This window comes from Cololabis saira, chromosome 10, assembly GCF_033807715.1.
Source record: "Cololabis saira isolate AMF1-May2022 chromosome 10, fColSai1.1, whole genome shotgun sequence".
Classification (NCBI taxonomy): Eukaryota; Metazoa; Chordata; class Actinopteri; order Beloniformes; family Belonidae; genus Cololabis; species Cololabis saira.
Genome location: NC_084596.1, coordinates 14,450,757 through 14,663,554, shown reverse-complemented (window position 1 = coordinate 14,663,554; position 212,798 = coordinate 14,450,757). Strand labels below are relative to the sequence as shown.

General features: G+C 40.2%; 5 protein-coding genes across 5 annotated transcripts; 4 read left to right on the top strand and 1 right to left on the bottom strand.

The window, feature by feature from the left end:
• The first annotated feature begins 341 nt into the window (after positions 1 to 341).
• twsg1a (twisted gastrulation BMP signaling modulator 1a) lies at positions 342 to 26,992 on the top strand. The gene is made up of 5 exons (XM_061731023.1): positions 342 to 718; positions 2,107 to 2,266; positions 11,190 to 11,289; positions 23,447 to 23,707; positions 26,510 to 26,992. The coding sequence occupies exons 2-5, from the start codon at positions 2,141 to 2,143 to the stop codon at positions 26,689 to 26,691; spliced, it is 669 nt and encodes a 222-aa protein (XP_061587007.1). The 5' UTR covers positions 342 to 718; positions 2,107 to 2,140; the 3' UTR covers positions 26,692 to 26,992.
• Positions 26,993 to 32,343: 5,351 nt separating this feature from the next.
• Positions 32,344 to 48,525, top strand: ralbp1 (ralA binding protein 1). The gene is made up of 10 exons (XM_061731776.1): positions 32,344 to 32,403; positions 35,507 to 35,809; positions 38,721 to 39,152; positions 41,016 to 41,362; positions 42,708 to 42,869; positions 43,056 to 43,187; positions 44,233 to 44,343; positions 44,475 to 44,596; positions 45,514 to 45,634; positions 47,238 to 48,525. The coding sequence occupies exons 2-10, from the start codon at positions 35,560 to 35,562 to the stop codon at positions 47,580 to 47,582; spliced, it is 2,022 nt and encodes a 673-aa protein (XP_061587760.1). The 5' UTR covers positions 32,344 to 32,403; positions 35,507 to 35,559; the 3' UTR covers positions 47,583 to 48,525.
• A 7,367-nt stretch (positions 48,526 to 55,892) lies between these two features.
• Positions 55,893 to 68,191, top strand: rab31 (RAB31, member RAS oncogene family). The gene is made up of 7 exons (XM_061731775.1): positions 55,893 to 56,061; positions 57,570 to 57,649; positions 59,118 to 59,199; positions 63,154 to 63,225; positions 63,506 to 63,612; positions 64,678 to 64,787; positions 65,662 to 68,191. The coding sequence occupies exons 1-7, from the start codon at positions 56,026 to 56,028 to the stop codon at positions 65,757 to 65,759; spliced, it is 585 nt and encodes a 194-aa protein (XP_061587759.1). The 5' UTR covers positions 55,893 to 56,025; the 3' UTR covers positions 65,760 to 68,191.
• A 1,427-nt stretch (positions 68,192 to 69,618) lies between these two features.
• On the top strand, positions 69,619 to 92,641 carry vapal (VAMP (vesicle-associated membrane protein)-associated protein A, like). The gene is made up of 6 exons (XM_061731022.1): positions 69,619 to 69,908; positions 81,207 to 81,359; positions 86,755 to 86,858; positions 88,661 to 88,741; positions 90,700 to 90,870; positions 91,684 to 92,641. The coding sequence occupies exons 1-6, from the start codon at positions 69,851 to 69,853 to the stop codon at positions 91,843 to 91,845; spliced, it is 729 nt and encodes a 242-aa protein (XP_061587006.1). The 5' UTR covers positions 69,619 to 69,850; the 3' UTR covers positions 91,846 to 92,641.
• A 5,740-nt stretch (positions 92,642 to 98,381) lies between these two features.
• LOC133452451 (protein APCDD1-like) lies at positions 98,382 to 133,156 on the bottom strand. Its single transcript, XM_061731774.1, has 5 exons — positions 132,799 to 133,156; positions 122,366 to 122,549; positions 120,910 to 121,435; positions 101,786 to 102,107; positions 98,382 to 99,616 (listed from the first exon to the last, which is right to left on the bottom strand). Exons 1-5 carry the CDS (start codon positions 132,836 to 132,838, stop codon positions 99,168 to 99,170), a joined length of 1,521 nt encoding a protein of 506 aa, XP_061587758.1. The 5' UTR covers positions 132,839 to 133,156; the 3' UTR covers positions 98,382 to 99,167.
• Positions 133,157 to 212,798: the final 79,642 nt, after the last annotated feature.

The following is a 212,798-nucleotide window of genomic DNA, read 5'->3' as shown; positions in this document are numbered from 1 at the left end:
ATGTGGCGGCTGCCATACCTCTCCATACCCAATTGACGCCCCTGCGTAGCCTACGGCGTAGGCTCTGCGTCGCTGTAACGCGGGACCATAAATCAGCCTTAACCCTCTTTGGAGCGCAGCGCGCAGCGCGGCGGGGGGTCCGAGTCTCACCTAATGAGCGCCGATAGGAGAGCACACAAAGGCCTCTTTAATAGAGTGGGGGTGGCTTATGAGCAACGGGATTTTGCCTTTGGAGAGGGAAGGCAAACAGATCCCACCTCACCTGGGCAGGCCGGAGTGAGTTTTAGGCGTGGACGAGATTTTTACGCACACTCTTTTTTTTTTTTTTGCTTTTACGCACAGCGTTTTTCTCTCTCTCCCCTTCTCTGCTCGCAACTTTCTCTCTAGATTGAGGCGGATTCTTCAAGTAAAATCAGTTTAGATCAGTGTCCGTGTGCGTGCGTGCGTGTGCGTGACCTGAGGGCCCGGTGTTTTTTTTTTTTTATTTCCCTTCGCTCGGAGGAAAAAAATGGAGCGTGTGCCTTTAAGGCGCCCGACTGCCTGTCGCTTTGTGCTGCGGAGAGACTGACGCCCTCTCTGGACACAGTGGACACTTGAGCGGCGGCGGAGCAACCATCCTGGAGAAGTTCAAAGAGAGGGAAAGAAAAGCAGCCACGGTTTCCCCCCCCGGAAAAGAGACGTCCGAAAGCCCCGTGCTTCCCTTCCCGACCCCGTCGCGGTGAGTTTGAGCCGCCGGAGCAGGAGCGACGCGCTCCGGCTGCGGCTGCGCGTTCATCGCCGGAGCCGGAGCCGGAGAGGAGCGCTGCGGTTGCGTGCGATCCGGGGAAAGATTACAGTTTACAAAAAGGAAAAGGGGGGGGAGAAAAAAAAAGGAGAGAAAGGAAAGGAAAGGAGGAGGAGGGGGGGGAAGAAACAAACGCGCCCAGGAATGAAGGAGCTCATGTTCCTCGCATGTTTTCTCTCCATCACGTGAAGTGGAACAATGTGCAGCAAGTGTTGAGGTGTAAAAGTGGAGTAGTGCGTGTTAAAGGGAGAGGGGGGGCTGATGTTTCCAGATGTGTAACTTGTGTGTGTGTGTGTGCCAGGGGCGTCAATTGGGTTAAATGTTAAATGTTAATGTTTGTTTTTTTAAATACATTTATGGAATAACTACAAATGCAAATAAGAACAACATGATCAATTTCACTAGTTATTATACACTGCAAAAATTCAAAATCTTAACAAGAATAATTGTCTTATTTCTAGTTAAAATGTCTCTTTTTTAGTCTCATTTAAAAAAAAAAATCTCATTAGACAAGACAAGACTCAAAAACAACCATTTTCACCTGTTTCAAGTAGATTTTCACTTAAAATAAGTAGAAAAATCTGCCAGTGGAACAAGATTTTTTTGCTTGTAATGAGAAGATAAATCTTGTCCCACTGGCAGATTTTTCTACTTATTTCAAGTGAAAATTTACTTGAAACGGGTGAAAATGGTCAAATAACAAGTTATTTTTCTGGTAATGACTCTTGTTTTAAGTGTAATGAGATTTTTTGACAAAAAATGAGACATTTTAACTAGAAATAAGACAAATATTCCTGGTAAGATTTTGATTTTTTGCAGTGAGCGAGGCTGCATTTGAAAAAGTTCCACTTTTCTTGACCACACAGATAAGCTACATAAACTTCTGTGATGAGTATTTGCTGGACGTGTTGATTGATACTCTAGTTAAGTTCTGTGACTAGTAACCTTACCATACCTTAGCTTTGACTGAATTGATGCCACTGGTCTGTGCAAAAAAAAAGGGGTGGGTGCAATGGTGGTTTTGAATGAAGGTTGTATGTTGAAGCTCTGCATCGTTTTTCATGACAAAATCACTCATTTCCGGCGTGTCTTTTACTTTCTGCTGCTTTGTGTGCTTCAGCTCTAAAAGTGAAATCCCAGATGTGGGATAAAGTGATGTTTTTAGGTTTATAGTCAATCAGAAGTGCATAAAGTTGAAGGATGTCCTCCTTAATGCCATGTTTTCCTGCGTTCCTGTGCTCAGCTTGTGCAGCTCTTCTCCCTCCCCTCCTGAGGATTGTCCATCTCTCTCTCTTTGCTCCATGTCTTTTTTATCGACGTAGGTGTTTTGAGCTGTGTTGCCGGTGAGCCGTCAGGATGAGGCCTGGTCAGCTGATCCTCCCCTCCGCTGCAGCGCTGCTCTTCCTGCTGTCAGGGCTGTCTCTGACCTCCGGCTGCAACAAGGCCCTCTGCGCCAGCGACGTCAGCAAATGTCTCATCCAGGTAAAGCCCTCCCAGACGGATCGGTAATAGCTGTCACTCAGGGTTCTCCAATAAATCGGGGCGGCGGGGGGGGGAAAGTGCAGCCAAGTTCAAGCTCCCCCTTCCTTCCTCCAGCTGTTGCACACACAGAGACTCTGTTGATCCTCCTCACGGGGACAGAAATGAACACCAAAGCCGCAGAAAAACTCCAGCTACTACGCGAGTGTTGATCAGAGCAGAGGAAACTCCTGCAGAGGCCAAAGTCAAGACAAGATGAGGGCCTGGATTAGAGAACAAAGATGGGATCTGTTGGGAAGAATGCAGATGCATTCCTCCGATAAGCCAGGAGACGAGTCGGGATGGAGGTTGTTTTTCCGGAGAGCAGAGATGCGACTCCGTCTGATGTTTCCGTACCTGCTGTTAGTGGTCGTCTTCCTGTTGGCCGGCCTCCATCAGTTAGTACAAATCACAGGCAGGTTTATCTACGAGCCATTTTGTCCTTTTGAGGGATGAAATCTGGAGGGTGGTGGTCTGTCTTCACCTGTGGAGTTCAGTGTGAGCTGCCGCTGTCGCTCGTACTCAGCTCTGCGGGTGAGTTTTGGGTGTTTATCGGCCCGCCTCTCCCACCAACATCTTTAAACACAGTCATTAACCTCGGCGGCAGCGGCGTCATCTGCATGAGCTCAGCCGGTGTGACGCTGAGCTGCAGGGATGTTTTACATGCTGCCCGATTGCCCGGAGCTGGAGTTTGATAAAAGCAGCTTTGTATGCAAATGCAGACTCTGGAGACGAGACGTGTGCACGGATAACTGTTGCTGGGGTCTGATCAGAAAGACTAGTCCACGGTCTCCTGATCAGGACATTCAGTTGATGTGCAGGAGAGCAGATGTGTTCCCTGCAAGCAGCAGATGATCAGTAACTAAAATCTGCATCAGGCTTCCTGCAAAAATGCAAAAATGACCTCTTAGCTCCCAAATGTTCTGTCTTCGTCAAACAGTTTCATGTAGAGATGCAGCGTTTAAAATGAGTACTTTTGAAGTTTTCTATATTATTTAAGGAATTTATAAACCACATATTGTTTGAGGAGTCGTTTTATATTTTTTTAAACTTGTGACAACCAGGTTCAAGTCATTAATTGCTGACTTTACAGACATGAGACGTCTGTATTTTTCAGTTCTCAATAGAAAACAAATGCTTAAACATTATATTATCAGCAGGTGGAGGGTTTAAAACCTCATAAAGTAAACTCCAGTTTAGTATTAACTGCTAATCTTTTTAATTTATCAATACTTGGCGACCGAAGATGTTTACGGAGAAGGAGGAGCTGCTGCTTTGTCGTGCTGGCTGTTTTCCTGTGGCTTCAAACTTCACGTTAAACTGAGCTAATTCAGCATTGGATTTAAAATAGGAACATTAGTAGTTTTAAATCCTTTTTTATGGCTTTAGTGATAGATTTGTGTGGATGTAACTGCTGTTTTTATTCTAACAGTCCAGGATCCTGTTATTACTTAAGCAACTTAAACCGTATTAATTAGCATCTTGACATAGTTTAGAAATAGATAATTTCATTTTATTTTTTATTTCTTAGCAAAAAGACCTACAATTCTCAAACGTTTGGGGATTTTTAAACCTCATAAAGATCTATGGAAGTCATTTTCTCCATCATGCTAATGATCGTGTAGGTTTAGCGTCACCTTTGACACGGAGACGTTGGCATCCGTTTTAATTCTTTAACATATTTACAGAGAAATATTGTCATCAGTTTCTTTTTTCTAGCACTTTTTGATACTTTGGCTTTTTTTGGACGATTATTTTCCTTTTTTACATCTTTCAGCCTGAACTCTTGGCCCTGGAGCTTCAGGTGTCGCTCCCCTCCGGCGTCCCCTTCTCTCCGGCATATTTGCACCTCTGCTCGCTCCTCTTTACTTCCAGGTGGCTTCTTTTTCCGCCGAGTCCCTCGGGCCTCGTCGGCGTCGGCGACGAGCTCTGTAGCTTCCGCAACCCCTGCTGACACGACTCGCTGGCTGTCAGAGGTGAGAGCGATGGTGTGTGTGCTGTGAAGGAGAAACTCCTCCACCTCCAGCCGCTCTGCAGACGCAGCCGCGTTGCTGGTGATTAGTGGGATCTGCCGTCCGACGCTTGCTTTCATGCTCTGCTGCCATCTCAAGTCATTCGTCTGAATTCCCTAAAACCCCCTGAGAGCAGGATAACACGAGAGGAGGAGGAGGAGGAGGAGGATGGGGGGGCTAAGGTCAGGAGGAGGTGTGTTTATATATGTGTGTTGGTTGGGGGAGGTTAGTTTGGGGGAAAAGTGCATCCAGAAGCCCCACAAGTGTGCAAGAATTCATGAACCCGCTTGGCCCAGACTCGGCCGCGTATAGCCGGGCGGGGCGGCAGATCCCCGAGCCAACGCGGAGCGGCGGCCGCCGGCTCGGCAGGGACGAGCACGGGCCGCGCACGTTCACTTTCCCTCCACATTGTTTGTCTCGCTGCAGCTCAGCTCTGACTGATTACAGCGGTTTCCACTTGAGAGCAAGAGAAGGGTAATAAGGGCTCTTTAAGATAACCTCATCCATCTCGGGGGGGGGGGATTGCTTGTGGAGGGTCACAACCGCCGATTAGTCTGTCCGTTCGCTTTAAAGCGGTTTTGTTCCCTAAAATGTCAGCGAGGTTGAACGATGGACGTGCAGCACGAAGCCACGTCCTCCACCGGCATGTCGGGGCCAAGAAACTGAAAATAAAAAGATGTCGACTTTCAACAGAGGCGTCAAGTAACGAAGTACAAATACTTTGTTACCTTACTTAAGTAGAAATTTTGGTTATCTATACTTGACTGGAGTAATTATTTTTCAGACGACTTTTTACTTTTACTCCTTACATTTTCACGCAATTATCTGTACTTTTTACTCCTTACATTTTAAAAACAGTCTTGTTACTCTATTTCATTTCGGCCTTTAAAGGAGCATGAGGCAGGATTGAGGCAGGATTTATGAAAAAAATTTGTATACGTTTTAAGTTTTCTAGTAATAATGTCAGATGAAGCGTTCCAAACCAAAAAGAATGAGTCCTCTAGTGCATCTCTCCTTTGCCTTGAACAGGCTGTGTGCTGCAAAATGTGCTGCAATTGTGGGCCCGAATTTCCCGCGCTGTCCTGCGGATGTGACGTCACATGACGCTGCATGTGCGTTCTCCCCGTTCTCCCGTGTCGGCTTCGCTGTTGGCTGCAGTACCCCCGACGGCCGTCGTGGTGAAGGGTGGCGCTAGAGAGTCTCATTTCTTAAAAGGAGCCTCATGCTCCTTTAAAAAAAACTATCCAGTTAAATTGCTCCATCCGGATAGAGTGAATTTGGTTGTGGTTGTTTCAGATGTTCTTGTCCAGTTTTGTTCTTACATCCGTTCCCTCAGATTCCTGCAACTAAACTTGGATGTACATTCCAATAAACATTAGGATAAATGATAACACGCCTCTGAAGTTTGACTTTTTGCACCATTACAATACTTATAGGCAACTAGTCATCATATCTTCTGCTCTCTGAAACACATGTTAATGCTCAATAGTACACATATATGCTTCTTTAATATATTTGCATTATACTAAGATGCATTCATTTTCAATGGCTTTTGTCCTTAATGGCTTTTTTCCCCCTTACATTACTTTTACTTTTATACTTTAAGTAGTTTTGAAACCAGTACTTTTATACTTTTACTTGAGTAAAAAACTTGAGTTGATACTTCAACTTCTACAGGAGTATTTTTAAACTCTAGTATCTATACTTCTACCTGAGTAATGAATGTGGATACTTTTGACACCTCTGACTTTCAACGAGTCCCCAGATCTGAGCGTTTGACCTTTTTGTTCATTTCCTTTTGCTCTTTGTTCAGCTGGTGTTGTTTTATAAGTTTATAAGTTGAGTGTCTGGCATACTTTAAAAATATTTGAGTGAGTGGATTGGACCGCTCTTCTTCTTCCAGCCAGGTTTAAATGTGACGTCAGTCAGCGGTGACGGCTGGACGACCGGACGCTCAGTGAGTTAGTAGCTGTTCATCTTGGCACTTGTAGTGGATGAAACTGACGGTTTTGTGAGCTCTGCTCTCATGAAAGTGGATTAAATATTAATGACAACCAGAGGCCACAACCGCTCCTTTTTTCCTTTCTTTTTTTTTTTTTGTCTTTTGACTGTAGTTTGCAGGACATCAGGACTTATAACAAGGTTTGTCTGTGAGGACTGTCCACATCCTCAGTTATGTTGGAGTTTAAGTTTCATGGTTTAAATGGCAATTTATTTATACTCAAGTCAATTCCCCGAAGTGCCAAAATTAATTGTTTTAATCCTTAATGAAAATGTATTCTCCGCACTATCCAATAATACATTTTAGGGTTGTTTCAACTTTGGAGCGCCCCTTTTAAAATAACGTTTATAAAGTGCTACCTTGGGCGGTGCAGTTAATAGCATTTTAATCGTGATTTAAATTTTGGCTGTAAATGATCATAAAATTAATTAAACTGATATTTAAAAAACATATTATATTGTCACATATTCTGTTAAGTTGATCTGAATGACGCATTCGTCTAATATTAAGGTAATATCAAGGTCACACTGGTGTTTATGGCCAAAAACATTTAACAGATTATATAAGCAACTATTCGCTCTATTGGGCTGATTCATTTATATTAAGTCTGAACTTGAACTCTACAGTGGGAGTTGTAACATTTAAAAATTGATAAAAAAATTAGTGGATAATCATTTTAAATAATCAAATTCAAAAATACTTTATTAATCTCCAGAGGAAAAATTATGATTTCAATAATGGCGATTATGATTTTATGAAATTTTATTTAAAAAAAATCCCCCATAATTAAGCAGAAAACTACTTTATTAAGTACTTTAATTCTATAGGTCCCTTTTTTAAAAATAAAAGTAGTTGGCTTTATTTGGACTTTTACACATCAAGTGGACTCAAGTCTGGATGCTAAACCAAGTTAAAAGCATGTTGCTACTTTGCCTATTAACAGAAAGCAACATTGGAATGAAATCAGCATCCTGATTTTGGGGTTAAATCTTCCTCAGAAAGTGCAGCACTGCAGGTTTCCTCTTCCAATCTTACTTCAAGCTTTATATTTAACATGCATACGTTGTTGGGAGTTTAAGTCTTTCTTTTGTTGCTGTTTTCCTGCTCGGCCCTTTAAGCTAAGCTGATTATGTTTGTGTTTAACACAAACAATACAACTGTACCCTCAGCTGTGACTTCAAGGAAAACCCATACACATGTTCTTCAACACTTTGAAGAATAGTAAATGTAAATAAGTAGATGACTTTTATTAATATATATGTATTTAGGGAGGAGCTATGCTTGTGTTAATTCTGAATTTAAACTGCATCTTTATCATTTCTGCATCTGAAACAGCATCATCATCGTTGTCTGATCAGTGAAATATGAGGTTCGTGTTCCGTCCCCCGAGCAGCTGTTTAGCTTTTAAAAATACCACCTCTGAGAGTCATAATTAGTCATGGGATCAGATCTTGGTCAGACGGTTGCGGGTAAAGAGGCCGGTGATTAAGTGATCTGCGTGTGGTTTTATAGTCGCTCTCTGGTGAGTCACTGGAGAGTCTTTTATCATCGCCGAGACTGTTTACGTGGAGGAGAAGTTCTTCTGCAAAGATGTAAAGGAGAAGCGGTGGAAAAAAACAAGAGGGAGGGGGGGAAAAAAAAAAGAATAGGGAAGAAGGGAGACGGAGCAGAAAACAGGAGAAAGGGAGTCGAGGGGAAGGAAAGTGTGCTGTTCTGGGAGCCCCAGTCATGTTCTGAGCTCCAGGTGTTTTCTTCTCCCTCCTCCCGTTCCTCCCCCATCGCCGTGACCTTGACGTTGAGGAATGTGCTCCCTGTTCTGAGTCAGGAGGGAGCCGAGGAGAGAAAGAGGAGCTCCGCCGTCTCACCCACTTTCTCAGCCCCATCTCCGGTCTTAGCTCGTCTCCGGCTCCAAACGTCAGCGAAGGAGCCGAGCCGGAGCAGCTTTTCTGTGTTTCGTGCAAACGATCGCACACGCCCGTGGTCGTAAAAACCACCTCTTTAAAAAAAAAAGTCACGCGACAAATGCAGCAGGAGCCTTTTTTTCTGTATTAAAAATCGTGTTTAAAGATAAATAATAGATCTAGTAAACCAGATTTGACTTGCAATAGTAATGATGTCGTCTAATCATCTCTGTGAAGAGACTAGTGCTGGTTTCTGCTCATTTAAGCCAAAAAGGAAGAATTTAAGACATGTATTATTATTATTTAAATATAAAGGATGGATCTGTAAGGACAAGGGAAGTTTAAAGTGATTAATTTTGTGTGGTTTATTAGTTTCTTTCAACTCCCTGGGCCGTTCATCGTGTGAGGAGAAAGTGAAAAGAGGGATGAGTACTAACTGAGGCCAGACCTTTGAGCTTCAAATTCAGCTTTGAACAATAAAGTGAGAGGTTTTTACTGGTACCTCGATTGTGCACAGCAGCATTGCACAAACTGTTAAATAAAACAAAAAAAAAACAACCAAAAACATCTGCTATATTCTATTCTTTATATTGTATATTCTCATGTTTATAGTCTCAGCTTAATTTACTACTTTACTGTATTGTACATATCTTTCATACTGTATATATCCTTTCGTAGTTTGTCACAGTTTACAAAACTACTGCTCACTTTGCACACTGTACCTCATTATTTTATACGACTGTACATTCCTCACTTTCTGCTTCTTTGCACTTCTGGTTAGATACTAACTGCATTTCGTTGTCTCAGTTCGTGTACAATAACGTTGAATCTAATCTAAAAGCTCAAAGCTGCAGGGCTGTGGTCACGTTGAGGAGAAGTGGTTTTTGAGTGTCGCCATGAAACCACTGTTATGAATAACGTGCAGGTCTGTTAGCGTCCTGTTAACATGTGTTTGAATTTTAAGGAGGTGCTTCCTAACCTGCCGTGTTTATGAATCACAAACACGTTTCTCAGTGACCATAAGTTACCATAAAAGAGGATTATTTGAGGGTAAACGTGTCAGGACCTGCTCTGTTCAGGAGTGAAAATGCTGTTTCTTTAATTTCCAGAGTTACGGCTGTGTAAGTGGATGCCTGGCATTCTTCGCTAGATACCACACATGCCACGTAGCTCGCAGTTTCTGCATCCTGGTAATGACTCTCGTCTAGTAGCGCTTACTGTACAGGCCGACCTGTGTTCACTTTTATGAAGAGGAGACAGGAGTTAAGACGGACGACGTGCTTTTACCCCCCAGGAATGGACTAGTTGTTCCAGCCTGACAAATATGGCGAGGTCGGATTTATTTTATGGATTCTATCTGTGATTATAATAATAATAATGCACTCTTCATCCAAAAATCTCAGAGCCACAGAGCCAGTACATAGTTAGATTGCTCTCTGCCCTTTGTCTCATATCCCCAACAGGTCGTTTATTAAAGGAAAAGAGGCTATTGTGTAATCTAGGTGCTCATTCTACATAAATCCACCTAGAAAGTGTCAAGTTGGGCCGCACCACGTCCGTCCCGGTCTGCTTTGGGGCTTCTACATGACTTTCTGTTAAATATTGATGAAAATCAGATTCAGCTTTATTGGCCAAGTATGAACATGCCGGGGAATTTGACTCCAGTTTTTTCGCTCACTGAACCCAGATTTAAATAGTTACAAACAGTAATAGACAAATGGCTCTTATTAACATACAGGACTTTCTCAGAAAATTAGAATATTGTGATAAAGTTCTTTATTTTCTGTAATGCAATTTAGAAAAAACTAAAATGTCATACATTCTTGATTCATTACAAATCAACTGAAATATTGCGAGCCTTTTATTATTTTAATATTGCTGATTATGGCTTACAGTTTAAGATTAAGATTCCCAGAATATTCTAATTTTTTGAGATAGGATATTTGAGTTTTCTTAAGCTGTGAGCCATGATCAGCAATATTAAAATTAATAAAAGGCTTTCAATATTTCAGTTGATTTGTAATGAATCCAGAATAGGGGTGGGCAAAAATATTGATACGGCAATATATCGCGATACATAGTCTCCCGATACGATATCGATATTCAATGTATGTATCACAATATATTGCCGTATCAATATTTTTGCCCACCCCTGCACTTTATTTTGTGATTTCAGTGTGGGTGAGACACTGAATTTTATTTGTGTCATTTTAAGTCAGGGGCAAGTAGCTGTACTGCATTTTTGTGATTTCAATTTCAGTGTGGGTGAGACACTGCATTTTATTTTGAGTATTTTGTATCTAAGAATAATGCACACACTGCACTTTTCATTGTGTTTCAGTGTGTTTTTTCATGCAAATATGTTGCATAATTAAAATGGAAAGTTTGAATTACATTGTTTTGACTCAGTCTGTCCAATGCATTATCACTATCATCTGATGTACAACAAGTATACAACTTGGATTTTAAGACGTGTAATGCATTTTTAAATTTTTCGGTGAACTATGTAGAATATCGCGATATATCGGGATATATCGCATAATCGGGATATCGCAATTTGTATCGTATCGTGGCTCAAGTATCGTGATGCGTATCGTATCGTGAGGTCCTTCCCAAAACCCACCCCTAATCCAGAATGTATGACATTTTTGTTTTTGTAATTGCATTACAGAAAATCACAATATTCTAGTTTTCTGAGACAGTCCTGTGTATATACAATTTAAAAAGTGAAAGGTGCAGCAGTATGAGGTAGACATGGTTATTGAAAGGTGCATTGTTACAGTATATGATTGTTATTATTATTATTATTATTGCACAGTGATTGATTACTCTGAGACTAGGAAAAGGAACAATACAGAGTCATCGGGCCTCCGGGTGCTGCATGTTTTCTCTGCTGAGTGTTCTCCACAGCTGCTGCCTCGGTTCTGTGCTGTTGTCTCACGCTGATGCACATTTCTGTGTGTTTTCCGCAGGAACTTTGCCAGTGCCGTCCATCTGATGGGAACTGTTCCTGCTGTAAAGACTGCATGCTTTGTTTGGGGAATCTCTGGGAAGAGTGCTGCGACTGCGTGGGTGAGTGCGAGGCTCTCGTTTATTAGCAACATATTTTAAAGCTGACATAAAGTTGTTCTAGGTTATTTTGGAGTCCGTTCATCCCACAGCGCCGCCCGAAGCTGGTTGGATCCACCGAGACACGTGACTGGTGTTCATGGTCGAGCGAAACATCTGACAAACACATTAACACACTCGCAGACAGACACGGATCATCAACGTTAATGTTTAAGGGAGATGTTTTGTTTGTATGAGAGCAACAACATTAATATCAATGTGCTCCAACAATCCCGCACGAGACCAGCATTGTGGATAAATTCAGGTCCGTAGTTCCTCACAAAGATGTAAAACGCCTTCAACCGATCCACCCCGGAGGAGCGGCGGCGTTGCAGACCAAGTTTGCAGCCGAGGGTCTCGTCTCAGACGTCATTTCGCTGGTTGAATCAGAAACGACTGCTGTAATCAGACTTAGCTTTGCTACACTTTGTAGCAGGATGATAACTGGTGGGGAAGTGATAAGATGTTCAAGCTGACTGCCCATCAAAAGTCTACACCTGATATTGTAAATACCGTATTTTCCCGCACTATAAGGCGCACCTTCTGTTACTGTAGTCAGGGGGATTATGGGTAATGTAGTTGGTGTCGCCGAAGTAATGGCGCTAAAAATGTCAGGAATCGTAACAGACGTTCAAGACAACAGCAGTGACGCTGACTCGTATAATGGCGACTTTGACGAGACGGAGCAAAGCTGGTTTTTATTTTGTTAATAAAGTTTGACATACGGTACTTTTCTTCTTGTTTTTTTTTTTTTTGCATTTGCTGTAGGATTTTGTAGCATTTCCTGTAGTGCAGCTCCATCAGGTAGATACGTAACTCAACCCCAGCCACTATAGTACGGTATTTTACCATAGATTTAGTGCGCCTTATAATGCAGTGTGCCTTATATATGGAAAAAGTTTTAAAATACGTCATTCATTGAAGGTGCGCCTTATAATGCGGTGCACCTTTTTATAGTGCGGAAAATACGGTAAATGTATTGCTTCGTATAACTTCACCTGACGTGGCACTCGCTTTTAGAGCCAGCCCCCAGTGGCCAGTCAGAGAACTACTATTGTTGTTACTTCTGGGTTCTGGAAGCTGGAAAGTTAGTGAAATATAAAAACACGTCAACTGGTGTTCAATGCAAGGAGGTACTGTTTCTTTATGGATGGGTCGGCTAGATGCTAATGATAGATAGATAGATAGATAGATAGATAGATAGATAGATAGATAGATAGATAGATATTATATTTTCTGGACTATAAGCCGCACCTGCATATAAGCCGCATCCGCTCTATTTAAAAAAAAAAAAAAAAGATATGCAAGTCGCAGATATTTATGTTGTTAGATTAGATATTTACTACATGTACAGAAGGATTTTGAACTGTAAATGATGTACATGTATGTACCTAAATAGATCCTTTCCTAACAGTGTCTTTTAACACGACAGCAACTTTGCCGATTAAAACGGGACAGAACCAAGAGAAAATAACCGCTTATTTATATATTTATTTTGTCTTAGTTTCGATTCTAATTCCGGTTAGAGCGCCCCGAGCGGTGGAAGAAAAATCCACAGAATAGCAGCACCTTTGTATAAGCCGCATGGTTCAAAACCTATGAAAAAAGTAGCAGCTTATAGTCCAGAAAATACGATAGATACTTTATTAAATCAAATGATGCTACCGTTGTTACCGCCAACTTGTTGCCTATAAGGTAATTTTTTAAACAGCCGACTCTTGTAACCGCTACAATTTCATCAAGAAGTTTTTTTTTCAAAATGTTTGCTACTTATTTGCTACCAAGCACGGGGAATATATTCCTTCCAAAATCTACACACAAGTTGATGCTTTTAATGCATGCAAGACAAATAATGTGAAGAAAAAACATCCCAACTATGTCAAAGAGTATCAAAACTTATGGACATATCGCACCACTCGAGTGCACAAAACAAGTTGAAATGAGGCTCAAAAAGCAAGTGTCTTCTGCAGTTTCTATCAGTATTGTTGTGTATGCACATAATAATAATACATTTTATTATACACATAGCACATAACGGCAAAGCTGCAGCACAGCAGAGAGGGAAAAAGCATGAAACTAGTTGTATTCATTCATTTTCTCAGGGTTCCCATTATTATACTTTAAAGCATTTTGTTTACAAATAAACTCTGATAAAGACTTGCGTACTTGTAGCTCAGAGTAAAACATTTGTTTCAGAGTTTGCAATCTGAAAGTAGGACCTAATAGTTTTTGCATTCATGCTTAAATGTTTTCATACAAATTGAGTTAACTTATTGAACTGTTTCATTTTGGATCAGTAGCTTGAGTGCAATTGTTTAGTTTTTTTCTTCATATTATATTATCTCTTGATAAATGGTCCAAGGTTAGACTAGGTTGCAATAAATGTGATTATCTTTGAACAAAACAACCGGTACAACAGTCACAGTCAGCCCAAACCTAAACATATCTGTGGCTCAGTTGACGTATGTTAAAGCCACTTACAAAGTAACAGTAGCACTTCTGACGTTAACGCACCAAACGCTGCAAAGTGCACCTCTAGTGGGACAAAGTGGAACTACAAAACACGCCGGACCGTCTCCACTCATTAGTTCCTACTGCCGGAGGTTTTTCCATCAACGCAGCAGATCTGTGTTCCCCCTTGTGGTCAGAGGTGTTACTGCTACCTTAACGTGGGCTAGACTACTCATCATTTGTTTCATAACATACCGTATTTTCCGCACTATAAGGTGCACCTTCAATGAATGACGTATTTTAAAACCTTTTCCATATATAAGGCGCACAGCATTATATGGTGCTACAGTAGAGGCTGGGGTTACGTTATCCATTAGACCAAGGGTCGGCAACCCGCGGCTCCGGAGCCACATGCGGCTATTTCATCCTTAAGGCTGAATTTAGGTTCTGCGTCAAACCAACGCAGAGCACACGCCGTCGCCGTGACGCCATCGTGAACCCTTCAGACTTCTCCGTCACTCCATTTCTCCGTGGTGCAGTACCCCCCTTGACCACTAGTTAGCGATCTTTTTCTGAATGGTTTATCCGACTTTTTCCGGTCACAGTAAATAAGGACAACTATTGTGCAAAAAAACAAAACAAAAAAAATCACACATAAACGAAGAAAAGAGCGCTGAAAGTTCACGACTGCTTCAAACCGGAAACCGGAAATGCGTTGCTTCCAAGCGAACCAATCACAGCCCTCTCCGTCTGCGTGTGGTCTGTGTCACCTCGACGCGTAGTTACAATTTTCGGGAGGTCACTGACGGCGTCACTGACGGCGTGTGGTCTGCGTCGAAGCTTACCACACGCCGTAGGCACGGCGTCGTTTTGACGCAGAACCATAACTCAAGCTTTATACTGCGGCTCCGAGTGGCTTGGGAAAATAAATTACAAAGAAAAAAAAATGTATTTAATTGAAGTGTATTTTATTTGTGGTAGTTCTTTAATATTTTAGTTCTAAATTGGAAGATTATTGTGATCTTGACATATTAGAATAAATATATTTTATTTTTTTTCGTCGCTCAAAATAAACGTCATACTCGAGAAAGCCGGTATACGGGATGCCAAAACGCCATCCATTTGTCGCGCCTTTCAACCCCAGCAAGGCCAAGTATGGAGACATGTAAGAAAAGAAAAATATCTGAAGAAAATCGAACATTCAATGACGCCTGGGCAGATTCATTTGCATTTACCTCTGATGAGAGTGGCCTACCAGTATGCCTAATTTCTGGAAAAAAACTGTCTAACAATAAACGGTCAAATGTCGCAAGACATTTCAACAATACACACAGAGCCTTTGCTCAATATTGATCCATATATAAGGCGCACCGGATTATAAGGCGCATGGTCAGCTTTTGAAAGAAGTGAAGGCTTTTAGGTGCTCCTTATAGTGCGGAAAATACGGTAATTACATTTTCTAGGCTTTGATCAAAAGTTGGTACAAGCTCAGCATGGTGGAGGTGAGCAGGTTGTGCTCACAAAGGCTGATAAGGAGGAAAGGGCGCGGCGCAGGGCGCCAATCCGTGGACAAACAAACACTAGAAGTCAGACACTCTCGTCCTTCGTCTAACACAGTCTGTCCACGTTTCTGCGTCCCTGTCACTGAATGTTTATGTTCAGGGGTTCAAAGCACCTGGTTAAAGTCTGAGTTTAAATTCAGGGTTTATCTTAACTGTTGCAAAAGTACATAGTTGTGGTTGCAAAAGCAAACACTGCGTAAGCCGTTTACCATCGGTGGGTTGCGATTCCTCTCACATCACACCAAAGCTGCCCTGAGGCGCCAATTTAGGGCTGTGGATTGTGACACCAGCTTGTTTTGGTGAGTTGGACAAACCTCCCTGTTGCAGGTTTCTGATGAGACTCGTTTATGATGAGTCAGCCGCTGAGAGGCAGATAAATCTGATCTGCTTATTCTTGGCTCCAATTAAGTATTGTTAGACTCTCCGTCGCCGTGCCGCTGAGCATTATGTCTCAATAAAAAGCCGGCGAGACATACTGGGAAAGTCACGGGCTCACAAAGCTCCAGCTTGTTCTTAGCGCCGCTCTTCTGATACAAGATGAGGTGAGCGAAACCAGAGATGAGCCGAGAGGTTCGTCGGGGGGGGGGTTGGAGAAACATTGTAGCAAATAAGTAACAGCAACACAATCTGGACGGGGGAGTCGAGAAGTTTCCAGAAGATCAGAGGCTGAAAATGCTGGAAGGAGGAGGAGTCTGGCCGTCTCGACGTATGCTAGCGCTCAGCGTACGTGTGAGTCTCCAGGAGATCCAGAACAGAGGGATTTGTGGGTCTGAAAAACACTTGGGTGGTTCGGCGCTCAGTTAATCTGAAACCCACGTCAGGCCCGCGGGGCAGGATCAGAAGCAGATCCAGTGTGCAAATGGAGAACGAAAGCTGGATGCGTTCAGGCTAAAGCCCCCCCCGCCTCATCACATGTTAGTGAGACGGCCAGGCGGAGGAATCACTCCTTGTGGTCCTTTTTTGTCTCTTGGAGGAAATATTGCATCTTCTTGTGGACGTCCTGGGGCCGGATTCACCAATATGTTCTTAAGAACGATCTTAAGAAATGTCTTAAGATCTAAAATTAAGAAGTTCATAAGAAAGTTCTTAAGTGCAATTCCTCAATATTTTCATAAGAACCGTCTTAAGAACTGTCATTTCTTACGAATTTCTTATTTTTCCTACTTAAAACTTCTTAAAATGTCATTGCATTGCACGCGCCAACAAACAACATTTATACAGGTAGTTTGTGTCTTAACCGTCAGTCACTCACTAAACATGGAAAAGGAGAAAAAGAAATGCAGGAACTTTAGGCAGGAACCAGGTTATGGTGGATGAGATTAATGTGTGAAAAAAAATACTATTGGGGAAAATTAATAATAATTAACTACCACCCTAACTAACATGCTAACAAACAGTTAACAGGCTCTTTGTGTAATTAATTACAAAGTATATCCTGACAGGTCAAGGTTGTCTTAAAGTTAAGAAAAAAAGTCAAGAACAAATTTGAGAACTTTTATTTCTTTTATTTAAGTTTTTTCTTAAGAAGAAACTTAAGAAAGTTGAGAAAATACTTAAGAACTTTTTTGGAGAATATGACTTTTTCTCTTTTTTCTTCTTAAAGAAGCATGAGGCAGGATGGAGGGAGGATTTATGAAAAGAATTCGTATACGTTTTAAGTTTTCTAGTAATAATGTCAGATGAAGCGTTCCAAACCAAAAAGGATGAGTCCTCTAGCGTATCTCTCCTTTGCCTTGAACAGGCTGTGTGCTGCAAAATGTGCTGCAATTCCGGGCCGGAATTTCCCGCGCTGTCCTGCGGATGTGACGTCACATGACGCTGCATGCACATTCTCCCCGTTCTCCCGTGCCGGCTTCACTGTTGGCTGCAGTACCCCCAACGGCCGTCGTGGTGAAGGGTGGCGCTAGAGAGTCTCATTTCTTAAAAGGAGCCTCAAGCTCCTTTAAGACTGAACTTAAGAAAAAAATGACACTTAAGAAGATTTTTTTTCTTAAGAATATTTTGTGAATCCGGCCCCTGGTTTCCATCTTGCTTTGGGTCATAGCGGTCTTATGTTCTCTTTCTTCAGTTTTTGGCTTTTGGTCATTTTGTGTCTGTGGTTATGTGTTCTGCTCGACTTTATGGTGGTTTTGTGTCACTTCCGAGCTGTTTAGATGTCCTCTTGAATGATTTTGTTGTAATTTCACTTTTCCTTTTAATCTTTCTCAAACTAAAAAGGAATGATGTTTGTCTGAGGTTCTGTTCACCTAGATTTCAGACCCGGTAGAAACCAGGTGGTTATGATTTAAAAAAAAAAAAAAAATGAAAAAGTCTGCATTATTGAAATAAGCAGATGGTGAAACATGCAGCAACCTTTTATCTCTCTTCGCCTCCAGCTTGACCCAGTTCAGAACCTGCACTAACGTCCGTCTGGGGAAATAAGGCCACAAGTGGCCGATGACGCGTCCGTAGTCACAGCCGGTATTAAAATCTGGATCCGAACACGAGTGATCAGATCTGACTTTCCTGCTCTTTATGCTCATAAATACACATCACTCTCACTTTCCAAACTTTCTTTTATGGGACAAAAAAAAAACAAAGGAAAAACAATGTTCTAAGTTTATAAAAAACATGGAAATATTCACCACAAACATGAAAAGCACAAAAAGAGCTTTATTGTGCTTGTTTTAAGTCTAAATGAGTAACTGCTTAAGATGGCTTTATTAGGCTGCCAGCATTTTCAGATTGTTTTTGAAATAGATTTCTTCTAAAAAATGTGATTTATTCGTTTTTTTCCCCATAAATCTGATTAAAACCACATGAAAGTAGATTTGCAGAGATGCACATCCTTCTGAACGGTCCTGTTGCTCAAATCTTTGGAGTCATTTGAAGCATGAAACCAAACACGGCTTCATCCACCGGAGTCGTGTGAGAGTCGGTCCTAGCGGCCTGTTAGCTAATGGCCATCCAGACCTGGACCCCCCCCCCCGCCGTCCTGACAGATCGACGACGGTGGAGACCAAGTCATTCACCGTCGTCGTATCTGCGCCGCTGTCTCGTAACATGTTGAAAGTTTACGTCATGGCTCCACATGGGCGTTAGTGAGCATCCTCCGTTTTACATCCATAGGTTACCCTGGCAACTAGGGATGCCCCAATACCGATACTGGCATCGGTATCGGGGCCGATACTGCTCTCATGTACTCGCAAAAATTCTCCGATACCATGCACCGATACTTCATTGTTGTTGTAGTTACTGGTTAGCGCCTCTAGGGGGGAGATGTTGAGCAGCCTGGCTGAGCAGCAGCCGCCGAGCCGCCGCTGTTCAGCCAGCTGTTCCGTGTTTCAGTTTGTTCTATCTTCCTTAATTATACAAACTGGACGGTTGAGTATTACCCTTACTCACAGGGAACTTTACTAAACACTCCACGTAACTCGTAGTCAGTGGTGTAAAGTAACGAAGTACAAGTACTTCGTTATTGTACTTAAAGCAGCACAACGTAACTTTCAGCTTTTCCGAGTTTGGGGGCATCTTTTGGACAAAAGCGGTATTGTTTTACCAGAAAGAACACTACGTTTCCCATGAGCACCAGCGCGTACTGCCGGAAAACTCCTGTCCCGTCGCTGCATTTGTTTTGATAGAAGACGCTTTTCTGTTTCACCAAGTGAACAGAAAAAAAGGATGTTAAACTGCTGGAAAGGAACTGGAATTTACCGGGATACCTTAAACAAGGAAGCCAGGGCGCAGTATATGGAGAAAATAATGATTATTAACGGTCTGGATCCATATGAAATCATTACTGAAGACCCATGTGTTTCAATAAATTTGTATAATAGTACAACATACAGTACATGTTTTGTATCCCTCTTACTTCTCTTTTCTTTTTTTGACTGCTATATTATGGTGAAGAGGCTCCGAGGTGTGATTATTTTTGTTTTCCTCGTGAGATTATTTTTTTCCTCTGCAGCTACAAATAAGAGTTTATATTTTTTCCTCAACAAACTAGTTTTATTTGAAGATTGGGGTTAATTGCACCGCAGAGAGCTGGCCAGCAACTGCGTTTAGCTGGCGAAGTGTGGAATAAAACCCGTGTTTTGATCCGACCCGGTCTGTGAGTGTTTGTGGTTTAAGGCTGTTTATGGTTCTGCGTTAAATCAACGCGGCGACACGCACCGTACGTTGCGCGTCGCCACGTACCCTACGCCGTAGGTGTGCGTCGATTTAACGCAGAACCATAATTCAGGCTTTACTGTGTGGAAGCCGGTGTTTGGTCGTTACAGCCGCGATCCAAAGCGAGCCGACGACTCTTTCACTCTTTTACTTTGTTATATCAGATACTTGGTCTCCGTGGTTCTGCCTCCGAGCAGGAAACCGGTGAAAAGTTAAACCATTAGGATCTTTTCCCCACGTCTGTTGTGTGGAGCTGCTGCAGCCACAACGCAGCAACGGGTTACCAGCTTCTGCTGAGCTGCGCTCCACACCCCGCCCATTTTCGTCTCGACTGCGAATCGGGAAGGAGGGGGAAGTGACGTATGCCGTAAAGCAGTCAAAGTCGTAACGATTTGTAGTTTTTTAGTGTGGCAGGGTTCCTACCATGCTCCTCAAAGTTACATAGTGCCAGTGAAGGCGATACTGACCCCCCCAGACCATGACAGAGGTTCATTAAACCTGTTGGAAGTTGATGTACCATCACAATGACTCTGGAAATATGATATTAAGGTGGAAAAGTTACGTAGTGTCGCTTTAAGTAAGATTTTTGAGAATTTGTACTTTTATTGATACTTTCATTTTTCTGTACTTTTACTTTTACTTCGTTACATTTTCAAGGAAAAAATCATACTTTTAATCCGCTATATTTAAAATTGGACACGTCATTATTCGCTACAAGTTAAAGAACAGCACAGCGGGGTCTGATTTATGGTTCCGCGTTACACCGGCGCAGAGCTACAGCGTAGGATACGCGGCGTAGCTTACGCCGTAGCCTGTCGATTTAACCCGGAACCATAAGGCGGACGGGAAGGAAGGGGGGTGCGTGAATATACCGAGAAGGTGCTGCAGCTCCCGGGAGAGTTGCGCCGCAGAGGCGGGCCGGAAGGCCGGAGGAACCGCCGTCGCGTCGAGTACCGATGAGGACTGAATCCTGAATTATGGTTCCGCGTTAAATCGACGCAGGGCCTCGCCGTAGGGTACGGCCATGCGTTGGTGTAACGCGGAACCATAAATCAGCCTTGAGCGGCAGCAGACGCGTGTCCATGTGCACCATTCTTTGATTCCACCCCTTCTAAGGTGGTTTTGGCATTTAAAAGTTCAAAAGTCTCATCCTTTATCAGCTGGGGTTGCTTAATGTTGTCACTGCATACTACAGGCTGGGGGTGAACCTGTCAGCGGGGCCAATGGGGGACAGCAGCAGTGATGAGCAAAGGGAGAAATTAAAATGGGGTAATGGAAACAAACACTAAAGGGGTCAGAATAATATCACCATTATTTAGAATTGTAAGCAAATTCTTGGATTCTTCATTTCTTTGCAATCCTTTTGAAAATAATTTTGTACTTTGAATTTTGTACTTTGTACTTTTGTACTTAAGTACATTTTACACCATGTACTTTTGGTACTTTATTATATTTAAGTTGAGGTACTTTTATACTTTTACTTAAGTAATGTTCTTAATGGGTACTTTTTACTTAAGTAAAAGTACAAATTTTCTGCTTGAAAATTACTTAAGTACAATATTTTTAGTACTTTTTCCACCTCTGCTCGTAGTACAACGTAGTCTCATCGCGAGTGCATCAACTGAGCATGTGCGGTGCTTCACCTGAAGCCGTCCGTGTGAAACAACATAAACAATCCCCTTGTTACATTCCGGTCAGCCGCTAGGCGGCTAAGCTTAGCGTGGTGATGAGAAGAGAGTGATACCCGTGAGTGAGACGGGCAGCGCCGTTTCAGGCAAGATAGCGACAATTAATTAGTTATTTTTGTGATAGAAGTATCGGCTCGGTACTCGGTATCGGCGAGTACACAAATTAAAATACAGTACTCGTACTCGGTGTGTGGGAAAAAAATGGTATCGGGGCATCCCTAATGGCAACTATGCTGATAAAGGACTGTGGGTCAGGAAACAGTGAAATGAAACCTACAATTATGATCAAGAATGGTAAAAACGTAGCCTTGTGTTGTCCTTTAGTCCGTCCCAGGAGGGTTCTGTGTTCAGACTAAGAGATGTGGGACCAAGAGTCACAGATCACCACGAAGATCTGAATCCATCCTGGAATGGACCTGGCGTGAGCATCGGCCGCTTGTGATCGGATCTCCTTAGATCAACGCCTGGTCTGAGCGGGGAGCCGTGAGCTCATGAGCACATAGGAAGACATCCCATCCCTCTCTGAGTTATTACTTTACAGGTTCTTGCAGCTGAAACGGTGATCATGTATGTGTGAAGTTGTTAAAATAAATCGTCTGGCACGAATTCAAGAATGAAAAAAAATCTAATAAAGTCATGTCTCACAAAGAGCGATGTCAGCGTCACGTCTGGGCTGCAGCCCGGTCACCGGCAGACAGGACGGGCTCTCCTAAACGTCAGATTAGAAAAACAAATCAGATCTTTGCTCGAGAGTCGACTACCCAGCGCGCTGTGGCGGGGCGGAGAAGGCGCCGGGCTAAGATTCCTGTTCCCGGTAACAGTAAGCGCTCAGATCAGCTTTGACAGACAGATATTGCTCCGGTTGCTGACAAGGAGTCTTTATTAAAGCACTTTCATGTGGAACACAAGAACAAGAGTCTGACACGGAGAGCTGAACCCGCTGCTGCTGCTGCACAGATGTTAGGGCAGTGTTCTCCTCCTGGACGGGTCTTTTACAATACACCCAGGATAGCCCTGAGAAAGTTTACCGTTTTCATTTACGCTTTTTTCATTTTTCTCCCCCCTCGCCACTAGCCTTGTGTCCACTTCAAGTTTCCACTCAAAACATGTTACATGTGCCAAATGCATACTGCTTTGAAGTGTGTATCTGCGAGCGGTTAGCGAGCAGCGGGGAGAGGGCAGCTTGGATTTTAGGAGGAGGAGGAGGAGGAGGAGGAGGAGGAGGAGGAGGAGGAGGAGGAGGAGGACCCATGAGTGTGTTTTATCTGAAACAGCTGCTCCGGCTCTGCTTTTAGCATCGGTTTCTAATCCAAATCCTCTGTCAATCTCCATTCCTCATTAAATGATTTACTCATTAGCTATAATTCACTTCATCTCATTTGGAGGGTTAGGAAGATCATATCTGAGGCTGTGGAGACTTTATCATGTGATAACTACTGTATGGGGAAATTAAATCATGTGTTAAAAAGACCTTAATTTAGATGAGACGCCTTTTACATCGGTGTGGTTTTATAAAACTGCCCTTGTAAATTATAAACCTCTCAAGACGGTCGCAGAGCGGCTGAAGAAGCCACGCCAGAGCAAAATGAAAAAAAGAAAAGATCCAATCCGATGTCAGGATTGGGGGGGACACCAACGTGATTTTAATTTAAAATTTTTTGCCAATATGCAACTCATGCCATAAATTGGTAAAGGCTCGCCAAAAAATACTGTACAGGGAATCATTTATTGTGCTTACCTTTCTTGTTTATTTGTCCTAAACAGCCAACAGTGTGTGTCACTGCTTACTTAACTGTTATATTCGTAAATCATAATTTTAAGGGTTTTGGGCATGTAGTGTCTACTCATCTCAAATTCTACTCACCATCTTCCTTTTATCCTATGGGACTACTTTATGCACGATCAATTGATATATGGGTGAAATATGGAGCCCTAAACAAGTTGTTTAAACTAACTGATCATGTTTTAACACAGTTATGGTGGTAAACAGTTCTAAAAAAAAAAAAAGGACCCATTGCTTTCATTCTGTACACCTCAAAACGCACCGTGGATGTATTATGTGGATGTATTATTTTTTTGGAAATATATTTTTAATAAATATTCTACATATTCAACCTTTTAAGTCTGAAAATACATTTGTTCAATTTTGAATAATTTAGGGTATTTTTATTGGGGGGGGACAATTCATGTTTTTCAGAAATTGGGGGGGACATGTCCCCCCCGGGATCTGCACCCATGGTCTTAACATGCTGTTCGATCTCTCTGCTTCAGGGATGTGTAACCCCAAGAACTACAGCGACTCTCCGGCCACGTCGAAGAGCACGGTGGAGGAGCTGCACCGCCCAATCCCCTCGCTGTTCCGCGCCCTCACGGAGGGCGACGCGCCCATCAACATGATGGTGGTGTCCTTCCCCGTCGCCGAGGAGCTCTCGCATCACGAGAACCTGGTTTCCTTCCTGGAGTCCCTCGACAACCGGCACCAGAACGTGTCGGTGCCTGGAAACAGCATCCACGCCAGCTACGACACGCAAGGTAACACGGGAGCAAGAGGGTCCGACCGTAAGCCGTATGATAAAGACTGGGGTTGAATGGTCCGTGTACTTCGCTGTCATCCGTTTTTTGTTTTGAAATGACAAAATAAAAATAGAGAAATAATCCGTTCCCCATCTTTTGTTTTGATAATAAAAGACGGAAAACGGATCGTTATCCGTTATCCATTATTATCCATATTATTTCATTGATGTGTTTTGAAAATCGAAATTGGGAATTAAAACAGCGAGTGGAAAACTCTTTTCTCTATTTCCTATTCGTTTCCAAGGATACTGAAAACAAGGATTGGACAAATGGGGGGATTGCACATGCGCAGTAATAAATGAAGAAAGTTGTTTCTGGTTCTTTTGTTGATCAGATTGAAAATTAACAGTTTTTAAATTTTTTTTAATGTTGAAACAGAAAATAAATCAAATATGAAACATGGGAGTGAAACATGAGTTTAATCTGTAATCTGTCTTCACTCCGTCATGAAACTGCAGTGATGTTGTGACAGTCCGTTCAGCTGCAGCGTCCAATCAATAACATGAACTGAACTCTAACATACTGCCCCCCCGTTGGAAACGAATAGGAAATAGAGAAAATAGTTTTCCACTCGCTGTTTTAATTCCCAATTTCGATTTTCAAACACATCAATGAAATCGGATAACGGATAATGGATGGATCAAAATAAAAGATGGGAAATGGATTATTTTGGATTATATCCCTATTTTTATTTTGTCATTTCAAAACAAAAAACGGATGGCCGCGAAGTACACGGACCTTGAATGCTCCTGAAGCGTTCATCAGTGATGACTGACTGATACCATGACGGCGCCACCACCGTGTTTCATAGTCCTGGTGCAGTTCCCAAAAACAATACAGCAATTTCTCAAAAAATATAAAAAATCCTAAAGAGATTATGAACTTTAAAACACTGTGAGGGAAATCTGTTTTCCAGCTTTTACTTTGAAAGTAGTGCTGAGACCACCGAAACAGGGATGTATCTGGTTTGAAAAGTGCATCAACTCTTTACAAGGAGCCAAATATTCCACTCCAGTCCTAAAGGGGGCAGTATAGCAGCACAATGTGAAGAGGAAGGAGAAAACACACAGTCCCTCCTCGTCAAATGTATTGTGGATAAAAAGCCAAATTATGAGAATCAAAACTCAGAATCTGTAACCAAAAAAATCAAAATCTCTCACTGAAAGTGCAGTCGTTGTTTCTCAGTTACACTTTTCTTTTCACTTCTTTTTTCCCAAGCCGTCTTTCTCAGTTGCTTCTGAAAGAGTGATATCAGTGTACCGCTGGAGGCGGGACATCGGCGAGACCGATAAGTAAAAATGTTTCATTAAATGTTCAGTGAAACAAGAATCAGCAGCAGTTTAGCTACCAGCCTGAAAGAAATGTTGCACATCAAACTATCTTTACTGTCCATGAGCCGTCTCCAACAATATTTACTCTTTTACATTTTCCCTTTTTCCACTTCTAAACAAGGTTTTTTTCCTTGTACCGGGTAGTTGTGGTCGTATAAAAGTTCTCTTCCCGAGAGCTTCATCCATCCCTCCTGCTTCTGTTCACCTATCCTAAACACCAAGTTCAAGTACGCCCACAAACCGTGGGAATTCTTCGTGTCATCATTTTGTTCTTAGCCTGATATGTTGCTCACTACAGCCACACACGGCAGACACTGGTATTACAAGACAAGTTATTTACCCCGCTGCCTGGGTAGAGATCTCAGCAGCACGATACATAGTCATCACTTTTGTGACATGATTGCACTTATTTCTTCTCCCTCTCTTACGGTTTGTGGGTTATTTCCGGATATTTCAACCTACAATCTTACACATCGCTCCAGAATCAGCTGCTTCAAGGCCAGAACTATATATATATTTAAAAAAAAAGAAGAACTTTTTATTGTACGTGGGTATTCTTCAAGGATTAAGGATCTAGGGCGGTAAAACTGTCACAAACACAGTTGGATTTAAAGATACCTCAAATGACATTTTCAGTGACAGAAAGCCGTTCAGAGCAGAGCAGTAAACTTTCCGTGTGCTGTTTATCTCGGCTGTTAGTGTTGTGGTGTCGCCGAGGTCGTGTGTCGGACAAAAACGTCATTACAGTCACAAGTCCAAACATCTGCTGCGAAGAAGAAACATCAAGAGGCTTTCCACTTGATTATGTGCAGCTTTCAAAGCTCCCGGCGAGAGCCTGCGTTAATTCCACATCTGCACTAAAACGCCTGAATAAGCAAAGTCGTTTTAATATGAGAACGCTTCGCTGACGGCCCTCGCCGTTGCTCCGGCTTCTGCCTCGGCCGGGTTAGTTAGGCACAAGTGTTTCCCCGAGATTTTCAGACTCAAGAGACTCAAGTGTGGCAATAAAATCAGAGCTGAAGCGAACTGCATAGTCTTGATTTCCATCTTTTGAGAGCGGTAAAGTCTGAAAAATCTCCGGTTTGGGGGGAAAATATCCCGAAGGAAAATGTTGCTCTGCCTCCTTTCTTTCTTTCTTTATTTTTATGTATATGTATTCATTTGTGGCTTCTTGGGCTCTTGACATCAAACCCCAGTGTTCCTCGCTATAAAAAAACATGTTGCATTCCCACAAAGCTGAAGACTTAACTCATTATTACCCTCAGCCAAACGCAGGGTGACGCTGAGCTGCAGCGCATTCATCCCATCCCAGAAGTTAAAGCAGGAGTTAAAGGAAATGGCTTGTTTTTGTAAACCACGTTTGCTGGATTTTTCTGACTCACCTCACCTCATTTGCCTTTTTCTTGTTTTTTTTTTTCATTTATTCCAGAGAACATGTGCACCGTGGTCTACTTTGACGACTGCGTGTCCATCCGTCAGTGTAAACTATACTGCGAGTCGATGGGAGGATCGAAATACCGCTGGTTTCACAACGCCTGCTGCCAGTGCATCGGGCCGGAGTGCGTCGACTACGGCAGCAAGGCCGTCAAGTGCTTGAACTGTCTCTTCTGAAGGGTGGGCACACATTGGTACCAAACGTCTGGATCGTACCACAGGACTGAGGGCAGAGGAATCCAGTACTTTTAAGTGTTAGCATTCCTCAGTTACCTTGTAAAATACCCCCTAAAACCCAAACTCCTACTCCTGCAAATTGTTTTTATTCTGCTGTTACTGTTCACTGTATATTTTTAGATATGTTTTCAATAGTGTCTTTTTTACTAGAGGTGTATATGAATAATGTATTTTTGCAATTATAGCCTGCTAAATCCCAGTCTCATGCCAAATAAAGAAGAATTTGGTGACATGGACATAAGCATCTTATTTTAAGACACGTCTGTCCTTTTTTGTGATGTTCTTCTGAAACGTTATATGAAATGGAAATTGTTGCTCCCGGACCGGTTGCCTTTTTCTCCAACTCCCTGATTTAGCGGGTACCGCATCAGGAAACGCATCATTTCCTGAGGAAACAAAGTTGTTGTTATTTCATTCTGGTCCACAGGTGTTCGGTGCTCACTGACCATCTCATGCGAGCCGAAAGGAAAATATTTACCGATGCCAATCTCTCAGCGCCACACACAAATGCTCTTTGTAAAGCCGGTAGGTTTTCATAAAGCAGCAGGGTGCTCTATCTCTGATTATGTTCCCAGTTGGCACGCAGCAGCAGTGTGCACAGACTCATCGAGCAGACGCACAATGAGACCTTGTTTGGCTTTTTTTTCTTGGTGATATTGAATCCCGACCTCATTTTGCCACTGCAGCTGTGGTTGGGAGCAGACTGTGCCAAACAAAGATCATCAGAGGACTAATTTGTTTCATGTGTCGGGATGGCCACCAGTTCTGGGTCCGACCGCAGCGCTCGGGGGAAAGTACACGAGTTCAGAATAGCACGTGGTTCCACCGTATTTAGACCGTGGCTGCTGGTTAGAGGGATATTTGACAGTTTGCCTTGTGCAGGAGGTAGACCGACGGTGACGTTGTGGGTTAGGTTGAACTCGTGCCTCTGAATATATGTTTCCCATTAATTCCAGGCCGCTCTTGGCCAAGAAACCCATAAAGACTCAGCCGCTTTAGGAGGGGAACCTGTTAAATCTGATGTAATCCAATACAACAGCAGCTCTGCAAATGTTTTACTTATTTATTATTGTTTTTCCTATTATGAAGCTTATCTATTAAAAATCAGGGTTTTTTGTTGTCCTTGTTGTCATTGAAGAGAGAATTCAACAAATTGTGTAAAATTTAGGAAAAAAAACTTAAAGGAGCATGAGGCAGGATTTATGAAAAAAATGGGTATACGTTTTAAGTTTTCTAGTAATAATGTCAGATGAAGCGTTCCAAACCAAAAAGAATGAGCCCTCTAGCGTATCTCTCCGTTGCCTTGAACAGGCTGTGTGCTGCAAAATGTGCTGCAATTGTGCCCGGAATTTCCCGCACTGGGCTGCGGATGTGACGTCACATGACGCTGCATGCACGTTCTCCCCGTTCTCCCGTGCCGGCTTCACTGTTGGCTGCAGTACCCCCAACGACCGTCGTGGCGAAGGGTGGCGCTAATGAGTCTCATTTCTTAAAAGGAGCCTCATGCTCCTTTTAACAGAATGACTCAAAATAGCCTGATTGAACATGGTACAAGTGCTGAAAATTGAAAATATATGCTATTATTTACATATTTGTCTTAATTCTAGCCACATGCTTCAGACAAGTTTGGATCAACAAAAAATATCCAGTATAGAAAGGGGTTATCCCCTCAGTGGCATGCTGAGTAGGTATAAATAAAACATAAATTGCTGTTTTAGTTCTTAAACAAAGCTCAAAATGTCATTCCACTTTGGTTATCGTGTGGTTAGAGCCGCTGCAGAAAATCCAAGGTCCTTTTTAATTTAAAAGTGTACAGAAAGTGTATAAAAAGAGCTGTTTGTACAGGAATCACTGTCTTGTCTTAAATCTGCACAAGTCGACTACCAACGTGTACGAAATACTGCCAACGGACTCAAAAGAAGAGTTCACCTCCTTACACATACCTGTTTAGTCAAAAAGATGTAATTATTGATCCAGCTCTGCAGAATCTGAGGCCCATGAGGTGGGTCTTTCTTTTTGTGTCTATTGACAGGAGTTTGCTTGATATTGTGATATTGATATTGTGGTTTGCACACAATACTTATGACAAGTTGTCAGTGATTGAATGGAGATGCATGTACAAACCTTTTTATACACCTTTTGTACACATACAAAGGTAAAATGACCTTATTTTTTCTGCAGGGATGCACTAAAACCAAGGTGGAATGTCATCCTTGAGTTTTGTCAGAGGCTTGAAATAGCAGTTTATTTTGGGGTAGATTCACCTGTGCTAATATTTTGCCGCAAACTAAGTTGTCATTCAAAATTGCTTCTGCTCACGCTGTTTTGGTCCCCAACACAAGTTTGATTGATTTTGTACATGTAAAAAGACAACAATTAAAAGAGAAGATAAGAAAACAAAACTAAACAAAAAAAATACAAAGAATGTCATCCTTTAACACTTAATATCTTAATTTTTTCATTTTTGATTTGATTTATTTTATTTTTGTACTTGTAAAAAACAACACTTCAAGAGAAGTTTAAGAAAACAAAACAAAACAGAATTTCATCCTTTAGCACTTGATATCTTAATTTACATGTGCAAAAAAGGAGTAGGAAGAAGTGTAAACTTATTTAATTCTACCCCCATTCACTAATCATTTAACCCGTATTTATAAATACTCACACACTGTAAATGCTAAATAACAGTATTATTATTAGTATTATTTATTATTATTATATATTCTAATTACACTCACACACATACCTATACATACATGCACATAGTTGAATATTTCTATATATTTGTACACACAAGTTTACACTCTTTACGTCTGATAACAGAGGTAAGGTTACTTTAACTCTGCTCCTTTAAGGGATAAGGAATGCAGTGCAGTCTGCTATATTTATAAAGCTGACATTGTTTGCCCACCGTCTAGCAGATTTATTTAATAAAAGCTAAAAGAATCAAGTATTATTGCTGCTTTGTAGCTCTGGAAAAACATGATTTGATACTTACTGTTTCATTTCATTGTTTACATATGTTAGCGTCTGCTATAATCTTTTGTGTCTCTTTAAAGTAACTGTAATACTGACTGGCTTTCTAACGCAAAATGACAATTTCTCTTTGGGTGAAAATGATGTTTTATTGAAGTAAATTCACTTGTATGTCTGGCACACATTTGTTTGTGAAAGGATGTCTAGTTGTGTCTTTTACCACAACTCATGTATGTGTCAAGTCATCAAAGCTGTTTTTGTCAACCACGCAGTACAATCATAAATCAGGAGTAATAATAGATGCTGTAATTACCTTTCAACTTGACTGAGTTGTTGCTCAGTTCTCATATGTGGTTGAAAAAAAGGCCTTTTAACTTTTGTGTTCTTCTTGTGTATTGTTGCTATTGTTGTCCTACTAGCTGCACTTAAATAATGCTCCACAGACTTCTTTATGGTGACGGGGACAAAGGAGCAACCTGCTGCTATTCAGAGGGATCTCTTTCAAGTAAGGCGTTGCTTCTTTCAGCAATACGATGCCAAAACATGTTCTGCACATATCACAACAGAATGGCTCCATCACAAGTGCAGGTTTGTAGAATGAAAGTCCAGACCTGTCCAGGCCTGATGATTAAATTTGGTGCATTCATTATCAAACTAAACAAAACGACAAAACAAGAAAGGATGCCCTCCTACATTCGAACCCTGTAATCCAATATCAAGACAGAGAAGCCATTTCACTTTCAAAACCACACTAACTGGTTTATCCAGTTTCCAAATCTGTACAGTGTTGTGAAACGTGTCAAATCCCAGATGCCTCTGACCCTTTTTTAAAGTTATAGACAAATAATTGACATGGGGGAATTATCCATCTATCCATTATAAACCTGCTTATTCTTATATTAAGGACACATTTGTATTAAAACATGTATTATTTAGGCAATCATTATACTTTTATTGTATTATCCATGTTGGCACAAAGTCATGCTTAGTTATGCTCGTATTCAGTGAACTGCATCTAATACAATACAATACATTTTGTGGCTGATATTTCAGCCACAAAATGTATTTAAAAAAGAACTGACAAAGTATTAGCTTTGGATGTGATGTTAGTGAACTGAGCAATACTTTATAAATCCCTTAATATGAGATATATGGTTGAGAATACAACACATGAGAAAACAATAGTCAATGCCCAAAGCTTTTACTCTGGGCAGGGGTGATCTACTGTATTTTAGAAGCCTCTGACGGCTTAATTGGTATGTTTTGTTAAACACTGGCATAGATGACACTGCTGGCACAAAAGAAAGCCTCAAAGAAAATTGCAGTCCTCTCCACTGACTTTTAAAACACTAGTGCAACGTCTTGCTGCAAATCTGGTAGAACCAGTAATGTTAGCCAATATATATTACACAGCCACTAGGAAGTTAATAATATCCATGAACTAGATTTATAACCAAATTTTACAGCATCAATATAATCCGAAAAACGCATATAGTTAAAAAGAAAGTAGGACATATGAACAGAACTGCTCACAGATGTACCTACTATGTACCTGCTACCTGTCCAGGACCAGGGAACGGGCAGGTAGCATTTACTGTATTTACTGTACTGTACTCAGTACTGGAGGTGAGGGGGGGTGAGGGGGGATGGCATCCCCCCCTGAAATAAAAACGGTCAAAATCATCCCCCTGTAAAACTGCCATCCCGCCTTTTCATCCCTTATGTCATTTCATCAATGAATGTGGTTTTACTGCTATTTCAACATTTAGAGTCATCACCAGAAAAATAACATCAGAAAAATAACCTATTTGACCATTTTCACCTGTTTTAAGTAAATTTTCACTTAAAGGTCTGGAGGCTGATGCACACACTTTTTGGTAAATTTTCACTTGAAATAAGTAGGAAAATCTGCCAGTGGGACAAGATTTATCTTCTTATTACAAGCAAAAAAAAACAGTGATGAGTCTTGTTTTAAGTGTAATGAGATTTATTTTACTAAAATTAGACATTTTAACTAGAAAAAAGACAAATATTCTTGTTAGTTTTTGAGTTTTTGCAGTGATCCATTTTACTTATCCTGTGAAAGACAGAGTCATATTGATAAGTTAAGAAAAGTGTTTTTTATTGTTGTGTTTTGATGTATTTGCCCAGTGGATATTTAAAGCTTACAGAAGGCTGCATTTAACTGCTGCTATGTCATTCCTCCAGTGTTTCTGCAGGTGTTTTGGTCAGTGCTATTATTTGTAATATATTATATTATTTGTAATCAGCACAAATTATCTGTCCCCATATGATAAAATCCACCACCCCTCCTGATTTTTTTTTTACAACTCGAGTACTGACTGTATACTTACAAACACCTGTTTACTGAAGCGTACTTTTAAATTAAATACTTACCTGCTGTACTGCCCTTACTTTTTAACACCTTGTGCTTTTTATTATATTCCCTCTCTTCTTATCATTGTATTTCATTTTATTTGTTATTTACCGTCAAATTCCCTGTATTGTTTGACCTGACTTGGCCAATAAACCGATTCTGTTCCTGATCCTGATTCTATTCATTTTCACTACATTTCCCATCATGCATGTCGGTGACAGCGCATGCGCAGATGGGTTTATTTAGTATAGCTGCAGCCGGAAGCTCCACTGTGTCACCAAGCTGACCGACAATACTTGGTAAAGTTTCCTACGTTTTGTGTTTTGGTCTTTCTGCAACTTCGTGGTTGTAAAACATTCCCTAGTCTCTGTAGTTGGTATTACGTGTGAAAAGAGGGTTGTGTGGGTGGACTGGAGGCATTTATCGCCACACACGGTTTGCAGCTTAGCATATGGGCCCTTCATTCAGAGGAGAGCTTCGTTTTTATTGTTATTTTACCTCAAATCCACTTTAATTCATTGTTTTAGATACCAGCATACGTAATGTAAGAGCGGTCTGGTTATATGGGCGTAGTTTTGAAAAGTTATTTGTCTTCCTGGAACAATAAATGGAAGTAAAATGATGAAGTTGCTGCAGCCAAAGCGAAGGAAGATTAGCTGTGATGCAGACAAGCTTAGTTTAATACATTAAAACTGGTGATTTATAAGGTTTGTTTTTGTATAATCTCTTGTATAAAATTAGAAAACTTCTCCTCTGGCTTGATGAAATGCATCACTGGTAAAATGAGATATTTAGCCCCTGTCAGTGTGAAAGGTGGTTTACAGTAAACAAATATGTTGATCATATATACATATATGTATATATGTCATGTGTGTGTGTATATATGTATATACACACACACACATATAATATATTTAACTTCCTAAATCACGTACAACTGCTAAGGGTCCCTTTTGTGCTTGGCTTCGTTTCATTAATGCAGTCACTGTATTGCAGTATTGTTTTATTCATACACACACACACATATATATATATATATATATATATATATATATATATATATATATATATATATATATATATATATGTATATATATATATATATATATATTAGGGATGGGCGGTATGGACTAAAAAAATGTATCACGATAATTTCTGGCATTTATCCCGATAACGATAAAAATGACAATAAAAAAAATACCAATTCAACTCCACCTTTGTAACTATAAATCTATCACTACATTCAGTCTTTGGAGCCCCCAAAACACTGCTCTAAAAGATACTAAATACTACTAAACTACACCAATGAAATTGAATTAATAAAAACCAATTAAATTAGTACACCTGTACTGGAATGACTCAGATCTGCCATGTTTCTTTCTTTCTTTCTTTCTTTCTTTCTTTCTTTCTTTCTTTCTTTCTTTCTTTCTTTCTTTCTTTCTTTCTTTCTTTCTTTCTTTCTTTCTTTCTTTCTTTCTTTCTTTCTTTCTTTCTTTCTTTCTTTCTTTCTTTTTTTCTTTCTTTCTTTCTTTCTTTCAGGCTAATTTCCTTCCTTCCTTCCTTCCTTCCTTCCTTCCTTCCTTCCTTCCTTCCTTCATGTACGTTGTGCGTGGATTTAACGCAGAACCATAAATCCGTCTTTACACAAAAACATCATCAACGGGAATTTATCGTTTTTACCGCGAGATGACAAATTCTCACCGTGGGGAATTCTTTTGACGGTTTTATCGTGAACTGTAAAATATCGCCCATTCCTAATATATATATTATACATGAATTCCTGACCAGAAGTCAGGTGAACGAAGATCAAACGATCTGCTGTTGAAAGGTACATCACAGTAATCTGTAGAAGGGAGGGAGGGAGGAAGGGAGGGAAAAAGAAAGAAAGAAAGAAAAAAGGATAAATTCCCATTGATGACGTTTTTGTGTAACAAACATGGCGGATCTGAGAGCGAGATAGATTTATAGTTGAAAAGGTGGAGTTGAATTGGTATTTTTTTATCGGGATAAATGCCAGAAATTATCGTGATACATTTTTTAGTCCATACCGCCCATCCCTAGTCATATTTATATTTGTCTTCTTTCTTGTTTTGCACGTGTTTACTTTGCTGTTTTTTTTGTTGTAGATTTTTTGTCCTTGTTGTATTAGTACAGTAGTAGTACTATGAAGCAAACAAAGTTGAAAAGGGTAGGCACCATAAGCTTAGGCTTCAGCCTACACCTTTTGGTCGGTTTATTCCTTACTTCCTTTTATTATTTCTTTCCTACAAAAGGAAATGAAATGCTAAGTATTTATCAATGGAAACTGATCGACCAAATAAACTACTTCATCATCATCTCCAAAATTACAGTTGAATCACATAGTAGTATATCTTAAGATTATACAAATAACACAAAGTTGAAAAGGTCCGTCCACCATATTATAAGAACTAAACTCCCTAGAACAGGGATGCTGGGGTGCACCTTTATTTTACTAATAGTAAAATAATAGCTGTTGCCAAGTGTAACAGCTAATGGGGATCCTAAATAAACTAAACTAAACTAAACTACAAAACCTTTCCAAGAGGTGTAAAAAGACAAAGCAAAACAAAAAGGGAGAGAGGTAACGTAAAACCAAGCTTTAGCATTAGATAAAAGATGGTCGTTCCGGTGTGACATACATAATCCATCTATCCCATCTTTTCAAAAACACTCCTTGTTGCAATCTTATGGCAAAGGTAATGCTTTCCATCTTAAAAATATCACAAATGATGTCTATCCATTCATCCACCGTAGGTTTTTCTGTTTTTTTTTTTTTTGATTGATTGAATTGTGTATTTCGAACACATAAGGAAAAAAATATAAAATTTTAAAACAAATTCAAAACATACAGAAAAAAAGCAACAACAAAAACGTAATACAAACAGGGAAAAAAAAAACAGTGTCCGAAAAGGAGCAGGTAGAAGTAAAACTTATTTACCCTGCCCCTTTGTTACCTCTATTATAAATTAAACATAAATATTAATAATAAATAGCTGCTAATTTACCTATTAGGCTGGTTTTAACCACTTCCTCGTAATGGCCTTTCTACAGGCCGCACTTAGGATCTGAAATAAATATTTATCCCCAAAAGTGGCATTATCTGAGGGTAGAACTCCTAAGTACTTTGGGTTTTTATAAAGAGACAGAAGTGGAGGTTGTGATTGTTGAAATGGCAGAAGCCCCATCTGGTGGGAGGATGTTACTGTTGCAGTTTTGTAATAATTAACTGAACACCATCCTGCAGAGTTACTGTGTTCCTCTCAGTCCTGATAATAGGGCAGACTAACTACGTAAATATGTCCTCATATTAATCAGCTTTAATCCAGAGGTTTGTAGCCAGGTTTACTCAGCGTTGGAATTAAACATTTCTGCCCCTTGCAGGTGTGATGGAGAGGTGATGTGCTGGTGGGAGGAGCGGTAAGGCAAGAGGAGCCATGACTGAGTGCTTCCTGCCCCCCAGCAGCAGCCCTGCGGAGCAGCGCAGGGCCGAGCACCCGGGCGGCGTGGCCCGCACCCCCAGCTCTGAGGAGATCAGCCCCACCAAGTTCCCCGGCCTGTATCGCACAGGAGAACCGTCACCGCCACACGATGGACATCACCACGAGCCGCCCGACGCCTACGTCTCAGACGATGACAAAGAGCACAACAAGAAGAAGAATAAGTTTAAAAAGAAGGAGAAAAGGAGTAAGAAATCTTCTGTTTATTTTTTTATTCTACATTTCAGGGCAGGGGTTGTGGCAAGTTCTTCAACCGTTCAACCTGGTATATCCAGACTGATGTAACAAAATCTGGGCTGCAAAAATCATATTTTTGATTTCTTGACGGTCGACGCAAATCAGATTCCAAACTTTTCCGTGTTTTCCATGACTTGAAACGCAAAAACTCGACTTAAGTATGTTGTGCAGGGGGAATGCAGTGTTCATTATCTTCAAAATCAAGACAAGCCAACTTAACTACAGGAGTGTGATAAAGTTCTCTGTAATGCAATTTAAAAAAAAAAATAAATAAAAAATTGTCATACATTCTGGATTCATTACAAATCAACTGAAATATTGCAAGCCTTTCATTATTTTAATATTGCTGATTATGGTTTACAGTTTAAGATTAAGATTCCCAGAATATTCAAATTTTTTGAGATAGGATATTTGAGTTTTCTTAAACTGTAAGCCATGATCAGCAGTATTAAAATAATAAAAGGCTTGCAATATTTCAGTTGATTTGTAATTAATCCAGAATGTATGACATTTTTGCATTACACAAAATAAAGGACTTTATCACAATATTCAAATTTTCTGAGACAGTCTTGTATATAAAAAACAGGAACCAGTGACTAAAGTGCTTACAACAGGAATAAAAATACGTAATAGACAAATAAAGAGACAGAGACAAAAAAAAGCGTGAGGTAAAGTACAAGACACAACAAAAAAAAGTTGAAGAAATAAAATAATTTAAACTTCAAACATCTCACACTGTTTGAAGGCCCTCCTAAGAAAATACACAATGTAAGAGCTGCAATGACAAAAGCTTTGCCTCCCCGACCCTCAGCTGTGTCCTCGGCACATCCAGGAACAGCTGCTCCGCTAATCTGAGCGACCGGGAATCTCAGACGTGTTCAGGCGTTTAGTTTCTTTCTCTCACTGGATCTGAAGCTGCGGTGACCTCAAATAAAACCGTACTTATAGAAGATGTGGCACATCTCTCTGCAGACTTGAACCCCCTAAGGTTGTGTTCACACTTCCAGCCCAAATCCAATGTTTAACACATCCACATCTACCTGCCTCCTGTACTGACATACGGACAGAGACAGCTGCCTGAAACATGGACGTACCGGTACACAAATCCCTCTCGCCACTTTCTTGTAACTTATATTCTATCACGGTTCCACATAACCATGTCAGACATGGTTTGTTTACATCAGTTTTATGCTGCGTAACCATAGGAACCATGTGGATTAGTGAATGCCAATAAGAACAGACACTTTGGATCTGATCACTTTAAGGCAAACAGCCATTGAGAAAGATCAGATTCTGACAGACACTTCCTTTAGTCTTATTGTTGCATTGGCAGTTTAGTCTGTGGTCAAGGCGACACCCAGCACTTCTCCAGAAATGAAAATGATCTTCAGATTATGCCTTGCCCCTCTAAAACCCACCATTGCCTCCAGTATGTGGCAATAGCATAAACTTTTATTTATTTTTTAAAAGACAGAACGAGCAACCAGATAGATCAAACTTGGAATAATAGTTCCAATATTCTAAATGTGTCTTATCTGCCCTTTGCAGCTTAACTTACCTGATTTATTTGTCCAACACAGTCTGACAAATGGTTCTGTTTACTGTGTGGATCCATTCTACAACTATTACTACAATAATGCCATAAAATGAACAGAAAAAAAATACTTTTTTCTTTTTTTATTGTTAATTATGATGACTTCCTCATAATTCTGGCCTTCGGAAAGTGTCTGTACAGAAAACCCAGAAAGCCATCTCATAAGAGTAGCTGACGCCAACATCATTTCCACAAAAAACAAAACACTTGCAGACATATTGGTGTTGTTTGGACATCCTCAATAACTACAATTGTTTAATACAATCAATTAATTAATATAACGACTATTTTCTTGTGGAAAGATGTTATTGTGTCCTTTTTAAAAACACCTTTCTGGATACAAATTTATTGATTTATTACCATTAAATGCTTTTTTGTTGTTGTTGCATTTCACACTTGTAAGCTGTGTTGCACATTGAAACTTTGAAACTGAATATAGTTCACTTCAGTATATACATCAAATGAAGATAAAATCAGTAATGGGCAGAATTAATTAATTTAATTGACATTGTTTTTAGTTTTTTTTTAACAGTATATCTGTGGAAAAGAAGAAACACATTTAATTGTAGTGTCTGACAGCTTAACCCTAATTGTTCCCCGGGCGAAATGGTGTATTTGTTCTCTCAGATATAAGTCGCTTTGGATAAAAGCATCTGCTAAATGACAGTAGTAAGTAATACCAGAAAGCTGTTGTTACTGAAAGTGGTGGTTGAATTTGACGGTATTTTGCTGAAAGTTTCTCAGTCCAAGTGTGTTTTGCACTTTCCCATCCTGCTGGACGGGTGTTTCTCACTATTGTCCTCTGTATCAAGATTTTTCCATGTCTGTATTTAGCTCCGACACTAGTGTACGGAGGGAGAGAGGAAGAGATGGACAGTGTGAGGGAACACCCACAGAGCCCAGCGAAGGTGTGTCCCCGCCAGCGCGATGACAAACGGGCCTCGTTCTGGAGAACCCCAGAGCAGATACAAGCAGCAGGAGACCACAACTGTATAAATATGACATTTTCTTCATTGTGCTGCGGAGAGCTACTGTTCTGGATAGGAGCGGTCTAAGGTGTTCTGGGAGCTGTAACAGATCGGCGTCTGACCTCTTTTTCAAGTCCCCACTCCCCTTCTCCTCTGCTGTCTTCTCTCTCACCCTCGTCGCTCTTCCTCGTTTCTATTTCACAGCTATCACAGCAGCTAAACCGTGGGCAGGAGATAAGAGCAGAGCGTTTTCTCCACCCTGATTTATCCCCCGTTTCTGTCCTCTTTTACTTTTACAGCGGAGGGATACGCCGCCTTCCTGGAGGACAGTTCGGCAGACGAAGCAGAAAGCCCGTCGAAGATGAAGCGCTCGAAGGGAATCCACGTGTTCAAGAAGCCGAGCTTCTCCAAGAAGAAGGAGAAGGACTTCAAGGTGAAGGAGAAAGGTCCCAAAGAGGATAAGGTCAAGGATAAGAAGTCAAAGGACCTGACGGCTGCAGATGTGGTCAAACAGTGGAAGGAGAAGAAAAAGAAGAAGAAGCCTACGACGGAGGCCGAGGTGATCCCGGTGGAGATGCCGACCTTCAGGCCCATCTTTGGAGCCCCTTTGGCAGAAGCCGTCAAGAGGACGGCTCTGTACGACGGCATCCAGCTGCCAGCCGTCTTCAGAGAATGTTTGGACTACATTGAAAACTACGGCATGAAGTGTGAGGGCATCTACCGGGTCTCAGGTATCAAACGACTTCATTTTATTTATTTTTTTATATTTGTTTTTATTGGCAGACTGTTTCCACAATACAGAACAAAACAGATGAACATACCTTTTTTTTCCCCATCCCTCCCCCCACAGTTATCGTCATTAATTTTTCCCTTGGGAATAGCAAAAAAAATATATAAATATAAAATACATTTTATATAAATATAAAAATAAATAATAATACAAATTAAAAAAAAATAATAAATAAATAAAAATAAAAAGATAGTAATACAGTGACATAACCAAAAAGTAGTAGTAAAGCAATGAATGTAAAAATGAAAACGAAATGGGTTATCTAGAGCAGTGGTTCCAAACCTTTTTTCCTTGTTTCCCTCTACTTGTGTCTAAGACCAGCCAGGCCCCCCGACCCGTACGTACTAGCACCAAAATAGTCTTAAATTGAAAAAATGAATATTAATTATGTTTTTTTGATACATTTCTCTTTGGTTTACTTTCTATACATATGACTTTGTTTTTCTCCAATGTCCCCAATGTATAAAATACGCACAAAAGGACATAAAAGGACATACAAATATTTCCGAAAAATGTCTCATTTAATATGAGACCAAATTTTTTTTAAACATTTTTCTTTAACAACCTGTCGGAGTAAATTAAATGTTGAGTAATGATATAATAATAAGGAATTAAATCATTTCCTGTGTTTGTCACCAGTGTATAAAAAACCCAAATAATATTCAAGACATTCATAAATTATTCCGAACAATTTCTTATGAATGACTCATTCGCAAATATAATTTTTACATCTGCATAATTTCAAAGCAGACAAAGTTTTGCGCCCCCCCCAGAGATCTCTGGCGCCCCCCCAGGGGGGGCCCGGACCCCAGGTTGGGAGACACTGATCTAGAGATTAATAATTATTTCTTAGATCAATAATTATCAATTCCAGTAGTAGTCACAAGTTATACTAGTAAACACTTGAGTGGGATTGTTGTCATTTATCACCCCCAGAGTTATATACCAATGTATTAGTAATTAGGCTGTTACTATTCAAACGACTTCATTTTAGAAACAAAAATAAAGTCATCTTAGCATTAGGCCTGTGTTGAAAAAAATCGATTTTATTTTATTTTTTATTTTTTTTGGGGTGGGGGGGATTTTTTTAATTTTCTTTTATTTATTTATGCTTTTTTTTTTTTTTTTCATCATTACATTACAACTCTTGGTTATTTTTTTGTTTATCCCCAAAAAAGGAATGTTTTGTTGGACTATAGAATAACTGCTGCCATGCTTTTGCCTTTAAATATGTTTAAAGGTATGAAAACATTAAAGTGTTAGGTTATAATTGCATAAATTGTCTATATTTCATTACTTTATATGCTGTTTTGGGGTTACATTTGCAAAAAATGCTAAAAACCAAATTCTCAAAAATTAAAAACCAAAATAGACCGAAAATGGAACAAATAAAAATGGAATGTAGGAAAAAATAAAACCGATTTCATCCGTCTCTGTTTCCTCCCTGGATCTGTTTGGTAATTCTGACCCACATGATGTTTCTGAAAGCAGTTCTATCAGCATTCTGGGAGCTGATTGGTCCTTACAGCATCATTAGCTGCAATACTTGCTGTTGAATCTCAATATAATACTAGTATTCATATGTTGCAGTACTAGACAGTCATATAATTCATGCAACAGCTCAAAAAATAGTTATTTAAAAACACTAACCCAAATCAATATCGGAATCGGATCGAATCAAATCTTGATAATCGATTCTGAATCTTAAGAATCGGAATCGAATTGATTCTTGACATTTGAATCGATCCCCAGCCCTACTTAGCATCTCTCTTCAGGTACTCACGTTAACTTTGCTCCCTGCCAGGAATGAAGTCCAAAGTGGATGAGCTGAAGGCGGCGTACGACCGTGAGGAGTGCCCCTGCCTGGAGGAGTACGACCCTCACACCGTGGCCAGCCTGCTGAAGCAGTACCTGCGCGAGCTGCCGGAGAACCTGCTGGGCTCCGTGGTGCAGCGCTTCGAGGACGCCTGCGGCCGGCAGGTGGAGGCCGAGAAGGTGACGGAGTTCCAGAGGCTCCTGACCGAAGTCTCCCCGCAGAGCCGGCTCCTCCTCTCCTGGCTCGTCACGCACATGGACCACGTCATCGTCAGGGAGCTGGACACCAAGATGAACATCCAGAACATCTCCATCGTCCTCAACCCCACCATACAGGTCAGAGAGGGGCGCTCGGCCCGCTACTGAAACACGAGGGAGTGTTGCCGATATCGCAAACTAGGGCTGGGTGATATGGACCAAAAGTCATATCTCGATATTTTCTAGCTGAATGGCGATACTCGATATATATCGATATTTTTTCTGTGACATAATTGGGGTTTCCCCCAAAGCATTATAGCATTTCATTTCATTTTTATTTATTCCGATCATGCAAAGAAAAGAAACAAGCAAGTAAAATGACAACACAATCAAAAGCATATTCCAGAACCAGAAAGGAGCAGGAAGAAGAAAATCTTATTATACTTGCCCCTCCCTCAAAACAAAATTGAACAATAATAACAGATGATCTGCACAATTACTTAATTAATATCACAAGAAAAGAAAAACAAGAAAATAAATTGTCTGTCTCCATATGCATATATTATATATTTAGACTATTTCATCCATACATTGTTATTTTTTTTCTCTTTAAATTTATATTTAAACTGAAATATGTTTAGCATAGCATCTCTGTTAGCTTCATTTTTTCTGAGGCAAACCCTTAAAAAAACAGTCAGTTTTAATACAAAGCCTCGTGCCAAATGTCACACAGGTTCATTTATTAACAGAGGTCTGCACAATATCAAAATGTATAAAACAAATGAAATAAAAATAAACTGCCTGCATATATAGAATAAAAATGCTTCTTGAATAAAATAAAACAAATATCCCTTTCCTGCATAACAATTAAATTAAAATACACTGTGCAATTAATACAATGTAGACAGTAACAGGCAGACTTTTCCACTGAGGTTGACAGTTGTGCAAATGACAAAACATTTGTGCAAATATCAAATAAAACATTCAAGTCAATTTGTCACAAAATAAGCTATATCAAAGAAGAAAAAAAAAAGCTTTATCGATATAAACGATATTGTCTCGTACCATATCGCGTTTGAAAATATATCGATTATATATAAAAATCTTGATATATTGCCCAGCCCTATCGCAAACTAAACTTTGCTTTGGCTCATCCTCAAACCGACCAAGTTCTTACAGGATCAAAGAGTTCATCCCTGAAACGTTGGCCTAGTTTAGTGGAGCTAATTTATCCCCTGAGGTGACATTTCTGTGGCTGCTCCACTTATTTAAAACCGGCAGCAGCAGCGGTAGCCACAACACTGTTAAATAAACACGATGTTGAATTAATAGGAATCCAGGATGTGTGTAATGGGGTTAAATAAATATACCGAACAAATTGGTCCAGTTCAGCAGTTTGACACAAATTTAGGTAAATGCGGTTTGTCTGTCGCCTCGGTGCTCCTTTCTCCTTCCTCTGCTGATTAGTTGTCCTCGCTTTCAGATCGGGAATCGAGTTCTCTACATCTTCTTCACCCACGTGAAGGAGCTGTTTGGAGACGTCGTCCTGAAGCCGGTGGTGCGACCGCTGCGATGGTCCAACATGGCGACCATGCCGGCTCTCCCAGAGACGCAGGAAAACATCAAGGAGGAGATCCGGCGCCAGGTGGGTTCAGTCCCAGTTCTCACAAGAACTTGCGCCTTCACTTCAAAGGATCATTAAGTTTAGTTTGCTATTAAATGCTGTCATTGTAACCTTTTCAGTGTTTTCAATAATGAATTGAAGACTGTTTGGCTGCATTTGAGCACATCACCATCATCAGCAGGTAAATCTGAACCTGTTTTTCTTCAGGAGTTCCTCCTGAACTGCCTGCACAGAGACCTGCAGGCTGGTGTGAAGGACCTGTCCAAAGAGGAGCGACTCTGGGAGGTTCAGAGGATCCTGACTGCTCTTAAACGCAAGCTCAGAGAGGCAAAACGCCAGGTAGGTTGTCCTTTTAATTAGGCCTGTGTTGAAAAAATTGATTTCCCAATTCTAAATCGATTCTCATATTAATTCCTAAAAATCGATCCATATGTCTAAAGATAGATTTTTTTTTTTTTTTTTTTTGATTTTTTGGGTTTTTTTTTTATTTATTTTTTTATTTATTTATGTTTTTTTTTTTTTTTTCATCAATACATTGCAACTTTTGGTTCTTTTTTTGTTTATCCCCAAAAAAGGAATGTTTTGTTGGACACGAGAATAACTGGTGCCATGTTTTTGCCTTTAAATATGTTTAAAGGTATGAAAACATTAAAGTGTTAGGTTATAATTGCATAAATTGTCTATATTTCATTACTTTATATACTGTCTTGGGGTTACATTTGCAAAAAAGGCTAAAAACCAAATGCTAAAAAATTAAAAACCAAAAATGGAACAAATAAAAACGGAATGTGGGAAAAAATAAAACCAATTTCATCCGTCTCTGTTTCCTCCCTGGATCTGTTTGGTAATTCTGACCCACACGATGTTTCTGAAAGCAGTTCTATCAGCATTCTGGGAGCTGATTGGTCCTTACAGCATCATTAGCTGCAATACTTGCTGTTTAATCTCAATATAATACTAGTAGTAATATTTTGCATAACTACAGTCATATAATTCATGCAACAGCTCAAAAAAACAGTTTTAATAACACTAACCCAAATCAATATCGGAATCAAATCAAATCTTGATAATTGATTCTGAATCTTAAGAATCGGAATCGAATCGATTCTTGACATTTGAATCGATCCCCAGCCCTACTTTTAATGCTCTCTAGTTTGTTGAAATGATACCTTTTTTAAAACGTTGATATCTTTCTAATTTAGGAAACAGCAGAAGCAGGTTGTCTTTGCACAAGTTAACCTTTCTCTTTCTCTGCTAGTCTTAAAGGTTTTTTGCCGTTTCAAAGATGACCTGCAGGCCCTGGATCAGTCAGTGAGTTTCCTTTAAGTTACACAGAGAATTTACACATTTTATCTTTCCATCTTCCCTCTGGCGGGGGCTTCAGGAGTGTGAGAGTAAGATCGCCCAGGAGATCGCAAGCTTGTCAAAGGAAGACGTATCGAAAGAGGAGATGACCGAGAATGAGGAGGAAGTCCTCAACCTGCTTTTAGCACAGGTGAGTCATTTTTGCCAACACACTGATGTGCCGAGACCAACAAAAACACCGGCTGGACATTAATTTTTAAATGCTGCCTGCATCACTGGGGTATAATAAAGCTGCTGCTCTAACTTCCTCTGGATAATTAGGAAAATGAGATTCTGACGGAGCAGGAGGAGCTGATCTCTTTGGAGCAGGTGCTGCGACGACAGATTGCAACTGAGAAAGAAGAGATTGAGAGACTGCGGGGAGAGATTGCAGACATACAAAGGTAGGAGAACTGATGCTCAACACTTTGTGTTGCGCTTGAAATTGCAGAAATTGGAACGTGATTAGAAAATAAGGCAGAATTAGAGAGGTTGTGGACAACCTCACCATTATCCTTGAAAGGATGATTGAAAGAGCTGTGAACACGACTTTGACACATGTTGAACATGAAACAGAAATACGATCCCTTGTGGTTACTTTCAGTGACTACGTTTACATGCAGTCAAAATTCGGGTTATTGCTAATATTCCGGTTTCTGAAACATTCGGAATATTCCGTTTACATGCGTGAGCAAACAGAGTTATCCCTGTATACATGGTAATTAATCATTCGGGATATCCCGATCAAACCAGCGACGCGCAGAGAACGTGATGACGCAATTACCGTAATTTCCGCTTCTTCTTCCTGTATCCAAATTCAAAACAAATGCTGCTTCGCGCAACTTTTCGCTCACCTTCTTGTAAATCTCGCTATCCCGGTACTTTCTACCGTCTACAAATGCCAAAGTGTTCATATCCATCATTCCATTTATGAAGTGATTAGTCTCCTCCTCACTCCAAAAGTGTGGCGTGGTCTTGCGTTTCTCCGTGTTTATAAGAACTTCCTGGACTCAAAAGACCAGGATTCCTTGTGAACAGAGCATGCGCAGAAAACAAATTCATGTTCCGTTTGATGGGGATATTCCGTTTGGCGTTTATATCACCGAATATTCAGGTTTTAAAAGGAGTAACCCAGGGGTCATATTCGGGTTCTTAAAAACCAGAATATGAACAAATTCGGGTTATTCAAAGGGGTTATTGGTGTTTACATGGCCGTGCAAATTCGGGTTATTGCCAATATTCGGTTTTAAAAGGGTTATTGACTGCATGTAAACGCAGTCATTGTGGACTTGACTATAATCTTCTTTCTTCTCATCACTAGTCGGCAGCAGGGTCGGAGCGAGACGGAGGAGTACTCATCTGACAGTGAAAGTGAGAGTGAAGATGAGGAAGAGCTGCAGATGATACTGGAAGATCTCCAGAAGCAAAATGAGGAACTGGAGGTGAGAAAATGCTTTGCCTACCTGTGGTATTTAGTCATTTTAAAACTCTTGATTGAAGAGTTTTACGGTTTGTTGGTTTGAGGCATTCTGTACCCGAATATGATCGGGTGCAGCAGTACGGCATCTAGGAGTGGGTATCGATTCTGATTCTTAATATTCAGAATCGATTATCATGATTCGATCCGATTCGATATTGATTTGGCTTAGTGTTATTTAAAATGTTTTTTGAGCTGTTGCCTGAATTATATGACTGTAACTAGTGAAATAATAATTTCACAATAATTATTGTGAAATAACTAAGAAATAAATAACTCAAACAGGCCTTTCAATATCCATTTAAAGTGCAAAAAAAGAAAGAAATTGCAACAGTTCATGCAGTAAACAAATCATTTTAGCTTATCTAATTTATTCTGTCACCACGCACACATATTGCCATGAAGCACCTGGCATTTTTCAGAAGTGTCATGACAAACTGTGTGTCTGACTACTGGGATTAAAGTTCACCTGGCGAAAATGATGAAAAAAAAAATCGATCTTTAGACATAAGAATCGATTTTTAGGAATTAATATGAGAATCGATTTAGAATTGGAAAATCAATTTTTTTTTCAACACAGGCCTAACGGCATTAGGGCTGAAACGATTCCTCGAATAATTTGAGTAATTCGATTACAAAAAATTATCGAGGATTTTTTTCTGCCTTGAGGAATTGTTTAATTTATCTATTTATTTTATTTAATTTTTTTTTTCGTTTTAATTTCACCAGCTCAAAGCAGGTATTACACCCGGACTACATTTACACAACGCGCTGCCACCGCGCACGGAAAGTTAGAAGAAAGAAACGGCGGATATGTTTGGTTTTAGTAATATCATGCTCAGGCAATGAGTCTGCAATGGCCCAGACGGGAGACACATGTAGCTCAGTGCTTAACTTTTATTTTGAATCCACTCTATATTCTTCTGGTTGTTCTCCGATATGTTCCCCTAAAGCCTGAATTAAGGTTCCGCCTTAAATCGACGCAGAGCCTACGCCGTTGTAACGCGGAACCATAAATCAGCCTTCACCCGGTACATACATAGGTTCCTCTAAACATCTGTCCCCGCTACAGTTTTAACTAAAAGAAAATGTGCTCCAATACAGCAGGTCTCATAATTTTATTTTGAACACTGCCAAAACTCTAACTTAAAACGTAACTAGAACTTAAAATTTGCTTGACACAAATTAAGTTAAATTTTAACACGTGGGAAAAACACCTAATCTTTTAAGTGATGAGTGTTATCAGGTGTAATGGCATTTTTAGGTTAGAAATAAGAATATTTCTTGGTAAGATCCTTAGTTATTTGAGTGAAGGCAGTGAATTTGGTCAACTAGTGTAAGTTCAAGGTTTTTAAATGCACAGCCATCAACCTACTGTATTATATAATTTAGTCTTAGCGATGTCAATTAACATCTAACATCTTATGTATATTTATAATCGTTCTTTAACTAAACAAAAATATGTTTTATCCGATTAATCGATGGAATTTTCAGTAGAATACTCCATTACTAAAATATTCGATAGCTGCAGCCCTAAACGGCATCATCTGCTTTTTATGGCCCTGCAGAACAAAAACACCCACCTGAACCAGGCCATCCACGAGGAGCAGGAAGCCATCCTGGAGCTCAGAGTGCAGCTTCGCCTCCTGCAGAGCCAGAAACAGCAGCAACAACAGCAGCAGCAACAACAGCAGCAGCAGCAGCAGCAGCAGGAAGTGACTGTCCAACCTCCCGTAGAGCCGGCTCCTCCCTCCCAGCCCAGCCCCGAGCCACACAGCGAGGAACAGACCAAGCGCTCCGTCGCCGCCGTGGTTCCCGCTGCCGCCGACACGCCTGCCCCGACCAACGGGAAGGCGGCGAAGGATCCGTCAAAACCCTCGCCCAACAAAGACAGAAGAGACACCAACATGTGAGAGGTCGCTGGTCAGTTCATGTAGTCTAACTCGCCGTCCTCCGGAGGTCAGAGTTCATTAGTTCATCCATCAAGAGGCAGCCAATGAAAAACTAGCTCTATAATCTCTGGCGCTTTGACTTTCTTTCCCGTTTAAAAGCATAAACTGAGTAGCTTCTCTAGTGGACGATCGGTCGCCACCGTGGGAGATTTGCAGGGACCATGTTTTCAAATCTACAGTGCCAAGCTGGTATGAAAGAAGAGGAGGGGGTGAAAGAGGAAATGAAAGGATTCCTGAAGGGTTTATGAAGAGATTATATGAAGTTTATTTTTCACTGGTAACAGAGACAAGAAAATATCACAAAAGCAGATATAATCGCAGTCCCAGTAACTCAGTTTTAGCCCTCGTTTTAATACAAATCTGACAAGTTGGAGTCCGCCGTGCCATAACTGAAGAAGCCCGACAGTGAACCACTAACACGAAAGCCCCGATCAGTCTGTCTGTATCCTCTATATTTAAGTTCTCTGGTGAATATTTATGGCTGTTGGAGAAATACTTTGATTTTAATCACAGCTGTTTATTAATATATGAATAAACCTATTGTAGATACTTTTCCGTCTTTAAACAGCAGATGCACAAAAGCGCAGAGACGTTGCACCTCGCAGTTGACCAGCGGATGAAAACAAATGCATCCCAAAAGCATATTCATTACTGCAACGTGTCAATGCACAGTAGTGCACTTACTCCTTTATTTCTTTTTTTTTTTGGTTTTCTCAGCCTCTACTGTATAAACATGGAAAATTACATTTCAGTTTACTGTTGTTGATTGTAAAAGATCCAGAAAGTGTGCGGAGATGCACAGGAGACTCGTCTAGCTTACCGTGTATTTTTTTAACTCTTGATGTATAAAGCTATTCATGGCATCAGCTGGAAAAAAATGAATAAATCATTTCATAACAAATCCTTGATGTTTGCAAAGTACCATGATTGTTCAATGCTCTGTCAGACCTTTTGTCATATGTTTCCTTTTCTTTTTTTTAAGAATGTTTTTCCTTTTAATGACCTTTATGGATAATGCTAGTGTGACACTCTTGCTTTAGTCACGGGCAAATCGAGGCAATCTCCTCTGGACTCATGATTCAAAGATCTTAATCCTGTGACTGTAACAGACACATGCCAGACTGAGCTCAGGAGCTTCTCCTGCACTTACTTTCTTATTGTTTAGACTCCTGTAGCAGATTGTTGGGGACAGACTAAAGCTTCTAAAGAATAAAGTCTAAACAAGACAGTCTAAATCATTTTTCTCTCTCTTGCTCTGCCTTTAGTTTTACTCTGAAGGTATGCTCCTTATTTAGCACTTCCCAGATTACACAATTTTTGAACAGTGCTGACTCTTTAAGCATAAATAAAGTTTCCATCTCTTTTAGGGTTTTCACCCTCAGTGACCCTTAAAAGGTTTAGAAATTAGGATAGAGTGGAACTGCCCCTTTTTTTTTTGTTATTGCTTTAACTTCTGTCTTTTTGAAAGTTGGCATGTAAAGTCAGAAGAGAACCGTTGAAAAGAGACTAAGTTCCTTTCAAAATAAAAGCATACCGTTAATTCTCTGTGATGACAGTAGTGAGGACGTTATTCAAATGAGGAACACAAGTAAGTGAGCACTACTTAAAAAGTACTTATTACTTTTACCTCAGTTATGAGACACTAAAAGATGCTAGTTGGATTGTTTAGTAAGATTAAGCATTAAAATATTAACATATACAGTAAATCCTTATCTAATTGGATGTGATTTTGAACTTTCTATAAGTTTTATATAGTTTCCAAAACACTAGTAAACTACACATTAAGGATTGTAATCCTTTGTCAAACTGATACTTTTCAGTGACAATCACTAATTTGGCTGTAAGCCATTTTTTTAACTCTCTTCTACATGAAATAGCCAATTTAAATAAAGGCGTTTTATATTTGCAGAAGAGTGCCTTGGATTTTTCTTCTTTTTTGACAAACTAATTTGTTCAAAAATATTTCATGCTGAGAATGCACACGGTGCTTATGAAAGCTCAATTATTTAGGTGGTGAAGAAAAATAAAAGGTTTTGTTCCCACGGTGACTCATCCAGACTAAGTTCCTCTTTATTGCAAAGAATTAATCGGTTCCCTTTGGTTTTAACTTTGATTTCTGGGGGGCGCAAAACCAACAAACCAGATACAGACCAAGAGTTTGGACACACTTGTTTGAATGAGAAGGTGTGTCCAAGCTTTTTGTCTGTACTGTATGTCGCTACAAACAAAATGTCTGGACAACACTATATTGTTGGTTTAGCACTAAAAACCTTTTGATCTGAGGTGTTTTTAGTAATTTTGCGACTGTCTTGGTTGTTTGGAATAGTAGCTTGTAGAATCACATCAATGAGTTCTCACAAAGTCCATCCCATTGCGGTTGCTTTGGTACATTTTGTACCAGTGGAACTGGCTGTTAATGGGAGCATTAAAGCCATTATCAAAGACAACCAAGAAAGCTTCTTTCATATACTCATCTTTGATTGGTGGTTTCATTATCCAGGTGTATCCAGAGGTAATTTCTTTAGCATCCATTTGAACTGCTCCCTGGAAACCGATGCTAAATTCAGACTGGCCGGCCAAATCCATTTCCCGAGAGAATTTCTGTAAAAGGAACAGGTATGGTTGGCCAAGCTTTTAAATCTGTCAACCAAAGTAGAAATGGCTTGCCTCAGATGGGGAATCAATATTGTCCTATTTGTAGCGCAACACTTGCCTGGGTGTGAAAACTACAACAGTTTCAAGGTCCTTTCTCTAAGCCACATCAGACAAAACTGAATGAAACAATAACATGTATCTATAATTAGCAATGTGGTCTTTTGTGGCTGGCTTAAGCGATGCAAAGCTTTCACCACTTCCACATAAGAACTGTCATTTGTCTATTTACTCTACAGTGAGCGAAAATCACCGGAGTCAAATTCCCTGTCTTGTTTGACCTGACTTGGCCAATAAATCTGATTCTGATTATCCCGGGACATAAAGTGACACCAGCAACCGGTTGTGTTGGCCTGTCTCAAGAAGAATGTTGTGAACACAAACAGGCTCATCAGAAGTTAATTTCCCTAATGCATGGCAGCTGTGTTGACATCTCCTCCAGCATGTAGAAATCAAGCATGAAAACTCACTTTCTGACAACCTAAGAAATCCACCTGCAAGGTGAGCATTAACTTTTCCCACAATTCCATGTCACTGCAATCAGATGACAAAACTGGAGCGTTTAAGTGCCATTAAAGTGCAAATTTTAACATCCTTTCTACATAATTCCCCTTATTTCTCTGATGAGCCACTGAGAAAAGAAACTGTAAAAAGCAAAAGTTCAAACAAGCGTCACTCAAAAATTGTTGCAACCGCTGCATGACAACAGAAGCATTACGTCAAAACCTCCAGACACAGTTTCTTCCCCCAAACTGTTGCTCTGATGAACTTTCATCACTCATAGAGTCTCAGAATAATCAATCACTGTGCAATAATAATAATAATAATAAACACAATCATATGCTGTAACAATGCACCTTTCAATAACCATGTCTACCTCATACTGCTGCACATTTCATTTTTTTTTTTAAATTGTTTAAATTGTACAGTGAGTAAAAATAACCGAGTCAAATTCCCTGTCCTGTTTGACCTGACTTGGCCAATAAACCTGATTCTGATTCTGATCTTTGCTCTGAGCCTCAGCTAAGCAATTGGCAGCTTGTGCTTACCCCGTGTCGGCTAAACGAAGTGGGCAAGTAATGTTCTTTTGCCACCAAAGCAACATTAGTAAGCCATGGCCAAATTTGATTGACAAAAGCTGGTGGTATTTTGCTAGGCCAGATTATCGATATACTGAACTGGGCGAGCACCCAGCGGCGTCGGCCAATGAGGGGACACCGAATCAAATGACTAACTGGATTATATATGTCATATTTTGTTATTTTCTCTATATATTTGCTGGAAGAGGAGCAAACAGGTACAGCAGTAACCAATGATACAATAAAAATACATTAAAATAATAATAATTAAAAAAATTGCGTTTGAGTGAGTGTGCTGTTCCCTGCCTTCACATCAGATCTGAGAGGAGCTGGAAATGTGGACATTTTTAAACGTAGACTAAAAACTCATCTCTTTGGTCTGGCTTTTATGTAGCATCACATTTTATAGTTTTAGTTTTTTAAAGGTATCTGTTTTATTTATTTATCTATCTTTTATAATGTTTTTATTATTTTTATTGTTGTGGACTGATTTTTTTTTTTTTAGCCTTAATCCTTGAACTTTTATCTTTTTATACATTTTATATATTTTATATTGTATGGCAGGGTGCATTGGTCTCCCAGTTTTTATCTTTTTTGGTCTCCCAGTTTTTATTTGTTTATTATGCTTATTTTTCAATCAAAATGTCAAAGCACCTTGTATTTCATGTACCTGGACGAAAGGTGCTATATAAATAAAATTTGATTGATTGATTGATCAGCTCATTCAGTAGGCCCGTTTGATTGTTTAGTCATATGCTGTAATAATTTTGCATGTAGTCCTCAGACAGACCATATATGATGATAGTTAACATGTGGTGTTACATTGGCATGTGAGTTGCATTCTGATTGGAGCATCAGTTTTTAGACTCATGTCTATCTGTGGTGTTACTCTTAGTTGGTTGCTTGTCTTACATTTATTTGTAGTATGAGTGTTGAGCATGTACTTCAGCAATACGTTCATGTAAATCTATGGTCTTTATAACCATAGTAAATTTCCTTTTTTTTACTGTAAAATGTGAGAGAAGGGGACACTTCAAGTGTGGTCACCCTGGGGAACCACACTGAGTTAATAGTCCATGGGCCAGACCAGATATCAGCACCACTCAAGGTGACAAAACCTGCTTATCATTTTTGAACATACAGTGCCTTGCCAAAGTATTTGGCCCCCTTGAACTTTGTGACCTTTTGCCACATTTCAGGCTTCAAACATAAAGATATAAAACTGTATTTTTTTGTGAAGAATCAACAAGTGGGACACAATCATGAAGTGGAACGAAATTTATTGGATATTTCAAACTTTTTTAACAAATATAAAACTGAAAAAGTGGGCGTGCAAAATTATTATATATATAATATATCTTTATGTTTGAAGCCTGAAATGTGGCAAAAGGTCACAAAGTTCAAGGGGGGAAAATACTTTCGCAAGGCACTGTATCTATGTCTGTAGATGATATCTTGGTATGATAACCCTTCCTGAGTGGCAGCTGTATCAAAGTTATCAGCTCATGAAGTTACCCAGTCCCTTCAGAAAATTACATTTTAGATGCTGCTGCATATCCTGGTTTAGACTCATGTACAGGATATCTGTCAATGTTTCACAATATTGTCTTTGGTATCATTTTAAAGGGGACCTTTTAAGCATTCGTTCAAGCTAAGATGTGAATTTTTCTGACCAACATAGAGGTCACTGCAGGTCTTTAAACTCTAAACAACACACATTTTTACACAATCTTCGCCTAAATGATATACTATCTTTTAGCCCTGTGTCATCTAGGAACAACAGAGACACAAAATACAAAAACTGGAATACTCACAGGACCATAAGCATTCAGGAAATGTATAATATACCCCTACTATATCATTGTTGCAGGTCATTGTGAGCCTTAAACTAGAAGAGCATCATTAGGCTCCTATGAAACTATAACAGTCTGGTCTTTATCATGCAAATACAGGACATAACGGACACCACAATGAGATAAGGAACCAGCTTAGTTTTATAAACATTATAAACATAACAATATTGTAAACAAAATTAACATCGTTATTAATGGGAATACAGTATGTGAATATCTGATTATAGTTAGGCTATGAAGTTCTGTGTGTACTTAAGATAGTGTTAAGAAGGTTAACCAAGTACAGAATCATCATAATGTCACTCAAACTATGATTCAGCTGCCACTCAGGAAGGGTTATCATACCAAAATATAATCTACAGACATAGATATGTTCAAAAATGATAAGCAAGTTTTGTCACCTTGAGTGGTGTTGACAAGCAGAGGTGTCAGGTAACAAAGTACAAATACTTCGTTACCTTACTTAAGTAGAAATTTTGTTTATCTATACTTCACTGGAGTAATTATTTTTCAGACGACTTTTTACTTTTACTCCTTACATTTTCACGCAATTATCTGTACTTTTTACTCCTTACATTTTAAAAACAGCCTCGTTACTCTATTTCATTTCGGCCTTTAAAAAAAAACTATCCAGTTAAATTGCTCCATCAGGATAGAGTGAATTTGGTTGTGGTTGTTTCAGATGTTCTTGTCCAGTTTTGTTCTTACATCCGTTGCCCTCAGATTCCTGCAACTAAACTTGGATGTACATTCCAATAAAAGCTAGGATAAATGATAACATGCCTCTGAAGTTTGACTTTTTGCATCATTACAATACTTATAGGCAACTAGTCATCAAATCTCCTGCTCTCTGAAACACATGTTAATGCTCAATAGTACACATATATGGTTCTTTAATATATTTGCATTATACTAAGATGCATTCATTTTCAATGGCTTTTGTCCTTAATGGCTTTTTTCACCTTACATTACTTTTACTTTTATACTTTAAGTAGTTTTGAAACCAGTACCTTTATACTTTTACTCGAGTAAAAAACTTGAGATGATACTTCAACTTCTACAGGAGTATTTTTAAACTCTAGTATCTATACTTCTACCTGAGTAATGAATGTGAATACTTTTGACACCTCTGCTGACAAGTGAAATTTTGGGCTCTGGCCCGTTGACTGATATTGGCTGGGTTTCCCAGATCCAACCTCTCTTAAGGATTTAAGAGAGGTTCAAAGAAGGTTTGAACTAAGAGAGAATCCTAAGATACGGGTGTTTCCCAGATGACTTCTTAACACCGTCCTTTAGTTTCGCTCTTTCAGAAGCTCTTTGGAGCAGCTGTCCGGTTCTGAAACCAAATTAATCGATGCCAGGCAAATCGATCACCGATCACTATCAGCGCATTTTCACATGCAGCACTGCTACCTAACGCACTAATTCACTGCTGCCTGTGCGTTATAATAAAAAATTAAGATGATAAATATAATTCAATTACCCTTTTTCATCCAAACGGTGCGTTACTCCGTTATTTCTGGCTACAGTGAGGCTTTTTTTCCCCACACGCAGAAACCGGGAGGAAACGGGGTGGGCGTGTGTGTGCATTCAAAAACATGAGCCAAGAGAAGGCGAGTTTCGCAAATCGCAACGTGGAATTACAGCAATCCCTGGTTTTTCGCAGGGGTTATGTTCCAAAAAGAACCCGTGATAAGTGAAATTCTTTTTACAATTATAGAGGGCTTCAGATTGCAGAGATCATCCCCGCCTCGCACGTATTCCTCCTCTTCTGAATGATGCGGCATCCCGACTCGCGCTGTATACAGCGCGAGTCGGCAGGTGGGTTTTTTCAAGAGAAGAAAATAGTTATGGGTCGTTGTCTTCGCTCTTTTTTCTTCTGGGCAAAAAGATTCTTTAATATAAACCGACACCATTGATTTTGAGACTGTAATGAACGATTCATCAAAGGATCTCGTTCTTCAGCTGCTGCTTCCCTGTCATCACATAGGTGCGCTCGGGCTCTGGCTCGGGCAGGAGGATCGGTGTCACGGCTGCCTGGACAGCCCGGTCCGACAGCACGTCCAGGGGATTGAAGTGCTGACGCACGAATGCGTTCATAAAAACAGTTCTGCTTCGCGCACGGCGATGCGGTTGATTTGCAGCGAGAACATGCTGTATAGCAGCCAAATTATCAAATACATGATATTCATGATGATCGTTTTATTTGTGCGTAAAGCATAAAGCATATACAGGAACACACTTGTTATTCCTTATTTTTCTTTTTTCCCCCCCCTTTGCTGTCACCAATAAATGCTAAACAATATAAATCTAAAGTATAAAATAGATCAAAATTTGTGCGGGGTGCATTGTTTTAATATCTCATTGCTTGGTGTGATATTGATTTGCCTGACGCGGCTGGATCTGTGAGTCTTTGTTCACTAAGATGGTTGTAAAGACTGGGTCAGCAGCATCTTTCATTTCCTTCTTAATGAAAGAGATACTTAAGCTAAGAGCGACTCTGGGAAACGCGATTTTCTTTCACAGGCTCCTTAAGAAGGTTTGAAAGAAGTCTTTCGCTGTTAAGAACTACTTAACTGATCTGGGAAACCCGGCCATTTTGGCCTGTTAATTCTCCAAGTCTGTCTGTAGCTGTGGTTCTACTTTTATTGTGAAAGTCCCCCCCGGAAGTGCTGTGTGTGTCTCAGCTGGTGCGTCTCTGGGCTGGGTTTCCTTTTTATCCAAGAAGACGCGAAAAAAACCCAGCATTGTCAAGTATGTCGAGGCAAAGATACTGAATTATCACGTTCAAAGGATGATTTAAAAAACTCGGACCTTGCCATGGCAATACGGGAGCTCAAAGTTTGCCTTTTAGGGGTAAGTGGCAGAGGTTTTTGTTGATGGATTTTGGGGGAAATTCCTTCAGTCTGAAGGGGAGGAACTCATCCACATTATTTAGACTTAAACATCACCTAACGGTTTATCTTCAATAAGTATATGCAGTCAGTTTAGATTAGTTTTATGTGTGTCTTTTCATTTTTACCCTAGTAAACTTGAACTATGTTGATATCTTGTTGTGGGGAAAAACCCACCGAGCCATCTTCGACCGGCGCTTGTTTCTTTTTTACATTTGTTACCTGGTAGCCTATCCTTTTTTCATTTTTTTTTATTAAACGCATTTAAATTAGTTTACATTGTTATTTGGCTTAATTTCCAACAGCTCTTGACAGTTTATCAGCATTACGTCATCACGAGACGCGTCGCCGCAAGCCATTAGTTTTCCTGCTGCGTTTGCAAAAAAGCATCTTTGTCCTTTTATACACTCTAACAAATAACTTCTCCTTTGGACATCAAAGTGATACTTTTGTCAATGACTCAAATGTGAGCTGGGAACTTTTTAGGGCTTTGTAAGGTTTATCAGGCGTGTAACATGCTCACCAAAACAGTGTTGAAATGAACCAAACCATGAACTCCATGAGCTGCAACTCAATTGTATTTAAACCCTATAAAACCAGGATAAGAGATGTCATGCCTGGATACATAAAGTCGTCTATTTTCATATTAATTTAAACAAAATTAAGCCTTTTAGGGGAATTGTAGGAAACTTTGTGATGGGATGAGTGTGTTGCTCAATCATACCGCGGTTGAATTGGTTTGATATTGGATATTCGACATTCAACACCCATAAAACTTGTGATACATACCACTGATTGTTTTATGGGTGTTGAATTCATTAAACCTCTTTAAATCAGCCCATAATATGATTTTATAATAATTACTCTCTTGTGATATATAGTCTAGATGACCATGAACACATCACAAGCAATATGACCAAAATCAGTGGTATGTATCACAAGTTTTATGGGTGTTGAATTCATTAAACCACATTAAATCAGCCCATATATATGATTTTTAAATCAGCCCATATACATGATTTTTAAATCAGCCCATATATATGATTTTTTAATATGATTTTTTTAATAATTACTGTTTTGTGATATATAGTCTGGATGACCATGAACACATCACAAGTGGTTTGACCAAAATCAGTGGTATGTATCACAAGTTTTATGGGTTTTATTCATAATATCCAATATCCAATATCAAACCAATTCAACCCCGGTTTAAAATGAACCAAACCATGAACTCCATTAGCTGCAACTCAATTGTATTTAAACCCTATAAAACCAGGATAAGAGATGTCATGCCTGGATACATAAAGTCTTCTATTTTTATATTAATTTAAACAAAATTAAGCCTTTTAGGGGAACTGTGGGGACATTTGTGATGGGATGAGTGTGTTGCTCAATCATTTGGGTTCAAAGTGACCGCAGACAGAGTGTGTGTACATGAGCTGTGACTGAAGGCTGACCCTCTGTTTTCAGGACACCGGCGTTGGTAAATCCAGCATTGTTTGCCGATTTGTTCAAGATCATTTTGATCACAACATAAGCCCGACCATAGGGTGAGTATGAATCACACGAGTGTCTTTTACCAGCAGGAAACAAATCGATCAGTCTTGGGCATGGAGCACACATTATAAGACTACTTACAAGTCACTACCAGCTCAATGTGGCTGTAACACAAGGTGGCCAAGGTCTGAAAGTGTTTCGTTCGTTGGACCAGTACAAGCAGAGGAAGGAGTTGTCTGAAGAGATCAGAAAGAAGACAAACACGGTAAAGGTAAAGGCTCTCAGACCTTCACAGCTGCGTATTTCATTCAGAAGTTTAGGGTCAGCGGGACTATAGCCAACCTTCCTGGACGTAAGAGGAAAATTGATGACATATTGGAGAGACGGATGATAAGAATGACAATCGAAGAGCCCAGAACCGCCTCCAAGGACATACAAGGGGGAGTCTGAGGTCAAGGTCCATCAGTGTCAGATCCAAAGGGGAGGACCGAGGAGGTCTTCATTGATGAAAGCAGATAAACAGACAAGCTTGTGCCATCTTTTTTTGGCGTTTAAAAAGACATCACAGTGTCTATTTTCATGTGCCAAAAATGCAAGAACAGAGAGGGACAGCTGATCAATAATCAGGTCAAGACTGGTCGAAGGATTCAAATGTGTAAGGTCAAGTCAAGTAAATGGTTTAGTGACCTTAAGTTAATTCACATATATGGTTGAGTAAATCTGAACATCAGTTATGAGAATTTTTTTTCTCACAGTTTGAACTTATGCTTTTTCAGATGAAATAATTTAATTCAGTTTATGTTAGCTTGGCCAGCCAGCTTGTCCTCTTTAATAAAAAGAATTGGTCCAATTCCACAGGAATTTAACTCTGATTTCCAGGGGGCAGTAGCAACAAACCCAGAAGAAACGGCCTCTGCCTCTAAGCCGTCTTTGTTATTTTTTAATAGTATCTCAGAGATGCTCCTGCATGAGTCATTTCTTATCTCCTGTCCAACTGTGATTGGTTTGGTACGTTCTGTACCGGTGGAAATGGCTGTGAATGTGATGAGTACCGGGCCATTTCACAAAGTAAGTTTATAGCTGGCCAAACTAAGCTACTGTTGCACCTTATGTGCAGTTTATGCACATTTGAAAGTACTACAATAGGTTTCTATCAAAAAATTAATTGTTTATACCTCTTTCTTTCACTAAAATACTATTTGTAATATGTGTAAACACAAGTTAGACTCTACACCTTGCCTGACAGTTGAAACACAATAAATAAGTGACTTCAGTTTTATAAAATGTAGTAGGAGAGAAACAGGGATAGTTTAGATGACATTTGTTGGGGGATTTTTTTTTTTCAAATACCCTACATTCATCACCGTTTTTCCTGTTTTTGATGATAGCAGTCAGGATTTACAATCATCCAGCTCTCTTCTCATTGTTAGTCATATCCTGCTGACTTGGTTAAATGGTTTACTCTGTGCTTTTTTAAGAATGACCTCCGAGTCTCTAACTCCTACTCTAAATCATCCACAGAGCATCGTTCTTGACCAAGACAGTCCCCTGCGGTAATGAACTACACAAGTTTCTGATCTGGGATACGGCCGGACAGGAACGGGTGAGTAATTATTTAACCATCGCCCATACGTCGACCCACATGACTCCAGGAATCGTGGTTTTTCACATTAACTTCCCATTTTATTTTGCATCACACACGATGGCGCAACATAATGATTCTTACTGTACTCAAAGGTTTTGGACCCCTCATGTCTCAAAGTTAACATCCTAATCTCCCGAGTCCTATTTCTAAAAGCTTTCTTTACAAATCTATCTTTTCTAAAAAATCCAAATAATTAAATTTATATTTGTTCCATTTATCTGTTTTATTTGATTTACCGGCTATTTAGGGCCACAGGGAACTGCTGGAGCCTTTCCCAGTTCCCTGTCAGGGTTACACGCCAGTCCATGTCAGGGGTCGTTGGAAATTCAATAAAGTGATATCATGATAACTTAAAAGAAAGAAAGAAACAGGCTTGGCAACGGTGTATAAACGTTGCACAACACCCAGCAGATTCTAGCATTGAGGATCCCAACCCGGGTTTGCTCTTCGCTTCCTCCAGATACAGTACCTTCACACATTTGATGATACCATGCACTGTAGATGGAAGAATATGCAAATCACTTCCAATCTCTCTTTAAGAAACATTCATTTTCAGCCATTTAATAGGTCTCTCATGCATTTGTTAAATACATTGAGTTTCTTCACTTTTCAAAGACTCTGCATTTGGTGGATATTTATTCAGTCCTTCAGTCATTAACAAGTCATCTATTGACATAACCAGTTAGTCATAACACATTTTATTAAGTTCATATACAGGACTGTCTCATAAAATTTGAATATTGTGATAAAGTCCTTTATTTTCTGTAATGCAAAAATGTCATACATTCTGGATTCATTACAAATCAACTGAAATATTGCAAGCCTTTTATTATTTTATTATTGCTGATCACGGCTTACAGTTTAAGAAAACTCAAATATCCTATCTCAAAAAATTAGAATATTCTGGGAATCTTAATCTTAAGCTGTAAGCCATAATCAGCAATATTAAAATAATAAAAGGCTTGCAATATTTCAGTTGATTTGTAATGAATCCATAATGTATGACATTTTTGTTTTTTTAATTGCATTACAGAAAATAAAGGACTTTATCACAATATTCTAATTTTCTGAGACAGTCCTGTGTAGCTCTAAATTGCTTCTTTTAGCATATGTCACAAGCGTAAAATACAGGAATATACAAGTATCCTTTAAATCGTTTTAATAACCTTGAATGATGCCTCGATAGATACTGAGTAAATCAGTATCTCAAAACGTTACCGCTAGCTACTAAGAACAAACCAATCCAGTTGAACGTGTTAAATGTAACCTATTAAACCTCTTTCAGACAAAACCAGGATGATTTAGTGGCGTCTTCTCTGAGATAGAGATGCAGGAAGCTGAAAAAGCCACGTCGGGTCCTTCAGGCGTTTTTAGAAATATGTTAATTGCAACAGATTGTGAAATCTCTGCATCTCCAATTGGTTTGGGGAGCTGCTGACTGTATCTCGTCCTTTAGCCAGTGGCAGACCCTTGTGACCCTGAACAGGATTAAAGCAGGTACAGATAACGGATGGATGGATAAATCCCAAATAGACTTTGGTCCGGACTATTAAAGGCCTAAAAGGAAGAAAATATTGATTAAACTTGAGTCGTTACTGTGTGTAAAAGGAAACAAACCTTTCTTTTCCTGTGGCCTACCTGCTGTGTAAGCGTTTATTACTTCATATTTATTTTTTGGTTGATATAGTTGGATTTCTGATGTTTTATTCCTATGAAACCAGCTTACTCTCATATGAGAACAAAGGGTGTGTGCTGTACTTTCATAGATGAGTTTCTGATAAATATATCTAAGAAAAAGGGGTCATGAGACACAATAGTGATTCATTTGCTGGAAGAGGGGGTGGGAGGGATGGTGAAGCCCTCCAGACTTGCTTACTGCATGGAAAATTTAATGCCAGCATTTCCTGCTTATTTCTGAAAACAATATCATGAAATCGCTGTTTCCTATTGCACTTGATCTGTCTTCTACGTAAATATTTGCACATGAATATAACACATTGTTTTTACACTGCAAAGTAACATTAAAGCATGAAAGATTTCATGTACATTCATGCTGACTACGAGATTGAGTTTTACTTGTGTAGCACATTTTATTACATGCATACGCAAACATTAAAACCAGACTGAGCCTTGCTCAAACACACAGTCATGTGAAAAAGAAACCACATCTTGCAATTTCTTTAATAGGCGCTGCCAATGCCAGCTTGGTCCGTTCTGCCTTGTGCAAAGGACGTATAGAAGACTGAAATAATGTTTCTCTCTCACCCACAGTTAGTAAGCAATAATGGAGTTACAGAAACAAAGAGGGGGAAGAGAATGAGAAATACAGCATTATAAAACAACTAAACTAAGCACAAAAAGTAAGGTGTTGTGTTTGGTGGATTATTTCTTTGTTGTAAAAATGCTTCTTGGCAGTAAATCTTGTACCGTTGGAAAGGCTGTTTATTTCCCCTTTTTAAAATGGTAACACATTTGTGAGGAACCTGCGTTTGTGGGAAGAGCAGCAGGGCTGAGTATGTGGGTTGTGCCCATTAAAAAGTTGCCAAATATTCGGAATTTAGTTTGAAGGGACACTTCATTCTTCTCTCCCTAAAACTGGCAGAAAACACCCAGAGTAATTGTGGACTGCTGTCTCAGTCATCTCTCATGGTAACTGCTAATACGAAATATAATTACTAAGAATGGAAGAAGTGAGGGAGACAAAATGTGAGTGAGTGAGTTTGGACTCAACTAGAGTAAATCTCAGACAATGTTGCAAAAATGATACCTAAATGGCAAACTTCCTTTCATACCGCTTTAAATATTAATGTAGATGGTATGTAACGATTTCTTGAATTCTGGTGTCTTTCCTTCTTGGCATTGTATTAACGCACACCTGAAAACACCAGAGCAGCAAACTGCCCGAAGGCCTAAAAAAGTCTGTTAATCGTGTATTTGATAAGCAGCACCTCACCACTACTCACTGGAAGGAGTATTAGTATTAGTTGTGGTAGTAGTATTTACTTTTTCACAAACTTGTTCTCTGGTATAAATTGACTGATTCCAGGGGCTTTATACCATAAAAGAAAATGTTCAAACATTAGGGATGCTGGAAAAGTAAAAACTGATTCCATGAAATTAAAACTGATGCATGTAAGAATTGGTATTCTTATTTTCTAAGATTCAGAGTCAATTGACTATTTCCTGATACTGTCCTGATGACATTTAAGGCTGTTAAGAAAGCACCGAGATGTGAGCTAGTGAAGCTAAAGATCTGTCAAACTGAGTTTCTTGAAAATGGAAATTGTACATGATAAAATATTCGTTGTGGATCATTTTTATTGTTGATAGTTTTAGCCACCCAGACTCGTTTTAGGATAGAAGAAAAAATATAAAATAACAATTCTGAAACTGTAGCAAACTTTCTGTCAACTGACCAGAAAGTATTGAAAGCAAACAAGATATAAAACACGGTTGACTCAATCGAAATGGTTCCTAAAATGCTCTAAACAAACAGGTGCAAACATACAGCAAACCAACATTTGATTCTTCAGAAACATCAGATGTGCTTCACATTGTTCAGCAAGCCCACATTAAACTGTAATTTTGTGAAAACTAGTTGAACATCTACAGATAAGTTCATTTTACTTTAACTTTTAACCTCTTTGGAGTTTAGTCTGCTGTGTTTTGTTCATAATCCACTGTATATAAACGATTGTTAACTAAATTAGGCCTCCTGTATTGAAACGTTTGTATCTGTTACGAGGATGATCTGCAGTAAACTACTGTTTATGAATGTGTTTGTGTGGATTTATGTTGTGTATATACCTTAAATTATTATATATTTACACATGCTTTTTTATGAGTTAATAAACCAACTTTAACTCTATTTGAATTGAATCATGCTAACTCCTGCAAATGTGTTGTTTTCAGTTCCACTCCTTAGCTCCTATGTACTACCGAGGATCGGCTGCTGCTGTCATCGTCTACGACATAACTAAACTGGTAAGAGTAATGTCTAACTTTGTTTAAATGGATTGTTTGGGCGGCGACATCCTCGGCTGTCTCACCTCCTCAAATCTGAAGGGGGGAAAAAATGGCTTATTTTCCATCATTCCTGGATGATGTGCTTCAGTGAGCTACAGATGTAATCATTTCCTGGTTGGCTCATGGAAAAAAAAACAAAACATTAATGCTTTGACTGCGACTTAAAAAAGGAAGAATGCCGGGCATGTTCTTATGGCGTGTGTCCCAGAACTGAACACGATGTGTGGCTGTTGTCCAGGACTCTTTCCAGACATTGAAGAAGTGGGTGAAGGAGCTGAAGGAACACGGCCCAGAAGACATTGTCGTAGCGATAGCGGGGAACAAGAACGACTTAGGAGATATCAGGTGGGCCCACGTTCTTCTCTGTTTTGCTCAGGATCACAGCAGAAACTGGATGTGGCATCAACAGTACAGGGAGAGAATGTGAATACTCTTACGCCTGTCTTTTTGTGTGTATAGCAGAACCAATTAATGCTTTATTAGTCCCGCAACATGGAAAGTTACAGTAATGTATTAGCTGAGGGCTAACCCAAGCATAAATCTTAAAAAGGAAAAAACATCAGAAACAGTTATTATACAGAGTATGAAACAATGAAACGCTCCCTTTCACCGATATGAAATATCTTTCAAAATGGGTTGTAAAGCAATGTGTTTTATTTGTGTGTTAGTTTGGTCTGTCGGGAGCAGTGGGATTAGCTGCCAGCAGGCAGGAAAGATGCTTCCTCGCACATTTAGAGAGCAGCAGGCGGCTGGAGAAGCTTTCCTCTGTTATCGCAGTCATGTATAGAGTGAGAGGCTTTTCCAAAGAGTGATGATAGCCTGGCTACACTCTTCCTGTTTACCACACGTCACACTTGAGACAGAACGGGCTTTTTTCCATCGGTTTATCGAGTTTTATTTTTCTTAGCATTTGAAAATGCTTCTGCCCGAGTAGAAATACCGCATAAAAAGTGGCTGATGTCACAGTCAAGACAGAAAAAATGATCAGCGGTGTCCCCTCTCACTCCAAAAACTTCAATGGACCCAGCAGATGTAGCCTGCTCGGTGTCTTCTCCACAGGATGTTCTCCACAGATGTGGTTCCCTCCACGGCTTTATGTGCCTTACATTTATTGAGCAGGTCTTCACAATAAAAACAGTCCAGATTACAGGTTGTGTTACACATTCACTTCCTTTTTGACCTTCTGCACGACAAACTCTTAAAAGGTTTGATTTATTGATGTCTTTGTTCATAACAATCTGTACGACCTGCGTCCTGGTGGAGCCAACGGCTCTCACCCTGTATTTAATCCTCACGATAGTATAGAAGTCCAAATTCTTACACTTAGATATGTAGTGGATGAAAGCCATTGATAAAATCTTTGCTTTGCCATCTGCTCTTATTTCACGCTGCTCGTCCTCCCTTTCCCAGGGAAGTTCCTATGAAAGAGGCGAAGGAGTTTGCTGAATCAATTGCAGCTATTTTCATCGAGACTAGTGCCAGAAATGCTGTCAATGTCGAGGAGCTCTTTCAGAAAATCAGTAAGTTTCATGTTGTTGGTTTTTAAGCCATGTTTATGTTGCATGTACTCCTGACTTTAAAATGTTCCATTTATCAAATGTATGGGAATCTATTCTACATATATAATCATTTTTTTTTTAGAATCGTGTTTATGCTGCATTACAACAGACATGGGCTGAATAAGAACTCTCAATCCTGCCTTTCTTAAATATAAATGCTGAAAAAGTAAATGAATAATAAGAAAAAAGTCCACACTTTATACTGCTGTTTACCTTGACTTTAAGGAAGATTGCCGTCTAAGTTCAGACTGGATTAATACTGGCACAAGAAAGTTGACTTTATCCACTATTTGTCCTAAATATCGCTTCACAAACAGTATGTTTTAGTGATTTAAATGGGCATCAAAGAAAACGCAGAGACGTGTATCACGATGACGTATCACTGATGAGAAAACAAGAAACAACCCTGGAGAAGTTTTCCATGTCAATATTTGTGCAGACATTTTTCACAGTACAGTTAAACATTTCAATACTAATCAACGGTATCAGTTAAATAAAAGCTATTGTACAACTTTGTGAAATCAAGCAAGGATTAATCAGATCTTTTTTATTAAAAAAAAAAAAGAATGGATCATCATATTAGCTTAGAAACATCTTAATTGAAACATCTGATGCGTGTCTGGTTGTCTACTATTTTTCTTTATTTTCTTTATATATCTTTATTTATTAACATGATTTTAGCCTAAGTAGCTGTTGGTAGGAGCATTTTTTTTAACAGTACTGTAATGATCAAAGCTGTCTGGTGTGAACAGGAAAGCTCTGCCAACCTTTCCTGCTGCAGTATTATTGATTAAATGCTGCATGTTCGTCATCATTATTCCCTTTTTTATTTTAGGTAAACAAATTCCGCCGCTGGAAAATCCCGACGTGGACAGCAACGAGTCCTTCAAACTCACCCGGCAGCCCCCTCCGTCTGCCAGGAGGTGCTGCTAGTACCAGGACGGGCTGATGAAAACGATTTCCTCCAACAAGCAGCCTCTGCCAGCGCAGCACGACGTCCACAATGCACACAGTGTCCTCCCCCTGGGAAAGGCGGCACAGTGGATGGACCGAGGTCAGCAACATGAACAGAAAAACCTGCCAACAGTGTTATGTAGGTCAATGCACCAAATTCAACAAGCACATGTATTTCTTTTAACTGTAGCAGCTCCAGCGCTGATGAAGTCAGGAAGCAGAAAAGGCCTTTCATTTGTCCCCCTCAAGTGGTGTTTTGGCTGAATTACAATTAGACTTATGATTACATGGTGTCATTCACTGCTCAGAAATGTATAAAGAGGTGATTTTTATGCCCTTTTACATGTTCTATGATCAATCACAAATTAATTACAAGTGCTCCATGTGAATATGCTGAGCAAAGCCAGATCTTAGCATTTTTTTTTTCATCTGTTATGCAGATTTCAATGCACCATGCTCTTTAAATGGAAAAGCATTGAATCAACGTTATACTATCAGTATTTGCCAGCTATACTCTCATCAACTCATGGAGCTTTTTTGTGCATCCATAGATGCAAATATCACCTCAGTTTGATGAAAATATTTGAATAAGTGGTTGTTGAGCTCTATTTCTAGATGAGCGTTTAGTTATACGACTCTCGGCTTTACATTCCTCTCCACCGCACATTTCATCCACATATGTAACAGGAGTTTAAAGCTGCAGAGGCCAAAATAATAATTACAGTACGACCCCCCCCCACCCCCTCCGCTGAAACACTGTGACCGATAATAGAACTGTTTACATAGCGATTTGTTGAGGATGTTTTCTACACGCTAAGACGTGTTATTTTAGATTTCACTACAGGGAATGGCTGTAAACAGCTGCCAAGAATTAGCTTTGCTTGTATTTTACTATAAAAAGGGTTGCATTTATAGTATAAATAAGGAAAAACTACATGTAATATACTAGAATCATGTCTAGTTCCACAAATGCTTATGTTGTATACAGTAACTTAACTCCAGCGTCAAAGGAAGCCTAACTTTTAACGTGCAGATAATAGTGGGGGGGGATTTGTTAAAACTGAGATTCTGTTCAGATGCTGTCTTTTTTTTCTTTTCTTTTTTGTTACAGTATTGCTCTTTGATTTGCTCTGGGACTTCAGAAAAGTATAATGGCACTTTTGCATATATTAAATCATGCAATGATAGTTTGGGCTTACTTAAAAATGTATTTTTCCTGTCTTCCCTAATGTCTATTTCTTAAAAAATTTGGATTGGACTTGAAAAATTAAATAGTATGTCAAGGTATTTTTGGCTCTGCATAACTTAAAAATGTGTTTCACTTGCAGTTAAAACATTTTATAATGTCTGATATGACACCTTAATATCAGTAATTTGTAAAATGTTAACGGGTATACACAGCCTTTGGGAGCCTTTAACTTTGTTAAAATTCAGTGGCAAAAATTAGTGTATCTATTGTCGTGTAGTGGCTTTGTGCGATGTCTCGTACGAGAGCGTCCAACAGTCACGAGTCAAAACAACCAAGGTGGCCCTAGAATTGCTAATAAAACCTTGAATCAATGAGTTTTAACTGTAAATCCAACCGCAGTCATTCACCTGTGCTCTTACTCCACTTCATGTCATTTTGGATGTATTTTTGTTTGTCTAGTTGTCACTTTGCTTATGTAACATGCTTTGTTTCTCCAATTGGTTGTTTGCTTATCCCGCGCCATCCAGAGACGGCTTCTGCTGCATCCAATAGCACCGCTTCAACCAGAGTAATTCTGTATATTTAAAAAGTAAAAGAAAAATGATTGACATGCCAGGTTACGACACAGTTTTCTGTCTTGAAACTCAAACAAACTTTCAAAAATGTGACTGTATGGACTGACTTATCAGAAACACCTACCTAACCAAGTTTGGTTTTGAAGTAAGATGAGATGTTCCCTTTAAACCCTTGCCCTCAAGACCCGTCACGTCTTATTTTAAGCAAATGTCAGACTTGTGACTACAGTCTTTCAGTAAATTGTAACGCTGTTAACACCTTAAAATTGGACATCAATGCGGGCTAATAGCTGTTCGGAATGTTTAAACTTGAGAAAATACGAGGGGGTGCGGGGTTTCGGTGAGGTTGGAAATCTGGTACGATACCATCTCCTTCATGAGATGAAATTCCAAGAAATAGTGTGTTCATCGCACACAAGTGCCTTTTGATATGTTGTTCTCAACAGAAAATGTTTGACATGGCTGAAAGTGAATACCTTTGGAATAATGCATTATTTGTAAAGGCTAACCGCACATATATTTTTACTTTTAAAGTGCAATTTTTTACAGCCAGCCTTGTCCTGTTTGCATAAGTCATGCTTCTCTGTATTCTCTGTAGAACAGATACATTTCTGTTTATTAATCATTGTAATAAAGAAGTCATATTATTTCTGTTTAGTGTTCATTATTCCGTTACCATTCAGTTCATAAAGAAAACTGTGTAGTCTCATTTATGACACAATCCCACTTTTAATCTTCTGAATAAAGGATTGTTGGTGGTTATTTTGGATTATTTTAACATCTGCTATAATGAGGACAAAGTTGTTTAGTCCCAGAGACACGGGACTTGGTGTTAAGTGAGTAGGACAGTAAAGGCAGGAAATAATGTTCAGCCCTCTCGATGACCCCTTTCAGTTCCAGTTTCATTCATTACCACCATCTAAGCTCCTTCCAGAATGACCTGGTGGTTTCTTTTGGACCGTTAATTCTGCCGGGTTCCTACACTAATATTATAACAGCTACATGTATAAGGAATAAGCGAGAGTTCAGCCTTGTAGTGTCTGAAAGAAGTAGCTTTAGGATCCTTGCTACAGGAAGCCTCTCCACCTCGCTTTCCTATGTAGAGACAGAGACTGCAGTGCTCGTTAACCTGAGGTCCTGGATATGTTACTGTAAACAAGCCTCTCTGCAGCCCAGATAATGAACTGCTGAATTTTGAGCTCGTGTTCATAATCTCTTTCTACTATACATACGTATATATGTTGTTTTTTTTTTTTTTTTACATTTTTTTAAATTATTTTCAGAATCAGGTTTATTATATATATATAAAATATATATATATATATATATATATATATATATATATATAAATATATATATATATATATATATATATATATATATATATATATATATATATATATTTACAGTCAAAGGTGCAGCAGTATGAGATAAACATTGTATTTTGAACTAATTAAAAAAAATTATATATTTATATGATTTATGTATATCCTTTATTTATGTATATCCTTATATATATGTATATATATATATGTGTGTGTATCTATCTATCTATATAGATATATGTGTGTATGTGTGTATATATATATATATATATATATATATGAAAAATCGAAATTAAAAAAGACTCATTATTTTCATAATCTCTTACTATACTTGCATATTTTTTTTAAATGTTTCAAATTATTTCAAATAAAAAAAAAGTATATATATTTATAAAATGTGTATGTATCTTTAATATATATATATGAAATCGAAATTAAAGACTCATTTTTGTGTTCATAATCTCTTACTATACATGCATTTTTTTTTTACATTTTTTTAAATGATTTTAAATTAAAAAAAGTATATATATTTATATAATTTGTATGTATCTTTTTAAATATATATATATATATGAAATCGAAATGAAAGACTTATTTTTGTGTTCATAATCTCTTACTATATGCATGTTTTTTTTAATTTGTATGTATGTCATTTTTTTTTTAATATATATGAAATCGAAAATTAAAAAAAAAAGACTCATGCAGCAGACCAAGCAGTAGTAACACAGTTAACTTTGTGTGGGTCATATTAGGACTTCATCCTTTATCACATGTTCTTCCTGCCAAGTATTTCAATTTACAAGTATAACGACTTTAATATAGTTTAATGTGATCAGCGGCTGAGCCACGAGGATCTTGCAGGCAGAGCTCTCGCGTGTTGAAGTATTTGCGCTCACATGCTCGCAGGAGTCGCACCGCAGTGGCTCAGTGGATCCACGGTTTCCACTTCACACCGACACCAAGTGCATCCCTTCGGCCAAAATGTCCAAGTTGGATCAGATCCTCATCCTCGACCCTCCCTCTGACCTCAAATTTAAAGGTGGGTGAACGTTAATGTCTTTTAAAGCGGCGCGGGGGGGAAACATCTGATCAACCCGATGCACTGAATTGATTTTCACGCCGACTCCGCGTCTCGCTGCTAGCAGGCTAACTAGCATTCACCGCCATTTTAAGTTAACCGGAGCGGGACGGGCCGCGGAAGCCTCGGACTCTAGTGACGCAGGCAGCCCGGGATTCGTGCACCATAGGCGGCCTGCCCGGTCCACGACTAAGCCGGCTAACAGCACGTAGCAATCTTTTTAAAAAAACGACTCCAGGTTTAAACCAGTGACTTAAAATGAGTAAAAAGTCTACATATGAAGCAGGGGGATTCACCAGAGTTGTAAAATGTGCTGTTATGCAGTGTTTTAATGTGTAAATGACAGTGCTGAGTGAGTGAGATGGAGATGTCAATTTCCCCCAGGGAACCTCCCAAAGGGATTAATAAAGTCCTAATAATCTGAATGTTCACGACAACAGTGTTTTTATCCTGAAACCTCACCACTGTTCACCAGTGGCAGGGGCTGTGGATCTAAATTAACTTTTTAGCTCCACATGGACACACCTGAGGCGGATAGTTCCCCACGTTAAGCCCCTGGACTGAGGGAAATGACTAAACTTGGTTTAAAAACTTGACAGTTTTAGCAGCTTGGCTCCAGTTTTGGCTCATTTTCAGGTGTATTAAAGTGTCCTGGAAAGTGCCATCCCTATCAAACATAGCCACGATAAACCAGAGCTCTCCACTCATTTGGTTTCTCTTTGCTGGCAGTGATAAGATTCACTGATGTGTCACTTAATAGTTGGCTGCTGACACGCTGATTATCCTGCTAATAAGGCAAGTTTATTTGTACAGCACAATTCTACACAAGGTAATTCAAAGTGCTATATCAACATTACCAGTGGCAATACGCAATTAAATGGTAAATAACATAAAATGATAAGAAAAGAGGTAAAATAAGAAGCACAAGTTGTTAAAAAGTAAGGGCAGTAGTCTATCACTTTTGTGAAATAAGTAACTAATTATGGCTGACTAAAAATGTGTGACGTTCACAGTTTTATGTCCTTCAATTCACAATTAAAGTAAATACATCTTAAAAATCAAATGTATTCAATTAAATACAGCTGTATTCAATACAGATTATTCAGTTATTATTTCAGATCACTGAATAATCCAGTTTGATATGGTCTAATTCATTATAAGATGATAAAAGAGGTAAAATAATAAAAAGCACAAGTTGTTAAAAAGTAAGGGCAGTAGAGTACAGGGGGTAAGTATTTAATTTAGGAGTACACTTCAGTAAACGGTAATGTTTTTATCCTGATTTAAAGGAGCTGACAGTTGGAGCAGACCTCAGGTCTACAGGAAGTTTGTTCCACCGGTGAGGAGCAGAATAACTGAACGCTGCCTCACCTTGCTTGGTTCTTGTTCTTGGGAACCACAACAAACCAGATCCAGATGAACCTCAGGGGTCTGGGAGCTTCATAGGGAACTAACAGATCCAGCATGTATTTTGGTCCAAGACCAGTCAGTGCTTTGTAGACCAGCAGTAAGATTTTAAATTTTAGGATTTTAAACTCCAGTCTAGCGATTTCATGACCGGTGCAGCTTTGAGAGCATTGGCCTTCATCATTTGATAGACAATACACACAAAAAAAGAGCTTAAATTAGCAGCATTGCTGTGGTTCAAGTTGTTGTCCTTGTGAGGAAGTGAGTAGAGTAAAGGTAAAACTGCGGTTTGTTGGTTTCAGTGCTGTAAATTCACAACTCCTGGTGCTGATAAACTCTCCTAACCACAGCAAATCATTTGTACGGTTGTCATTCACTCTGGTATTTTCTAGTGTTTGTCTCAGTCACGAAATAGGCAATGCTGCAGGCATTTAAAAAGTGACAGCCCCCCCCCTTTCTTGTCATTGCCAGGGTTGAGTAATCATAGTCTATCATGAAATTTAAATTGGCAAAGATGTCATGCACATAAGAGCAAGTAAGGATTGATTATCTTCATGTTTTTGGTTCAATTTACCCCATAACTAGTATATTGTCACTTTTCTTCCCTTTTTATATATAACAAAGAACCTAATCAAAAGTTATTGAGCTATACCTTCTCCATTTGTCTGCATTTACCTGTAGTTCAGGAATTTAGAGGAAGTAATATGTTGTTTTTTTTTTTTGGGAAAAAGTCTCAATTAATTGTTTTAGTGGGTTTGTACACAGCTCTGCAGTCATGTAGGATGAGGAGAGAGGCCAAGCTAGGATGAACGGTACCCAAATTCATAACAGACCACTGCCCGATTAGTGTTTAATTATGAGGAAATATAATAAAAGAAGAGTTGATGGGTCAGTAGTGATATCACACTATAACAAAGTAATGCTGGGCTTGACAATTTCTGATGTTTGAAAGAGATGATGATGAAAGACACGATATTGAATTGGAAGAGAAGTAGTTTCCATTTTTGTTGAGCAGCACCTGTCACTGACCCGTCAGCCTTGATGCCAACGCGTCCCAGCCACCTGTAATCAACCACTGCCTGCTTTCACTCTCCAGAGAGGTTTAAAAAGAAATCATCCAGATTAGAAATGTTTATTTTTCTAAGATTCAAATTTGATTAGCAAAGTAGAAAAATGAAATGTTCCTTTTTCTTTTTTTCTTGATTCCAGTTTGGCAAAGTTTACAGCTGCGAGTGTTTCCCCAGCCATTGCTTTTTAATGTTGTTAAGATGGCACAGAGAAGGGATTTAGTTGGTGCTTAAATTAGATGCTGTTTACAAAATGAGTATTTTTAAGAATATTTGTTGTTTTAGAGGATTTTTGAGTTGGCTTTCAGAGTCAGTAACTGGAGTAGATGAATAAGAAATTGGCAGGGAAATGTGACGAGTCCTGTTTTCAGTGAAGCCAGTTGTGGACTTTGGATTATGTTTTTGGTAGTCAAATATTTTGGGAGCACCGCAAATGTCTTGACTCACATCATCTGCTGTCACTATTGGTTGAAAGAAGTAAAAGTATAACCTATACAAAGTTTTACCAAACTTTCTGAAAATTCTTTACGAGCAGACAATAACATCAGGACATGTTGACTTTATTATAAAGTGAGGAGGAGAGTTTTATTTATAAATTATTATGAATCCCTATGTTTGTCTGAAGAAAGCTGTGGTATCACTTGTGTTTGAATTAATATTCAGTACTGTATTTCTTACTAAAGTGCATATGGGATGTAAAGAATGATTTGATCTTTAACTTCCTGCTATATACAAAAACATGCATGTTGTTTTCCCTTGCAAACACCAAATGGGCGTATTTTTTTTATCACCAAAGGCAGCCGCTGTAAAGAACTTAGCTACATGCCTGCAAACTCGTGTTGCTTTCACATGATTCATATATCAAACAGCTGCTTCGCCATAACATGTTTTTGGTAGACTGCAACAAGGGCGTGAGTCTTTCGGCCAATCACAGGCAAGATAAGGACATCACTTTGTTTCTATTACATGGTGATGTTAAGGCAGTTTTTAATGCTAACTTAAAGTTACTTAAACTGGACTTCAATGGACGGCAGCATTAGCTTTGAGGTAAGTCTCTAACGATATAATATGCTCTCTAACTTGACTTTAAGGAGCCAAATTATAGGTTGCTAAACAGTTTAGCATTCTCTTGCTTGTGAATGTGGCGCTCCACCAAAGATAGATTATTGTGAAGATGCTCTCCGATACACGATTGATTAAAACTGTGAATGTTGCTGAAAAGCAACACATGTTTGTAGGGCTGTAGGTGTAACTTGAAGGGAAATAAAAAGGTAAACTTTATTCAAAAATATGTACAAATTGGTGTTTGATACCAATCAGGGCGTGTACAATGAAAGATAAGATCTACAACAAACACAAAGAAGAAATAAAATGACAAATAGCTTTATTGCCGTCCTTCACTTGCAAAAGTAGATGAGTTGTTATCTAAGGCAATTGTGTTAATGTAGTGGACGTCCCTGATTCTGTCCCAGGACACTTTCATGTTCAGGTTATGAAGAGAATATTGAATTGTCCCCGACCACCTTCAAATACTTCCTGTCCTGAAATGTGTTCACGCCCAATGTCAGTGTTGGCCACTTCATCACAAGGTCTGAATGGAGTCTGCCCTCCTAATCCCTCGATTCTGGATTGAACATCCCCATGTTGGATGCCATCAAGTCTCAGGATACATAATCCTATCTTAAGTAAGCATCGCACACGCTTATGTTTATTGTTAGAGGAGCGTCTTGCCAGGAAAGTGGGTAGACTGTGTAAGAACAGGACAGATTTATTGCTGGTTCAAGCGGGCTTCCGCCTGGAAGATTCCTGACAAGGTCCACCTTCGTCCAAGCCCTGTCTGAGGAGCTGTGGGAATGCCAGCAAATTTAATGGCAAGACTTTCTGTTTTAAATGTTTTTTTCAGTGGTGACATCAGAAATGACCACTGCATTTAGCTGACAGACTGTTAGCACAGCCTGCCTGCTTCATAGCTCGACCCTACCAGACCAATCTACAGCTACAGTTCCGATATCGGAAATACTTGCCAATGCTGCTGAAAATAAGGGTATCCGTCCGTTTAAAAAAAAAAAAAAAAAAAAAAATTGTAAAATAAATAAAAAAAATCATCAGTGCTGAATATCTCATTACCAAATCCCAGGTATCTAAATCCATATCAAATGGAAATAGTACTTAAACATTTCTACATAGCAGTATGCATGTTATATTAAGTACATCTGAATGAAGTTAGACTTGTTTTCATTTAAGTTTAAATGTACTGTACCTGATTAAATTTGGTTTGTGCAACGGTGTTATGATGCTGTGATTGAATTCCTGCGTTACGTTGGAAAAACCAACAGTAGAGGCCTGTTTGGGTGCACTAGTGTGCTTAGTCAGCTTGTTTTTACTCCAACAAGCTTTCCAAAGGGGTCAGGAGTTGCATCAAAATGGATGAATGAATATTTGTTCCTCCGTTGAGCCTTAAATTGATCTGGACAATTAGCCAGATGGCACAAACATGGCCCATCATAATCTGATCACTGACCTCCATATTTTACCCGATTTAAGAAATTCTGCTCTAATTTAACTTGTTCTGATTACTGATCAGTCACAGGGCTTACATTTTCTCTCATCAGATTAAGCTTTCAGTCTGTGTATACTGGTGTATTACAGTCTGTGTAATGGATGAAAGTCTAAATTGGGCTGGTATGACTGTGTTGAAGTTTATAACGGCGAGTTAGAAGTATTCGGTTCTCGTATTGTTTTTAACTACAACTTTAAGAAATCTGGAAGAAAATTTAAAGAAGATGTTATAGGGCTGACCTCAAATCAATATCAAGATAAATTGGGCAGATTTACCTCGATAACGCTAAATGTACGATAACCCTTAGCTGGCAACAAAAATGTCTATTTTCAGATTGGCTGATTGGTCCGTAACTCCAGACAGCTGCTCTGAGTTGAGAGCTCAGCGCAAAGTAGTGTACCGTGACTCGTTTGTAAGATGGGCTGTTGGATTTACTGTGCGGTAAAGTTAATTTCTCAGAATGAGAAAGGCCGTGTGTGGCGTGGACTTGTTGAAATACGCAAGTCTCACACTAGACAGCCCTGTTATGTCAGCCATTTTCTTGGATTTCCCTTCTTCAGACTGGATGGGTGGAGTCGCATAATTAAACTCACGCTGTACACCGTCTTAAGGGGGAATGAAACTAGCCTATCAGCACAAAGAAAACGACAAAAAGACGTTTATTTTCTTTTTTTTAATCAAAACACCGAATTTACAGACATGGGAAAATTGACGTCGGTCATCGCAGTGAATGTCGGTAATGGTACATTTTCGGGTTATTGCCCAGGCCGACCATGTTATATTTAGAAAATGTCAATCAGCTGCAAATTTAGATTTTTCTGCATCTGATGATGTATTTACCCGTGTATACGTTTAAGAGCCTTTATTAATTAATTAAAGTTTTCTTCAGGAAATGTGAGTCAGAAATCTGATAACTCCTTTTGTATGAACCAGTTCTCAGGTATTGGCAGAAACTAATCTAACGTTGTTAATAAAAAAAAGAGAAACCAGTTTTCAGAGGTATACAGAGCCCCAGAGCTGATTCCTGCTCTTTCGTTAAGCAGCAATACGAGGAGGAGAGGGATCTTTTACTGTCACAGAGACAGAGCTAAATCAGTCCTCATGTGTGAGACCTGGTCTGCTTTGGAGCCTCTGTTGGGACTCCTCCAGCTAGCTAGCTAGAGGGAGAGCCCTCCTTTCCTTGGCTGGTATTTTTAGACCAGGACAGGCCTGGGGGGGGGGGACCCTAACTCGGCATACATGCAACAAGATGAGAGAGATGGAGCTCACACTGTTGGAGCAAAGGTAGCATCTCAGAGTTAGGAAGCTATGTGGGTGTGCAGCTGATGTGCAGATCTCTTCTCTACTGTTTTATTTGCTTCAGTGCTGGTTGACGTTATGCTGAGAATATATATTTATACCGTATATAATATTTAAAACAGAGTTTAGAAATGTATGTAGTCAGTAGGAATGGGCGATATTTTACCGTTCAAGATAAACCGACAAAAAAATTCCCCACGGTAAGAATTTGTCATCGGAAGGAAGGAAGGAAGGAAGGAAGGAAGGAAGGAAGGAAGGAAGGAAGGAAGGAAGGAAGGAAGGAAGGAAGGAAGGAAGGAAGGAAGGAAGGAAGGAAGGAAGGAAGGAAGGAAGGAAGGAAGGAAGGAAGGAAGGAAGGAAGGAAGGAAGGAAGGAAGGAAGGAAGGAAGGAAGGAAGGAAGGAAGGAAGGAAGGAAGGAAGGAAGGAAGGAAGGAAGGAAGGAAGGAAGGAAGGAAGGAAGGAAGGAAGGAAGGAAGGAAGGAAGGAAGGAAGGAAGGAAGGAAGGAAGGAAGGAAGGAAGGAAGGAAGGAAGGAAGGAAGGAAGGAAGGAAGGAAGGAAGGAAGGAAGGAAGGATCTCCAAAATATGAAAGAAAGAAAGGAAGGAAGGAAGGATCTCCAAAATATGAAAGAAAGAAAGGAAGGAAGGAAGGATCTCCAAAATATGAAAGAAAGGAAGGAAGGAAGGAAGGAAGGATCTCCAAAATATGAAAGAAAGAAAGGAAGGAAGGAAGGAAGGATCTCCAAAATATGAAAGAAAGAAAGGAAGGAAGGAAGGAAGGATCTCCAAAATATGAAAGAAAGAAAGGAAGGAAGGAAGGATCGATCTCCAAAATATGAAAGAAAGAAAGGAAGGATCTCCAAAATATGAAAGAAAGAAAGGAAGGATCTCCTAAAATATGAAAGAAAGAAAGGAAGGATCTCCTAAAATATGAAAGAAAGAAAGGAAGGATCTCCTAAAATATGAAAGAAAGAAAGGAAGGATCTCCTAAAATATGAAAGAAAGAAAGGAGCCTGAAAGGGAGAAAGAAAGAAAGGAGCCTGAAAGGGAGAAAGAAAGAAGAAATGAGCCTGAAAGGGAGAAAGAAAGAAGAAATGAGCCTGAAAGAAAGAAAGAAGAAAAGAAATGAGCCTGGAAGAAAGAAAGAAAGAAACAAAGAAAGAAAGAAATATGACACTTTTTGTATTGGTATTTTTTTTATCGTTATTGGGATAAATGCCAGAAATTATCGTGATACATTTTTTTGACCATACCGCCCATCCCTAGTAGTCAGGTCGATTTTTGACTGTGATTACCTTACGTCTTTATGTGCCAGATAACATTTACATACCTTAATTTCTCAGTAAGTGGAAATATCTATCTGTTCTTAAGTAACTGAGATGAAACAGTTTGTTTGCGGTTTATAGTTGAGTTGGTCCTCTGTGTGCTGATTTACGAGGCATGAAGGTCCATGCAGAGATTAATAGCAGCGATTAATGGGGGTGAAATTATAATAAAGACTGTGAAATGAAATTTATGGTTATCTTAACAGGTTCACAAAAATGGCTTAACGGAGAGTATCACTTAGTTTTTCCGCCACTTTCTTCATTGCAGCAGGAAACAAAAGGCTAACATGTTGAAAAGACAGACTGTTTAGAGAAACATCAGGTTGTACATCTTGTCTGCAATGAGGTTTTTCAAGTTTGTAGGAATGCCTTTGTGCCACACCTGTGTTGATAGCTGTGGCGTCATCATCCCCACCAGTGTAGCTGTAGCTGGGTTGGTCGGCAGGTAATCTTATCTCTCTGGGTAATCGTCAAGAATGACTCTGAACGTCTGTATTCCAGCCAGGCTGTTGTACCCAAAGATGAGAGTAAAAGATTGACATTACATTGTTTCATTCATTTTCACAAAATGTAAAACTTGTGAAATGGTGACAGATTCATAGTATGGCTATTCGGCCCAGTTCTTTTCCTCCTCAGTGAAAATTTCATAATAAGGGAATTTTTGTGAAGTGAGTTTGCATCGCTGGTTTGGCTAAGATTCAGAGGCTTTGGACCTTGAAAATGCATGAAATCGATGTCACGGATGAAGTGGTTGCAGTGTAATGATGTTTTAGTCCACAATGAAAATGTGTCAAACCTCTGCAGTTATTTTGATTTGTTCAAAACAGCTAGATATGTTATTTTTAATCTCATTAAATTTACGTTGTTCCAGAAATACTTTCAAATTCGTCTGAAAATGAGGGTATCGGGATCTGCGAGTATTTATATCCTACCTAGCCATTGCCTTAATAAGAATGTATTCTTAGCAATTCTTGCCTGGTAAAATAAAGGTTTACTACATATCCACACATCAGCTTATAAGACTTTTAATTTTTTTTAAACAGACCTCCCCAATTCTTCTTAGTTGCTCTAAATGCCAGCGCAGGAAGTTATGCAGCGTTGCTATACAACTTCTGTTTGGAGGTGCTATCTTGGACATGCGACTGTGAAGGAGCACCTCTGCACCCCCAGATGTTGAAGTGTTTGAAGTAACTTTCCATCCATGCCATCCCCCTCTGGTACCTGCTGATGCTGCATGATCATCATCATCTCTGGAGATTTCTAATGCAACTACAATCCAAACATTTCTGACGTGGTGTTGATTAGTGATGCACCAAATGTTCGGTAACCCAAATTGTTTGACCGAAAATAGCAAAAAAACACTTTCAATGTTTGGTGGAATAAGTGGGGAAAAAAACGTACAATTAATAACAGCGTTTTTAGATGACACAATCAAACAGCAAACAGCGTGGAGTGAGGGGCGTGCGGTGTTAATGCAGCAAACATGTCAGATCATTACTTGGATGTGGGGAAAACACGAGGACACGAGAAATGATCCAGGCTGAGTTGGATTTGGGAAAGCTGCTTAGTGATGGAGACGGTCGCGGGACGCACAGCGCAGAGAAAAGGGCCCGTACTACCGATGCGGTGTGTGAAACCTCACTGTCTATGTTTGACGAGATCCTCCAAGAAAATAACTCAGATTTTTACAATTATTATACGAAGCTTCAAATTGCGGAGATCAGCCCCGCCCCACCGCGACCCGATTAATTGGATTTGAACGGGAGAAAATGAAAAAGGATGAGAAAAAAATACAATAAGTCCAGTAAGACAAATTGTGACTGGCAGGTATTTCATTGCACATTTATTTGATTTATGCAATGGTGAAAAAATTGGCAAAATAAATGAAAAACTGCGAAGAACCATTGTTTGGTATTATTCAGTATTTGGCCAAGTGTTTATTTTTTTCGGTTTCGGCCACAGATTTTAATTTCGGTGCATCACTAGTGTTGATCTTATGTTTGTTCTCTCAGATGTAAGTCGTTTTGGACAAAAGCGTCTACTAAATCGTAGTAGCAGTAGTAGCAGTAGTAGTAGTAGTAGTAGGTGGGGGATGGACACGCGAGTTGTTGGATTGAGTTAGCTATGGACCTTTAACTTTATGAAGGCCACATGGCTGTTTTCAGCTTCAATGCTCATTATGCAAGGCTGCGGTTTCCAAAGGTGGCACGAATGTTGCTAAAGGTAACGCGAGCAATAGATTTCACCAAGTGAAAGAGCACAAAGACTTTATGAAATTAAAGTAGAAGATGGAGGAACCGCAACGGCAAACTCTTGACTTTGATTTTCCGAAACGAGAGACATTCCTCAAAAGAAGAACCAGCAATAATGATCAAAATAGTCATTATCTCTGTTGGTTATTGAAAATGTTGGATTTTGCTGCTTAATTTAACATTATGTATACATACATACGTTATACATGTATAAATGAAGGAAGTCCTGCTGTTTCAGAGAGATGCGAGTGATGCTGATGGGACAATTATCCGACAGTCATCCAGGGTTATTATTAAAGGCAATAATTCAAAAAGTAAATTCATGTTATTGGTTTTAAATCCCAGGTAGCAGAATTGGTATCTGAAAGAAAAACATAGTATTGCAACATCTTTAGCAAAAAGCGTCATGATTGTTTTATTAGTAAAGTCGTTTAGTGTATTTTAGTCTTTTTAACAGAATTTTTTTTTGAATCATATAAAGCTGAAGTTGCAAGTTCTCACCAGAATGGGAGGGTGTCTTGATTTAAAATCAGGAGGTTGATAACACTCATTACATGAGTTGTTTTAACATTAAAAAAAATAAATCCTTGCCCACTTTTCCGGGGGTTTGGCAGGTAAAATCGGACATCATTCATAGCACTGATGCCATGTGTTCAGATAAGCACCCGTCATGAGACACGCTTGTTTTCCAGGCTCCCAGGCTAATTGCTCTGATTGAGTTTGGGGTACCTCTGACTTGGCGTCCAGATGCATTTTCAACATGACATGCATCATCAAAGCCGAGTGGTGCTGACCATGGTTAAGGGCCTAATTTGAAGCTAGCTCAGTCACAAGATAGAGAGCTATCATATTACTATTGATCCCCTGATATATATGACCTGACAGGGCCTTCATTTCCAATGTCCTCATGGGACATGTATAAAAAATTATCCGTCTGGAAGAAAATGTGATTGATTCAGGTGATGTGGCCAGTTGCATCACGAGGCAGGAACAGGGAGTCGGGCTGGTGATGGAATAACAGGTATTTGGGAATATCTCAGCGATCCTAAAACATCCTCCATCACTGGGTGTCGTAGTAAATAAAATAACAAAACAATATATTTTCATTGACTATAATTCTTGGTCCTAAAAAACTTTTTTGAATATTACTTTTATTGGGGAGGATTTTTATTTTGAAATCTTTGACTATTCGCTCTCCTTTTTTTTTTTTTTGGTAGCCAGTTCATTCACCGGAAACATGTATGTCCTTTGCAATCATATATGATGCTATATTATTTTGATTTTAAGGGTATTATGTGAAATGTAAAACTTGATAAATCTCATGGATTTGACTTTTCTCTTTCCTCTAGGTCCTTTCACAGATGTAGTCACCACTAGCCTCAAACTGAAAAACCCGTCTGACAGAAGAGTGTGTTTCAAAGTGAAGACGACAGCGCCACGCAGGTACTGTGTACGGCCAAACAGTGGCGTCATCGAAGCCGGAGCAACTGTCAGCATCTCTGGTAAGGGTTATTCTATCAACTTTAAATTAAAATCTTACTTTAGCACTTAAAGCGACACTACGTAACTTTTCCACCTTAATATCATATATCAGAGTCATTGTGATGGTACATCAACTTCCAACAGGTTTAATGACACCTCTGTCATGGTCTGAGGGGTCTGTATCGCCTTCACTGGCACTATGTAACTTTTAGGTGCATGGTAGGAACCCTTCCACACTAAAAAACTACAAATCGTTACGACTTTGACTGCTTTACGGCATACGTCACTTCCCCCTCCTTCCCGATTCGCAGTCGAGACGAAAATGGGCGGGGCGTGGAGCGCAGAGCTCCGCAGAAGCTGGTTACCAGTTGCTGCTGCAGCAGCTCCACACACAACAGACGTGGGGAAAAGACCCTAATGGTTTAACTTTTCAACGGTTTCCTGCTCGGAGGCAGAACCACGGAGGCCAAGTATCTGATATAACAAAGTAAAAGAGGGAAAGAGCCGTCGGCTCGCTTTGGATCGCGGCTGTAACGACCAAACACACAGTAAAGCATGATTTATGGTTCTGCGTTAAATCGACGCAGACCCACGGCGTAGGGTACGTGGCGACGCGCAACGTACGGTGCGTGTCGCCGCGTACCCTACGCCGTAGGCTCTGCGTCGATTTAACGCAGAACCATAAATCAACCTTAAACCACAAACACTCACACAGACGGGCGTCGGATCAAAACTCGGGTTTTATTCCCCACTTCGCCAGCTAAACGCAGTTGCTGGCCAGCTCTCTGCGGAGCAATTAACCCCAATCTTCAGATAAAACTAGTTTGTTGAGGAAAAAATATTAACTCTATTTGTAGCTGCAGAGGAAAAAAATAATCTCACGAGGAGAACAAAAATATTGCTCACGCCTCGGAGCCTCTTCAACATAATATAGCAGTCAAAAAAAAAGAAAAGAGAAGTAAGAGGGATACAAAACATGTACTGTATGTTGTACTATTATACACATTTATTGAAACACATGGCTCTTCAGGGATTCAGGGATCTCTTAGGGATTTCATATGGATCCAGACCGTTAATAATCATTATTTTCTCCATATACTGCTCCCTGGCTTCCTTGTTTAAGGTATCCCGGTAAATTCCAGTTCCTTTCCAGCAGTTTAACATCTTTTTTTGCGTTCCTTCTGTTCACTTGGTGAAACGGAAAAGCGTCCTGTCTTCTCTCATCAAAACAAATGCACGCGACGGGACAGGAGTTTTCCGGCAGTACGCGCTGGTGCTCATGGGAAACGTAGTGTTCTTTCTGGTAAAGCACTACCGATTTTGTCCACAAGATGCCGACAAACTCAGAAAAGCTGAAAGTTACGTTGTGCTGCTTTAAAATTGAGAGGTAAACTATAACTGCAGATAAAAAGTCAGTGACTTTTATGAATCTTATTTTGATCATCCGCATTTTGTTTGTTAACATACATGAAATTCCTGCATTTCAGGAATGCGTCAGATCAAAATGAAAAAAAAAAGGAATGGAAAGTGGAATTTAGCGATATTACGTGGGATAAGGTTTAGAAATGAATATTTGAACAAGTGGATGTAACGATGATTTGTTACGAAAGATCTATCAACGAGGAGCAAAGGTGGAGAGAGAATCTTAGGTTTGTCGACAAATGTGAGAAAATAATCAAACTGTTAAAAAACAAAGTTCCTCAAAGAAATATGTGACGGGTTTTGCACATTTCTCCCTTATCAGGACATATTATCTAATCCATGTAAGGAATCTGGAGGGATTCAGTGTATGAAGGAATGAGGTCCAGCCAGACTCGCTGACATCAGCAGCAACAGTCTGTGATAGTTACGGTTATCAGTCTCCTTGGCAACAACAATTAACACTTCTCTGATGGCACCTCTTATGCAGAAAAGTACATTGAGATTTTAGAGAAACATTTATGGCCTTCATTCATTTCGAGGGACATCTAGGCATTTCTCAAAACCATGTCCTGCAGACGAAGAAGAAACGGGTTCAGATAATAGAGTGGTAAACATATGGTACAGACCAAAAGTTTGGACACACCTTCTCATTCAAACAAATGGGGGAAGTGTGTCCAAACTTTTGTTCTATACTGTATATGAAGATTTTTAAAACCTCTTCTTAATTAAAAAATTGATAATGCAACTCAAACTGGTACAAACTTTCTCGTCCCAACCTTTTTTGAAATATGTTGCAGGCCAGTTGTTTAAGTAGATGTTGACCTCAGAAAATTACCTACACAGCGGGTGTAGAGTCGTTAAACTTTCATAAACAGTGGTAATCACTTGATTAAATTATGTACTGTCTGGCTGAAAAAAGTAATTCAGGCTTAAGTAATCAAATGTTTTCTTTTTAAACGGATGCATGGAGGGCTGAAGTCAACTGAAGTCCAACCAGGCAGTGAATAATTGGATACTTAGGATACTTAGCATTGCTAGATATTGATTTATGTAAGAGCTAAGATGACATGCTGGGATGCTGGGTAATGATGGTTCCTATTAGGGCTGAGCAATATATCGAATATACTGGATGTATCGCGGCTTCTACTCTGTGCGATGTACAAAATTACTATATCGTGAATATTCGAGTATACATGGTCATGCATTTGCTTTTAGCCGCGGGCATTAAATTGCAGGCTTTTCTCACTCTTTCTCGTCTCGTCTCTCCTTCTCAGAGACATAAAACAAGCGCACCTACTTACATACGTCAGTCACGTGCGTTTGACTAAGTTGTGATTTCCCCCTTTTTGCATGAAAATTTAAAATTAGCATATATTAATGCAGTATGAACAAGAATGCTTTAATGTAGACATATATAATCATTATACTGGTGTGATTGTATGCATCAAAGTGTTAATTCAAGGCTAAGTCAAAATATCGAGATATATATGGTGTATCGTGACATGGCCTAAAAATATCTAGATATTAATAAAAGGACATATCGCCCAGCCCTAGTTCCTATCGTAACATCCTAACATCCATGTTCTGACCCAAATGTAAAAAAAATAGATTTAAAAAAAAAAATGAGACCACGAACAACTTCTGTTCGAACAGCTAGGTGGTTTTAATGCTCAAACTAAAGTACAAAGATGCAAAACATACAATTTTACAGATTTTTTACAGGCTTCAAACTCATAAAGGAAAGTCTTGGGGCTGTAAACACGTTAAGCCTGAAGGACATTCAGTACCTCAGCTGGTTTTAAAAAAAAAAAAAAAAAAAAAAAAAAAACAAAAGGATTGTCCTGAACTGGCCAAACATGCAGTCTCAGGATATTTGCCCACCAGGCAGCATGTAATTGTTGGAGACGCCTCTCGGCAGCCTTGTAACAATAAAACAAAAGCTCACAACTGGCTGACACGAACTGACGGGAGTTATGCAAGTTCAAGGTGATCCTTAGGTTGCTTTTGTCACTGTGCTCCTGCAAAGGGCAGCCATGCCATTGTCCCGACAGAAATGTTGGATTTGAGGTGGAACGAAAATATTGGATATAAATCATCTACCTGTGTATTTTCACAGAATACTGGAGAAAGTGTTTGTCCAGTATACGAGGTATAAAATCAGACAATAGTGTTTATACTGGATCAAACAAAACCTGCTTTTCTGGCATTGAAGTGTGGCCAGGAAAGCCCAGCGAGCTCAGACGATCGACTTTCATCTCTGCCTGTCCTGCTGCTGGCAGGATGCTGCTCGCTGCTCCCGCGAACAAAGATGGTCATTTTACATGTAAATACATCTGAAATCAAAGCACAGTTGCGTGTGTGTGTGTGTGCGCGTGTGTGTGTGTGTATAATCAATGCTGTTGTTATTTCAGTCGGTCACACTTGTACTATCTGAGGTGGAGAATAAAGTGAATAAGAACTTCTAGGAATTGTTGTAATGAAATCTCAGATAACTGAAAACGGTGAGGTCTATGCTGAGCGTCGCCAATCTCCCCACCCACTCCTGTAAAAGCAATCCTTCAAATGGGTTATATTGAGTTTTGGAGTGGTCAACGAAACCTATTTAAGTTAAAAAAACAAACAAAAAAAACAACCTTCTTTGAGGCTTTTAAAAATGGTATGGAGTAAGTGATATCTATTTGGAAAATTGGATTTGGAAAGTAAATGACTTAAATTCCTTTAAATTGATTGGAATTGGATAGAAGATGGCATAATAAACCAACTTAGAGAAATTAACTCGATAGTCACCGTCACAAAACATGGGGAAAAAGATTCTCGATTTAATGAACTCACACCGGCGAATACATGAACGAGTTTGAACATACAGGACTGTCGCAGAAAATTAGAATATTGTGATAAAGTTCTTTTTTTCTGTAATGCAATTTGAAAAAAACAAAAATGTCATACATTCTGAATTCATTACAAATCAACTGAAATATTGCAAGCCTTTTATTATTTTAATATTGCTGATCATGGCTTACAGTTTAAGAAAACTCAAATATCCTATCTCAAAAAATGAGAATATTCTGGGAATCTTAATCTTAAACTGTAAGCCATGATCAGCAATATTAAAATAATAAAAGGCTTGCAATATTTCAGTCTATTTGTAATGAATCCAGAATGTATGACATTTTTGTTTTTTAATTGCATTACAGAAAATAAAGAACTTTATCACAATATTCAAATTTTCTGAGACAGTCCTGTAATTCCTCCTTATTTTCTAATCACGTTCCAATTTCTGCAATTTCAAGGGCAACTCAAAATTACGTCCTAAGTTTTGAGCATCAGTTCTCCTACCTTTGTATGTCTGCAATCTCTCCCCGCAGTCTCTCAATCTCTTCTTTCTCAGTCGCAATCTGTCGTCGCAATATTGCTGATTATGGCTTACAGTTTAAGATTAAGATTCCCAGAATATTCTCATTTTTTGAGATAGGATATTTGAGTTTTCTTAAGCTGTAAGCCATGATCAGAAATATTAAAATAATAAAAGGCTTGCAATATTTCAGTTGATTTGTAATGAATCCCGAATGTATGACGTTTTTGTTTTTGTAATTGCATTACAGAAAATCACAATATTCTAATTTTCCGAGACAGTCCTGTAGCTGCCGTTTTTGATATGCGGCACTGGTTTTTATATTTTTAGATGTCTAGACTTTAGTCAGTAAATAAGAATCGGTGGAGTTGTCAGTCACAAGAAGTAGTGGTGTTGCAGCAGCTGGTCCAGGGAGACCAGGTCGTAGTCGCAGAGAGAGACGCAGAGATGGACACGTGGACGATCTGAACACACAGTCGCACCGCGACTAGTTTTACTTGACAATCTGTACAAGCAGCTTGCTAAGTGTCATGAAAAGTTGTGCAGGTGCACAAGTACTGCACCTTGTATTGCACTTACCTTGGTTGATTTGCATGAAAACTAATGATGTTTCTGATGAGCGTTCTGCGTTTTCTTCACAGTTATGCTACAACCCTTCGACTATGATCCCAATGAGAAAAGTAAACACAAATTCATGGTGCAGACGATTTTTGCCCCACCAAATGTTTCTGACATGGATGCATTGGTAAGTTATTTTCATTTGTTTTCATGAATAAGATGTGCCTTACAAGTTCCTGCCAAAAACGTTGCACTCTGGTCTTTAATGTCATAAACTATTTAGATGGTAACAGTATGATGTGCGGGATGAAATGATTTATTATCTCTTTTTGTGTTTATCATTAATTATCAAGCCTAATTTTTTTTCCCCTAAATTTAATTAAAAAGTTTACACATAAGGCGTAGTTTATAAAAGCTGTCCTCCACCCGTTAACTTAATAATTTCCATTACTAATCAAATTTAATACATTTTTGATTGTTTTCACAAAGAAATGAAGAACTGTTCATGAATTTGACACAGAAGTGACGCAGTAAAACCCTTTGAAGAAGAGGCAGTAGACCCTCCTGCCACTTCTATCTGTGCTTTATTGATTAGTCACCAGAGAAGTCGTTTAAAACGGCGTGCAAAACGGTGTGAATGGAGTAGGAACATCAGGGAACGGCTGTTGGTTTAGCTGAAAGACAAACTTGTTGATCCAAGGTGGTGTTAGCTTTTCTTTATTTTTCTCTCAATAATGGGCATTGAACTATCCTGTATGAATCATCGTGTAAAGTTTCCTCTTGAGTCAACACCGGCCAGAACAAACACATTATATGTTGATTTTCCCCCTTTTTATAAACTCTTTACGCCTCAATGACTTGATACAGACGAGGGTACATTTTGAAATGCTTGAAAACGTGTCAGTGAATGTTCATTATATTTGAAATTCCTACATCTACAGTCAGACCTTTTAACTCTCCTCTGGGGGGAATCCTCTTTCAAGGCAAGATCCTTCGGCCTTGATGGAGCTCAAAACATCAAACAAGCCAGGATGTGGTTCCCGTTCGTCCACCAGAGGACAGCAAAGGCTGCGATAGTTCATATTAGTGCTCATGAGCCTGCGTTTTGTGTGAGAGTCTCAAAATTAATTCAGCTGTGGTCAGACTGGTTTTAATAAGTAGTCAACCTCCCATTCAATCATAACCTGCGAGTATGTGAATATATTTTCTGAAAGCATGACAAAAACAGTTGAGCTGCAATAATGTGAAAATGGCACAAAAGAAAATATTTGAAATGTTTATAACTAGTTTTGTTCAAAGAAAGATTGGAGGGACATATTTCTCCTTGTAAAATGATGGATTCATGCTCCACAAGGAGACGAAGTCAGTGTTAGAATCTCTGGGTTTCTATTTATAAATCTGAATAGTATGTGACTGGATATCAAAATTCATAAGTTATTGAAATATAAGAGGTATGAATTTGATTAACCCCATTATGATTCTGTGTTTATACTTATAAGGAGTTATTTCTGTCTTTGACCCTCATAGCATCAGAGTAGAGAGCCTGACTCTAAACATTGACACGTCGCCAGTCCATCAGGGGCCACATACAGACTAACAACCACACGCACTGACTCCTATGAGCCGTTTAAACTCCTCAATCAGCCTGAATGTCCCCTGTCAGGAAGCCAAAGTACCCAGAGAAAACCCGCACAAGGTCCTGCCAGGACTCAAAAGAGTTTCTCCTGAAATCCCGGGGCTGACACACACCTACGAGAGTGTGTGTCGCTGTTTTTGTGTTCATAAATGAGATCAATATTACGACTGTTTTTGGAAAATGAAGCGGTGCATTTTTCATGTCCCTGAATTTCAAACGGTTGCAGCGTCGCTTCGCATGCGAAGCGGTGCGGCGCATGTGAGCGCATCGACGTATATGCATGCACGTGGACAGAGTCCAGCTGCTAGCAGTTTGACTTGATGAATAACATGCGCCTTTTTCATCTCCACCAGTGGAAAGATGCAAAACCCGATGATCTCATGGATTCCAAGCTGAGATGCGTCTTTGAGCTGCCTTTTGACAACGATAAAGCGGTAAGAGGCGCTTTCATGTATTCATAGCTTGTCTCTGGTTTCAAATGGTACAAAGTGGTGAAGCTCCGGTTAAAATGTGTTGTTGTGGGTGAAAATGCCAGGATCTGGGTTTTGTAAATGTTTTTTATTGTAGAGATTCACGAGCACGCCCACTGGTCCCAGAGGAGGAAGAGGCCGGGTCTGATTATTGTTCCTGTATCCAACGCCATCAGCGTAGCCTCAAACAACCACATTGTTTGATAAATGTTCCTCAAGGTGTGAATGGAAAAGCTACACTTTCTGCACCGCGTAAAAGTGTAGAAGTATATATGTCGATGCTGTCGTAGCGGTTTCCATAATGTAGAATTTACTTTGACTGGTAACTGTGAGCTTGTTTAAATGATGCCCGAAATTTCAATGATTTCAGGAAAAACACAATATTCTTGTGTTAAATAGGACGTGTCCTGCCCTTTTTTACAAGTTGATATTTTCTGAGGTCTTTTCTGACATGAATAACTTCCAAAAAGGTGATTTATAAACAGCCTTTAAGTATGTCTTTACAACTTTGTTACTTGAGCCACTCCACCATAATTTTCCACATGATGCACATCTTTTAAAAAAGAAAAGAAAAAGCTTTGTGCTGCCACAGTAAACATTTTCAAGTGAGAATATGTTGTTGCTTTTTAAAGCACCAACACGTTGTTAAAAGCAGCATGTGTGTGATGTGTGGTATAAGCTGTAAATAAACCTGTAAGGTAGAGGCGGCCTGTTTTAACAAATATACACAGGAACAATATCACCACTACTTTTGACTACTACGTGTGAAATGTGTCAAGGAAACTTTTTCTATTGGGTTTTATTTCAAAAGTACATAGTTATTGATATTTTAGATGTGTTGCATCTGAAAAATCCCCCCGATGTTTGAGCTACTGTAAAAGCAGCACACAGGATCACTTTGGTCTGATAAAGAAGCTCTCTGGGGCTGGTTGTGTTTACTTTTCAGGGTTTTAATACACCTGGATTATCATAAAAATGTACGTTTAAATTCTAAAGTCACTAATCTTGAGAGACAAAAGAAAGTTCCCGTTTGGGTGCCGTCATACTTTTTATTTTGTATTATTTGGTTAGTGTTTCTATTGAAACTGAATGCAGTGATGGTTTCGTATATGGGTCAATGACGTGACGCCTATATTTTCTGAAAAACAGATTTTTTTTTTCAATTCAAAACAGGTTTAAATGGATAAAAGAATACCAAATATATAAACTACCTGTCCCACATATGGACTCACTTGAATTTTACAAAAAATACTAGTTATTTGGGATTTTGTTGTTGTTTTAAGCATCAAAATGTGCCATGTGTCATGGTGCGACCGTCCGACCATGACTCTTGTTTTTGAAATCACTCTAAATGTTTTTAATCAATCTTCTGCCCTATATGGCATGATTTCCGAAATGTCTTGTAGCGTGTAAGATTGCAACACATTTATATTTCCATCATAATATACAAAGTTTGACTGATGATGTCCATTTTATGAAATATCATGTGGAGCGACCATTAAAAAAACAACCATTTTTGTATAATACTGAAAACTTGTCAAAAAGATGTCAAGATGTTAAGGAAATACATTTATTTTAATATGAATCATGGTTGCACCACATGACCTTTTTTAAGGCTAGTGCCAATTCATCTTGACAAAAAACTCTTTTTTTTATTAATTTATGTGTACACAACATTCTTAATGTTTGAACTACTGCAATAGATATTCTTTTTTTTATTATTTTAAAATTGACCTGTTGAAAATCCTTATTCGTCATTGACCCATATTCGTCATGTCGCCCGTCCCACAAAAGACACATCCCACATCAGATGTGTCTGATCTCGTTAATGGACAATCTCGATGCTGCGTCCTCACTTAGCTGGCACCGCGCCGCGCTGAGCTGAACCTCCAGTCATGTTCTCACCTCCTTCTGTCGGGCAGAATAACGTGGAGGCGACCAGAGCCGCCCCGGCCATGAACTCGGTGAAGGCCGAGCCCGCGGCGGCGGCCACGTCTGGGGTGGACGACACAGAGATGAAGAAGGTGCTGGACAAGTGCAAGAGGCTGCAATCTGAGATCAATAAACTCTCAGACGAAAACCGGCAATTAAAGGTCAGACTTCTCTCCATTTGTATTCCCAACATCGTTAAGTGGGATTTAATGAGCCGTTTTGTTTAAGGTAGCGGGATGATGAACATGTTTGGGCACCTTTGCCCCATTAATGCTCGTAGGGCTGGGGATCGATTCAAATGTCAAGATTCGATTCGATTCCGATATTGATTTGGGTTAGTGTTATTAAAACTGTTTTTGGAGCTGTTGCATGAATTATATGACTGTAGTTATGCAAAATATTACTACTAGTATTATATTGAGATTAAACAGCAAGTATTGGCAGCTAATGATGCTGTAAGGACCAATCAGCTCCCAGAACGCTGATATAAATAAATCGTTTTTATTTTTTCCCACATTCTGTTTTTATTTGTTCCATTTTCGGTCTATTTTGGTTTTTAATTTTTGAGCATTTGGTTTTTAGCATTTTTTGCAAATGTAACCACAACACAGTATATAAAGTAATAAAATATAGACAATTTATGCAATTATAACCCTTTAATGTTTTCAGACCTTTAAACATATTTAAAGGCAAAAGCATGGCACCAGTTATTCTCGTGTCCAACAAAAAATTCCTTTTTTGGGGATAAACAAAAAAATTACCAAAAGTTGTAATGTAATGATGGAAAAAAATAATACATAAATAAATAAAAGAAGAAAAAAAAAAGCAACCAAAAAATAAAAAAATCGATCTTTAGACATATTAATCGATTTTTAGGAATTAATATGAGAATCGATTTAGAATTGTGAAATCGATTTTTTTCAACACAGGCCTAAATGCTCGTGATTGTAATTTTGTTTTTTGTGTTTTAACAGGATGAGGGTATTAGAATGAGGAAAATGCCCCGCTCAGACCACATGACATCAAACTCAACTAACCTCCTCGGCCGAGACGCCGGCGCCGCCTTCCTGCCCTCCCTCCTCGTTGTCATAGCAGCACTCTTCATGGGATTTTTCTTAGGGAAGTTCATCGTGTAGACTGGGAGATGCATGTCGGCAGTATCCCCCAACTCCAGCTCCAGCGAAAACAAAAGAGAAAAGAGAAAAAAAAAAAAAAGCCTGGAAAAACCGAGAAGTCTTTCTGTTGACTTTGCCATATCATTGGTCGCGTGGCCTACAGTGAAACACACCTGTACAGCATCATTATGGGGCGTCGCCTTTGTACAGTCTCACACAGTTAGTGCGCACAGAGTTGAGTAAAGAACGGCAAGTTTTTGGAGTTTTTTTTTTTGTCTTTTCTTTTTGTTTGTTTGGATTTCACAAATGAGGCGGGACAACGACAGACGTACACGAACACGACAGATGCACAAATGGCGAACCGTCGGCAAGAAGCAGTTAAAAGTTCAGGGGTTTTTGTTTTTCCTTCCTTTCTCTCTGTTGTTTTAATAGGAAATGAATGGAACGTTAGGTGTCTTTTAAATGTTATTTTAAATTTTAAACAAAAGGACAGAACTTCCATTTAAAAAAGACCTTGCTGTCTGTTGCTGGATCGCCTCGGGAGTAAATTTGTTTGTAATTTCTTCTTCTTGTGTTGGGATGTTCAGGTCCAGCTGGGGATACAGGTGCCTCCTCCTTGTACATTTGTCCCTCTCCTCATGACACAAATGCAGACATTATTATTATTATTATTATTATTGTTATTATTATTAATCTTATATTACAACACATATATTTCTTCTGAGGAAAATATTGACTGAAATAAGGTTTCCATTCTTCAAATCCTGTCCCATGGTATTGATCAATGAAAAAATAAAAATGAAAAATGTGGTTTTCATAGCTGTCTTTTCCTGTGTCTCTTTTGACTGACGCGCTCTTAAACGTTCGTTAACCGACAAAATAACTGATTTCTGAGGTGTGGCCGGCTCAGTGTGTGGGTATGTTTGCCTGCGTTTGTTTTTCTTTTCTTCTCCGTTAATCAAGGACAGACTACAGTCTCGGAGGCAGCGTATAATTCCTGTCGATATTATCTCCCCTCGTGTCCTGAGTTGCCAAAAGTCACAAACCCATAAAATGCTAATAATTTAATTATCAGTCATGGAAGCTCGGTTTAAAGCTGCAGTTCCTGCAGAAGCTTTACAGATCAGATGAATCCGCATGAATGTTTGGGTCAGTTTGGATGATGGGATGGAAGAATGTGAAGGTTGGAGCTCGAAATGACAACTCTTCTGTTTTTGAGGTGGTCTTTTAAAAAAAAAAATTTTTCCTACGTTATAACTTGATAGATGTGTTGCATCTGAAAAATCCCCCCGATGTTTGAGCTACAGTAAAAGCAGCACACAGGATCACTTTGGTCTGATAAAGAAGCTCTCTGGGGCTGGTTGTGTTTACTTTTCAGGGTTTTAATACACCTAAATTATCATAAAAACGTGTAAATGTAGGCACCCATTTTCTAAAGTAACTAATCTTGAGAGACAAAAGAAAGTTCCCGTTTGGGTGCCTTCATACTTTTTATTTTGTATTATTTGGTTAGTGTTTCTATTGAAACAATGCAGTGATGGTGCTAATAATTTAATTATCAGACATGGAAGCTCAGTTTAAAGCTGCAGTTCCTGCAGAAGCTTTACAGATCAGATGAATCCGCATGAATGCTTGGGTCAGTTTGGATGATGGGATGGAAGAATGTGAAGGTTGGAGCTCGAAATGACAACTCTTCTGTTTTTGAGGTGGTCTTTTTTTTTTTTTTTTTTTATATATTTTTCCTACGTTATAACTTAATGCGTGACCCAAACCTGTGGTTTTTTTTTCTGTCCCAAAGTTAAAAAATTCAGCTTGATGACAAAAAGTTCTTTTTAGAATGTATTATTTGTTCACTGTAACCTGATATCATCCTTTGAAAGCGTGACGGTCCAGCGATTCACGCGGGGACCGGATGCTGTGGGAATTCTGCTGAAATGTGGAGTTTTCCTTCTTGGCAGCAGGAAGTGGAAGAAGTGCGTCTTCAGCTGTGGCTGAGCTTCTAGTGTGAATCAGTCTCAATGTAAATATGAGAAACCCGCCGCCAACATCTGCGTGCACATCAATCACTTCTTATTCAAGCAGCCCGGGCAAAAATATAGGGAATTTACTAAACCGTGCACAATTATAAAAAAAAGAAAAAAGACTTCCACTTCCATATTAACTGGTTTTGGATGAAGTCGTTTTCAGGAGTTGTGTATTTGTTTAATGAGTCATTAACTCTTCAACGTGTGCTGATATTAAACAGCTTAAATCCAGCAAGGATGCTTTTCTGGTATCGTTTTAGTGATGCTGCTTCTCCTGCTGCAGCTGATCTCAGATGTGATCACTACACATTGAAATATAAAGAAATATAAAAAATTGTTGCAGAAGAAGTTTGGTCCAGTTTTCTTATCGCTGTCTTTCATCCCGTTGAGGATCTTTGGGATTTTGTTTCAGCTCGTTCCCGCTTGGTTCAGGTCAGGACTTTGATCGGGTCACTCCGATCAAATTTTTCAGGTGTTCTGATGTAGGTTTGGGGATGTTTCAGATCCAAATCTCCACCAGGAACACATTTGTGCACAAAGCAGAGGTGAGAAGTGTTATCTGGGATTTCTGCTTCAACATTGAACCAACAAGATGTCTGTCCAAGCAGGTAAACCTCTGTTTTTTTATTGCGTGGTCTGATCTTGTGGTAAATTTGTTAAGAACGTTTTCCAATTGTGGATAACCCTTTCCAGATTCCTAGGCAGCTTCTCTGAGATCATTGCTTATGTCTTTCCCTCTTGGCCTTGTGTTAACACAGACCACCAAATTGCCAAAAGGTCTTCTTTAAAAGAGGTTTGCAGCGCTGCTGATAATCAGTTAACTAAGGGCTGATGATCAGAAGCAACCTGGTGCAATTCACCCGTTTACATCCCCTGGGAGCGGTTAGGGGCTACAACTGTACAAGATTCACCAGGTAAGAAAATAAGATTTAAAAAAACCAAGAAACTATTTTATTGTTTTGAGCATTATATTTTACTTCATATATGTTCACCCTCTTGTTTCTGCCTGTTTGGAACCAGTGCCCAATAATCTGTCCACATCAGGTTTGCCATCATGCACGGATAAACCATGTGACTTTTAAATGTTTTTATTTTCTGCTTTTTGTTCTTTATAGTAATCAGAGGTGGACAGAGTACTCAACCCCAGTACTTGAGTAAGAGTACAAATACTACTGGTCAAAATTTACTCCGTTACAAGTAAAAGTAGCTCAGTCAAAATATTACTCGAGTAAGAGTAGAAAAGTACTTGCTTTTAAAGGTACTTAAGTATCCAAAAGTAAATGCTTTTAAATTTACTTTAAGTAAAAGTAAGAGTAAGAGTAAATTTCTTATTTTCCACATCAGTAAATTACTATATTTTTTCTAAATTAATCTAAGGATCTTTTAACTCTTGTTTCTGAGAATTAACTCTTTGAAACCAGCTGCACTGATGTGCTGCTTTTAGAACCACAATGTTATATAAAACCTGCAGAAACACCAAAAACAAATCAAATGAATGGGATCATAAGAGGACAGCAGATGATGCAGAGTTTATTAACAATCATGAACTGAAACCAAATGAACCTGCACCATCCAACTAAGTCTGGATCCCCCTCAAAGACCACTGCTTTACAAAAAACTACATCTCTGCTTTCAATAACTCAATGTTGAAGTCACTTAACTTTACAGGAAGGACATGTACCAGTACAATATAGCAATATAGAGCATAACAAACTGTCTCCCCATGTCTGTCTTGTCTCCTCCTTTTGACAAAAACAGCTCGTGTCCAATAGGATTTTAGGGAAGAAGAAAAAAGAGCAGACCTGAAAGTAACGAGTACTTTTCCACCTTCCTAGAAATTTACTCGAGTAAAAGTAAAAATATTTGTCTTGGAAATGTATTCAAGTAAGAGTAATAAGTACCAAAGAAATCTAATACTCAAGTAAAGTACAAATCCTCTGGATATGTACTTAAGTACAGTACTCAAGTAAATTTACTCCGTTACTGTCCACCACTGATAGTAATATAGGAATAACATGGTAACATTTAAGATTTTTTCCACTAATTTTAACTTTTGTGATTACCGTATTTTCTGGACTATAAGCCGCTACTTTTTTCATAGGTTTTGAACCATGCAGCTTATACAAAGGTGCAGCTATTCTGTGGATTTTTCTTCCACTGCTAGGGGGCGCTCTAACCGGAATTAGAATCAAAACTAAGACAAAATAAATGCAAAGAAGAATACACTACTTCTTCTTTAACAGAAGTAGGTAGAAGCAGATTATAAACAATTAAATAGATAAATAAATACCGGTTATTTTCTCTTGGTTCTGTCCCGTTTTAATCAGCAAAGTTGCTGCCGTGTTAAAAGAAACTGTTAGGAAAGGATCTATTTAGGTACAAACGTACATAATTTACAGTTCAAAATGGTTCTGTACATGTAGTAAATATCTAATCTAACAACATAAATATCTGCGGCTTGCATATCTTTTTTTTTTTTTTTAAATAGAGCGGATGCGGCTTGTATTCAGGTGCAGCTTATAGTCCAGAAAATATGGTAGGTACTTCATTATTCCCGTTGGGGATATTTATCTCCTTTTAACCCATCACTTTCACGGGTTAAAGGCCTTGCTAAACCCCATCATGCTTCAGCGACATGTTCATAAAAATATACATCTGGCAGCGCCGTCATACAAATGTCACATGTTTATTTTGGGCTACAGTGTTAACATACATAGAACATCGTTGATATAGTCGACACATTTCCTGATAAAAGTTTTTTTCAGTTTTTAATGTAAGATACTAAGTATTTGTTGTAGTAAAGTTTCAGTGTTGATCTCAGTCTTTAAACCCTCAAACAGGTCCAGGACCCGGAGGGTTGAGGCAGCGACAACACGGCGATGATGATGACATCACTCTGGTAAGTTGCACCACACAAACCCGGAGAACTGTAATTGCAGTGAAGGTATTTAGATTATGTTTTTAAGCTCTTTACATTTGTGCTGCGAGAATAACATCACCTCAGTCTCCCTGCCGAGTCTCGGCTCCTGCAGCGACGGTTGAAACTGCACCGATTCCGACTGACGCATTCTCTGCTCGTGATTTATAACCACAGCATTTCTCCACACACGTGTTTTCATCATTCAGATGCAAATGACGGTGGCTTATTTTTCTGGAGGGATCTGGCTACGCCTGCGCGTGTGTTGCAGTTGGAGGAGCTCCAGGAGCTCTTGTCAAGTATGAAAGGTCCAGGCCAGCAGGAACCGGGTTCCTGTTCTTGTGGGATCTGCAACAACGGCCTCTGCTCTGAGATGGTAACAACTTCAGGGAGCAAAGAAGAATAAACAGCCAATATAATTCATTACAAATAACCCCCCTGGCTCGACATTTTGTAGCACGGCTATTGTGTTTTTTCTTTCCTTTTGGGAAGCAGACCAGAAGAATGGGAGCAGGAGGATGCTGAGGGTGAAGTCATCTCATCTCCAGTACGGTGACGACAATCCAGCTACGACCGACGCAGCCGGATTTTAGAACGCCATACAGGTTTGTGAAAGCACATACTGGGGAGGGAATAACGCACCTTCCTGGTATCACCATGACTACACACCTGGGGTCCGTTTCACAAAGCAGGTTTAGTGAAAACTGAGTCTGATAACCCTGAAATGAGGGAAACTCTGAGTTTTCCATTTCACAAAGGGAGGTAACTCATAATAACCATAATAACCCATAAATGTATTTTAAAAAAAACATTTACATTTTCCCCTGAAGCCGAGGTGTGGCAGCTGCCCCTGATCTAAATGACAATAAAATTTCATTCAATACCATTCCACCACTGCTTTCATCTGTAATATTATAAAACAGTGGGCTTAAATCTTAAATGAATGCTGCATTCAAACTTACACATTGACTGCAGCAACTTTCTCCCACGCCAATTTTGCTGCTGCAGCTGTGGTTTTTTTTTCCGAAATCTGCTCTCATACTCGCCATACGCACGTATTAACACTTCTAACTCCAGTGGCGTGAAGTATGTGGATCTTCAGATGCAAACTAATGTTTCCTCAAAGGAATTTTGTAAATTGAAATGTTAAATAAAGTTAAAAAAAAAAAAAAGTATGTGGATCTTTTGTTGTCGCCGGTTGCCATGGTGAATCGTTGTATCAGGGCTCAATTGATGCTGGCTTTTTAAAGTTGTGGCGCACTCGCTTAACTCCAGGTGAAACTACTTAGAGCTGAGTAAATTAACTCAAATCCGCCGAAAACTCAGAGTTTCCGATCTCAGAGTAGATCAACTAAGAGTTCAGGATTAGACTCAGTTTGTTGAACCTGCTTTGTGAAACGGACCCCTGGAGAATGAAGACGGGGCTTCCCGGGTCACCTTTAAACCTCCATCGCTGTGTGACAGTAACTTACAGCAGCCTACCTCACTGCACACTTTTTCTTGCACAAAAAAAAATCCACAAAAGTGAAATATGGGGTCTGTATGGAAGCACTTCTGCTTCTAATTCAAATCATAAGTATTAATGTTCCTCATCAGCAGAAGAAATCATCAAGACGAAGATTAATGTTCATTTATTAATCAGTCACAACGTGTCAGAGTGTACATGAAAGCAACCCCGGGGGGGTTACGGCGCGAGTCCAATCTCTCTAATTGCTGAATATGTCAAGTCTCCAGGTGAACCTTGGCGTCCTGAGGATTACGTAACTTCAGAGCAGCCTCCCTGGAAGCGAGGTCAGCCGCCGGGCGGAGAGGATGCAGCTGTCTGAGCCGAGCTCTCCAGAGATCCTCCACGCGGGCTAACTGTTTGCAGGTGAAAAGCGTTTTATTGGCTCGAAAACAAAAGTGTGAGCTCTTTTTTCTGGCATAAAACGCTCATATCTGCCGTAGATGTCAATGACCTTAATATATGTGGAGTAATAACTTCCAGGGATGAAGCCTGGCTCCCTTTTTTACTGTGAGCAGTTACAAGTGTGTCTCCTCGACTCAGGGAGGTCGTTGTCAGGAAGACATTGTTTCTCCGTATCAAGTTGTGTTTCTGCAGTAATCAAACCATGATGTGCTAAGTTGAAGGTTAATACTCTACAGGAAAAGCATTTTCTCTCTAATCTGTGTGGGCTATAGTCATCTCTTTGGACGTCTGAGGAATGGCAGGCGGCCGGTTCCAGTCTAAAGTGCAGTTTCTGGGGTGCAGCAGTGTCAAGTCTTTGGTAGCTGGAAAGGAGATCAGTTCTCCCGCTCCTTTAAACCAGAAGGGGGAAGTTTACGCTCTGTTTTAATAAGGAGTCTAAGAACTTTGCATGTAAATCCACACTTTTGTCCTTTTTCATGCAGATAAAGGTCCTCTAACTCTGGGAGAGGAGGAGCAGAACGCTGACGACTGCCGCCAGCGCTGCGGCGCCACAATGGCGTCCCGCGCAGCCGCTGCGGTGCAGCAGAGCCCCGTCCGGGTCGTCGGCCCGGCTGTGGTCGTACCGCTGGCTGCTGGACGAGCACTGCACCAGGGGCATCTGGTAGGACGTGGCCCGCTTGTCCGGGCCGTCGGGGCTGGAGCCGTCGCTGGGACGCTGGCCGTTGTACAGCAGGTAGCGTCCGCTGATGTCCTGCTCCATGCGGAAGAGCTCGTACTCCGTGTGGGGGAGCCGGATGCCCAGCGCCACGCAGCCGTTGGTCACGGTGACGTCCTGCTCCACCCCGGCCTTCCACGAGCCCTGCACGCCGCACTCGTTGCCGCTGAAGACGTTGAGGAGGGAGGTGGTGGCGACGTCCATGGGAGTCACCCTCATGTGGTTCACTGGGGGAGGGAGACGAGACACAAGACCGTTACAGCCAACACAGCTACAACAGCAATCAACACCCTTTACTCCAGGGAGGCCTGCGCCGCACGTAGCAAACATGGAGCGTAAACTGCAGCTGTGCTCGGACCTGATCCCCGTCTCACAGGATGCAGAACCGGGTTAGGGCTGGGCGATATGGACCAAAAGTCATATCTCGATATTTTCTAGCTGAATGGCGATACTCGAGATATATCGATATTTTTTCTGTGACATAATTGGGGTTTCCCCCAAAGCATTATAGCATAGCATCTCTGTTAGCTTCATTTTTTTCTGAGGCAAACCCTTAAAAAAACAGTCAGTTTTAATACAAAGCCTCGTGCCAAATGTCACACAGGTACCTTTATTAACAGAGGTCTGCACAATATCAAAATGTATAAAACAAATGAAATAAAAATAAACTGCCTGCATATATAGAATAAAAATGCTTCTTGAATAAAATAAAACAAATATCCCTTTCCTGCATAACAATTAAATTAAAATACACTGTGCAATTAATACAATGTAGACAGTAACAGGCAGACTTTTCCACTGAGGTTGTGCAAATAACAAAACATTTGTGCAAATCTCAAATAAAACATTCAATTTATCACAAAATAAGCTATATCGATATAAACGATATTGTCTCATACCATATCGCGTTTGAAAATATATCCATATATATTAAAATCTCGATATATCACCCAGACCTAAACCGGTTCTCCGGCTCCCTGCCTCTGCAGGGCCGGGCTGCATAAGCACTGCAGGGTCATGTGCACGGCTCCACCAACCACTATTTTGGTCGTTGACTTGTCTGCTGATTGTTTATGACCCAGACGAGTTCAGGACTATTTCCATCGTGCATTATGTCTGACTGAGCTGCATTATGTCTGACTGAGCTGCATACCAACGGACCTCGGCCGGCGGCGCCGGATTCACTTTAGAGGTGGGAGATGGACGGATGGACGGGAGAGAGAGAGGTCTTCGCCGGGTTGTTGTGACGCCCTGAACTTGAATGACTGTCAGGCGCACATACTATACCATAATTGTTGTCACACTCAAATTTTTTTAATGTCAACCATCAGATCAAGTGGAAAAGTACTTTACAACAAGAGTTGGTCTTTTGAAAATGGAAATAATTACTGTAACGAACTGCAGCAGCATGAATGAGAATGTGCTCTTTTATACACGGGGGGTGGGGATTTCTGTTTTATCGGTGGTAAAGTGTGTTGCTAATGAAATAAATAGCTTATCTCTGTATTTTGGTGATGAGTAAAGAAAAGGATTCATGCGTTTGATTTGATTCAAAATAAAAGTTGTCATTATCAATTGGTTTGTGTCAATTATTATTGTCACGACGGGAATAATTGAAAGAGGGTCAAGTTTATGGCAGGACCAGGGGGCAATCAGCAAGCTAGGACTGGAGCAAGACACACACAGATAATAGGAGATTATATATATATATATATATATACACACCGGTGTGTGTGTATGTATATATATATATATATATATATATATATATATATATATATATATATATATACATAAATAAATAATCAATCTCCTTAGAGAGAGAGAGATACACACACACACACACACACACACACACACACACACACACACACACACACACACACACACACACACACACACACACACACACACACACACACACACACACACACACACACACACACACACACACACACACACACACACACACACACACACACACACACACACCACAAATGTTTGGACACACCTTCTCGTTCAAAACAAATTGGGAAGTGTGTCCAAACTTTTGGTCTGTACTGTGTGTGTGTGTACATATATATATATATATATATATATATTATAAATATGGATGTGAAAACCTGAATCTAACCCTCAGCTGCAGGTTAAACCTAAAACATTGATGTTTTCTGGAGGTTTTGAAGCCCAGCAGCTGCGGCAGCGCTGCTGTACTGAAGGAGCGACCCCCCCCCCCCAGGTTTAACCTTTCCTGTGAACTTTAGACATGCGAGTCTGTACTTTTGAACGCGTTGCCCCTGAGTGACTGTTTACACGCACGCGGATACAAAATGCCAAATAAAGGGACTTTTGGTGTTAAAAAACTCATTCCCTCCCAAGACCCCCCCCCCTGTTACCTTTAAAGATGAACTCGGTCCCCCCCTTGACGCGGGTGGAGTGCAGCCCCCGGCTGTAGCGGCCGCGGGCGTAGATGATGAAGGTGGGGTGTTTGCAGATGGGGTCGGAGTAGTGGTAGTAGTGGCCCTCCCAGGTGTGGTTGTTGTCGTGGAAGATGAAGTGGCGGGTGAGGAAGAGCACCTCGGGCCGGACCTCGCAGCGCTGGCTCACCCACTGGCCGTACAGCCCCACGGTCAGGTCGGCCCGCGGCGGCAGGATGGGCGGGTGGAACTCGTCCGAGCGGTAGATGATCCGGCAGGTGATGCAGCCGTGGTCGTGGTTCTGGAAATGGATAAACGGGGAGAAAATTCACCACGTTAGTCAGGATACTCAGATGGGGCCTCATTTATAAAGCTTGCTTGCGCACAAAACAGGGCTTGAAAGATGCGCAAGCCACCTTCTACACAAAGGTTGGGATTTAAAAAGAAAAAACGAACCGAAAAATGTGCGTATCCCTACGCCAACCCTGACCCTCCCACAGGAACAGTCTTAAGATATGGGGAACTGGCAACGCAGACGGTGAGGTGGTGAAATGAAACCAGATTCATGTCATACTCTTAATGTCATCACATATCAGACTTATAATATAATAGCGCTGATCGTGTCCCTTTGTGTTTGAAGCACAGCGTCAGTCAGGACGCTCTGGTGCCGTTGGTGCTGCAGCCACGGTGCCAGGACGCGCCGGGCCGGGAACTTCCTAGTCACCCACAGCGACAACTGGAGAGTGACTGAGGACAGAACAAATGAGTGCCGGGCCACTCTACGGAGCCCCTAAAGGGAATCAGATTTTTTTATATATATATATATATATATATATATAATATATATATATATATATATATATATATATATATATATATCTCTATATATCTATATATCTATATATATATATATATATATATATATATATATATATATATGTGTCTATATCTATATATCTATATCTATATCTATCATGAGTTTTACGCACGCGTGAAACCTTTACGTGCGGGTGTAAGCCTAAATTATGGTTCCGCGTTAAAACGACGCAGAGCCTACGCCGTAGGGTACGCGGCGACGCGCACCTACGCCGTAGGCTCTGCGTTGGTGTGACGCGGAACCATAAATCAGCCTTAAAGGTTTCACGCGCGCATGTAAAACTCATTATATATATTAAAAAAATCCGTGTCCCTTTAGGGGACTCCGTACCTCTTGGCCTCCACCTTCAAATCACACCACTTCTTTTTCTTTCTGCACCATCTGTCCATGGCACTGACAGCGTTTAGCGCAGCAATGACGTGCCACTCACTCGCTTTATTTTATACTATTTATATACTATTTATACTTTTACTGTGACCACCAAATAATCTCGTTTTCCTGGCCTCCACCTCATCCACAACATCTCGATCTCAGTCTCCGTGAAATTTACTGGCACGGTTGCTCGACACGTCTCATTCATCCTGACGCACAGCAGAATAGGCTGCAGGAAGCCGCTGCACATAGTCAGCAGGTTCATTCATATGAAAATACTACTTTGCATTGCCCATTTATGGTATGAAGTGGGCGTGTAGAGGGCGGGATATGAGGCGAATTCACCTGCGCAACCTTCCAGGTGGACTGTGATTTATAAAGCGAACATTGCGTGCAAGTGTGCGTGTGCATAAATCCGGTTTTTTCGTTTGCGCCCGCCATTTTCGGCTTTTGGGTTTACATGCACTTTTAGTATGAATCCTACACACTCTTTTATAAATGAGGCCCCTGAGCAGTAGCGGAACATATTACAGAGAAGGAAATAAACTAGGCGGACGGGCTACTATATCAACAATTTACCACAAACTCACATTTTCTTACTGACAGTGTGTGTCTGTGATTGTTATAACTGTAGCTACCTGTAAACTTGACTCCCTGACCATTATGCAGGTTTTGGCGGGCCGGGCCCGGGGATGAATCGCTGCTAACAACGTCAGGTGTATCTCCCGCAGGAGGAGGATTAGGGTGAACAAATATGCGTCTAGCTTGGGCAATTTGGCTTTTTTTGCTCCTTTTTTTCTTTTTCTTTGCATTTGATTGCTCCACTTTTGTGTTTATAACATCCGCTCATGTTTAGGCTGTAGGATTACCGTATTTTCCGAACTATAAGACGCACCTAAAAGCCATTCATTTTCTCAAAAACCGGCAATGCGCCTTATAATGCAGTGCGCCTTATATACGATCATTACGGTAATTTCTGTTACTGTAGTCAGGGGGATTGTGGGTAATGTAGTTGGTGTCGCCAAAGTAACGGTGCTAAAAACATCAGGAATCATCACAGACGTGCAAGACAACAGCAGCGACGCTGACTCGCATAATGGCGACTTTGAAGAGACGGAGCAAAGCTGGTTTTTATTTTGTTAATAAAGTTTGAGATACAGTACTTTTCTTCTTGGTTTTTTTTTTTTGCATTTGCTTTAGGATTTTGTAGCATTTCCTGTAGCACAGCTCCATCAGGTAGATACGTAACTCAACCCCAGCCACTATAGTACGGTATTTTACCTTATATTTAGTGCGCCTTATATATGGAAAAAAGTTTTTAAATACGCCATTCATTGAAGGTGCGCCTTATAGTGCGGAAAATACGGAACTGGGCTCTGTTGACAAGTGATCGATGATGACGTATGACGTTGATAGACGGCTGTTGATGACGAACGATTTTACCCAAAATACATTTGGAGATTCACTTGCCATTTTTGTTTTAATGTTAACCATGAGTGTGAAAATCTCAACACAACATATTATACAATGCTTTATACCTAATATGAACCAAGTGGTGCCACAAAAAAATAAAAAAATCTTGCGGGCCTGCTGCCTCAGGGGCCCCATTGGGCCCCGGGCCGGGGGAGCACAGCCCCCCCAGCCCCCCCTGAAGCTCCGCCCTTGGTTCTGAGCATTAAAGGCGTCCGCAGATACCGTCTAAATGTCAGCCTCACCATGTGACTGTTAAATGCTGGAAACCTTATATGACGTGATCATTCAGCTGTCGAGGCTGTTAATCTGTTAATTTCTCCCAAACTGAAATGTTTAAGCTCCCACTGATGATCGCAGACGATCATGTTGAATGAAATCCGCCGGGAGCTGAGAACCTTCTCCTCCGTCGTCGGCGCCGTGTGTCACGTGCTTCACATAAAGACGGCTGGCGTCTGCACTGAGGTGAAAGAGGAAAAGCCATTTCCTTCAGCTCGAACCTCTGGAGTGCTGGGAGAGCAGGACGCGGTCCCGGCACCGTCTCGGTGATCACATCGCTTCACTATAAAAGACAGATGTCTGGATGAACCGGAGCCACGACGCAGCCAAGCGCCAAGCAAAGCTTTTGTGCCTCTCACAGATGTGGCCATCGCCCAAAAACTGATTAAAAGAAACACAGAAATGACCATCAATCATATCCTGCTCAAAACACACGTCTGGGTCCAAATGGAGCAGCCGTGCGATCCGTCTGCAGACGGAACAGCTGCGGCTTTCCACGACGGCAGGGACGGCTGGAGCCGGCCGGCAGCATCCAACAAAACATCCAACAAAACATCCTCCAAAACTAAACTCCAGGGACGCAAATGAGTTTTTGTTATTTGAGGGAGGTCAGAATTTAAGACCCGACCTCCTCAACTCAATCACCGTTTTCCCAGACAGTGATACGTCTGCGTGAGATTTATGAGAATGAGAAGAACAAGAAGAAAGAGGGGGAGAAACATGAACATCCAGATGATTTAATCCCTGAGCAGCCACGACCGTCACATACAGGGAGGATGATGGGACCACGAGAACAAAGGCCTCCTGTGATTCAGACGCCGTATGTGTGGTGTTTTTACGGCGGGGTACTTCCATATGAGTCAGAGAGGGGAAGAAATAACATTTTTACATCCATTTTCTTCTCTTTCTATAGTACAGATGTGTAGAGGGAGAGATTTGAACGTCAACGTTGCTCTGAAACTGCCAACGAACCGGTTCAAGCAGCGTTTCCATGATTACTCCTCTTTTCCACTTGCTTACGTGTTCTCGTGTTGCACGTCCGTGATCCCTGACATGGATCAGAAACGCCTCTTCTTGGAGCGTTTTCAGAGCATTACTGACCTTGCAGCACCGACAACCACGACTACGTTGGTCAACACCGACGCCGTGATGAATTACAGCGACTTTTCAAGCAGAGATGATTCAGGGAAGCAGAGCAACAGCTTGTAGGGTTGATCAACTTTGACTATATTTCTCCTCTTCCTGTTTAACAAAGTACCTGTTATCCATCTGGCCCTCATCCATTTTTGGTTTTAAATGATTGCTGGAGGTCTTCCAGGTGTTTGACTAATAATGCGACTGACTCACTGGCAGAGGTGGGTAGTAACGAGTTACATTTACTCCATTACATTTACTTGAGTAAGTTTTGGGAAATTTTGTACTTTAAGGAGTAGTTTTGAATCAATATACTTTTTACTTTTACTGGAGTAGATTTGTGAAGAAGAAACTGTTACTCTTACTCCGCTACATTAGGCCACGTTGAGCTGTTACTTTTCTTTTATCCCTTTTATCCGCGTACGCGTCAATCTCATGACATCACTGGGTGATTCTTTGGGAAAAATGTTTGTTTTTGCATGTTTTGTCACATTTACACAGACTCAAACACACACAGAGTTTCTATGAGTTCATGGGCTTGTTCTAGTTCTGCTGGTTAAAAAAGAAAAGTACAAAGGCTTGAAATTTTGTGCTACTTGTGCTTAATTTATTTTCTTATTCTTTTATTATTTATTAAAGTACCTGAATTTACTTTAGGTTATTTTAATTTGAGCTATTTTTTATTAATTTTAATTTATTTTATTATTTTATTGATTTAATTTACCTGAAGATGATTATTTTGTACTTGTGTCTGTTTGAATGGTTGTGTTTAAAAAAAAAAAAAAAAAATCAGACGTTACTCAACAGTTACTCAGTACTTGAGTAGTTTTTTCACCAAGTACTTTTTTACTTTTACTCAAGTAATTATTTGGATGACTACTTTTTACTTCTACTTGAGTCATATTATTCTGAAGTAACAGTACTTTTACTTGAGTACAGTTTTTGGCTCCTCTACCCACCTCTGCTCACTGGTTGGTTTACGTTACAGCCTGACTGGATTGTGACACAGAACTGTCCTCTTTGATCTGATGCTCCGATTGTGAAACAACCAATCCACGACAAACATCTGGCTCATCTTTGCATCATTGAACGTAGTCGGCTCCGACTCCAGCGGGTTTTTAAGAGTCTTAACGCCACGTTACCATCATACTTGGCCGAACGTTTCTGTCTTCACACTCCGGCCAGAACCCTGAGATCCAGCTGTTGTCGGCCATTCCCGGATCCTGGCTCTGAAACAGAGGGGACAGCAGGACCCGACCTGCTGAGCAGTCTACCATCTCACATAAGAGCTGTGCAGATGTTTGATCAGGAGAACATTTACGTCCTCTCTGGCTCTCCATCCAAGTTCAGCTGGATATCTGTTTATTGGGCAAACAGAGCTATTTTATGTACTTTTGCAAACGAGACAAAATTAAGACTCTAAAGAAATATAAATGATGCTATTACTTAAAGCAAAGCACCAACTCGCGTGTAATCCAGAAACTAGGCCTGTGTTGAAAAAATCGATTTCCCAATTCTAAATCGATTCTCATATTAATTCCTAAAAATCGATTCATATGTCTAAAGATCGATTTATTTTTTTATTTATTTATTTATGTATTTTTTTTTTTCATCATTACATTACAACTTTTGGTTATTTTTTTGTTTATCCCCAAAAAAGGAATGTTTTGTTGGACACGAGAATAACTGGTGCCATGTTTTTGCCTTTAAATATGTTTAACATTAAAGTGTTAGGTTATAATTGCATAAATTGTCTATATTTCATTACTTTATATACTGTCTTGGGGTTACATTTGCTAAAAATGCAAAAAACCAAATGCTCAAAAATTAAAAACCAAAATAGACCGAACATGGAACAAATAAAAACAGAATGTGGGAAAAAATAAAACCGATTTCATCCGTCTATGTTTCCTCCCTGGATCTGTTTGGTAATTCTAACCCACGATGTTTCTGAAAGCAGTTCTATCAGCATTCTGGGAGCTGATTGGTCCTTACAGCATCATTAGCTGCCAATACTTGCTGTTTAATCTCAATATAATACTAGTAGTAATATTTTGCATAACTACAGTCATATAATTCATGCAACAGCTCAGAAAACAGTTTTAATAACACTAACCCGAATCAATAATCGGAATCGAATCGATTCTTGACATTTGAATCGATCCCCGGCCCTACCAGAAACGCTCTGCAGCAGCTCAGCTGAGCGCCGTCACACCCAACGATGGGACCCGAGGAAGACGTCGACCAGGCCACTCTATTTTTGGGGGGAGGCCACACGTGTAAACGCTGAGCTCTACAGTGTTTGGTAAAGTTTTGAAAAAAGGAAGAAACAGGAAGGTGTTTCATTAGAAATGAGGACACGCCCCCATCGGCAGGATCTGAGGGCCCTTTTCTTCTAAAATACATTAAGATGACTTTATTGTCACCGTCGGGTCAGATAGCCAGAACAAATCAGATTTCATGGGGACTTTGACCCAAGAGTTAAAATCCAGGCTCCAGTGGTGCGGCATAGCTGTGGGCCAACAAACCCACCAGGGACTCATTGTCCAGCTTATTGCTGTGAGCTCACAGTCGTAATTGAAGGAAACTCCGATGACTGACCATTTTTTAAAACTCCTCGTGCGTCTCATGAGGATTGTGGTGGATGATGACATAGAGAGAGAGGGGACCAGAGTTTCACCCATTAATACCTAAAGAAGCCTTTGAAAAGCATTAAGAGTCCTCAAAAATGTTTGAAATGCCCCTCAAATCCCTTAGCTGTCAGTTTCTGAGGCTACTGTTAAAAAAGCCATTTCATCTTTGGCTTTTTTTTGGTCAAATAATTGGCTTTGCTCTTACTTTCATCAGCTCATTATAAACTAATTATTGTGCATCTTCACTTAATGCTAATGTAGAGGCATGCAAATGTCAGAGGTCTTCCAGAGAGTCACGCCTACGTTGCAGCAGAAACAGTTAAAAAAGGTTAAAAGACCATTTTCAAACTATTTGGAGACAATCACGCTGCAGCGGCAAAGATTTTTCTCGAGTGGAAAACCAGATTTTTAGGACTAATCGGTGCAACAAGTTCATCCCAAGGTTAGACCAAAGGGACTCAGAGAAACTGTAAAAAAAGGAACAACATCATCATCTCAGACTTTTACAAGCCTCAGTTAGCATGTCACAGCTAGAAAGAAGACTGAACAAGTATGATTTGTTTGGAAAAGCTCCAAGCAGAAATCCTTGTCCAGGAGAAAATCTTCTCTCCATAAAGACCACGACACCAAGACACAACCGGACTTCTCTAAAGTGGAGATATCCGACCATAATGCGTTTATGCCACCCGTCAATCACAGAGGTGGAGAGGTCGTGATCTGGAACGAGTCAAATGTGAGGGTGTCTGTCTGACATGATATTATTGACCTGACTTTTTGAATCAAGATTACTGAAACTTGATGATTTGGTTAAGTTACAGACACTCACAATCATGTACACATCTAAATGTAAATTATTACCAGAAAACGTACAATACATGTTTACTTTCAGTTCAAACAATGAAGATAGTCGTAGAAAATGTAATTTTAAACATTTATTTGCCCGAACAACTCTAAAGCAGATGAGCATTTCAATTGTTGGAATTAAGTTATGGAATTAATTAAATTATGATTTAAAGGGCTGTATAAACATATTTCAGTTTAAAAAAAAATAAAAAAAAAATAGCAATGTATGAATGAAATAGTCAAAAATTATCATATATGTGTATGGAGACAGACAATCTATCTTTTATTTTCTTGTTTTTCTTTTCTTGTGATATTTTTGATTTTGATTTGATTTGTTTATTTGCACAACATAAAAAACGGTACAAAAGTTGAAATGAACATAAAAGCATGAAAATATGTGCAGGTGAGAAAGGAAGCCCTAAATGGGCTTATTCAAAGTTCTCACCAAGAAGATACATTGTATTGAAATAATAGCAAGAACAAAAAACAAAAAACAAAAAAACAGCGTTCCAAAAAGATGGATTATTAACTAAGTAATTGTGCAGACCATCTGTTATTATTGTTCAATTTTGTTTTGAGGGAGGGGCAGGTATAATAAGATTTTCTTCTTCCTGCTCCTTTCTGGTTATGGAATATGCTTTTGATTGTGTTGTCATTTTACTTGTTTGTTTCTTTTCTTTGCATATTTCCATGATCGGAATAAATAAAAATGAAATGAAATTAAATATTAAACACACCAGCATCCAGCAGCAGCATGACGGGAAAACTAGTTCAAACCCAACTAAAATACTGTGGTGGGACGACAGCAGAGTGAAGGTGAGCATTTGAGCTGAATCTGGGCTCTACAACGTTCTAGAGAAGAGGAAGTGGAAGGAAAGTACGAAGGGAACGCCACAAACCCGTGGAAAGTACGTGCTGTTTGGTCTAAAATAATAAATATCCAACACTTTATTTCCTTTCTTACTTGTTTGTCCTGGCTTTCCACTGCTACTAACGCTCTTGCAACAGAGAATTGATTTTGAACGGCATCATGACCAACTGGGTTCGTTTCAAAAAGATCGTGTGATGCCTCAAGATTGAATTATGCATTGAATGTGTCAGACGTAAAAAAAGGTGTTAATAGGATCAACTGCAAACCGGTGGAGATGAGCGTTGGAGCCAGCTGGGAGACACTGGAGGCGAGCGTCACACGAGCCAGAGGTTATTCAGTTAGATGCGGGGTGAACTGTAAAATCGGACTATTAGACGGACTCTCGAACACAGCAGCTGCAGTTTTCTTGTTTTCTTTGCCTCCATTCATCTTGAAAGTTAACAAATCTTGTTTTACATTCGTAAATGAGCCTTTAAAAGGAAACAGCTGCCTAAAACTAAAGCAGTTCTGTGCATTTGCTGAAGTTTCATACATAACCCTCAAAAACCTACAAATAAGACTTTAAAATCCCATAAAAACGAAGTACTTGTTCAATATTTATACATTGTAAACACATTTTTAATCGAATAATGACTTAAATGACTAATTATACATTTTATTTGAACATATGTGAATTGATTAATGTGTGTAATTTTTCAGTTTCATAAGAGACAACTCTTTTACAGACAGAAAACGAAGCCTGCTGCGTTTGAGTGCCCCCACAAGTTCAGTAAATCTTTAGCTGGCAGGTAGATTGTTTCACTTGGTGTGAAGTCTTTATTGGAGTTTAAGGAACTGAAGGAAATGAGAGAAGAGAAGATATTATGAGAGTAGATATTATGGCATCTGCCCCAAATAAACTGATATCTTAGTCTACTGGCTAAAAGCAAAGACTGTATTAAAAGCAAACACTAAAAGCAACTCTGAGATCTGGATTTGGAGCTATTTTTTCTTTTTTTTCGGAGACGTGAAGGACGGCGTCTAGACAGGAACAAACTCTCCAACATGCCTAAATGACCCAAGTGCATTGGTTCTGATCAAATCTGTTTATGTTGTTTTGGTCACGACACCTAAAACGAGGAGTTGAGACGAGTCTGAACTCTGGTCGACCTTTGCTAGAGCTCCTGTGAACATTGGTGGAAAACCAGAGGACCAAGACCTAAGTCCGTAGTAGGGCTGGGCGATATGGACCAAAAGTCATATCTCAATATTTTCTAGCTGAATGGCGATACTCGATATATATATATATCGATATTTTTTCTGTGACATAATTGGAGTTTCCCCCAAAGCATTATAGCCTAGCATCTCTGTTAGCTTCATTTTTTCTGAGGCAAACCCTAAAAAAAACTGTTTTAATACAATGCCTCGTGCCAAATGTCACACAGGTACCTTTGTTAACAGAGGTCTGCACAATATCAAAATGTATAAAACAAATTAAAAAAAAATAAACTGCCTGCATATATAGAATAAAAATGCTTCTTGAATAATTAAAACAAATATCCCTTTCCTGCATAACAATTAAATTAAAATTATTAGGCTACAATGTAAACAGTAACAGGCAGACTTTTCCACTGAGGTTGACAGTTGTGCAAATGTTTTTTTCGATATAAACGATATTGTCTCGTACCATATTGCGTTTGAAGATATATCGATATATATTAAAATCTCAATATATCGCCCAGCCCTAGTCCGTAGTACAACTAAGAGCCCAGCAAGTGTTATTATATTGTGAAATAATCGTAATGATGCAATTTCAACTCTTAACAGAGCTCACATGTGCAAAATAAATACATTAATAAGTTTTATGTTTATTTGTTTTTTTTTTCTGTTAAGCACTTTGTGTTTCATTATTTGTAGGAAAAGTGCTATATAAATAAAGTTTGAAAGTTTGACATGTGTGGTTTTGCATCAGTTTACCTGAGGAGGCACAGGAGTAGGTACCCATACAGGCGCTAAGTGTTTATTTCTGCTGTAGATTTGGACATAACAAAGGGAAGTAGGTAGATTCACTTCCTTTGGTCAGTTGAAGAAACTGCACATTTTCTGTCGGCATCCTTTATGATGATGTCCAATAGAAAATTCAGCTCTTTAAAACCCCTTAGTAGAAACCTGCCGGTGATGAAAGTGCACTTATTATGTTGGTGTCTATGGGCAGAAATATGTGCCACTAGAAACTGAATTTGAATAATTTATATTTGAATTGCTCAACTTGAATAATTGCATTAAAAAACTGAATCTGAATCACATAATTTGAATTTGTATTGTTTAATTTGAATCATTGCATTGAAAAACTGAATCTACATTCAGTTCTCACAATTCAAATTCAGATTTTGCAAATCAATTTCAATTTCACTGTGCCAGACATCCGGGTCTTCCGCAGGAACAGCAATCGAGTGCAGATACAAATAACTCTTTTTCACGTAGCCTACTATAACCTCTATTTTCTTTCAACGATATAAACGACCAATGGGAGCTAGATATTTCAAAACCTATTGTGTTTTTTCCGTTCTGTGTAAAAAGTGTAGATTTATATCTTGCCGTTTTGTAGAATGCAATGATTCAAATTAAACAATACAAATTAAAATTATGTGATTCAGTTTTTTGATGCAATTATTCAAGTTGAGCAATTCAAATTCAAATATAAATTATTCAAATTCAGTTTCTAGTGGCACATATTTCTGCCCATAGGTGTCGTTCTCATGACTTCCAGGAGTTTACGAGTCCTATCTCTGACCGACTTCACTGCTCACGTTTTAAGCTGAGCACTTCAAGGATTTATTTGCTCTTGTAAAAGTACCACTGAATCAAACCAAGGGAAACTCATCAAAAATGAATTTCTGCACAAATAATATCTGCAAACACACTAACCCCCCCAAAAAAGGAGAAGTGTCTCCAGCAGGGATCATTACCACGCGGTCGTGCCCCGCCTCAGTGACGCAGTAGCGAAGGAGGGCGACACAAAAACGACAAACAACAAAGTCGCTGTCTTTGCCCTTGCATCACTGCTGAGTTCCACCCAGCAACCACAAATGAACGTGCTGGCACCAGAAACCGGTCTGGACCGCGGCCATTTCTGGGTACAGCGTTTAAAATTAATGGATTGGATCGTCACCGTGGCAATAAAAAAAGAAAATGAAAAAAAAAACCCTCCTGAACAGAAACCATTACAACCTCAAGAGGTGGTGGAGTTGAACACTTTTTGATTGTGGGTTCTCGTACCACCATTATGAATTCAAAATCAAGTTTACAGATTGATCTCTCAAAATGAACTTAATTAACCAAAACTATTTCATTCTATAACATTTAGGACTCTGAAAAATACTTTTAATGCAGCTTCATGCTACTAAAGAGAAACAAAACAAAAAGATTTGGCTCAACTGGATGAAACATCTGTCCTCTTGCGTCTCGAGTCTAATCCAGGCGTTAGATTTGGATTTATGCCCCGAGGTTGTGCAATACTCCTGATCAGGACTGAAAAGAAAAGCATATCAATTAATACTTCGGAGCAGAACGGGGACACAACCCTCGGTTCCTTCGAAGGAGTCAAAGTTAAGAACTCCTGCACACGCATCTACTTTCATCCACTTACAGAGGTGTCAAAAGTATTTACATTCATTACTCAGGTAGAAGTATAGATACTAGAGTTTAAAAATACTCCTGTAGAAGTTGAAATATCAACTCAAGTTTTTTACTCAAGTAAAAGTATAAAAGTACTGGTTTCAAAACGACTTAAAGTATAAAAGTAAAAGTAATGTAAGGGGGAAAAAAGCCATTAAGGACAAAAGCCATTGAAAATGAATGCATCTTAGTATAATGCAAATATATTAAAGAACCATATATGTGTACTATTGAGCATTAACATGTGTTTCAGAGAGCAGGAGATATGATGACTAGTTGCCTATAAGTATTGTAATGGTGCAAAAAGTCAAACTTCAGAGGCATGTTATCATTTATCCTAACCTTTATTGGAATGTACATCCAAGTTTAGTTGCAGGAATCTGAGGGAACGGATGTAAGAACAAAACTGGACAAGAACATCTGAAACAACCACAACCAAATTCACTCTATCCGGATGGAGCAATTTAACTGGATAGTTTTTTTTTTTTTAAAGGCCGAAATAAAATAGAGTAACAAGGCTGTTTTTAAAATGTAAGGAGTAAAAAGTACAGATAATTGCGTGAAAATGTAAGTAGTAAAAGTAAAAAGTCGTCTGAAAAATAATTACTCCAGTGAAGTATAGATAACCAAAATTTCTACTTAAGTAAGGTAACGAAGTATTTGTACTTTGTTACTTGACACCTCTGTCCACTTTTCATCTGAAGTATGGCTTCACACACATTTGCAGTAAGACTACCTATAAATGTATTTATTTATCTTTAATGTTCCCGTTGGTTTGCTGCATAAACCTGAACACACGCTCCACGAGTTGTTTTTTCAGCCTGAAAAAGCCCCGTCACTCAGCAAAGATTGTGTTTCCACGAGGAGAGTAAGACAAGCGTCTTCTTCACTGAGGAATGAAGTATACACAAAATAAATAAATAAATCACAGCTTGAAAATATCTTATTTGTGAAAAAAGAAACAGAAATATCATTTTAAGCGGTAGGATTTAATCTGAGACTGGTATTTACGACAATAATAGAGCACACCTGGACTGCAGGGAGCCACCCAGAGCTTGCTTCAAATTAGCATAGTGACAACTGGAACTGATCTACGGCAGGTAAACCGTCTCTGTGAACTCTGCGTCGCACCTGGAAGCAGGAACACCCCCGCACCACACACGCCCCAGCCTCTTACCCAGAGACAAAAGCTGGGGGAAGATGGCGAAGCACGTGCAACAATTCAGCTTGAGCCTCAGGCATGCGTGAAACCAGACCTGGTATGCGCCCGCCGGAATAACTCATACAGCTGCGTGATTCTGGGTTCTAGGAATACCACATGTTGATTGCTCCCAGAGATAGCACATCACGCCCCAGTGAGCAGCTCTGGTTAGCGCAGCCCTCCGGGAGGGCTCGTCTGATCGCCCCACGCTCTGTTTACACTCCCATCGTCAACACCGGGCCCCATCACGCCGCTGCAAATGGATATTTATTTAGATGGCAGACCCTAACAGGGTTTTATAGTGATCTTTGCAGAGGGTGACAGTGAAAACATCACATGAGTGTTTGGGCCGGCGGGGAAACTGCTGCGCAACAGTGTAAACAGGGAAATTACATCCCATAAGCACAGCGGCCAAGAAGAGAAGAGAGGGTTCTCCCATCAGATTTGGCCGATGAACTAAGCGTGTAGCATCGTTTCCTGTTTGCCCTTGTGCAAATATTTAAGGTGTGAGGGTTAAACCGCCAAGTCAAGTGACATACATGCAGATTCTAACTCAGATTTGAATCACTTTATATCCACATACATTGCCATACTACATAGACATGTAGGCCTTACTGTCTCAGGACGCCAAAAATGTATGAAAACATATCTTGAAAATGTATAATTTGATTTGTCAGAGGATTTCCCCTAGTTTGACTTTAAAAACACAGTTTTAAAGGTCAGTTCTGGCCAGCTTGTGTGGTCTTTGGAGCGATGGGGGTCGACGCCTAGTGAGTGGAGCTCAGCTGTGGTGGCGCAGGAGAAGGAGGACGGAAAACAAAACCCCATCTGTGACTTGTGTGCAAGTTCCAATGAACACAAAAGTCACATCAGCGGGAGGGAAGCGCTCTCACCCTCTGTTGCTGAACTACAGGTTCCTGTTGCGTTAAGGCTGAATTATGGTTCTGCGTCAACCCAACGCAGAGCACACGCCGTCACCGTGACGCCGTCATGAACCATTCGGACTTCTCCGTCACTCCATTTGGTCGCGGTGCAGTAGCCCCCGCGACCGCTAGTTAGCGATCTTTTTCTGAAGGGTTTATCCGACTTTTTCCGGTCACAGTAAATCAAAGAGATAAGGACAACTATTGTGCAAAAAACAAAAACAACAACAAAAAAAAATAAAAAAAATCACACATACACAAAGAAAAGAGCGCTGAAAGTTCACCACTGTTTCAAACCGGAAACCGGAAATGCGTTGCTACCAAGCGAACCAATGACAGCCCTTTCCGTCTGCGTGTGGTCTGCGTCGCCTCGACGCGTAGTTACAATTTTCGGGAGGTGCACATCAGTGACGGCGTCAGTGACGGCGTGTGGTCTGCGTCGATGCGTACCACACGCCGTAGGCACGACGTCGTTTTGACGCAGAACCATAACTCAAGCTTTAGATCTCCGGCCTTACGGGAGGCGCCTTGTGTGCAGCCTGAGCCGACAGTGTGATTCAAGGTCCATGCATCTAAAAGTTTAATATAGTCCTTTGCACCCCCAGGTAATGATTAAGACTTAGGCTACCTGTTATCAACAACTGTCATTGGCTGCAGTGCTGCTCTTCTCTGTACTCTACCATACAAATGGTCCCTTAAATCTGCACAGATATGAAGCCTGATCAAACAAAACATGGACATTTGTTTCTACGGAAAGAAATGTCTCATTAGGGCTGGGTATCGATTCAAATGTCAAGAATCGATTCGATTCCGATTCTTAAGATTCAGAATCGATTATCACGATTTGATTCGATTCGATCCGATCCGATTCGATATTGATTTGGCTTAGTGTTATTTAAAAAGTTTTGAATAATAATTTTCACTAGAAATAAATAACTCAAACAGGCCTTTCAATATCCATTTAAAGTGCAAAAATAGAAAGAAATTGCAACACTCATGCAGTAAACAAATCATTTTAGCTTATCTAATTTATTTTGTCACCACGCACACATATTGCCATAAAGCACCTGGCATTTTTCAGAAGTGTCATGACAAACTGTGTGTCCGACTACTGGGATTAAAGTTCCCCGGGCGAAAATTTAATGATGAGAAAAAAAACAAACAAATTTTTTTTTTTTTTTTTTTAAATCGATCTTTTGACATAAGAATCGATTTTTAGGACTTAATATGAGAATCGATTTAGAATCGGAAAATTTATTTTTTCAACACAGGCCTATGTCTCATAAAACATTTGGGGACATGACGGTCTTAATGAGTATTCAAAAATAAAGATAAATCCAACAACAAGTCATATTCCAATCATTAGTGCAGCCCTATTTAGCACCAGCCATGTATCATCCTTTCCAGTCATTGCCACTGTACTCACATCTAGCAGTGATGTCATAGTTTCGTAGTACACCTGTACATCACTATTCACTACAGCAAAGTAAGACGCAAAAGCAGAGAATCACAAGCAAACATTTTCAAGAGGGTAATATGACTTTTTAAAAGAAGCCCATGTGAAAATGACTGACATCTAGTGGTCAGGTTGGGGGACTGCAGCCATCTCAAACACCTTCACCCCACCAGGTCTTGTGACAGACAACCAGATCAGTGAAAACAAGACCGTATGAAGCAACGGGGGCCTCAAAATAGAAACCCCAAACCTTATGACCTCAGAGAAGTCAGTGGGGAAAGAACCACTTGGATGTTTTAAAAGCAGCAGTTATAAGTTTAACCTCCCCTCTAAAAAACCCCACCTCAGTTACACACAAATAAATATACATGAAGTAGGGATGGGCGGTATGGACTAAAACATTTATCACTTTATCATCAATTTCTGGCATTTATCCCGATAACGATAAAAATGACGATAGAAAAAATACCAATTAAACTCCACCTTTCTTTCTTTCTTTCTTTCTTTCTTTCTTTCTTTCTTTCTTTCTTTCTTTCTTTCTTTCTTTCTTTCTTTCTTTCTTTCTTTCTTTCTTTCTTTCTTTCTTTCTTTCTTTCTTTCTTTCTTTCTTTCTTTCTTTCTTTCTTTCTTTCTTTCTTTCTTTCTTTCTTTCTTTCTTTCTTTCTTTCTTTCTTTCTTTCTTTCTTTCTTTCTTTCTCATTTCCTTCCTTCCTCCTGCTCTCTCCTTCCTTCTTCCCTCCCTTCCTTCCTTCCTTCCTTCTTCCCTTCCTCTTTTCTCCCTTCCTTCCTTCTTTCATTCCTTCCTTCCTTCCTTCCTTCCTTCCTTCCTTCCTTCCTTCCTTCCTTCCTTCCTTCCTTCCTTCCTTCCTTCCTTCCTTCCTTCCTTCCTTCCTTCCTTCCTTCCTTCCTTCCTTCCTTCCTTCCTTCTTTCCTTCTTTCCTCCTGCTCTCTCCTTCCTTCTTCCCTTCCTCTTTTCTCCCTTCCTTCCTTCCTTCCTTCCTTCCTTCCTTCCTTCCTTCCTTTCTTCCTTCCTTCCTTCCTTCCTTCCTTCTGCTCTCTCATTCCTTCTTCCTTCCTCTTTTCTCCTTCCTTCCTTCCTTCCTTCCTTCCTTCCTTCCTTCCTTCCTTCCTTCCTTCCTTCCTTCCTTCCTTCCTTCCTTCCTTCCTTCCTTCCTTCCTTCCTTCCTTCCTTCCTTCCTTCCTTCCTTCCTTCCTTCCTTCCTTCCTTCCTTCCTTCCTTCCTTCCTTCCTTCCTTCCTTCCTTCCTTCCTTCCTTCCTTCCTTCCTTCCTTCCTTCCTTCCTTCCTTCCTTCCTTCCTTCCTTCCTTCCTTCCTTCCTTCCTTCCTTCCTTCCTTCCTTCCTTCCTTCCTTCCTTCCTTCCTTCCTTCCTTCCTTCCTTCCTTCCTTCCTTCCTTCCTTCCTTCCTTCCTTCCTTCCTTCCTTCCTTCCTTCCTTCCTTCCTTCCTTCCTTCCTTCCTTCCTTCCTTCCTTCCTTCCTTCCTTCCTTCCTTCCTTCCTTCCTTCCTTCCTTCCTTCCTTCCTTCCTTCCTTCCTTCCTTCCTTCCATTTAACGCAGAGCCATAAATCAGCTTTACACAAAAACATACATTTTTTTGACGGTATATCGTGAACGGTAAAATATCGCTCATTCCTAACGTGAAGTCACACGTCTTACATCTCCATGTAACCTGTTCCTGCCGTGCAAAGCCGTCAAAATCTGCCCACTTGGTGGCGAATCCAATCTTTTAAAGCTCTCCTGGATGCATCCTCTCCCGTCAGAGTTCTCAGCTTTGTCGTTAGCAAACGCAGCTCAAGAGAGCGACTGGAAGTGTGAAGCTATCCAACTGTTTCACAAGAAAAAAACAAGACTTGGGAATTTTCACAGCTGGCAATCTGATTCGCAGTATCCAGTTTTTTCCTGTTTCATACTAAAAATAACTGATGTAGTAGGTTTTTTTTTTGTTTTTTTGTTGTCCATTATTAGATTTTTCTGTGGTCGTGTTTTCACAACATCTGTTCTTCAAGTCTAGCTGAAGGAACATTTCCAAAATTGCACACTAAGCTGTGTATTTTAATCCTCGTAACGTGAGTCATGGAACATTTTATTCTAAAAAAGATTTTACCTCACACAAAAGGGTTTGATCCAAACATTTACAGATAAAGCTGAAGTTGGGTGACATCGCTTTCGAAGATTTAAACATAATAGTTCAGAAAATGTGTAAAATAAATGTTTAAAAACATATATGATAAAGTATTACTTACTGTGTGGAGGTATGGGGAAATACTTACATAACAAACATTGATCCAATAATTACATTACAAAAGAGAGCCATAAGAATAGTAAATAATTCAAAATACTGCGACCCAACAAACTCACTCTTCATTAAACTAAATACCTTAAAATGTGTAGATGTAGTTGAGCTAAGGACTTCTCTTATAATGTATAAGGCACACAACAACATACTTCCTTACTGCATTCAGGAAATGTTTTCACCCAGAGAAAGTCGGTATGAACTCAGGGGAACTTGTATGTTTAATAAAATAAAGGTAAAGACAAACTTTAGAAGTAGATGTGTTTCTGTTAAAGGGGTAAACTTGTGGAATAGTCTCTGTGATGAGCTAAAAATGTGTAGTTCTATCCGCAAATTCAAAAAAAATGTTTAAACTTAGGGCAATTGATAAATATAAACTATGACCAAGAGCAGCTTCTCCTGTAAATCCTCTATATCACATGCTTTTGTTGTAATTGATCTCTGTAATACTTTTTATTTTGATTTGTTGTGATGTGATGTATTGTAAAAAAGGGTAGGCATTAAATAAGCTACGGCTTCAGTCTACACCTTTTTTGGTTCATTTATTTATATATCCAGCTTTACTGTGGTGCATGTTTTGATTTTTTTTTTTTTATTAGTTTAGTTTATTTTCGGTCATGACACAAAAAAAAAATAAAAAACCAAGAATAGAACTGACAACAAGAAAACGAATACACTGTTCAAAGAAAACATAACAAAAAGGTTTCCAGTATACAAATAAACAAATAACATCTAGACCGAAAAAGGTGTAGGCTGAAGCAAAGCTTATTATTTGCCTACCCTCAAAAAGATTAATTAAATTAATGAAATAAAAGCAAAAAGTAAGAGAAAGACTGCCAGTAAAACAAATTGCCTCTGTGGGGATAACAAACATTCCTCAAAAAATAAAAAAGATTTTTAAAATAAAGGTGCAGTTTCCATGTTACCTTCATCCTTAAAAAATCAAAGCAAATCACCAATTAAATAAATACCCAAATACTTGACTATGATTGACTAATGGACCAAAATAAAAACTAACTAACTAACTAACTAAAGAGTGTCTGCTCCACCAGGAAACGGACATCTGGGACCAACCTTAGCGTTCTGCAGTGCGGTCTGGTAGCTGGACGGCTTGTAGTACAGCCTCTGCGACGGCTCGGTGTGGATGTCCCCCAGAAACAGCTCCTCCACCAGGTGGTCCAGGTTGTGGTGCAGGTACTGCTTCTCCACCCTCAGCAGCTGCAGCTCGTGCATGGCAAAGTTGAGCTCTCTGGAGCAGTTGTAGCCGCCGTCCTCGCTCCACAGCTGGTACGAGGTGTTGGGCTCCCAGGGGCCCGTCACGGCCCCTCTGCAGCTGCGGTTGAGCCTCCGGCCCAGCTGCTTGGCCACGGGGGCCGTGTGACACACCATCTGCACGTGGTGGAGGTGGTACTCGGCCTCCGTGCCCCCGCGGATGATCCAGGAGGCCTGGCGTAGGCGCAGCCGCCCGCTGATCACCAGCGTGTACGTGGGTTTGGTGCAGTAGTTGTCTTCGTAGTAGAACTGATGGGCCTGGAAAGTGTTGTTGGGGTAAAACCTGTAGGAGCGGGTCAGAAACTCTGGGCCGGGTCTCACCTCACAGCTGCAGGAGAGGAAAAACAAAAGGCCTGTGTTGAAAAAAATCGATTTCCCAATTCTAAATCGATTCTCATATTAATTCCTAAAAATCGATTAATATGTCTAAAGATCGATTTTTTTTTAAATTTTATTTTATTTATTCATGTTTTTTTTTGTTTTTTTTCATCATTACATTACAACTTTTGGTTATTTTTTTCTTTATCCCCAAAAAGGAAATGTTTTGTTGGACACGAGAATAACTGGTGCCATGTTTTTGCCTTTAAATATGTTTAAAGGTATGAAAACATTAAAGTGTTATGTTATAATTGCATAAATTGTCTATATTTCATTACTTTATAAACTGTCTTGGGGTCACATTTGCAAAAAATGCTAAAAACCAAATGCTCAAAAATTAAAAACCAAAATAGACCGAAAATGGAACAAATAAAAACGGAATGTGGGAAAAAATAAAACCGATTTCCTCCGTCTCTGTTTCCTCCCTGGATCTGTTTGGTAATTCTGACCCACATGATGTTTCTGAAAGCAGTTCTATCAGCATTCTGGGAGCTGATTGGTCCTTACAGCATCATTAGCTGCCAATACTTGCTGTTTAATCTCAATATAATACTAGTAGTAATATTTTGCATAACTACAGTCACATAATTCATGCAACAGATCAAAAAACAGTTTTAATAACACTAACCCAAATCAATATCGGAATCGGATCGAATCAAATCTTGATAATCAATTCTGAATCTTATGAATCGGAATCGAATCGATTCTTAACATTTGAATCGATCCCCAGCCCTAAAAAACAACATACATTGCTCGTAACACTCGAGCTTTATTTGCTACACATGAACCAACAAGGACTTTTCATTGTCATTTCCTACTCTGAAGAGTTTGTTGAAACACAAACTAAGAGAAAGGCCTTGTTGAGTCAGGGAACACACACCTGGTGGACACCCAGTGACCCTCCACGTTGGGGGGCATCTGCACGGTGATGCGGGCTCCATTGTGAAGGTGCTTCAGCATGCGTTGGCACTGCGAGTCTTTGGCCGAGTGGCCGAAGGTCTTCTGCAGGGAGAGGTGGCTGGAGTGGCCGTCTGAGGAGTGAAACAAGGACGCTTCCGCCCAGACTGTTTGGGAAATAAGAGCAGAATCCACAATGAGATTAAACTTAATCAGATTAAAAAAAATAAGATTAAAAATAATTACCAATTAATTTTTTAATTTCAATTTTTGTCAAAATTATTACAAATAAGAACGAAAAACACACATATACAGTATAATGTAGCTAGTTTTTTGGGGTTGAGTTCATTGCTGAAATAAGACAAAATAGCAGTTTCTTGAATAGTCGCGTTTCCATTTTCCCGAAGGAAACGCGACACTGGATTTGCGATCGAGGCAGCGCTGCAGGAGGTCGGTGTTTCCATTGAACGGTGTCTTTCTCTGTAGACTTCCCACAGTTCTCTCTCCCCGAATAACCATAACTCTCCGTTGCTCATCCTGCAAGACTTTTTCAAAATAATTTCAAAATAATGAAAAAGAAGATTTCGACTTTGAAGTAGATGGACAAAAACATCTTTAGTTTTGAGATGATCATTCAGATGATTGTTCAGAGGCAAAGCTTTTATGTACTAAAGTCAGGCAAAACGATTAGGTAGCGTTATAGCACAACTAAATCATATGAGGCAAGAAATAGCTGAAAACTAGGTTTTGATGACTTTAGATTGAGTGACTACATCACATCCAGCGCTGCTAGAGACGTGCAAATGTGCAAAAAGTGTTTCCATTACACTTCTGGGGTTAAGTGGATTATTAACACATCTAAAAAAAAAACAAAGAGTAGTTCTCACTTTAGCTACTTAATGCTCAGCACCGTCTTTTTAGCTGTTTATGAGGACCTAATAGAGGACAATACTTCTTATTTTGTGCTGTTAACTGTGCTTAGAGAGTGCAACTGGTTTAATTGGCCTGGAAGGGTATGGGGGGGGTGGCGCTTAGCAAGGCGGCCAGAATCAACTATCTTCGCTCCCGTTTGAGGGTTGCTGCCCAGATGTAACCAGAGGACACCAGCTCCATCAGCAAGTCCAGTCCTTGGGGTCGCTCTTGATTATTTTAGTGTCCCAGCTCCAACATACCTGGTTCAAATGAATGAATCAGTATTGACCCGAGTATTAACCAACGTCTCTAATGACTCATTAATCTGATTCAGCTCCTAAAACATGCAGGACAGCGGCCTTCAAGGACCAGACCTGAAGCCAGACTGCTTTAGCTCATTGGTTTCTACCTCTTGCAGCAGCTGGGCCTTCAAGTCGGGCAACTTTCTCTTTGGATAATTTCAAGACCCTTAAAAATTTAGCAACTGGACCACCTGCCAACAACATCCAAAAATTAGAAACAGGGACTAGCGCAGTGGTTCCCAAACTGGGGGGCGCGTCCCCTAAGGGGACCTGTTGCTTCAGGTCCCACAACTACCCGGTGCTACTGAGGTAGATGCATGTGGTAATCTCTCACCTGCAATCGGTTTGAGAGGATCTGTAACATGAGGCAAGCCCACCCCACTCACCGAAAAGGTGTGGGGATTAAAGCTGACATTTTTGCAGAGCAATTGTTGAGATTTTGATTATTTGTTTAGCTGTTGCTGTATTTTTTCCTCAGGGAGCTGGTTATTTTTGGAAAAAAATATGTTGAAAGTAATGCATACTGTATTGTACAGTAAAAAGGAAAAAAAAGATATGTGTTGCACACATGAAGCAAGCCCACTCACATCACTGAAAAGATGTGGGGATTAAAGGTGTAATTTTTGTAGAGCAAATGTTCAGATTTTGTCTCCTGTTTGTATTGTTGTTGTTGTTTCAATCTCTGGGAGCTGGTCAGGTTGAAAATCTATTTTTACAGAGATGAGCAGTTTTTTCGCATATATGTTCAATATATGAAATAAATTGCAGTCGCATTTGAATGCAAAAGATGTGTTTGTGTTGGGGTCGGGGGGGGGGCTCAAAAATTCTGTTACGTACAAAAGGAGGGCAAAAAAAAGTTTGGGAACCACTGGACTAGCGGAACTATTCTGAGACCTGCCATCACTTGGCCTCCAGATCTCCACTAGTCCCCCTTTCACCTCCAGCAGCATCATTTCAGATGTTTTGGTAGCAACATTTGAAATGAACCGATCCCATCACAGCCGAGCTAACTTCCTGTAGCCAAACTTAAGGTGGGCGAGTTCCAGCCGGCTTCCAGACCCTCGTTGAGTTAACTGGTTCTGCCCGCCTTGCAGTAAGATGAAAAAGACTTTTAAAACCAGTCTTCAGAAGACCCGTGGGAGGAGGAGGAGGAGGAGGGTTTGTCCAGTTGCTTTTATTGAGTCTATGGTTGATGTTTCTTCTGCTGCCTGGTACATCAAAGCCCAACCCAGAGAAACCAGGCTCTTTATAATCAAAGAGGAAAAGGACTGGATGACATTTAAAAGTAATTCTTGGTGTTAAAATGCTAACATAACCACGAAGAATTAACTTATTTTCTAACTTTTATGTATCATAACGAATGAAGTACAACTGCTTTCAAGATGGCTAATAAGAAAGTCAATTAGAGCGAGATCAAACAGAAAAAAGCAGCTGCCTCATAGGTTTGAAGTTTCATTGTCATGGTTTCAGTCTGCCGGGCAACTTTGAAGTGTTTACGTGGTTTAATTTAATCACTTTAACTTGTGTAGTTAAACCGGGGACTTCAGGAAGTCATCAGTGACCAGGAACACCTCGTATAAAAGAAGAGTTGATGGGTTATCGTCAGCTGGTCATGCATGGAAACAACTTCTGCTCCCACAACACAAAACCCAACCGAGACAAAGTGTAAAGTTTGCACGGCCAGCGGGACACAAAGATTAGAGCGGCAGTACATTTTCTCAGTCCTGTCCACATGCCGGCCATGCACCACATGAAATAACACTAACTTCCACGCTGGAGGGAACTGGAAGGGATAAAATATCGGATATGAGAGCATTTTCTAAGCCTGCAGCCAATGAAAGTCCCTGCGGCTCAAATTCCAGCGAGGATATTCCATGTAAAAATCTACCTTGAAATATCAAGACTCAGGCCTAAATTCTTTCTTTCAGACCCGATTTACTTGGGAATGTCATTTAACGCGCAGTGCCGCTGTGCTTTTAATTTGAGACTAATAACACTGAAGGAGGGACAAAAGAGATGTGATTAACAGAAGCCAAGAGCTCGCTCCAGCTGGTTTACACGCAGCGACGCCGCTCCAGAGCGCGCGAGCTCGGCGTAAATCACCACAGCGCAGCGCAGTGGAAACGCTGGACGACTCCCATTGTGGGGACTTGATCCCCGACTCAGCTGGTGGCATTAGTTACGCTGCTTTGTCTTCTGGGGGTGTATTACAGAAAATATTAAACCTGTTTCACAGCTTGCTGCACCCCCCCGCACCTGTAGCTCAGCCAAATGTTTGCTCCATAGTGACGAGTGCAGAAAAATACATTTTTGTAAACACCATCCAATCCATCCATCCATCCATCCATCCATCCATCCCTCCCCAGCAAGTTTCTCCAGGACAGCTGAGAAATATAATCTCAGTGTTCCCTGGTTCTGCCTCGGGGCCGTCTCCTGGTTGGACATGCCCGAAACAACTCCCTAGGGAGGCGTCCAGATGCCTGAAGCATATAAAGAGATATAATCTTACAAATAAAATAAAAAAATATGGAGGGGGATCAGATGAGGCACTCTGTCAAAGCGTCTGCGGATAAATGGTTCAACATCTTAAATTGACATTAAAGTGAAAACCGATGGACTTGATCCTGAAGGCCACAACCAGTCATTACTCGTTATTAAAAAATAAAGCCAATTCTCTTGTGGAAATAACTGCATGGGCATAAAAAGACTCCAGCAAACACTTTTCCTTCCTGCATTGAACACCATTAAGTATATCTGAAAACTGTCCAGAGTTAGTGCGTCTTTTCTGGGGTGGAATCCATATTAGGACTGAGGTGAATTTAATCACTGCCCTGAGATTTCTCGAAAAACTATTTGAAACTCTTATTAGAAGTAATGTATGCACCATCCTGAAGGATGTGGTCAAGATAGATGTTAAACTGTATTTTTCTCATCCAGTAATGTTGTATTTGTAGCATATGAACCACCTCAGATGCCTCCGAGTCCAGGGACGTCAACACCATCTCCGGATGAACTCAACACAAAGATTCATGTATTGCACAATAAAGTTTTTAATAAAAATGCTAATGAAAGAATTTTCAAAGTAAATGTTTCGCCCATGAGATCATGAGTCGGGGTGGGAATTGATAAGATTTTTACGATTCCAATTCCATTTACGATTCTTCTTATCGATTAGGTTCTTTATCGATTCCATTTTCAATTCTCATTTGGAAAAAAAGGACAACAATGAGACAAATAGCGCTAATATGATGGGACGTGTTCGTTAATTAATTAGTTAGCTGCAGTGTTATTAGCAAGACATGCTAACGCTGCTGGGTTGAAAATTACGTAATCGTAAACGTGACATCCATTAATTGTTATTGCATGCTGTGCGTGCAATGTTTTTGCATATTGGTAGCATTTCCTCCCTTTGAAAAAATATTCACTTGGCAAATTGCGCTTTTGTCGTCTTTTTTACTGAAATGTAACCAGACTTTCGAGCATATCGCTGGGGCGCCATGTTTACTCTTGACAGCTGGCTTACGTACGTATGCGGATGACGTCATTCGTGCTCACTGGAATTGAAAAGGAATTGAAACATTCCCATCCCTACTCATGAGTGTCCAGCTTCATGGGCTGAAATTCTTCCCGATTCCTTGAACTGTTCAATGGTTTCATGCACAACCGAGGAAGAATTGTGAAAAATCAATTCAAATAAACAGTTCAATTATTTCCTCCTTTCTTCTGACCGGCTGGAGATCCTCCAGCCGCCTTTGCTCAACTGATGCTGCTTTTCAAACAAATCAGGGCGTTTGTGAGGCCGCTTTGCAGGAGCCAAGTTCATCCCAACTTTGACTGGAATGTGCTCAAAGCACGAGACGCAGGAATTGATGCATAGTGATAAATCACACTTTGATTATGAGACTGAACATGAAATATCTGGAGAATACCGTCAGCAATGAGTAGAAGTCAAAGAATCCATCTATCTTTTTTTGTTACCTGACACTTAATCAAACTATTTAATCCTAAATCTTTTGTTCATAATATATTAATATGAATAATATGAAGATAAAAGGTAGAAAAAAAAAAGATCAGTCAATTCATCAAAGTATCACGATGACGAAAATGAACAACTTTATACTTTTTTCACATTTTGAAAAGATGTAAATGTTGGAACAGAAACTTGAGTCGCAGTAATCTGAATATTTACATCAAATCTTGTTTTTGATAGCAGATAAATAGCAGCTCGAACTGATGTGGAGTAGACCTGATCATGAAAGTCTCAAAATCGTTATGAGGAGATGTGAAAAATCAACCATTTTAATCACTGTTAAAAAATACTTTCAGCTTAATGTTAACTACTCTAAATGGGAAAAAGCCTAAGGAGCTTATGTGTATTCCGTTTGAAGCGCCATACATCTCCTCCTTCACACGGTTAATGAGTGATAAATGTGTGAGTGATGGGAGTTTCTTCCAAGAGGTTTCTCTTCCAACTCCTCCCTCATTAAGGCGATAATCATAACAACTTGGACCTTCTCTGGTCCCTCGCTGCTGCTGTTTCCCAAACTGCCGCGCTCTATCTAATTGAAAGTGCCCACAAAACTCCCAGAGCCCTAAACCACGGTGAACATTTCCAGTTGGGCCTGATCCCACTGGTGAGGTAAGAATACTGGGACCCCTGACAAGAAGAAAGTCTCCACATCGTTTGTAGAAGGAGGAAAATCCACAAGTGCCGGAGCAGAGGCCAGACAAAGGACTGCTCAGTGTGTTATCTCACAGTTTGGCTTTAAACTTTAAAATGATTTAATCCAGGAGTGAGACATTTATAAGTATTTATTTCAAGATGCTGCTGGTACTTAAGTATTTATGTTTCACTGCATTTGGGGTGCAAGGCTCATCTCTGTGTGATTGACTTCCAAAAGCGGTCTCAAGTTTGCACAGATTAGCATTTGCATTCAGGATGACGTGCGATCATAAAATACAGCTTTTGTTCAGTAACACGAATGTGCAGCCAGCTGTCAGGCCGCACATTGATGTGGGAGAGAAGGTGGACTCATAAAAGGAAAAGATCCCCGCGTTCAGCAGCTGCAAGAGCTCACGTAATCTGCAACTCAAGATGGGAGCTCCAGTTTTCCTGCTTCTCACTCATTAACCAAGAAAACCAAAGGAATTCATCACAGTGGTAGCAGCAAGTAGCTGTAACATTTCTTTAAAGGATCTTCTTTTCTATTGGAGGCATTAAAAACATCTGACATAAATACAGTATAAGTTAAAGTGAATTAAAACAACTTCCAGGATATAGGACGATATAAACTACCCATGTTGGGTCACTTTTTCCTCAAACTCAAAGCATGGATTTTGAAGCGGTTTGCGTATAAAGCGGTTCACATCCTGCAGTGTTCACCATAATCAGTGAAAAATGACCGGTCGTTGTGTTAATGCAGATGTATGAGCTTGTTCGTCGAACACGTAGTCAGCACAATCCTCAGCAGCCGCACCGCTGCAGGCGTGAACCATAACCAAGCTGTAAATCATAAATAAACACGTAAATAAAAAAGTTACATGAAAGTAAAGGACTGGGAACACTCGCCCTCAGAGCAAGTTTTTATTAAATGAAAAAGTACTTAAAAAATAATCCTTCAGTAGCAGAAGTGCTAGTGTTAGTAAGGATGAACAAACGTCAACAAACATTAGTATTAACACATTGAATATGACCAAAATCAGTTATTAATCGAGCATTTTTACACACACATCTTTAAAAACTGCAGATGCATGATATTATCTAAGAGACAATTGTTATTACGTTACCCATAAACTTGATATATAGCAACAGCTTAGCTTTTAGCTTCATGCCACCGAGTAAAGAGCAGATATGAACTAAACTCAACCAAAAACTTTCACATTTTAGATCTGGTACAGACTTAAATGAGGACAAATAAAAATAAAAACTGCGTCCCGTTGCAGCTATGTTAACAGGTAGGTGAGGCTAACATGCTAGCATGTTGACTCTAATGTTTAGAGGGGATAATGTTTACCAAGTTCAGACGGGAAATCTGAACCATTCATGCAAGAATCTGTGAAAACAGCTTCACATTTCATGTTTAGTACACCGAACCTAAAGGCTGCACGAGGGTTGTTCTGTTTTTATGTGTCTGAAACAGTCATGAACTCATAAACTGGTGCTCGTTAAATCACCTAATAACTTCCTTCAAAACAAGTGTCAACACCGAGATTCTGGGTGAAAAGCAATCAAACAGAGTAGAAGTCATTCTCTACCCATTAAAAACTTTTATATATATTTTTTTATCCACAACAAGCGCCGACTAGTCAATTAAATTTCAAAATACATAAAATCCTCAAGGGGAGATTAATTTATGCATAGAACTATACCGTTGTCCATGTTTTATCTGTCAAATGCATTTAAACAGTATCTTAAAGTTGGACGTGTTGCAGAGGAACAGACATGAATGACCTTCAGGCAGCTCCGTTAACGGTTTTATTTATTCATCTTTGCATTTTTCAGTTTAAAAAAAAGATAAAAAGCACAGGACAACTCTAAAACCAACATGAAAAAGAGGAAAAACAACAATCAAAACAAGTACATTTGCCCATTTACACTATGTTCAGACCTCCAGCTGCTGTTGAAGATCAGTGACTAAATGGACTTTGAGGTGAGACTGCTGGTCAGGTCTCGGTGCTCTAATGTTTTCATGAACATGTCACTGAGGTGGACTATTTTCAGCTTCATAAAGAATAATTCAATCCTGATGTGAGTCATACTGGGCTACTCTGTGGTCAACTCAACATGCCTTTCCTACAACTGTCTGTCAACTGTCGACTCTAATTGACCGCTGTTTTCTTCTAACGCTTTGATTAAATTTGTCCAGCTTGTAGAGCGTAACTTTGAAGTTCCTCTTTTTATAACATTTCTCTGACTCTTGCCTCTATAATTACAGCTCTGACTATCTGGCATCTTCGCAGTTCAAAGGGCTCATTTCTCCAGCACTTTATTGGCCGATACTGGCATCCACGCCTGTGTAACTCAAGACGCTACAGCGCTGTATTAAGCCGGTCGATATAATTGGTCAGTATGGATTTATGTTTCATTTTGTTCAGATATCAACTCTTTCCAACATTAACTTATAGAGTACAGGGATCTGAAAGTGACTGACTTTTAATGGCGGTTTCAGTTTTGGCTCCCAACAATAACAAAGACAACATCATAAAGACAATAATAATTTTCATTTTCCCACATATTGTGCCCTGCACACTTAGGGGAGTGCTTCCTTCCTCCTGTTTGTGTTGAACGTTGGTGTTTCTGGGTAAAATAATTCAAGCAGCTCTACCAGCATTTGTAATGTTGAGCTCCGTGGTTTTTCATTCAGTCTTCAGTCCCAAGTTTAAATCTATCTTAGACTATTTTATGTGAACTTTGTTGAGTATGTAAAGCCTTAATAAAGTTACATGTTTGTGCACGAAAGTTTCACTGTACGTATTTTTGTTCATTTGACTGACTATTGAAAATGCAACGTCCAGCAAAAGTACATCCTGGATATAATTCCTCAAAATGTATATTATATTTTTTATACTTTCTGTGCAATCAAAAAGGAACATTTGACAGAGGGCAACTCATATCTTCATCAATGTCACAAATAAAAGAAGCCCAATAGGATGAGAACTTCAACTTTGGAATAGAATTCACTATAAGATATTGATATTTTACAGATGCAATAAAGCTTTAAGTCAGTACAGCAGGGAAGTGTAAAAACCTCCACATACATCCACTTGTAAATGTGTTTTTATAACTTTACTGTTTTGCTTTGCGGTCCCCCAAGTAAATTTATGGCCCACAATAATCCAGGCTGACAATGCATTTCCATTGCCACGACAAAACCCTGCAATAACACACCACCTAATTGAACGTTGGATTCACTTAAACATACTTGAGAATAACTGGACTTCCAAACGTCAATTTTGATCTTAACCCGGTCATTTGAAGTCTGTGCCAGAGCTGCCTCCTCCTGTCGCTGGAGGCAGATGGATCGGGTCAGTCGCGGGGCCATAATCCTCTGCAGCTCGGACAAGGTTTTCATCAGGGCTGATTTATGGTTCTGCGTTAAATCGACGCAGAGCCTACGCCGTATGGTACGCGGCGACGCGCACCATACCGCCGTAGGCTACGCCGTACCCTACGGCAGGGGCGAAAATCCCGGGGGGGACAGGGGGGACAAGTCCCCCCCATTAGTAAAGCTGTCCCCCCCTAGAATAATTTGAGACAGAATTAATAATTTTGGAACAATGCAGTAGTATTTAGTAGTGATGCACCAAAAGGAAAATTTGAGACCGAAACCGAAATCGAAAATAATAATAAACAGTAAAATCTCATTACACTTAAAACAAGAGTCATCACCAGAAAAATAACTTATTTGACAATTTTCACCTGTTTCAAGTAAATTTTCACTTGATATAAGTAGAAAAATCTGCCAGTGGGACAAGATTTATCTTATAAGCAAAACAATCTTGTTCCACTGGCAGATTTTTCTACTTATTTTAAGTGAAAATCGACTTGAAACAGGTGAAAATTGTTGTTTTTTTTCCAGTGATGAGTCTTGTTTTAAGTGTAATGAGACTTTTTTTAACTAAAAATGAGACATTTTAACTAGAAATAAGACAAATATTCTTGTTTTTTTTGGGTTTTGGGTTTTTGCAGTGTATTATGTCAGATGTGCTGTATTATTGCCACCTTCCACCTAATACCATTGTTTTGTATTGCTCTAAGAAAGGTCTTCTGCCTGTTTGCAAGATAGAGATGAAAATGTCAAAATGCTGTATTAAAGGAAGGCTAAAACTTTTATTCCTTGTCCCCTCCTGGATTTATTCTCTAAAATGTTACTGTTTATTGTCCCCCCCAACTATGAAAGGGGATTTTCGCCCCTGCCCTACGGCGTAGGCTCTGCGTCGATTTAACGCAGAACCATAATTCAGGCTTCAGGAGAGGATGTTTTAAGTGGCTCTTAACTCTCCGAGGGCTTTCATTTACTTCTAGCCTTCAGAATAAACCATAAATTGGTCTTTTTTTTTTATTTCTGTTTGACACAAACTGAGAGCCGTGATTGCCAGCAGGTGTGCTGAGACAAGAGGAGGACAGGTGACTGCTCCCACCTGGACACTCAACCCGCTGCTGGGGAGAATAACACCAAACGAGGAAAAAAAGGTTTCTTACCCAGAAAAGTAATAAAAACCAGTTTAGGTGACGGCCCCATTCCGCACTTGCATGAGAGACTGAAACGAGCTTCTCTGGTTGAAGGGTCAAAAGCGGCTCCGGTTATGCTTGGTTATTATGTCCACAGAGATCCGGCACATGTTTTAATCCAGAGCGCGGAGCCAACACTCCCGCGGAGCCCGAGCATCATGGAAACACGCCTCCGAGTAACAATGGGGATGAAAAACAACAAAACCCCTCCCGCAGCATGTGGTTTACAGCGAATAATGCCCACTTAAGGAATCAAAGCGGAGTCCAAACACGAGGGAACTGCGGTTTGTGTCAGTAACTGCGCGTCCTCCGTGCGTCCTGCGTGATGCGCCTCGGACTGGAGGAGTGTGTGAGAGACGCGTCCCCAGATGGGAGTCTTCCCCTCCGCCCAGTCCATACTTTAGGGGCGTGGAGAAGTTGAAGTTTCTCGTCGTAGGTGCACACAGAACAGTGGGGGGAAAAAAATTACAAAAAAAAATCATTTTTCTTAAGGTCACCCACTACGGAAGAGTATTAGGGCCAGGCAGGAGAAAAAATATTTGAGAGGGGAAGATTTTTTTTTATTGTGCACTTCGAGAAAAAAGTCGAAATTTCGAGAAAAAAGTCTAAATGTCGAGAAAAAAGTCTAAATGTCGAGATTGTTGAAATACTACGGAAGAGTATTAGGGCCAGGCAGGAGAAAAATAAAAATAATATTTTAGAGGATTTTTTTTTCATTATGCACTTCAAGAAAAAAGTCGAAATGTCGAGTAAAAAGTTGAAATGTCGAGATTAATGTTGAAGTACAATTTCGAGAAAAAAGTCGAAATGTTTAGAAAAGTCGAAATGTTGAGAAAAAAGTCCAAATTTCGTGAATAAAGTCGAAATGTTGAGAAAAAAGTCAAAATTTTAAGAAAAAAGTCGAAATGTCGAGAAAAAAGTCGAAATGTCGAGAATATTGTTGAAGTATAATTTCGAGAAAAAAGTCGAAATGTCGAAAAAAAAAGGCGAAATGTTGAGAAAAAAGTCGAAATTTTGTGAATAAAGTCGAAATGTTGCGAAAAAAGTTGAAATGTCGAGAATATTGTTGAAGTATAATTTCGAGAAAAAAGTCGAAATGTCGAAAAAAAAGGCGAAATGTTGAGAAAAAAGGTGAAATTTCGACTTTATTCACGAAATTTCGACTTTTTTCTCGAAATTTCGACTTTTTTCTCGAAGTGCACAATAAAAAAAAATCTTCCCCTCTCAAATATTTTTTCTCCTGCCTGGCCCTAATTACGGAGTATATTTTCTCAACATTTCAACTTTATTCACGAAATTTTGAATTTTTTCTCAACATTTCGACTTTTTTCTCGAAATTGTGCTTCAACATTAAACTCGACATTTCAACTTTTTTCTCGTATTTTCGACTTTTTTCTCAACATTTCGACTTTTTTCTCGAAATTGTATTTCAACATTAATCTCGACATTTCGACTTTTTTCTCGAAGTGCACAATAAAAAAAGATCTTCCCCTCTCAAATATTTTTTCCCCTGCATGGCCCTAATACTCTTCCGTACACCCACTGATAATGTTTATAATTACAAATAAATTTGACAGTTAAATTATGAGGCAAACTATATATCCAGGATTTGAAGGGGGGGTTTACTTCAAATCCTGTTTCTTGCTTTGATTAGAGATTTTTGCAGATGCCCTATACCAAAACAACACAAAAGCAAAGTAAAACAGTTCCAGAAGTCCCAAACGTACACTCCTCTGAGAGGAAACCCCCACCACGCTTCCTCTCATGGTCATTATTTCTTTGACAGTGAAGCGGAACAAGAGAAACAGATATGATCGGAAGAAGAAAGGGATTTTGTTCTCAATTTTGCGTCAAATAAGTTGCTGCTGTCGGTGCTCTTGTTGTGTTACAGCGGTTTCACAGATGGGATCATGCAGGCCTCATGGGGGATTAAGTTGGGGTAAAGGATTCACAGGACAGCTCCGAGCATTTCCTGTTGACTCTCTATCATGTCATTTGTCCTCAGTATCCTTCTTGTTATCCTCCATGATGGATGTGTCACATTTTTCTTAACTGCTTTCAAATTATACACCCTCTCATCACAGCCACTCTGCCTGGAGGGAGAAACAGCGAGAGGGCTCCTCCGTCTCTTCTTTTTTTTCTCCCCAACATCTGTTGTGTGTCTGTGTGTGTTTGACAGAGACCTTGGCCTTGAGTTTCAAGCTCTTTTTTCAACTTGAAGCTCTTTGCTTTTGTCTCTCTGATCTTTTGACCTGCAGGCGACTCTCCTCCTCTTCATTCACCTGGTTAGTCAGTCCGAGACTGGCATGTTTTTGCTTGTATTATACAAAAGCACCACTTTTATTTTAATTTCTTCATTTTTTTTCCAGTGCTTATTCCAGTGAAATTTGCTGGGTGTCTCAAACAGACTTTATCAAAAGAGCTGGACAAACCTTCTGTGATGCACCTGAAGAAAAAAACCCACACATGCACAGGTAAGGTAACACATGCAAACTCCACTCAGCAGGAACCTAGTTAAGTGCGAATGGTGGTGATCACCACATAAATGTGCAGTTAATAACTGTTGACTTATGTAAACGTGAACTATGAGCAGAAAAATGTCTAACATCCCTCCATCCATCCATCAACTTACACTTACATGCTTGGGTTGCGTGGGACAATAAGCAGCAAGGCTAAACTTCCCTCTCCCTGGTCACTTCCTCTAGCTTTTCAGGAAATATTGAAGTCTTTCCAAGACAGCTGATAAGTACAGTCCCACCAGTCTGAACTTTGTCTGCTCCAGGGCCTCTGCCTTCATTGCAATCATTGTTAAGCAACACAGTTTCCCAAAACCATAGTTGGAAAAAATGCTGGCAATACTGTTGTGTCATTGAAACAACGGATCTCAAGCTGCAGGCTGAAGTTCAGTTCCTGGTTGCCACATCCTTGACAACGGTAAATGTGGTCGCTGTCAGGTTGTAAACCTGACAGCTGAAGTTCACATGTATGTCTACAGTATATATTTATAGTTATAAATAAGGATATGTTTGAAAGAAACAAAAGGCAACAAACTATCAGAGGTGTCAAAAGTATTGACATTCATTACTCAGGTAGAAGTATAGATACTAGAGTTTAAAAATACTCCTGTAGAAGTTGAAGTATCAACTCAAGTTTTTTACTCTTTTACTAAGTAAAAGTGTAAAAGTACTGGTTTCAAAACTACTTAAAGTATAAAAGTAAAAGTAATGTAAGGGGGAAAAAAGCCATTAAGGACAAAAGCCATTGAAAATGAAACATCTTAGTATAATGCAAATATATTAAAGAACCATATATGTGTACTATTGAGCATTAACATGTGTTTCAGAGAGCAGGAGATATGATGATTAGTTGTCTATAAGTATTGTAATGGTGCAAAAAGTCAAACTTCAGAGGCATGTTATCATTTATCCTAACCTTTATTGGAATGTACATCCAAGTTTAGTTGCAGGAATCTGAGGGAACGGATGTAAGAACAAAACTGGACAAGAACATCTGAAACAACCACAACCAAATTCACTCTATCCGGATGGAGCAATTTAACTGGATAGTTTTTTTTTAAAGGCCGAAATGAAATAGAGTAACGAGGCTGTTTTTAAAATGTAAGGAGTAAAAAGTACAGATAATTGCGTGAAAATGTAAAGAGTAAAAGTAAAAAGTCGTCTGAAAAATAATTACTCCAGTGAAGTATAGATAACCAAAATTTCTACTTAAGTAAGGTAACGAAGTATTTTTACTTTGTTACTTGACACCTCTGCAAACTATAGATGTAATAAACATATTGCATATCTAAGAAACGAAAGACAAAGTTGAATGTCATACATTTAAATAAGAAAACCATAAGCTGTCGTTGCACCTCAAAGTATTAGTGCATGTGTGATGTGGGATGTTTGAAGGAGAAATGTATAGTGACGGGTGAGTGTGTCATGTGACTAAAGTCCTTCTACTCGTTACATATCCACAAGGTTTCAGGCACAACTGATCGGCCACTGTCGACCACAGTGAGATACTGTCATGGTGATATGTCATAAATGTTTGTGACGTTGAAACGACCCCTTTTGCATCAACAGCCCGGGACTCAAACCTGTGCATGAGCGCAATATTAATAACTTAAAAAGTAAACGTATCCATGGTCAGAACTGCCATATTTGCGCGTAATATAACAACGCTTTAGAGTTTCCGTCAATTTGCTGCTGCTGAAGTCAATATTAAACAGATCTGGAAACAATATCATTGGGACTAAGATGGTTCAAGCCCACAAAGTTAAAACTTACACAGTAAAAGATTTCCGATAAAGAGTAGGACGATAGCAGTCTGTTAATTTCTTGATGCATTAGCTACATGCAAATTTTTGTCGTTGTACAGGAAATGCCGCCCAGATGCCCAAACCACCTTAACTGGCTCCTCTCTACGTAAGTAACCTCTAACTGTGTATAATTTTCTTACCTACTGTAAGCAGTACTCGAGTTGAGGGGGGATGAGGGGGGATGGCATCCCCCGCTGAAATAAAAACGGTCAAAATCATCCCCCCTGTAAAACTGCCATCCCTCCTTTCCATCCCTTATGTCATTTCATCAATGAATGTGGTTTTACTGCTATTTCAACATTTAGAGTCATCACCAGAAAAATAACTTATTTGACCATTTTCACCTGTTTCAAGTAAATTTTCACTTGAAATAAGTAGGAAAATCTGCCAGTGGGACAAGATTTATCTTCTCATTACAAGCAAAAAAAATCTTGTTGGCAGATTTTTCTACTTATTTCAAATGAAAATCTACTTGAAACAGGTGAAAATTGTTGTCTTTTCCAGTGATGAGTCTTGTTTTAAGTGTAATAAGATTTTTTTTACTAAAATGAGACATTTTAACTAGAAATAAGACAAATATTCTTGTTAAGATTTTGAGTTTTTGCAGTGATCCATTTTACTTATCCTGTGAAGGACAGAGTCATATTGATAAGTTCAGAAAACTGTTTTTTATTGTTGTGTTTTGATGTATTTGATGTAAGCCCAGTGGATATTTAAAGCTTACAGAAGGCTGCATTTAACTGCTGCTATGTCATTCCTGCAGTATTTCTGCAGGTGTTTTGGTCAGTGCTATTATTTGTAATATATTATATTATTTGTAATCAGCACAAATTATCTGTCCCCATATGATAAAATCCACCATCCCCCCTGATTTTTTTTTACAACTCGAGTACTGACTGTAACCATTGACATGGTAAGAGTGAGGGAGAAAGGTGAAGAATTGTGAATGAGACTGAAACTCGGCAAAAAGGGCAAAAGAAATGTATGTGATGGATATCGAAGTCAAGTCCTTTTTTCTTTTTCAAGAGGAAACCTGCTTGAGGGTCCTGGAGGGGGCATGGGAGCCCAAACCAATCTACATGTGCTTCGTGGACCCGGAGAAGACAGATCCCTTGTGCAGCAGCCCTTCTACGGACTGTCCGGTCTCTGTACATCTGGTGTCAGAGCTTGGTCCGCATCGCTGACAGTAAGTCGGATTCGTTTCCAGTGAGGGTTGAACGCCGCCAAAGCTGCCCTTTCTCACTGATTCTGGTCATAAACTTTATGGCCAGAAAAATCTGGGCACAGCCGAGAAGTGGAGGGGGACCGGTTTGGTGAGCTCAGAATTGGGTCTCTGCTTTTTGCAGATGATGTGGTTCTGCTGGCTTCATCGGGCCATGACCTGCAACTTTCACTGGAGCGGTTCCCAGCGCGTCCAAATGTGAAGCCGTGGTCCTCAGCTGGAAAAAGGGTGGAGTGCCTTATCCGGGTCGGAGATCATATCGCGTCCCAAGTGGAAGAGTTCAAATATCTCGAGGTGTCGTTCCCGAGTGGGGGAAGAATGGAGATCAGTGAGGCGTCCACAGCGATGTGGACTCTGCATTGGTCTGTTTTTATGAAGAAGAAGCTGAGCCTAAAAGGTGAAGCTTTTGATATACCAGTCAGTTCTGTTTCTACCCTTACCTGCACGGGGTCACAGGGTTTGAGTAGTGACCAAAAGAACTAGTCCACCCCCCCTGGATGAGCTGGACGAAGTGGCGGAGAGAGTGAAGTCTTTCTTTCTCTCTTGCAAGAAATATTTTATTTCTATGTCATACTTTATTCACCACCTTTTCTATAAATGTTTAAAGTTTAAAGCCTAAACCAAACGGCCCTGGTACATAAAACTAACCACATACAAATGAAGACGAATGCGAGGTGTAAAACCAAATAAAGACTGTTGCAGAAGTTATACTCAGTCAGCCTGTGTGAAAACCTCAAATTATATTAAATGCTTCAAGCTGTATTTTAACAAAACATGAACAAAATTTGTCCACAGGATATATGTAAAACATTCCTGCTTGATGTGCAGTCAGATACCTAAAACACATAACAGCAGAATTAACAGTCAAATATCCGTCCGGTATGTTTTTGTCTCAACTTGTCCTCTCAAATTGCATCATCCACTAAACAGAGCAGAACAGCAAATCCTGACAAATGAGAGATTACAACATAGTCCAAAAAGTGTTTATCTTTAATTTTCTGACCCTTGGTTAAATGATCACCAAATCTATTCTATTTAACTTTATACAAAGTTTTTTTTTTTTTAATTTAGGGCTATTAAGGTTAAAAAGAGGGGAAATTGGTACCACGGCACTGATCACAGTTTGTCTTTTAAGATGCTGAAACACCTTTTGTAAACTTTTGCATCCATGCTTTCACACGGATAAGCCTCGGTAAAAGAGAAAGAAAAGTATTTCATGTTCTTATCCAGTAGTCCTCAAATCCTCAATCTGAAGAGCAGCTCTCCACCGAGGGAGTTCTGATTAGTTTCTTTTGTCTGGAGTCTTAACCCTGGCCGCTGCCTTCCTCAGAAAGCTGCACGGTGTTTGCTCTTTTTCCCCCTAATCCTAGATCCTCGCTCCGGGAGAGTGATTCCAGGCCTCCTCTCCGCCTCGCAATTCCTCCTTTTTTTCAGTTACCAATAAACCCGTCGGGCAAGATCCGGACAATCAGAGTGATGGGATTTAGAGGAAGCCCGGAAGGGGAATTAATAAGAGGGCTGTGTGGAGGCGAAACTGGAGGCAGGGAGGTGAAACTGGGGTGGTTTGTTCTGGTGTGTTGACCCCTGTGCTGGTCTATGTGACTAATCAAAGCATCACTGCACCCTTTTTGTCTTGCTGCAGGACTGCAAGTATGTAAGGTGGACATAAGCTTTGATTGTCATTAAACCCACCTCAGTTATGCATCTAGGGCGGGGGTCGGCAACCCGCGGCTCTAGAGCCGCATGCGGCTCTTTAGCGTCACCCTAGTGGCTCCTGGAGATTTTTCAAAAATGTTTGACCTTTTTTTTTCCTTTTTTTCTTCTATTTTTTCTCTTTTTTTCTCTTTTTTCTTCCTTTTTTCCTCTCCTTTTTAATCTCGACATTTCGACTTTTTTCTCGACATTTCGACTTTTTTTCTCGAGATTGTACTTCAACATTAATCTCGACATTTCGACTTTTTTCTCGAAATTTTTAATTCTTTCTCGACATTTCGACTTTTTCTCGACATTTCGACTTTTTTCTCGACATTACGACTTTTTTCTCAAAATTTTACTTTTTTCTCGACATTTCGACTTTTTCTCGACATTTCGACTTTTTTCTCGACATTACGACTTTTTTCTCAAAATTGTACTTTTTTCTTGACATTTCGACTTTTTCTCGAAATTTTGACTTTTTTCTCGACATTTCAACTTTTTCTCGACATTTCGACTTTTTTCTTGAGATTGTACTTCAACATTAATCTCGACATTTCGACTTTTTTCTCGAAATTTTTAATTCTTTCTCGACATTTCGACTTTTTCTCGAAATTTTGACTTTTTTCTCGACATTTCGACTTTTTCTCGACATTTCGACTTTTTTCTTGAGATTGTACTTCAACATTAATCTCGACATTTCGACTTTTTTCTCGACATTTCGACTTTTTTCTCAAAATTTTGACTATTTCCTCGACATTTCGACTTTTTTCTCGACATTTCAACTTTTTTCTCAACATTTCGACTTTTTTCTCGACATTTCGCCTTTCAACCATTTGTCTTCATTCTAAGGCTTATACAAGACTTTTCATTTTTAGCGGCTCCAGACATATTTGTTTTTTGTGTTTTTGGTCCAATTTCAACATTTAACTTTATACAAAGTTCAACATTTTGGGTTGCCGACCCCTGATCTAGTTCCGCCATCTCATTTGCTTTAAGAAGTGAAATAATGTCATTGAGAACTCCGTCTTGGCGATAATGACATTGCATGTGAAAACTGAAATGTGCTATCCTCTCTTTATAATGTCTTTGGATCTTTGAAACACGTTTTTTGGATTAAGCCTCCATCATTAGTGTCGCTACACATGCCAGAGCAGATGAATGTGACTGGGGACATTTCAAAGTTTCTGTATCTCTGTTTCTCATTAAGCTTGTGTTCTGAAGAGTGGGATGGCTGTGCTGTTTTCTGTTTGCCTCTGTCTTCATGTGTCCCAGCAGACGCTCGTGTCGTATCTGGAGCGAGCTGCAGAAGGTGGAATGAGGGAGAAGGGAGTGGCGCTGCATGGAAATGAAACTCCCGCTGAGTTATGAGATATTAATGCTCTCACTTTTGATTGCTCATTACTGTACATCTGGACATCTGGATATCTGCAATCACTGACAGAATGAAAGCAGGTCAAACTCAAGAGACCCAGTGGTGACTAGTGTTTTTCTTTGTCTGTCCAGTGGCACATATCTGAGAAAACCAGTAATAACTACATGAATTCAAATGTTTTCTGAGATAATATCGGGAGATAAAGTTGATATGAGTCGGATATGTGCATTTGCATCTGCCACTTAACCAGCAGATTGGATTTTCCCTGTAAATGTCATCCACCATTGAAAATGCACGCAGGTGCTCACTATCCACACTGGCGTCTTCCTAGGCGCGATGGTGGACTCGAGGCAGTGGTCTCGTGTGGAGGTGGTGCATCTCGTAAATCTCAGCGGCGTGGAGATGATTCAGGATAAAATAAAAGTCAGTTATAGAAATAAATCAGCTCACAAAGACCTTGTAGCTGAGATAGTGAGGCAGGGTTATAACCGGGGAGGTTGTCATCAGTTTTTCCTTTCCCTTTCTGCCAAACCTTTTCCAGCTCAGTGAGCCGGCCCATCTACCTGGCAATGTTGTTTCCCCACATGCTGACAAGTGTAAATGCAAGTAGAGGATATGGATAAAAGGTGATGTGAGCAGAGGTGTCAAGTAACGAAGTACAAATACTTCATTACCTTACTTAAGTAGAAATTTTGGTTATCTATACTTCACTGGAGTAATTATTTTTCAGACGACTTTTTACTCCTTACATTTTCATGCAATTTTCTGTACTTTTTACTCCTTACATTTTAAAAACAGCCTCGTTACTCTATTTCATTTCGGCCTTTAAAAAAAAACTATCCAGTTAAATTGCTCCATCCGGATAGAGTGAATTTGGTTGTGGTTGTTTCAGATGTTCTTGTCCAGTTTTGTTCTTACATCCGTTCCCTCAGATTCCTGCAACTAAACTTGGATGTACATTCCAATAAAGGTTAGGATAAATGATAACATGCCTCTGAAGTTTGACTTTTTGCACCATTACAATACTTATAGGCAACTAGTCATCATATCTCCTGCTCTCTGAAACACATGTTAATGCTCAATAGTACACATATATGGTTCTTTAATATATTTGCATTATACTAAGATACATTCATTTTCAATGGCTTTTGTCCTTAATGGCTTTTTTCCCCCTTACATTACTTTTACTTTTATACTTTAAGTAGTTTTGAAACCAGTACTTTTATACTTTTACTTGAGTAAAAAACTTGAGTTGATACTTTAACTTCTACAGGAGTATTTTTAAACTCTAGTATCTATACTTCAACCTGAGTAATAAATGTGAATACTTTTGACACCTCTGGATGTGAGGAACTTGCAGTCTCAATGATTTCACTTCAAAACTCGGCCTAGGCAGGACTCTGCACGACAGTATCTGGTGCACATGACACTTGCGTAACCCTTTCAGGACTGTCATATAGGTTACCGTTCGTTATGTGAATGCAACAAAACTTATGCTGTCCCCAATTAGTAGAAAGCAAAGGTCAAACTGAGGGAACCTTTTTCTTTTTGCTCCAAATACAACAGTACAATTGTGGTTCTCCACCTCAGAGAGAGAGAGAGAGAAAGACAAACTGCAGCCAGGCTGTGAATCAAACATATGAGGGAGCCCAGACCCCGTCCCAAAGAAGGCCCTGGCTCCAAGTTCGCTTTCAATATGGCCGACATCTGTTGCTGCGGAAACGCTTGAAACAGTTAAATCAATCCAGACTGGGAGCCGGAAAACAGAGACAGAGAGGACAGAGGAGGAGAATGAGAGGGAGGGAGGCCGTTTCATCTGGGTCGCCTCGGTAAATACTCCCATGTGTAATGAGAGATCCCATTGTGTGGCGCTTCCATGAAATAACGCAGCCTGTAGGGTCTGGGATAATCCATCCCTAAAGATATGTACGAGGACATCACATAAACAACAGAGAGATGAGGCGACAGTAAAAGAGAATGGGCTCTTTGTGTTTCACTTAAGCATTCAACCATTTTATTTCTTCTTTTTTCCTTTTTTCTCCCTCCCTACACAACCAGAGTTTTATGTCCAGCTCTCGTTGCTTGAAATAAACCGTCTTCCCACAAGACAGCCCATATGTTACAGTAACAGGTCTGAGGGACTAAGCTTTTGAGCGGTTAGTACCTCCCGTAAAGCCCCAGGTCTTCCTGCGGGTGTGAGATGATTGACAGAGGACAGACTGTAACCTGAGGCGGCGCTCGGTGTCGTGATGAAACTCAAACACTTACAGAACCCATTAGCTGTCATGTTTTCTCAGATAGATTGCTTTCTTTGGGGGGGTTTCAGGACTGCTGAGGTTGCTCTTCACGGTGGACACGAGTGAGCTGCAGCCATGTGGCTCCATCTGAAGGAAGAAAAACAAAAACATGAAAGCAGAGGAGAAGGTTACTTAACGAGAAAAAAAGAAAAATCCTTCAAATTCACTGAAATCCATGATGCAGCATGACCGTTTTTCCTCCTGCGCCGACCCAAAAGAGAGCTCAGCTGTTGATCTGCCAAGCCAGAGTCAGGATTTTTGCGGTTTCTGTGGCCTCCGGCCTATCCAGGGGCCTCCGGCCCTCGACGGCAGGCCCTTTCTGTCCTCTGTGGTGCCAGCTGCCTGCTGAAAACACAGGCTGACTCTGCAGCTCTGCATGACGCAGGCGGCGGAGGCCGGCAGCAGTGATGTAGACGTACCAACCAGACACGATGAGCAGCTTCAGGGACCACAACACCATCTGTGAGGTTGCCGGGGTTTTTTTTTTTTGTGATCAAATGTTTTTATTTATTTTTCATGATTTTCTTATCAAAGGTGGCATCCACAATGATTTTAAACAAGCATTAACACATTCTCAGCCCCTTCCAAACCCACCCCTTGGACCTTGGAAAAAAAAAAAAAAAAAAAAAAAAATTGGTAATACAGAAAAACAGATTCTACAAAGATAATAGAATAAAGGACAAAATAAAACAAAGGCAAAACATAATATCAAAAACTGGACAAGGATAGCTGCAACAAGGTAATCTATGTCAATTTTTGATCTTTTTGTCCTTGTTTTAATCAGGACTATTTACTATTTATTTTTCCTTTTTTTTCTTTTCTTACTGGTTCTTTGTTGTTACATATATTTTTCTTTCGTGTTTGCTTCTTTTTTGGGTGGAAATGCTAGAAAGCATTTGTTATAGAAAGTTTAAATAATAATAATGTGAAGGTTAAAGGGTAGGCATTTATAAGCTCAGAGCTTCAGCCTACTCCTTTTCGATCCAAATGATTACACGACATGTTATGAATGAGTGTACCACACTGAGCACGTGATCGAAATAAATAAAAATAAATAAATAAATAATTTTAAATACATCTTTCGAGTTTGGACTTAATTTTATCTGCTGCCATAAACCAAAATAAAATATTTTGTTGTATTGCATTATGGATTTGGGATGTAGATATTTCCAGGTAGATAATTTCAAGGAAGGTCAAATACCAATGAGAGATGTTAAGTGTGTGTGGTGGTTTCCATCTTACTGCTATTATCTTGTTTGCTGCTGTTAGGCCAGCAAGCAAAATTCGTTTTCTGACATAGTGAAGTATTGATTGTTGATAAATTATTTAAAATAAGGGTTTATTGGAATATTCTGTGCTGTTATTATCGAGGATAATGCAGTAGCAACCTGTTGCCAGGTTGGAGGTTGCTGGGTTTTTCAAGAGAAACCAGAAAAGATGCAGGTGTAAGTTGTCTTCTTGAAGTGGTTGTTGGATCGTCACCCACTTCATGACATGATGGATGAACCGTGTGGTGAAGTTTTTCACTTGTTTTTAATTAGGACCCTTTCCCATCTCTTTTTAAGAATAATATTGAGTGCAGCACAATTAATGAAGTTTCACAAGCGGCGCCAGATATTTTCCACATGGACGGTTGTGGGTAACAGACAAAGCCAGCGTCCCGCCACACCTCCACACCTCCACTTCTACTGTGTTGCAAAAGTACCTGAGGAATTAAATTTTATGAATTCGGAGGCCAAACACAGCCAGTTTGTTCCTCCACTGCAGCAGCTTAACTCTGGCCCTCTGCGCTGTGGGAGTGACACAGACGGGGAAAGGTGTCACACTTTGCTCCTCTGCTTTTACTGCCCCCGGTCCGTGGGATGAGTGACCTGGTGGATTTGCTCCTGACACCTTCCTCACAGGTGATTGGTATTTTTTATGTCTGACCTCGTCACTTATTAAAGTTTAAACTTGGTATTACTATCCATCTGATCACAGCTGATTGCTCTGGCCACGCCTCTTCACCCATGGCAGTTAGGGGAGTAATGGGGCCAGTCCCAATCCTCCCCCTAGCCCTACTTTTCAGCCCTACCCCTAAATTTTGCACGTTCCCGTGAGGGTAGTGGTGTCCCAATTCCTCTTTCCATCTAGGGGTAGTGGGGAAAACGAGGGGTAGTGTGTATGAATCTACCTCTTCACAGCGAGGGATCTCAGATGCTGACTTTGCGACCGAAGGCCAGAAAAATGTCCCCGAATGCTTTACGTCATCATTTGCAGACTGAATCAAACAAAAAAACATGGCGGACATTTCTTATTTTTTAGTGAATAAAATCAATATTTTGAGTAAGTTTCTGAATAAAAATGCGTTTTGATTACATTTCTAGGGAGAAATATATATTTTACTTTCATAATATTCACTCAGTGAATGTACATAATCACTCACTTGCCCGTTGTTGCGAAGTCTTTTCAGATCTTGCCAGAATAAAGGCTGATTTATGGTTCCGCGTTACACCAACGCAGAGCCTACGGCATAGGTTACGCAGCGACGCGCTGCGTACGGTGCGCGTCGCCGCGTCCCCTACACCGTAGGCTCTGCGTCGATTTAACGCGGAACCATAAATCAGCTCCCGAGCCGGCAGCTCTAGATATCCCCCGAAAACATCAGAGCAAATTTCAGGCGTTATTTGGATAAACTGAGCCCAGGTTGGGGATCTTAACGGTTACTTTTACGCCTGAAAAAGTATTAAGACTTAATAAAGCGGCATATTAACAGCGCTACAGCGGAAATTAAAACAGCTTTTGGCTCTCGGCTTCCTGATATGGTGTGACGTATGTGCAAACGTAACTACGCAGTCGCTTACGTACCCGAACGTAAACCACGCAGTGACGTAGCAAGTGGTGTCCCAATCCCTAGGGAACATTACAAGAACCCTACCCCTGTGGCTTCATTTTTAGGGCTAGTGGTAGAAAGTAGGGGGTCTATTGGGATTGGCCCATGATCCATCAATTTACACTGATACATTAATATTACGATGAACAATCCGATGGCATTGATACGAAATGGAAATATTGATCGGAGATTATGTTTTCAAGTCGTAACAATGACTGACTCCCAAATCAATCAAATAACTGTATCGCAGCAGACTTTGAGATAAATCATTGTCCAGTTGATGTAATATTACACAGTGAAACCTGTGACTGGCAATAATATTTATCTCCAAATGCATCATGTCTTAAAACTTGTGACTGGATCTCAGGCTCACAGCTTAGTAAGCTTGTACATGAAGTGTTTTTTTTTTTTTTTTTACCCCTGGGAGGCAGTAATGCACTAAACCATGATGAATCACTTAAAAATTAAAAGAAAGAGTAGAAGAACACAATTTCTGTCTGCTGGAAATTCAAAGAAATCAACACAGCTGCCACGCAGAAGAAGTCACTTTCAGTGTGGCCCATGATGCATTGCGTTTATAGTGCTGAAACAATGTGGTCACATGCAGCTCTGACCACTCCCAAATCTGGTTCAGTGACCTGATCATCCTCAAACAGGCTGCATTTATGCTGCTGGACAGATGTTAATACCAGGCCCAAATAGGGCCAGAGTGTCACTGAGCAAGGCACCGAACCCCCATCTCAAGATCTCATTGAAATGAGGATGTTTGGACAAACTTTGTATTTTACAAAGTCTGTTTGCTTTTGTCCCAATTTGCCACCACCCGCTAAACCAAAGATTTATTTGCTTTCTCGTTCAGTAGCATAACAAGTCAAATGGAAAAAGCCAAAATGCTGACAAGTCTCGCTCGCTTGGGTTGGAAACCGATGCCCTCCGCAAGCACACGACGTCTACCGGAGCAGAATTAAAGGTTGAACTACGGTCGTAGCTGAACTAAACTGACAAACATACCGACTGAGAAAATCCAACAACACTGGGTTGGTTGAGAGAGAAAGAATATAGCGACATGTGTAGCAACTTTTACAGTATTTTTTTTATTTATTTCAAGCTGTCTATTGAATGATAAGAAGAAAAAACCCACATAATTCTTCTTGATTTATGAAAAGAGTTTTGGTTTACTACTAAATTCGGTTGCACGCTGATTCCACTGGGTCCCGCTGATTTATTGTGGGTCTCATATACAACAGTTTGATGAACTTGAACAAAATGCCTCTCTGTTAAAATACTCTTAAAACATCTGTCTACCAGCTTCTCCGCGACGCTCTAATCACACATGTTATTAGCATTCGCTCAATAGAATAATGTTTGAAAAACTTGGCAGCGACAATCTGCAGTAAATAACATTTCAGCCGAGGGGTTGCCATGAAGTCAAATATACAACATATTCCTATCCGAGCGGTTTTCTCCGGGGTGTGACGGGCAGCTGAACGCATCAAAGAAATACTTCCCGGCCCTCCAGGACATTCTTCGCACAGGCGGCAGGAAGATGTGCAGGGGGAAGATTCACTATTCAGATGTCTCGCGGATGAGAAGAACAGCGTGATTGTGAAGACGGAGATTATACTTAAAACGAGCAGGAAAGGCATCCGTCATTCCCATTTAAAGTCACTGCCGTCCCCTTAAGTAGATTTATTTTATTTTTTAAAGGATTTTATCTACAGGAGGGATTCAGGGAGTTAAAGGTTTAATGTTTTAGAAATGATCTTTCGTATGATAATAAATGCCTGTTGTGACAGTTAATGCCTCTTGAAAGCTTTTACATTTGAATTGTCGTTAATACTTATGTTTGATGGGAAACACGCCAAAGTTATGCATTTTAAATTAAGGAACATCTCATAGCGATACCTGAGATGACAAAATGGGAAGTCCATACATTGCTGTCCCTTGACTGTTCACTAGGGGCTGACTCTCCACTGACCTCCATGCTAAAATGTTCAACTTTGCAAGAGCAATACGCATATTTGTAGCATTTAAAAAAATAAAACAGTTTTGGTCTGCATTGATAGAATTCAAACCCACAATATGTGCGTGAGTGGTTAGCTCTCATCACTTATGCTGCTGAGCTCTTGGCACTTGCTTTCAGAGCGTTGAATAGAGACCTAACTGCGCAAAAATTATTCATATTTTGAAGAGAATATGTTTTTCTGTGCTGTTAATCACACTAACAGACTCCTGGGATTGGTTGTGGGTTGGCCTGAAAGGGTCTATGGTCGCAGCTTGGCTGAGCAGCAAGCAGTTTCTGCTCCTGCAAGCAGAGGTCACTTCTGATTTCACCGATGAAACTACATTTGAAGCTGTTGCAAACATTTGCAGATGTGGTCTGACTGATGGAGCCAGGAGCCACTGTGACTCGTTTAAGGACCCGTCCAATGAAAGCCTGCTGAGACCCCAACTCAGTCAATCCGCACGCCTGATTGCAACTGATCGCACACAGACAATCGACACCAGTCCCAGTGGACCTCTGCTAGTCCTTGTTTCACCTGTTGTAGCGCTCATGTCGGATGTAGTTCTGGTAGGGACACCTGGAGTTATAGATGCTTGGGCAGCTTTGATCAAAATGTCATGAATTAATATTAACGTAATATAAACAGAGGTGTCAAAAGTATTCACATTCATCACTCAGGTAGAAGTATAGATACTAGAGTTTATAAATACTCCTGTAGAAGTTGAAGTATCAACTCAAGTTTTTTACTCAAGTAAAAGTAAAAAGTACTGGTTTCAAAACTACTTAAAGTATAAAAGTAAAAGTAATGTAAGGGGGAAAAAAGCCATTAAGGACAAAAGTAATTGAAAATGAATGCATCTTAGTATAATACAAATATATTAAAGAACCATATATGTGTACTATTGAGCATTAACATGTGTTTCAGAGAGCAGGAGATATGATGACTAGTTGCCTATAAGTATTGTAATGGTGCAAAAAGTCAAACTTCAGAGGCATGTTATCATTTATCCTAACCTTTATTGGAATGTACATCCAAGTTTAGTTGCAGGAATCTGAGGGAACGGATGTAAGAACAAAACTGGACAAGAACATCTGAAACAACCACAACCAAATTCACTCTATCCGGATGGAGCAATTTAACTGGATAGTTTTTTTTTAAAGGCCGAAATGAAATAGAGTAACGAGGCTGTTTTTAAAATGTAAGGAGTAAAAAGTACAGATAATTGCGTGAAAATGTAAGGAGTAAAAGTAAAAAGTCGTCTGAAAAATAATTACTCCAGTGAAGGATAGATAACCAAAATTTCTACTTAAGTAAGGTAACGAAGTATTTGTACTTTGTTACTTGACACCTCTGAATATAAACAGTAGCTTCAAAATTTATTTTTTTTGAAGACCTTCACACAGGTTTCATCCAGTACTTCTTACACAGTCTGTGAGTATTACAGGAGCTCTGTCCTCACACGATGGCCTGGTCGTCGGATCGTAGACGTACGCTGCGTTTCTAGTGGGATAAAGTCTGCTCCGAGCAGGTTTGTGGTTTGTAACTCCACCTGGGAACTGGGAAGTCTCAGAAAGTCCCAGGTCATTTCCATAAGAAGCCGACATATGAAAACAAGTCCAAACGCTGCTTTTATGTATATCATAATACCGGGGAACATTTCCATGTCATCACAGAAGGTGTGTGTGGTTGTCACGTTCAACTCTTTGTGTAGACATATTTTTATGACTTTTGCATGAGAAAAGTACGGCCTAATGCCAGCATTTATCGTTAATACTTAAGAAATTAGCCAGCTACCTTGCAGCCTCACAACATGTCAGTCACATGCCGCAATCAGCAAAATTATAAGTCATAAGTACAGTAAGAGAGAGAGAGAGTGGGATGGCAGCTTTCCTGGAGGCATCCATGCTTGATATCTGAATTTCTTTGAAGAACGTTGCTATGTTCAGGTCTGCGTGCAGGTTAAGTTGCTTTAATGATTCTGTCTAAGATCTACTCTGATCTGGTTCTTGTTTTTTTTCCAACACTTCTCTCTGGAGATCCTTGATTGCGTCTGGCATGATGTCCTCTGCAATCAGGTTTTTTGCGGATGTGTGACACAGTACTGTCGAGTGGTCAGGAGAGACAAACAGGGAGTCCAGAGTTACTTTGGCCGGTTCTGGATAGTACAGACCACAGGAGTTGGACAACGCTTCATAAAAGTAATCAAAGATTCTTTCAAAGGAAACTGAAACTGCTTTTTTAACATGAAAATCTCCTTCGTGCTGCTTTACTGACTTCTAGATGACATCGGATGAAAAACAGAGTCCAGGTTCATTTCTGGCCCAAACATGGAGGCTGAATATTCAATCCTACATTCATCAACAGCAGGGAATCTGTCCAGGGACACTTCAAAGAGCGAGGACTTGAACAATCTTTCATCAGTTGAAGAAAAAAAGAAACATAACAGTTTATTGGTGTAAATTATAAAAAGAAAACTCCCGCACACCTTCTTCTCACACGAGTACGGTGAGAAGAAGGTGTGCGGGAATTTTCTTTTTAAAATTGGCTGCAGTTTTCCTCCTCCGACGCACCTTTCTGCATATCCGGTGTGTTAAAAGTTTTTTCTACATTGGTGTAAATAAATTAATCATCCATTCAAACTGTTGAATTTGGCCGACAGGTTTTTCACTGGATTCTCAAAGTGCTGGGTCAAAAATGTTGGCTCTTTAGGGATGTTTTGTGACAAACCTGCAAAATGATTTCATATTATAAACAGTAGTTTTTGATTTCTCGATTGATTGAAGTGTTTTTAACCCAAAACATTGACATATCTCTGGATTGTTGTCATGGACAGGAGCTAATTTTATAAAGTAGAACTAATTTGTGATTGAAAAATAACAGCGAGCTTGTAACGTGGTCGACATAGATTTTTAAAACTTCAGCTCTTTTTCCCCCCCAAAAAATCCTCATTGTTGTGTAAATGTAAATTTAAAAAAAGCAGTAATTTAAAATCATTTCAACCTCATAGTTCATTGAAAGCAGCGAAAAGAGAAAACCATCAAAAGTTAGATAAGTTATTGATTGATTTTTTTAAGTGATGAGTGATGAACTCTGATCACTTACAATGATTTCCAGAAATGTTCTTGAGCCCATTTTTTTGAATTTCACACCAAGTCCTACCTTTTTTTTCTTGAAGAAAAATCCAGAGTTGCTTTTGGGCCTCTCCTGCTGTGAACAGACATTTATCTGCTTGCTTTACAAGTTTCATTGATGATGGAATCTACAATTTCTTTTATTCATCTCCCTTTTTAACTTCTGCAAGTCTCAACCATTCAGTTGCGTCACTGAGCAGTTAGACAACATAAAAGTTAGTAACACCTCTTTAAATACTTTCTTTTGTGCGTGTGGAAACAGAAATAATATCATGTTACCCCAGCGGGTCTTACAGTTAGACAAATATAACCTCAGATAGACAGACAGTGATTTATTTTTCATTTTACCATGCCAGCATTTATGTATCAAAATTCAAAATTATTTAAGAGAATATGTTGCAGCCAAATGCTGTTAATCAAGATTTGTTGATATGATCATCAGCAGGCGTGCAGACATCTATTAAATAACTTATTTTTGACAGTTTACTGGCTAGAATATTCAGGTGTGTGTTAACACAATGCCAACAGGGAAAGTTATAAGCAGCCGTCTCAGAGAAACAAATGTTTCTGCATATCAGTAACCCAAGAGAGACATCTCAGACCCTACAGGCCTCTCTGAGATGTTAAATTACTGAAGACTGAACAAGTGAACATTAGACTACGTTCACACTGCAGTTCCCAAGTGACCCAAATCTGATTTTTTGCTCATATGTGACTCAGATCTGATTTGTTTATGACAGTGTGAACAGCACAAGTCACATGGAATCTGATCTTTTCAAATCAGATTCAGGTCGTTTCCATATGTGGTTCTAAATCGGATACAGGTCTGATGTTTTGCAATGCGACCTCAGTGTGAACAGCCAGGTCGGAATTAATGCGACTTTGATGTCACTTGAGAGCGACCGTTGTCATATTACTGCGCTGGCGGGGGCGGGAGTCACTCGGAAGCGATCGGAAAAGGTCAAGACAAACATGGAGGATGGCGGCGATGGAGCTAATCAGTGGAGGGACAGTGAGGTCTTGGACCTTATAAGTATTTGGGGGGACACTACTATACAAGCTAAATTAGAGGGGTCTTATCGTAACCGGTCCGTATTTGAGAGCATATCAAAAGAAATGTGCGGGCGTGGCTACAGAAGGACGTGGCTGCAGTGCCAGAGGAAAATAAAGAGGCCGCATCCACACACACCTCTCTACAGACGAGGCAGCCATCGCTCCACAAAAAGCCATTTTTAAAAATGCGGCTTTCTTTCTCCTCCTCCTCTTCATCAACACTTGCTCACAGTTTCGTCGGTTTCCACCACACAACAACTTCAAAATATACCCATGTACGCTCACTTCTGTTGCCTCCATGTTTACCGCCGTATGACGGCGTGCTGCGTGTGACGTCTTTGTTATTGTTCCTCTGCGCATGCGGGTCAGTTCAGGGCTGCGATGCGTTCACACTCCAGTCTGATATAGCAGTGGTCTCCAACCTTTTCTGAACCACGGACCGGTTTAATGTCTGACAATATTTTCACGGCCCAATCTAAAGGTGTAGCTGATAAAAACTAAATAAAATGACAAGACCGGCATTAAAAACTGTGGTATTATGGAAATTGTAAATTACCTTTAATATGAGTATTTCTATAAATGTGTTTTTATGTTTGTTTTTAATTCTCATTAACGCCAGGCTTCTATTTTATTTGTTATATATTAAGGAGACCGATATTTAGTGCTTTTATTTTGAAGGCGTCTCGCCGAGACCTTGTAAACATCCGGCGCTTCGGACTTTAACGGTAAAAGTTTAACGGCAGTAGAAAGTGTGTCTGAAAGACTAAACTAGTGTCAGGAATGCTAAAGTGGAACCTAACTGACACAAAAATCAGCTGCTGATAAGGATTTGTTTTCTTTGCAAATGTTATGCCGTATTTATGTCCAGCTTGAGTTTGGTTGCCATGGTTACTCATGTATTGTGGTTAAAGGCTGAATTATGCTTCTGCGTCAAAATGACGCCGTGCCTACGGCGTGTGGTTTGGATCGACGCAGAGGACACGCCGTCACATGCGCCGTCAGTGACGTGCACCTCCCGAAAATTGTAACTACGCGTCGAGGAGACGCCGTCCACACGCAGACCGAGAGGGCTGTGATTGGTTCGTTTGAAAGCGAAGCATTTCCGGTTTCCGGTTTGAATCAGTAGTGAACTTCCAGGGCTCTTTTCTTCGTTTATATGTGATTTTTTTTGTTTTTGTTTTTTGCACAATAGTTGTCCTTATCTGTTTGATTTACTGTGACCGGAAAAAGTCGGATAAACCATTCAGAAAAAGATCGCTAACTAGTGGCCGCGGGGGGTACTGCACCGCGACCAAACGGAGAGACGGAGAAGTCCGAAGGGTTCAGCACGGCGTCACGGCTGCGGCGTGTGCTCTGCGTTGGTGTGACGCAGAAGCATATTTCAGCCTTGACGGTAGCTGTTACCGACCGAGCGAGCAGCTGCGTCGGTCTGCATTTAAGTTAAATGAAACTTATATGAATGTAGAAAGACTAACTATTTTATTTTACTCCTTTATAGCTCTTACGGTGTGTTTACAGTGTATTTACATCCAAGGAATAAAAACACTGTGAACCATTAGTTTGAGAGTCAACCATCATCAGTCGGGGCTACAGAAATTATTCTTTCTTTCTGTGGGGCCCGGTACCAAATGACCCACGGCCCGGTACCGGGCCGCGGCCTGGGGATTGGGGACCACTGTGATATAGGACACATTTTAAAAGATAATGTGAACAGCCACACAAAAAAATCGGATATGGGAAAAAAATCCGGAATTGAGCATTAAGGCCTGCAGTGTGAACGTAGTCTTAGAGATGTGCTTCTTAAGCGGTCAAACCCTTTGAGGTTACCAGAAAACATGCAGGTACTTTTAAGCAGCAGCACCTGCGGGTTTGGGACGGCGGCTTCTTCATCAGTAACCGGGCCCTGCCAACCCACTGTTCATTACTCGCATCCGTTACTATTTCACACGGCTTAAAGCAAAGACTAAAAGTAATTTAATAACAATTCATTACCATTCCCATCAGCTGTCAGGACCTGCCCAAACAGAGTGAACACCGTTCTCTGAGCTCTCAGCTGTCGGACACAAAGAGCAGGAGGAAGCGGCACGCACACTCGTGTTTGTGTTTTGTGCGTCTGAATGACAGGGGAAAATTGCTGGAGGGTCATATTTCAAAACGCTCCAGTGCAGCCCTCAGCGTTTGATCTTCTCACGGTTAGTGGGCGTACGTGCCCGAGCCTGAAGACAGCAAAAGCATTCAAAGGAATTTTGATCACCATTGATGTTTTTAACAGAAAAGACTTGTTTGTTCATGAATTTCCCGGCACGCATTCGCTCACACAGACAGGACAGGAGACAAGAGTTGCGGTTAAAGCTTGCCATTACACACTCATTGACATAATCTCATAAAAATGACATTTTGCTAATACAATAGAAACTGACAACAAACGTCCAGAGCTCAGAAACTTCTTGCCAAAGCCTCTGAAGTGGAGAGGAAAAAAGAGAAAAGCAAAAAACTGAGCGTGGGAGCCAGACTATCTGTGTGAGGGAAGCGGTCAGGGCACAAAGATTGATGGATTCTCAAAGCAACACCACTGATGTGCGCTGCAGTTTTTTCCATGAGCAAAGACAGATTTGCGGTGCGTGTGTGAAACAGAATTTGTCCCAGATTTTCTCTCTTCTCCTTCCTGCGTCTTTGCTCTCCTCTTCTTTCTGCAGCCGGGATGGAGGGAGCTTTGATGTGGCACTCTCTCAGTGTTGTGACCACAGGCCCAAGAGGAACCAGATGCTCTCTGGACTGGCTTGTGGTCGAGAGGCATATTTATAAATTAAAAAAAAGAAAAAAGAAAGAAAAAGATGGGTGTAAGGTCACAGGGGTAGGGGCTGCCTCCACGCCGGCCAGGAATTGTGAAGTTGCCCGCACCAAAGCAAACAGGGCGGGATGCTTGCTTAAATCATCAGGACACCCAATCAGAATACAGCTCTCTGTTATGGGTGATTCAGTCCCTGAACATGTGACCTGAGAGTTTGATCCGTGGAGTAAGTCCCACTGGTTTCTTGAGATGGAGACTCTGTCAGGGCTGCACCTCGTCACCGATTCTGTTCACAGAATCTCTGCTCAAGGAGTGGATTGAGTCCCCTTTGATGACCTCAGGATTGGGTCTTTGTTTTATGCAGATGATGTGGTCCTGGTGGTGGCTTCAGTAAATTGCAATCTTCAGCCTACATTGGAGCGATTCACAGCTGAGAATCAGTATGATATCATGGTTCTCAGTGGGATGACTTCAGGTTGGGGGTGAGGTGCTGCCTCAAGTGGAGGAGTTTAGGTATCTCTGCATATTGTTCATGAGTGAGGGAATAAAGGAGTGGGAGATCAACCGGCAGACCGAGGAGGCGCCTGCAAGTGGCTGAAATGAATTGACATGCATGCAAGTAAGCTGTAGACACCATACAATGAATAAACATGTTTAAATGGATGGATTTTTGCAGAATATTCTTTTTTTTTTTTTTTTAGAGTGCGAAACCTTCTTAAAGGTATAGTCTGTAATCGTATTCAAAAACATTTATTGTTATACTGGGTGAAATGGTCCTTCCATCCTGAGAGTAGCCAGTGAATAATGTGTTCAGAAAAAGGAAAGAAAAACATCCGACCTCTCTGACAGCTTTAATCCTGTAACCAATCTGACCAATCTGTTTTTTGCGGTCCGAATGAAACAGATTGGTCAGAGGACCAGAGGCTTGGCAGGGGGGAAAGAACCAATCAGATGCCTTCACTTTAAATCCCGCCCACGCCCCCCTCTGTCCCATGCGCACATTCTGCTTCCAGACCCCCGTGTCCACTTCCCACGGGTCCTCCACGGCTCAGCGTCCCAGTGTAACTCAGCCTCCCCCCCACGCAACACCACTGATCCATCCCGGCAAAGGCGGAGAGCACCGGTGCGACTGGCGGTGCGCTGCGCTGCGATGCAGGCTCTGTTGCCACGGCTATGGCGTAGGCTACGGCGTAGGCTACGCGTAGGCTACTGCAGTGATTCTTAACCATAGGGCCGCGGCCCACACTTGGGCCGCGAGCGCCATCTAGTGGGCCGCGAAAAAAATTCAGTTTTGTACGTGTGGGCCGCGGGGGCCGCCGGACTGCATAGTCTCCCGACCAAATGAGGAGAAGAAGACCCTCAGCTAGTTGTACGTGTAATAGTAAGAGAAATGGTGTGTATTTATAGAGAAAATCCTTCATTTTGCACAGAGTACGTTTAGATCCGCCAGGATCAGGGATCGATTACTTGGGTCTGCGCCCAGAGAGAGCGAGCGAGCGAGCACGGCGTGATCATTTAACCCGACGCGTCCCCGCGGCCGGGGAGGTCGGTGCCGCTCGGGCGGCTCCGTCGTTACTGCTGAAGGATGGTAGATGTAGATGTGTGGGCTGGACTGTTGTTCGGGCTCGCAAAAGCATCGGAAAGTGACACGGCTGCAGCGGCCAGAGAGCTGCGGGTTCTGCCCGTCTCAGCAGATCAGGCTCGGATGAAATCCGACACGCGCAGTCCTGACAACTTATTAATGTAAATAAAACTTAGTAAATTACTTAGTAAGTAATTAGTTAATAAGTAATTGACTCTTACAGAGATGAGAAGCTAGATAAAACTAAATATTGTTCCAGGCTCATCAATGAGCACCTTCTCATGAGAACCTGACACCATCCAGCCCAGATTTATGTTCTGGCAGGAGAAAGCTCAGTTCTCTCACTGAACGACAGAAAGTGGGGACATATAAGATTATAAGGGGAAGAAAGAAAAACTGCAAAACTGTTCAATTGTTAAGATGTGTTTATATTCATTTATTATAAAAATGTGTTGAGACAATTAACAAAGAAAAGGGGAAATTCAAACTGCTGGTAAAGAAATAAAATAAGATAGCATTTGAAAAATAAAATAAAATCTATTTTATTTTTAAGAGAAACAAATATGTGTAATTGAAGTTACACATGTTAATGGGCAAATATATACTTTTTTAATATAACAGTCAGATGCAGATGTTGTTATGTATATATATATATATATATATATATATATATATATATATATATATTTATTGTGATGTTCTGGACCTTCGCTTGAGTACATTTTCTCTAAATGGACCTCTTAAAGTTGAATACCCCTGCTATACAGTGTTAATATTTAACGGGCCCCGGGCCACTCTGTACTGAAAAAATTGGGCCCCAAGGTCAGAAAGGTTAAGAACCCCTGGGCTACGGCGTAGGCTACGCCGTAGGCTACGACGTACCCTACGCCGTAGGGTTGGTGTAACGTGGAACCATAAATCAGCCTTCAGTGTGTGCTGTGTGCTGTTCTGAACTGCCGTTCATTGTTGTGTCTAAAAATGATGCGCAGTGCCCACCCAATCAGAAACGGTACAGATAATCTGTGATATTTTTTTAGATTTATAAAAAAATAAAATTATAAAAAAATAAAGGATCCCCATAACTTTGATTGGGTGGGCAGGATGCACGTTTGGGTGGGCACAGCCCACCCCTGCCCCCCCTGCCCCCCCCTAAAACCGGCCTCGCTTACAGGTGAATGAGACATGGGGTAGTTTTGTTGAAAATGTGCTGTCCAAAATGTCCTGGAAAACTCGACTCCTGCAAATGCGCGTTCCCCAAAGTTTGTGGGGGCGTGGCTTTGGACGGAGCGCTGACGGGAGGGGGAGGAGGAGGCGGGGCTTAGAGGAGGTGCCACTTTCAAATCTTGCAAGCTCTCAAACATCAGGGACCCTACCTTTAAGAAGAAACATCTTGTTCATCAGAAAAAACAAAAAGAGCCAGTTTAAAGTTGCAGTTGGTAACATATTTTTGACATATTAGCTGAAAGTACCACTACTTTCTGATAATATTACGTAAACTTGGTAATTTAAGAAACAAATCCGCTCCTTTGGCACCACCTGCAGCGCGCAACGCAATTTACAAGCGTCCACCGCTCCCGTTGCAGCTCCTCCAATTAGAGTTTACAGAATATCAATCACGCTGTGGCCGGGATGGCACACTCCCTCCACGGCAGGGGGGCAGCTCTGCAGTTCAGGTGAGAGGTAGGGAGGGCATGCCGCATGAATGTTGTACGCATTCACATTTTCTATAGTTACTGGATTGTTGGGCAGTTCCTGACTTTAGCTTTGAAGCTGAAAAAAGAAAAAACATCCCTCAAATATTGATAAGCATAAAAAAACTGGCTTGTCAAATGACTTTTCATTTTGGCAGTTTTTCATTTTTTTCTCAGTTGAACTTGAACGTGAAAAAATCAGTTAACAATAAAAAGCCAACTATATTTCAACAACAAAACAAAGTAAATAAGATTCATGTGAGTGAAAATTCCAACCGAATCACGGACTGAAGAAGGTGTTTTTTGTTTTCTTTATCGGGGAAAAATGTTCTATTCACTATCCTGGAAAGTGGTTTTATGAGAAAGTTAAAAGTTTGAATCCTAACAAAACAACTGAGAGTCACAAGACTGATATTTACACCGACCTTGGAATGGTTTAAATTTAAATTTAAAATGGTTTAATTTGTGAACGAGTGTTGCTTTTCACCTGGTCTTACCTCAAGTTGGTTTACTTTGATTATCAGCTTCCTACATTTCCCAGAAGGACTTGTGAGACAACAGGAACAAGCCTGAGCAAGGGGTTTCCAGCTTTGGTTTTTTACGTGGGAGGGAGGGATGATGGCCAATTATTCCAGCTCCAAAAGAGAAAACTGTTTCATGTTTGAGCAAACAACATGTTCTGATTTTGTTGCTCACATATTTATTTATCGATCTATCTTTTGTCATTTTTTTGTACATTTTTATTCTTACGACCTGAGAGGCACTGCCATATATAATAGAACCAAAACTAGGATAAATACTAAAGAAAGATGCATATCGGTTACAGGAGTTAAAATATGAAACAGCCTAAATAATGAATAAAAAAACTGTAGTTCAATAAATACATTTAAAACGATGTATAAATCCAATATAATCGAAAGATACAGAACATTAGTGTGTTCCAAAACTATACATACACATACATTGTTGTTGTAATAATAATATTTATATACCAAAAAATGTAATTATTGGTCTTTGGTTTCCTTTTGTTTTCACTCTTCTAGAGATTGTTTTTTTTCCTCTAAGCATTGAATATTTACTTTCTCTGTTAGCTGTTTTTCTGAGATCCATTTTCTGTTTGTTTTTTTTACTTGATTTTTCTGTCATATTTACATTTGTCTTCCTTCTTGTTTTGCATGTGTGTTTACTTTGCAGTTTTTTTTTTGTTGTTGTAGATTGTTTGTCATTGTTGTATTAGTACAGTAGTGGTACTATGAAGTAAACAAAGTTAAAAAGGGTAGGCACAATAAGCTTAGGCTTCAGCCTACACCTTTTGGTCGGTTTATTCCTTACTTCTTTTTTTATTATTTCTTTCCTACAAAAGGAAATGAAATGCAATGTATCAATGGAAACTGATCGACCAAATAAACTACTTCATCATCAGCATTATTATATTAGAAATACTTAAGTGAAATGTGAAACCACTGAAAGAAACAGAGCTACATGGAGAGAAACATGGCTCTTCTTTCGTTAGTTCATGCAGAAAATTGTGACGATGTATTCATCCTGATTTTCCTCTGTTCAGTTGTCATAATGAAATAAATAAAGCAAAACAATAAAATTGACTTGTTTTTCCATCTGTTTTGTGTTTCTTTTAAAGCCTCTGCTCCAAAATGATCTATTTGTTTTGTCTTTATTTATCATTTGTCTTTATGAAATGTCATCAGTCGTCTGAATCTATCTATCTTATTTTGTACTCTTTCGTACGGGGCTTGCTCTGGGACCAGGGAAACAAATTTCGTTCCGTCTCATGTCTAACAAATGTCAGGCATCGAGATAAGTAGCGTATGGTTGAAATCCCCTGGTGTGTTCTTGTCCACACCACTTTAACAAGGGGAACTGAGCAGACTTGACTGAGAAAAGCATCAGAAAAGCAAGTGGGCATAATGGCAGAGGAGAAAGCTCACAATTATAAGTCATAACTTTGAAATACTGTGTAACAGATGTTTTCATTGCAAAATTGAATTCTTCTAAATTCAAATCAGTGGTTGATTTATCAAGGTAGAGCCTTATTTGAACATTTTCTGTGACGTTTGTGGTGATGTGTGGGCTTGCTAGCTGAGCTGTGACTTACCAAGGCTTTCCTGTAGCAGAAACTGAGCAGCATTCATCAAACTAAGTTCTCAAAAGTCTAATTTTTTGGGGGCATGGTGGCGTAGCTGGTAGTGCAGCCGTCTCACAGCAAGAAGGTCCTGGGTTCAATTCCCGCCGGGGACGCTGTGGGCTGGTGAAAAGATGCGGCCTGCTCACTCCTCAGGTTAAGGAGGAGACCTGAGCTCAGTGCGGGGCCCTCCCGGGGTTGGTAGAGGATGGCAATGCCCAGGACTGTTAGTTAGGAGCACTGGGTGATATAATGGGGGAAAAAACCAGGATAAAAAAAAACAAAAAAAAAAAAAGTCAAATTTGCCAAGCATAAACTATCAAGTCTACTTGATATTGAAAAAGGACCAGGGTCCCTCATGAAGGAACAAATCACCAACCGAATTGTTCACCGGTTTAATCAAGTATGGTTGAATTACTGCGATTTTAGAAGTACACAGATAAGTAGCATCAGTCAGCTAAAAAACAAGTGTTTTAAGTGTATATGAGGTAAACTGACAGTAAAACAACACTAAAAAAGATTTACTATCTATGAGTGAATGTCAACATATCAAGGAAAGTTTTAAATCATATAAATCATAACTAAACCAAAGCAAACAAACAAAGCAGTAGTAAATTGTTTGGGAACAATTGTCCAACATTTAGGGAAACTTCTTTACGTGAAGGCATATGTTTCTGATGTGTGCCATCATGTCCTCGAAACAAATGCTTTAGACTTCCTCGGTCTTGAGTTATTGAATAAAATCATACTTTCTAATATTTAAATCACAGATGCATGACTCCAGATTAGAGCTGGCTAGAATGCTAACAAGGTGAGTTTCAGCTCTCGCTTTACAACACACATCATTGTGTGTAGCTATATATGTGGCCAAAAGAAGAAGAAAAAAAAGATACTTTTCACCACACAGGGCATAAATAGATAATGTTAGCTACTGTTAGCCTGTTGCTACCAATGATTTAAATGAAAATCTGCAAGCAGCCTAACAACACCAGCTGTACTTCTGTGAGTTATTTCTAGCTATATAATGTTTTCAAGCTCATTCTGGTTTCAAATCTGTGTTGCAGTCAGATAGCTAACAATAAACACATATGTCAATGTAGGTTAAATCAGGGCATGTTCTCTGTCTCTCGCTCTCACGCCACACATGGCATTTCTCACGCTGAGAAATTATTAACTTCACCGCACAGAAATTCCAACAGCCCATCTTACAACCGAGTCAAAGTCAGACTACGCTACTGTGGCTGAGAGCTCTTACAGCTAAGAGCAGCTGTCTTGAGTTACCAACCTCTCGGCCAATCAGAAAACGGGATTTCTCAGCCAATCAGAAAATAGAATTCTTTGTTGCCGGGTGAGATCTGTGTTTCTGCTTCAAGCACTTCATCCCCCGTAACACAACCCAGCCCTGCTAAAAAAAAAACAAAAAAAACTTGAGAGCTCTGGTTAAATTGAGTCTTACAAATCCACCAAATGAATTAGTCCCTTTCCGTTTTTTGTTACCTAACTTGCAATTTGAGTCATTTTAACACAATTTCCTGACTTTAAGTCCTAAATGTATAATTTTGAGAAGTTAATAGCTGCTGGAGTAGGACTTTACGCTCACTCAGCACGTCTCCACCGCCCGCCGACCCCGTGTTTAAGGGTCTTTCTATCTGACCACGAGGCCACAAACAACCACATCAGTACTAGCGCGACCAAAAACACAATCTGAATCAAATCCACCTTCTCCAATGACTGCCTGTACTGCGTCTTTCCACAAACAAGTTTGTGATTTATGTCCCTCATGTGACACAGTGGACTGGCAGGGAGCCTACATAGCTCCATCTGCGACTATGACCACAAAAACATAAAGGCGTGTGTTTTGAATTTCCCCCAAGTTGCTGGTAAGCTCAAACTTTAATACAAATGGGAAGAATAAAGAAAAATGAGTGCTATGGGCAGATTAATCTAATCTCTATAAAATGGGGCTTTTCCATCTCCGTCTACTTGGAAAGGAAAGAAAACAGTGTTCAGAGAGAAAGTCAGTCTTTCCATCAACGTTCTTTCTTTTTCTGCTTCTTTCTTGGCTTTTTCTCAGCGGGGCATACATGACATGAAGTGTTTATCTTACATGTCAAATAATTGTTTATGCAGCAAACCACCACCAAGCAGAGAAGCACAATGACTCGGCAACGAATGCTGGATGTTAAGTACAATGGAACAACCCCTCTGTTTTGATTGGAGGGTAATTAAATGAAATAGAGAGTAAACAGTAAAAAATACCGTCTGATTTTGTTTATTAACGATGAAGACAAATCAGGACATTTGAAATGATCTGCAGGGTCCCAATCTCTTTGATCGTAAAGACAGTAAACACAGCAGAGTTTGTCTTGTTGACATCGATGCAGCAACGTCCCAGCTAGAAATATTTGCTCCATAACCAGATGGAGTCACAGGAAGTCTCACTAAGGAGTTAGAGACGTCAGTTTTGTTCTTCTACCAAATTAGTGTCATTTTTCTGTGTCATCAGCAGAGCTGCAGTAAACAACCAGAGCTGAATGTTGTGAAACTGGCTGAAGAAATGAAGAAAAGTGTTAAAAATCGTCAATGTGCGCTATAATCAGGTGCGCCTTTTGTATGAATTTTGTTGTGCTTACTGACGTTGAACCAGTTTTATGTGGTACACTGTGCTCAAAAATCTGTAAAAATGTTGTGACATTGGTATGGTGTGACATTGGTAGCGATGAAGCCAGAGGTGTCAAGTAACGAAGTACAAATACTTTGTTACCTTACTTAAGTATAAATTTTGGTTATCTATACTTCACTGGAGTAATTATTTTTCAGACGACTTTTTACTTTTACTCCTTACATTTTCACGCAATTATCTGTACTTTTTACTCCTTACATTTTAAAAACAGCCTCGTTACTCTATTTCATTTTGACCTTTAAAAAAAAACTATCCAGTTAAATTGCTCCATCCGGATAGAGTGAATTTGGTTGTGGTTGTTTCAGATGTTCTTGTCCAGTTTTGTTCTTACATCCGTTCCCTCAGATTCCTGCAACTAAACTTGGATGTACATTCCAATAAAGGTTAGGATAAATGATAACATGCCTCTGAAGTTTGACTTTTTGCACCATTACAATACTTATAGGCAACTAGTCATCATATCTTCTGCTCTCTGAAACACATGTTAATGCTCAATAGTACACATATATGCTTCTTTAATATATTTGCATTATACTAAGATGCATTCATTTTCAATGGCTTTTGTCATTAATGGCTTTTTCCCCCTTACATTACTTTTACTTTTATACTTTAAGTAGTTTTGAAACCAGTACTTTTATACTTTTACTTGAGTAAAAAACTTGAGTTGATACTTCAACTTCTACAGGAGTATTTTTAAACTCTAGTATCTATACTTCTACCTGAGTAATGAATGTGAATACTTTTGACACCTCTGGATGAAGCCGCTCTGCTTGACTGATGGTCGGACCGTTCAGCTGACACATTAAAGTCTGTCCTTGGTTGGATATGGGTTGCAATGTCAAACAACGTTAAATAACTAATTATGTAGTGCTGGCAAGCAACCATCATCCAACATCTAGTCCATGTTACCTGACTACCAGCAGAAAAAATATTGCCCAATCACAATTTTTTTTTAATTCCCCAATATTTTTAAGGTAATTAGAATACTGAAAACATTTTTTTTGAAATCTTATTTTTTATTTTTAAGATATCATGTGTCCACTACAGTGGACATCGGAACGCCATACATATGAAACTGAACCTTGATGGCAAACAGTTGGTCCCCAAGAAAATACCAAAAAGTCAACATAAGAATCAGTTTAACATCCACATAACTGTCCATCATCTCTTTTGTTGTGTTTTGTTTTGCTTTGTTGTGCTTATTTGGCATGATACTTCAAAAAGCAATTCCTCTTCTTGGAAACACAAAGGAATACCTTGCACTTTGTGCACATCACATACGTTTTGCTCTTGCAGCCGGACCTGCGACACCTTGATGCATGTGTTTCGTCCACCATCTCTGGAAGATGGATGGCGCCATAGTGCCTTAGAGCTGCATTTGGCTGCGGTTTCCACTTTTGACGTGGGGGAGTGTAGTCATCTTCGCTGTCACTTGCGATTCCTGCTTGGGCCCGAGTAATCAACTCTTCACCGAGGAGCAGTTTGAAGTCAAGGAACTTCAGTGGTTTCTTCCCCAGAAACTGGCAGTCACTCCTATACTGAAGCCATGAGTTGGCGATTGCCAGGTCAAAAAAGTGGAAAACTGCACGCACTGTCCATTTCCTCGTGCGAGAGGCCATCCTGTAGAAACTCAACATTCGGTCAACCAAGTCCACCCCACCCATGTTGGTGTTGTACTCAGCAATTGCCAGTGGCCTTGACACCTGGACAAACCTTTTGTCTTTCTTGGACCATCTTCTGCGTGTGTCCTGAGGTTCAATGCCATAGGCAGAGGATGCCATGACAACTGGCTTGTTGTCCAACCACTTTATGACAGCAAGTTCAGGAGGGCTTCGTCGGACTACCATCTCTGATGCCCCTCTTCCTTTCTTTTTGAAGGGCTTATCCCCTATGATCTTGCACTCCTTTGGAACCCTGTTAGTCATGAGGGTTCCAGTCCCTACCAGCCTTTTTGTCATCAGGGTGTCAAGGAGGTTGATCGTTGTAAAGTACCTGTCAAAGAACAGGTGGGTTCCTTGGGGAACAGACTCTGCCAAGTGAAGAACAGCTTGTTCTCCAATGCCCTTTCCTTCTGTAATGCTGAAGGTAGTCTTGCCTTGGTAGACCACAAAGTCTAAGACCAGACCAGTTGGTGCGGCCAAGACAAACACCTTCAATCCAGTTGGGTTTGGTTTGCCTGGTACAAACTGGCGCACTGGGCATCGACCAGTAAATGGAACCATTTGCTCGTCAATGCACAGTTTGCCTGTTCTAGGCAGACTCAGACATCCTTGCCTTACTTTGGTCAAGAGGGGCCTGATTCTCCACAAGAGATCATTTCTTTTTTCATCATCTGAAACATCAAGGTCGTTAACGATCTTAATGGAATTTCTCAGCTTGTAAAACCTATTTCTGGTCATGGATTCTGCCACAATTTGAACTCTGGTATTTGAGGCCCAATACATTTGAATGTTTGGATATCTTAGACAGCCCATGTAAACAGAATTCCCAAAGAATGTCTTCAGTTCTTCAGGAGTGGTATTTAGTGTTGCTCCAGACACAAGGACTTCACGCTGATTTGTGCACAGGGCCATTCCTTCAAACACAGAGTCATCGATGTACTGCTTAAAATAATCCACTGGGGTCCAGTTTTGGCGTGTCATGGCATCATTGCTCTGATTAATGGGAGGATCGTCGAGTTGGAATTTGAATCTTAAGAAAAGCAATAAAGGGAAAGAAACAAAATTAAAATGAGTCTCAATTGTTAAAGAAAATAAATATATTTTTTTAAAACAAACTCTAGGTGTACTTTGAATTCTTGCTCCACAGTGGACGCCGACTGGACTTAGATGTGGACTTATCTGCGAGATCTGACTCCTCTGCATCTGCTTGCCCTGCCTGAATTTCATCCTCAGAGCTCTCTGACTCATCTTCCTCTGCTTCTGGCTCAAACACTGTATCTTGATCTTCTTCATCAGACAACTCAATATCTGAGTGTCCATCAACAATTCGGAGTAAAATTCTCTCGGCTTCTGAGAATGAGTCCCTTTCTTGTAATTTGAAAAAAAACAACAAAATGGAGAAAATAACTACAAATGTCCACTTCAAAGGACATTTTTTAAACACCTAAATACTATGCTAAAATATAGTTAAAATAATTCAGACAATGTTTTAATGTGTTGTTAAGAGACTAATAGAAAATATGCAAACATCAATTCAAGCCAAAATTTGCTCAATAAAAAGTATTATATACTTACTTTTCCTGTTCCCATAAAATGTGCTTGTACTGACGGAGGCCATTTTCCTGAATGAGGAAGAAAACGTACCAAAGCCCCACCCCTTCACATTTGGTATCATTGAAAAGCCCTAAATGTCCTCTATAGGTAACAAAAGGAGTTACTTCAGTTGTATGCAGTGGGTGGGAGATATTCCAGTTTCCAAATGTCCTCCACAGAGGACAAATTTGAACTAGTGGTAGTCAGGAGGTTAATATAATTAGACCTCAAGCCAACGTTGGGTTTTTGGAGTAAACCCAATGTTCAAATCTGTATCATAATCCAGTTATAATCAAATGTTGGAATACAACGTTGGTCCAACCTCACACTATCGCTGGCAATGATGAACCAATCAGAGAACAGGACGTAGTACGGCACTTATCTCCTCCACCTTTTATTTGTGGAGGCTGAATGATTTAAATGTGAGCGTATTTGTCACGTCTGGGGGTAAGGTGTGGACCCAAACGCAAGAGAGCAGGAGGCGGGAGGCAGGAGTTGGCAAAAAACAGGATTTATTAACAAAAAACCAAACTAAAGCGCTGCAGGGCAGGATCAAGACAAACTAAAAAAGGGATCAAAAAACTTGAGGAGCAAAACGTGGCAGGAAGCATGGGGAACAAACAGTACGGTCCGACAGGGAACAAGGGAATGACAAGACCAGATATACTGAGGGGATAACGAGACATGACGAGACACAGGTGCAGACACAATCAGGGCAGATGGGACACAGGCGGGGCAAAACAGAAACTGAAAGCTGGGGGGAATGTCAAACCTTGACAGTATTTTTCTGTATTAGTTACAACTGAACGATATTCTGAGTTATTGTGAATGAGTTGAATAAAGTTCGAATAAAGTTTAGTTTTGCTGTATATATGTTTTCTCATGGGCCTTTTAACCCGGTGCACCTTATGGTCCGCAAAATATGGTATAAGATAAAGAACTGGCCTGGAGAGGGACTTTATAGTTCATTCATGACTTCTTCTGTCATTTTCTTTGAGGGATATATATATATATATATATATATATATATATATATATATATATATATATATATATATATATATATATATATATACAGTTGTATGAAAAAGTTTGGGCACCCCTGATCATTTTCAAGATTTTCCTTTATAAATCATTGGTTGTTGGGATCAGCAATTTCAGTTAAATATATCATATGGCAGACAAACACAGTGCTATTTGAGAAGTGAAATGAAGTTTATAGGATTTACAGAAAGTGTGCAATAATTACTTAAACAAAAGTAGGCAGGTGCATAAATTTGGGCACCCCAACAGAAAAATTACATCAATATTTAGTAGATCCTCCTTTTGCAGAAATAATAGCCTCTAAATGCTTCCTATAGCTTCCAATGAGGGTCTGGATTCTGGTTGAAGGTATTTTTGACCATTCTTCTTTACAAAACATCTCCAGTTCAGTCAGGTTTGATGGTTTCCGAGCATGGACAGCCCGCTTTAAATCACACCACAGATTTTCAATAATATTCAGGTCTGGGGACTGAGATGGCCATTCCAGAACGTTGTACCCGTTCCTCTGCATGAATGCCTTAGTAGACTTTGAGCAGTGTTTAGGGTCGTTTAGGGCGCAAGTTCAACTTTGTCACTGATTCTTGAACATTGTTGGCAAGAATCTGCTGATACTGACTGGAATCCATGCGACCTTCAACTTTAACGAGATTGCCAGTACCTGCACTGGCCACACAGCCCCACAGCATGATGGAACCACCACCAAATTTGACTGTGGGTAGCAAGTGTTTGTCTTGGAATTCTGTGTTCTTCTCCCGCCATGCATACCGCCGCTTGTTATGTCCAAATAACTCTATTTTAGTTTCATCAGTCCACAGCACCTTATTCCAAAATGAAGCTGGCTTGTCCAAATGTGCTGTAGCATCAAGCGACTCTGTTTGTTGCGTGTGCGCAGAAAAGGCTTCTGCCGCATTACTCTCCCATACAGCATCTCCTTGTGCAAAGTGCGCGGAATAGTTGAACGATGCACAGTGACACCATCTGCAGCAAGATCATGTTGTAGGTCTTTGGAGCTGGTCTGTGGGTTGACTTGGACTGTTCTCACCATCCTTCGCCTCTGCCTATCTGACATTTTTCTTGGCCTGCCACTCCGGGCTTTAACTAGAACTGTGCCAGTGGTCTTCCATTTCCTCAATATGTTCCTTACAGTGGAAACTGACAGCTGATATCTCTGAGCTAGCTTTTTGTATCCTTCCCCTAAACCATGATGTTGAACAATCTTTGTTTTCAGGTCATTTGACAGTTGTTTTGGGGCTCCCATGTTGCCACTCTTCAAAGAACATGCAAAGAGGTGAACAACTTACAACAGGCCACCTTAAATAGCCTTTTTCATGATTGGCTTCACCTGTTTATGTAGGTGAAGGGTCAATGAACTGAACAAACAACTGTTGTGTTCCAATAATTAATGCTAAATGTATTCAAATCAATAAAACAACAAGGGTGCCCAAATTTATGCACCTGCCTACTTTTGTTTAAGTAATTATTGCACACTTTCTGTAAATCCTATAAACTTCATTTCACTTCTGAAATAGCACTGTGTTTGTCTGCAATATGATATATTTAACTGAAATTGCTGATCTGAACAACCAATGATTTATAAAGGAAAATCTTGAAAATGATCAGGGGTGCCTAAACTTTTTCATACAACTGTATATACAAAGCAATACATTTATTTCTAACTGATAACTTTCTAACTAATTTCTGACTGATTGGCAGTCGTCTCAGCCAATGGCTTTAATCATCATGCCATCACGCCTGGGGTCATTTTCGATTTCATCGACTCCACATGTTAAACAGTATATAATAATAATAATAATTAAAGCTGCAAGCAGCGATGAACGGGCCCTCGCACTCACGTCCACCGCCCCACATAAGCGTATCAGAAAAGACACCACCCACGACTCTCTATGTAAAACCATTCAAAAGTTATAGCAGAAATAAGGAACAACCAATCAGAAGAAGAGGCAGGGCTAATTCATGCCAATGAAGGTCAAGGACTCCATACAGAGTCTGATGACACCACCCACGACTTTCTATTTCAAACCATTCAAAAGTTATGGCAGAAAATCGGGACAACCAATCAGAAGAAGGGGCGGGGCTAATTAAGGCCAATGAAGGTCAATGACTCAATACCGAGTCCCATGACACCACCCACGACTCTTTATGTCAAACCATTCAAAAGTTATGGCAGAGAAAAGTATTCTAGGGGGCGCTGTTGAGCCGTTAGGCCACGCCCATTAATGCAAACCATGAAATATCAAATTTATCGCCAAGTCTGTCTTGCATGCAAAATTTGGTGACTTTTGGAGAACTATCAAATATGGACCAATCACATGAAGGGGGGGCGCGCCTTTTGGCATCTAGCGTCGCCACGGTAACACTTTTGAAAGAGAAAAGTAATGCGCCTAGTCGCAGGATGGAGACGCACATTTTGATGTATAACACATCTGGGTGCACGTTACGGTTCGGGCCGTATTAATTCTCGAAGGAATGGCATATATTGCTCCAAAATTATGCGATTAATTCAGAATGTTCAAAATGGCCGACTTCCTGTTCGGTTTCGGCCATGGCGCCAAGAGACTTTTCTTTAAGTTGCTACATGATACAGGTGTGTACCAATTTTCGTTCATGTACGTCAAAGCGTATTATGGGGCTTGAGGCGCAAAGTTTTTTTGGTCTGAACCAATCAGATGAAGGGTGGGCGCGCTTTTTGGCGTCTAGCGTTGCCACGGTAACGCTTTTGAAAGAGAAAAGTAATGCGTGGTGTCGGAGGATGGAGACGCACATTTTGATGTATAACACACCTGGGTGCACGTTACGGTTCGGGCCGTATTAACTGCCGAAGGAAGGGCATAAATTGCGCCAAAATTACACAATTAATTCTAAATGGCCGACTTCCTGTTCGGTTTCGGGCATGACGCCAAGAGACTTTTCTTTAAGTTGCCACATGATACAGGTCTGTACCGATTTTCGTGTATGTACGTCAAACCGTATCGTGGGGCTTGAGGCACAAAGTTTTCAAGGGGGCGCTGTTGAGCCATTTTGCCACGCCCATTAATGCAAACCATTAAATATCAAATTTTTCGCCAGGCCTGACTTGCATGCAAAATTTGGTGACTTTTTGGGCACGTTTAGGGGGGCAAAAAGGCCCTCCTTTCGTCAGAAGAAAAAAGAAAGAAAGAAAGAAAAAAAATTCCTACAGATACAATAAAAAATTCCTACAGATACAATAGGGCCTTCGCACTGAAGGTGCTCGGGCCCTAATAATAATAATAATACCTTTATTTATAGAGCTCTTTTCCAAAACAAGTCACAAAGTGCTTTACATGCAATTAAAAACAGGAAACAAACAATTGGTACAATATTAAGACACAAGAGAGATAAAAACAGACAAATAATACAATCAGTTAAACGCAAGTCTAAAAAAGTGAGTTTTTAAAAGTGACTTAAAAGAAGACAGTGTGTTAGCTACCCGGATCTCCTCTGGCAGGTCAGTCCATAAGCGAGGGGCTAAAACAGAAAAGGCCCGGTCACCCTTGGTCTTTAAGTTAGACCAAGGAATGGCCAGGAATGACCCACCAGAGGATCTCAGGGTGCGTTCAGGCTCGTATGGGGTCAGGAGGTCAGCTATGTAATCAGGAGCTAGCCCCATACGAGCCTTAAAAGTAATAATTAAAATTTTAAAATCCACTCTAAAACGGACTGGGAGCCAGTGAAGGGACTTTAAAATTGGTGTGATATGTTCTCTCCTGTTGGACCGGGTAATGAATCTGGCTGCTGCATTTTGAATTAACTGTAGTTTATTTAGATTTTGCTGAGTGAGGCATGAAATGCAGTAATCTAACCGGGATGAAATAAATGCATGTATAACTGTCTCTAAGTTTTTAGATGAAAGAAATGACCTGATTTTGGATATTTTTCTAAGATGGAAGAAGCATGATTGGACAACGGAATTTATATGCTGGTCGAAATTGAGGTGTTTGTCAAAAATAATACCGAGGTTTCTACAAGAAGTGGTGATGTTGGATGAAAGGAGACCAAGATGGGAAGAAATATGATTTTGTGATGAGTCTGGGCCTATGATGAGGATTTCTGTCTTCTCTGAGTTAAATTGTAAAAAGTTTGATGCCATCCAGTTATAGATATCTGCAATGCACATGTGGAGGTTATTTAGTTGATTGGAGTTGCTATTATCAAAGGAAAGGTATAATTGTGTATCATCGGCATAGAAATGGTATTTAATATTGTGTTTTGTAATAATATGACCTAGAGGAAGCATGAAAATGGAGAACAGTAATGGACCGAGAACAGAACCTTGAGGAACTCCATAATCTAATGGTGATGAAGATGACTGAAAATGACCAATTTCTACACAGAAAGACCTTTCGGACAGATAAGAAAGGAACCAATCTAAAATCCCCCTGTAAACATCCAACAACAGCTCAGCGGACTTCGGCTGAAGTGGCTGGGAGCAAAACTAATTTTGACATAAGGTGGACGTGTCTCCGTCAGCTTCCGAAGCAACATGGCTGCGCTCCATACAGAGAATTGTTTCTTATTTTCAATGCACATACTGAGGATGTGCCTCTAAAATCCCGTCTCAGTCAAGCCTGTCTGCGTGCTTCCTTGTGTGTGTAACCTTTAAATTCATGCAAAGTAGATTCAGTGAGATTGTTTTCTTTTTCCATTTTTTGTACGGGTATCAGGCCACAGAAGATCAAAAATAAACTTGCAAAACTCCCAACTGAAATATTTAAAAAGTGTTAATTGTAGTGGGTCCTCTTGTTTTCATGAGCCACGACAAAAATAAACAAGATAAATCTATTGTACGTGGTCATAATCTAAAGACGGAAACCAGCCTCTGTCTTTATATGTTCCTTTTTGGTTCCTCAGTCACATCCCAAAAACTAAAAAACAACCAAAAAAACCAAAAGAGCGGCTCTCTGACTCCATCCGCTGACATCTCTCCTTATACAATGAAATGTTTCCTGCATCAAACAAACTGTTTTGTCCCCAAAGTGGTGCTTGAAAGGTTTTAAAACAAGACTTTTTTTTTTAAACAGTAACAGATTAAAATGAAAGCTGTTGACAGAAAAGAACATCCAAACTATGCTTGTGGTGTATTTCATGTGGAAAGATTGTAGCAGTTTGAAGAAACTCTTTGGTTTCCCTCTTAAAGATCAAAGAGTCTGGGACCATCTATTTGACTGGGGCCTGCTGTCTCCACGACAACAAGATCACAGACAGGAAGCCGGTCCTTCTTTCACGGGCCCTTGTCACCGACAAAGCAACCACTCAGCAGTGTCTGACTCTCCCATAAGTGATAGTGCATGCATAAGTGGGATTGTTTGCATTTGTGTGTAATTTAACACCACAATTCAAGAAACGTTTTAATTCCTTAAGCTGCATCCGTGTTTTTGGTATCGGGTATAAAAGGCAAGTATGTACGAGCATCCTTGTTCCCTCTTCCTTTAATCAACAGGTGCCTGCAAATGTGCCGAAGGGAGTGAGAAAGTGTTGTTGTGCTTCAGCGACCCTGAAGACATCTTGAATGCTGCTTTCTGAGGTCATCGTGGAGACATAAGTAACAATGACCTTTTTTTTTTGCTTTGTCTCAGAGAAGAAAGGGAGCATTACGTCATCATGCATTACATGGTGCTTATTTTATATCGAACTATGGCTACCCTCTTTTTTTTTCATCTTTTTAGTGCGCCTGTCGCTTTAAAAGGAACCCTGGCTATTAAGACATGTAGGTCTTAAAAGATAAATGTTGGTATCAATTATAACAATGTGATATAAAAAACCTTGTTGATGTCTTCGTTTTTATAAAATTTGAAAATATAATTTAACTCGTAGGTCGCCATTGTTGTTTACATTCTGGGTAGTGACGTCACACGGTGGCTCCTGCTGGCCCCCGTACACTGTTTTGACACTCAGAAACAGATGAAAACACAGCTAAACAGGTGACGGCACACCAGAAACACAGATCAAAACACAGCTAAACATTAAGGTGACGGCGCACATACAAAAAAGTTAAAAAAAAAAAAATTACCGCACCATACAGCATGAACTATAAAAACACCATAAAACTCAGACAGACTAACAGACCACAAGTTTTATGGTGTTTTTATAGTTCATGCTGTATGGTGCGGTAATTTTTTTTTTTTTACTTTTTTGTAGGTGCGCCGTTACCTTAATGTTTACCTGTGTTTTGTACTGTACGGGGGTTAGCAGGAGCCACCGTCTGATGTCACTACCCAGAATGTAAACAACAATGGCGACCTACGAGTTAAATTATATTTTCAAATTTTTATAAAAACGAAGACATCAACAAGGTTTTTTATATCACATTGTTATAATTGATACCAACATTTATCTTTTAAGACCTACATGTCTTAATAGCCAGGGTTCCTTTTAAGATCAACTACAGCAGTATAAAATGACTGAATGAACTGGGGCCAGATTCACCAATATGTTCTTAAGAACGATCTTAAGAAATGTCTTAAGACCTAAAATTAAGAAGTCCATAAGAAAGTTCTTAAGTGCAATTCCTCAATATTTTCTTAAGAACCGTCTTAAGAACTGTCATTTCTTACGAATTTCTTATTTTTCCTACTTAAGAACTTCTTAAAATGTCATTGCATTTCACGCGCCAACAAACAACATTTATACAGGTAGTTTGCGTCTTAACCGTCAGTCACTCACTAAACATGGAGAAGGAGAAAAAGAGATGCAGGAACTTTTCAAGGCAGGAGCTTGAGGTTATGGTGGATGAGATTAATGTGCGAAAAAATTACTATTGGGGAAAATTAATAATAATTAACTACCACGCTAACTAACATGCTAACAAACAGTTAACAGGCTCTTTGTGTAATTAATTACAAAGTATATCCTCAAACTATGACCTACTGGTCTAAACTGTCTTAAAGTTAAGAAAAAAGTCAAGAACAAATTTGAGAACTTTTATTTCAAGAATACCATTTATTCTTAAGTGTTTTCTTAAGAAGAAACTTAAGAAGAAAGTTGAGAAAATACTTAAGAACTTTTTTGGAGAATATGACTTCTTCTCTTTTTTCTTATTAAGACTGAACTTAAGAAAAAAATGACACTTAAGAAGATTTTTTTTCTTAAGAATGTTTTGTGAATCCGGCCCCTGGTGTCTGAAACCCTGTTTCCTTAATGTCAATACTTTTTCTGCCAGATAAAACAAGGTAGAGCAAAAAAACAAACAAAAACCAAACATGTACTGGCATAAATGTAATCCCTCACAGTCATGGTTTACGACCCACTAGAAGTGTGTATTGATGTATTTCTAGTCAGAGACACATTCCTCTGCCGATAATTCCTTAGTTTCTAGTTATTTTGACGTGTTTTGGACATTTAAAAGCAATACCCTTTGGGAAAAAAGTGAACCGGTGCGAATTCTGAAAAGAAAGAGGGAACATTTCTGATCAACACGTATGCATTCTCCGGCAGGCTTTGACGTGGAGTCCAACGATGCAGCTGCTTCCATTGACCTTCTCCGTGACCGACCACAGTTCTTGTCTCGTTTTAGAGAATCCTGCCTTATTATGCAGTATTCAGCGCCAACTGGAGCACAAAGGATTTCATTTTATTGTAATTTTTTTTCAATCTCCAAAAGGGAAATATCAAAGAAGTCAGATTTCAAGGCCTGTTGTTGAGGTAAGGTTTCTCAAAAGGCAACTTACATATAAAATATCTTTTTTTTTATTGAACTTAATTTTGTTGCCGAAAACTGGATTTCACGTTTCAACATCCCACATCTGCGGTCCGCTGAAGGCGGCATTGATTGTCAGAGGAAGAGACCAAGGGCCAAGTTTGAAAACTGCTTTTACAATCAATAGCCTCATAAACTTTTTTACAGGAAAAAATTATTATTCCAAAATATTTTCAAAAGATTGATGGAGAAACTCATCTCTTTGGTATTTTCTTTTGTTTTCCTCCAGGAAAAAACAGTATGCCAAATCAAAAGAAGTTTGCTTGTTTTTAAACAGCATATTTTTTTTTCCAGTTTTTCAGTTATACGTGGGTACCTGAGAGCTGAAATAAAGGGTAAAAACTGCCATACCTGCACACCTTCACACAAAGATCTACATCTCTGTCCTTGTTGTAGCATTTTTTTTTAATTTTTGGTTTGTATGTGTTCCTGCTGGCTGTGCAGCAAACAGCCCCTTGGGGATAATGAAGAAACCTTTGACCTATGACCTAAATTCTTATGCAAGAAAAGTGAAATGCAAGGATGCAATTCCTTGTTGTCAACTTCCCTTTACAGGTGTAAGGTGAAACGGGCAATAGATCTCATTTCCTTCTGCCCATTAAGAATTCCCTTTGGTCGGCAACAGGATGTGTAACTTGTTCAGCCTTTCTCAACTTGGGGCTGGTAGATGATATGAGCTAAGACATTTGTGAAGTGCCAAAAGCACTTAAGTCCAATCTGGATTCTGAGCCCAAGTGCACCATAAGCTTGATTCACCAAATACGAGCCTGGGTTTCCTGCTGAGACTCTTTCTGCTTCATACTGATTGATGTTGAAAGCCAATTACTTTAAACTTACTTTAAACTTCACAAGATAATAAACAGTATTAACATGTTGTGTATTGAGATCATTGTCTGTCATTTGCAGTCAACCCTCATCTTCTTCAGGCTGTTTACACATCACACAGTTTCATTTACTGATGGCCCCCACCCAGATTGGATGGGGCAAATGAGTAAGCAGTCAGTCATTATGTGTGAATAACTCAAAGACTCGTCTAACGCTAATCCCTGCCGATGGTAAATGGAAATGTAGAAGGCTAAACACAATATCTGTAGCTGTAAAGGGCTTTCCCCTTGAACCACAGCAGATGAAAGAGCGAAGAGTAGGTGAATGTCACTGCATGGAAGGGGATCCTCTGAAAAAAAACGAAAAACTCTTATGGCACTTTTCCACTAGTACCTACTCAGCTCTGCTCCTCTCAGCTCGGCTCGACTCAACTCGGCCTGGTTTCTTTTCCACTACAATTTGTTTATTTGTCTATTTAATAAGGATCAGTAATAAGGATTATTCTTCACCATGTGAAGACTATTCTTCCTGGGGTCCACACAAAAACATACAAAAGATTACAATAATCACAACTCAAAAAGGGTGAAAACATTCACCAGAATTCCTAAAATAATAAATTAAAACAAAAATAAAAGATTAAATAACCAACCAAAAACATCCACATCTTAAGTAACAATATTTGCTACTATCACCAGATCTGTATCCACTTATGAACAAAATAGTTTGCAACGACTTTATAATTTATAATATACTTATACTACTATACTATATATACTCATAGCCTACAGTAATTTAGAATATATTTACTATTAAATTTATAATATACTTATAATTTGCAAAATAATCACAATATATACCTAGGACCGATCATAACTTCCTTCTGAACCACAGCTGCTTTAGTCTCCTTTTAAAATTTGACATCTTGATTATTGCAAGTAGACATGGGGGAGATGGTTCCAGTGTGTGACTGCTCTATACATTACTGTTTTTTTCAATGCATTGGTTTTCAGCACCTGGTGCAGAAGTAGACGGGTTGGTGCGAAGCTGGCGTGACGTATTTGATTGTGTATCTAAAGGAAGAACACAACAACATTAAAGATGTAGAACATGGAGGAGATGATATTCGATATCAAGTTAAAAAATGAGAGTGAGAGAAGCTTCAAGCAGCGAAGCTTTTTTTTTTTAGTTTGTCTCGGCGCTGCTGAAAAGTCCGTTAGTAGCTGCGAACAGCTATGAAGAGACAGAGCTCCTGGTAGATCTGGTCGTTCCTTATCACCCGTCTAGATCTCTTTTTAATTCTCTCCTCGGCCACCAGGTTTATGAACATCTGCACCTCAGAGTTAGATCACCAAACACGGCCGTTTAGCCGAGGAGTGTGGTGAAGCAGCACCACATCATACCAGGTGCCCTGTAAGCCACTTGGTATGTTAAGAAATTATTATTTTTTCTCTTTTTTACACACCTACTCTTAACCTCTGCTCTCCGCGCTGTACAGTCTCTTGCCAAGAACCACTTAATTTATCACTTCTTATAGTATGTTTTTTAGTTTTGTTTTCGTCTTTGTTTTTTTTGTCTTTGCTTACTTGTTACTTGTCCAATATATCCATTCTTTTTCAATGTTTAAACCCAAATTATTAGTTTTGTTTTGTATAAAACCTCCTGAGTCGAGGTTCATAAAAGGGTAGGCATAATAAGCCTTGGCTTCAGCCTATACCTTTTCGGTGCCACTTAAAATATTGGACCTTTTTTTTATGTTGTGCTATGTTGTATCCAAATGGACCGAAATAAAAAAATTAAAAAAAAAGACAGACTTTTGTGCTGTCATTGCTGGAATCGAAATAAAATGAACAAGAAGTCAGACGTCTGACTCCAACCCCCCGACTAATCGGTGGCACGTATTGTGATGACATCACAGCCGCTTAGAACCTCGGCAGAGTAGTTACAGGAAAAGTATCTACTCTGCACATTAGACCCCTAGTGGGAAAGCGCCAAACTGGGTGGAGGCGAGCCGAGCCGGGCTGAGTAATTACTAGTGGAAAAGCGCCATTAGCTGCAGATCAATCATGTAGTCTGGACATCACCATGACTTCAAGACTGGAGACAGTGAGACATGCAGTCTTGAGCAACGCAGTGGTGCTGCGTTAAAGTGGCCTTACATGTATGAGGCCTTAGCATGCAAGGCTGTCTCATTTCTGTCGGTGTTTGTACTGTGATGGACCGCGCTCCACTCACCAAGTATGAAGTATAGATATAAGAAAACGAATAAGTTGGTCTTGTGCTGTAGCCAGAAGTTAAGGACTTGGGTTCAGAGTCCAGGGTTCTTGTTTGTGCAAAAAAACAAGTTACTGGAAGGAAGTCTAATGTGAGGCTGCAGGAGTCCGGTTTACTGGTAGTGCAATTACACTGACCGTCGTTGTTGCTTTCGGCCAACAAGGTACCAATTTCTATGGAAACAAAGGAGAAGAATTTCATTCAAAACAACAACTTTGGAAAACACCACTGTCTATTTATGGAAGTAGGTTATGTTTGTTAACCAGTGGATCCAAAAAGAATCAAAACCAAACTTGATGGGATTTCTTATTAACCATATTCTCTAAAGTTTCCAAAATTCCAGTTTAATATTCCCTATAGCATTTAAAATAAATACTTATTTCAATCATTGTTACCAGTGAGCACTGTGCAAATCATCATCTATCCTGTCCTCGGGGTCACTCCCTCCCTGATGAGAACATTGGGTCTATGAGTGTGTGGCAGACTTTTTGTCATCTTTAGATTGTTTCAAGCTGAAAGTGAACAATAAGATTTGGATTCCCGAAGGCCTTTATGTGCTCAGAGAATGTGGCGTCTGTCTTCTATTAAAAGCCTGTAATAATCTTATGAGTGAAGGATGGAATGAGGCTGTGAAAGCAGAGTGGATCATCTGCAGCACATTAGGAGTTTGGGCCTGCAAGATCTCGCTCTTGTTGTTTGGAGAAACAGATTCAATGGCATCCCACTGGTTAGCGTTTACCTCCTTTCTCCATCTTGGTTGCATAACAACAAGGTCTGTGAAAACTGAAAAAAAAGTATTGTTTTCATGAGTTTCTCAGGATATATACAGTATTATACAGTATTTATATGTATATTTTCTTTTACCAGTTTTCTGTAATCAGTTTTCATTTGGACAGAAAGTCATTGCACTGCGATGCAACAGCTACTTGACGTTTCTTTTTATATGTATGTATATACATATATATATATATATATATATATATATATATATTTGCATCATGGTACACTTAATATGACCAGAAACAGTGTCCATAAATAGTTGTAAAATGGCTTGTCTGAGTTCCTTTTTCTTTTTGAGGTGCAAGATGGTTTTGATTTACTTGAGTTGATAAACATTTAACAGCAACAGTAACATTATACCTTATAAAAGGTTTACAAGCTGTAAGGAATGGTGTTTACATTGCAAATTATGCTTGCAGATAATCAAAAGTCATTAAAGAGTCCGTATTATGGTCGTTTACAAGTGTGTGATTTTATCCCGCGGGTTCACTAGAGGAAATTAAATATAACAATACTATAAATAACTCAAACTATAACAGCGATTATGTGAGCGTCCACACTGCAGAGTGCTAACGTTCTGCTAACGGTGATGCTGGGAAAGTGCAGCTCACTCCGGCTGGATCCAATCCCTGGACTTGATTTGATGACCTGCTGCTGTTAAATGTCCCATAAAATCCCACAAAGGTTAAGAGTATCTCTCTCTCTATTATGGGAACTCCCTTCTTCGTTAATTCCATATCAAACACAAATCAGATAGAGTAATCTAACACGTCACTGTTTATAAAACAGGCATTTGTTCTTTGCTATATGGAGCGCTTACAACTGGGCTTGAATTAAGAATGCACCCACATCTCTGACTGAATCAAACACCTCTGACAGATCCACAAATAGAGCCATACGGTGTTATTTTCTATTCAAGGCGCCGCTGATATTGTTGGTTAAAGATACAACAGCTGCTGTTGCAGCGGGATGAGCTCCGGAGCCCGACTGGCTTTCCCACAGGAGGTTATCCTTCGTCAGGAATTGCTTAAATTCTTTTTATTTTTTATTTAACCTTTATTTAACCAGGAATGTCCCACTGAGATTAAAAACCTCTTTTTCAAGGGAGTCCTGGCCAAGAGACAGCAAAAAGTTACAGTTTCAAAAAAGAAAAATTACATATAGATTAGATAATGTCATGTTCTGGGTCTCTGGAAAGCGTCTAGAACAGGGGTCTGTAACCCAAAATGTTGAAAGAGCCATATTGGACCAAAAACACAAAAAACAAATATGTCTGGAGCCGCAAAAAATGAAAAGTCTCGTATAAGCCTTAGAATAAAGGCAAATGGCGAAAGGCGAAATGTTGAGAAAAAAGTCGAAATGTCGAGATTAATGTTGAATACAATCTCGAGAAAAAAGTCGAAATGTTGAGAAAAAAGTCGAAATGTCGTGATTAAAAAAGGAAAGGAAAAAGGAAGAAAAGAGAAAAAAAGGAAAAAAGAAGAAAAAAAAGAAAAAAAGAAAGAAAAGGAAAAAAGAGAGAAAAGAAAAGGTCAAACATTTTTGAAAAAGCTCCAGGGAGCCACTTGGGTAGCGCTAAAGAGCCGTATGCGGCTCTAGAGCCGTGGGTTGCCGACCCCTGGTCTAGAGACAACGTCTGTTGTATTAGACGCTATATAAATAAAATTGAATTGAATTGAGATAAAAAAAAGTTACAGGTTAAGGAGGCTGCTTCATGTGCTCTTAGTCTGGATTTAAAGTCATTCAAAGCGATACGTCCCGTAGTTTCAAGTCCTTTTGCAACAGGTTCCATCCAGAAGGGGGAGAAAAGACAAAAGCCCTCCTTCCCAGCTCAGTGCGGGCAAAGGGAACAGTGAGCAACAGATTATTGCTTGGACATAAATCATAAGAATCAACACTTCGGGCTGGGTCGGGCTCAAAAAGAAGCACTTGGACACACCGCAAAGACGACACCCAACGGCCAACTAGCACGTACGTTCTGCGCAGTCTGCGTTTCAATTTGCTGCGATGTTTTCGGAGAAGAGCCGCCGGTCCGGGGCACAGCAGCAGCTCATGTACAGACGTGATCGCCAGGTCAACCTGCCGTCGTCCCGGGGAGAAACCCCCCTGCAGCTCTGTTGAGAATTACCGCTGGCTGAAATAAATCATTTAGGAAGATAAATGTTGGTTTAATAGATGAAATCTAACAGTTGTAGCTACGCCTGTTAAGAAATTTGCTCCGAAAATTTCGGGATTTCTGCCTGCCTGCTGGCTCGGGAGCTGATTGGTTCCGCGTTAAATCGACGCAGATCTGAACAGCCAATCACAGAGTGAGCTGTTTGACCGACGGCCGACGCCGATTCGACTTGTGGAATCGGCTGAAAAGCTGCCGACGGGCGGCCGACCTGTGGTGACGTGCGGGACATACCGGGAAAACTAGGCTGACAGACGCGCACCGACACTCATCGACGGCCCGACGGCCGAAACTCGGCTTGGTGTGTCAGGGCCTTAAGAGGGCAGTAATCCAAGCTAGGCCTTGTAAATAGTGAGCCGACCTCCTGGTGGACAGAGAAGGCCGTCCTCCTCGAGAGAACAGTTCACCATGATGGGTCAAGGCCCTGCAGTTTTAATAAACTTCAGAGAAGCTTGATACACGGAGTCAGTCCTTCTCAGGCATTGAGCTGAAGCATTCATACACAACAGATCTCCAAAATCTAAAATGGATTAAAAGGTTGCAGTGACAAGGCCTTTTTTAACATAAAAAAAAAACAAATTTTATTTCGGAAGAAAAAGCAGAGTTTTCAGTTTGCGGAGATAAATCATTTTTGTAAGTATTGAGTATCAGCTGTCACTCCACCTTTCAGCCGCGGCAGCACATAAGTAGCTTTCCATATTCTTGGAATTATTTGTTTACAGAAATTAAAAATAAAGCAGTCAAATCGGCTGCTTGCTTTAGGAGCTGGCCACACAATTTTTAGTTGCTTTACTGTACAAATGGAAGGTCGGGACACAGTTAGTGAGAGTCTGGATCTCTGATCACGTGCACTTCTGCGTCCTCATGCTACATGCACATTCATCAATTTTAGAAGGGGATTAGGATTTAGGATCGCTTTGAGAGCCGGCTATTCAACAATCAAAGCAGTCCTGCTGTGATTCTGTGGTTATTAACATCAAAAGTGAGCCTCCGAGTAAAAGCTGAATATCAATTTAGAACATGCTGATCAGGAAATGTGGACGAGAGCTTTGAGCTTAAGCTAATTGATTGATAAAGTCCAAGGGTTTATAACTCTTTGAGTCGTTAAGGAGATGCAGATTTGTCGCAGAGCCTGAAGCGGTGTCATTTCTCTCCTCTGCTCCAGCCCTCACTGTTTCAAACACCTCGTTATTAATGAGTTGTGAGGCAATGAATTTTCAAACACATTGCTGACTCCATCTCTTGGCAGCACCGTCTTGTCTGGTCCCAGCAGCAGGTTGGAAACAGATGGGAGGAGTGACTGAGGAAAATACGGACAATATCTAAACTATCACAAACACTTGTCTCCTTATCTGTCCGACAGCCCACAAAGTAGATTTGCAGCTGCAGATTTTTGTAAACTCTCAAAGTGCAAAAGTTCTTAAGACTTTCTTTTCTTCCTCAGTTCATTGCTTTTTATTTCTTGGTTTTTCTCCCATTAATGATGACTTTTTATACAGCAAAACCTTGTTCACATGAAAAGGAGAGGGCAGCACAAGAGACTAAGCTCTTTTTATCTGCTTTACTAATATTTTCTGTGACTGTTTTGTTATTTTCGGTTGTCTTTTCATCATTATCTTGCCCCTGTTGCCCTTCACTTCTTGGCGCTTGTCCAGTGCCATGCAAACAAAGACACGGCTGTTCAGTGCATAGTTCTGCTTTGTTGTAGGGGGCAATTTATTGCGCAAAGCAGGCAAAGAAATGCATTTATCAAAAAATCACATATGTATTACATATGTGTCACACATGAGGCTGAGCCAAGTAATGAATCATTTCATTTGGTTTCTATTTTTCAAATGCATAGCTGATTTATATTAAAAAGACAGGTCAGCATTGTATCCCCAAGACAAGCTGCTTTTATTGGCAATAATGGACTCCAGGATCCCATTCTTTCCTCTTCTTAGTTTTCACACTGCAAATCCTGATGAATTTATTGATGAATTTTGCAGAAACGTTAATTAGAAGAAAAAAAAAGAACTGGTTTTCCGAGTCAAGAACAGACAAATATCTGCAGCATGCTTTCTGGATTTCTTGCAGGGATTTTCTTATGTTCTGGAGCATTTGTAGTGAGTTATCATTAGTGTGCATGCTGGGGAGAGCTGCTATTTTTCAGCATAGGGGTCTCAGTAAGGGTTAAAATGGATTGGGGCCTCGGCACGCAAACTATGTCGTGATGGGACACAAATATCTCCGAGCATACATATTTGAGCGTACGTTCTTTTACGTGACGAGGTGTGAACATGCATGAAAAGTGACTGTAGGCAAAAGCAACACAACTGTGTTGGCAGGCCTCAGATCTGCCGATTCAACGGGTGTGTTGACAGAGCTCACAGCAGGAATCCCCATTAATGCACGGCGGTTATGTTCAGAAGTACACAAGAGCGCAACCACACCTGCATCACACTTTGCACAGAAACTGTTTTACAGTCAAACTTACGCCAATGCAGAGGTCTAAGGTGGCGCACGTCTTTTGCAAACCCTGCTGCAAGAAGCATTAACTAATGAAGTGGAATAATTGTACATAAATGAATAAATTATTTTTTCTTTCAACTAAAATGTTAATATAATTAAAACAAAAGGTCACAATATTAAAAAAAATTAAAAAATTAAGTACAGGACAACAAATGATTATATAATTATAATGATTTATTATAATCTGTTTATAAATTTTAAACAGATTATTTATTTCGGCAGATTTGTTGAAAATGGTGGATATAGTTGAACGTCAAACTTTAAAAATAATGTTTAAAGCAAAAAATAGATCGTTACCAGAACAGTTACAACATTTGTTCAGATTGGAGGATGAGGACAACAGACTTAAACTTGATTTCAAACATACTTTTGCAAGGCTAAACATAAAACAAATGTGTATTTCTGTTACAGGTGTAAAATTATGGCATGGACAAAGCAAGGAACTGAAATGTTGCACAAGTTTGTATCAGCTCAAGAAAATGTTTAAAAAAGAAAAGATAAGTGCCTACAAAAAAGAAGAAGGAGAAAGAGAAAAAAATAGATAGAAGAGTGGTATTTTTGTTTGTTTTTTTGTTATAAATATGTGTATAGATAGATTGGTGTTCAGTAAGTCAACGTAATGGTATTAACAGAGAGGGGAAGGTATCATAAGTTTTCTTCTTCCTGCTCCTTTTCTTTCATGGTGATAATGTGTACTTCATGGAATTTTGTACAACATTATTAAGAATATATACCATGAATGGAATAAATGAAATGAAATGAAATTAAATTAAATTAAATTTGACTCAAATCAGCACTTTATATGAGCAAATACTGAGTGTTGTGATTCATGTCTTTGTACAATAATGGTTGTATTTCCATGTAGCTTACAGGCCCAGCAAGTGTGTTTGCAGGTGCTGAGGTTGGACTTTCGAGGGCTAAATCAGATACCGGGTGACAGAGCAATCTGTGTGAGCTCAAAGTCGAACCTCCAGCATTCCTGGTTCTGGTGCAGACCACCCAGAGAGACCCCACGCCGCTCTCCGCCCCTGCCCCTCACTTCTTCCTCCTCTCACCCAACTCTCCCTCCCGTCTCTGGTTGCAGTCGCTGGTTTCCAAAAGAAAATGTCACAAAAAAGGAACTTGGACTTCAAAAGGCGACTAATCTGAAGTAGCCTGAGTTAATCGTGTGCATCTGTTCCTCGTCTCTGAGCCTTCGGACCTGCAGGAGGCTCATTCTACCAGAGCAGCAAACACCAAACACTTGCCCCAAAGACTCATGAAATTATTACCACTTGGTGCTCGGGACAAAGCAGCGCTCTGGTAAATGTTGTTGACAAAGCCACATGGAGAGACAGAATGTCATTTGGAGGCTGCGGGGGCTCCAGAAATCTCTTTTTATGAGACTGTTATTCAGCTGTCATGACCTCAGAGCTGCGCTGACGCTAGTTCAGATGCTCAAAACAACTGCAGTCCCTTTTACATCAAACACAAGTCATAAAGTAACAGTTTACTTAATGATCTGTGTTTTAATTAAACAACCTGGACCTTTGAAAAAATCTGAATTATCAGTTTTGCTGCAGCATTTGCTGGAAACTTTCACCAAGCAGTTTATTTGTTTTTTTCAACAAATAGTAACAAGAAAAAAGCAGAAGGTGACATTGAACCCCTCATGAAGCTGACGTAAACCTTTTAGCAAACTATATATAAACAAGCCGTCCTACAGTCGTATTTCTGTTTGCAGTTAAAATCGGAATTGGCAGCTTTTCTACCGCAACTTTGTCAGAGATTTCATCTATTTGCTTAAAATTTTTAGGTTCTGAGGGAAGTACATGTATTAAAGAGTAAAACAGAGAAGGAAAGTAAAAGACCTCTTGAAAACACAGACATGTTGTAGTACGTTTACTTTCAAGAGGACTTTCTGGATCAGTTTTATGAAACTGAACACTCATCAAAGTGATAGTACTTCATATATTTTGTTTTACTGTAGAAACCTGGACTTTTTAAAACTTTCTTTTAACCACTTAAGCTGCTTAAACAAGGCAAATATTGCTCCTCGTAAAGCAGACGTGAATATACATTTTGTCCTCTCGAGACGCAGCGGACGCAGCTGTGTGCTGATGCTGGGAGCCTCGGCTCAGTTTAAATACTTTCTGAGGTAAGTTATCTTCATCTGACTCGCAGGATAACGTGATATGTCTGAAAAAGACCAGCTGCCCCCAAGCGACCGGCGAGGACAGCGTTTTGCTAACGCATTCATCTGGTCACAACTTGTCGATGCGTGATACTTTCATCTAATTCCTGTGCGAAACACTCGTCCTTTGCTTTTCTTTTCACTTGGTCGGGGTTATAAAGAGGCAACATGGGACACTTCATGAACAGGGGCCGGATTCACAAAACATTCTTAAGAAAAAAAAATCTTCTTAAGTGTCATTTTTTTCTTAAGTTCAGTCTTAAGAAGAAAAAAGAGAAGAAGTCATATTCTCCAAAAAAGTTCGAAGTATTTTCTCAACTTTCTTCTTAAGTTTCTTCTTAAGAAAAAACTTAAGAATAAATGGTATTCTTGAAATAAAAGTTCTCAAATTTGTTCTTGACTTTTTTCCTAACTTTAAGACAACCTTGACCTGTCTTAAAATTTCTTCTGTGAAAAGGTAAGACTCTAATATCATCTTTTTCAACACATTTTAGACAAGTTTAGACTAGTAGGTCATAGTTTGAGGATATACTTTGTAATTAATTACACAAAGAGCCTGTTAACTGTTTGTTAGCATGTTAGTTAGCGTGGTAATTAATTATTATTAATTTTCCCCAATAGTATTTTTTTTCGCACGTTAATCTCATCCACCATAACCTTGAAAAGTTCCTGCATCTCTTTTTCTCCTTCTCCATGTTTAGTGAGTAACTGATGGTTAAGACCCAAACTACCTGTATGTTGTTTGTTGGCGCGTGCAATGCAATGACATATTTTAAGAAATCCTTAAGTAGCAAAAATAAGAAATTTGTAAGAAATGACAGTTCTTAAGACGGTTCTTAAGAAAATATTGAGGAATTTCACTTAAGAACTTTCTTATGAACTTCTTAATTTTAGATCTTAAGACATTTCTTAAGAACATATTGGTGAATCTGGCCCCAGGTTGCCATGGTAACCACCAAATGTATGGACAATGTAGGGATATTTCATTTTGCACTTAAAACCAAGCGATTGGCCTCCCCGAATCAGACAAAAATGTGCTTTTTCGGACATATTATCCGATGATTTTTCAGCAGCTGCACATGAAGAAAAGTTCTCCCATCGCGACTTGATTGGAAAACCCACAGTGGCATGTAAACAGAGATCTGGCCTTCAGCCATAGGTTTTATAGAGATTGCTTCCTAAGCCTCTTTTTCATCTTAATGCACAGCTCCATGTTGGTGGGACCTGATGCTGCCCAAGCCCTCTTAATCCAAAGATGGCAGATGTGCAGAGCAAGCAGGCTTGTATCAAGCAGGCCCGTAAACTGAGGGCCCTGTAAAAAGAGTTGCTCTACGGGCCCCCTAAAGCCCCTTTCCTTTATCATTCTGGGTTTTCTGTTTTAGCTTAATCTAGCATAGATTCATGTTTTGTGTATTGGTTAGCATTTTTTTAACTCAGTTTGTTTATAAAAGCCATATTCTCGTGTCTCTTTGTCATTATAATCAATTAGAGCCCTGGTCCTCGGGGCCCCCTGTCCTGCATGTCTTATGCTACCCTGCTTCAGTAACTAGCTGTGTCATCAACAGAGTTGAGCAGACCTTGATGACAAGGCCGTTAATTAGAATCAGGTGTTCACCGCAGCTTTCAGCGTTCAGCTGGGAGTGAAGGTCTCTGCTTCAGGCTGCTTTGCTAAACTCCACAAACAAACCCTGGAGAGCCAACACAAAACAGTTGCAGTCGTCTCCTAAAACAGCTAAAAGCACAAACAATCACAATTATCTTTCGAGTACAAATGATTATGCTCTGTAGCTTGGAAGTCAAGTTCGAAGTTGGCTGAGTAGCTAAACTGACAGTTATCTGTTTGACACCACAGATAAGCAAATATGTTTATTTCTGATTGCATTTGAACAATTTAACATCAGTGGAGACTTAGGCCCTGTCCCAATCCCCCCCTAGCCCTCGTTTTCATCCCTACCCCTAAATTTTGCGCATTCCCGTGAGGGTAGTGGTGTCACAATTCCGGTTTCCACCTAGGGGGAGTGGAGAAAACGAGGGGTAGTGGCTATGAATTGTCCCTACGGAGCGAGGGTTTTGCGATGCTCACTAGTTTTTCTAGGGACAAAAAAATTTCCCAGAATGCTTTTCGTCATCATTTGCGGACTGAATCAAAAAAAAAAACATGGCGGACATTTCTTATTTTTTAGTGAATAAAATCAATATTTTGAGTTAGTCTCTGCATAAAAATGGGTTTCGATTACATTTCTAGCGAGAAATATATATTTTACTTTCATAATATTCACTCAGTGAATGTACATAATCACTTTTTTGCCCGTTTTTTGCAACCTCGCCAGAATAAAGGCAGATTTATGGTTCCGCGTTACACCAACGCAGAGCCTACGGCGTAGGTTACGCAACGTACGCCGTACCCTACGCCGTACCCTACGCCGCAGGCTCTGCGTCGATTTAACACGGAACCATAAATCAGCTCCCGAAGCCGGCAAGCAGAAATCCCGAAATTTTCGGAGCGTTATTTGGATAAACTGAGCCCAGGTTGTGGATCTTAACGGTTACTTTTACGCCTGAAAAAATATTAAAACTTAATAAAGTGCCATATTAACAGCGCTACTGCTGAAATTAAAACAGCTTTTGGCTCTCAGCTTCCTGATCAGGGTAGAGATGAAAACGAGGGGTAGGGGGAGTATTGGGACAGGCCCCTGGGAAGATTTCAAGTGCCCTAAAATCTGTCCCTTCTTTTTTAGGGGTAGTGAAGAAAAGAAGGGCGAGTGAAAGAAAGTAGGGCTAGTGAAGAAAAGTAGGGGGTGTATTGGGATTGGGCCTTATTTGCTTTTTGGAACCAGCCCCTAGTGGTCATTCGATGAACTGCCAGACGTTGCCCCTTGGGAAAATCTCTCATCTGCAGATCGCCAGTTACTGTACTGTAACTTTTAGCTGAAACATTAATAACTTTACCCATTTTTACTCAGTATTTCCTCCATCACATATCTAACCAAGTGCATACAAATTAACCAGATGTATTTGGGAACCACATAGTTGGCATGGGAAGTAACTTTTGTTTGAATCATGTATACTCTTTTGCATACTCCACGCACCCTCTTGAACCCTGACTTATTATACAGTCATGATGTGCGGCTAAGCACTGTACAAACTCCAGAACATCAACATACATGTCAGACTGCATTAAAGGAGCTGTGCAGAAAATGATGCAGCCTCAAAAACACTTAAAGATCTGGGACACCCCAGAGAAGCCTTGCATTGTGTATGTTAACATTTAAGAGGAAATAAAGGATCAAGACTTCTGTCAGATTTTTTTCTTTTCCACTTGATGCTTTTTCTGTTGGTGCGGTAATGCAGAGTTTTGCAGTATCGCCTAACAGAGAAAATCGTTTCTGGTTTGACCCTGCAGGGAGGCTGTGGCCTTTCCGTGTGGGTTTGTGCTCTCTGTGCTAACCGCTGTTCCTGACCGCTGTCAGGTGGGAAACTTTCCATTCCCCCTTGACCCTTGACATTAAACAGCTGAAGCTGACAAACATCACCCTTGACTGTCATCGGGTCCTTACGATTAAAGACTCAAAACTGAATATAAATTATCTTGATGTCACCAGATGTTCGTCTGCTTTTGTGGATCTACTTGTCAGCAATACCAGAATACGACACACAGGAGCCAGACGCTCATGACATCACTAATGGCAGCGTTACACATCGGCCTCTTTGGGAGTAATGACAGACCCCCCCAACCAAAAAAGAAAAAAAAAACGTTGCTTTTCACATTTCATCCACCTTTGCCAAGCAGATAGCGACTCCGGCAACATGTGGCTGCCCTTGAAGACTACCCAAAACCACATGTGCAAATCCCCCACCCCCTCAGTTGCACACACACACACACACACACACACACATGCACACACACATGCACACACTCAAGCAACCCGGTGTCAGTGGAATGGGGCAGTTGGAGGGAAGCAAAAAATCAAAGGTACAAATCTTGAAAATTAAAGGCCTTGCAGCGCCGCCATCTTTCCCTCTCTCTCGGGGAGGAATGCTTCTCATTAGACGGCAGCCTGAATGTGAAGCAGGAACCCACAGACGCTGATTGGAGTGGGTGTTTTACTGGTTACAGGCTCTGCCTGAAGGGAGCGAAAAACAAACAAACAAAAAAAGTAACAATACCTCAATCACATTCACTGATTGCAGTCGGCGTTGTTGGAATGCATAATAAGTAATATCATCAGCTCAATGAGAGGTTGCCAAAATGTGGTGGAAAATTTATTACCACTGAAAAATAGCTATAGGACTGTTTAGTTTGATGAAAACGAGACAAACATGTATAATTGGGGGATTACCCCGGTTACAAACAGCAGGAATAATTGTTTTATTTGTTGTTTGTCAATCATAACAAAGTAGATTTAATGCAATAACAAAATAATTGCATATGATAAAAATCCAATGAGATGCTAATTAAAAAAAAACTAAAACAAGTAAACACAGACTCAAATAAGTGGGATGAAGCACCAGAGAGCCAAAACGGAGACACAAATGACCTGAAACACGTGGAAAAGACTGAAAGCAGCCACACTAGAGGGAGTGGACAGAACTGCATAGACCAAGACCACCCAGACTGGTCCGTCCACATCTACACGGGGTGAAGGTCTGGGCTCTGACCGGGACACTTCTACGGGGGATTATTTCTTCCTCTGAAGTCATGAAGTGATTTACTTTGATGTTCAGGTTCATTCTCCAGCTGCATCACCATATTTCTGCGAAACACTCAAGCAATCTGAAATTATCCTGGACGACATTTTGGCAAATTTGGGGATTTGTTTTCGTCTTAATGTTGACAAGAGGCCAGAGGTCCGAGGCGCCGAAGGAAGTTCAAACCGGGTGATTTTACCAACGTCCACTGTTGGGTTGAAACGACAACAATAATACAACAACAATTCAACCTTCCCATCTTCAGTCCACAGATTATTTTCCCAGCAGCAATGCAGATCGCTGAGGTGTTCTTTGGCAAACTTCAGGCCAGTGTGCGAAATACCCATCCATATTCGGGGGGGTCCCTATATCGCGTTTTTTTTTTGTTTTTTTTAAACAGTGTGGCCCTATGCAATAAACCAATACAATCAGCCTACTATAGCCTATGACAAATACACGCACACTTTTAACCATTTTAGATGCACGTTGTTTTACTAACAGGAGGCAAAATTGTGCATTACGATGCAGAATGTTATTTACAAATTAAATCTGATTATTAAAATAAATAAAAGACATTAATTGGCACCACACTGGTGCACAGTGCACTTAATGAATAAATGCCAGGTATAGGACACTGGCGCACGACCAGTGCATTGCAGAAACGAATAAAATAGGCGAATGTATTTTTTTTGATAAATAAAAAGAAAATACAATGAAAATGAATTGTGCATTCAAATAACAGTAATAACAACAAATGCCACTATCGGAGACGTGCAATCAGTGCACTTAAACAGATCCCCAGCCTGCACAATGATTACTGATTATCTAACGTTATGTAACCATCCAGGAAATTATGTCTTAACACAGCTGTGTGAACACATTCACAAATTCCACTCATAACAGGTCATCATGCAAAATAAAAATAAAAAATATGATGTCTCTCAACAGGTGGGTTCACGCAGCTTACACATTCACAAATCACACTCATAACAGGCCATAACGCAAAATAATAATAACAATAATTAAAAAAAAACATTAGCTCTCAGGTGGGATCAGGCCATATTAAGCAGGCTGGCCTCTTACCTTAAGTTAAAGCAAGTCACTGCTAGCAGCGGGGGCGCAGTAGCATCTACCCCGGAGCACTCGGCCTCGACTTACCTTCCTTCAACAGAGGGTGGGAGAGGAACGGGACCCTCTGTTGTGACATCGTCTCTCTCCTCATCTCCGGCTGCCACTGACACCTTTTTTGATGTGAACCCAAAGTGTGCAAGTGACGCACTCTGAGTTAGCTTCTGCTTAGCCATGTTATTGTGGCATCTCAATTAGCCAGCCGAGTCATTGCGCTGTGCTGGCGCACATGGCTAATTTGCATACATAAAGGTGCAGGACTTGTGTTAAACCAATAAAAGTTTTGAGATGTGAATACTTGATATGGTGATCTCTTAAACATATTTAACTGACCATTAGTGACAATCAAATTCATTCATTCATTCATTCATTATCTTACCCGCTTTATCCCTTGCGGGGTCACGGGGGTCTGCTGGAGCCTATCCCAGCTATATTAGGCTATATAATATAATTTGACAATCAAATTATCAAATTATATTATATAGCCTAATTTATTTATTTTTTTGACAACATTGAGACCCCCCCTAAATTTGGGTTAATCGGGGGGGTCCGACCCCCCCGTATTTCGCACTCTGCTTCAGGCACTTTTATCTGTGGAGCTTTCTCTGGGGGTGCCACAGACTTCAGTGACGGACATGTGGCGGACTCATGATCAGAGATGTTTGCCAACTGCAGCCACGTCTTCAAGGCTTTAGCTATTCATCGTGGTTTTTATTTTTGCACCTTTATGTGCTTTTGGAGTCACCGTGGCCGTCTCCATTTAAGGACACTTTGTCTAACCGTGGACTGATGAATGCCTTAACCTTTTAGGTGATTAACCTTTATATCCTTTCCAGCCTTTTGCAGATAAAAGGCTTTGGACTGTATGTCTTCTACTTGTATCAGGCTGCAACTAAACATGATCGACTCTTCCTTTTGATGCTCGAGTACGACTGCTGGTTGAACGTACGTCACTGTCATTGCAATGAGCACCCATTTATCGAGTGTCTGCAGATAATTAGCACAATAGAGAAGAAGGACAGTCCATATGTTTGATTTTCCTGGTCAGATGCAGCCGTCTCACATATTTGAATTTTTGGATTATGCCGCTATGTCGTTGATGTATGCACATCATGCGCAAGCAAGCAGAACTCTTCCAACTGTAACCCATTTCACACAGTGATGTCGTCCTAACCCCTGCAGCATCTTTGTTCCACCCTGCTACGTGTGACTGTAGCAGGAGGTGGAAACACGTAAGGCTTTGTCCCGCTGCTGTGCCACCATTAGAGGGGCGACAGAGTCGTAATGCGAGTGGGATGAGTAAAGTGGAAATGAAGAAAGGCATAACACAGCCAAATGTAAAGCATTACCGGAAAACTTACAATACATGTTTACTTTCATGTATGGATAAAATAGGTAAAATGTATAATATATGCATATGGAGACAGACAATCTATCTTTGATTTTTTTGTTTTTCTTTCTTTGTGATATTAACTAAGTAATTGTGCAGACCATCCGTTATTATTGTTCAATTTTAATTGAGGGAGGGGCAGGTAGAATAAGATTTTCTTCTTCCTGCTCCTTTCTGGTTATATTATGGAATATGCTTTTGATTGTGTTGTCATTTTACTTGTTTGTTTTTTTTGTTTGCATATTTCCATGATCGGAATAAATAAAAATGAAATGAAATGAAATAACGGGGTTTGAAGGTAACTGCAAACTCCTGCATGGAGATGACATCACTCTGTCCTAAGGGACGATTGCAGATGATACGGTGGGTCGTCTGACGGTGGCGTTCGGGAGGAGAACAATGAAAATGTTAACAATTAAGAAAAAGAAACAGTGGCTATCAGGCAAATAATAAATTAAATTGAATAAAAAGGCAAAATGGGAAAAATAAAACCTATCTGGACATATAAAGTTAGAAAAAACGAATGTAAGCCCCCCTCTGTTACTTTTAACCATAAGTCAACGGTCCAACATCTGATCCTGGGAAGTTGTGGCCAGTCAAAGATTTTCATCTCCTTCCTCCAACTCCTCATCCTTCCGTGTCAATGACATGATGGATGGAAACTCCAGGTCATGTGTTTATATTTAAGGCACCTCAAATGTTAGTTCCATTGCCCAACACCTTTGCACATGTTTGACTTGGATATTTGTGTAGAAGGTGGTGGTGATTGATGAGCAGGAAGCACACATTCAACGTTTTTCCACTTTCTTTCACCGAACCCTCACGTCGGCTCTCGAGCGCTTGGGTTTTTATCAAGCTTGTGAATCATTCACCTCGGGAGGCGTTTAATCATCTGAGGTTCCTTAACCTTTCAGAGAGCCTGCCAAACAGCCGACGGGGCCGTGTCATAGGTGTGTGTACACTGCTGGGAAAGGCATTCGCTAAGTGAGTGTGTGTGTGTACAAGAGGCAGCTTTTTTATCCTGTTTACATTCACATGCCCCGGTCCAATAAGCTGTTACCGGGTTTCAGTCGGACACAAGTCCGGCAAATGTCCCCCTTCGTTTCCAGCTTTTGTTGTATTGAATGGCATTATCTTTGGCTTCGGTGCATCGCAGGCGTGTAAACATTTATACCACCTCTCTTGAAAGCGCCACACCCAGTTTTAGATGCTTGCAATTGTGTCGTCACCGTCTCCCCACCTGTTCCCTGCACCGTGCGCCCATTTTAAGCTGAACCGACAACTGCAAGACAAGAGGGGGATTGAAATCCCTCTGAGAGCAGCCCCCTGACCTTGTCCCTACGAGGTGTTTATAGCACAGGTTGAATTTTAGGCACTTTAGCTATGTCAGCGACCCCCTCCAAGTCCACTCTCAGACCAGTCCTTTCAGTTTTTGGCTAAGCCTCCGTCTGTTCTTCAGCCGGCGCTAAGACTCGGCCTGAAATCTTAGCCTTGGAAGACATAGCAAAGAAAAGTCCTTTCTTCATCTTGTATTGAGAGACCTAAAGTGTTAAGAACTCAAAGACCCGTCATGGCCGGAGGCTGATAACTGCCGCTTCAGATGTTGTTTCCTCAGGAAGTACGTGTGTGTAAATGCGCGTATCTTTCTACAACTCCCTTTGTTGTATTTCTGTGATTTAGCGGATTGGCATGAACTGCTTGTGAAAAAAAACGCTTTGCTTTGAAAATGTCAGTCACCGCTCTCTGTTCACCGACCACATTACATGATGTCTGTGCTCGCTGCCAGAAAATGAGTTCAAAAACCTTTGGCTGCAGCGGCGTTGACCACTTGTGATGGATCTGAGACAAAGCGTCGGCTGTAAATGGAGCAGCGCGCTGCAGATCAGAGCCGGCGGAGGAAGCTACGACAGCTGATAGCATCAGCGCTGAGCTGATTCGAGTCATGTGTGAGGGCATGAGAGCAGAGCTGAGGAGGGTAACCTCCAGCTTTGATTCTGGTGACATCTGTAGAGCAAAGCGATCACTGCCGCGCTCCTTTGTTTTACGTTGCAGTTCACAGGGATTTAGAAAACTGGATGAAAAATGTAAAGGCTCATGATGTCAATCTATTTAAATGATTGTGTGCGTGTATATATATTCATATATTTGCAAAAAGTAAAAAATTGTGAGTAGTTTTGCCCTTTTTGTCAACTTTTATGTGGACATTAAAAAAATTACAAGAAGAAAGCAGTCTGTTTTTTAACCCTTGTGCTGTCTTCGGGTCAAGGGAGGGTGAAGGGAGAAAAGAAGGAATGAAGGAAAGAAGGAAGTAAGGAAGAAAGGAGAAAAGAAGGAAAGAAGGAAGGAAGTAGGAAAGGGAGTAAAGAAGGGAGAAAAGATGGAAGGAAGGAAGGAAGGAGAAAAGAAGGAAGGGAGAAAAGAAGGAAAGAAGGAAGGAAGTAGGAAAGGGAGTAAGGAAGGGAGAAAAGATGGAAGGAAGGGAGAAAAGAAGGAAAGAAGGAAGGAAGGAAGTAGGAAAGGGAGTAAGGAAGGGAGAAAAGATGGAAGGAAGGAAGGAAGGGAGAAAAGAAGGAAAGAAGGAAGGAAATAGGAAAGGGAGTAAGGAAGGGAGAAAATATGGAAGGAAGGGAGAAAAGAAGGAAAGAAGGAAGGAAGGAGAAAAGAAGGAAAGAAGGAAGGAAGTAGGAAAGGGAGTAAGGAAGGGAGAAAAGATGGAAGGAAGGGAGAAAAGAAGGAAAGAAGGAAGGAAGGAAGTAGGAAAGGGAGTAAGGAAGGGAGAAAAGAAGGTAAGAAGGAAGGAAGGAGAAAATAAGGAAAGAAGGAAGGAAGTAGGAAAGGGAGTAAGGAAGGGAGAAAAGATGGAAGGAAGGAAGGAAGGAGAAAAGAAGGAAGGGAGAAAAGAAGGAAAGAAGGAAGGAAGAAGAAAAGAAGGAAAGAAGGAAGGAAGTAGGAAAGGGAGTAAGGAAGGGAGAAAAGATGGAAGGAAGGGAGAAAAGAAGGAAAGAAGGAAGGAAGGAAGTAGGAAAGGGAGTAAGGAAGGGAGAAAAGAAGGAAAAAAGGAAGGAATGAGAAAAGAAGGAAAGAAGGAAGGAAGTAGGAAAGGGAGTAAGGAAGGGATAAAAGATGGAAGGGAGGAAAGAAGGGAGAAAAGGAAAGAAGGGAGGGAGGAGGGAAGGAATGGAGAAAATAAGGAAAGAAGGAAGGAAAAGGAAAGAAGGTAATAAAGGAACGAATGACGAAAGGGAGGTAGGAAGAAAAAGGAGTAAAGGAGGGTAAAAAAGGAGGAAAAGAGGAAAGGAAGAAGGAAGGAGAGAGCAGGAGGAAAGAAGGATAGAAGAATTGGGTCATTTTGACATGACCCAAAGAAATCAGCGACTATCACATTTGTGATGGAGAAAAGGTTTGCATTAGGTTGGTGGGTTCAAAATGAGTTTCTGATAGCAGTATAGAAGCTTCCACTAGTTGTTTTGTGTCTTTCCTTCAAAATAAATCAGATGAATAAACGTCCTGTAAGAGTCAATGTTTATTTCTCATCTTTTTTCCCCAATAGGTTGTAGATTTCTGCTTATAGCGACATAGCATGCATACATTACCTGGACTGCAGCTTTATTTTGTCTTTTATCTTTCCAGTCTTGTGTCATGTATTTTTTTCATTGAGCAGATTATGTCTATCTAGGCATATTTTACACATTCAAATGTTAATGTGCCGCACGTTGTAAACTTAATAAAGCTGCTCTCTGTATAAATACCTCGTGTGAACACCTGGGTTATAAAGAGCTGCTGTATCTTTACAGGAGCGCCGCAGATGTTCCTGCGTTAATGAGTGGCTGGTGATGAGCGGCACCTGTCGCGGGACTAAGGGTGCATTCACACCAGCCCTGTTTCTCTGAACTCTAGTTCATTTGCTCAGAAAGTCTGGTTTGTTTGTGGAGGTGGGAATGAAGTTCTGATGTGGATCAAAGAGGCGAACTCTGGCCCAACTAAAAACAGAGGCCTCGTTAGCTTCAAGTGACCAAAAATGCAGGAAGTGACTGCAACGCAGAGCATTGTGGAAAATGTAAGTTTGCATTAACTGCATTAAATCTAGAAATTAGCAAGGTTTCTTGTTCATTGTCTGCCTTGTCGTCACCTGCAGTACTTCTTGGTGCAGTGCCACCACAGATGAGATGGAGAATGTGTTACACAAAAGGTTTGGTTCATTTGGCAAAGTAGTGTGAAAGCAAACTCAGGCCAGATGAACATTGCAACCCCAATCGAACCCTGTTAGGGTTACCAAAGTACGGTGGCCGACAAGGGCCAAACGCACTGCAACGGCCTAATGTGTCTCAGTTAAGGAAAACGGCTTTAAGTACGGAAACGATTCAAATTCACAAACTCAAAACGAGGAACGAGGAACGTGGTGCAAATGAAAAAACGTGCTGCAAAAAACAAAGACAAATGCAGCATCATCAAACGCGCTGCAAATAGAGAAACGATGCAAAGCACAAAACCATATAAAACAAGAAACCATCTTCAAAAGAAAAACGCTTCATAACCGGTCACTACAACCGGAAATGGGCGCATAATGGGATTTTTATCTGACTATATTTATATACGATGTTTATATCACTGTACAACGCTGCACATTATGAGACGTTTCTTAGGAAAAAAAGGACAGGGGTTATGTTATGGAAGACTGTGACAAGAGGGCTTTTTAATGTTCTATTATAACGGGTGCTTTATATCAATATGCGTATTATGTGCAGCCTTGTATCGTCTGGTGTAACGTTAAAATATAATAATGAAACGTCTCGTAATGTACAGCGTTGTACAGTGATATAAACATCATATATAAATATAGTCAGATAAAAATCCCATTACGCGCCCATTTCCGGTAGTAGTGATCGGTTATGAAGCGTTTTTCTTTTGAAGATGGTTTCTTGTTTTATATGGTTTTGTGCTTTGCATCGTTTCTCTATTTGCAGCGCGTTTGATGAGGCTGCATTTGTTTTTGTTTTTTGCAGCACGTTTTTTGATTTACACCATGTTCCTCTTTTTGTACCTCGTTTTGAGTTTGTGAATTTGAATCGTTTCTGTACCGTTTTCCTTAACTGAGACGCATTAGGCCGTTGCAGTGCGTTTGGCCCTTGTCGGCCACCGTACCAAAGAGACATAGTACAGCATCTCCCTTTTGAACATCATTTACCTTCTCTGTTGATAGCAGCCAGTTTTAGGGGGTGGAGCGAGCAACTTCACTTCAGACAACACTTGCTTTCTGCAGACTTTGCATTTGTCCACATCCATGTTATATCTTTATGCTCCTTCTTTCTCAAGAACAGTGAATTTTGTGTCTTGATGTAAAGCTTGGTAGAGAAAAAGATCAAAGGCAAAATCTTTCTATTCAGATCTGAGATCTGTGATGTCACAGATGGGATGGAATCCTTGCAAACCTGAACTGACTGATGAATGACATATTTTCTGACTCTGGAAAAATTGGAATTTTTGATTTAGTAATTTCTACAAATACCCAAACTCAAGGTCTCAAGCATTTTTTTATGTCTCCTTTAATCACAAGATTACGAGTATTAGGGCCAAACTAAGACAAAAAAAAAATGGAAATTACGAGAATAAAGTCGTAATATTTTGAGAATAAAGTCGTAATATTACAAGAATAAAGTTGTAATATTAAATATATTATAAATATAACTTCATAAGATGCTCAATATTCCTCATTTTAACACAGGGAGAAGATACTCTTCCTGTTAGAGTTCTCATGAATTATATTTTCATAATATTACGACTTTATTCTCATAAATTACGACTTTATTCTCGTAATGTTACGACTTTATTCTCATAATATTACGACTTTATTCTATTATGACTTTATTCTCGCAACATTATGACTTTATTCTCATAATTTCCAATTATTTTTTTTTTGTGTTAGTTTTTTCCAATTATTTTTTTTTGTCTTAGTTTGGCCCTAATACTCCGTCGTACAAGATAAATAAGTGGAGGAAAAAAAAGATCTGATTTATTTTGTAAGTCACTAAAGTTTAAAGGAGACATATGACAAAAGTAAGGAGACAAAAGTAAGATTATACTCTGCAGAAACTCATCAAATTATGGTATTCTGTCAACAACAAAGCCTAAAAATGTATTAAACATTTGAACGTACTCGGAAATATGCTATTTTGCTTTCTTGCAGAGCAAAGGTTGTTGGGTTTGGGTTTGATCATCTCTATCAGCCCTCCATCACAATTGTCCAGAGATGTTACCGTGGAAAAAACGTAAATCATTGTTGTTCACTTTTACTCTTTTTTTTTCTCTTTTATTAACTATAAAATGCTGCTTTAGATGTTTTCTGCTCTATATGACACAGGAAACCTATCTATGACGTGTAATTTCATATCAAACTTCACAGAGGCTCGGTTGCAGTGGAGAGCCTGTATTTTCAGGGACTCCCTCGTTGTGCATCTGTAATGAAGGCCCTGTGGTGCGAATGTCTGGCAGAGGAAAACACAGGCTCGTCTCACTAATCCAGACTCACATCAAAGTCCTCCTCCGTGCTCAGACAGACAGACAAAGACAGGGCAAGGGGAAAAAGACTGAAGTCATACCTCGGACCATTTACTTTTCCCTCCGGCGACATGCTATGATTAAACAAAAGTTTAAAAAAAGAGCTCTCAAAGCGATGGACGCTGAGGAAACAACCACCAATTGCTGATATTTAAACACCTGGGGAGGAAGAAGGAGCATTAGTGGCTCTTAGCTTTGATCCGACGCACACGCAGCACCGGTTCGGCCTGCAGTGGCTGCTGCTCTCAGTTAATATTCAGCTGAATGACACGTCGGCCTCAGCTCGCTCTGTTTTGACACATCTTTATGGTAATATTGTTGAAACTGTCTAAGTTGTAGGAGCTCTTGAAAGCTCTGAATCACAAGTAGAGGGCTTCAGAGCAGCCGATGAGGCCCAGAAGAACAGAGAGGGTGACTTCTCTTCCAGGATCAGTGCCCTTTTCCCCTCAACCAGAAACCACCCGATGATGCTCGGCCTTCATCAGGGAGGTGGAGGAGTCTCGCTGATGGAGATGGTTTTGACATGTGAAATCAGAGGTGGGTAGTAACGAGTTACATTTACTCCGTTACATTTACTTGAGTAAGTTTTGGGAAATGTTGTACTTTTAGGAGTAGTTTTGAATCACTATACCTTTTACTTTTACTTGAGTAGATTTGTGAAGGAGAAACTGTTACTCTTACTCCGCTACATTAGGCTACGTTGAGCTCGTTACTTTTCTTTTATCCCTTTTATCCACGTACGCGTTAATCTCATGACATCACTGAGTGATTCTTTGGGAAAAATGTTTGTTTTTGCATGTTTTGTCACATTTACACAGACTCAAACACACAGAGTTTCTATGAGTTCATGGGCTTGTTCTAGTTCTGCCTGGTTAAAAAAGAAAAGTACAAAGGCTTGAAATTTTGTGCTACTTGTGGTTAATTTATTTTGTTTATTCTGTTATTATTTTATTTATTTTATTATGTAATAAAGTACTTGAATTTACTTTAAGATTATTTTAATTTAAGGTATTTTTTATTAATTCTATTTTATTTTATTATTTTATTGATTTAATTTGCCTGAAGATGATTATTTTGTACTTTTGTCTGTTTGAATGGTTGTGTTAAAAAAATTAATCTGACGTTACTCAACAGTTACTCAGTACTTGAGTAGTTTTTTCACCAAGTACTTTTTTACTTTTACTCAAGTAATTATTTGGATGACTACTTTTTACTTCTACTTGAGTCATATTATTCCGAAGTAACAGTACTTTTACTTGAGTACAATTTTTGGCTACTCTACCCAGCTCTGTGTGAAATAAAGTTGATCATTTATCGTGTTGTACAAATAAATCGAGGTTGTCTGCAAACCACAGGAAGCTGACTTCACAACTCTTGTTCTTACACTAACGATAAATAATATTGCTCTTTTTTAGGTGCAGTGTTACACGCTCCACTGGAGAATCACTTTTATTTTTACATAAAATCCTTTTGAAAGCTGTATGGCTGTTAAAAAAAAACAAATCCTTGTGCTTCAGGGAAATTATTTTTCTCACTGAACCCTTGAAAATAAACAATCAGAGCGTTATTATAAAGATTAACATATAAATTGTTCCTGTAAAGTGTTATCGAATAGTCTGTATTGATTTGAAATCTAAATGAGTAAAATGTAAATTCACCCATCCAACCACCTTCTCTGCCTGCTTCAGGTTCATTTATAAATGATTTACCCCAGTTATTTAGTTCTTAAATAACACAAAGACAACATATCAGAGGACTGAGAAGGAGAAATATAACTATTAAATGTATATAAAACTTAAGAGACTCTAGAAGCGGTGTGATGTGATGCCCAAAATAAAGATAAAAAAAAAAAAAAAAACGTGGAAAAAAGCAGACACAAAATATGACTATCAGAAATAAAAAGCCATATCAAGCCACATGAAGACAGCCAGCTCCACCTCTGCAGGACTTATATTCAGCTCTGCTGTGGATCACAACGGTGCAACAATGTTTCACGTGTTCAGCCTTACGTGGTAGAACGAGGTGTAAAAAAACTAAAGAAAAGAAAAAGAGTAACATGTGCATTAGCAGTGTGAAGATGTATAATAGGAGTGTGATGATGACTACACACTGCACAGAGGGTAGGTAGGTACATGGCTGTGGAACCAAACACCAACTATCTACAATTGTTGCGGTTCCCTGACTGGCCAATAGAGACTGCAGAAGCGAGTCAATCTCCAGTGACTCCCATGTTAAAATGTCCAACTTAAGAGCAGAAATAAACATGTTTACAGCCTGGTTCAAAAAACCATTTTAGTCTCAATAGTTTGATTTTACATCCATGTACGACTTATATCAAGCAATATTTCTAATATGTTTGGCAGTCAGTTCAGCCAATCGCTGGCTGTTATCAACTGTCATGCTACCACGCGTAGCGTAGTAACCACCCATTTGCACAAACCCAGCCGACGTGTCGACATGTTATAAGGTATATCCGGCTGTAAACGTCTGACAGATATTTCAGCAGGGTTTGGCTGAAGGACTCCGGAGCAAAGCTAACTTTGATTGACATCCTGTTGGCGTGTTTCCGTCAGCTTGCTGAGCAACAGGGCTACACCCTGTACGAAGAAGAACGGGATTCAAAACCGGTCTTCAGAAACCAATGAGTCATGTGAGCGAATGCTTCGTCCATTGCAATCTATGTGTAGACCGCAAGTAGAGGGAAGGAACTGTCTTTAACATTTTGAATGCACAGATTGAGAGGGAAGGCAGAATGACGCGGGGATCTCCAGCATCTCTTCATATCATGATCTGTGTGAAAGTAGCTTCAAAGAAGACTCAGAAATAGAGATGGTACGGGGTTCCATACTTTGTGAAAAACTGTATGAGCAAAAACTATTTATGAATATTATTTCATAGGCTACCAAAGATGCTACTTACAACTGATGATGAAATACATAACACGATTCCTCTAACTGAAAAAAAGGCAGGCAGGTGGAAGCAGCAACGGGATGACCGGGGATGGGGGGGGGACTGGGACCGCAGGCCAGCACGCAGCTCCCGAAGCTCCGGCCTGCAAACATGCACAAAAGAGAAAAAAGGGGGGCCAGCACAAGAAACTACAGGAGTGATGGACAAAAATGATAGCTATGAGATACTTATAATAAATAAACATAGAAATAGAGAAGAGAGGAAGGGAAAAGGAGAGGAGAAGAAGGGTGAGAGGCACCGCCCAGTGGATCATGTCGGTGCCCCCCTGCAGCATAGGCCTATAGCAGCATATCTACCACGAAGCTATATTTGAGACTGACTATTATAGTCTTGTTCTATAGCTGCAACTATGACTACTGACTCTAACACACTAGAGTTTACACTAACTACAGATGGTTTACTAAACACTAACTATAGGCTTTACTAAACAGAAAGGTTTTAGGTTTAGTTTTAAAGGTGGAGGTGGTGTCAGGCTCCTTAACCCAGATTGGAAGTTGGTTCCATAGTAATGGTGCCTGATAGCAGAACGCCCGCCCTCCAAATCTACATTTGGATACTCTAGGAACTACGAGTAAACCTGCACTCTGAGAACGGAGAGCTCTGCCAGGAACATAAGGCACTATCAGGTCTTGCAAATAATGCGGAGCTAAGCCGTTTTGGGCTTTATACGCAAGTAATAACATTTTAAATTGGATTCTGAATTTTACAGGTAGCCAATGGAGCGACGCTAACACTGGAGAGACGTGGTCTCTCCTGCTGATTCCTGTCAGCACTCGCGCTGCTGCATTTTGGTCAGCTGGAGCCTATTCAGCAAATTACTTGGAAGTAACTGGCAGTTACACATGTGATTTGTTGACTTTTTTTCCAGGATTCCGATTGGCTAGCATGACTTTATGCGTCTCGTTACACTGCCCCCTGTAGGTTTGGCAGCTCATAGCGCCCCTTAACAGCGTATTTATGCGGGTTTGTGTAAATGATGGTATTTTTCAAAATGTAGAGGGGGAAATATCAGTTTTTATAAATACCCGGCTATGTGTAAACGTGGCCTAAGAAACCTTAAATGGACCCGGATGGCAGCACAGATTCGGTTCAGACTCGCTTCTGAAAACCGCTTCTGAAAACCAGCAAAAACTGTTTGTCCAACTTAAAAATGTGTACAAAAGACGCAAAAACAGTGCCGCATGCTTTGGGCCCAAGCTAAAGAGGATATCCTGCTGTGCGGCCTGTGCCCAATTACATTTTAGACAACTCTTGGTAAACAATTTCGAGAGAAAGGGGACCGTTATCTTTGTTTTTGAAAACAGAAGTCAAATCTTGCATCTGTTATGCCACGGGGCTGGGTAAGTAACGTAAGCAACGTTCACATCTGTGCAGGCATCAGACGGCATTCTCTGCAGGGAATGTTCTGCTTAATTCCTCAAAACAACGCACAACTGCACCCTGTATGCATTACCACATCATCTGAGAGTCCAGGTCATAAAGCGGTCCTCCAGCAGACAAAATCTGTTTTTCACTGCTGTAGAGCAGCATCACATGCTTGTCTAGAGTAAATTACATTTAGGGAAATTCACAGCACTTACTATGTCTGTATTTTGCTTTATTAAAAAAAAAGGCAAATGCTGAGAGTATGCTTACTCATTTAGACACCCTACACTAATGCTGGTGCCAAAAGAAACCAACAATAAATGAAGAGAACAAGCACAAATGTTACATAGTGCAAGAAAATATGTATTTTATAACTATGTTTGTCTCTTCTGTTCCAAAACACTTAATTTGGAAACCCAACAAGATCGTTCTCCTTTGCATAAAGTCCTAAATCCTAATCCTAAAGGAGTATCTTTCTTTCAAAAAGATAAATTATTTTAAGATGTCAAGATATTTTCTTGGGAGTATTGTCTTTCAGCATACAAGGTTTATAGGATTTACAAATCCTTGCACTCTGCTTTGAATTATACTCTACACAACCTTCCAAATTTCTGGAAACTGAGGTATTCGGGGCATAAACTGATTATTGATCAATATCTACTGGCATTTTTACGCAGGAGTGCAGAACTTTACGAGCATGTGGAACTCCAAATGTATAAATCTAAACAAGACTTTAATCTAAATAAGTAACGGAAAATGAAAAAGTTTCCCCAATTTGCGTAATTTTTTGCAGAAACTTCGTTACTCAACTCATGCAGTGAATCCCAGCCACATGATGCCCTCGCACAAAGAGCGCTCTGTGCAACTTGACCTGAAATTTCGGTTTAGACTCTGTCGTTTTTAATAAACTCCATCAAACATGTCAAATGAATTTCCCCTTCAGTCAGTGGAAGTTAATCAAAGGGTCGTGTCCGTGCTGCTCCGGTGAATCCGTCTGTGGTGAACCACGATGAAAATGTTCCACTAAAACAAAACACTAAATGTTTTAATCAAATGTGGTGAACTGAAGGATTTTGTTAAGAAAGAGAAGAGATTTTTTGGCGACTTTTTAATAATCAGATTACAGCTGCGTTTATATTTTCATTTAGATCCGTTAGCGTGACCATCCGGGGAATTTCATGAGAGCAGAACCTCGGTTGTTGAGACAAAGATGTGTAAAGGTGAATGAGAGGAGGGGATAAAGGGAGAGATAAAGGGGTGGACTTGAGACACGAGGAGCAAAGGAAAAATCTGACTGACGGAAGGAAAAAACGATGTTTATGAGGAAAAAGTGAGGAGAGAAAGACCTACAGGCCAGAGTTGGAAAGAAAGGGAGCACAGGAAGCAAAGAGGAGGAAAAGAGGAGGAGAGGGGAAATGGAGGCGATGGGAGGTTTGGATTTTTTTTCTTTACATATTTTTACATCCATAAATTACCCCAGTGGATTTAAGATAAAACATTCAAGTCCTGATCAAAGTGTATGATTTCGATTTTGTAAGCAAAACACCTCCATGTTCAGGATCTCAAAAGTCATTAGACAAAGTTACATAAGTCTAAATAAAAGCATTATTTTTAATACTTGGATGAAACTGTTTTCAGTAATTGAAGTCAGGAGTCCATGAACATCATCAAAGTCAGAGTTTCCTCACTGTAAAATGGTCTTTTGCCATCAGTAGCTGAATCCCAGCTCCAACACACCTGAATCTAATGAATGTCATTAACAGTCTTGTGTAGACCTTGCTGACGAGCTAGTGCTGATCTTTTCAGGGTGATCATGAAAGAAACCCAAGATTTTTTGTGAGATTTTGGGTTTCATCTGTCCCAAAAATAAAATAAATTGTGATTCCAACATACGGGAGACTTTCAAAGATGTTTAATTTGTCTTTGAACGTTACCTGTGGTTCACACCTACCTTCTCCTCAGCATTCACAGCTTCTGATGATGCTGTGAAGCGGTTTTTCTTCATCGAGGACACAATCCTGTGGTCTTTCAGGCCTTTTAAAGTTGTCGAGCTCACGGGTGCTTTCTTTCTTTTTAAGGCCCCGTTTACACGGAGCAAAAACGGAGGCGTTTTCATGCGTTTTGGCCGTTCGTTTACACGAAAACGGAGCTCAAAGTCACCAAAAACGATCATTTCTGAAAACTCCGGCCAAAGTGGAGATTTCAAAAACTCTGTTTTCACGTTTGCGTCTAAACAGAGTAAAACGGAGATTTAGGCTTCAGAACGTCACATTATGCAACAGAAACGTCACCAGCATCATGTGTGCTACCTGTGTTTACAATTTGTCTGGCCACTGTCAATATTTTCTTTTATTTTACCTGTTTTATATTCTAAAGTCACACTTAAAAGTAACTCCACTCCTCTCTGTCACTCCAAACGAAAGACTCTCGTTCCGTCTTGGAAGTAACTGGCAGTCAAGGCTGATATATGGTTCCGCGTTACACCAACGCAGAGCATACGGCGTAGGGAACGCGGCGACGCGCACCGTACGTAGGCTACGCCATCGATTTAACGCGGAACCATATTATTCAGGCTTCACACCAGCCCCCGGGTCTGGCAGTCAGAAGGCGCGCCGATTTTTCCCAGTGGCCAGCCGCGGTACTGCAACCAAAAATCCCATGCGGCCCAGAAAGCTTTTTTCCCATAGACCGCAATAGTAAAAGAGAAGCCTCTAAAACTGTTCACAGGACACCTCCAGCTGCAATCCCCGGCTATTACTAATCTTTGTATTCTATATTTTTAAGTCATGGACTTTATATCCGTCAAAAATGTTTTATAACGGCCAGAAAAGTAAAAGAAAAGTCTCTTTCTGGGCGTGACGTCACGGCTGACGTCACAGCCGTGTCCGTGCATTCCACGGATGTTTTATATTAATATATATTATATAATTATATTATATTAATACATTAATAATATATGTAATGCTATACATGTAATAATATACATTAATTAAGATATTATATTAATACATATTATATTAATACTCGCGTCATTGCCCCGGGGCATGATGGGAGGCCCCAGAGCATCATGGGAGGTGACTCAACTGCGCATGCTCTATGGGCCGCTGTATGCGGAAGTAAACCCGGAAGTGAGAGATTTTTTCGGCGGATGCGCTGGCTGAGCAGAATGCATTGAAATGAATGGGCGGCCATTTTTGACGTCCGATCCAGTTCTATTAATACATCCATGCTTCACACGTGTCATTTGTTGACGTTTTTTTCCAGGACTCTGATTGGCTAGCATGACTTTACGCTTCTCGTTACACTGCCCCCTGCAGGTTTGGCTGCTCATAGCACCTTAACACTGTATTTATGCGGGTTTGTGTAAACGAAGAGATTTTGAAAACGATCTTGTGTAAACGATGGAATTTTTCAAAACGTAGAGGGGGAAATATCCGTTTTTGTAAATACCCGGCTATGTGTAAACGGGGCCTCAGAATTTACTAATCTGTTGACTCGGCCGCACGTCCTACAGACTTAATATTTAGTTTTTTCCAACGACGGCCTCCTTCATCTCGTGGGACTTCATAGCGGTAGCTCCAGTCAAACTAAAGGCTGACACGATATCAACTGCAAACTTCAAAAATCTGCTTCGTTTGTCTTGACGTAACGAGATGACCAAATCTGACCAATTCAGTTCTTTCAGGTCAATTTTCCGAAGTAAGTTAAAGCCGAAAGTGTGAAATTTGATATTAATCCAATGCGGTGATGTTTCGAGACAAAAATCTTGCTGTCATACCGTTGGAGACGACTGGAAATTAATAAATTAGCACAAAATGAAATGAAGGCAGAAGATAAGAGAGAAGTAGGCTGAAGAGAAGGGATGAACATGAAGAAAACGACGCAGGTGGAACAAAAACGAGATAAGCGATGGGGGAGAGAGGCCTGGACTCCCCGTGAGGAGTGATGTGATGCTAATCTCCCAGCCAGAACATCTGGTCTGGACCTGAACAATAACTCCTGCAGCCGGACGGCCCCGACCCGGCCCGGTCCTGTGGAGATGGTCCTGATAACCCGCCCCGGCAGTCCGCCTCTGCGGGTCAGCTCCGTGCCCGCCAACAAAGGCAGACCTTGTCCGCGGACCCGCGGGGTCAACGCTAATAAACCCGCCTGTACGCCGTCTGACGGGAAGGGAGGAAGCGGGTCAGGAGAGGAGCTCCTGTGTTCAAGGTGAAGAGCCAACCCTTCCTGCCTCCTCCCAGAGACATTCTTCAGAGATCCACCCCCCCGAAGCCCAGCCGCCAAGCCAGTGTTATTTTACAGCGCAGTTCGCTTTAATAGCCCGAGCGTGTGTTTAAAACAGCGGAGTAAGTGGAGACGCACAGTTGGAAGATCATTTATGCTCCTTCCCCATCCCAACATGCCACGGAGATCAGATCACGGGCGTAGAAAGGTCTCGGCGATGCGCCGTGATCACAAAGTCTGTGAAAGCTGATGAAATCCCAGATGGTGCTCAAGTGGAGGACGACATGACGGGAGACCGGACGGCTCGTGAATGTCAGCAACTCTGATTAAAAGCCGTTCTGCTCACAGAGAGGGGATTAAAAAAGAAAAAAAAAAACCTGCTTTTGCCTTTTGCCTTTCACACCCCATTTATCACAGTTTGTATACGGTTGTTTTATTTCTCCCGGAGTGTGAACGTATACGAGACAGAGATGAGATTAATGTAATTAAAGTTTTTTTTTAAATTAGACATCGTTCTTTTCTGGGAAGCCTGCGGCGGCGCTGGGTGGAGCCTGAGTGGAGACAGGAGGTTTGTGGTCTGGCTGATGGAACCACGCCGGCCGGGGTAATGGAAACCGGGTGTTCGCTGTACGCATATACACGTATAGGAATCACACACACACACACACACACACACACACACACACACACACACACACACACACACACACACACACACACACACACACACACACACACACACACACAGTCTGAAGAGGGAATATACACACAGAATAAAAGCCACAAAAACTTGTGCAGACATGAATCTGAATGCACAGCCCCCACAAGACTAATGTGCACACACGCACATACACACACACACGCACACACACACACATGTACACACACACATGAACACACACATGATCTGCATATGAGAAAACAGCATTTTCAAATATAAACTCTCCAAATTGTGATGATTTGTGCATCTCGATGCACATGCATGCAGGCGAGCTTATGAATACATAATAACCAATATGGACTATCTAACTCTCACACACACACACACACACACACACACACACACACACACACACACACACACACAGACACACACACGCACACACACACACACACATACACACACACGGCTGGGAACACAGAGGTGCATGCATGAATGCACACTCGCTCTCTGCCTGTCACTCACACAGGAATGTGCGTGAGCACACACAGAGCTCATTACAGCTGTGCACACACACACACCCATGAAAGGCCTGCTCACACACTCCACCGCCCACCGCCCCATCCTCCTCCACTCAGTCTTCACACATGCATACACATGCAAATAGAAAAGCCCTTATGTGCCTGCCTGCCTGCACGCACGCACGCACGCACGCACGCACGCACGCACGCACGCACGCACGCACGCACGCACACACAGCCCTTATGTGCCTGCACGCACGCACGCACGCACGCAGCCCTTATGTGCCTGCATGCACGCACGCACACAGCCCTTATGTGCCTGCCTGCCTGCACGCACGCACGCACGCACGGACGCACGCACCTTGTTCTCCAATCTTCTTCAAAAACACAGAGTTGTAATCAGTGTAAAGAGATGAAACAAGCCCGTATCCTGCATCCTCCAGCAGCTACACACACCGACCGGACTGACCGGACGGGAAATGCAGAAAACAGATCTCCACTCGGCCGTCAACGGACAGCAAGGCAAGACCCGCCTTTTCCATCAGCCGCCGACGCCAGTTTTCCACAAAAACTGTTTCCCCCCCAAATTAGAGGCGGTGGGAGCCCGTCCCCGCCGTCGTCTGTCTTCAGGATGACCCTCCGTCAAGACTGTGTGGACAAATGATGCGGTTTGGTTCCCTGAGATACTGATGTATGGAAATGTATGGATGCCGCTGAAGTGTGAGCGCGCATACGTTTCCACGCAGCCATCTGCCTGCATCCGTCTCACTGGTCTCCACTTCCTTTGACCCCGACCTGAAGTTATTTTATGTTAACGCAGCGTCCCTGAGCGGGTCCTTCGGTCCCGGACGGTGGACTCGCAGGTCAGACGGGGCAGCGGCCGGTCAATTGCTATGAACAGGGCACCATCTAGTGTTGCATGCAGAGTATGAGAGCGACGCCTAAATTTGGCTTTACTCCTTAAAGTATAAATAAATTAAAAGGACAGGCATGTAGGCTGTTTCATCAACGTGTAAAATGCAGTTTCACTTCATTCCACACTTAAAAAAGGTTTCGATTGACATCAACAAGCTGAGCAAACCCAGAGACACAGGTGGAGTTGAAGGTGTGCATCTTAAAAGGAAGAAAAGTTATAATCATCATGATTTTTCAATGTTTGGGGTTCAATTAGTGCTCAGTTCTGATCAACTGACCTCTTCAGCTTTTGATTTCTTTAAATGTACCTCTTTTTTTTAATGAATTGTCAGAAGCTTCAGGCGAACCGATGGTGGCTCCTTCTTTTTAACGCCGACTCTCGCAGCCTCATCTCCCACCTCGAGGCTCGTGACTCTTCGCTGTCGAACCGTCAAGCGCACGAGGCACTCTGGCAAACATCTGAAGCCTTCCACGCAAAATTACGACACACAAGTGTGATTTCAGAAGAGTCGGCCTGAGGGAATTACCCAGGGTTGATCGCTTTGTGACGCCGAACACCGAACATGTGGTTTCCACAGGCGTTTCAATAATAATAAACAAAGGAAAACAGGTGAGAAAGCGTGAGGCGAGCAAACACGGATACCAGGAGAAATAAAGTATTCATGAAGGCATAAACCCCGTGGGGATGAACTATACTCAACTTTTCTTTCCTGGGATGAAGCGCTTCAAGGCGCCGCATCCTGCTGCAGACAATCGAGGCTGTTGTGGGTCAGGTGGATGAAGGTTCAGCGACTGTCGGAGGTCAATGCTTCGCTCCTCATTATTTTAATATTGTAGTTTTTCTGTTACTACCATTTATAATTCTATACTTTATTATTATTCTGTATGTTTTTATTATGTATATAATTGTGTCCTGTGTGAGGACCACAGGAAGAATAGCCATTACTCCCACAACGGAGTGATGGCTAATGGGGATCCTAATAAATAAACTCCCCTCCTCGCCCCTCACTCCTTTCCGGCAGACGGAGAAGGTGAAGCGCCGGTGCATCCGGCCGTTTCTCGTCTCAGGAGGAGGATTAATCTTGCTCATGATTGAGCTCTGAAGTGAATATTAAACACAAAACAGAACATGATGCGGCGTACGCTCGGAGGACGGAGCCGGTCAAGCCGTCCCGGTCGTTTCCTCACAGAGACTTTGGATCCACCCTGATATTTCTAGCAAGCAACAACCAAAAGGACGAAGGAGAAACTGCCTCCGGAAGCCACTGGATTAGCGAACGACCACTAAGGCTACGTTTACACATAGCTGGGTATTTACAAAAAGGGGTATTTCCCCCTCTACGTTTTGAAAAATACCATCATTTACATCAGATCGTTTTCAAAATCTCTTCATTTACACGAACCCGTATTAATACGCTTTTAAGGGGTGCTATGAGCAGCCAAACCTACAGGCATATGACACGAGGAACTACGGTGGCCAAACAAATTGTAAACACAGGTCGCACACATGACGCTGGTGATGTTTCTGTCGCAGAATGTGACGTTCTGAAGCCTAAATGTCCGTTTCTCTCTGTTTAGACGCAAACGTGAAGACAGAGCGTTTTTGCAAATCTCCACTTTGGCCGGAGTTTTCAGAAATGATCGTTTTTGGTGACTTTGAGCTTTGTATTGGTGTAAACGAACGGCCAAAACGCATGAAAACACCACTGTTTTTGCTACGTGTAAACGGGGCCTAAGAGAAACGATGCATGTGTAGGCAGAGAAACCACTAAATTCAACCGAAGGGATCTGAAAGAGTTCAGCGGAGCGGGAACGCCGGTGAAGGACTGTTGGTGGTTTTAAGGTACAAACTTAGTGATCCGTTGGGTTATTATCATTATTGTTATTAGCAATTCTGCAACCATTATGGTTTGAGTAGCTGCTCTTGGAA

What these genes read in the sequence shown, in the direction of transcription:
- rab31 (XM_061731775.1), top strand. Translation starts at nt 56,026, where the DNA reads ATGGCAATACGGGAGCTCAAAGTTTGCCTTTTAGGG. An exon ending in TCAAAGTTTGCCTTTTAGGG is followed by an intron (nt 56,062 to 57,569) that starts GTAAGTGGCAGA and finishes CTCTGTTTTCAG; the next exon opens with GACACCGGCGTTGGTAAATC. An exon ending in GGAGCTCTTTCAGAAAATCA is followed by an intron (nt 64,788 to 65,661) that starts GTAAGTTTCATG and finishes TTTTTATTTTAG; the next exon opens with GTAAACAAATTCCGCCGCTG.
- vapal (XM_061731022.1), top strand. Translation starts at nt 69,851, where the DNA reads ATGTCCAAGTTGGATCAGATCCTCATCCTCGACCCTCCCTCTGACCTC. An exon ending in AGCAACTGTCAGCATCTCTG is followed by an intron (nt 81,360 to 86,754) that starts GTAAGGGTTATT and finishes TTTTCTTCACAG; the next exon opens with TTATGCTACAACCCTTCGAC. An exon ending in CTTTTGACAACGATAAAGCG is followed by an intron (nt 88,742 to 90,699) that starts GTAAGAGGCGCT and finishes TCTGTCGGGCAG; the next exon opens with AATAACGTGGAGGCGACCAG.
- ralbp1 (XM_061731776.1), top strand. Translation starts at nt 35,560, where the DNA reads ATGACTGAGTGCTTCCTGCCCCCCAGCAGCAGCCCTGCGGAGCAGCGC. An exon ending in AGGAGGAGATCCGGCGCCAG is followed by an intron (nt 42,870 to 43,055) that starts GTGGGTTCAGTC and finishes GTTTTTCTTCAG; the next exon opens with GAGTTCCTCCTGAACTGCCT. An exon ending in AGCAAAATGAGGAACTGGAG is followed by an intron (nt 45,635 to 47,237) that starts GTGAGAAAATGC and finishes ATGGCCCTGCAG; the next exon opens with AACAAAAACACCCACCTGAA.
- twsg1a (XM_061731023.1), top strand. Translation starts at nt 2,141, where the DNA reads ATGAGGCCTGGTCAGCTGATCCTCCCCTCCGCTGCAGCGCTGCTCTTC. An exon ending in TCAGCAAATGTCTCATCCAG is followed by an intron (nt 2,267 to 11,189) that starts GTAAAGCCCTCC and finishes TGTTTTCCGCAG; the next exon opens with GAACTTTGCCAGTGCCGTCC. An exon ending in AGAGTGCTGCGACTGCGTGG is followed by an intron (nt 11,290 to 23,446) that starts GTGAGTGCGAGG and finishes TCTCTGCTTCAG; the next exon opens with GGATGTGTAACCCCAAGAAC.
- LOC133452451 (XM_061731774.1), bottom strand. Translation starts at nt 132,838, where the DNA reads ATGGGGCCGTCACCTAAACTGGTTTTTATTACTTTTCTGG. An exon ending in GGTCACTGGGTGTCCACCAG is followed by an intron (nt 121,436 to 122,365) that starts GTGTGTGTTCCC and finishes CCTCTCCTGCAG; the next exon opens with CTGTGAGGTGAGACCCGGCC. An exon ending in CCGCACTGCAGAACGCTAAG is followed by an intron (nt 102,108 to 120,909) that starts GTTGGTCCCAGA and finishes ATCCATTTCCAG; the next exon opens with AACCACGACCACGGCTGCAT.